Source organism: Melospiza georgiana, chromosome 18 (assembly GCF_028018845.1).
Source record: "Melospiza georgiana isolate bMelGeo1 chromosome 18, bMelGeo1.pri, whole genome shotgun sequence".
NCBI lineage: Eukaryota > Metazoa > Chordata > Aves > Passeriformes > Passerellidae > Melospiza > Melospiza georgiana.
The window spans coordinates 4254096-4505455 of NC_080447.1; the positions used below are offsets into that span (position 1 = coordinate 4254096).

Here is a 251360-nt window from a genome sequence, read left to right on the forward strand (position 1 = left end):
TCTCTGAATCACAAAAGCGTTTCTTCAAAAAAAAAAAAAAAAAAAAAAAAAAAAAAAAGGAGAAAAAAAGGATGGAAATGGGGAGGTCAGAACTGCTTAATAGTATCTCCTTGAAGGCAGTGCCAAAACACCCACCTTTTGAAGTTTGCTATTCCGGGACGGATCTCTTCCCTGGCAAAGACGCCGTCACCCTTTCAAGTCCTTGTGAGTGACTTCAGGTGGCTAAAACATTTTCTGAGAAGAATGAAGGCTCCTTTTTATATCTTTTTTTTTCCCCCCCGAATAAAGAGCAATCTTTCTTCCTGCCTTCCTAATAGCTTTGATTAAATTATCTCTGAAAAATCTAAGTGCTGTTCGCAAATCTGTAATGGTTTTATTCTTATCGCCGGCCTCTATTGCAACACGGGGAAGCAGATAAATAAGCTGCAGAGAAGGTATAAAACTGCACCAGAACCTGCCAGAGAGATGAGCTAAAAATGTTTGAACTGAAACAAATGAGCAGTATGAATAGCCCTGCTCCGAGAGGGAATTTATTCAATATAATGTATTTTCACAGGGAGGATAATACGTGTTATAATTGCACAGAGGAGTCGCTCTCCTGAAAGCAGATCTAGCTATTATTTTAATTTCCCAACCTTCAGCATTTGCTGGATCAGGAGTGGTGACTGGAGCAGCTTCGTGTTTTTGGAAAATGGGCCCTGGGTGTCAGCTCTCCCTTTACCATCCCTGATTATGGAAACCTGGAAAGCTGCTGGTGCTTCCCTCAGTGGAAGCGGTGGAGAGGCCCCAAGAATAAGCCAGATCCAGTCAAAACTTGTTAAAAATTAGTAGAGATGCCAGATCTTCCCAAAAGTGGGCAAATCTCAGTGCTGTAAAGCAGGAGCTGGGCAGGAGGGATGGAGGGAGGTGATGAACCCTGGAAGCTCACGTTGAGCTGCTGTGGGAGCTGCCCATGCCCGTGTGGGACCATTATGGACAAGAGTGAAGAGCTGTCCCCCTTCCTGCAGACTCTCACACACGTGAAGTGGCAAAAAAAATCTCTGTGTCAAAGATTTTGGGGAAGAAATCGTGGATTCCAGGACTTGTGCTAACGGGGGCAGCCTCAGCTGCAGCAGTGCCCCCTCGGATCTCAGGGTTGTCTGTGGCCATGGCCATTGGGATCGCCAGGTGACACCAGGGGTCTCACCAGACAATTAATCAAAGAGAATGAAAAGATAACTCAACAGGAAAATAATTCAATAGGGCTCTCTTTATAAAATACAAATGATAGCTAATGATACACAGAGTCAAAGAGAACATGTTTGTTTTTTCCTGTTCACTAAACAATTTTTCTTACTGGCGGCTTCAGTCATCTTGTATGGCAAACGAAGACCTGAGGTTCAAAATCTGCCAACTCAAAGTTTGCATAAACACTGTGTTTATCTGAAACATATATAAACACATCGTGTCCAAGCCTGGCTCGTCCCCCGTTAACTCCGCACTTGTCACCTCGCCGTCCCCACGTGCACCCCTCGCGCCAGCAGGACTACAACTCCCATGATGCCTCACGGCGCCGCTCAGCCCCGCGGCGCGGCGGCGGCGCGCGGGGCACGCCGGGAAGCGCAGTCCCGCCGTTCGGATTCTCCCGCTCGAGCAGCCGAACGGGGGGGGGGGAAGGCGGCGCACGTCCGGCAGGGGCGCTCCGCCCCCTTTTCTCCCCCGCCCCTCCCTCCCCGCAGGACGCGGCGCCGTGGCCATGGCAACGCGCCGGGGGCGGGGCCGAGCCGCGTGCGGCCGCCGGGCCCCGCGCGGGGCGCTCAGAGCCGCCGCAGCCGCGCGCCGGGCGGGAGCCGCGAGCGCCGGGGCCGCCCCGCCAGCAGCGCCCCCCGCCCCGCCCCGCCGCGACCCCCGCCCGCCGCCGCCGCCGCCGCCGCCATGGAGCGCTGAGCCGCCGCCGCCGCCGCCGCCGCTGCCCCCCGCGACACCCGCCCCCCACCCCCCGCCCCGCCCCGCCGGGCACCGACCGCCGCCGCCGCCGCACAAAGGAACCGGGGGCAGCCGCGGTGTGATGCCCCGCGGGGTCGCCGCGCCGCCCCAGCTCAGCCGCGCCGGGTGGATTTGGGGTTAATTTATTTTTTAATTTTTTTTTTTTTCTGCCCGGATATTTTTGCTGTTGCTGTTACCTCCCCCCCCCGCCCCTCCCCGCTCCTTTCCCCGCGGTGCTCCCCGCCGTCCCCCGCCGTCCCCCGCCGGGGCCGAGCGCCGGGACCCGCACGCTGGCCGCGCACGGGGCGGGGCGGGCCGCCGGCGGGGCGCGGGGCCGGGCGGGCGCCGCCGCTGCTGCTGCGCGGCCCGGGGGGGGCGGCCCGGCGCGCCCCGCAACGCAGCGCCCGCAGCCGGCCCGGATCCAGCTCTGACGGTAACGGGGGGTCCGGGCACCGGGGAGGTTGGGGGGGTTACCGGGCGGGGGCGCGGGGAGCGGGGGGCTCCGCCGGCGCCCGGAGCGCAGCGGAGGCGGTGCCGCCGCAGCGCCGTGCCCGGTGGTGCCCGCGGAGCCGTCGCCGCCGGGGCCCGACTCGCCCGTCGCTACCGGAGAGGAACGGGAACAACTTTTGGGTTTTTTTGGAGGTTTTTTTTTTTTTTCTCCATCCGATTTTTGATTTTTTTTTAAATGGCTTTTTGGGTCGCCTGACTCATAAGTGGAAATAAAATATCCACGGGTGCCTCCAGGAGGAAAGCTGAGACACTTCCAGCGGGAGCCGACCGGGAGCTGCCACCTTTGCTGCGACCCTTTTCTTCCCCTTTTCGCCTGGGAAAAACAAAAAAAAAAAAAAAAAAAAAAAAAAAAAAAGATTTTTTCTCATCCGTCCCGGGCAGGAAAGCGCCCGATCCCACCGCGACACCGGAGCGGGCGGTGGCAGAGCAGGACCCCGCCATGGACCCCGCGCCTGGTGTGGATCCCGCCGGTCACAAAGGAGAGAGGGAAGAAGGACCCACCCAGCGATGGTTTATTTAACACCCGTCTCCCTGGCTGCCTCCGCCGGGCCAGGAGGCTCTGCCGGGGAAAATCCCCTCTGGAAAAAGCTCCGCTACTGAGGCAGCATCCCCTGTGGCGTTTTCTGGACCGTCGGCGCTGGGAATACGATTCACCGGGGACGAGGCACCGTGGTCCCCGAGATCTCCTGGGCAATCCAGCGGGGCGGCCGCCGGCTCCAGCCGGGGACGAGCGAGCGGTGCCGCCCCTCCGGCTCGGTCACCGGCAGAAATGCGGTGCTGCCGGTGCCAGCAGCTCAGCCCCGGCGTCCCAATCCAGCTCCGGGGAGAGCCGACACATCGTGGAGATTTAATGGCTGGAGAGGCAGGGCCTGGACGCAGCGAGCCGGCGGCACGGCTCGGCACGGCTCGGCACGGCTCAGCTCGCTGCAAGCGGGGCTGGGCTCCGGGCCTGCGGGCTATTTCCGAGGAGAGGCAGTGGCAAAGTTTTCCGGCCGTGCTTGGTGTTTGCCAAGGGATGAATTCATGGGCATTGGGTGGTTTGCCCGGCGCTGCCTGTCGGGATCTCCGTAGGGAGGTTTTTGATACGTATTTATATGTGTGTATATATATATATATATATTTTATATATTTTTTTAATGTGCATCCTGCTGCTCGGGATGCTCTGGCTGCAGGGTGGGTAATGAGCTTTTCATGGAGGATGGAGTGGCCGTGGGGCTCTGCGGGCATGGGGACAGAGCCACGCGGGCCCTCTCTCAGCAAGCAGCGTCCAGCATCGTTCTGGGGATAATTTAGTGGGATTTGGCACTTTTACCCCTTCTCGTGGCCCTGTGGTGGGCTTTGCTGTGCCGCTGGTCAGTGCCACACACGTGTGGCCATGGCTCTGGTGGGACCCAAAGCTCTCACACCCAGGCTGTGCTGCTGGCGCTGAGGTGGGAAAGGTCCCTGGCAGAGGGCACCCGGCATCCTGCGAGGGATTTTTCTTGTGAATGATCCACAAAACTTTGAGGGGTGGATCGGCGGTGCCGGGAGCCGCGGTGTGAGCCGGGTGCGGCCGGGTGGAAGCCGTGGTGGAAGGAGAGGAGAAGCTCTCACCGTGTGGTGCCTTCTGCTTCCCTTGTGTGTGGAGAAGGGAAAGCCATTCCCTGGGAGCATGGCTTGTTTTGCCAGCCTCAGGAGCGGCTTTCCTGCTGGTTTGAGGCTCGGTACCAGCAGGGCACGTTCTGGGTGCTGTGAGCTGGGCCCTGCTTCAGCCAAGCGTGTCGTTAAAAATCGCAATATCTCGGTGTGAATATTTCCCCTCAGGCTGGAGCAGGGAAGCCCATGCAAGGAGGACATGAGTGGCTGCTGCCAGGCTGTTGAGGCCACACCACCTCAGCTTTTAAGCCCCTTTGGTTGTCTTATTTTAGCCTAAAATTCACCCATCCCCGAGCGGGCTGTGGATTAGCCCCTTCCCTCCTGGGGCTGATTTTAATTTTGTGCTGCTGCCCTGCCAGGAGAAGGGTTCTGGCTGTGGGACCGAGGGTCTCCCGGTGCTGTGACCCCACTGGGGTGATGTCCCCAAGCTGTCCCCGAGATATCCCCGAGCTGTCCCCGCCGTGCGTGCGGCATTAGCGCCGGAGTTAATTTTTTGCCTGGAGCGGGTTTCCTGCGTGGCCTCAACTTGTGTGGGAAAAAAATTCTGCGGTGGAGCCGGGCAGCCCCTCTGCCTCTCCGGCGTGATCCTGCGGCACAGGGAGCGCGGTGGGCTCGGGAATGTGCGCTGGGAGCCAGCCCACCCCGGGTACCACGGGCAGGGATGCGGCGTGCTGAGCGCGGAGGGTGACGGCAGGAGGACAGCAGGATGTGTGTCCCTCCTGGGGAAGGGGCTTTGCTGGTGGTGTCTCACCCTGGGATGGAGGCAGTGTGTGTGTGTGACCCCCCCCGAGGCCGGGGATGCTGCAGCTGGCGGGGTGGGCCGGGGGCTGCACCTGCCGGGACCCCTGTGCCGGCCCCCGCCGGCATCTGTGCCGCCGCATGTCCGTCTGCAGCAGGCGCATGCATGCAAAAATAAGACATTTCTTCTTTCTCTTCTGCCTGCGCATTCCTCAAAAAGCTAATATTCATGAAAGGTAATTCAATCAAACCACGATGCCTATCAGCTAATGCAGCAAAGCTGGCGCAGGGGTGAGAATGGGAGCCAGGAACACAAAAGCCCTGTTTTATTACCTCCTGCTTGCCTGAGAATTGCTTTTCTCCCTCGAGTGAGCCGGCTAAAGCTGGCTTTATTATGTTAACCTATTTGCGTGTCAAGAGCTATTGTGCCTCTCTTTATCTGTGTTTGTATTTGCTCGATGCAGGGAATAAAAGGACGAGGCGAAAATGGATGGCTGGTCAGTGCTCCGCACTCTGGGGGCACTGATTGGTTGCTAAGTGATTTGCATCCCCGGTAATCGCTTTTATCTCGGAAGGATGTCGTGTATAATTATAAGCCTACTGACATCTTTTGAAATCTGCCTAATGGGTGTTTTTAATTTACATGGGAAGCAGGGGCTATTTGTGTTGCTCTGATTACAGGTTGGGCGAGTGTATGGGTTAAAATACAGATATTTCCATAGATGCCGGGCACCGGCAGGGATGAGGCTGGGAATTTTTGGCAAGTCCCTGCTCGCCTAGGGATGGGTGGAAGAGCACAAGCCGCCCGTGTGTGAGTTTGGGGTTTAATCCCTCAGCCCAGTGCGTGGTGCTCGTCCTGCAGCCACCCCGTGAAATACAACACGGTGGGCTCCTGGCTGCTGCCAGAGCCAGCTGGACCCCCAGGACCCCCCCTCTGCAGCCTGGGATGGGGCATGGAGGGGCTGTGCCACCGAGTCCCCTGTCCAGCCATCTGTGCCAGCATGGGGCTGATGGGGATGGCACAAGGGGGGACAGCCTCAGCTTCTTGTTCAGCCCCCCGTGCAGGGAGGACCTGTGGAAATGGGTCTGGGGGTACCTGTGGAAGCCCCAGCTGGGTTCACAAGGGATGAGCTCACAGCCATGGCAAATGAAGCTCCTGAGCACCTGTGCCAGCCCTGGGCACCTGCATCCAGCAGGATCCCTGCAGGGTGGCTCGCTGGAGCTGCTGGGGCATCAACAGGGTCCAGGGTGATCTCCCTGTGTTAGGGGCATTGGCAGGGCCGTGGGTGCCTGTGCTGGGCAGCCAGCAGGATGTGGGTGCTGTGAGATTGTCCCGTGTGTGCCTGGGTGCAGAGGAGCCGCGTGTGGGAAACAACCTGGCAGGAATGCCAGGCTAGCTGTGCCAGTGGCACGCTCAATTTTGTGTTTCTGTCTGTGCTACTGGAAAAGCAGAGCTCTGAGGTGCAGGCAGTGGTGAGGTGAGGGGTCTTGGTGTCCCCCCAGGGCTCTGTGCACTGGCACTGGGTCACCTCAAACACGCAGAGGTGCTGAACTGAGGTTGGTGCTTGTGACAGGCTGGGTGAGAGCGTGGGGCAGGATTTGGGGCAGGTGACCCACGGGCACAGCTCCAGCCAGCTGCCTCCTTCCTCCTCCTCCGGGAAAGGCCAGCACTGAGCCTCAGGCACGTTGCAGCTCCCTCAGGCCGTGCACAAGGTGACCCCATCCCTTTGCAGGGCTGAGGTGGCTCCGGAGCCGCTGCTCTGAGCAGGACAGGGCACAGGGAACATGGGGCATGGGGAAAGTTGATAGAGGAGAGAGAGTGCTGGACCCCACACCTTGGGGCTTGGGGTGCTGGGTCCCCCTGCACGGGCAGCCCCATCCCATCCATCCCAGCCCAGCCCATCCCAGCCCGTCCCGCTGGCGAGCGAGCGGCGCGGGCGCCGCTATTTATGGCTGGCTGTAAACAAACTCCCAATGAAAGAAAGTTAATGACCTGAGACTGACAGGAGCCTGCTGGGAGTTTTTATAGCCCCTGGGACTCCTTTTGCTAAAGAGAGAATACATCAGCGTTTTAACCCAAAACGGCAAGAGCTGCGCGCTGCAGGGGCGGGGGGACAGCCCCAGCCTGGGGAGGCGTTTCAGAGGGGCTGGTGCTGGGTGAGGAGGGGGCTCTGGTGGGGGGACCTTGACTCTGTGCCCCTGCACGGGACTGGGATGCAACAGCCCCTCTTTTTGAGGAGGCACGTCCCGACGTCGGGGGCTCTCCAAGGCTTTGCCATCTGCCTCTTGTAGGTCATCTCTGTGCTGTGCTCCAGGCAGGAGCGGGGGCTGGCTTAGCGTGGCTGGTAACCACACACTAATAAAGCCTTAATACCCTGCAGCGGGGAGATTTCGCTGTCAGAGATAAATATTCATATTGCTTTCCAATTCAGCCTTGGCTGCACGACAAGGGCGCCGTGGGGGGAGCCGGGGAGGCCGCGGTGTGGGGCGCCCCGAGCCCCGCTGGCTGCCCTGCCTGCTCCTGCCCGCCCGGCGGGTTTAGTACCGTGCCCTGGCTAATTGTGGGCTGTCAATATCGTGCCCAGGGCTCTCGGGGGACAGGCTGGTGAGCGTGGCACGGGGTGCCCCTCTCGCCGTGCTCCCCGCCTCCTCCTTCGCCTGGCGCACGCAGCCTCCATCTGCACGCGACGCTTGATTTACCGAGGAGAGCTGGCAGTTAAACCTGACAAATTGAAGGCAGTTTTAAGTGGTTCAGGTTAATTAATAGTCAGGGAAGTATCAATTTTTTTTTTTTTTTTTTTTTAAGGGATGCTCTTGGCTGGCGGGGAGAGCTGGAGTTTGACTTTGCCTTTGGGAAGTCGCGCCGTCTGCATGGGCAGGAGGATGGAGCAGGGCAGGATGCTGAGCTTGGTGTCCCTGCTCCAGCTCCTGTCCCACAGCCTCACGTTGCTGCTGCTATTTCTGACTCCAGCTCGCTGGTGCTGAGGGACAGGGAAGAACAGGGCTGTCCTGTGTGGCCCAAGCTCCACTGCTCATCTCAGTGTCCTTTGTGGCTCCGCTTGTCCTCTCTCCTGGGGTCTGTGCCATGGCTGCAGTGCCAGAGGGTGCAGCTGTGCCAGTAACCAGAGAGATTCATCCACAGCCACGTGTAGTGGCACAGCTGGGTGGCTGCAGTGTCCCTGCTCCTGTTGGGCACTCCAAGGAGGAGCTGCAGCTTTAACAGGTTCATGGGGGTCCATCCTGGGCTGGGACTGGGAGCTGACATGAATGAAGTGGAGCAGCATCCGCTCCCCTTGGTTTCTGCACACGTGACCCCAGTGTTCGCATCTGCCAAGCCTAGGAATGCTGAGGAGGGGACAGATTTTAAAAACATCCCAGTGAAAGAAGGTTAAGGTCTTGTACAAGGAGGAGAGATGAGTGTGCAGGGCAGGAAGGCTCCGAGCTGTGTGTGAGAAAGTCCCCATGGCTCAGTGACCTGAGCAGTGCCTGTGGTTGTCACAGGATGCCACAGGGGTGGGCAGCTCTGGGACCTGGCTCAGGGCTGTGTCCCAGAGCAGCACAAACCCTTCCTCAGGCCACGTGCTCCGTCTTTGCCAGCACAGAGCAGGATGCAGGTGGAAGTGGTGGGTTTCCAGCAGCCCTAATTCTTGGGAATATGAGAGATTAAGGTTAGTGACCATTTTTTAACTCAATAAAGGGGAAGACAAGCTGGAGTCTGCAGTCCAGAGATATAATTAGTTCGCAGCAGTGGTGCTTTCTTGATTTAGCTTCAGAGAGCAGAACAAGACAAGGATGTTATACCCAATTAGCAATAACATACAGCCCGAGCCTCGCTAGGTGAGATAACAAGCCATTTTTATAGCTCTTCTTTACGGACTTTTTTTTTTTTTTTTGGAAAAGAGGAGGGGGGAAAGAAGAAAGGGACCCGAGCCTCGATTCCTTTTCATCAGGGGACAGTTATTAGCGAGCTCAGAAAGCCCAAAAGCTGAGTGATCTGTTGGCCAGTGTAGACGATAAAACAAATCAAGCAGCTCAGAGCCGGGCTGAGGCCGTCTCTCCATGCAGCTGGGGGAGGCTGAGCAGGTGACAGCAAGGACACGGCCAAGGGCCACCCACACACCTGCGAGGCTTTGTGGCACATGGCCCGGTGCAGGTGGGGCGGCCGTGGGTGCTGCTGGCTGTGTCCCACGGTGGGTGACCCCAGCCGTGTCCCCTGCACAGCCCCGGTCACATCAGATGGCAGCAGCCGTCTGCCAGCACCGCGGTCCCTTTGTGTTGCAGATCGATGGCCATCGATTTTTCCTCCCCTGTAAACCTGGCCCGGGCGGGTTTTTGTGCACGTCTGGCTCTGGCTGTGCCGTGCTCGGAGCAGCCCGTGCTGCTGGTCCCCGATCCCACCCAGCTCCCGCTCGCCTCTGCAGCAGGGAAACTCAAGGACATCCGGAAGAAACAGCCTTGGAAAGAGTGGGGAAAACTCGGGATTCATTAATCAGCTCTTAATGACGGGCTCTGCTGTTCGGTGGGGTATTTGCAGTCTCTCTCCTTGCTCCCCAGGTACCTGCTGGGGATGGGGCTGTGGCAGCTGGTTTGGGGCACCTGTGGGGGGAGCGGGGTGTCCCCCTCGGACTGGGGACACTCCTGCTGCACGGAGGGCTCAGTGTGGGACACATCCTCCCTCCTGCTGTTGCCACCCCTCTGATGGGGCAGAGCCTGGGGATGGATGGAGCAGGAGGCTGCTGTGCCCTCCGTGTCCTTCCTGTCCCCTCCGTGTCCTTCCTGTCCCCTTGTCAGGGTTTTACAGCCTGTCAGGCGGTGCTGTGGCTGCTTGGGACCACTGGAGCTCATCCCATCGCCCACCCATGGGAGCTGGGCTGGGGACATCCCCGCTTGTCCCCAGCGGGAGCCGCTCCTCTGCGCGGCTATTAACACCCCGCGATGATCATCAGCTCTCGTCGTAATCATTAAGACTATTAGAAAGAAATGTTGGCTCGCAGCTCGTGTCAGACTTTCCGTTCTGCTTTGCAAACGCGCACAATTAATGCCAATCAGGCGGGGGAGGCAGCCAGCTCCGATCCCCGGCTGCTGCTCCCAATCGCGGCTGTCAGCTCCTCTCCCCATCCCGCCTGGTACATTTTCATACAATTGCTATAAACATCTGAGGGGAAACTCCGTGTTCTTCGGCAGCGCTGAGTATTGTTCTCTGTTCCTTTTAATTACTCGGCATTCAGCGGCTCATCCGGCCTCCCGATCTCGGTGGGGGAAAGTAGGGATTTGTAAAACAAATAGAGAAATCTGGAGAGATGCCTTATTTTCCCATTCAGCGGCTGCCTTAGGTTGTCTATGGCTAAATAAGAAAAACCTGTTTCGTTTTTCTTTGTCTTTTTTTTTTCCTCCCCCTCTCAAGTTGCTTTCTCCCCCATGAGAACACAGCCTGGTCCCTCTCCCCAGGGAACCCCAAAAGCAGGGTGAGCTTGGGAGAAGGGGGGGAAGAGCTGGAATTACTTGGCCGGATGGTGGAATAATCCTTGTTACAAAAGTACACATCAATTATAAGAATTCCTACAGTAATCTTGGAAATCTATCTTTTCTGCTGAACCAGCTCATTAAAGAGCGCCATTCATTTCCATCTCTCCGGGTGAGAAGGGTTTAAATCTCCAGAGCTTTGTGTTACCAAATAGACTGAGGGTGATGGACTCGCGTTAAATATTAAAAGGAAGAAGTTGATTTTTTATTTTTTTTCCCCTTTCCCCCCCCCCCCCTAAGATGGGCAGTGCAGACAAAGTGGAACGTAAGGAAGGGAGAGTGAGGGGTCCCTGCTGTGAGAAGCTTCCCCAGCTGTTGGTGGGCGACACAGGGCTGTGCTCAATGGGTGCCTTTGAGGACCCCCCACTCCTCCCTTGGCCTGGGGACCCCTCCAGCTCTGAGGGAGGAGGGAGGGAGCCAGGGAGGTTTCCCCAGGCCACCCTGGCAAGCCCCCGAGCCTGCGCCGGAGCCGGCCGTGGCACAGGCAGGGCTTTTGTGTGCCGTGGGCGGCTGTGGGCTGAGGGACGGGCACAGAGCCCCTTTGTGTGCAGCTGTGAGCAGAGCAGGATGTGGGATAGGGCCCAGCCGTGGGGATGGGGAGCTGGTAGCCAGGGATGAGGAGAGGTGGCCGTGGGTGAGGAGGAGGAGCGGGGATGGAGAGCAGCGGCCGGCCGGGGCGGTGTGTGCGCTGCGCCGGGGCTCTGTGCAAACATGTTAATTTGTTTTCTTTCTTGCCTCGCCTTTCAGGGTAATTGGTTGCATTTGAAGCCTTTGTGAAAGCCTTTGATTATAGTAATTTCAGCAGCGCGATCTACCCTGGATTCCTTCGTCAGATTCTTTCACAGCTCCGGCTCTTGGGGCTGTAATTGCGGAGCGGAGCGCGCCCGGCTGCCGAGTGTGGGGCAGCTGGACCATGGGGCACATGGCCATGGGGGCACAGGGATGTCACTGCAGGGGACAATCAAACCCCTGGGGTGAGGCAGGAGCGAGCCAGGATGGGACAGGAGCTGCCATGGGGAGCTTTGCTCTCTGCACTGCTGTTGGGTCTCTCTGGAGATGTGGGTGCTGCCAGTGCCCATGGTGTGGTTGCCCGTGCTGGAGCTGGCTGTTGGCTTGTTGGGGTCCAGAGTGCTTTTAGTTGCTGCTGCATGGAGCCACTTGGCTTTTCTGCTGGTTGATCCCAGGTCTAACCTAGAGCTGGGACTAAAGCCCGTGGGCATCCCAAGATCCATGAGGGGCAGCTCCCCAATCTGAGTGCAGGAGGAAGGCACGGCACGACTGTGCCACATCAGTGAGGTTTTGCTCTGAGGAGCTGGTGCCACATCCAAGAGGCCACGTCTGTGCCTGTCTGGCAGGACCTGGCAGATCCTGCCCGCCCGCTGCGCGCTGGCCCTGCCGGGACCTCGCTGCGCACAGCCAGGGCTGAGCCCTGCCAAAAGCACCGACGGCACCCGAGCGGGGCCCTGACCTTTGCTAGCAGGGCTGCTCACCCCCCTTGCTCCTGGCATTTTGTTCCCAGTCCCACGTAATGACCTTCTCGGCAGCGCCGTGCCAGCGTCTGCCACTTCCAATTACCCACGGCTGCTCGGCGCCCGCCGCAGCACGCGGGGCTCCTTCCTCCCCGGCAGGATGGCAGCAGGGTGGAGGATGCTGCGCCCTGATCCCGGCTTGGAGAGCCTCAGGAAGCCCCCCAAAAGCACCCAGGGCTCTGGGGTCCTGCCCCGGGGTGCTGGAGGCGCTTGGCTTTCCAGAATCATCATTAACCTGTTCGAGAGCCGTTCCCGCTCGCAGCGAAAATAGATCTTTAATCTCTGCCCAAAATAGCTCATTTGATGAGAGGCCTCCTTAAAGCTGACACATAAATTTAACCAGGCCGCCCAAGCCCTGCGCAGGGACGTCTGCAAATGCTCAACAGCACTTGAATTGTTGGGGGTTTTTTTAAATTCCGTCGTTGCGGACACATCTGATACCCTGTTTCTTCCTTAGGGTCTTTGGAAGTGCTCAGGAGGTTATTTGCCGTGCCCTGTCCCAGTTTCTTTCACCTTGCTTGTGAGCACAAGGTTATTTTGGGGTATTTTTTGATGTTGGCTCTCTTGAACAGTCCAAGGGGTTTCTCCTTGGAGCTGCCACAAGAGCAGAAACCTCATTTCTGGATGGGATGGGAGCGACATGAGATGCTGCTGTAGGATGCCAGCAGTGAGGGTCCTGGTCCAGTGCCACTCTGTCCCTGGCACTGTGCCACGGCTGGTGGGCTCTGTGCCATCCTGGTGTGACAGCAGCCCAAAAAAGTGGGAAGTGAGGATGCTCAGGGTGTCACAGCTCTGCTCAGCCCTGGGTCCAGGGCTCGCCCCAGCACCTTCCCAGCATTTCCACAGAAAATGGGCAGGGAGAAGCCACTTGGCTGCTCTGGGTCTCCCCCCCAGCCCCCCACAGTCCCCACATCGCAGCGAGCCCCTGAGCAGCACAATAATCACTTCCAGCATCATTATCCATCGCAAACCCCAGCTTCCAATTTTAATCAGAGGAGCTGGTGTTGCTTTAAGATCTGCGGGTTTTAAAGATCACAAGAGGGGTTAGAGAAAATTACCCTTGACTCTTACATGCTAATGTAATCTCTAACCAGATCTGCAGCACTGCAGCTAAAATTGCTTTTTAGATTAACATTTAATTATTAACAGGGCCCCCTGAAAGGCCCGGGGCTGGAGCACGCGGAGGGGAGCGGATTAGCCGGGCGGGATGAGGGAAGGTCGGGCCAGGGAAGGTCACGGGGTGACCTTTGGTGACAAACTTTGGGTTTTATTTTACCTGCTGCTCCCCGTGGTTCACAGTGGGGTGACCTTCCTGTGCTCACCCCTTGTAGGGCTGAGCTGTGGCGTCGCTGCATCCCCTCCACCCTAAATCCGGATGGGAGATGGATATGGCAGTGCCAGGCAGCAGCACCAGCCAAAATCCTGCTCAATGTGCAATGGGGTGGGCATCCACAGTGTGCAGAGGGGAATCCTTCCTCCTCTGGCACCTCCTCACCCTCATCATGGGATGGGAAATCTCATCATGTGGGACCAGTGGTGGTGGCAGTGACAGGGGATGGTGACAAGGAGCTCGGTGTCCCCGGGGCTGTTTGTGTGGTTGGATTCTCCTCCATCCATGTCCGGACGAGGGACAGGGGTGTTCCCAGTTGTGCTCTGCACACCAGGGGCCAGTGAGGGCTTTTGCTTTGTTTCTCTGGTTGCTGCCAGCTTTGGCCTTGCCCTGTGCTGTCCGTGTGTCCGTCTGGCACTGTCAGGAGCCTCCTGAGCCTCTCCCAGCTGGGGTCGCCGCTCACCTCCTGTCCTTGTCCTGGCTTTTGATGGCCAGGGGGTCATGGCCGTGGTGTGGCTCAAACAGCTTTGCAGCATCCCTGCTCCTGCCTCCCGTTTCCTCCCCGAACCCCAAAAGCTCCCTTTTGATAGGATTGCACCCCAATAACACCCGGGGAAGGATCTGAATGTGTTCCACCACAGCCTGGATGGTGACCACGACCTTGTCCCTCACCAGCCCTGCCCTGCCACAGCTCAGCAGCCACACAGACCCACTTCGGGCTGAGACTTTAAAAGTTCCTTTTTTCTTTTCTCCCCCCCTCCCGTCACATTTTCTTTTATCTAAATCCTCGCCTGCAAAAGCCTCTATCGACAGCTGCGCTGGCCTTATCTTGCGGGAGGGACCTTCTCAGGGCTCTCGGAGGAGATAAGCCCGACTTATCAGCTGCTGATGTCAGAGGAGGTGCCAAACCCTCCCATCACTGGGGCTTTAGACATAGAGGGTGGTGTTTTTTATTAAAGTCACAAAGACCTTGGGCTTATAAATAGTGTGATGTTGAGATGGATTAGCTGGATGTGGGGCAGGATGGAGTGGTGGGAGAGGCGAAGGATGGAGCTGTGGCTGCCCCATCCCTGAAAGTGTCCAAGGTCAGGTTGGACAGGGCTTGGAGCAACCTGGGATAGTGGAAGACATCCCTGTGCATGGCGGGGAGTGAGACAGAATGGGCTTTAATGTCCCTTCCAGCCCAAAGAATTTGGTGGTTCTATAATGACAGAGCTGTGGGATGTGGGGCTGGGGCTTCTGGGGGACCTTGCTCCAGATGTCCCCAAGATGACCCCACTGTTGGTGGGCCTCACCCTGTGCCCCAGTGCTGGGTGACGGCAGGTCCACGTGCCCAGCCTGGGCAGGGGCCGTGCGGACTGGGGGGTGTTCCAGCAAAACTGCTGAGTGTTGCCTTCCCTGCCACGGAAGAGCCAGAGCAGCTTGAACTAAATCGGATCCTGCTGATTGGAATTAGTTCAAATGCAGATGGAGCTAACTAAGCCGGCGCTAAGCGTTGGACAGCCCAGCGCCCAATTCCCATCAGCTGATTCAGGGGCTTTTCGCAGCCGCATTAGCGAAATGCCACCGTGGCACAGATGCCCATTGTGCCAGGCGCCCACCCGCTCGCCCACGGCCCTTCTGGGCCTTGGGGCTCCCTGCAGGGTGCTGGGATGGACAGATGGACACTGTTCTGGGGTTGTGGCCTGTGAAGGTGGGGTGAGGCTCAGCGTAGCTGTCGGAAAAATCATCTGGGCTGCGAGACGATTCAGCAGGGTCTGAATTAATCTGTGCCTTTATTCAGTTTGGCATGTGGCTGTGATAATCCAAGCCCAGGGTCGGGATGGCTCCAGGAGGGAGCTGGGCTGTGCGTGGCAGGGCACAGAGAGCAGTATGGGGACAAGCTGTGCCAGCGTAGGGCTCTGCTGGGCCCTCAGCTCCTGTGACAGGCGGCATCCACACCCACCCTGTGCCACCACACGGGTTGGATGCTTTCTCAGCCCCACATGCCCCAGGGACCAGCAGGGAACTGATCCACGAGCCGCCCACGCCGCCCGTGTCTGCCAGGGACACGGGTCAGTGTCCCCATGAGGAGCTGCTGGGCACAGGGAGCGGGTGACGTCCGCCACTAATCGGCCAGATGGTGACACCCGGCGGGACGCCAGCCCTGAGGTCACCACGGAGCTCAGGCTCAGGTACAGCAGGAGCCGGTGCCATCATCCATCTCCTGCATGGCTGTGGGTGCTTTGATCAGAGCCACCCTTTGGGGACAGGGATGAGGTGAGGGTGGCAGCTCCCGTCATGGAAAATCCAGGATGCCAGCCCTGAGGTCACCACGGAGCTCAGGCTCAGGTACAGCAGGAGCTGGTGCCATCATCCATCTCCAGCACGGTGCTTTGATCAGGGCCACCCTTTGGGGACAGGGATGAGGTGAGGGTGGCAGCTCCCATCACGGCAAATCCGGGTGCTGGGCACATTCCCAGGGAGCCAGGGCTGCGTAATGAGCCCCGAGTCCCGGCGGGGAGAGGAGAACTCCTGGCAGTCAAGTGCGTTCAGGCTCTGAATAAGAAGCACTTCATTCTCCTTTCAAATTGTATAATTTCTGCCTGATTGTAATGGCATATTTTAAAATTACCAGAAATCGAAGCCAGAAAATGGATACGGCTGCTTTTACTGCGAGCTGCGTTAACAAAGGATATGTAATGCATGAAATAAAAACACCTCCCTGCCCCCCTCCTTTTTTTTTTTTAAGACAGTAATAGGAGAAAATTGGTTTTGAAACTGAATAAAAGTCCCTTTCAGAGGAAATCATTTCTTTCAGGGTACCTTTGCTGAAAGTAAAATAGTGAATAATGAAAGGTGGTTACATGATTGTCTTTCATTTAGAGAGCGCGAGGACAGATGGAATCTGGGAGAAATGCACGATTGGAATAATTGCATGGTAACAAGGCGCTTGTTGTGAAATTAGTATCTTAAGAAAGTAGTGAAAAAGGCTTTTACTCATGAATACTTCATTATTAGGAGAAAACAGCACAATTTGGGTTCTCCAGACACCTGCTCGGTATTAGATGACTTCCTCCCCTCCTCCTCCTCCTCCTCCTCTTCCTCCTCCTCCTCCTCTTCCTCACACCTTTTCCTGACGAGTCTCTCCTTGTCCCTGGTTTGCTGGGGAGTCAGGGTGAGACCCCGAGCCTGATGAGCCCAGCTGAGGCATGGACACCCTGCATGGATCCCATCCTGGAGATTATCCCAGAGCCTGGCGGAGGGCACAGAGCAGGAGTGAGCAGCATAGGTCCCATGGTGGCTGTGAAGGTGTTTTAAAGGGTGACATTTAAACCAGCAGAGCTTGGAGAGCCCCGGGCACAGCTCAGGGAGCATCAATCCGTGCTTTGTTTCCTGGTGCTGATGGTCACGGGCTCTGCCAGAGGCCACCACGTGCCTGAGGCCACCGCGTCATTCCCCTGCACTGGGACACATGGGAATCATCCTGGATGGCTGCAGGAGAGCACGATTCCCCCATGAGGGAGAAGATGGAGTGATGGACCCAGCAGAGACACCATCCACGATGTCCACCTGTGACCCCCAGCCATCCACGAACGTTCAGCCAGAGAGCAACAGCGCAGGAGCTGCAACGCTGGCGGATGGGCTCCATGCCCGCTTTGCTGCTGCTCCTGCCCACGTCTCCCTGCCCTCTCCGAGTGGGAATATCATCCCTGTGCCAGCTGGAGCAATGGGAGGGCGTCAGCAGCAACTGGTTGTACCTCAGGGCCCTGGTGGCGGCGGCTGGGGATGGATGTACAGTGAGCAGCACCGCAGTGACGGCAGCTTTGGCCTGGCCCCTCCAGCTTTTGTCACACAGATTTTGATGCCAGCTGGGAGCAACATCCCAGGACCCCGAGTGGGATGTTAGCCCTGTCTTTCCCCAGCCTTGACTGGGGTCACTCCGTGCCAGGAGGCGCCGGCTGGCACGCCTGGCACCGCCACGCCGCCTGGCACCGCCACATTCCCGTTGGGAAGGGCGGGAAGCTCCGCAGGAAGCACAAGCCACCCGCCGAGACCTTCATCTTTATTTTATATACATCCCTATTCACTCCAGGCTTTCAGAGCTGGCTGTTTATCTCCAGAGCAGCGAAGGCGCCGAGTGCTGGGGAGCTGCACGGGGGTGGTGGTGGCACGGGGGTGGTGGTGGCACGGTGGTGGTGGCACGGGGGTGGTGGCAGGTCCCTGGCTCACCGTGTGTCTCCTCTCTTGCAGGGCGTGGGGCGGCAACGCCCGCAGGGAAGCCCAGACCATGCTGGCCTGCCTGCAGAGGACCCAGAACCCCCCAGCCCAGCACCTCCCCTGCCCCAACAAGGCGCTGGAGCCACGCAAGTGTAAGTGCCCCGGGGGCGGGCGCCCGCTTTGATGCTGCTTCCCTTATTGAAAAAGACATTTATTTAACCGATAATTAAAAAGAGCAGGAGAAGCGGGGAGGAGGAAGGAGCCAAGATAAGCAAATTAAATTGGGTGCTGTGGTTGATAAGTCCAACTTCAGCAAACGTTGCAGGGCTGCCTGGGAAGCGTGGCGGCAGCAGAGGATGGTGCAGCCGGCCCCCCAAACCTCCCCAGCCCTTCCCCCCATAATTACTTTCCCCGTTTGTGCTGCAGCTCGCCTTCCCCAGGAGCTGGCCTTTCAGATAAGCTGTAAACTAGTTACATTAAAATGGGATCCAAAAGGTCACTCCAGCAAAGCACCTGTCTCTCCCAGCCTTTGTCTCTCAATCCAAACCGTGATTAAATGTATATTTAATGAGCCTGCTTTAGGCAGGCGTGTTTGACCTCCCCGGCTGGGAAAGACGCATTAAGATTCTCAAGTGATGAATGTGTGTTTTAAAGAGGGGAGTGGATATTTTTCTGCTGGTCTCAGTTGGATTTTTAAACATTGCTGGCTGAAGACAAATCAGCTGCTAAAGCTCTGCTTGTTAGGCTGTGACAGCCCCCGGGTGTTTGTTTAATGAGCTGGATTTTCCTCTAGATGTTTTTTTTTTTTTTTCCCTCTACCTGGGCACTCTGAGCAGCCAGGTGAGCTGGGCATGGGGTTTGGGCGAGCTGGGCATGGATTTTGGATGATGCTCAGCCTCTCTGGGGACCCACAGCATTGCACTGCCAGCCAGGAGGGTTATTTATCCATGGAAGTTCTTTTATCCCTCAAACTTGTCATGTTCATGCCATGGAGAGGGCTTGGAGCAGAAGGTTTGCCTGCTCGTGGCAGAGGGGGAGAAGTGAGTGATCTTTAAGGTCACTTCCAGCACAAACCATTCTGGATTCCATGATTTTTTGTGTGAAGCTCCCCATGGCCAGCACAGGGAATAGGGCAGCCATGCCAGAGGTGGGGTTTTGGACACCCAGGTGTCACAGTGCAGGAAAGGAAGTCTGTCTGGAGGGAAAAAGGATGCTGTAAAATTATGAAAAAAAAGGAAAAAGAATACTGTTCTTGTAAAATTATTCGTAATCCGTCACGCCTCAGCATCATGGCAGCATGGGGCTGGTGAGAGGTGTCCAGCTGCTGTAGCACCTCCTGTCCATGGAATAATGAGCCCAGCCATGCCCACATGGTCTGAGACCCATGGGCAGGATGAGCCTGATGGGGTTTTCTGGACAGTGGAGCTGTTCAGCATTGAGAATCTCTGTGTGAGCTCACTGTGCTCCTGGGGTCAGGATACACCTGCTGGTCCTCACAGCATTCCCAACAGAGCTAAGGACCAGCTCAGCTCATGAAACAAAGCCCAGAGGCACCTTCCTGCTGGGGGGCTGGTGCTTTGTAGCGTTTCCCACCCTGCCATAGGTGCTGGAATAAGGAGGGTTTGGGAAGCAGGAGCTCTTCTGTGGTGTCACATACAGTGCCATGGATGTGACACCATATGTGTGGAGCATCTCTCACTGGGTGTGAGGGATCCTTCTGGATACAGCTGCCTGTGTCCTGGGAGGGTCCCAGCCCCAGGATGCCAATGCTCCTGGAGTTGTGCCAGTGGGATGAGGGCAGAGGTTTGAGCCCTGGCAGTGTGGGGTGCCCAGGGGTACCCAAAATCAGAGTTTTTGACTGGTCTCGCCCCATCCCTCAGGCAGCACCGTGCTCACCTGACATCTCCAAGGGATTTGTGTCCCCTGGGATGGGTGGCAGCAGCCAAGCTCCTGCCCAGGCCCCCACGCTGCACTCACCACGGGCTGCCACCAGCCAGGTCACCTTAATCAAAGTTTAGCTGCCCGTACGTTTCCGCTCATTACGGGCAAACCCGGCACGTCTCGCTCCTCGCTGCCTCCTGCCAGCGCAAATTAAATTGCAGGTGACATCCAGGGCCACGCATCTGGCTTGGAATACAATTTTCCCTTCCTTATTTATGGCACCTGTGGGGGAGGCAGGGTGGAGGGGCTGGGAGCAGGCTCGGAGCTGCCACCGGAGCGCCCGCCGGGGACTCGGCGCGGAGAGCGCGCTCTTCAAACCAGGCGCAATTTACAAGTGCCTCTGATTACTTAATTTGCTCCTGAGTATCTCAGTAATTATCTTTATGGGTCTTATTTCTGTCCTCTGGCATTGTTTCTGTCGATATTAAATGAGTCTGGCTCTCGGCACGTTGGCCGTCTGGCCCGGCACCACTGTGAAATCCTATTATCCCGCCCGCGCCGCTGATTAATTTTGGTATTAATTTCACGTAAAAGGTGAGCTGGCTCATTTTCCTGCCCATGCAGGGAGCTGCTGGTGCCTTCACCCCTCAGTTCTGCCCCTGGCCTTTCCTGCTGATTGTTGTCCCCCCCAATCTCTGTGCCTCCCACATTTGGTGTGGTTGCATCCCCACCGGTCTGGAGCATCCCACAAAATCCATCCTGCTAAAGCTGGAGGTGACTTTGCTGCTGTTGCCTGTGGTATTCCCAAGGCAGTTCCATAGGAACCATGCCTTGAGGAGGATGCAGGAAGGTGCCAGAGCCCTTCCAGCCCTGCCTGTACCTCCCTCTCCAGCAGAGGAGCAGGAGCCTGCAGAGCACAGCAGCATCCTCAGGAAAATATCACGTCCAATTAACTCCAGCAGCCTGGTCCCTTTTGATTTTATCCTGGGCACATTACAGGAATCCTGAGCTTTATTTAAATTATAAATCAAATAATGCCCCTCTCAGCTTGGCCAAACTCTTTGGTTGCTCCCCCTCTCTCAGCAGTCGTGGAGCAGTGGATGGTATTTAATGAAATGTTATATTCCATGTGCCTGGGGCTGGGAGTGTGGCAGGGAGCAGGATGTGTGTCCCCCTAAAGGGGCTGGGAGCCACGGGAACCTGGTGAGCATCCTCTGTGGCTGGAGAGGATGAAGAAGGATGGAGAGGGGTTATTCACAATGCTGTGGAATGGCAGGGTGATTTGGAGTGGCCTCACACTGCCAGAGGGAAGGGATAGATGGATTTTTGGGAAAAAATTCTTCCTTGTGAGGGAGGCGAGGCCCTGGCACAGATTGCCCAGAGCAGCTGTGGCTGCCCCATCCCTGGAAATGTCCCAGGCCAGGTTGGACAGGGCTTGGAGCAACCTGGGACAGTGGAAGGTGTCCCTGCCCATGGATGAAGTCCATCCCACTGGATGAACTTTAAGGTCCCTGCAACCCAAACCCAAACCAGATTCTTTCACCATTCACATTCTCCATGCCAGGGGGTCCCACAGGAGCTGTCACCTCAGCCCCATGGGGACAGTGTGATAAATGGCTCTTTGGGGGTGGCACAAACCCTCACAGGGTATTTAATACCCTCCCTGGGTATTTAAACACTAACGAGGAGATGGCCCTAATGAGAGGTGATGGCCAGGGCTCCCTGCCAGGGCCTCAGCTCCAGGGTCACCCACGGCTCTCCCTGCACCTGTGGGGACACTAATCAGTGATAAACAGTTAATTGCACACGGGATGAGGCCCCATTTAATGGCCTCTCGTTACCCAATTCTGCTTGTTCCAAGGGCATTTTCATTAGAGCGGCTGCAGCGAGGCTTTGCTTTTGTACACACCCATAAAATATCATTTTAATTTCATGAGGGGTTACACATGAGTGAAGTAAGATTAATTCTTTCATTTTCAGTTTCTGGAAGGGATCGGTTAATGATGGTTCTGTGTATTTATATACGTGCCATAAAAAGGAGTTCAATTAACTGCTGGGCCCAAAATGTGCTGTTGACTTGGCACTTTCCCTGCCAGGAATTGCTGCAAAAACACTTTTCCATTGGTCATGTGTGGGGATGGAGGGTGCTGCTCAGTGCCCATCTCCTGCCAGGTCAGAGCCCTGGATTTGGGGTGGCTTTGGCTGGTAATGGTGCAGTGCACAAGGAGGTTTGGTTTGTGTCCCAAACTCCCCGGGATTGTGATGGTCCATTGGTCACAGAGCAGTGGCAGACCCCAGGATGGGGCACCCTGCTTTGGGGGTGCCCACCCTGCTCCTCTCAGCAAGTACAGAACCTGTGTCTTAAATTAATTAAAGTATTAATTGGCTGTGGATGAGTGAGCAGAGGGGCTGGGGGCAGCTGGAATGAGCTGCAGGGACAGCAGAGGTGCTGGGGTCCCCTCCTGATGGCATCAGGGCTTCTGAGAGGTGGCACTGGGATGGCATTGGGCTGGCAGTTGCGGTGGGGTGCCCTCAGGGTGCCTTTGGGGTGGCTTTTTAGGGCTCTGTTGGCTTCACATGGGTGGCACTGGGGTGGCAGTTGTGTTGGGTGACATACAGGTGACATTAGGGCAGTATTGTGGCAGCATCAGCTGAAGTGGCACTTGGGTATCGTGAGGGTGGCATCAGGACAGCATTAGGGTTCATGGGGGCGGCATCAGGGTGGCTTTGGGGTGGCAGTGGGGCAGTATCAGGCTGGCTTTGGGGTGACATCAGGATGGCATTGGGGTGGCGCCAGGGCATCCTCGCGCAGGGGCGCGGTGGCTGTGGTGGCTGTGGTGGCACAGAGAGAGCACGGTGCCTGTGCAGGGCTAATACCTCGTGGAGGAGACAAATGGGAAGTGACACGTGTGTGTGTAGACGGGTATTTGTGGTGACGCTTTGACTGCAGATAATAAAGTGCTCGCCCCGAGGTGATCCAATTCAGCAGCCGCCTCGGCAGAGCCGCGCGCGGCGAGGGGGAGAAGAAAGGGGAGGAAGAAAGGCCCGTCTGAAATGACATGTCAGCCTAAAAAGGGAACGTGTTAACGGATGAATATCTGGGGACGGCGAGCCCGGCGCTTCCCTTTGTGCTTTGTCATGAATTTTGTTGTCTTTGCAGATTCCGGCTCCGCCGCCGCCGCGCGGGGTTTGCCACCTACGGTTATTCAGATGGATTCCTCCCGCTGTTGTTGCTGGAGCTGGGTTAATTTAAGCCCCCAGAGCTGGGTTTGTCTCGGCTCCTGGCACTGGGGATGCTCCACATCAGGGCTGGGGGGGTCCCACAGTGGGGGCTGTGCCGTGGGGACGCAGCAGTTTTGGGGAGGTGAGTGGTGTTGTCACTTCAGTGATGGGGAGGGCAGGCAGGGACCCCCATGGCACTGCTGCACCCCCCATCCTGGGGACACTGCCACCACTCTGTGCCATCCATCTTGGGGACACTGTCACCATAGAAACTGCTCTCATGCAGGGTGGGCGGGCTGGGGGATGTGGCAGCCGCCCAACCCGCCTGGAACAGGGGGCACAGTGCCCACTGCACCCCCAAAAAACCACATGGCTGCTCTCCCCCTGCCCCCCCCCCATGCCCACCCTGCTCTGGGCAGGGCAGCATCCCCCAGGCACCCCCCAGCTCCATCTGGGACCCCCTGGAATGTGCCCTGCCCTTGGCTGGGGTCACTGGTTCCATGTGCCAGCTGTGCCAGGCTCGGCCCTCCAGGGCAGCCAGATCCTGCCAGGCAGCTCTGCTGCTTGGGGCACAGACCCAAAACTTGAAGGACTGTCTTGATTTGTTAAATGTAGCAGCTTTTGTTTGTTTTCTTGCAAGTGTTTTCCAAATATTGAGGTTTCTTCCAAGTGTTTTGCAAATATTTAGGGTTTAGCTTTTACAAAATCTGTTCCCAGCGCGGCAGGCGGAGAGAAAGGGGATTTTTGATGCTTTTTGAAGCTTGGAAGGCATTGGGATTGCCTTGCTGCGAGGGGAGCAGGGATCCTGGTCCCAAAGCTGGGGACGAGCTCTCTGCTCTCACAGAATTTAATTCATCTGGAGGCTGCAGCACTATTATTTTTTAATAACAGCCATTGGCAGGGCTGCTCAGGTCCCCAGTGTGCTCCTGCCTCCTCCCAGCATCGCTCCCCTTCCCACCCCTCCTGCCCCTGTGCCAATTAAAAACCCTGCCTAATTGCTGCCCTTCTGCCCTGCCAGCTCAGAGAGGCCGGGCAGGAACAAACCAGGAGCTCAGGGCTGGAAATGCCAGTGCTGTTCTGGAAGAGGGGTAGGGCAGGGCAGGGATGGAGGGTGAGGATGAGCAGGGAGGGTGAGCTTGGGTAGGATGCTCAGGACCCCAGGAAAATTTCCCTTCCCAGGGTGAATGTGGCAGTGGGACCACGTGAAGACAGAGCTGGGAAAGACACTTTCCTTAAGCTGCTTTTTTGAGGTCGAGCCCTTCATTGCAGCTTTTTTCCCATCTGAAAAAGGGGTGAAAAGCCTTTTCCTTTGGGACCACGGGGAAGGCCAGGCCCATCCCCTGCTCAGGGAAGCTTCCAGCCAGCCACACGTCGCCTTCGGCAGCTTCATAAAGATTCCCCGCCGAGATTACTCCTTTCATTTATTGCAAAATATTGTAGTGCCTTCGATGTGTAAAAATAAGGATTGTCCCATCTTATCTGGGAAGGAATGGGGGGAGGGAGGGAGCAGCACGTGTCTCTCGTGCTGCTGTTAACCACTGAGGTGCCACATCCCCTCTCAGCTTCTCCCTGAGCAGTCCTTGCTCAGGGCTGTGATCCCCAAATTGTTCCTTCTGTGCACCCAAACATCCTGATGCTCCCCATCCCCTTCCAGAGCTGGGCAGCTGCCAGGCACTGCAGCCTCGTGGCACAAATTAAAGGCACAAATTGCTGGTGCCCGTGTTCATCATCATCCAGGGAAGAGGGAACCCAGCCAGGGATGTTGTTGCAGCACCATCCTGGGCGTCACACAGCACCTGGAATGTGGGAGCAGAGTGGAGCTTCCTTCTGTGTGCTGAGTGTCCATCCTGCCCTTCCTGGTCCTTCCCAGTACTGAGCATCCTTCCTGGTAGTGAGGATCCACTCTGTCCTTCCTGGTTCTGAACATTCCTCCTGATCCTCAACATCCTTCCCAGGACTGAGCATCCTTCCTGGTCCTGAGCATCATTCCTCTCCAGGATGCTCCATCTGGGCATCCTTCCTGGTGCCATTTTGATCCCACAGCTGTTTTAACCAAGTTAAACCGAGCTAACCCTGATTAATTTCCCCTCCCTCCTTTCTTCCCATCTTTCTTTTTTTTTCCCTAGACCTTGTGGGCTGTGGCTGCAGCCAGGCTTGGTGTGGGGGTCCCTGGGGACACCAGGGATCAGAGGAATGCAGGGGATGCAGGGAATACTGTGCATATGGGGGATTTGGGAGACGCAGGGAATGCTGCATGTGTGAGGGATGCCAGCAGCAGGTGGGCACATTTGAGGAGGTTTTGGGAGAGGGGTTTCTCCCACCTCTCACACCCTTCCTGCAGCCATCCCTGCTCCCTGTTGGACATTTTGCCTCATCCTGCTGCTCTGGGCACAGCAGGGCTGGAGCTCCCTGCTCCATAAACCAGAGATTTATCCCAGACTGTGGCCCCAGCGGGGTCTGGGATTTACATCTGTGTCTGGGACTGGGTTTGGTGGCCAATTTGCTAAAGTAAAAAGTTGTTTAGCTGGAGGCATAATCTCATAAGCTCGTGCTGCCATTAGCTGGGGTCTCCTCGCTGCCATGGCTTTCCAATAATGCTCCAAGCAGAAGCTCAGAGTAATATAAAAAGCCATCGGATTATTACTGCGGGCGATGCATTTTCCATTTACAGTAATAAAATACCGAAGAAACAAAACAATTTAAAATTCCAATAAAATTCAAACCAAATCTTCGGCTGCTGAGCAGATTCAATTATTTAGCCGTTATTGAGTGCAGGCTGGAAAAATAGAGCAGGTCAGGGAGGGAGGGGGGATCCTGGGCAGGGAGGGGGGTGCCGGATGCATCCCATGGGAATGCCAGTGAGGGAGGGAGCTGGAAGGAGGCAGGGAAGGAGCTGGGAGGAAGAGCAGGTCGCTGGCAGTGCCTGGGGTGGGTTTAGGGATGGCAAGAGGTGGTGATGGCCGTGCCTGATGTGGGTTTAGGAATGGCAAGAGGTGGTGATGGCTGTGCCAGCAACTGGGGGATCGGCCATGCATCCCTGACCCACAGGCTGCGATGCTCCCAAGTTCAGGAGGAGATGGACACAGAGGAAAATCAGCAAGAGGCAGTGTTGGGGCTGGCTCCAGGTTCAGGTTCAGGTTCAGGAGGAGTTGGACAGGGAGGACAAACAGCGAGCGGAGGACAAACAGTGAGCAGCAGTGTCAGGGTAGGCTCTGATGCTCCAGGGTCAGGAGGAGATGGACAGGGAGGACAAACAGTGAGAGGCAGTGTTGGGGCTGGCTCCAGGTTAAGGAGGAGATGGACACAGAGGAAAAACAGCGAGAGGCACTGTCGGGGCAGGCTCCGATGTTCCAGGTTCAGGAGGAGATGAACACGGAGGACAAACAGCGAGAGGCACTGTCGGGGCAGGCTCCGATGTTCCAGGTTCAGGAGGAGATGAACACGGAGGACAAACAGCGAGCGGCAGTGCCAGGGTAGACTCGGATGTTCCAGGTTCAGGAGGAGATGGAATGGAGGACAAACAGCGAGAGGCAGTGTCGGGGCCGGCTGCGGGTTCAGGAGGAGATGGACACAGAGGACAAACAGTGAGCGGCCGTGTCGGGGCCGGCTGCGCCCGCCGGTGCCGCGGTGGCTCGGGCGAGTTTGCATCCCGCAGCAATTAGGGCCCCTGGAAAGCAGTAATTACTGCCGAGAGCGGCAGCGCCGCCGGCAGAGCGGCTCTCTGTAATTTTCCCGGCGGGGGTGCGCTGCGTCACCCTGAGATGTGACAACACAACCGAGTCGGTGCCTTGTCACATCCAACGCAGCTGGAGCAAGGAGGCGACAAAGGCTGCGGCGGGCACGCGCCCCGGCTGGCGGGTGGCAGTGCCCTCGGACCCAGGCTCGGATCCAGGCTCGGATCCAGGCTCAGACCCAGGCTCAGATCCAGGCTCGGATCCAGGCTCAGATCCAGGCTCAGATCCAGGCTCAGATCCAGGCTCGGATCCAGGCTCAGATCACCCTCTTGCCCTATGGCACAGGGCCAGCCCTAAAGTGTCACCTGTAGCTTCAGTGCTTAGGGACAGGGTTTTGGTTATCCCCATCAGGTAGCCCTCGTGACCACAGGTGTCCCTCCCTCTTGTAACAGCTCCTTGGTTTTTTAATATTTTTTTTTCTCGGAAAGGACCATTTTCCACAGAATGGGCTCATTAAGGATTCTGCAAGTGTCACCAGCTAATTAGTGTTATGTTAATTGAGTATTCACGATGCTGCCACCTCCAAGGACAGTGGTGCTGGCATGAAGGGGAATGCAGATGTGCGTGCTGTGCCATTCTGTGCCGTGCCATTCCATGCTGTGCCTCTGGGCAGAGAGGTCCCATTCTCAGCCTCCTGCACCCACTGGCTTGGGGGGTTCCCATGCCCAGCAGAGCCCTCTCAGTGCCCTGCTGGCCCTGCAGGATCTTCCCAGAGGCTGAAGGCTCAGTGCCTGGGATGTCCTGGTGCCACACGTCCTCACGTGTCCTGCCAGAGGGAGCTGCAGGTGCTGTTCCTCCCGTGTTCCAACAGCTCCTCTAAATCCTCCTCAAAGGCACTGCTTTTAATTGGCTTAATACACCTGTTAATGACAATGTCTATTTAAGACACCTGTAAAAATCCCATAACATCAGCTTAATGGGAGCCATGGCTGGCGCAGGTGCTGTGTCCTGCCCTGATGGAGAGCATGGGGAGCACGCAGATTTGCCAGGGATGGAGAACATGGAGAGCATGGAGAGCAGCCACAGCCTTGCTGCTGTGTCCCCTCTCTTCTGCTGGGAGCAGGGGTGATGTGGAGAGTCACAGATTCCAGTGCATCCCTCCTGCTGAATCCTGGTTTTAGCCAATGCCTGGTTCATCCGGGCATGTCAAAGCCATGGAAATGTCACTCAGAGTGGAACTGGGACTGGCAATCCCCTCACAGGGAATGTGGAATGTGCCCAGAGGTGCAGCTCTTCCGTGGTGACTTTGCCACCCAGGATGTGGTGGCATCAGGGGTTGCTGATGCTGGTGGCATTGGGAGCAGAGTGCTGGGGGGGCTAAACTGCCTCCCCAAACCCTCCAGTTTTACCATTTCTCCCTTGCAAAACCTTCCTCTGGGCATGCACCAGCTCTGGTATTCCCAGTGTGCCATAGACATCCCTTGGCAGGGCTGGGAATTTTGGGAACCAGCTGGGAACCAACCCTCATTCCCATGTTCCGACGTGTACGTGCACGTGCCTCTGTGTGTGTGTGTGTGTGTGAGTGTGTGTGGAGATTTTAAACACCTAATTTATTCCATCTATTAGATAGATTTTGTAGATTTAATCATTTTCACAGTTGGTGGCTCATTGGATACTCAAGATAAACTCCAAATGAAAGTATAATGGGAACGACAAATGAGTTTTCACACCAGAATGGCAGAAACTTGCTCAGGAAAGAGTTTGAAAGGAACAAAACTATATACATATATAATTTTTTTTTCTGCAGTGGCTTTTGCTGACTCCAGTAGGTTACCACAGTTAATTTCACCAGTTTTGTTCATCTGTAAAATTGCATAAAAGTGACATTTTTGTGCTCATTATAGGAACTGCTGATTTATGGCTGGTAAATGCAATGCTTTTCCATTTTTGGTGAGGTTCTCGTAGCAGCGCAAAGCACCCATGAAATTGCTTGTATAATGTAGTTTAAATCCAATCTCAGAGAAAGATTCCCCCGTTGGGTAAAGTGACATTTCCATTCTCCACACCGAGTTTATTTTAGGCCACTTACAAGTGACTCCCGTCAGCGGGAGGGGACAGCTCGGTGCCGTGACCTGGTTTCTGCCTGGAGAGGTCTTGGGGAGGATGGTGGGAGGATGGTGGGAGGATGGTGGGAGGATGGTGCTGGGTGCTGGCGCTGGATTCACCCCAAACTTTGCCCCCGCAGGCGAGACGGCCCCCATGCATTCCCCGCGCTACCCCAGCCCCGCCGAGCTGGACGCCTACGCACAGAAGGTGGCCAACAGCCCGCTGACCATCAAGATCTTCCCCACCAACATCAGGGTCCCCCAGCACAAGCACCTTAACCGGACGGTGAACGGCTACGACACCACGGGGCAGAGGTACAGCCCCTACCCGCTGCACGCCGGCGGCTACCAGGGGCTGCTGGCCATCGTCAAAGCCTCCGGCAAAAGCGTGGTGAAGAACTCGGAGGGGAAGCGGACTAAGCTCTCGCCCGCCCAGGTGGGCGTCGCTCCCTACCCCGCCTCAAGCACTTTAGCTCAAGGTCCCTCCTGCGCCGGGCAGCTGAGCTACCACGGCGGCCAGAAGCAGCTGGAGGGTCCCGTGCCCCCCAACGTGACGGTGGCGGCCTCGGTGCTGCCGCTGGCGGGCAGGAGCCTGGCGCTGCCGCCCTCCAACCTGCCCTCCATCCAGAGCATCATCTACCAGATCAATCAGCAGTGCCAGGCGCAGGGTGCCCAGCCCGGCTGCCCGGCCGTCGTGGCCGCCCACCCCAGCCCTGCCAAGCATGGCGCCTTCGCCCCCGGCTACGGCGGCACCGTGCTGCCCGAGTGCCGCAAGGGCGCCGAGCTGGCGCTGGGCTCCAACCCGGCCGCCGCCCTGGGACCCAAGGCGGGCGTGTACCCCGAGGGCATGGACTACCTGGTGTGGCAGCAGAAGCAGCAGCAGCAGCAGCAGCACCTGCGAATGTACAGCGGGGGCAGCGGCGGCGGCGGGGCGCTCAGCAAATCCCCCGAGACGTGCGCGGGCGCCTCGCGGCCCTACGGGCTGGGCGGCGCCGCCGACAAGGTGAGCTCGTCCCCCTTGAACTGCATGCACGGCAACTTCGCGGTGGGGCAGTACTTCGCTCCCCCCTGGAACAGCATCCTGGTGACCCCCAACAGCGACTGTTACAACCCGCCGGAGCTGGGGGCCGCGCCCCGCGAGCTGGGGGTGCCCCCGGGCGAGGGGCTGCCCAGCAAGACCCTCTGCAATACCTCCATCCTCAGCAGCAGCCTTCAGTCCCTGGAGTATCTCATCAACGACATCCACCCGCCCTGCATCAAGGAGCAGATGCTGGGCAAGGGCTACGAGACCGTGTCTGTGCCAAGGCTCTTGGACCACCAGCACGCCCACATCCGCCTGCCCGTCTACAGATAAGGGACGGATGCTGCTCTTCCCAAACCCAGGGCGAGGACTTTGGCGCGAGCTGCGGGTGCCGGACCGCGGCGGCGAGGGCGGGGGGACAGGGAGGGGGACGCGGGGCTGGCTGCTGGAAGGGCTCCCGGGACACTGGCGTTGCACCGGGGTCCCCAGACTGGACACGCCCGCGACCCGCTGGAAGCCGAAGGACCGCTTGTCTATATAGCTCAGAAATCATTTTATCTCCACGAATGTGAACAGGGAATTGCTACGAGTTGCTGCTATCCAGGGAGGGGAGGCTCTGCTGCTGTGCTGGCGGTGCCCAGAGCGGGGCAGAGCCCGGGAGGCTCCAGGGTGGGTCCCAGCCCAGTGTGGGGCTGGGAGGCGCCGTGGTGGCCGGTGCTGGCCTGGCAGCTGTCCAGGAGGCTCCACAGTGGCCTGTCCTGGCACAGGAGGCTCCGTGGTGGCCGGTGCCAGCCTAGAGGTGGCCGGTCCCAGCCTGGCGTGTGGCCGCAGGGAGCTGGCGCCTGACCTGTAGCTGAAGTCCGTAACTTGCACTGCTTTGATTAAAGCTAATAACTGGGGACAGTCTGGAGGCTATTTAAGAAAAACACTTGAAAACTTGAACAGATTTTTTTGATTTTTTTTTAAATTTTGATTTTTTTTTTTTTTTTTTAGTTGACTAGGCTGTACATCTTCGTGTTGGCTGCTACAGAGTCTCCTCCCACCCTTCTTCCTCCTCATCCTCCTCCTCTCACCCGGCCCCACAGTGGCCACGGCTCCTATTCCCACTCAACCAGGAGGTTGGGGACCCCCTCAGCCCCTCTCTCCTGGGAACCCCTGGCTCTCACACTTCCAGGCTGTTTTATTTCCCCCCTTACTGTCAGTTCTACCTTGGTTCCTTGGTTCTGGGTTGCGGTACTGGGGCGCTCACATACCTCCTTTTTTTTCTCTTTCTTTTTTTTTTTTTTTTTTCAAAAACCCAAAACAATTCCAAAACTATTATGGTCCGTTATTCACTCTGTGTAATTCTATGTTTAATAGATTTGTTCATTTACGAAAGACTCCTCACCACGAAATACAAAGTGTTTTGATGTTTAAAGGTAAAAGAAGAATAATATCCCGATGAAACCCAAGGTGATTGTGCTCGGAAAAGAGGTACTGTATCCCTGAAAGCCTGTTCAAGCACTAAGTGCATTTACAAATCTCTGAGAATGTTTTTTTTTTATACTAAAATTGACCATTATATTCTACTGTGAGAAGTGCTGGCTGCACTATATTGTTTTAAAAACGAGAAAACAAAAATGAAAAAAAAAAAAGAAAAAAAAAGAAAAAAAAAAAAACCAACACAAAACCCGCAAGCCGTGTGTCCGGATGGTGTTTTTCCCAAAGTAAAACCAGGATCTCGCTGGATGTGTGCTCTGGAGTCTCTTTGCTTTGCTGTGGCCTCCCCCAGAGCCGGGACACCCCCCCTGCTCCCAGAGATTTTTAGGGCACGGAGGAGCACCTATAAATAACCTGTTAACGATGCTGAGCCATTAATCTGACGGCTCCGCCTCACGCCCAAGGGGTGGCACATTGGACAGATCCCTGGGATTAGGGCTGTGGCCTCACGTGCACCCGGGGGACACGGTCAGGCACCGCGTCCCCATCCTGTCACCAGCACCGGGGGTGGCACCTCTGCTGCCATCCATCACTCCTGTTTCCCACTGGGTTTCCATTGCAGGGCCATTCCTTGTGCCCAGGTGGGCTGGGGGCTCTCTGGTGGCCCTAAATCCGACCCTGCTGCTCTGCCCAGCAGCAGCAATCACAGCAGGATAATGGGATTGGATCCCAAATTGCTCCTGGGTGTGGATGAATCTCCCCAGCCTCCGTGTCCCATGGTGGGACACACGGCGTGGCCAGGGAGGGGACTGAGGGTGGCAGAGGCTCAGCTGCCTTCTGTGCATGACCAGGAAGGTACAGGGGTGGGATGGGATGGGATGGGATGGGATGGGATGGGATGGGATGGGATGGGATGGGAACCAATGGGATGGGATGGGATGGGATGGGATGGGAACCAATGGGGACGGGAATGGCGACAGGATGAGGATGAGGATGGGATAAGGGTGGGGATGGGATGGGATGGGATTTGGGCAGGACAGGGATGAAGATGAGAATGAGATGGAGACAGGGATGTGGATAGAATGGGATAAGAATGGGAAAGAGGATGAAGATGGCAATGGGATGGGATGGGATGGGATGGGATGGGATGGGATGGGATGGGATGGGATGGGATGGGATGGGATGGGAACCAATGGGGACGGGAATGGCGACAGGATGAGGATGAGGATGGGATAAAGGTGGGGATGGGATGGGATGGGATTTGGGCAGGACAGGGATGAAGATGAGAATGAGATGGAGAGAGGGATGTGGATAGAATGGGATAAGAATGGGCAAGAGGATGAAGATGGCAATGGGATGGGATGGGACGGGATGGGATGGGATGGGAACCAATGGGGACGGGAATGGGGACAGGATGAGGATGAGGATGGGATAAGGGTGGGGATGGGATGGGATTTGGGCAAGACAGGGATGAAAATAGGAATGAGATGGAGACAGGGATGTGGATAGGATGGGATAAGAATGGGCAAGAGGATGAAGATGGCAATGGGATGGGATGGGAACCAATGGGGATGGGAATAGGGACAAGATGAGGATGGGGATGTGATGGGATGAGATGGGATGGGATTTGGGCAAGACAGGGATGAAAATGGGAATGAGATGGAGACAGGGATGTGGATAGGATGGGATAAGGATGGGGAAGGGGATGAAGATGGCGATGAGATGGGACACGACAGGATGGGATGGGATGGGATGGGATGGGATGGGATGGGATGGGATGGGATGGGATGGGATGGGATGGGATGAAATAGGGATACGGGCAGAACAGGGATGAAGATGGGAATGAGATGGAGACAGGGATGTGGATAGGATGGGATAATAATGGGGAAGGGGATGAAGATGGCGATGAGATGGGATGGGACGGGATGGGATGGGAGGGAATGGGATGAGGATGGGGACAAGGACAGGTATGATGATGGGGACACAGCCACGTGCCTGAAGCTGTCCCATGGCCATGGCTGAGGCCAGGGCTGGCGGCTCCACTCTTTCCTTTGCTCCTTTGCCCCACAAGGGCGTGCGTGGCTCCGCCGGTATTTGTGGCACGCCGGCAGGGGACCTCTCTGTCACCGGCAGCAGCGAGCAGTGACAGCCGATCCGGGGAACAAAGAGAAATTGGGACAAAAGGAAATTTTCACAGAGGTTAACACTGCTGATGGGGGGGTGCCACTGCCTGCCTGCGCGTTAAAATTATTCCGTCTGGAGGAAGATCTCTGCTCAGATCTTTGTCATTAAAAAGATGCCACATCAAAGGAATGTGAGGCTGGAGCACGGCGGGGCCTCTGTGCAGGGCAGCCCCTGAACCAAAGGGGGACTCTACAAAGGCTGGGGTGCACGGAGCCGTGCTGGGGGCTCCAGGAGAAACTTTGCTCCCTCAATGGTGCCCGTGGGAGGAGGATTCATTAGCGCTGCCTCCATCAGATTCCCCAGCTCGCCATAAATCAGGGCGAGTGGCTGGGAGCGACGGCGCGATCCATCTTGCAGGTCTCCAAGTCATTACATTTCATTAGGAGGTGTGCGGGGGTTTTTTATTATTTAGCAGGTTAATTCTGCCCTCAGATCGCTCCTTGGGAGGAGGATTGCGCTGGGGGAGGCTTCAAGTGCGGAACGCAAAATGAATGGTGGGCACCATTACTCCTTGGCGGGCACCTGCTGCAGTGCCAGCTCTGCCAGGTGCAGGCGAGAACTGGGGGAGCCAAAAATGTGCACAGACACTGGTGGGAGATGGGTCAGGGACACCTGAGGTACATTCCACCACAGCCCATTGCCCTGCCATTCCATGGAGCACAGCACCCACAATCACTGTGGGAACACGCTGAAAGAAACTATGCTGCTTCTGGCCTACAAATACCTTCCTATTCAAATTATCCCAATAATAATACCAATAATAACACAAATTTCCAAGGCAGGCGTGCACGAGGCTGATATTAAACTTAGCGGCCGCCTTTGCTGTTTGGGAGCGAGGAGGAGAGACAGGCAGTATAAATTGCGCGGCTGCAAAAGGACTTAAAAAAACCCATCTCTCATTTTGATTGATATTAGCTTCACAAATTAAGCTTTAGATTTATCTAAAAATAAATTTGCCTCCACGCTCCGCATTCTGGATGACAAGTGCTTTTCTCTTCCCTTTGTTGGGTTTGTCATCTCTGGCAGGGCAGGGCGGCGCGGGGAGGGGGCCAAGCACCCCCCGTTCACCAGCTGAGGCTGAAACAGCTCCAGATTTGGGGGTAAAAGGGCCAAAATCAACCTCTGAAGGTGGCAGAGGCTTCCTGTACTGGGATGTCACCATGGTGGCTGTGGTGGCACCGTCCTCACAGAGCCACCGCAGGGTGCAGAGTGATGATGATGATGATGATGCAGGGGCTTGGTGACAGCTGTCCTTCCCACAGCCCAAATCTTTTTAGAGCTCACTGATATGTGGCCTCTTGGCTTTGGGGCATTAAGATCTGCACGGGAGGGGAGAAAATTGGTTTATGTCTCATTTTACTGGAAAATCCCATCTCTGGTGCTGCAGCCGGGGGCAGCCACGGTGCTGAGCCCGTCTCTGGCTGAGTCCTGCTCCAGGGCTCCCCAGCCACCACACACGGCCCAGCCAGGACTGCCCACCTTGGACCCAGTCAGGTGAAAGCCAAGTTCATTGTTTTCACCCAAGATCCAGCCTAGAAGCAGAGCAGCTCGGCTCCTCACTCTATTATGGAGCAGGAGCCGCCACCTCCGCCTCTCCCAAGGAGCGATAATGAAACATATTCATCCCTCACCCTGGGGAAATACTTAAACCACAATATGAGAGATGTATGTAAATCACATTTAAACGGAGACGGTGCCGTTAACGCTGACGGCGACTCATCGAGTTGGAAGATGAAGCGTCCCCTCTGCTGCTAAAGCGTTTGCTGAGAGAGCAGGGCTGTCCCCAGGCCCTGGCCAGGGTCTCTGCCAGTGTCACCGTGTCACCATGTCACTGGTGCCGGCCCAAAGTACGTACCGCGTACCAAATCCAGCTGTTAAAGGAACGCTCACCCCTGCAGGTGGCAGGGAGGATGAGGAGGAAAGGAGTTACAGAGGGGCGATGGATGGGATGGGCTGAGGATGGGAATGGCATGGGGATCCATGGGGATGGGCTAGGGGCGGGAGGGGATGGGGTTCGGATATTAAGGGGATGATGAGGGCTGGTTTGCCGCGGTCCGGTAGCGGCCCCAGCGCCACGCTCGGGGTGCGGGCTCAGCCCGGGGACCGGGACCGGGACCGGGCCCGCATCGCGCGGTGTGTGCCGCCCTCCAGTGGAGAGAGAGCGAACTGCAGCCCTGCACCGCACCTGTGCATGGTATCCGTGTGTCACACCTGTACATCATCACATCCCTGCACCTGTACATCATCACATCCCTGCACCGCACCTGTGCATCGTAACCGTGCACCGCACCTGTACATTGTCACCGAGTGTCACACCTGTGCATCGTAACCGTGCACCGCACCTGTACATTGTCACCGAGTGTCACACCTGTGCATCGTTACCGTGTACTGCACCTGTACATTGTCACCGAGTGTCACACCTGTGCATCGTAACCGTGTGCCGCACCTGTACATCGTATCCCTGAATCGCACCTGAATCGCATCACACCCGTCACACTTGTACATCATCAGATCCCTGCACTGCACCTGTGCATCATATCCGTGTGTCACACCCGTGCATCGTATCCCTGCACCACACCTGTACGTCATAACTGTGCACTGTACCTGTGCATTGCATCCCCGTGTCACACCTGTGCATCATATCCATGTGTCACACCCGTGCATCGTATCCCTGCACCACACCTGTGCATCATAACATCCCTGCCTTATCCATTACTTTCACGTGGATTCTGTGATTTTATTTCCTTAATTTCTCCTTTCCTTAACTCCCTTTAACCTGTGCATCATATCCATGTGTCACATCTGTACATCATCGTATCCCTGTGTCACACCTGTACACCATCATATCCCTGTGTCACACCTGTACATTGTATCCACGTGTCACACCTGTGCATCATAACCGTGCATCACACCTGTGCATTGTATACAATTGTCACACCTGTGCATCATCACATCCCTGCACACCACGGCCCTGCACCACACCTGAGTTCAGCCCGATGGGTGACCATGCCCAAAGGCACGGCACGGCTCGGCACGGTTTGGCTTGGTTAGAATTTGGGGGCAGGCAGCTCCTCCATCCTGTCCCTCCCCAAACCCTGCTGGCATCCTGACTGTCCCGCACCGAAGCACTCAGCGCCAGGAGGACACGGCGGTGGCGCGTCAGTCTTTATTACTAAATAAATAACCGTATAAACCTTGTGCAAAACTCTGTGGCAAAGCCATCAGCTCCAGCGGGGGCTGTGCTCCCCATCCCGGCCCGAGGCTCCCGGCACGGCCCTGGCACGGCACGGCATGGCATGGCACGGCCCTGGCACAGCGAGGTGAAGCAGTGGCGCTCGGTGAGAGCCGAGACCGGGGCAGCTCCAGGCATCCCCATCCGGGCGGGACACCGGAGGGGACAGAGGCTGCAGGAATCCCTGAGGAGCAGACAAGCACCTTCCATCCAGCCCAGCGGCGATCCCGGAGCCGCTGCAGGGCCCGGGCAGAGTCCGTGGGCCGCCGGTGCTGCCGTGCTAGAGCGGGGAGCTCGGGGCATGGCCGTGCCGCCGCTCTGCTGCGCCCATGGTCCCCAGGGGCACCACCACCTCCTCCGGAGGGCAGCTCTTGTTCAGCTCCACCACGCGGGGCACCACGGTCGACCACCGATCTGTGGAGAGGGTGGGAGATGGACAAAGACCACCTGCGGCTGCTCGCCAGGGCCCCAGATCTGCTCCTGGGACTCGTCAGAGGCTGCCAGCAGCATCCTGAGGGATGTCCCAGCCCCAGATCTGCTCCTGGGGCTTGTCAGAGGCTGCAAGGAGCATCCAGAGGGATGTCCCAGCCCCAGATCTGCTCCTGGGGCTTGTCAGAGGCTGCCAGCAGCATCCAGAGGGATGTCCCAGCCCCAGATCTGCTCCTGGGGCTCGTCAGAGGCTGCAAGGAGCATCCTGAGGGATGTCCCAGCCCCCAGCAGGGCGCTCACCTCTCCGCAGCCGGCCCACGGTGTGGGAGAAGCCGTAGTACTGGTACGTGTCGCTCTTGCCCGGGTCCTCGCTGATGATGCCCAGGTTCTGGTTCCAGTGGGACCAGTTCACCTCGTCCACCCTGTGGGGAAGGTCAGACCCACAGGGGCTGCACGGGAGCTGGGGCAGGACCTTCAGCACCCACCAGCAACACCAGTTACAGACCACTACAAAAGCACCCAGCAAATGAGTGCTGCACAGTGCCAGCCCCCCAAAAATGCTGCTGGGACAGGCACAGCTGCCCCCCCAGCCCCCGAGGGCGCCCACCTTTACCTGAAGCACCAGCGGCGGTCGGGGGTCCCGTCCGTGCCCTTCCCCACGGTGACCATCTCCCCCGAGCGGAAAGCTTTCCTCAGGAACACCGGGAAGGAGCGCTCGATGTCCAGGATGGTGGTGGCCCACTGCCAGGGACACCAGGGACTGCCTGAGCATGGAGGTCCCTCACCCATGGAGCTCAATGCTGCAGCCCCACAGCCACAGGCGGCTCCTGGAGCCCCCACCCCGCCACGCCCAGATGTGGTGGTACCTGCAGCTTCCAGATGTGCTTGCTCTCCTTGGAGACTTGGCCCACGGTCTCGCCCATGAGGGCGATGAGCATGTTGAGCAGGAGCACGAAGGTGAGGATGATGTAGGTGACGAGGAGGATGATGAAGACGCCGGGGTATTTGGCGCTCTCGAGCATCTCCAGGTCGCCCATGCCGATGGTGAGCTTGAAGAGGTCGAGCAGGAAGGTGCTGAAGGTCTGGCTGTCCCGGCACGACGGGTAGGTGGGCACCGTGCAGTTGGACTTCTCGCTGCAGGACTCACTGCTGGGACACGGGTTGAGCAGGGACACCAGGGCTGGGGGAGAAGGGACAGGGACAGCGTGTGGGGCTGTGACAAGGACAGGATCCACAGTGGGCCCCAGCGTGGCTCCATGCTGGCTGAGACCTTCTCACCATGACAGGAGGCAAAGGCTGAGGCTGTGGGCAGGCGGGATGGAGCTGGGGGTCTGCAGCCCCCTGCCCAGCCAGGCTGAACCACAGGGCTTGTCCCTGCCCTGGTTACCTGAGGCATAGCCAATCATGAAGAGCAGGTAGACCAGCAGGAAGCGGAACAAGTCTTTGAAGAGGATCTGAAAGCGATGGAGGGCAGGGTGAGGTGTGCTGGACCACAGCATCATCACCAAGCTGTGCCACTGGCACAACTGCCCTGCTCCCAGCCCAGTGGAGAGCCACAGGAACCCTTCACAAGGCCTGCAGGGACCTCTTCAGGCTGTAATTCCACAAGAGCATCACCCCTGGAGAAGGACAAGACCCCACCAGACCTTCTGGATCATGATGCTGTAGGTCCCTGTCAGCTTGAGGCCACGGGTGAAGTACAAGGCGTTCATCCAGCCCAGGACCAGGGCAAAGACCATGACAGCCAGGTAGGCCTCAATGCCCCCCAGGTACAGCCCCGCCGTGACAATCACCAGCACCGAGTAGATGAAGCTGCAGGAGAGTTGGGGTCAGAGCCTGCAGCCACGAGCCTGGGGGGTGCAATGGCTCAGGGTGGCCCTGGGGGTTCCCCACGTACTAGAGCAGCTGGAAGGAGCCATCTATGAAGAAGGAGTTCACACCTGGGCACTTCTTCATGAACAGGTCTTTAATCTGTGGGAGAGAGGCAGAGCTTGGAGGGTCTCGAGGGGCAGGGTCCCCATGTCTGGGGCCACTTTGGCAGGGGTGGATGCCTCAGGGGACGGGGCTGTCACCCCAGGAGACCCCAAAGAGGTGCCAGGGGAGGACCCCCTGGCTGGCCACACTGACATTTGTGCAGAAGAAGAGGATTCCAGTGAGGAGGGTGATGATCTCCCCGGCCAGGCGCAGGTAGTCGGCGGTGCTGGTGTAGGGGTAGGGCGGCTGTGGGGAGAGGACAGAGAGCAGAGCTGAGCTGCTGCCCCACGCCCTGGCACAGAGCCCTGCCAGACCCCCCTGCCAGGCAGGGCTGTGCCAGCCTGGGGACTCACGGGGCCTTCCATGGGGCGGTAGTAGGCGACGAGGGTGAAGATGATCATGGCGCTGAGGTAGGAGACCACGCTGATGTAGAAGGAGACAGCCCCAAACTTGCGCCACTTGTCCCTCAGCAGCTCGTTGATGGGCTCCACAGCCAGCATCTCATGGCGGTTCTGGTGGGACACGGGTGGTGGCAGAGGGGACAGGGACACCCAGTGCCCCCCAGACCCCTCCCAGTCCCCCCAGCCCTGCACACCTCGATCTTGCTGTTGTAGACGAGGATCTCCAGCACGGACACCTCCTCCCCACAGGTGTCCAGCGAGGAGAGGTCATAGAGAGAGGAGTAAACGGGGCCATAGGCCCAGTCCTTGAACTTCCTGGAGAGGTGCCGGGCGTCCTCATCCGTGATTTCCCTCCGGATGATGTGCTGGAAGATCTACCAGAGGGAGGGATGGAGGGAGGACTGCTGCCCCCAGACCTGCTTGGGGCACCCTGCCCTCCTCCCACCCCATCCTGGGTGCATCCCCCAACCCCCTCCCTGCATCCCAGTGGGCTCAGGGTGCTCCCAGGTGCTCCTGGGCTGAGGCAGGCATTGTCACAGCCCTGCAGGATGCTGCAGCTTTTGGTGACACCCCTGCCTGCCCCACCAGAGGCCAAGGGCAGGCCAGGGGAGAAGATGGGCAGCGTGAGGGTCTGCGGTTAATTGGGAAAGGGCCAGAATGCAAAGGGGTGTTAATTAGCCCGGTTAATAGGGCTGCACATCCAGGTTTCCACCAGCATCTGCAGAGAGAAGCCGTGCATGCACTGAGTGTGACAGGGCTCAGCAGGGACAGCAGGGAGACGTCCCCAAATACGGAGGGGACACCATACCCCGATCTTGCCGGTCTTGGCCGCCATCATGAGCGGGGAGAGGCCGTCGTTGTTGAGCAGCGCCTCCAGGTTGGTGTCGGGGAAGAGCTTGGCGCACTTGACGAGCAGCAGGTCGTACATCTTGGTGACAAACTTGGTGTTCTCGCGGGTGTTGTCGGCGATGGCCACCAAGGCGTGCAGCACGGTGTTGCCGCGGGAGTCCTGGCGCCGCAGGTCCGCCTGCTTGTGCCCGTTCTCCGTCAGGTAGTGCACGATGTGCGGCTGGTTGGTGCAGGCGGCCAGCGACAGCGGCAGCTCACCTGCGGGGACACAGCACCCGTCACCCCTTCCCCGCTGCGGGGACACAGCACCCGTCACCCCTTCCACGCTGCGGGGACACAACCCCTGTCACCCCTTCCACGCTGTGGGGACACAGCCCCTGTCACCCCTTCCACGCTTGGGGACACAGCACCCGTCATCCCTTCCCCGCTGCGGGGACACAGCACCCGTCACCCCTTCCCTGCTGTGGGGACACAGCCCCTGTCACCCCTTCCCCGCTTGGGGACACAGCCCCTGTCACCCCTTCCACGCTGTGGGGACACAGCCCCTGTCACCCCTTCCCCGCTGTGGGGACACAGCACCCGTCACCCCTTCCACGCTTGGGGACACAGCACCCGTCACCCCTTCCACGCTTGGGGACACAGCACCCGTCACCCCTTCCCCGCTGCAGGGACACAGCACCTGTCACCCCTTCCCCGCTGTGGGGACACAGCACCTGTCACCCCTTCCACGCTGTGGGGACACAGCACCTGTCACCCCTTCCACGCATGGGGACACAGCCCCTGTCACCCCTTCCCTGCTGTGGGGACACAGCCCCTGTCACCCCTTCCCCGCTGTGGGGACACAGCACCTGTCACCCCTTCCACGCTGTGGGGACACAGCAGCCGTCACCCCTTCCCCGCTGTGGGGACACAGCCCCTGTCACCCCTTCCCTGCTGTGGGGACACAGCCCCTGTCACCCCTTCCACGCTGCGGGGACACAGCACCCGTCACCCCTTCCCCGCTTGGGGACACAACCCCTGTCACCCCTTCCCCGCTTGGGGACACAACCCCTGTCACCCCTTCCACGCTGTGGGGACACAGCCCCTGTCACCCCTTCCCCGCTGTGGGGACACAGCACCTGTCACCCCTTCCCTGCTGTGGGGACACAGCACCTGTCACCCCTTCCACGCTGTGGGGACACAACCCCTGTCACCCCTTCCCTGCTGTGGGGACACAACCCCTGTCACCCCTTCCCTGCTGTGGGGACACAGCCCCTGTCACCCCTTCCCCTCTGCGGGGACACCTCGGGGTGCATCCTCCCGGGTCCTTCCCTGCTCACCGAAGTAGAAGTAGCCGCCCTCGCCCTTGGGCTGGAAGAAGCGGCCGCGGGCCTGGGCATGGACATCCGCTCCTTTCTCCACCAGCAGCTCCACGTAGTGCTTGCAGCGGCGCTCGATGGCGATGTGCAGGGCTGTCTGACCTGTGCCAGCACTGCCCGTCAGCCACCGCCTTGTCCCTGCAGTTTTCCCCCGCGTCCCAGCCTCCCCAGGTCCCTTCTCCGGTCCCTGAACCACCCCAGTGTCCCCCACCTCGGTAGTAGACGTCCCTGAAGGGCGAGTTGATGAACTCCCGCATGTTCCCCGTCTTCTCGGCGATGTCCAGCAGCACGGGGATGGTGTCGTTCTTGCCCCCGCTCAGGTTGAGCAGGGCTTTGGGCAGGCAGGTCTTTCCCGTGGAGGGCTCTGCGAGTGGAGGGTGCTGACAGGGGGCCAGGGCAAACCTCTCAGGGCCCTGGTTCCCAATGCCAGAGCTGTGCATCCCCATTCCCCAGGAACACGGGGATCACGGCACAGCCATGCCGGAGCTGTGCATCCCCATTCCCCAGGAACACAGGGGTCGCGGCACAGCCATGCCGGAGCTGCGCATCCCCATCCCTCAGGAACACAGGGATCGCCAGGGGTCACAGCCATGTCAGAGCTGTGCATGCTCATCCCTCAGGAACACAGGGATGGCGGCACAGCCATGCCAGAGCTGCGCATCCCCATCCCTCAGGAACACAGGGATCGCCAGGGGTCACAGCCCAGCCCTGGCAGCAGGGCAAGGAGCAGCCAGGTCCTCACCTCGGAACTCCTCGTCTGTCAGGCGCTTCTTGTGGGTGAGCAGGAAGGAGAGCAGCCCGTCCAGGCCGGCCGGAGACCCCCGGGACACGATGTCGAAGAGGATGGGTCTGTTGAAGACCTTGAGGACGGGGGGCGGGTCGGGAGCCGGCCCCTTTGCGGCGGGCGGCTGCTTCCTGCGGGGGAAACGCCAGCGCTGGGAAAACAGGAGCCGCTGTCTCGGCTTCCCCCACCTGTGCGACGAGCTTGAGGGTGCTCAGCCACTGGGGACAGGCACCTGGGGACATCTCCGGGCCGGGGACACCGGTGAGGCCAGGGCAGCATCCCCGTCCACAGCAGCGCAGTGCTGCCAGTGCCTTGCCAGCTCTTTCCGGCTCCCACCCAGGTGCTGCAGCGCTTGGGGCCCCCAGCTGTGCCCCCCAGCAGGGACGGGCCGCGGGTTTGTCACGCTCCGGCACCACGGGTGAAGCCAGACCGGTCGGAGCAGTCGGCAGCAGAGCGGGGGGGACGGACCGGGGGCAGCTCCGCGCACCGGGAATGGGGGCCGGACGTTTGGCGGCTGCTCCAGCCGGTGATTTCCAGTCTGAGGGCTCACGGGGCATCCCGGCCCCCTCCAGCCGCTCTCCTAAGGCGGCTGCACCCCTGGGTGGGGTCACTGGCGGGCCGCCCCAGGTGCCCGGCACAGAGGGGCATTGTGCGTCCGGCCGCGGGCTGCCCCCCCCGGCTCCGGTTTCCTGGCGCGGGCAGGGTGGAGGCTCTCCTGAAAAGCCTTTTCATGCCGCAGCCAGACGGCCGCACCGGCCAGGGGAGCGGCCGGGCGCACAGAGCTTCTTTCATGGTGTCCGTCAGGGGGAAGGGGAGCGCTCTCCCGGTACCGGGGGCTGCGGAGCTGCTCCACGGCACGGCACAGCCACTGGGACCCGCTGGGAGCTGCTCCCTGTGCGCGGCACCTCTGCCCAAAACACCCCAAAGCGCCGCTCGGAGGTGCCCCCATGTCCCAAACAGAACGTCCCCAACCCCACCGGGGGGTCAATGTCCCCAAACCCACCGGGGTGTCCCCAACAGAACATCCCCATCCCCACCGAGGTGTCCCCAGCTGAACATCCCCATCCCCACCGGGCTGTCCCGTACTCACTCCGCGACCCTCCTGCGCCAGCGCTTGTTCTCGCTGGGGTGGTGGCGGTACGTGCCGTAGTCGAACAGGGAGTCCATGGGGGCTTTCTTGGGCGCGGGGACCACGGGGGACTCGTAGATGGTGGCCTCCAGCAGCTCCATGGGCTTCGGGGCGCCCTTCCGAAAGGCCCCGTGGAATTTCATGCGGAGGTTTTGCTTTCCATCCCCGGCGCCGGGGGCACCCCGGGCTGCCTCGGCGGGGCTCGGGGTGTCCTCGCTGTCGAACAGGTTGGCCAGAGAGGAGAGCGGGAAGGATTCGTTCTGCAGGGAGCCGTCCTCCCCCGCGCCCTCCGCGGCATCGCTGTCTGCCATGGTCCCTGCACGGAGGGACGCGCACGGCTGACCCGCCTGGCTGGCTGTCACCCCCGGCTCCTTCCACGAGAGCAGGAGACCTGGCAGAGGAAAACTCCGTGTCACCCCCCAAAATACCCTCCCCATCCTTTCCCCGCGGCGGGACGGCTCCCACACCCACCCTGGCAGAGGCTGGGACCCGCTGTAGCTCAGAATCTCCCGGCCGGTCCTGCCTTGTCCCGGCTCTGCCCGGCACCCACCCACCCTCTGCGGGGACCCCTCACGTCTGCGCGGGCCCCTCGGGCTGCGGCGCTGGGCGAGGGCGAGCCCGGCCCCGCTGCGGTCAGCCGGGGTGCAGCCCAGGACAGGGCACAGAGCGGACCCTGTGCGCTGCGATCTGCCGCCCAAGGAAAGAAAACATTCCTCGGGATACTCCCCACATCCAAGGAAGCGCCCAGAGGCAGCAGGAGCTGCCACAGCTGCAGGGCTGGGAGCGGGGCCAGGGCTGCTCCTGATGCTCCCTCCCCAAGCCAGGGGGGCTCGGTGGGACGCGGATCTGGGCACCGGGAGGGGATGGGAGCGGCACGGGGAGGGCAGGAACAGCGGCTGGGACAAGAAATTACGGGTTTAGGTTACCCAGAGGGACGTGGGGATGAAGGAGAGACGTGCCAGCAGAGCGCTGTACCGTGTCACCGCGTCCTGCCCGCCACGTCCGCGGCACGGACAGGTGACTGACCCCAGGCACTCCCCCAGCCCCGCTTCCCACCAAAACCCTCCGGAGAAACCCTGAGCAGCGTCAGGGCTCAGCACGGCTCCTGCCCGCGGGGAGCTCAGCCCTCCCGGGACGGAAAAAGCAGCGGGAAACGTGTCATTTAGTGCTGGGCTGAAGCTCTGTGCGACAACCACAGGGGCAGGCTGGGCCTTGTCAGGAGGGCAGCCCGGCCGGGGAAAGGGCTCGAATGAGGCACAGGGTGCTGGCAGCCACACGGTGGGCACGGGGGATGAGGGAGAAAACGGCCCCAAACCCTGCAGTGACAGGGAGGGGGCTCAGGCAGCGACCCCCCTCTCCCTGCCACACTTGGGGACAGCCAGAAAGGACAGTGCAGCCCTGGGGGACACAGAGCTGACAGATTCTCCTCTTTGCTGACTTCTGTGCCATCCCCATCTCTGCAAGAAATTCCACAAGCACCTGCCAAAGCCCGCAGGTCCCACATCCCGACCCCATGCAAACGGGAGCCCTCGCACGGCCGGCTTGACCTTGGACAAGGGAATTGCCAAGCAATTCCCTGCGGGCTGGGAATGGGGACGGAGCACCTGACCTGTCCAAACTGTGCTGGGACCCGGGAAAATGCAGCTTTAAGGAAAACCTGGATGTGGCACGGGCTGTCCCACACCTGCTGTCACCAGCCAGGACTGAAGCTTGTGTGGGGAATGAGGGACTCAAGGCTGGCGCCGTCAGCCCCGGTGCTGCCAGGAAAGGTGCTGTCACAGGGGTTTGATTTGGCCCCTGGGTTATTTGGGTTTGGATTTTTCAAACTTCCTCACCTCATGGAATAACTGAGTCAAGGCACAGCTCTTGCATCCAACACAAACCCCACCTGTGTTCCCACCTCTTCCCAGCATCCCAACCTCCCAGCTGGACCAGTGTCCCCAGTCAGCGCCCACTCCTGCCCACCACGGGGATGTCACCAGCACCGGGATGTGCGGGGACATCCACGGGTGGGCGGCAGGGAGGGTGTCCCATGGCATTAAAGGGTGATTAAGGGTGGGAGTGAATCACTGAAACCACAGCGAGTTCTAGTCGGAAATCCTCATCCTGAGTGATGCAGCTGCTTCCCAAAATCATCCTCACTGCTGCGCTCACCTCGGCAACAGCCAGGAGCTGAGTGTGGGCAGCATGGGGGGCTCGGTGCCGGCGGGAGCCCCCTCCTCAAAACCCACCCGGCACCTCAATCTCGGATCATGAGTCCCCAGGCTGTCCGGACACTGCCGGGGCATCCAGGAGGGTCCACCTTGCCCTGCCCAGCTCAGCCCTCGACCTGGGGTCTCCATCCCGCCCCATTTTCCGCGTCCCCGCACTGGCGGCTCCATCCAGCCCCGATGCCCGCGTCCCGGCCCGTCGCACTCCGGTGGTGCCCCCCTTGCCCGCTGCCCCGGTTCCGTACCGCCAAAGGTCCCGTGGAAAGTCCCGTAGGCTCCGGCGCCGCCGAGTCGCCCGGGGCCGGTCCCCAGAGCGGCCCCTCCCCGCCCCGGCCCCGGCTCCAGCGGCGGAGGCGCCACCGGGACCCGCCCTCGGGCTCGGCCCCCGCCCGCCCCCGGGAGCACCGGCCACAAACAGCCCACAAGGAACAGCCCTCCCAAAATACCCTTCAAAAAAAAAAAAAAAAAATCAGCCCCCCCCCCCCCCGGAAAAACCTCTCTGGCACAGCCCTCCCGAAGAACAGCTCCAAAACCCCTCCCATAAACAGCTCTCCTAGGACACAGCTTCAAAACAGCCTCCCAGGAACGGCTCCAAAACAGCTCCCCTAGGAAAAAAAAAACCGAATTTCCCTACCCAAAACAGCCCTGCCGCAAAACACCTTCCCTAAAACAATCTCCCCAAACGCTCTTTCAGCCCCAAATGAGGCTCCCAGGCCACGGGTGCTGTCAGTTTTTATTAATTGCTGCTCCTGGGGCTCATAAGGCACCGCAAACACCACGGGGACAGTCCCTGGTTTCTGAATCCCAGCACTGGGGCTTGATCCCAGGCCAGCACTTGGAGGAGTTGGGATCACCCAGGAAAGTCATCAGTTCCTCCTCCACGGGCATCATTCCGGACAATCCAGTGCCAATCAACACGAGGTGCCCGTCGGTGGGTTCCAGGCACAGCCCGAGTGCCACTTCATTCATCAGCAGGACACTTCATTCCCTGCCCCACTGGAGACAGGAATCCAGGGGTTGGGACTAGAAACACTTGTTCCTCCTCTTGGGAAATCCAAGGGCGACACCCACAATTGTTTTATTGCCGTATTCTTAATAGAAAGTTAATTACTGTTAATTTTTTGGTTAGAAAAGACATTATCCACTGCAGATCCAGAGAGGAATCGAAGTCACCGGAGAGCTGGGAGCCGCCCCAGCTGCCTCAGTGATGAAGACATAGGGAACACCCATCACACGTTATTTAATCTGTGCCAATCCTGTGCCAGCTTTAGGCTTTGTAGCTCAGCTCAGCGTTCATCTTTGTGTACATCTCATAAATTGCATCCAGGATTGGAGTGACCCTGGCGAGAAACTGGTGGATTTTTTCTATGCTTTCCTCTTCCTTGACTTCTTTACCCTTCTCCAAGGCCTTCAGCAAATCGGATTTGTAGGGAAGAGCATAGACTGAGCCCTATAAAACAGGGAGAGGGTGTTTGACTCCCACAAACCCAGCAGAGACCATGGGTGGGGTTGTTCCTATGTGCCAATGTTGTGGGCTCTCCAGACACTTGTCAGTGCATGGAAACAGCCTTAGGGATGGTGGCTGGGTGCTTGGAGAGGGAGGGGATGCTCACCGTGAAGAGCTTCTGCAGCATCCAGCCGTGGTATTTCTTCAGCGCGATCTCGTAAGCCTTCAAGGCGTTCACTCGGATGAGGTTGGGATGCTCCTCATCCCTCTCGCCGTCAGAGATGCTCTGCAGCAACACCAGAATGAATTTCAGACCCCTGGGAGAAGAGCAGAGGTGTTGGGCTCAGGGAAGTGGGTGCTGCTTCCCAGCTTCCAGCCTGGTGTTTCCAAGCATCCCAAAAACCCGCAGTGCCAGCAGCGCATCCCTCTCACAAAGCTGGTGCTTGGCCCTGTGTGTCCATCCAGGGAAGAGAGAGAGAGAAGGGCTGGATGGAGCCCCAGGGCAGGATGGAACCCCCAGGTGAGGCCAGGGCTGAGGGCTGAGCTGGGCAGGTGCAGCCCCATGGATCCTCCAGGTCTGGACCTGTCCAATTTGTGGGCTCAAGCTCTGAGGTTGAATTCCCCTGTGGGGAGATTTGAGGAGAGGGTTCCCAACAGCTGTGCTCCCCAAATACAGCACCCCATTTCCAGCTGCCCAGCCCCAGCCCACAGGGCCCAGCCCAGCCCACACAGGCTCCACTTGGAGCTCTCCAGATTCCCACATGCCGGGACAGAGCCAGAGCAGCTCCCGACGCCGTGAATCACCTTTTCAACCACATCAGCGCCAGTGTTGCACCTATCTTGGGCCAGGCCGAGCCGTGCAGCTCCTTCTCCACCTCCAGGATGTTCTGCAGAGTTTTGAACTTGGCAGGGTTGGAGTCATAAACCGCCCGGATTTTCTGAGGGCAGAAAAGGGGATTGGCACCCGGGAGCAGGGACTTTGAGCAGGAGCTCTGGGGATAAACTGTGACTGGGTGAGCCACTGCTGAGCCCAAAGTCCCCACAGGAAGAAAAGCCCTTTGAAACATCTCCAGTCCCACAGCATCTCCCCCTAGGGATTCTCCTCTCTGAGCCCACTTGAGTCCCTTCCTACCTTGATATTTCCAGTCAGGTCTGCTTTGACGGGTGAGTAGACGATGGGAGTACCCAGGCAATCTGTGCAGACAAGGGAGGGAGGACAATTAGACATTGGTGACACAGGGGACACCACACACTTCCCATAACCAACAAGTTTCACTTTAAGCACAGCCCGGCCACTGAGACTAGAAAGGGATCTCTGAGCTTCATACACGGCTGTTGGCCCTTGGGACAGCCCTGCCACCCACTGCGGCCCCACCAGTGACCTCCAATCCCCACGGCTGCGGGACACAGCCCTGGCAGAACATCCTGGAACAGCCTGACCGGCACCGGACACTGCCCGTCCGCAGCCCTACGTCCTGCCCTTCCGGGGCTGCCACCGAGCCGCCACACAATAGCTGACATTGTGGAGGGCAGCGGGCACGCTGTGCCACGAGGGCGGCCACGCCGACACCCACCCGTGTCCCGACACGGGGTGGGATCCATGGGTGGGATGGCCGCTCCTGCCCCGGGCGATGCCTCTGCATGGGGCGCTCCAGGGGACGGCAGGACGCTTCCCAACGGGGCTGCTCGGCGGGTTTGACAGGATCGTGATGCAACCCCGGTCCTGGCAGAGCAGCCGAGCCGGGCGTGAGCCCTGGATCAGGTAGGGGGGGTCACCACCCAGAACCGGGGAGGGGGCACTCGGAGCGGCTGAGCCCGCAGCAGGCCTGGTCCCAGCCCGTATCTCCCAGCCCCGGCCACCCCGGTCTCACCGAAGAACGGCGGCAGGTGCGCCACGGCCTCCAGGAAGGGCAAAGTCTCGATCTGCTTGTCAGCCGGCAGCGGCTTGAACTCGTGTTCCAGCAGCAGCGCCATGACCGGCGTACCTCTCCCCCTTTCCCCCTCACCGCTCCCCGGCTGAGGGGGCTCTGAGGCAGCGGGGGCCGACCCGGCAGCGCGCCCACGCCACGCTCCGCCCCCCGCCGCTCCGACCAATGGCTGCTCATCTCCCGTACGGCCGATGCGCAGCCATTGGTCAGAGTGGTGGGGGGCGGGACTTTGAGTCCAACGAGGAGGCCACGCCCCCTCGCCCCCTCAGACTCGGGGCCTGGCCGTGCCCGGGACCGTGCGCTGCCCCGGCCGCGTTCCCAGCGCCAGGCGGGCTGGCGTTAATTATTCACGGGAGATAAATATTTTATAGGGAACAGATGGAAAACAAACCTCAACGCGCGGGAGTGATGACACACCTCAGTGAGGGGTTGGGTGGGAAAATGACACCGAGCGGGGACACGGAGAGGTGAAGAAGAGGTGGGAGCGGAGGGAGAGGCTCAGCCCGTCCGCTGCGTGGGGAGCGGACTTGCCGGTGGCAGGGCCCCACATGCGGTGTTTTTACCGGTTATTCTGGAAAAACTGGTCGTGGGGCGATAGCGATCGCTGCCTGGCAGGGCGGATGCGGATACAAGGCGGGTGCGGGGAGCTGCGGGTCACCGGCGGCGGCTGCCGGCTGGTGCCGCCTCCCTCCCCGCTGCCAGACTCCCGTGCTGCCCGGAGCCCCTCCCGGGACGCTTGAAGCCTTTCCTGGGGTGCCAGGACCAGTTCCACGGTGCTTGCGGTGCCCTGAGCCCACTCAGGGTGCTCGGAGCTTGTCCTGGAATGTCCAGCGCTCACTTCGGGATGCCCGCAGCCCCTCCGGCGGTGCCCGGGCTGTCCCTGCTCACTCAGGGGCCGGTCCGCTTGGGTTCGCTGCAGGCGCGCCGCGCCGGTGCCCTGCCAAGGCGGGCAGAAACAGAAACCTTTAACCCCTGAGATATTCACAGCGCCACAAACCCCGCGGTGCTGCGCGCTCCGAGCCGGCACAGGGCTGCACCCGCGCATCCTGCGAGCGCTCGGGACGCGGCGGAACCGGGCCGGGTCGGAGCGAACCGATTCCCCGCCGCCGCTCCATCTCCCGTCCATCCCTCTCTCCCCGCCTCCCTCCGTCGGTCCCCGCCTCCCTCCGTGCTCGCGGAGCCCGTCTCGCCGTGTCCCTCGGCGGGAGCCGTCGCGGGCGGGCGCGTTGCGATGTCGCTGTGGCTGCGGCGGGGCCGCGGCCCGGAGCGCTGGGCGGCCGAGCGGCGGGAGCTGCAGGAGCGCAGCCGGCAGCAGTGGGAGAGCACCAGCCGCGCCTTCGCCCGCGCCGCCGCCGCCTGCTCCCTGCAGGCTCGGTGGAGCGAGCCCCGCGTCCCCCCGCCCAGGTAGGGCCGCGGTCGGTGCGGCGGGTGGCGGGGCGGCGCGGGGATCCCGCTCACCGCCGGTGTGTGCGGCAGCGCGGAGGCGGCGCGGCGGGACGCGGAGGAGGCGGCGGCGCGGCTGGAGCGGCGGCGGGAGCGGCTGCGGCGGCTGCTGGGCGAGGAGCGGGAGGCGCTGGCGGCGGAGCTGCGGGAGCGGCGGCAGCGGGGCGGGATGCGGAGCCAGGAGCTGCGGGACGGGCCCGGAGAGTGCGGGAGGAAGGTGAGGGAGCGGCCCAGCCCTGCTCGTCCTGTGCTTCAGCTGTACCAGCGGCACTTGCTGGAGTTGCCAGCCCTGAACCCCTGTGAGCCTCGGCGGGGTTTGGGATGCTGAGCACTCCCGTATCCTGACCTGACCCAGCTCTGTGTTCCCAGTTTGCTGAGCCGCCGCTGCAGGAGCGCTGGAACAAAAACAACGCGGAGCTCCGAGAGGTGATGTTGCTTTCTCTTCAGTCCCTGCTCCCTTGTATTTATTAAATGAGTTTTTAACTTGAAAATCGTCATATCTCTGCTGTGGTCACTCATCTTGCATCACAGCAACTGCCCCAAGTTCTGATAAACAAAAGGCAGAGAAGTGAAAGAGTTTAAATAGTTTTAAGAAGTTCTCTCAAAGCTGTATTTTTAAAAGTCAGAAATCTGTTCAGACTCTGAGCAAATTTTCAGAGCGCACAATGTCAATATCTCAGGCACATAAAATATAAATATTACAAAAAATATAAATCTTAATATCTCAGTTGTACCTGCCGTGCTGTGGTGCTTCCTCATTCTTTATTCCATCCGAGTGCTGCTCCAACATTGCAGTCCTGTGTCACTGTCACTGTGGTGTTTCCCATGTGACAATGACCCTCAGGGCCTGGTGGGCACCTTGGACACTCAGATGAGCCCATCTCTGCAGAGGCAGATCCTCCTGGGATTTCAGGTGCTGCTCCAGAGAGTCTGGAAGGTCCTGGGGGACAGAACCTCTGGCACTGATGGCCCTGCTACATCTGTTGTGTCTCCAGGCAGAGTCTGAGCTGCACAAGAAGCACGTGGGGAAGGCTTGGGGTGATCAGCCAACACAACAAAACAAGGTATGGGGGCAGCCCTGGTGTTCTGGTCACTGGGAGGACTCTGAAATGTGTGTGTGGGTGGAGGGTGACACTTGTGCCACGGGAGCTGCTGCCAGGAAGGGCACTAACATCTTGCAGGAGTCTGCTCTGTGGATTTTCTGAGCCAGAAGTTGTTTCTTTGTGTCAGGCTAACCTGAAATGCTGTTTTCTTTTATTTGAGAAAGGAAGAGGTGACCAAACTTGAAGAGAAAAAACGTTATGAAAACGAGTACGAAACGGCACGAGGGGAAGCGCTGGAAAGAATGAGACAAGAGGAAGAGAAGCCTCAGCTGGAGAAAACCTTACTTCAGCAGATAGAAGAACTGAAACTGCAGGAGACAAAGGTAATCTTGACTTTCTCCTCATTGGAGAAAGGAATTTGTTGCTTCACTTGGAAATACAACAAGGCTGACCTGACCTCTTCTCTGCATGTTTGCACTGCAGGGAGGGTTTTCCCTGCCTGCAGAGGAGCAGAGCAGGGTACAAACTCTGGTTAAGCATGCTCTCTGGGGTGTTGTACTCTCTCTTGGTGCTTGTGTTTTCCTTTTTAGGCAACAAAGCTGAAAAAGGAACAAGAGAATTTATTAAAGCAGCAGTGGGAGCTGGAGAATTTGGAAGAAGAAAGGAAACAAATGGAAGAGCAGCGGAGGAAGAGCGAGCTTGGGTAGGACATCACGCGGAGCTTGTTCTGGATGGAGTCTGTTCCTGTGCCCACAGCAGTACTTGGGGCACCAGGAGATATTCCAGGTAGCAGTGGTAGGATGTAAATATCTGAGTTTTGGTGGACTTGCCCACAGCAGCCAAGGAGCAGAGGCACTGGTGCTGTTACTGCTTTTTGTTTCTGGTAGCAGGTTCCTCATTGTCACAGATGTACCTCCCCAGCTGCTGCTGTACAATGATGTGGTGCTTTACAGTCAGTGTAATACTGTTCTTTTTTTAAATTTTGCTTTTTTTCCTCCTTCAGTCGCTTTCTGAAGCATCAGTGTGACGTCCAGCTAAGGAGACGAGCGCAGCAGGTACAGGAGGAGCTGGTAAGAGATTCATTTGTACTTTCTAGATGCTGTGTGGTGAAAAAACTTGTTGTGTGTGGTTTGTGTCTGCCTCTGATTCCTACAGATCAGGGGGCCCCTTCCAGCTTGTGCACAGGGCTGGAGCACAAAGCTCACGGGGAAGCAGCAGCTTGAGCATCGTGCTGAGCACACCCTTGACACTCAGCAGTAATGCCTAGAGGAGCCCTGCACACAGGCTGGGAGGCTGTTGGATAATTAATCCCATGATTTTTTTCTCCAGGAGACAGACAGGCAAATCTTATCAGCCCTCCTGGAGAAAGAGGAGGAGGATCAGAGCTGGCAGAGCCCGCGGCGGGGACGGGCGGTGGCAGACGTGGCCTGGATGAAGAAGGTCATTGAGGAACAACTCCAGCTGGAAAAGGAGAGGGAAGCAGAGCTTGAGACTATCTTCAGGTGAGTCTGTCCACCTCTGAACCTCACCTGAAGACTCCATGTGTGCTGGATGTTCCAGGTCAGGGGGTCACTGAGAGGCGCAGGTGGGATGGACACACCAACAGGCAGGGAACAAACCTGAAGAGAAACCCAAGTGCTCCTCTAAAGCACAGGATAGCTTGTCTGTGCCTGTGGGGTATACAGGGGGGTTAACCTCAGAGATAATTCCTCCTCTCTCCTTTAGGGAAGAAGCAAAAAAAATATGGGACAAGAGGGAAGAAGAATGGGAAAGGGAGAAGGTGGCCAGAGATCGCCTGATGAGTGAGGTGATGACCTGCATTGATGATGTTCCTTGGTTCAATGGAACCATCATTCCACTTGTAACCCACCACCCCCTGGAGAGTTAGAACCTTCCATGCTGGGGTGGAATTGTGTTGCTTGTCTGGTGTGTTTCCTGGGAGCTGTGTAACCATCCCCTCCCTTTGCTCAGGTCCTTGCAGGCAGGCAGCGCCAGATCCAAGAGAAGATGGAGCTAAACAGGAGGGCCCAAGAAGAATCCATTAAATATCGAGAGCAGCTGATCAAAGAACTCGAGGAGGCCAAGGAAGGGACTGGTCGGGACAAGGAGCAGGAGGAGGAGCAGCAGAGAGGCCACAGGAGGGAGCTGCAGGCACAGGTAGGCTGAGCTCCCCCGTGCACACCTGGCTGCTGAGGCTGCCCCACCTCACCTGATTTCCCCTGCACAGGGAACAGAGCACAGCCTGGGAGAGGAGGAGCAGCAGCAGGGATCAGCCCAGCAGCACCTGGAGGCCAAGCAGGGCTGGCACAGCAGGGTAAGGTCACACCTGGGTCACCCCAACACACGAGCCCAGCGTGGAGTGACACCATCAGTGTCTCTGATCTGCACTTCAGACATCACAGTGCCAGGGCACTTCCCCTCACAGAGCTCTACACTTCTCTCTTTTCTTTTTTTGCTGATATTGATATATTAGTCCCTCTCTCTTAAAGAATTTTTGAGGCAGATGTGTTGTTAATGCCTCAAATGTTGCTCAGTGCTGAAAGGGATTTATTGGCTGCATTAGTGCAGTTGGTACAGTGCAAGTCCCCTGCTCAGTGTTTTTGTTGACTGTCCTGCTTTGCCTGGCTCTAAAATCAAATTTGAGTAACCCTACCTAAAGCCCCTGCCCAGCCCATCAGCTCCTGTGCATGTTCAAGAGTTTTTGTGGATTAATTCCAGAGCCCATGAACTTGTGCTGATCTTTGTTTTGACCCCATTAGTTCTACAGTTACCCAAGAGCAGCTTGGACCTGAGGAATGAGCATGAGATGCAGCTCCAGACTACAGAAAGAAAACTCTGAGGACTCAAGGAACTCCTGAAATAATGGTGCTTCTGGAATAGCCTACAGGGAGATCAAGACTTGACTCAGTAGATTTCTGAAAACATTTAGTTGTGGCCAAAATGAAGAGAAGAAAAGTGAAGAAGTGAACTGCTTCACTTGGCATTCTGGAGTTGTGCTCATGTATTTCAGTACACGAGAGGCTGAAGCAACACAGCAAATTCACCTGAGCCACCAAAGAATCTGTGTCTCCCCAAGGAAGAGGAGCTGTGGGGCTGTGCCAGACTCCCACCCTGGAGAATCAGGCTGTGCCTGGCTCCCCACTGGACTGTGAGGGGTTAATTAATAATGTACATTGCAAATCAGTCAGATCATGTGTGCTGGGGCAGCAGTGCTTGTCCACTTCCTCTCCAGAAGGTGCTGGAGACTTAACCATTGTTTTTCACTTGTTTCATAAATAATGAATAATTGAAACCTGAACAAGGATTTGGTTTTGTTACATGAGCAAACTACAGCAGCAACAGGAGAGGAGATTGAGTTGATTATTGCAGTTCATTCCTTGCTGTTGCCATCCACAACTGCAGACTGACATCAGTCCTGTCACAGTGCACAAGGAGCTGTAACAAAAACTGGCACTTTCCCCAAGAGTAGAAACCTTTCCAGAGATCTTTAGAGAACCAGCAGTCAAATAAGCCCACATTATTTCACACACTGAAAGGGTTTTAGCATTTTATAGTAATACTGTAAACAAAAGATTAAAAGTCAAAATATTGTACAGACAGAATGACACTGATAAATACAAGGTTTGGAAAAAGGCAAAAAAAGCTTTTCCTTTCCTCTGCAGCATTTTGTGAAGGAAGAGCAAGTTTGTTTACAGGGGGACAAGAGATCTAGGCCTAAAAGAAAAACACACCTTTTGTTGTAGAGGTGCTACAAACTCTGTGACTGCAGTGCTGTGAGTGGAGGGTTCATGAACTTGCTGCTGGGGGTTCCTGTGGGCTGTGGACCACTCTGATTTCAGTGTAGCTGGAGCAGGGGCTGGCAGTTACTGAAGTGTCCCTTGGTTTTGGATCAAAGGCAGGTTTAAATAAGGGATAAATTACACCATAGCTCAGTGTCACCCTGCTTTGGAAAGCAGGTAAGATATGTTAAAGAGCAGCACACAGTGGTGTCCTGGGAGACGGGAAAATACCATCTGCTGCCTTTCAGACATTATTTAAGGAAAAGTTCCTGGAAGGTTCTCCATGTGTTTAATTAATTGCCAGTTTCATGATTTTGAAGTAGGTTTCACAAAGGTCATTTGCTGTTTTAATCCCAGCCTGCCTCTGCTGTCAGGCTAGAGCTGCTTCTGGGGTTCAGGAGGGCAGAAAGGAAATAAAACACCACAATGAAGAACATTAATTTACTGGGCTGTCATCTCCTCTCTCCATTCCTTCCCTCCCTCAGACTCTGGGAGCCAGACAGCACCAGGAATCCAGCAGTGCTGTGGATTCCACACAAACACACCATGGCTGGCTCCTGGGCAGGCACAACACAATTCCAAATGAACAGAGGCAAAAATCAGTGATTTCCTGCACCACCTAAAATTCAGACTCCCAAAAATATTCTCTATTTTTAAATTATGGACTGACACACTTCTGTGAACTGAGAAACCTGGAGCACACATGGCCACTGGGGCCAGGCAGCCTGGCAGGGGTTACTTAGCAAGTTGTCAAATTTTGAAATATTTGCATTAAAAACTTAGAGGAGATACGAGAAATGTTTTCACATTTGGATATGTTGAGGTACAGAGGTTATGTGCTGTGGCAGACACAGCTGCTTTTGCACTGGCACTCTTCTAACTTCCTTTTTTTTTGTTAATAAGCACAGAAATCTCTAGTGAAATTGCATCTGGAGTTACTGAGAAATGCTGCTGCAAACAAGACCTCAAAGATGACAGGAAAATTCTGCAGGAAACTTAACAATGAATTACTAACTCAGAAACAAAGGATAATATTTTAACCACTAATGCCCTAAAATAACATCAAACATATATATTAATGGCATAGTGACAACTAAAAGAAATAACTACTAAGTTTCAAATTCCTTCCAAAACATAAAGTGACAAAGACCTTGCAGAGTTACACGTAACAAGCTTGGATGCCCACAACTACTACTGGTTTAGCAGACTAAAAAAAAAAAGAAAAACAAAACATATTGCACAACAGTTGATATGGGAACAGAGGACGTTGGGCTTGCACCCCGTTACCAGGACAAACCTTCTTCCTGCTGGGAGCAATTCCTGGAGCCTGGGGAGCCTCAGCCAGCAGGATCCCAGCATGGGGAGGCTCCAGAGGGATGGAGATGCTGCAGTGGTGTCAGAGCAGGATCTGAAAGCAGAACGTGGCCCCAAGGAAACATCTACAGCGCTGGGACATGAGAGTGGCTCGACAGCTACTTGCAACATGCTATTATCCATAACTACACTGGCAACACAGGCACAAAATAAGGCAGTGGGTTAAATTAATCATAAAATTGTTAGAAAACATGCAAAAATAATACTGAGTTTAAAAAAAAAAAAAAGTTTCTTGCCCCTTGAAGTTTTTTTTTCCTCGTAAAAATGCGCATAGTTCCACACCTAGATGTTGAAATCCAACCTTTAAAAAAAAAAAAAAAAAGCCCCAGAGTAAAAAGCGCCGGGTGGCTCAGTTGTTGTTCTCTTTGGTTGTGATGGTGACCAGCTGCTTGGCCGCCTTGGCGATGTCGTAGGCGCACTGGATGACCTGCTGTGTCACCAGCTGCATGTCGGGCGCGGGGCTGGGCTCGGCGGGCAGCGCCTTCCTGCACTCCGACTGCAGCCTGTAGGCGCTGGAGGTCAGCAGCCGCAGCGAAGTCCTCACCAGCTCCGACTTGGGCTTCTGCGAAGGGAAAAACAGACGCTGCAACAGGCACGACGACACAAGCTTTTAATTAGCCGGCAGTGCTCACAAGGGTGCTCTGATGCGGCCGAGCACCGACTCCCCTCGAGCACCGATTCCCCTCGTGGCAGCGGGCGGAATTTCTCTCTCCCCCCTCTCGGGAGATGCCCAAGGGCTGCCAGGCAGCAGGCAGGGATATTGCTCCGTGCCCTGCCTTAGGAAGTTACTCATGCCCATTTCTGGTGGCTGTTTACTGTCCCAGCCCACGCCTTGTCACGGCATGTCCAGGATGATGGGAGCAGCCTTGGCTCTTTCCTTGCAGTTTTGGAGAGGTGGGTAAATGTTGCAGACAGCTTTTTATTAAAATCCTTTCTTAGGATTTTTCCTGCTGGAGCTGAGAAGTTTCAACAACAAATGTAAACAATGGTTATCTGCTGCTGTGGAATGCAGCAGGTGGATCTGTGATTGGTGTCCTGTGGATGTTTAGATTTACTAAACTCACGGCAGAGCTGGCTCTTGCTCTCTGCCAAGACACAGATCATTCTATTCTATTCTATTCTATTCTATTCTATTCTATTCTATTCTATTCTATTCTATTCTATTCTATTCTATTCTATTCTATTCTATTCTATTCTATTCTATTCTATTCTATTCTATTCTATTCTAATCTATTCCATTCCATTCCATTCCATTCCATTCCACTCCATTCCACTCTATTCTAATTCTATTCTATTCTTAGCTAGCCTTCTGAGAACTTTTCCTTCTTTTTCTTTTTAGTATAGTTATAATTTTATATATATATATATATATGTCATGGAATAATAAATCAAGCCTTCTGATCATGAAATCAACATTCTCGCCTCTCTTTTCACCTGCAAACCCTTGTGACCACGGTCACAGGTAAAGACTTTACAAGAACTTGGTCATGGGGATTTCAGTCCCGAAATCCCCATGACCAAGCTCTTGTAAAGTCTTTACCCACCTCTCCAAACAGATCACTTTGATGGGTGGATAACAGATCGAAACGTGGCTGAAGGAAAGAAATCCAGGTGATGGCACTCAGATGGAAAAGGAGGTGATGAGCCTGGTGAAATTCCCATATAACCACACAACTCTTCATGCCAGATCAAGTTTTGTACAATTCTTCAAGAGTTTTACATTCAAGAGTAGAATTAAAGGCCTGGACTCACACTTTAGCCTTTACCAGTTGCCATGCTAATAAATACAAAGGTGCATCACAACGCCATCATTTCTCCCTACTGTTTTCATTTTGAAATGAAATAATTTTTGATTTTCATTCTGAAGGGGAATTGCACATAAAGATTGAGGCCAAAACTGATGGTGGCAGGTACTTACTTTTGGGAACAAGGCTGCCATCTCTGTCACTGCCACATGTATTCTCTCGGAGCACGGTATATAGCTGCAGAAAGATGCCCTGGGTTATTTATTCATTGTAGAGACCCCCTTCCCTCCTCCTCTTCACTGCTTAGTGATTGTTATTCTAAAAACAACCATGTGACTTCAGAAAAAGCAAGAACTTAACCAACAGTGCAAAATTATTTCTTAGTTTTTCGTTGTTTTTCGGAGTTGGTTTGAAGGAATAACTGTTCATACTTTTTTTATATAAAAACTTTGTCAGGAAAGTCTCCATTTGTGTGCAACTCCAGAATAGCAAGATGCCTTCTTGGATTAATTAATACCCAGTAAAACAGACAAGGCAAATTCTCACACACATGCATCCCCAAACTACCAACTGCATTCACAGTCTGTGAATTCTAAATATTCACTAATTCTGATGAGTTATTTAATAAAATAAAACAGATTCCATGAATCCTCACAGATTTCGCTTCTGATTTATATACCAAATGAAAACTGGGTTGTTCAAAATAGAACTATTTCCCATCAACTGCTGTGAATAGTGAAGTGTTAGTGTGCTCTCTCACAAGTCTCATTTCAAAAGACTCACTTTTATGCTTCAAAAACTCAATTTTAGCATAAGTTAGTTCACATGATCCAATCTTAAGCAAAAGAATCTCAAAACTCACAAAGCATTCAAGAAAACTATTCAGCATGTGTGGGTTATGGTAGGCCAGTGCCCTTTCAAGCAAAAATAGCCCCCAAATTCACCCCCCCCATTAATTTTTTGTTTGATCTTCTTGCAACACCAAAGGTGCAAAAAAAAATCATTCACTTGCAAATGCACTGAGAGAAAAGCAACACACTGGGGTCATTTTGGCAATGCAGGAAAATTGCTTCAAAAGGAGTATTTCCATGTGCCTCAAGCCACATGAGTTCTCCCAAATAAACTAAAAGTGGAGAGAGGTCTTCCCAAGTTCACCACAATTACCTTTCTGCTGTGGAGTTAATGATTAATCTCCTGCAGCCACAGTGACCAGCACCCTACCTCGTTAAAAAGTCAATTTACTGATTAAACCCTTCACTAACGAGGCAGAGAAAGCCCTGAGAATAACCTGAATGAGACACTCAGGTGAATAACATTTCACTGTGTGTTCTCTAGGTCAGCTGCTAAATTTCCAGTGTAGCCTGGAGGAATGGCTTTAGGTTAATGTCCAAACACTCACTGTGAGAGGCTCTGGCACTGTGTTGGGTTTACACACACTCCAGTGAGACATCAGGAAGATATTCAAGTAGTGACAGCTTGGGAAAGGAATCCCTCATTAGCAGTAAATTGTGTTAATCTCTTCCTCCAATCCTGACATTTGTTGGCTGGGGTTTGAACCTGGGCAGTTCTGTTTTAAAGAGCCTCTCAGGCAAATGTCACTTTTATTTTAGGCACTAACAATGTTTTGGTCAGGTTGGAAGGTACCATATAAACATCTTTTTTCATGGATTTGGGATACAAATGATCTCATTTGACCCCCAGCTGTATAAACACTGAGGGGCCTCATCTGTCAGGTGTGAATGTTCCACCTTGGAAATGTGAAACTCCTGCTACTTTTGCAATGGTGCTAAGAAGCAGCAACCACGTGTTTTGTTCATAAAATCACAGAATGATTTGGGTTGGAAGGGACCTTCAAACCTCAAAGATTTCTTCCTAAAGGAAGAAATTCTTCCCTGTGAGGGTGAGGATGCCCTGGCACAGAGAAGGTGTGGCTGTCCCATCCCTGGAGGTGTCCAAGGCCAGGCTGGATGGGGCCTGGAGCAACCTGGGACAGTGGAAGGAGGTGGAACAAGGTGAGCTCTAAAGTCCATTCTAACCCCAACTATTCTGTGATTCCACAAACCAACCAAGTTGCAATTTAATTTATCCTGACAGGCAATAAAAAAACAGAGCCAGGAGAATCCACCAGAGCCAGCTGCAGCTCCAGGCTGTGGTTCTGCTCCCCACTGATCCCTCCTGGGAGCTGAAGGGGCTGTGCCACAGCCCTGGCCTGCAGGGGCTGCCTGCAGCTCCCCATCCCTGCAGCATTTCATGCATCGCCTTCCACGACCCCCGTGCAGCCAGAGAGGGAGGGACAGAGGCAGCAGAGAGAAGGAGAAAGGGCACTGTGCCTGGGAGGCAGGGACAGAGGCCAGAGTACCAGGAGGCAGGGCCGGGCTGCTGGCTGCTCTGAGGCTGCAGGGGCGCTGGCTCAGGGCGCAGGCTGGGTCTGAGCTGGGTCTGAGCTGGGCCCCCACGCTCCAAGGGCCTGCTGAGCCCAGGGAGCACAGGGAGAGGGGTGGGAGAGAGTGGGAAACAAAAGGAAGAAGGGCTTTCATTAATAGATGATACTCTTGCATTGTGGTTTTTTTTTTACTCTCCATGTGATTTCTCTTTGCGTTCCCAGCATGAACTTGGAGGATGTGTTATTACATCCTCAAGTGTCTCATTTTGGTAAGGAAGCATTCTCCTGTGTTAAGGAAACCAGGGAAGAGGAAAACAAACAACAGCAGCTTCCTAGTTCAGTGTTTTGCAAGACAACACTCATCTAAGCATAGGCAAACACCTCACTCCACGTGTGGTACAGAAAACAAAAAATGCAGCGTAACAGGCTTTTAAAAAACCTGATCAATTCAACAACAAAAGCCAGGTATGCTGCATTGTTTCCTTCAATGATTTTTAAAAGAAATCACAACTGTATAGTGTGATATTCATAAAAACCACACTCATTTAAAGCTTCTCTGTGTGAAACAAGCACCAAGAGGCTGCACTGAAAAGGTTACACCAAGGGCAAAGAGCTCAGCACAAACACGGCAGAAGTCGTCGCTCGGGTGAGAAGGAGAGGCCACGCCAGCCCTGCTAAAAATAGCAAAGTACAAGAAGGAAAAAACACAGAACAAAAGTGGCCCCATTGTTGTTCAGTGCTCTGAGCAAGGCAGGAAGTGAGGGCTCAACACAAACCTCTGCTGCTCCTCCCAGGAACAGAGGGCACCGAGCTGGGGCCACAGCACAGCCAGACCCAGCCTGCAGGGCCAGGTCTGTGGAGCCCAGAGTGTTCCAGCCCCAACATGTGCTCACACCTTTAATTTACAGCCTTCTAAAAGAGCTGTGTGGGGAGCAGCACCTGATGATCAGCAAGGGTAGATCATTTTTAGTCAGCCACAGCTATTCTGGAAATTGTTCAGGTGGGCCAGAATTTCCCTGAGGGAGCTGAAGCTGCTGCAGCCTGATGGGCTCAGGCAGTGTTCTGCTTACTCAGCTGGCTCTGTCTAAACCAATAGTTCAAAATACTTGTGCTGCTACAAAATTTGTACTAATACCTCAATAGGAAAGCCAAATTCTCTCTTTTCCACAATTTGCTCCTGAAGCAAGGCTTGGTGTTACTATCACACTCTGCACAGTGTAATTATCTATGGACATAGAAGGGTGAAGATCCAAGAAAAACTTGAACACATTTGATTTGTGTCTATTACAACCCTGGTTTTGCAGGACTCACAAGTTAAGGGCAGGGCAGACAGCACTGCAGCCAGGACCCACTCACAAGGGGCTGGTCACTTGTCCCCAACCTGCCCTGTGGCACTAAGGACACCAGAAAACACCACATACCTAACCCTACACATTTTACAGGTGTGAAATAGAGGAGCTGTATTTCACATTCACCTGTGCTAGAGGTGAAAACACTTGAAGAATTCCCTTTGTTTTCTCATCCTTTGTTTTCTGCAGAGCTCTTCCAGCCCTCCCTCCTTACCTGTCATGTTTGTTCTCCTGCGCCGCTCGCAGCAGCTCCTGGATGTTCTTGGTGATCTGCTCTGTTTTCCTGATCACATCTTCTGTACTGGGCAGACTGGAGCTGGGGGCTGGGTCTGTGTCCTCAGGGATGGAGCCCTCCCCCTGCCACACCACGCTGCGCTGCCTGCCCTTCCTGCCCGACCTGCAGGGAGCAGAGCAGGGCTTGGCATGGGGACAGGGACACAGAGCAGGGCTTGGCATGGGGACACAGAGCAGGGCTTGGCATGGGGACAGGGCAGAGCAGGGCTTGGCATGGGGACACAGCAGTGCCCTGTCACCCCCAGCTGTGTCACAGCACCTACCCTGGCTCCTCCAGCTCCACGGGGGTGGTGGGGTTGTCATAGTCGCTCTCAGACACGCTGCTCTGCTTCTCCAGCTTGGAGGCCTGCAAGGAACAGATTTAGTTCAGCCTGTGCAGGACAGAGCAGCTCTGGGCTGGGCCAGAGCCATGTGCTGTGCATGGGGATTTGCTCCTTGCACCACAGCTACTGCATTAGCCTGGAGCTGCTGTGCCCCCTCTCCCCATGCCAGGCTGCTGCTCAGCTGGTACCCAAAGCCCTGGGCATTGCCAGCACAGCCCCTGGACACCCAGCACAGCAGGACAGACAGACAGACAGAGCACAGCATCCTTCCCTGCCACTGAAACTGCCCCAGGGACACAACTCTGAGAGGCCACCAGGAGCTGAGGCCAAATGGAGAAGCAGCACCATGAAACAGGAGCCTGAACAGTGAATAAGAACCACTGGAGAGGGAGAGAACCCCAGAGAGAAGGAGGCCAGACGAAGAGTAGAGCAGAGGCCAGAGACCACAGTGGGGAGGCTGAATGCAGAGTGGGAAGGCCACAGCAAAATGGGAGCCCAAAACAAGGGCTGAAGACTGTGGCAACTGGAAAGCCAAAATAAAGACAGGAGACAGAGATGGGGGAGCCCAAACTGCAGGTTTGGGTCTGAGGGCATGGATGGGACTGAAGAGACCTGGAGCTCATCACAATTGGGGGCCAGAGGGGTTAAAGACCATTGCAAAGTGAAGCCCAAAACAGGGTGGGAGGCCAAAGTGTGAGGAACTGAGGCCCCTTGAATGCTTAATGCTGGAACAGAGGTGGAAGACCAAAGAAGTGAGAGTTCTGGATGCAACAAGGCCAACCATGAGAGTAGAGGGCCACAGAAGAAGTGCCAAAAGGAGGAGAGGAGCCAATTCCAAAGTGGAAGCTGAAATGAGAGCAGGAGGAATGCAGGGAAGCAGAGGCTGGATTGAGCTCTGTAGGCTCACTGCAAAGTGGGAGGCTGATCCCAGAAAAAAGGCTGAATGAAGAAAGGGATACCAAAATGAGCTTGGAGGGCAAATCCTCAGCCAGGCCCCAGGATCACCACACATCTGCTTCCTCAAGTCTTCTAAAAACTGCAAAGCTTCACCCAGGTGCCCAGCATGGTGTGTCTGGTGTCAAATACACCATGCTGGTGTCACTCTGATCCCAGAACAGCCCCAACAACCAGCCCTGAGGATCTTACAGAAACCCTGAAGTCATCATGAGGGAATCTCTAGGGTTAAACTGTAAGGGACACCTCTAATCTGCTGATCAAATAATATTTCTGCCTCAAGGACAGACCAAAAATGTCACCAGGAACTGGTTTTCACTGGCTGAGATTAATTTGTTAAGCACTCATCTGATGTTAAACCCATCAATTCTTAAGTGAAGCACCTGGAGTTAAGAACCTCTTTTCAATTTTACTCTGCACTGAAGGAAAAACCAGCATTTTTTGAACACTCTTCTTTCAGGACAGCTGGTAAAGATCAGTTGTAAAAGTGAAATGTATTTTGAAGATGAGGAACTATTTTATGTAGAGTCTGACCTTTGTCTGACCTTTCCCCTCTCCCAGGTACAGAGACAACAATCCTAACAGTGGCAAAGCTCGACCATCTGGTCAGAAATACAAACAACAGTGATGAATTACAAGAAGAAGCTACTATGGAATCAGTAATATAGAATCAGTGTAGAATAAAAACAATCAACCAAACTCTGCAAGTTTTCAATACCAGACAGCACTGCAGCTAAACCCAGATTTCCATTTGGCCAAGCAGGATATTCCCTTGAAATTTTTTTCTTCTATCCTTACATGCAAATCTAATATTTTCTGAATGAATATGTCCAAATGTGGTACAGGATACAGTCAAAATAAAATGGGAACAGAAGGAATTAAAAAGCAAGATATGTGTCCTGGCAGAGAAAGTCCAGAGTAAACATTTAAACCCCCAAATTTGTTATCTGTAAGGCAAACAATCAATCAGAACCACCTGGATTGGTGCAAGACACCAGCCCCCAAGGAAAGCAGCTTTAAAGCTGGGCCTCATGCAATGCTTTTAGTCAGCAGCAGAGTTGTACATTGCCTTAGAAACATCAGTGAGAGCCTGGAAAATCAGTGTATAAACAGCAGCCAGCTTGTCTTGGGGCTGCCGTGCAGCTGAAGGAGTGACCTGGAGAACTGTGCACGGTGTTAAAGGCTGAAGATGTGAAGTTAGAGAGAGGCAGAGCCCGGAGCTGGGGGCAGCAGGAATGGAAGTGAGGAAATTCTGCTCCATGCAGGCTGGAAGGGCCAGGCAGTGAGAGGGGGAAGAGAGAGGATGTGCTTCTGGGGAGATTGGCACCTCCTCCAGGGAAAAGAACGACGGGGAAGGTACTTAACCCTTCGTGTGCTCTCATCCCTCGACCAGGAGAGCGTGGAGGGGAAGGAAGGTAGAGATGAAGAGGAGGTCACAAACGCACTCCTCCCGATCTAAAAACGGGAAAGACAAAAACCAAAACCAAAACACAAACAAACTCTTAACTGAAATCAAAGGAACATTCTTAAAAGCATGGAGATGACACAAAGCAAGAATGATGTTGAGAATCTGGCTTAGGCTGAGGGGACTTAATTCTTTCAAAATACAATTGAATTCATGCTCATTCTAATTCTGAGATTCCAGAGGAGCCAAATTCCATGGAGAACAAAAAAAATTCACCACATGCCAATTTAACTAACTCCACAAAACAAATCAATGCCTTAGAACAGCCACTGCTATCCAAATTTCCACCCAAATGACCATAGGACCTATACAAAGCACTGCCACATTTTGCACACACAAATGAATTCTGACATTTCTTGCTGCCATTATATCAACATGACAATATAATTTAAAATTATCCATATTTCATAGCTTAAATTAATTTAATTGATGATGGGGATTGGTTCCCTTGATGTATTCAGCTGTCTTCTGTGGAATGTGCATGGAATATTTGCTCTCCCTTACGCCAAAGGTAACTTCAAAATACATTTTAAAGGTCTTAATGATTTGACTGGAAGGAAATAAACGACATTGCTACTAAGAGGGAATGATATTGTCAAAAATCCACACAATTTCAATGTGTGTCTAAAAGATACTGTCCTGTATTCCAGCCCACCGGGCAATCTAAGAAAAATTAACTGTGCTAATTAATTAAATGCACTAGTATGTGCTGGGTCACTTCTATAAAGTGTGAACACTTCAGTGCAAAATCCCTCTGGTCAACAGAGAACTCCCTCTCCACATCACACAGGAAAACACTAAACCAGAAGAATCTGCTTGACTGGCAGATCTAAACCATCTCCAGCCTCCAGTTCCAAATTCAGAATAAAAAACTGGTAGTCTGGAGAAAATTTTTCAATTTTATTTTATTTTTGTAAGGTGGTTATGAAGTTCCACAAATTGATACCTGCATGTTTATTTCCAGAAAAATACATGAACTTTACCTACCTTCTTGGAATACTATTTTCCCCTCCCTTCCTGGTTTTCAGACAATCACATATCGATATTTTATATATATAAATATACACATACACTGCTTTTCAAACCATCAGGCTCCTGCAGACATGTTAATACAGCAAACATGAACAATTCTCACAGTTTTATCCCCCCTGTTTTTTTTTTTCCCCTCTGAAGCAGAAGCTGAGTGAACGAGCGGCGTCGGAAGAGACAGCAAAGCTGAACATGAGAGGCAGTGCAGAAGCAGCAGCACTTTTACTCACGTGTGGAGGGAAGGGCTGCAGCCTGGTGATGTTTTCCTCTGGGTAGGTGACCTCCCCCATGGGCAGGTAGGGCTTCTGCCCCGAGCCAGTCTCGTACATGGACATGGGCCTGCTGCCCCGGGCCGACGGGCGCCGCTTTAGGGAGGAATTGCTGCTGGGGTCTGGGTACTCAGAACCACTTTGCACCTGATAGATATTGGTTGTGGCCTGTCTTCTGAGGTTGGTATTTTCACTCTGGAGAGTTTGGAGCTGAAAGAAATGTGCAGCAGTGGGATTTGGTTTCCTAAGAGCAAGTGCCAAAAGCAAAGTGACCACGCGACACTCGCTTGTCAGCTGTACCAGAAAATCCAGGTACTGCTGCCTGGGGAATCATTTCTTTTTCAAAATCTACTTGGCTTGCTTGGTAAGCATAGAAACACTTTTGTTCCAGATCTGGAAATATTTAGGTGCTGATTTCCAGCAGCTGCTGGGATGTAAACTAAAGTTAGATGTTAAAATTGGCTGCTGTAGTTCAAAACACAAAACCCATTCCCTCCAGCCTGCTCTACTGGCACAGGAATCCTGGGATGGAATGAGCCTGTGGGGGAAGGACTGCCAACACAACAGTTTTCCAAGCAAAGGGATCCATTGCAGCAGCCAATACAAGGACTTAGAAGACTTTAACATAAGGCCAGAGAAATCTGACAATGCCAGAATTGCAGCACAGACACCAGAGGCAGCACAAAGGAACTTGAGCTTGCTCTGCAAAGCGAGGAGAGAGCTCAGCTTATGAAAATTAGGCATCAGCTATTGCTATCTAAGAGGCCAACAAGAAAGCATTTTAAAGCTTTTTATTATTATGTATTTATTTGATAGTGAAAATGTACCAATTCTGATTATTTTGTGGACTTGGAGTAAGTTTGCTATATTAACACATCGAAAAGATGGGAAGAAAAACTGCAGGACAGCAAGGATCCCCCTTCTGCTTCACCATGAAAATATACTAAAGCCTCATTAATTCATAGGCCCCAAAGGGTTTTTTTTACCCTAAATGATTGTATCTGTCTAAAGAAACCCAATGTAAGTGAAAAATTAATTCAATTGATGCCAGAGAAATGCTGAAACCAGTAGAAGCTGTTGAAGCACCCTGAAGCACAATTCATTCCAAAAGAATAGAATTGGCACTTAACAGACAAGGATATTCCAATTAATCTGAGGGTAAGGAGCGAGCCCTTTCTAGCCAGCCAGTCAGGATAGTGAACTCAGATATAAATTGTTCTTTACCCCACAAAAATAGAGATAAGTTCACACACACAAGGCGTGCTGGCATTGATTTCTCATTGTTTGAAGCTCCTTATATTGAAGCAAGACAGCAAAAACACCCAAGACTTGCAACAACTGTCCTGTCACTTGGAAAACTGATGTTAAAGTTTTGACATAAGTCAAATCATCCTCATGATTTGCAGGGCTGGATCACCACCACTTCAAAATGAATTTTCTCACTATCCTAATACTGGATTATTTCATTCTCATTTCCAGCAGTTTTATTCTGACAACTTCAGATACCCCAAGAGCTGGAGGGAGGGGTTCCTCTGTTACCTTTTTCTGCATAATCCTCAGCTCGTCACTCAGGTTGATGTTCACTTTCATTAACTGCTGAATCTTCACCTCAGAAGCCACCAAGGCATTTTTAACCTGCATATATTCCTGGGCTGTCACTGGTCCATCTGACAAGTCTGAATCCAAGCTCTAGGAAAAAGGAAGAGAAAAATACTTACACCATTAAGAAGAAGAAAACAAGAAAATGAGATTTCAACAGCTTTTCATGTACTTACTTTAAAGGCATCACAGCTCAAATTAAATTGAAATTAATAAGAGCCATTAACCAGAATCATTTGAAGTCCTCTAGAAAATCCATCAGCTCTTAGCTCCTCTAAAAATATTTTCATCAGAATTTCAGTGATAAAATTCTGTTTTATGAGGGTGTTTTTAAAAACATGCAATAAAGAACTGCAAAGTTATGAAAGACAGACTGCTAAATATTCAGTATGCATTTCCAGGGAAGATTAAAGTAGAATCACCAGGTTTTACTGCCCTTTGATGCCATTCTGTATTATTCCAGGAATGGTTTAACTCACTTGGACACCATTGCTCTGCTGTCAGTATTTCTCCAGTGAGAAGCAGTAAATGTTTGTGAAATACCATGGAATCACTGATTTACAGCTTTCTGGCAGATCAAATTATTTCATCTATGCAATTAAATCTGTACCTTGTCTCCAGCCATACGCATTACTTTTCTAGAGAGGCTTTTTTATACAATAAAAAATCCTTAAGCAACAGCATTTAAGAAAGTTCATAGACTGAGGCATAATTACAAAATTAATTAAAATATTAATTTTCTGATAATTTATGCAAATGACCTTTATGAATAACACTTGGGGGTGTATCACTACTGCAATCCTACCTTCTGCCTGTTTGATTTAGCTGCATTTGTTTCCAGATCTGTATCTTCATCTGAAGCAACACTGTCATAATCAGGCTGGTCATTGTCCTGACTTTCACTGCTGTGCTGATTGCTGATTGATTTCAGGATCAGCTCCACATTTTCTGCAGATCAACACATGAAACACATACCACTAAGTCAGGAGAAGAAACAGAAGTTCATAATTTGGAAAAAAAATTTAATTTAGATCCACCAAGGAGGAATGAATGATTACTGTCCAAAACTTCCAAGTATTATGGTTTTGTCTTTTTATTTCTTCTAAGTGTTTAGGCAAATTAAAATAAGTGGTGAGAATCCTTTAGCAGCTTAATAAAATTCATATAAATTAAAAAAAAACACCCAACAGACTACATTGGATTAATTGATGTCAGCATGCAAATGAAAAATATAGGGAAATATTAAAAGTTAGAAAAGATTTTTTTGATATTTTGTCTCCAGAGGGAAAAAGATATATGAAAACAATTTATAGATCTCTCTCATAATTCAGCTCTGCTGAGGGGCTCTGGGAGTGATTGAACTACTGAAGAAGTGCCTGCAAAGGAGCTGGCAAGAAAAGCTCACTCACCTTTGGAACCAGTGAGAGAATTCCCCTGCTGTCTTCGTTTGGCATCACTTAAAATGTCTATAACCAGTGTAGCAAACTCGTGGGCATTAAATCGAGCCAGCTTCTGCCTTCCCTAAATGCAGAATAAAGCAGAGGAAAGAAAAGTACATCCTGTATCAGAAGAACAGCAAAAAACTAAAATACACACTTGGAGTTGACTGCTCAACTACATTTACTGCAAAAAGTGTGATTTAAAGGGCAAATATGAAATTATTTTAACCTCTTTCCAAGCAGATGCAATTCTTCTACAATAATAAAATGCAAGCAATATTACTTAGGCCAACTTAATTATCTGGGGGGTTATGTTATTTTTACAGTATTAAGATTTCATACCTGATTCCTGGTTGAGGAATATTCAGGATTTACAGGAAGAAAAGGGACCACAGTGGTCTCTGTCACGAGTGTGCTGTGGTTCTGAGTAGCAAGCCAAACTGCTCCAGAGGAAAAAAAAAAAGAGAAGAGGGAATAACCTTCCTGTGCTGCTTGACAGTATTTCTTTGTCAAATAAAAGACTGCAATTTCAAACACAAACACAATCAATTCAGAGGAAAGCTTTTCCCCAGAGGGTTCTCTGCTCTGTGAAAAACACAACATTTTTTTCAATTAACATCCCCTTCAGGCAATGCAAGACAAAGGAACTCCCCTCAGCAGTAATTGCTGAATACAGAAGCACTTGAACAGAACATGTGCTTGGATTGGAATTTTGTGTGTAAAGTGACAATCCAGATTTATTTTATTTCATTCCAGAAAGTCTCACTCACCTGCATCTGTCTCCCTTCTGTCAACTTCATCATACACATCCATGGCAAGTTCTTCAAATAAGTGGTTGCTTAGCTAAGGGTAAAGGAGAATAAATACAGTTTGAAAAGAAATGAAACCCAGTAAGATCCCTGATAACAGAAAATAACTGAGAAAGTGAAAGAGCACAACTCTGCTCTTTTCTCCTGCCTCTGTAATCCATAGAAAAGCTCCTTTCTCAGCCTGCACAGGCAGCAGACATGCATGACCACCCCATTTCTAGGTACAGAAGCAACCATCCTGTTCTACACTCCTCCTTTCCTGGTTAATAGATTTATTTTTTCCTCTCCCATCTGACCACAAAAAGACTTTTTGTTTTTGGGGTGAGGCAGAGGCACTGTGGGAATGAGGTACCAAATGAACTCTAAAGAACAGTGAAGGATCACAAAATATTTGTCTGTTTCAAGCTGCTCCTACAGCAGATGGGTCAAGAGATACTTGTGCTAGGGAGCCTGAGAGATGAGAGTGTGCCACATTTAGAAAAGGAGTTTTACTTACAGACTGAAGCTTCTTCTTGGCTGCTTTTGCCAGTTCTGATACATCCAGACTGCTATGAAAACAAGAAGTGATCATTACATCTACAGCCTTTCATGGCTTCTACATATCTAAATTCTACATTTTGGTAACTCAGTAATTAAAATGTCACTTTTACCTTAAACCTCCTAATATTTCAGTATTTTCAGCATTGTTTTTAACACACTGATGTTATTAACATTGCTACTATAACATCACAATTCGCTAATTATGAAGCTTTCTTTTTAAATTTAAAATGAAATAATACAAAACATTCTTTGGAACATGAATACCCACAGGTTTCTACCCACACAATTTTTAAGTTACTGAAGTTTTTCACACAAGTTTTGCAAGCAGGAGGTTGGACAGTGGTTTACTTACAGCCGTCTTATTTCCAATTGCACAGCAAGAAAAGAGGAACAGGAACTTAAAATTAGTACTTGATACTTCTTATACAAATCTGATTTCATTGATCACAACCAAAAGTTAAAAGCATTTAAAAAATCAGGAAAAGACTCAATTGGTCCTTAAATTATTTCCACAATCTGTTTCTTAGGAATTCCCCATGTGTTTCCCTTCCCAGAAATGCCTCACTTTCTCCCTGCATTTTAATAAATACAATCAGCTTCTATAACTTTCTGATTTTTTTTGATATCCCAATATTCTTTCTTTGAAAAAAGAGCTTTCAAGAGCAATAAAGGCACACATAAAAAAAGTTAGAATAGCAACAAGCTTAAAAGGTGTTTCAGAAAGGAAAGAAAACTTAATTATTAGATGTTTTCAGACATGTGATGGAATCAGTAACTTACCTGTCTGCCATCTGAGGTATAACAAAGTGCTGCCCATTTTTGTGCTCTAGAGTTGAAAACAAATTGCACTTTACTAGGTTGGTACTGGCCAACAGTTTTCAATAACAAGCATCAGGGAACACTAAATAATTTATCTTGCATGTAATTAATCAATTAAGGTTTATTAGTTGTATTGAAAGTCCATTAAAAAGAAAATTAAGTTCTAACACAGGTACCTTTATGGTTAAAAATCTGTAAGTGTGCTTGTGTTCAAAAAGCACCCACTTAACAGAACACTCCCCTGCTGTTGAAATTCAATTAGAAGAAACTACTTGGAAGAGTTTCTACAGTATATAAAGAACATGTATTTGTGGAAAAAAAAGGAAGGAAATTTGTTTTTAATTTGTTTCTATTTAAAACCCTGCAGTTTTATCCCAATTTTAAATGCATCATCCCTAATGATGCATCTCATACTTTTTTTGGTTATGCGTATTTTGTTTGAATATTTGGAAGGGTTACAAAAAGTACAGTGCACAAATATGACACAGCAGGGTCTGAATGTCCTGTAAGTGCCAGTGACAGGTCTGAGGGTGCAGTGTGGTGCTCACCTGGTTTCCTGCCACAGAGGTAGAAAGCCAATCTGTCTGTGAGCTCGTACTGGATCTCCACCAGCCTCTCTGCCAGCTCGTGGTGCCCCCCTTGCCTGCTCACACACAGGGACAGGGGACAGTCAGAGACACTCAGAAATGGTCACACAAACACATTTAGTACAAGCCAGCACTGCATTGTTTGGTGCATCAACCCATCACAGATTTACAGCTCAGTTCCACCCCCTGTGCCCCAATCCATCTCTGCAGTCTGGGACATTCCTACAGCAATTCCCCAGCTAACCCTCACTCCTGGAGCCTGACCTTGCAGAAACTCTTCTCTAATTGATTTCCTGTGAGCTGCTAGATTGGCACAGCCTGTGTCATTGGCATCATAGCTGACATCTCAGGCACACAGACCACAGGCTGTGATCTGATGAAAATACTTATTCCTCATTTTACTCATTCTTTCCTTTGGGAAAAAGTATAATTAGCATTTAGCAGACAAATTATTTCAGGACAGAATTTTAGCAGGTTCATTGTGTGATTTTATGGCCATCAGAGACTCCTACCTTGCATAATCAACTGGAGTTTTCCCATTGGAATCTTGTGTGCCAGGATCAGCACCATAAACTGCCAACAGCTCTGCTTGCAAAGTCTGTCCTGCCTTAGCAGCAACGTGCAGTGGGGTGTTTCCTTTCTCCTGCAAGAGATTAAGGAAAAATATCTCCTTAACCAACAAATCTGAGTAGAAGACTGAAATATAACATGAATTAGTGTAAATAATATTAATTGGAATTGATTGTATATCATCAAAATAATGAAAAAAGTGTTCCTACAGGATGGAAGAAGTTGGCTTGAGCTCCTAAGGAGAGCAGTCGCAAACAGGTCTCCAGATTCCCTGTCCTCACACTGGAATGGAGTTGCTGAAAAAGAAGCAGAATTAGATTTAACACAGCAGCAACAACAGTGATTTTACAGTTGTTTTTCAACCATGCTTTGAGAAACAAGAGTATGCAGAGTTCTCACTACAGCTCTTTTGTGTAAAAATTATTCTCCAAATTCATCTCAATTAATGCCTCTCAATCATCACCTCCAGTGATAACCACAAAAAAGGAGCTTCATGTTGAAGTCAAGCTTTATGTGCAGAAAAGCAGAAACAGTTAAGCCAGAAGCCAGCAGGGGAAGTGAGTGAGATGTGCCTGTGCTGTCCCAGGAGGCACTGACCTTGCTGAGATCCTTGGCAGTGACGCTGTCGTCCTCCCGGCACGGCAGGCGATGCACAAATGCTAACATTTGATATTTAGCTCTGATGAACTCTGCTTTGTTGGGACTGCACAGAGACATCCAGGCAACAAGAAGGGAAAGGAAAGAAATATCAGTGTTTTCATAAGTAATACAGAAGCTCCAGAAAAAAGAAAAATTTCACAAGTGGAGATTGAATCAGAGATTTGTGTTGCTGATGGCAAAGTTAGGCATGGAAAAATATTTTCATTAAAAAACAACCCAGTGCAGATTGTCTGACTATATAAAGAAAAAGTCTGTTACAATCATCAAATATCTGCAGGCTGTAGCATGTGGTGTCTATTTCTTAAAAGAAATACAGACTTTAAAATCATGCCAACTTAAGATCTATGCTTACTCTACACAGTTATTTACATTTTAAAATGAAGCACCATAGTCAGGGACAAAAATCTCTGAACTTTTATTTAATTCCTCAACCAAACTCCATTTTGTTGGCAGCATTCAGTTAACTGAAGCATATGACAAAGAAAAGTCCTTTGACTAAAGTGCAAGCAGAGCTCCTCACTATTCAACAGGAATCCATAACCCAGAGAATTCAAGCACCGTATTCCTATTTCTGCTAAAAATTAAAAAGAAAATACTTCAAAATAAAAGAAAAAAATAATGATGAAACACATACAGATTCCTGTGTGTTGCCCTGTCACTGCTGGATGAAACAATCCCATTTCTGTAAGATAACAATTGTGCATTTCCCACTTACTGCACTTTGTCCTGGGGGCTGGCCTTGCGGCGCCCGCTCATCACGGAGGCAGGGTCCAGCAGGGAGTGCTCCCAGATGGAGTTAGCACCATTGTTGTACAGAGTTTCCACCATCTGAAAGCCAGAACACACAGATATTTTGCTGCTGGCTGCATTAATCAACTCTCTGGAACTATTTTCAAGCAACAGATTCCCACTCTGTGTGCCAGCATCTGTAACCTGCTGGGATATCATAACTGGGCACGTGTTTAAGATGTTATGTGGAATTTAGTGAGAGCTCCCTTAAAATTCTCTGCTCTTCCCAACAGCACCTGCAGTGAAAAGAAAATTCAGGTTAAAGCAGATGTGCAGTGGAATTTCTTTCACAGATGTACAGTGAAAGAAAAGTTGAAGCGACCTTCCAAAGCAAAGGTATCAAATTCAAAATACAAAAGTAATTCTGACTTTAGTGATCCACCACAACAAAAACAAGAGAAACAAAATGAGAATAACTTAGAAAAAAAGCTTAAAAGGACTAGCTCTCTCAAAAAAAAGGTTTAGTGATTTAAATTACATTAAAAAAATCTGGTTTTTATGAAGAAAAACAGCTTTCCTCTGTACCTGCAGCAGTGTTGGAGGCCACGGGGTGTGTTTGAGATGCCTCACTTGGGAGATGTGCCGGCCCAGGCTCCTGTGCACACTGCAGCACTCATCACAGATCAGGATCCCCCTGTTTATGGATGCCCAGCAAGGATCTGCAAAAGAAGCCATCCATTAGAACACAGGGAGCAACACGACCTTGGATTGCAAGAGCAGAGTCTAAAATCGGCATTTTAACCTTCCCTGCCTGGCCACTGTGTGAGCCTGGGGATGTCACAGCCCTGCTGGGCTCTGGATGCTGGGAAAATGGGAAACACCAGTCCTGGCACTCATGGGGGATGTGGGATGCCAAGGACAGTGAGAAGATCTGCAGTGGAAATTTGGGGAGAAGCCCCACTGCTTGCAGTTCTTCTTGTGAAAATACTTTCCTTTCTTGTGAAAATACTTTCACAAACATAACAAAACATTGAATTTATCAGCACCTTGAATTGCTTTTCTTTTTATTTGTGGACTCCCACAGAAGTATTCCTAACAACAGTGCCTACTTGCTCATTGAAAAAAACCTATGTTTTTTGGGATTTTTTTTAAACTTGTCAAAAGAGACTTTTTAGAAACACAAAATCTACACAAAAAGTTGTCACAGCACTCAGCCTTTCCCCCTACTACTCAGTTTTCAGTTCTATATTATAACAACATCTTTTAAATTTTCACTTTAAATAATAAAATCACACAAGAGTGTCATAATAAAAAAGGATACATCTGTGCCAAGTCAAAGGCTCAACAAAATCCAGAATTCTCAAGGAAAATAACTTCATCTCACAGCAGATCTGAACTGAACCATCTTATAAGCAGCCCAGAAAGAAAACTGATGGGAAGTGAGGTAGTAAATAATATATATGAGCTACAAACATCAAAAGGCATAAAATCAAGTTGGAATGGTGGATTAGGTTAAAACAATAAATGCCCACAGGACACCAAACAGGTCCCTCAGCTGCTCAGAGCTCAGTCTCCAGAAGAAATTGCAATTTCTGTCAGTGACACGTGAAACTCAACGTGCCAGAACCCTGCAGGAACAGGCAACTGAGGAACCAGACAGAGCTTCAGACCCAGCATCTCCCAGAACAAAAAAGGAAATAAAGATCTCTTTTATTTTGGAAAAATCTTAATTTCAAATGCAGAGATGAGTCTGAGGCCAAATAAGCGAGCACAAGGCTGCCTGGTATCTGATGAGAGAACTTCTGAGTCCTGTCAGAACACATCTGAGCACTGGTGCATCATGTGGAAAAGTCTCCTCTGACCCACACAAATGGACTGAATCCCTGCAGATGAGATGTGATTGCTCAGGTTTCTGAGCAGAGTTGGTGATCTGGGTGTGCTGCAGGCAAACCTGTCTGAGCCAGGAGGGACAGCAGCATCTCCTGACCCACCAGAACCAGCCCAGAGCCAAATTAAAGCAGGTGAGACACAAAAAGAATTAATTTGTTAAACAACAAATTACAAAATGTAAAATCATTCCATTATTTAGCAATTTTGATTTCCAAGAAGAAAAGGAACAGCAATGGAGTGAAGATGATTTCATGGCAACCTAATGACCCAAACTGAGGCAGCCTTCCAGATTAATGAGCCTGGTCCCTTCTTGTTAGAGACAAACCCATCACATGTGGATGGGATCCTTAGGGATCCTTCTCTTGCCCATTCCCAGGCTGTTTGTGAGCATTGCTCTGCATTACCAACAGTCAGCACTGGGGTTTTCTTTATCTCCACCACAACACCCAGTGCCCCTGGATGTTTCAGGTTTAAATTTATTGCAATGAAGTTTCTGTCCTGGAATTTGAGTCATTTTTAAGAGAGGTCTAATTATGGGCTCGATCAGAATATGTTTAACCAAAATACACAGAATCCCACAATCACTGAGGTGGGAAAAGACCTCTGGGACCATTGAGTCCAACCTGGGACTGATCATCCCCTTGTCACCAGCCCAGAGCACTGAGTGCCACATCCAGGAATTCCTTTGACACCTCCAGGGATGGTGACTCCAAACTTCCCTGAGCAAGCCCTGAGCATCCTTTCCATGAGGAAATTCCTCCTGCTGTCCAACCTGAGCCTCCCCTGGCACAGTTTGATGCAGTTCCCTCTCCTCCTGTCCCTGTTCCCTGGGAGCAGAGCCTGACACCCCCAGGGGATCTCCTCCTATCAGAGAGTTTTGCAGAGCCACAAGGTTCCACCTGAGCCTCCTTTTCCACAGGTTGAGCTCCTTCCCAGCTCCCTCAGCTGCTCCAGCCCCTCCCCAGCTCCATTCCCTTTCCTGGACATGCTCCATGTCTGCCTGGAGTGAGGGGCCCAGAGCTGGACAAAGCAACTCAAAGCAACCCTCAGTGTCCAGCTCCCAGCCTGGCCCTGCTGCCCACGCTGCTTTTGACACAAAGGACAATTGGGGGAGAAGCTGCAGGGCTGGGCTGGTTTCTTTCAGGAACCTGCAGGGTGGTTCAAAACAGGAAGTGTGAGATGGAGACAAACCCGGCCCTGGCTCTGAGAACCGAGCTCCTGCCTGGGGATAGGAAGTGCAGCACAAGAGCTGCTCTAAGATCACCCCCCAGTCACAGAAAACCCTCCACACTCTGCAGAGACAAAGGGGGGCATTGAGGAGCTCCCAGGGGAAGCAATAATTAATGCAGGTGCTGGGCACACCCACCCTGGTGCAGCCCCCAGGTCTCCTGACACAGCCCCCCTGCACCCAGGGGAAAAATTCTCTGGTTTAGCTAAAGGAAAGGGGTTGATTTGTTTTATTTACAAAAAGATTAAATTAAGATTTCTTTCTATATGTGGATAAGCCAGCAGATTCCTAGTAAATAAGTAAAGTTAAGGTTTATATATATATATGTGGATAAGCCATAGGTTTCTAGTAAATGAGTAGAGACCTGGCAGTGCTCTAATGGCACGATAAAAGGCAGGGTTCCAGGATTACCAGACAGTGATTCTGATACCCCCAGGAGCTTAGGGAACACAATTCACACAGCTTTATCTGCCAGCCACAACACCCCTGAGGTGTGCAAGCACAGATAGGCTGCCTTGTGTGATAGGGAAAATTGCCTGCCTGAGAGATGCCAGCTCCCCTGAGTGCAAAACCAAATTTCTACAGGGGTTCAAGTAAAATCCCAGAATCCCAGACTGGTTTGAAGCTCACCCAGTTCCAATCCCTACCATGGGCAGGGACACCATCAATTATCATTATCCCAGGCTGCTCCAAGCCCTGTCCAGCCTGCCCTTGGACACTTCCAGGGATGGGACAACCTTCTCTGGGCAACCTGTGCCAGAGCCTCACTACCCTCCTAGGGAAGAATTCCTCCTATAAAAAGAAGGAAGTAACTTCCTGGAAGTTAATTTAGAATTTTTATCGTTTTTTGAAACATAACTCAGATTTAACTAAAGTTGTTGTCCCTTCTCCCACATCTTATCTTCTGCCAATTCAAGTGTTATCTACATTACACAGACATCTACATGACACGTGTAATAATAATGTATTATTACATTAGTGTTTTAATTCATTTCAGTACGTGCATAATTAATTATTTGTATTGGAAGAACCTGCCCAGAACAAAACCAGTAAAAATTAGAGAGAGAGAGAAAATATACAGAGCTGATAAAATAAACCAGGATAGTTTTAGATACAAGAGCAGCAGAACTACAGATGGTCAGGAGATGCAACAGCCTTTCTAAAGACAAGATCTGTTTCCATACACTCCCAAACTGATCCGAGTGGGATATGTGTCAGCCCAGAGCAGACACTGAGCGTCTCGGACACCTCAGCACAACTTTCCTTGGCAGTCTGGGGCACCGACACCCAAGCCGGGACGTGGGACAAGTCCCAGCTCACCTGGGAAGATGAGGAGGGAATGGATGAAGAGCTCCGAGCCTTCCCCGCTCCCCCAGAGCAGCCCTGTCCCTCCAGTGACACATTCCCGACCCACGCCCTCCTCCCACCTTTCAGCCGGTGCATTTCTGTCAGCTTTCCTCCTTCCCAAGCGGGAGATCTCCGCGTTTCCTCCGCACCGGAGATCTCCAGGATATCCCGGAGCTCTGCGTGCCCCGGGCTCGGGAGGGGCGGCGGTGACCCGGAGTTCTATCCCAGCCCTGCGAGCGTCCCAGCCCGGGCTGCTGGAACCTGTCCTGCCCATGGGTTTTGGGTCCCTTCCCACCCGAACCCTCCCGCTCCCTCACAGGTGCAGCGGCGGCCGCTCCGGGCCGGTGACACCCCCGGGCCAGCGGCGCCCCCGCGGCCCCCGGCCCGAGAGGGGTCGGCGGGACGAGCCCTGGCGGAGCCGGTGGCGGTGCCGTGCCTACCCTGAGCGCTGCAGTCGGCGCACACCTCGCTGCTCCTCAGGCGCTTCGCCATCGCGGGACCGGCGGCAGCGGCGGCAGCGGGGCCGGTAACGGGCCCCGCCAGCGCCGGGCCGGCCCCCGCGCATGCGCGCCGAGCCGCGCTGTGCCGCTCCGCATGTCGCCCATGCCGCCATCTTTACTGCTGGCACCGGCCTGATTTCAAATGAGCTCCTTTTCAGTGGAGCAGCACCGAGCGCTCCCGCCCGGGGCTGCGCCAGCCCGCCTGCTGCGCCCTCTCAGCGGGGTGACGGGAGAGACGGGGCTCCGTAAGCCTAGTGGAGGATGCCGCTGTGCAGCAAGCCCTGCCCTCACCCGCCATGGCGGGTGGGCGAGCGAAACCAAGGCCGGGAGAAGGCGGGGTGAGAGCTGAGCGCTCCCCCCTCGCGGAAGGCAATGGGACGGCTGCGGGCGGGACGTTCCATCTGTCCGCCCGCAGAGGGGGAGGGGGAGCGGCTTCCGCTTTCCTTGCGGTTGTCGGTGGCGGTGGAGCGCGGGGGACGGCGAGGAGCCCCCCCCTGCTCCGGCCGCGCTGTGGTTCGTCCCAGCCGTCCCCGGAGGGACAGAGAAGAGGGACGGGGACGGCTGAGGGGGCGAAAGCGGAGAGACCCCCGGGAGTGGCGCTGAGGGGGCTCTGGGAGGAAACCCTCGGCAGTGAGGCGCTGCCAGGGGCACCAGGAGCAGGGGAGACCCCCGAGAGCGGCGCTGAGGAGCTCAGGGAGGAAACCCTCGGGAGAGAGGGGCTGCCAGGGGCACCAGGAGCAGGGGAGACCCTCGGGAGCGGCGCTGAGGGGCTCCGGGAGGAAACCCTCGGGAGCAGGGGAGACCCCCTCGGTGGGGTTTGCATGGGGCTCCCCTTGGAGAGGGGCGAACGGTTCCTAGAGGGTTGTGGCTCTCACACACACACACACACCTGGGCCAGGTGGGTGCCAGCAGAGAGCAGAAGCTGAAGGGGTCAGGGCTTGAGTAACCTGCGGTCTGCAGCACCCAGAGAGGGAGGAGTGAGGGGCCCCGGCTGCCCCTCCGCAGGTGCGTGCCGGGATGAGCTCCCCTGGCGGGGCCAGCAGCGCCTTCCCCCTGCACGTCCTGGTGTGGAACAACGACTACAGGCGGCTGGACGAGGAGCTGCAGGAGCAGGTAACGGGGGCTGGGGGCTGCTGGCCCTCGCTGTGCCGGGGAGAAGCACCCTGGTGGTACTGCCAGGAGCTTGAGGGATCCCTGCACTTCGTTACCTGTTTATTTGTGGTGTGGGAGTGATGTAAGAAGGTGTAGGAATATATTTTTATATCAGGTACTAACATATCCTATCTGTTGGCTTCCTATCTGTAAAGCTTTGCTGTGAGCATTCCAGTGCAGCTGTGGAGTAGCTAAAGAAGAGCAGCTGTGATGGACGTTAATTTATTTATTAAAGCAATAAATAGTGTTTATCTTAATGGGAAGTCAGCGTGCAGCAAACGTGGCTGGTGCTGCTGGACATCAAACCAGCCCCTACCTTGCTGAGCACCATCCTATAGATTTGTTCCTGCCCAAGATTGAGGGCAGAGTTTTTGTATTGGTTGGAATGTTTTCAGCATCTCTGGTAACAACAACAACAACAAAAAAAAAAAAGATCATTGTTCTGTGCTGGAGAGTAGAAAACACAAAGCTGTCCCCTCTCTGGGACATGATGACGTAAGGAAATGGCCTGAAAGCTGCAGCAGAGCTCGAGCAGCAAAAATCCTTCTGGCTGAGCTGCTGTGGAAAAGCTCTGACCAGGGCTAGAGCGAGGTACAGTTAATAAGCAGAGCTGATTAATTAATCATACCTGACACCACAAGTATGTGAGCCCAAGGCCAGCTGTGCCACCTCCTGACTGTCACCTGCAGCTCTAACGGTGCACCTGACTTACTAATTCCTGCTCAGAGCATGTTCCTGCCCTGATTTGGGAGAATCTTTGGAATGCACTCACTTTTTATCTAATTCACGTCACCTCCTGCATTAACCAAAACCTTTAACCTCACTGGCACGTTGCTCCTGTGTGATTATTTCTGACACCTGTGAGAGTTTGTGGTTAAACAGGGATCACCCAGCAGCTCCCACCTGTGGAGTGCTGCTTCCTCCCTCCATTCCCTGTGCACACCAGCAGTGTGTGAAGATGGATGTGTCTCTTACTTCCTTTACCTGCTTTTAAACACCTTTTTTTTAAGTATTCCAAAGATCTGTTTCCCCCTGCTTCTTTGGGATGAGCTTCCTGCTGCGGGGAGGGATCAAAGGCATCTCCCAGCTGCAGCTGGGGTGGCAAACAGGGTTGGGCATGTGGGGACCAGGGAACAGCAACAAACTCTGTGGGGAGGGACCCTTGGAGCTCTTTGGAGCTGCATGAGGTGGAGGAGCAAATTAATTAATGTTCCACCCCAGTAGATGCTTTAAAGAGAAGCTTTCCCACTCTCTGTGAGATATTTCTGACTTGAAGCTGTCAGATAACGCTGTTAACGTGCATAATAACCTTCCTTTCTCATTCTGCTATTGACTTTCCCCTTTTCCTTTAGTTATAGATGCTCTTCTGTTTCAAATCTCTAAGCTAATAGTGAAAAATGTGTAAGGTATGAGTATGTTGTGCTTGCATGTTTTGGATATTTGTGCCTGTGTAGTTTATTTTTTATTTTTAGTGACTTGTAGAGAATGCCCTCACTCCTCATTGTGCTGTGTGTGCTTTGTGAAACACCATCTGCTTCTGTCCTTTCCAAAAGTGCTGTCCAAAAGCTGTGTTGTGTGCCCTGTTGCCTTTTTTTCCTGTTTTCTCCCCATTTTGTTGTACAGTTTAACCCCTCTGTGGGGTCTCAGGCTGTCTGTGGGGTGATGCCCATGGATGAGAGCCCCCATCTCCTCCTGAGGGAGGAGACAGAAAGAGAATTGAAAAGCACCAGCAAGAACTGTCCTACAGATTTTGTGTCATTTCCTAGGCCCTGTTCTGCTTCTCCTTTTATTCACATGGGGAAGCAAGCCAGCCCTGCAGAGGGGCAGTGCAGGAGAGTTTGGGAGCAGATCCATGGGAATGGCAGGGAGTGCTGGCTCCTGGATTAGCCCTGTGTGTGTGCAGGCTCTGATGGGCTCTGTTCCTCTCTCCTGGCCATGGCAGGGAGTGCTGGCTCCTGGATTATCCCTGTGTGTGTGCAGGCTCTGATGAGCTCTGTTCCTCTCTCCTGGCCATGGCAGGGAGTGCTGACTCCTGGATTAGCCCTGAGTCTGTGCAGGCTCTGATGGGCTCTGTTCCTCTCTCCTGGGCACTGGCAGGGAGTGCTGGCTCCTGGATTAGCCCTGAGTCTGTGCAGGCTCTGATGGGCTCTGTTCCTCTCTCCTGGGCACTGGCAGGACGTTGACCAGCGGGACCCTCGGGGCAGGACCTTGCTGCACTTGGCTGTTTCCTTGGGTTACATCGAGTCTGCCAAGGTCCTCCTGCAGCACAAGGCAGATGTGACCAAGGAGAATGCGCAGGGATGGACGGGTAAGGACAGCCAGGGGAACAACCTGGGGTGTTTTTCTTCAAGCAGCAGATGTTCTGTGTTTTTATGGGGAGTTTTGGGCAGCAAAGTGACACGAGGCTGTGCTTGGGTTTCTTTCAGTTTTGCACGAGGCTGTGAGCACAGGGGATCCAGAGATGGTGCAGCTGATCCTGCAGCATCGGGACTACCAGCAGACCTCCATGACCCTTGGAGGAGTTCCTGAGTTACTGCAGAAAATTAATGAGGTAATGATTTATTAAAGTGTAAACTCTTCACTCCAGACTGAAGTCACTGCTTGAATTCTCATTCAAGTAGTTCAGTTAAGTGAACTATTGCAATCAGCTGGGCAATTGTGTTTTGTTCCAACCTGCATATTCCATAGTGTTGAGGGATACAGAGGCTTTTTCTTGACTTTATTTAAATATCCTTTGCATGTACTCAAACATTGGAGGCTGAATCTTGAAGGCATTACTGCCACTCCAGTAGAACGAGGAAGAAGAGTTCCCCAGAAAGCAGCAGGGGCAGGGCAGTGCCTGCTGTTGCTACTTTCAATTTCAGTTTTAGCATTGGCTAACCATTTCTCCAGTTCTGCTCTCCTTTTTTTTTTTTCCTTTTTCTAAAATGTTCACAGGAAATGCTGCAATGAATGTCAGACTATTTCATGAGGTCTCATCTGATGTTTTCCTTCTGCAGACTCCTGACTTTTATGTGGAAATGAAATGGGAGTTCACCAGCTGGGGTAAGGATCCTGCTCCTTGTTACCAATTCCAAACTGTAAAATTGAGTTACAAAAGTCCCACAACACAGGCAGGGAAATATCCACTCCACGTAATCTTCCTCTCCTCCATCTCTAAATGATCTCTTGTGCTTTTGTTGCACAATTATTCTTTGTTTCCTGTGTGGTTGGTTGGTTAGTTTTTGGTAGTGGAGAATTTAGCTGTTGTTGCAGTTGCTGAGGACTTTTCTTGTTTTTTTTTTTTACCTGTACCTGTCCCTGGCCATGTGATCATGTGTTATCTATGGATGCTCTGGTTGTTTGGGAAGTACCTGCCTTTCCTTGAAAAGAATGAACTAGGCCTCACAGCTGACTGAATATTTCAAATATCAAACTGTTAGACTGCCAGGCATGGGCTTTATGCCATTTCACACCCTTCAGTCTGAACAAATATCTTCCTCCTTTTCACATTCATCTTTAAATTACGCTACTTTTACGCTAAGCTGGTTGTTCTTAAATCTAAAGAAGATCCGTATCTCATTTCGTCTGGAGTGGCATTCCCAGGAGTGAGCAATCCCTGTGCTGGAGTTCATTCCCTCTGTGCTGCACCTTTGCCCATTTTCCCTTTCTATTGGAATATGGCTCCCAATATTCCCAGTTAGATTGTGCCTGGGCCAGTCTGACCCTCACTGCTGGGCCAAAGGCAGTAACTGCAGTGTGTCACCCCAGAGATACCTCGGCTTGCTGGTGGTTGCAGCTGGGCACTGAACAAGTCCAGGCTTGTTAGGAACCCTGTTTACCTCAGGAGGAATAGCTTCAGGCGATGGTGAAGAGAAAAAGGAGAGGATTCTGCTGGAGGGTTTAATGTCCAGAGGTTTATTCCATGGTTACAGAGGTCTGAACGTGAGCAACTGCTCCAACAGAACCTCGGCCACATGGTCTGATTCACCTTTAAGCTCAGGGACAGGGGGAGGGGAGGTACAGGTGAGCCACCAACCAGGTGAGAGGGGCAGGGTCTCAGGGGAAGATGGCACCCAGACAGGCCAATGACCTCTGAGCATAGGGGCATCCTTTGAACTTGACCAACCACACCACGGCCTTGCTGGAATGTTCAGCCTGATTGACAGGACTCACTCAGCATGGGGGCGAGGGGGAAGGGAGAGAGGCATAGGCACACCTGGGGGAATGACCTGGAAGGCCAAAATGGGGCATCACAGCACACCACAACCCCTTTCCATTCCTCCATCTCTCCCTCTGTGGCAGTGCCCCTGGTTTCCAGGGTGTGCCCAAGCGACGTGTGCCGCATCTGGAAGAGCCGGGCCAAGCTGCGCGTGGACATCACCCTGCTGGGCTTTGAGAACATGAGCTGGGAGAGGGGCAGGAGGACTGTCATCTTCAAGGGAGAAGGTAAAGAGTTCACCTGTCTGCACCACCCACCCCCAAATACTGTGTGAGCAAATCCTGATTTTACACCAAAAAGGCCTCTTGTGTTTAATGAAGGTTTTGTGGTTGTTTGTGTGTCATAGAGATACTGTTTTATGATGGTGTAGCTTCTTTGCTTTGAGTAAATCTGAGGTAAAAAAATTTAGTGATGGGGTAAAATGTCAGTATTTTAGTGTTTCCCTCCTTCTTTTCTGCTGCCCTACATATAAAAGATAATTTTAGTTCCATCTCCAAGCTTGATCCCAGCTGAGTGCAGAAACAGCTGGGTTTGATACACGATATACCCCCAGCTCTTCACCCTGGAGCACTTGCTGCGTTTTTTAACTTGAAATGTTAACTTGAAATGTTCTTTTTCTTCCACCAGACTCTGGTGGCTGGGCAGAGCTCATTGAGATCAACCACGATGACAAGTTTGTGACAACAGAGAGGTTTGAGATCTCCCAGCACATGAAGCGTTTGACTTTAGGATCCATGACTCCCAAGAGGAAAGATGTGGAGAGGCGCCTCACATCCCCAATCATCAGCACGTGCCTTGATACCAAAAACATTGCTTTTGAAAGGTAAGACAGGGAGTTTCTCTTAGCAAATAAGCATTTTGATGTTATGTCTGAAAAAAGCTTTAATGACAAACTCACAAAAGTTTTGGTAATTAAAGCTTTTAGGGCTAGGTCTGAAAGTAATTTAAGCTTCATAAATCACTAGATGAAGAAATATGGTTTGGTCAAATTGCCACTATTGCTTAGCAAAAAGTTCCCAGTTGAAAGAAATCATTGGAAGAAAACTTCTAGTTTATCATATTAGTGGGATACAATCATTAAGGTTGGAAAAGGCCTCTAGGATTGAGTCAATTGCTCACTGCAAATATGCATTTCACACAAATTCATGTGCTGGAACTGATGGACAAGAACTTGGATTTGGTACCAAATAAGTCAACTCTCACATGAATACTTTAAGTAAATATGCACAGTGTGTCTTTTAACAGACACATTTGTCTTTCTTCATGACTACACCTGTTTATCCAGGTATCTGGGATTAATAACCTGTCAAATGTTGTTTAAAATGAGATCTAGAAAAACCAGATGGGGGTTGTATAAAAATGCAGCTGTGTAGACACTTGTGTTCCCTTTTTGTCAGATCCACATCTGGATTCTGGGTATGGAGGACAGAAAAATCAGAAGGTGTCAATGGTTATGAAGCCAAGGTAAATCCTTTTCTGTTCTTCTGACAGATGTTGCAGCAAATTGGATTCTGGCTGTGCTTTTTCTGTATTTCCTGACTATTTCAGGTCTTCAAATTCCTATTGGGACATTGATTGTGTTGCCAGCAGAATTGGGCTGGAGTGAGGAACCTCCAGGCTTGTGGGAGGGATGGAGCCAAGTGCAGGAATGTCCTCAGGGGGATCAGAGAGGGGAGAGGAGGGACAGGAGATCCAGCAGAGCTGCCTGTGGTCCTTCCCTTCCAAAGACTGCACTTAACTCACACCTGAACACTGCCATTGTTTCAGTGGGTGAAAGTTGAGGAATATAATAATAATAATATGATAATAACAGCACTGCAAGGGACCAGCAGCCATGAGTGGATCATGAATTCATGAACTGCTTAGAATGGTTCCTCCTGACACTGGTTCTGACCTCTGTTTCACCTCAGTGAAGTATTTTTCAAGGTGGTTGTGCAACCTTACTGTGGTAGGAGTTTAGGTTCAGAATCACAAGATTTAATTTCCCTGATTCTGTGTTTACTCCAGGTTTGGGAATTGGTGCAATAAATTACATATTGTCATTTAATTCACCAGAAGAGTAAGTGCTGAGTATCTTTTACATTTATCTGAAGGTTTTCCTGATAAGACTGCAGGGCTGTTCAGCTGGACAGAGGGTTCATTAGTGTTCCCAAACTGTTACTAAATATAACTTCTTAAAATCTCTTGGAAATGCCTGTCTGGTGTTGAGGTTGGTTCAGTTAGTTTTTTTGTACATGATGTTTTACTGGGGAACTCTTTTTTTAACCTGTGATGTTGCTTGGTTTCTATCTCTGTATTTTTTGTAAGGTCTACACAGCAAACAACGTGAATGTGATCACACGGATCAGAACAGAGCATTTGACAGAAGAGGAGAAGAGGAGATATAAAGGTATCTTCCCCAGAGGAAAATTGGGAATAAATACAAATCTCCCTTTGGTTGTCTGACACCTCCTTTGTGTCTAAAGAACTGGGCAGGCAAACAAGGAAATTCTCTTCTTGCTGACTTTGCCCTGATTTTTTTGATGTGTTCTGTGTCTGAGGCAGCTCATTATTTCACTCTTAACCTACAAATGAACCTGGTTTTATCCCTGTATTTAGAGGGAATAAAAACCCTTCAAACCTGTTGAAAAGTTTGCTGACAGTTTTAAAAGGCTGCACTTTTCTGCTCAGGAATGTATTCCTGCCCTTACTTCACTTTGGCCATGGATACAAGATGCACAGAGGCTTTGTTTGCTTGGAATTTTTGTTTTGGTCTACTAATTTCTTCTGGTATTTGAATTAGATTAAAGGGTGACTAGCCAGAAACTTTATATGGAAATTCTCCTACCCTGAGGTGCTGAGACTCATAAAGGTGTCTGCTAATCATAGAAACCACTGAAAATCTGTGCTCTGTTCTGTGTATTGTGCCTGTTTTATACCATCAGCTGTGTGTCCTGGGCTTGCCTGGTAAAGCTCACAGGAGATCTGAATAATTTCCCTTTGGGTGGGAAGCCTGGCCTGAATTCCAGTTTTACTGCTAATTAATGCTAATGGCTGTTTTTGTTTCCCCTCCTGTTACCTGAAGCTGACAGGAGCCCTCTGGAATCATTCCTGGGGACAGTGGAGCATGAATGTGGTGCTCAGGTGAGTGTCTGATGTCAGCACAGGTCACTGTGCCAGGAGAATTCCTGGTGAGTGGAGTCACCTCTTGTTTCCTTGGTTTGGCAGCAGTTTTCATTAGGAGGTTTTCATTTGCCCTGAGGGTGTTTTTGTTTGGTTGGAAATAAATGAACTTTGAGATCCCTTCCAGCCCAAACCATTCCATGATTCCATGTGGCTTTAGGAGCTCCCTTGCTTCTAAACTCTGAAAGAGCAGTGGACAATGGATTTGCTGGCTCTCTTGCACATTTACAGGGATTTAGAGATTTTGGGTTCAAATCCTCCATCCAAGTTTTGACTTTAGTAAAGGATTTGGAGCCTGGAAATGCTGTGGCTCATGTGTATATTTCTAGTTGGTTTCCAGCTTTAAAGTGTCTAAGATTTTTTCTATCTAAATTTTTTTTTGAGATTTTTAAGCTCAGTAAAACAGAATAAAACCTCAGTCTAATAACAGCTGGTGTTTATCATTGGGTGTCACTGAAATAGGGAAGGAGTTACTTCACAAAGGGCAAATTTAAAGTTTCTTGTAGTAACCACTGTTCATTACTTTTTGGGTTGTTTTTTTCCCTCTCTTTCCTTCTAGAGTACATCCAGAACTACAGAATATGCTGCAACCAACAATCCCACTGCTATTACTCTGGAGGAATACTTCAACCCAGAATTTGATTTGAAAGGCAGAGACATAGGAAGACCAAAGGAAGTCACTGTTAGAACACAGAAGTGAGAAATACCATTTTAACTATTTCTAGTTTGTCTCTTCCCAATTATCTAATCCCTGGAAACCATTTTTACAAATATCCAGTGTGGCTTTTCTGCCAGTTTTCACAATTAATTAGAAGAGAGATCTTGAAGTATTCAGCTATAATATATTTTTAATTCCACTGAGTCAAAGCAAACATTTGGGCTGGTGCTGTGACTTGTTAGTAATCTCCTATCACTGCCCAGCTGCCTGTTTTGCTTTACATCTGTTCCTAAACTGTGAATTTAGGATGTTTTTATCCTACTTTGTCTTTAAGATTTAAAGCAACCCTGTGGATGAGTGAGGAGTTCCCCTTGTCTCTTATGGAACAAGTCACTCCAATCATTGACCTGATGGCCAGAACCAGTGCTCATTTTGCCAGACTTAGGGATTTCATCACTCTGGAATTTCCACCAGGATTTCCTGTCAAAATTGGTAACATTTAGCAATTTTTATTGTAACCTTGTCCATTTTTTTTTCCCTTTGGTTTTGTAATGTATTGTGTACAAAAAACCACATTGGTTTTTTTAGTTGTCTCACTGCTACCTAAAACATTGTTCTGTACATCTGGAGTCAGTCCAGAAATATCATTTTAAAGACAATGTCATTTCTGTGAGAATGAGCTGTTGTCAGCCCTTTTCCTCTTAGCTTCAGTGCCTTAAATTTGGCAAATGTTATTTTAAAATAAGAGATTTAGATAGAGATTGAGCTAAATAAATAATAAAACAATAAATAACTAAAGCCACCTTATTGGTGAGTTTAGTTCCTCTGTGCTTTATCATTATAGGAAGCTGTTGTGGAAGCAAATATTTGTTCTCATTTTGACAGAAATCTTGCTCTCTTACAGAAATCCCCCTGTTTCATGTGCTGAATGCTCGAATTACTTTTGAAAATGTCAACAGCTGCAGGACAGCTGAGAGACCCTCTCCTGGAGGTGCACAGAGTGATGCAGGTAAGGGATCCCCCTTTTTTACATCCCTGGCCCTGAGGGAGAAGCTGAACTGCAGGGAATGGAACACGAAGAGCTGCAAGGTGCAAAACCATTCATCAGAATTTTCAGTTACACCTTGTTGCAAACAGGGCACAGTGTGTTTTTCACTTTTATTTGCCTTCTGTAGGTGCTAATTTTGAGGTTGACCAGTCGGTGTTTGAGATCCCCAAGTCCTACCACGTCCAGGATGATGGCAGGAACATCCATGTGCAGGATGAGGATAATGAGATCATGCAGTTTGCCATCCAGCAGAGCTTGTTGGAATCTGGTGCAAATAAAGTAAGTGCTGGGGTCTGTACTGTGGCAGCTTGGGCAAGGACTGTGCAGAAAGAGCTGAAGGAAACCAGTGTAGGATCAGTTTTTCTACTTTAGAAGATAAAAATAATGTATTTGAAAGAAGAAATAAAGGTGGTTTAAGGGTTGCTTTCAGTGAGTTACTCTGCAGATCTGATAACTGCTGTGGAATTGTCTCTTTGCCCATCTCTAGGAATTGGAGATGCTTTCCAATGGAGCAGTTGCATATTCCTCAGACTTCAACATGCAGTATCAGAAGTAAGTTTTTTTTTTTCCACATCAAACCTTGCAGTGACAGAGCAAAACTACCCCCAGCAGTACCATGGAGCAATTTGGCAATTTTTTTTAATATATATGAGGAAATGCACAAAACTTGAGGTTTTCTCCTTGTGCTTCTTCCAGCTTTTCCAAGAAAACAAGAACTCCAAACTGGGCCTCCCTGGTTTATGTTGTGTAGTTCTTTCCAGCTGTGGGGCTGGTCTGTGCACACAGCAGGTTCTTTACTCAACATACAAACCCAGTACTCCTCTTCTGCTCTTAAAACTCTGAATTTGGTCCCTCTCCATTGAATCTTTGGTTATTAGAGGCTGTATACTTCAAGGCAGATCTTCTTTCTTTTCAAAATTCTTATGTAATCCTTAAAAACATAGATTTAATGGGCACTTAAAAATGGGCTCTGGTGTCTGTGGAGTCTTTCTGCAGTTAAGTGCAAAGAAACCAAGAACTGAATCTTCTATACATGAAAAATCCTTTAAACCAGGTGAGAATGCTTTTAGAGCCCCATTGAAAATACAACTGTTGGTATCTATGAATGATTCAAAGGAATCCCTGTTTGTCATTGGGGATTTTACAGGTGTTGGAACAGCTGCTCTCATATCCTCAAACTGTTTTCTCCCCTCTGGGAGAGATTTTCAGATTTGTGAATCTAAAACAGTTGCCAGGAAGGATCATTGCAAAGAATATGAGTCAGGCTCTGTCTCTTTTCCTTCTCAGAGTTGTTCTTTTCCATCAGGGCACTTCAGGAGAGCTTTCTGTCAAGATCAGGGACCTCCCACAGCAGCAGCTCCAGTGAAGCCTCCAGCTTTGAGAAGGACTTGCAGCTTGCCATGGAATTGTCAGTGAGGGAGCAGGAGGAGCAGGAGAAGCAGCGTCAGGAGCAGGAGGATGCAGAGCTTCAGCAAGTCTTACAGCTCTCTCTGGTGGAAAAATAACTCCTAAGTGACCTCCTGGAGCAGGGATGACCAAATCTGTGTCAAACTGGAGATTGTCAGAGCTGTCAGTCTGAAGACCACTCCTGGATTGCTTAAGGAAACGTTTTGCTGCCTTCTAAGTTGGCATCAGCTGCAAAAACCTGATTTATTTTTGTTTGGGGGAGTTGTAGATCACAGGACTCCACATCTGGCTCCCCAGCCATGCAGTCTTAGCTTTGAAGGAAATGTTTTTATCTAAACTTATTTATTGAAGAGCAGATGGAAATTTTGCTTTGCATCAGGATGTAGGATTGCAGTAAAGCTTGAAAGCCTGATTTATGGGGAGTTCAGGAGGGAAACTTCATTACTTACCAAAGAAATACTCATCTGCTTCATTATTTCTTAATAATTCAAAGCCATTGCCTGTTTTTCCAGCTGTTTCATGGGAGAGCATCTCCCTGCCTGTACACACACTGTAGTTCTTCATGCTGACAGATGGTTTCTGTTAGTTTTGTTTAGATATGGTTCTCTCTCCTCTAGTTATTGAGATTTTTGGCTTAAGAGGGATAATTTTATACTTGAACAGCTCATCCAAGCTCCAGATTAAACTAGTGCTTTCTGAAAAAAAAAGGACAAACCAAGTAGCCAGTAACATTTTAGATGCTGAAATGGGACCATCTGTCCAGCACAGCAGCAATTTCTGCAGTGATTCCAAACCAGCTCTTTCCCCTGCTCAGAGGGCAGCAAGAAATTAAGGCATAGATAGATACAGGTGCTTCTTTGGGATCTCTTGGTGTGCATGGCTGAGTGTGGGTGCTAAATGCAGCCAGGAAAAGAATTCAGGGGAGATTTTCATGTGCCCTTATTGGAAGAGAAGTTTTCATTCTGCAAGGGGAACGTGTGTTGCTTTTTAAATCCCCAGCTCTTGTCCTTCATGTGAATACATCTATTTTTTTACCTGAATATTTTTATTGATTTTAAACCAAACCACTAGGCCTACACTCATCCAACTGGTCTTGTAACGATTCCTAGGTCTGTTTTAACCAGCTTTCCTCAGGTTTTGGGCCATGCAGGATCTTTGTAGCTCTTTTATCTGCACTCCTCTCCGTGTTTACAGTACTCACACTGTGACTCCCAAGTGCACTCCACAGGTACACGGTGAACAGCCACAGGAAAGCCTTACACTTGTTAAATGTGAGCAATATCCCTCTGCTCTGCCTGCCAGGGCTGGAGGAACCTTTGGTACAGCTGCTCTGAGCTTGCTCCTCACACTGCTCCCGTTCCTCAGGCTGAGCAGGGCACTTCTGGGTGACCAACTATTAATTAACCAATGTAAAATCACTCTAAAGTGGACTTGATCATAACCAGTGGGGCAGTTGGAAGCCTATTTTAAACCAATAATCCATTGTTTTACATAGGAGATGATTACAATTCCTTCAGTGTACACTAGGACTGGCCTCTCCACACTGGGTTTGTCCCCTGGCACAAGTTGCATCCCTGAAAACAGCTGCTGGAATGGGGACTGTCCTGCACAGGGGCTGGGTTGGGATTTCTTTCTTTGCAAAAGGGGATTCCTGTGACTGTCACAGCTGGGAGAAGGGAGGAGATCTCGTGTTGAGCTCCTGGCAGGGTGGGAGGCAGGAGATGGAGCTGTGGGCATTCCTCCAGTGGCAATAAAGAGTGCTGTTGCCTTTTCAAACCCTGCCTGGCATTGCCTGTCTTCTGCTAAGCTTTTCAAAGGTTACAAGAGGGGTAAAAATAGCATTTTTTCAAGCTGACTTGTTCTGGTTTTATATTTAAACTAGAGAACATTGAGCACTTTCAGTTGAAGTTTTGTTACGCTCCTGCTTCTTAGTCTGGGACTGTAAAATAAATTGGATTAGCTTTGGGGATTTTTTTTTTTTTTTTGCTTTCTTTGACATTTGTATCATTCCAGCTAAAACTGGAAGGCCCTGCTTCCCTCAGCCAGGTGCTGCTTCTCTTAAAGCCTGACTTAACCCTTTCAGTGTAAGATGGACATACTCTGTGTACTGGAAGAAAAACCAAAGGTACTGCACATTACACCACACAGAGGAATTTTTTTTTCTCAACTGTATTTAGAGTCTTTTTTTTTTTTTTTACTAATTATCTGTCTTTTTGTAAATTAAAGTGACATTATAATCTGAAATGCTCCAAGGTAGTTCTGGCTTTTGGACATTTTCAGCCAAATTTTGAGTCTCCCTGTCTTGAAAAGGGGGGGATCAGTACAACACAGAAGTTAAGGCAGTGAAAAGCAGGAAATCCTATTAATTTCTCTGCAGCTTCTTGTAAGAGAGGAGCAGAGGGTTCTGAGTGTGTTTAATATTAGGGCCAAGACTGTTGTGTAACAACAGTCCAACCTCTCTCTGAGGCAGCTTGAGGCTGATGTAGGAAAGAGAAGCTCAGAGTTACAAACACCTGTAGCTTCTTCTCAAACTATAACCAGCTTTAAAGGTTCTTTAATTTGATGCTGCTAGTTCCTGAAAGCAAGACTGCTTTTTCTTGTGCTTTTGACCCCCATTTCAAAGCTTTTCACATCAGCAATTCATGATTTGGTTTATTTGGAAACCCTTCTTCCACTGCTTTGGCTGAGTTTTGATTCATAGCTGAGCTGCTGGAAACTGGACAACCTTTGTAAGATGTGCTTCCATTGTGCTGTTAAAGGGCTCCTTGCTGACAGACATGCATGGAAACATTCCCCCAGCACTGCCATCCTCTTCCCTGGCCTTCCCCAGCACTGCAAATCCCACTAAAAACAAGGTAGGAGCCATGAGGGGACCAGAGGTGGGAACCAGGACAGCCTCACCCCTTTCCAGCCCAGTTAATAACAAACAGCACAGCCATTGAATAAATAAGAGCCTGGATTGTTTACTGAGCGTTTTATTTGTACAAAGAGGCATAGCAGGGAGTGAGGAATGAGAGCAAACAGGAATTCTGCTCCTGGGAATGCAGAGCTGGGGCTGGGAGCTTCACCATCCACCCCCACGAGCAGCACAGGCTGTAGGCCAGGCTTCACAGAGATGAAGGAGCAAGGAAAATCAGGAACACAAGAATCAAAAGAAGGAGCAGAAAGCAATAGAAAGAACAGTGCTGCCTTGCTGCCTCACTCTTGGATTAACAACTCATCTGTCATTTCTCAAAACAAAGAAAATCCCTGTTCAATGCCAGCACTCGGTGTCCTTGAAACAGAAAACACCTCAGAGGCAGCACGAGGGCTTGAGAACAGGTCAACAACAATTGTTCTGGAAGTTACACTTTAAAACTCTAAATAAATTACTAAGCAAAACACCCCTATGTTAAATATTAAAGTAATAATTAGTAAAATCCAGTTACTACTTGTAGCAGTGCAAAACAAAATAGCAGCATTGGTATGGAAGTGGGATTCAGTGTAAACACTTGTTACTGAAACTGCATAAAATGGGTCTGGCTGGAGCTGAAACTCTTCCAGAGCATCTGCCTGGCTTGCAGACCTGTGGAGGCTCCTGTTTGCAGGAGGACAGTGACCAGCACATGCTAGAACCCCTCACCTGCACCCCAGTTCCCAGCAGGTTCAGCAGGGCTGGTTTGATGGGAAATTATTTGGGGCTTTTCAGCCAGGAGTTAAAGCAAATAACGTTGGGAATGAGAAGCCTGGCTTGGGAAAACTACACCAGGATCAGATCATGCACCAGTGGCAGGAATGGGCCAGACCCTCCACCCACTGCTGGCTGGCTCACTGAGCTTTTACCTTTGGAATATTTTTGAATGGCACCTTAAAGCTCATCCTGTTCCACCTCCTGCCCACTACCCCAGCTTGCTCCGAGCCTCGTCCAACCCCCAGGCGTTCAAACAGGGACCTGAATTAATCAGAAAGCAAAAAGCAGAGGTGGTGTGACCGAGCACGTGGAGCTGCTCCTCGCACAATGCCGCCAGTCTCGCCCTGTCCTTGTGCCAACCGAAGGCCCGGGGATGCTCTGGAGCACACGGGGTGGGATCAGCCTCGCCAAAACGCGGGGATTTGGGAGGTTTTGCACAGCCCCTGCTCCAGGACACGCCCCAGGAGCTCCAGGAGTCTTTGCTGAGGAAGAGGATGATTTCCAGCATCCCGCCAGAGCACTGCTGGAAGCCACATCACGATGGAGCCGCGGGATACAGCACGGGCAGAGACGGGGGAAAAGCCACGCTCGCATCCTCAGCGCATCCCCGGGAGCGGACGGGAGAACCGGGCGGGACCGGAGGGGAGAACCTGCTGGGTCCGGAGTAGAGCCGGGACGGTGGGAACCAGACGGGAGAACCGGCAGGGCTGAAGCGGTGCTGGGATGGCGGGTTCCAGGCGGGAGAACCGGGTGGGATGCAGCATTCTCCGGATGGCCCGGCGGGTCCCGCTCCGCTACCGCCGCCGGACGGGCCGGTACACGCAGATGGCCATGAGGATGATGGTGAGCAGCAGAGCGCTGAGGATGCTGCCCAGCAGCACTGCGGCGGCAAGAGAAAGAACATTAATCCAACGCTCCCCGAGCATCTCCCGAGCCCCCGGCCGGGTCGTGGCGGGGCTGTCCCCGGTGCCCCCCGCTCCTCACCCAGGTTCTGGTGCTGCAGCACAGCGTAGGGCCGGCTGCGCTCCGCCGGGCCCGGCGACAGCGGGGACAGCGCCCAGCCCCGCGCCGCCGCCAGCCCCATCGCGCCGCGACAGCCCCGACCCGCCGGGCTTTGTGCGCCGGCACCGGCCCTGCCCCTTCCTGCCGCCCGCCCCGCCCCGGCCCCGGCCTTCCGGGGGAGCGGGGACATGGAACGGGACCGGGAGCGGCACCGGGAACGGCACCGGGAGCGGCACCGGGAGCGCTGCGCCCCGCGCCCACCCCGCGCATCCCTGCACCCCGTGGGCATCCTCTGCCCCCCAATTCTGTGTGTCCCCCCAAGCCCTGTGTGTCCCCTCCCCAGCCCCCGCTGTCACCAACGTGGGTTCTTCCCGGTGTTTTAAGGTCCCCGAACACCGAGGAGCGCTGATGCTGCTCTGGGAGTGATGGGAATAAGAAGCCACGGCAGGTGGCTGGTAGATACCCAGGGATGCTTTGTCCCGAGCCAGGGTGTTGGTTTAAAATGAGATATATTGGAGTATTTCCCTCTTTAAATTCCTATTCCCTGCATCTCTCGGGATGGGGCGGCAGGAGGCACCGACCTGCCCGGCTTCAGCAGCACCTGGGACCCACCGCCGGGCTCGGTCAGATTTTGGATGTTTTTAGCAGGACAAAGTGTGTCTGGACAGCGACAGCGCCCCATGGACAGCGACAGCCCCCCTGTCCCCCAGCCCAGCCCCAGCTCTGAGCCCCGCACGGCGCTCCACGAACACTGCGAGCTCCGGCTCCTCTCCCTGCCCTCATCTCCGAGCATCGCCATCACCTTTATTTTCCGAACACTCACGGCACAGCTACAGACACGCAGGGGGAACCTCGGAGCGAGGCAATTCCTCCACCCGCTCCGTGAGCTGAGGTTCTCCCCCATCCCCGGGTGTTTGTCCCCCGGGGCCCGCAGCGCTGCTCCCGCTCTCCCCGCCGTGCTTTCCTCCGTGCCGGCAGCGGGAACGGGCTCTGCCCCGCCGGGGATGCTCGTGGAGATGCCGGGTCCGGTCCGTGGTGAGGAGCTGCCCCTTTCTGGCTGCCAAGGAGGGAGCCCGAGGTGTCCCCCGCGCTACAGGACGGGGTTCATGCCCACCCCCTCTGCCTGGGGGGCTCGCAGGAGCTTCTCGGGCCGAATGCAGACGGCGAGGCGCTGATGGAAGATAAAGCACAGCGCGTTTCCCTCCTCTGAGCCCTCCCTAGGGCATTGAATCCCGGCGGGATTGAACTGCCGCTTAACAAAGATGCTGAGGATGTGTCGCAGATATCTTTTATGGAAAATCCTTTCTTTAGGATTTTTCCTCCTGAGAAGCTGGGAGGCCTCAGGAACAAAATGTAAACAATGGTTATCTGCTGCTGGGGAATGCGACAAGTGGATCTTTGATTGGTCTCATGTTGGTTGTTTCTAATTAGGAGCCAATCACAGTCAGCTGGACTCTCTGTCCGAGCCACAAATCTTTGTTATCATTCTTTCCTATTCTATTCTGCCAGCCTTCTGATGAAATCCTTTCTTCTATTCTTTTAGTATAGTTTTAATGTAATATATATAATGAAATAATAAATCAAGCCTTCTGAAACATGGAGTCAGATCCTCGTCTCTTCCCTCATCCTCAGACCCCTGTGAACACCACCACAAGGATGCATCAACCAGCCCGGCTCCCCAAGGGGGGGGTCCCTGCCCACCCCAGCCCACCCAGGAGCCCTGGGATTGTCACTCCTGACCTGCTTGAGGGACCCCGGGGTCCAGACGAGCTTGTACACCATGTACAGGGGGATGCAGATGAAGGAGGATGCCCCGATGAGGAATCCCACGGAGATGCTCCACTCGGGGTACTGGTACTCAAAGAGGGTCAGGGGAGGCTGCTCCAGGAGGGAGCTGATGACAATGAACTGAAACGAGCAGAGCCACAGGGGCCTCCAGTCCTGTGAGCAGTTTGGGCTCCTCACACCAAGACAGACACGTCCAGGGAGTGGAACAGAGCTGGGGAAGGGGCTGGAGCAGCTGAGGGAGCTGGAAAGGGGCTCAGCCTGGGGAAAAGGAGGCTCAGGAAGGATTTCCTGTCTCCCCAGAACTCCCTGATAGGAAGGTGCAGCCAGATGGCGGTTGGGTTCTGCTGCCAGGGAACAAGGGGCAGAACCAGAGGAAGTGGCCTCAGGTTGTGCCAGGTTATGTTGGACATGAGGGGAGATTTCCCCACCAAAAGGGCTGTCCAGCCCAGGGCTGTGGTGGAGTCTCCATCCCTGGAGGGCTTTAGCAGATGTGTGGATGTGGGCCTTGGGGACGTGGGTTGGTGGTGGCCTTGGCAGTGCTGGGTAAAGCTTTTCCAACTTAAATAATTCCCTGATCTCCCCAGCCCTGGCACTGATGGCAGCTCACCCCACATGTTATCAGTGTCGCAGACATCTTTTATGAAAAATCCTTTCCTTAGGATTTTTCCTCCTGAGAAGCTGGGAGGCCTCAGGAACAAAATGTAAACAATGATTATCTGCTGCTGTGGAATGCAACAGGTGCATCTGTGATTGGCCCATGTTGGTTGTTTCTAATTAATGGCCAATCAGTCAGCAGGCTCAGACTCTCTGTCCAAGCCACAAGCCTTTGTTATCATTAATTCTTTTTCTATTCTCAGCCAGCCTTCTGAGGAAATCCTTTCTTCTATTCTTTTAGTATAGTTTTAATATAATATATATCATAAAATAATAAATCAAGCCTTCTGAACCATGGAGTCAGATCCTCATCTCTTCCCTCATCCTCAGACCCCTGTGAACACGGTCACATTATCAGGGTACGGGGATGGAACCCGATGATCTTTAAGGTCCCTTCCAACCCAAACCATTCTGTAATTCCATGATTCTATGAGCACCCTCCACGTCCTGCTGCTCCCCCTGTCACCCCAAATCCCACCCAGCATGGACATCACAGGGACACCTCCCAGGCTGCCTCCCTGGCTGGGTGAGGGTTGGGAGCTCTGTCTGACAATCCCTGCCAGGGCTGCTCAGCCCCGTGCTGAAACAAAACCCTGTGCTGGGTGTGCTTTGATGATAACACTCCTCTCTTAATAACCAGGGCAGAGTGCTTAGAGCCATAATTAATCCTCACAAGGCCTCTTCTCCTGCAGATCCAGTGAGATCAGACCCCTGTGCCGACGGCAGCCTTTGAAGTGCCCTGGGAGCTGGCGTTTCAAAGGGATGGATCCAGCCCAGCACGGGGGACATGGACCCGTGGCCAGCCCTGCCAGGGGTGCTGAGTGCTGGGAGGATCAGGCAAAGCTGAGCTGGCACCCGTGTGAGCACCTGGAGCTGTGGAAAAGGCTGGGAAGTGAACACCCAGCTCTCTTTCCTGGTGAGATCCCGGGGATGTGGGCACTGTGGCTGGAGCAGCAGCATGGGGAGGGCTGGTGTGAGGTCCCACAGCCCTGTCTGCTCTGCTGGCAGCTTGTGTGGGTGAGAGGGGAGTTATCCATGGCACAGGGAGCAGAGGCAGCAGGGTGTCCAGAGGGACAGCAATGACCTTGTCCACAATTTGGCCGTGGGTACTCACCGCCAGCAAGGCTGGGCTGATGGCGACCCAGCACAGCTTCCAGAAGAGCCCTGGGGTGAAGCCCAGCATGGCTTTGACGTCGTGGGAGAACCTCTGGATCCCTGCCAGAGGAGAGAGCCCTCAGAGCCCCGGGATCCTGCTGGGGTTGTGGGGTCAGGGGTATCCACATGGACACGACTGCTCCCATCCCATCCCATCCCATCCCATCCCATCCCATCCCATCCCATCCCATCCCATCCCATCCCATCCCATCCCATCCCATCCCTCTGCTCCCATCCCAGCCTGGCCAGGACCCCCAGCCAGGACCCAGTGCCCGGGATTTACTCACCTGTGCAGGGTCACACACCCCTGTAGGTGGCCACAGAGTGTTTCCCACGACAGAGGAATGCAGTTTCTTACCATAAAACCAGGAGACAGCGATGGTTTCCAGCAGCACCACGGCCAGGATGGAGCAGCCAGCACCAAACTCCTCCAGCAGCTTCACCACGTAGGCTCCCCCCTGGAGCAGCAGGGCGAGGCTGCAGAGCCCATGGGGTGAAGGAGGGGATGTGGGGGGCCAGGGCAGGGTGGTGGCAGGGGGACTCACGTAGGTGAGGGTGCTGAGGGAGCCCAGGAAGCAGACGGTGATGAGCCCGAGGACGAAGAGCTCCCGTCGCCCTGCCAGCACCTGGGGGTACTCGTCCATCACGGCCGTGATCACGGCCTCCAAGCCTCCAAACTGCAAAGGAATGCTGGTGAGGGGTGGGGAAATGGGGTGTGGGGACAGCCCTGCTCTCCAAAAACATCCACACGGCAGAGCAGGGATGTCCCATCCCATCCCATCCCATCCCATCCCATCCCATCCCATCCCATCCCATCCCATCCCATCCCATCCCTTCCATCCCATCCCATCCCAAGGCCACAAACTCCCCTTGTCACCCCATGGGGGACATGGCCACCCTGGTCCCTGCTGGGGACACAGCTGGGCTGTCCCCTCCTACCGTGCTGTCCAGCCCCAGGGTGATCATCATCAGGAAGAAGATGATGGCGAAGAAGGTGGATCCCACCATGTTGGCAATGGCTTCAGGGTAGGTGATGAAGAGGAGGCTGGGCCCTGGGAGGGGACACTGGCTTGGTTGGCTGCTCCCTGGCACAGCCCTGGGCGTGGCAAGAGGCTGAAGGAGGGAGGAGAACCTTTATCTCTGGCCACATCCTCCACCTCCACGTCCCGCATCTCGGCCATGTAGCCCAGCACGGTGAAGATGACGAAGCCCGAGAGGAAGCTGGTGAGGCAGTTCACAGCACTGGTGACCAGGGCGTCCCTGGGGGGCAGAAAAGAGGCAGAGACCCCACTCCAGGTCAGCCCTCACCCTGCTCCAGCTGCCCTGGCCTTGCCCCACTCCAGTTCCCTCTCATGGCCCATCATACCAAAACCTTCAGTGAAATGGGGAAAGATGCCCAGGCTGCAGCCACGGGGACAAGGGATGTGGCAGTGGGGACCAGGAGCTGTTGGGATGTGGCAGTGGGGACCAGGAGCTGTTGGGATGTGGCAGAGGGGACCAGGATCTGTTGGGATATGGCACAAGGGACCAGGATCTGTTGGGATATGGCACAAGGGACCAGGATCTGTTGGGATGTGGCAGTGGGGACCAGGAGCTGTTGGGGGGACCAGGATCTATATAGGGATGTGGTAGAAGGGATCAGGATCTGTTGGGATGTGGCACAAGGGATCAGGATCTATAGGGATGTGGTAGAAGGGACCAGGATCTGTTGGGATATAGCACAAGGGACCAGGATCTGTTGGGATATGGCACAAGGGACCGGGAGCTGCCACAATGTGCCTCCATTGCATCTGTGCCCCCTGGGATGGACCCTCACCGGTAGCAGTTGTTGTGGAAATGGTTGTAACTGGCCAGAGCAAGGAGGACTCCAAACCCAGGGCCCAAGGAGAAGAAAATCTGCGCAGCAGCGTCCACCCAGACCTGGAGAGAGAAACAGCAGGAGGATGGGCAGGGCAGGAGGTCCTTGGGGCTGGGATGGGGCTGGGAGGTGCCCCACTAAACCGGTGGCACAGGGCTGGGGCTGTGCTGGGAATGTCCAGAGAGGAGGGTGCAGAGCTCCTCTCCTGCTGCCCCGTGCCCCCAGGAGATGTCCTGGGCCCTGAGGAGCTGCTGTGGCATGGAACGAGCTCATTGCCACCCTGGACAGCCAGCAGTGCCACCCTTGGAGCAGGGATGGATGGATGGATGGATGGATGGATGGATGGATGGATGATGGATGGATGGATGGATGGATGGATGGATGGATGGATGGATGGATGGATGGATGGATGGAGGGGAGCCCCGAGCCTGCCGTGCCCACTCCTGCCTGGCACATTCAGCGCTGGCAGCCCTCATTACCTTTAATGAGAATTCTCAAGTGCTGCCTGGGTAATTACCCACAGGAAGCTCATTGTCAGCCCAGGGGGGAGCAGAGCACAAACAAAACCGGCCAGAATGAGATGGGTGATTCAATTATGGATTTACATTTCCAAGAGCCTGCCCAGGGCGCCGTTTCTGTGGGAACAAGGGCCCCATTGCCCTGAGGTGGGGCCAGACCCGTGGGCAGGGCTGGGTGGGTGTCCTGGGGAGGGGTTCTGGGTGCTGCCATGCTCAGATGGGGGGGTGGGTGTCTATGATGGTGTTCACAGGGGTTTTAAATTGAGGGGAGAGACGAGGATCTGACTCCATGTTTCAGAAGGCTTGATTTATTATTTTATGATATATATTATATTAAAACTATACTAAAAGAATAGAAGGAAGGATTTCCTCAGAAGGTTAGCAAAGAATAGAATAAGGAATGATAACAAAGGCTCACTGTGATTGGCCATTAATTAGAAACAACCAACATGGGCCAATCACAGATGCACCTGTTGCATTGCACAGCAGCAGATAATCAATGTTTACATTTTGTTCCTGAGGCCTCTCAGCTTCTCAGGAGGAAAAATCTTAAGGAAAGAATTTTTCATGAAGGATGTCTGCGACAGGGGGGCTCTGGAGGGCTCTGGGTGCTCCCACCCACCCTCACTCACCTCGGTGCTCAGCAGCTTGCCCCAGTCTGGGCGCAGGTAGAACACAACTCCTCTCCAGGCCCCGGGCAGGGTGGCCCCTCGGATGAGCAGGATCAGCAGGACCACGTAGGGCAGCGTGGCTGTCACCCACACCACCTGGAGGGGAGGCAGTGACACCCTGTGTCACCACCCAGCGCCCAAACCCTGCACTGGGCTCGCTCAGGGTGGCCGCAGGGACAGGGGTGAGGAGGAGGTGACATTCCCTCTTGGGGCTGGCAAAATCCTACCAGGTGAGGAGTCCCTCCTGCCCTGGCAGGGCAGTGCTGGAGCCCTCTCACCTTCCCAGAGGTTTTCACCCCTTTCCAGAGGCTGAAGTAGACGATGGCGAAGATGAGGAAGAGGCAGAGGAGCAGCTGCCAGCGGATCCCCCCGATGTCATACAGACCCCCGGATTTCTGGATCTCCAGCACCTTCCTCCTGCAGGATGGGATCCCCGGGGCTGGGAGCAGGCTCAGCCCCAGGCAGGCAGTCCCTGAGCTCCTCAGGAGCATTCCCACCTCAGAAACCCCTCAGGGATGTGCCCAGCTCACATCACCCCCATCCTTGCACTCACGTGTAAAACTCCTCGGCGGGGGACCTGGAGAAGTTGGTCCAGGTCACGTTGCTCTTCCCAAAGTAGTTGGTGCAGGCAGGGGTGTTCCAGGGGTTGTCACAGCTTGCCCAGGGCAGGGTGCCCGAGAAGGACGAGTAGAAGTAGTAGAGGGCCCAGGCAATGATGGTGTTGTAGTAGAAGGAGACGTAGAGGCCGATGATGCAGATGGCAAAGCCGACGCCTGGGAGAAGCAGGACCGGGATCAGCTTTGGGACACAACTTTGGGGACCTGCTGGGGCTCAGGGTGTCACCCCAGCTGGGGGTGTCTCACCTTTAAAGATGGGGCAGATGCGCTTCCAGATGGGGATGGCACCTGTCCTGTGGAACTGCCCCAGGGCCAGCTCCATGTAGAAGAGGGGCACCCCCCCAAAAACGGCCATCAGCGTGTAGGGGATGAGGAAGGCTCCTGCAAGGGCGGAGCAGAGCAGGGTGAGCACCAGGGGACCACGGCACTGTCACCTCCCTCCCTCCTGGCACTGCCCCAGCAGGTCTGGGTGCGTTTGTGAGGAAAATTTGGAGGTTATCTGAGGAGCTCAGAGATGTGAGACCTGCTTGGAGTTCCAGCTTCCTGGGCTCCCAGCCCCTGCTGGGGAGGCACCATTTGGCCAGCATGGAACAAAGAACCACACAAACCATTGGGGCACGGGGGAGGGGACACCCAGCACCCCTCAGGTCTGGCAGAGTTTTGGAGGAAAATCTGACTGAATATGCACAGCCACCCCAAGACACGTAATTAGCGCTGTAACCTGCATTATTCATTACATCCTCATTTTTACCGGGGCTACACTTGTACCCCATGGAGATTTTGGGAGTGGAACTGCTCTCTGAGTTCTGCTGGGATTAGTTAATTTAGGAGCCCCCACGGCTCCTCCCTGCGACAGATGTGAGTGTTCTGCACCCCAACATTCCCAGTTTCCCCAAAACTCTGAGCACCTCCAGCATCTCTGGTACCACCAGCACTCCCAGTATCCCCAAAATCCCCAGCTCCTCCAGCATCTCTGGTATCCCCAGCACCCCCAGTATCCCCAGTCACCTCCCAGTCACCTCCAGTATCCCAAATATCCCCAGCACCCTCCTGCACCCCCCTGGCAGGGCTGGCCCAACAGGACCAAGTGTTTCCAGTGTTTTCCCTCCAGGCAGAGCCTGAATTGTGGGTGAGCCCAGTGCTGCCCATCCCAGCGTTTCCCCTCCATGGGGCTGTGCTCCCCCAGAGCTGCTCCCTGAACTCCTCACCCTCCCATGTGTGTGGGGCAGGTGGAAACCTCCCACCCGAGCCACAGGCACGCACGGGGGCTCAGCTCTGCTCCCAGTCCCACCGGAGAAGCTCACAAATAACTCTGTTTCAATGTGGGCACCTGGGATCCACGGTTTTGCCTTGAGTATGGAACTAATTACCTCTTTCTAATTTTCCCAAGCAGCGGAGGATGCTCCCCCCGAAAGCCAACTTTGGCAATTAAATCCGCTGCGCTTTCCCAAACAGCACAAAATTCTCATCCCTCCTTTTTCATTTCCACGTGAGGGGGGTTTCTATCCTGCTCCATTCCCAGCAATTTATTTAGTTGCCATTTACTGGACGGTTTTTTTTCCCCCTTTGTGGTGTTTTTCTGTGTCTTTGCTTCCCATTGATCCCTCAAAGCTGGGGCTGATAGTGATGTCCAGCGCTGCCAGCCAGGATCCACAGCAGGAGGGTGGGATATCCATGAGGACGATTTTAAACCAGGAGCAGCTTCCCAGAGTCCCAAAATCATCAAGTGTGTGAACCTCCCAGCCCAAATTTATGGATCTTTATCCCTTTTTGCAGTTTGGACCATGCTGATTTTCCCTTTGTGATCCCAGAGCTGCTAACGCACCTCTAACCCCACTGGGGAAGGAGGGGAAGACCAGGGATGGAGGGAAAGACCAGGAAAAGAGGGAAAGACCAGGAGATGAGGAAAGGACCCCAGGGAAGGAGGATGGAGGGGGTGGAGGAGCATTTTGAATGAAGAAAGACACAAACAGAAAAGAGACAGATGTCGGGAGAACTTGGGTCGGTCTTTAAACCGCCCTGTCTGAAGTGGAGCAGCTGCAAACAAAGAAGGAGAAGAAACAGCGAATCTTTCAGGGTGGGGAAGATGGAAAACGAGGGAAAAGGCATCTTTTCTCCGAAAAGGAGACTTGAATAAGCCCAGTGGTGTCCTTACCCCCTCCGTTCTGGTAGCAGATGTAAGGGAACCGCCAGACGTTGCCCAGATCGACGGCGAATCCCACGACGGAGAGGAGGAAATCCATCTTTTTGCTCCACTTGTCCCTGGGGTGGGCCGGGGGGTTCGGGGCTGCAGGGCTGGCAGGGGGACGCAGGCAGGGCTGCTCTGCCATCCTGCCACCCCGGCAAATCCTGCAGGATTCAGGCTGGGTAACTTGGGGAGGATTTCTGCGTGCGGCTGATGACAGCTCCGAGGAGGGGAGGGTCAGGCTGACTGCGCTTCCCCACCTCCCGCGGGAAACCCACGGCGCGGAGAGCGGGGAACGGAGCTGTGCTCTGATCAAAGGGAGCCGGGGAGGGCAGCCCCCGAGCCTGGGGACCAGCCTGACCCTGCAGGGACTGGAAAATCCCACAGGGACCAGCCTGACCCTGCCGGGACCAGCATCATCCCATAGGGACCGGCCTGACCCTGCAGGGACCAGCATCATCCCACAGGGACCAGCCTGACCCTGCAGGGACTGGAAAATCCCACAGGGACCGGCCTGACCCTGCAGGGACCAGCATCATCCCATAGGGACCAGCCTGACCCTGCAGGGACCAGCATCATCCCGTAGGGACCAGCCTGACCCTGCAGGGATTGGAAAATCCCACAGGGACCGGCCTGACCCTGCAGGGACCAGCATCATCCCATAGGGACCAGCCTGACCCTGCAGGGATTGGTATTATCCTATAGGGACCAGTCTGATCCTGCAGGGACTGTCATCACCTCATGGGGACCCTGCAGGAACCAGCCTGACCCTGCAGGAAACAGAATTATCCTACAGGGACCAGCCTGACTCTGCAGGGACCAGTATCACCTCATGGGGACCAGCCTGACCCTGCAGGAACTGGAAAATCCCACAGGGACCAGCCTGACCCTGCAGGGACTGGCATTATCCTATAGAGACCAGCCTGACCCTGCAGGGACCAGCATTATCCCACAGGGACCAGCCCGACCCTGCAGGGACTGGCATTATCCTATAGAGACCAGCCTGACCCTGCAGGGACCAGCATTATCCCACAGGGACCAGCCCGACCCTGCAGGGACTGGCATTATCCTATAGAGACCAGCCCGACCCTGCAGGGACTGGAAAATCCCACAAGGACCAGCCTGACCCTGCAGGAACTGGAAAATCCCATAGGGACCAGCCTGACCCTGCAGGAAACAGAATTATCCTACAGGGACCAGCCTGACCCTGCAGGAACCAGTATCACCTCGTGGGGACCAGCCCGACCCTGCAGGAACTGGAAAATCCCACAGGGTCCAGCCCGACCCTGCAGGGACCAGCATCACCTCACCTTGTGTGAATAAGCATCACCCCGTGGGTGCCACCCAGGGGAGGGGATTCCAGCTCAGTTTTTGGGGCTGAGGTGGTAAAACGGGACCGTGTTTCCTCCTGACAGATCTTTATTTCTCTCTCCACGGTGTGTTTTGCTAAGGAGGTGACATGGATGCTGGCGGGGGAAATTCGGGAATCGTGGGGTGGCTTGGGATGGGAGGGACTTTTAAAGGTCATCTCATCCATCCTGGGCTCGACAGGTCTCTCTGGGGTGTGAATTGCTGGGGGAAAAAGCCACACGGATGTGAAATAACTTTCACAGGATGGGATGGCAGCGTCCCCAAAGCCACCGCTCTGCCCTGTGTGACAGCTCCACAGCAAAATTCATTGCAGGGCTCGCACAGACCTGGGGTCACTGGGTTCTCCCGGGGCTCTGGGGGCCTTTCTCAGCCTTTCCCAGCTTTAATTAAAAGCAGCTCCAGGAGAGACGGAGCCGGAGCTGCGGCTGCAGGGCCGTGGTGAGCGGGTTGCTGTGACGACGGTGACATCGTGATGCAGCTGCCCGGCACAGGGAAGCCTCTGGACACTGTTAATCCCCCAGGCACACACGCGGGGACCCGTCAGAAACCTCCAGTTAAAAGCACATTTGTGTTTTATTATTTTTTGTTTCGTTTTGTTTGTGTCTGGCCCTGGCTGCTTTGGCTGCCGTAGGATGGAACCGCACGATTGTGGAATTGTTTTGTGACAGACATCTTTTATGAAAAATCTTTTCTTTAAGATTTTTTCCTCTTAAAGCTGAGAGGGTTGAAGAAGAAAATGTAAACGATAATTATTTGCTGCTGTGGAATGCAACAAGTAGATCTGTGATTGGTATCGTGTGGTTGTTTCTAATTAATGGCCAGTCACAGTGAGCTGGCTTAGACTTTCTGAAAGCCAGGAGCTTTTGTTATTATTCTTTTTCTATTCTTAGCTAGCCTTCTGATGAAATCCTTTCTTCTATTCTTTTAATATCGATTTAATATATCATTTTAATACAATATATATAATAAAATAATAAATCAGCCTTTTAAAACAGAGTCAGGTTCTCATCTCTTCCCTCATCCCGAGACCCCCGTAAACACCACCACAATTAGCTCTTTCTCTGCTGCTGGCCCTTCTTTTCTCCGGGTGGTTTACACGGAATGGCTCGGCGGGACAGGTGGGAGACCCCTCTGTGCCCACATCATGCTCAGGAGGGCTCAGCAGACGGGCTCAGGCACTGCCAGGGCTCTCAGGGCTCTGTGGGAAGCAGGGGCAGCCCTAGCATCCTTCAAACACTGCACGGGCACCCCTTTCCCAGTGCGAAGCAGCGGCTCTTCAAACTGAAGCTTTTTTCTCATAAAAAGTCTCTCGTGTCCCTCACACCAAGCTATTAAATCCCGCTCGGGGGGCAGAGCTGCGCCTGCAGGAGTGTCTGTGGCCGGAGCTATTCCCGCAGCCGGAGCCGTGCCGAGTGCGCAGCGCAGGGATGCTCACGCTGCTGCTCTCCGGGGTCTCTCCGTGCTCAGGCACGGCCCCAGCACGGTGGATGCTCCTCTGCAGCCCGGGGCTGAGCCGAGCCGTGGGTTCGGTGCCTGCACGGCTGGCAGAGCCCCCGGGCCGGCTGGGGAATGAGCCGTGAACGCGGCCGGTGCTCCCCCGGCGGGGCAGCGCTGTCAGATCCATCACCCGAGAGCTTTGACATCTCCGCTGCTCTTGGAAGATGCAAGGTGGAAAGAGCTGCTGGACACGGGAGGAGGGCAGGGGAGAGGGCTCTTGGGGAGGTTTGGGTTGGAAGGGACCCTAAAGATCAGCCAGGGACACCCCTGCCGTGGCAGGGACACCTTGCGCTGTCCCAGCTGCTCCAAAATTGTCCAACCTGGCCTTGGGCACTGCCAGGGATGGAGCAGCCACAGCTGCTCTGGGCATCCTGTGCCAGAGCCTCCCCACTCACAGGGAGCAATTCCTTCTCTGTATCCTGTTTCTACACCTGAGACATCACAGTCAGACAGTCCGTGCACTGCCTCACCCTCTTGCTTCTGCTTTTTCCCTGTTATTTTCTTTATTCAAAGCACAAATCACTCCAGACTCAAAATGCAGAGTTTAAATCCAGCTCCGATCAGATTTAAATTTGAATATCCCTTGCTTTGGAAGTTGTTTCTAAACACCGGGATGACTTGATTAGCAGAATGCTTTTATCCCACCTGCTCAGCCATGCAGGGGAGTGAATTGTGGTCTTAAAACAACGATCCTGCTTAAGCCTCGGAGGCAGCAGTGGGAAGTTTAATTTAATTAGCATGACACTCGGAGATGTAACTTAATCACATTAAGTATAGATCAACGTGCTCTCATTTAAGCTCTCCAAGCTCCAGAAAACAGGGGCCAATCATCTCCCACCTGGCCTTAATCCGGGGAGAGGCAGAATTTTCCAAGGAAAAGGAACCAGCAAGGCTTGGGGGGGAGTTTGTCCCTGTGCTTTTTTCAGATTTTCTCCCAAAGGTTCTGGGACCCATCTGGTCCGGCAATCCCATTTCCCCGAGTTACATTTGTGCTAAATGGGTGTTTAACAAGCAAATAAACAGCGAAAAGCAAACAGAGGACATGGAAATATGGAAATACAGGTACAGCCCAGGTACCCACCCTCCTGGCCCCTGGAAGGCACAGAAGGAACATAATTTGGATTAATCCCGAGGCTGGAGCTCCCTCCTGTTCTCCTGCCAGCCTGGGCAGTGCAGGGAACTGTTGGGGAGGGTGAAACAGGAAAGCTTTATAAATATGATTGCCTGGCAAAAGATTTTGAGAATATAGGAACTATAAGCAAGATTGAAATGAAAGCAAGCTTTGAGATACCTCAATTACTGAACAACTGGAAAACAGTGGTGTGGCTGGCTAAAGGTGATGCCCTTTTGATGGAACAACACCCTCTGCTTGCAGGCAGGCCCAAGGGTCAGAGCAGACCCTGCCAGCTTGGCAGAAGGGAGGGTTTTTAGGGTAAGAGGCCCAAAGAGGAGTTTTTAGGGTTTAAAATGTAACACAGAATGGTAATGTAATGATTCTTATAGGCTGTATGGAAATGCTATAGGATTTGTATATTGTACTAGATTGGTTAGTGTGAATCAGAATATTCAACACAGAAGAAGATTTATTGTATTGTAACAGGAACTTCAGTCTCTTACACTTTTGCCCTCTTACCCTTTTAGCTCTTACCCTTTTTACTCTCTCACCCTCTCATCCTCTCTCCCCCTCTCTTCTCTCAGGCCTGCTCCAGCTGTGGCTGGCAGCTCCCAGCAGGGCCCTGCACACAGGCCCTGTGCAATAAACCCCAAGTTCCAGACCTGGCTGCAGAGATCTCTCATCTCCGTCCGTCCTGACTGTGCCACCGCCTGATGCTCCCACAGGGAACCATCGGGATGATGTCCCTGCTGTCACCAGAGCCACCGAGGATGCGAAGCTCTGAGGCAGAGGATGCAGCCCAGCTCTGGGTGTCCCTGCCGGGATGGAGCCCCGGTGCAGCGGGAGCAGACGGGGCCGTGCCGTGGCCGCTGCCCTGGCACCGCCGCCGTTTGTAGTTATTGGAAACCGGACTGCGGAGGAGCAGGATGCTGTTTCTATGGAAATGTCCTGGAGCAGTAAACCAGGGAAGAGGAAGACAGGAGAGATGGTGATGGAGCTGCAGGCAGGGCGCTCTCGGAGGGGCTGCGCCGGTGTGATTTTGAGAGGAGGCATTTGGGGTCTCTGGTCGTGGTGACCTCCCCGCCGTGCTGGGGCTCAGCGGAGCGGGGCTGGAAGGTTCGCTCCTAAAAGGACGCGGCTGTTCCGCCCCTGTGAGGGACCCCAGAGCCCTGACCCCTGTCCGAGGCCACACACTGCCCCGGCTGTCCCCCTGAGTGGGGACACCCCCAGGGCTCTCCCGTGCGGTGTCACCCAGCCGCGCCACCACCGTCCCCGGGCACTCGGGGCTGGGATAACGGGGAGATAACCGGGGGTGCGGGGACCTGGCTGGGATAACGGGGAGATAACCGGGGGTGCGGGGACCTGGCTGGGACCTGGGGATCAGCTGATGGGGGGCTGGAAGCGACACCGGGAGCTGTGGACAGCTGTGACTGCACCGTGGGACCGGTCCCGGTGGAGACCTGGGCAAGAGCACCGGCCCGGACCCGGTCGCCCCTCGGGCCGGGGGTGTCGGTGCCGGGGTTACGGGTCGAGCCGGGGGTGCAGGGGCTGCGGATGCCGGGAGTACCGGGGTGCCGGAGTACCGGAGCCGCGGGTACCGGGAGTACAGGGGTACCGGTCCCGGGGTGCCGGGAGTACAGGGATACCGGACCCATCAGTACCGGGGTACCGGGATACCGGAGCCGCGGGTGCCGGGGTACTGGTGCCATGAGTACCGGGATGCCTGTGCCGCGGTACCGGAACCGCGGGTCCCGGGGTACCGGGAGTACCCGGGTAACGGAGCCGCGGGCCCCGGGGTGCCGTTGCCGGGGTACCGGAGCCGCGGGTACCGGAGTACCGGAGCCATCAGTACCGGGGTGCCAGGAGTACCGAGGTACCGGAGCCGCGGGTTCCGTGATACCGGACCCATCAGTACCGGGGTACCGGAGCCTCGGGCGCCGGGAGTACCGGGATACCGGACCCATCAGTACCAGGGTACCGGAGCCTCGGGTGCCGGGAGTACCGGGATACCGGGCCCATCAGTACCGGGAGTACCAGGGTACCGGAGCCACGGTCCCGGTGTGCCAGGAGTACCGGGGTACCGGAGCCGCGGGTCCCGGGGTACCGGACCCATCAGTACCGGGGTGCCGGGAGTACCGGGGTACCGGAGCCGCGGTGCCGGTGTGCCGGTGCCATGAGTACCGGGGCACCGGAGCCATCAGTACCGGGACACCGGGGCACCGCGGTGCCGGGGTGCCGGTGCCGGTCGCGGATTGGCGGCGGCGCGGCCCCTCCCCGGCGGGCGGGGGGCGGTGCGGGCCCGGCCCGGTGCCCGGCAGTCTGCGGGCGCTGCGGAGCGAGCGCGGCCATGGCGGCGGCCCCGGCGGGTACGGCGGGCGGGGAGCGCGACCGGGCACCGGCACCGGGGCAGGGCAGGGCAGGGCAGGGCAGGGCTGCACTAACGGGGTCTCTTCTCCTCATTTCTCCCCGCAGAGGCGGAGACCCGGCAGCGGCTGCTGCGCACCGTGAAGAAGGAGGTGGGTGCGAGACCCCCGGGAGCAGCCCCGGTGCCAGCCCCGGTTCCGCCGGTTCCGCTGGCTCCGGCTGCTGCTGCTGCTGCTGCCGTGGGGTTCAGACCCCCCAAAAGCCAACCCGGAGCGGGGCCCGGAGCCCGGCCGGGCGCGGTTGCGGTCCCGGGGGGTGGAGGAGCATCCCTGCAGCGCTTGGAAAATCCTTGGAAAAATCGCCTTTGGCCGGGGGCAGAGCGCGCCACAACTTGGGATTTTCCGCAGGGAAAAGGGGCGAGTCCCGGCGCTGCATCCTTCCCTGGGGAGCGGGGATGGGATGAGCCCTTCCCGCAGCTCCTGGGCAGGGCGGGGGGCAGCGGGGAGAACGGGGGGATCAAACGTGTGTGCCCGGAGCGGGGTATGGCGTTCTGCATCTCGCCCTGCTCCCCCTCCTCGGGCACCTTTAACTCTATCAGTTTGTGCGTTGTTTCATGTCCGTGTTTATCCCGTGTGTCACAGCCCAGCCCGCGGTCCATCGAGTCCCGCAGCCGGGGCACCGGGGGCTGTTGTCGCTGCTGTCATGTCCTGCCCACGTTCCGTCCCCGCAGGTCATCCCCCGGGATGCCGGAGGGAGAGGAGAGGGTTTGTGTTTTGTTCCTGGCGTTACGAGCATCCCGCTATCCCTTTACAGGCAGTGTCAGACGCTGCTCGGGGCCGGGAGGAGCGGAGCTGTGGGCGGTGGGTCTGGGGACGGTGACAGCGCTGCCCATCCCGACCGCTTCCCACCTTTAATCCTGTGCTGAGGAACACCACTGGTTGCCCCAGCAACGGCTATTAAGCCAGGGAAAAGGGTATGACATTTATTTAGCGTTGTGGATGGAGCTGCCATCTCATTATTGCTGTCTGTGGCGGCTCCTGAGTGCAGAGACAGCTCTGCTGCTGCAGGGTGGGAGCCAGGGCTGCTCCTGGTTCCCCCAGAGCATCTCCTGTGCTGGCCTTCAGTGCTGGCTTTGCTGCCTCCCAGGGCTGGGGAAAGTGGAGCTGGGCTTGGTTCCCGCCCTGCTGCTGGTTTTGGGGGAGATGATTGGGGTTTGGTGAATGTGGGCGCAGCCTGGGGAGAGCCCTCCTGCCCTGCGAGGAGCCACCACGGTGCTGTGGGCTGGGTTTGTCACTCTCGGGTCCCTCTGCAGCAGCCCCTTGGTGCTGACAGGGAGCAGAGGGTTTTTCCTGGTGACCCCATTGCTCAGGATGCTGGTGTGGGGTTCCCTGCAGGCACCAGGTGGTGGGGATCCCAAATTCCCTTGGGATTTGCCTGCTGGAAGTGCTGGGCTTGGGCAGGGGCTGTGGGTGCACAGCCACACAGGCTGGGGAGTTCCACGGAGGGAAATTCCCACTGTGGGAATTAAAAACCTGGGGAAAACATGATCCTGTAGGTTACGGGGTTAATTATTCAGCACCACCCCTGAAACCAGGAGCAGGTGGGGCATCCCTGTGCCTGTTGCTCTCTGCTCATGCTTTTGGTTTTCCTTTTCTAGGCTGACCTCAGGTTAAGTCAGGAGCTTGTGCAGACTCCAAGGAGCAGTAGAAAGGGGCAGGTGCAGAAATTTGGGGTTTTTTTCCCCCTACTCCCAGAATTTTAACCTATCTCAAAGCTGTATTATTCTCATTTCACAAGGCCACACCTGCTTTTCCTCCCTCAGCGCAGGTGAGCCCAGCTGGGAGCAGGGACAGTCCTTGAGGAGCTGTGCCACGTCTGTGTCACCCCAGGGCCACAGCCGAGAGCACAAACACTGGGAGGAAGCTCTGATCTGAGCAGGGACACAAACAATAAACTGGAATCAGCCAGGGCACCGAGCAGCCCTCAGTATTTGGCTGTTGCCATGGTTAGGGACTGGGCTCTGGAGCAGCCCTGTGCTGCAGTGCATGTGCAGGTTGAGATGAGCTGTGTTCTCTGTCACCATCGTCTTCCTCCCCCCCAAGCCCATATGGCCACAATAAATCAAAACAAGCCTGGGAGCTGCAGGATTGACTGTTTGTCAGCAGGCTGCAAGGCAAGGATGGAGTCTGTGAGGCACCCTCTGTGCTGTTATGCAGGGTGAGCAGCATGACCAGCACTCTCTGATTTTTCAGGGCTTTTATCAGGTGGAATGAGGCTTTTTTACCAACCCAGAAATACCCAGGTTTGGAGGGGTATGTGGATTTTCAACTAGAAATATTCCCTTTGTAACCTCTCCCCCTTCTTTTACAAGTTTTGTTTTGAGGAGAGCCCTGAGCTCTGTTTCCAGAGCAGGGGAAGCAGCTGCTACCTGTGCAATCCACCTGCACACGTGTCCCTGGAATGTGAGCTGAGAGAAGAGCTGGGTGCTGCGTGTGAAAGCAAACAGTCATCTTGGTCCTTCTTCTGCAAAAAAAAAAAAACAAACTTAGTTTATGTTTAACTTGCCGCTCAGGAAGCAGCTCCGAGTCTTTGCTCATCAGCAACTGTTGAACCTGCATTGAATATTTTTGCTGCCTGCTCTTAGAATTGTTTCAAATATTGGGGTTGACCACCACAGCCTGCTTGTCTTCTGCCAGATAAATTGTTTATTTTTCAGTAGCTGGGATGGTTGTCAGTGTGTAGCTGTTGACTAATTCCTTCATCGTGTGTCATGGGAACAGCAGTCAGTCTCTTCCTCCCACCCTTTCACAGGAGCTTTCCCTGCTTTGCAGCCCTGCTGCCTGGTTTGTGGCTAAATAACACAAATGACTGGTAAGAGCAGTGTTTTTGCAGCTTGGGTTTGGTTTTTTTTTTTTTTTTTTCTTTTTTTTTAATGTGTGCCTGCTATTCCAAAATATCAGATTGCAGGCATCAGTGCCAGCTATTTCATTCTGGATGGGTAGAAAATTGTAAATTAATTTAATGTTACTGAGGTTTGAAATATTAATGTTGAGAGCTTTAAGTGTTCTCAAGGTTCTCAAGGCCAGTTTATTTAAAAAAAATATATATAAAAAGGGAAAAGGCCTTTGTGTAGCTGTCAAAAGTGTTCAGGCAAGATAAGGATGAGGATGATGAGTTTCAGGTTGGTGATGAAAGCTGCTGTTGGCAGAGGGGACCCTCTGATGTCTCTCAAGCACCCGGGGCAGCCTTTTTCAGATGTTTCTGTGCCAGGAGAGAACAGAGAGGGCCCTTAATGCAGCATTTCTCGATTGCCTGCATCGATCTGCTCTGAAGAGCAGCCCTGATCACTGGGGACCATTTCCTCTCCTCTCAGAGATGAAAGCAGGGCTGTGCACAAGAGCTCTCGTGCTCCAGGAACCCCTGCCTTGAGCAGAGCAGGTTTTGTGGTGCTTTTCCCGCTTCCTCACACCTTTGCAGGGCCAGGGCACCCTCTGCCAAAATTCCCTGCCTGCATCCTGGCTGTTGCCATGGAAATACCTGGATTTGCACGGATTCGGGGCACTTTGGGAGCTGGAAGCTGCCCTTGGTTTCAGCACCATCCTTTGCCACGTTCCAGTGAACCCAAAGGACTCCTCAGGGTGCCGTCGGTGCCTTGGAAAAACAGGGAATCTGGGATGTGGCGAGAGCAGAGCCCAGCCTTGGGGCTGGAAACACAGAAATGACTAAAGTTTGCCTCAGATGCTTCCTTAAATGTCTGCATTGAGCATTTTCAGCGAGCGGTGCCCACAGATGGCGTGGAAATGTGCCTTTGACAAGCACAACAGGAATAGCACCAGCTCGAACGTGATTCCCAGGCTGCTGAAATCAGTGTTGCAAACAGGGGATTTTTTTTTTTTTTTGGCCAAAAAAGTTGATGAAAGTCTGCTGCAAAGCACTCTGAGCAAACACACGTGGCTGGGATCACCCCCTGTGCAATGTTGCATTACGGATCCTTCCGTTAACGCATTTTAAATTAATTTTCCAGAAAACTGCGGGAATATTCTGAGTTTTTCCCCTCCCTTATCCCCCTCGGGAGCATCACCCCAGTGCCCAGCTGTGAGCACAGGGAGGGGCTGGCCTGGAATTCCCTCCTGTGTGCCACGTGGAGCATCCCTCAGCTGCAGGGAGGTGCCATCTTTTATTCAGCAAGTGGTCATAAATAATGAAATAAGACTTTTCAGAAAAGCCAGAGGTCTCAGTGGGCTGCAGGGTGATCGATGTTGCTGAGGCAGCAGGGACAGGGAGCTGCCAAATGGCTCTCAAGGCAAGTGCCTGGTGCCACCAGAGCTGTCCCCGTGCTGTCCCCTCGTGCCAGGGGCCACCAGAATTAATCTGGGTGTGAATTCTGCCTGTGACCTGCAGCTGGGGGGGTTTTAACTGATCCCAGCACAATTAATTTGGATTTTGGGTGTAAATTCTGCCTGTGACCTGCAGCTGGGGGGGTTTTAACTGATCCCAGCACAATTAATTTGGATTTTGGGTGTAAATTCTGCCTGTGACCTGCATCTGAGGGTGTTTTAACTGATCCCAGCATGATTAATTTGGATTTTGGGTGTAAATTCTGCCTGTGCCCTGCATCTGAGGGTGTTTTAACTGATCCCAGCATGATTAATTTGGATTTTGGGTGTAAATGCTGCCTGTGCCCTGCAGCTGTGTGGGTTTTAACTGATCCCAGCACGATTAATTTGGATTTTTTTTATAGTGATCAGCCACCAAACTGTTGGAGAAGTGGCTGAGGGTGGTGCTGAACAGTGCCTGGAACCTGCTTTGGGATCATCAGGGTGTTTGATGCTGGAGGGATCAGGAAGGTGGTAAGGCAGGAAAACCAGAAAAAACCTGCAGCACCTGATCTGACAGCCTGTGTAGAGGTGGATGTTCAGAGGGAGCAGGAAACCTCTCCATCATCCTCTCCATCATCCTCTCCATCATCCTCTCCATCATCCTCTCCATCATCCTCTCCATTATCCTCTCCATCATCCTCTCCATCCTCTCATCTCAATCATCTCCATCTCCATTTTTAGCTGTAAATCCTTTGGGTTTGGGATGGGATGGGATGGGATGGGATGGGATGGGATGGGATGCTCTCCCACTGCTTTGGCTCCAGTTTGGAGCTGCTGTGCCCCATTTTTTGCTCATCCAGGCATTTTTTGGTGCTGGTTATGGCAGCCAGGCCCATTCCTGGATCTGGTGGCCAGGAGAATCCCCACAGCTGCCCTCAGCCTGTGGCAACGTGAGCAAGCTTGACCCTGGAACAGGACTGGTAAAAAAGGATTTCCCTGGGGGCTCTGTTTGCATCTGGCTGGCTGTAAACAATTTCACAGAGTTCTGAGCATGGCCAAATACACAGGAGGTGCTGTGCATCCACAGAAATGCTTGAATAGGCTGTGCAAGAGGCAGGAAAATGGGCTGCAAATGATCCAGGGTACGGGTTCTGCAGGGAGAAACCTGACCAGGTACAACAGCTGAGAGTCAACATTGCCTTGGGCTAATCAAACCTGCAGTTCTCAGTGTGCTCCAGGTCCCTGCACCTCAGTGGTGCCTGTGATAATATTTGGCTTGTTCCAGCAGTGTAAATGACAGCAGGGCTGGGTGACAGCAAAGCTGGGCTTTGGATGATGAATATCCCTGGGAATTTTGCAGCAGAGAGGTCTGAGCTTCATCCTTCATCCTTCATCCCTCCCGGGGGTTATTGGACAGGTGAGGGTTTGATTTCCCTTTCCAGGGGGGGCTGTTTGTGCTGTTGTGGAATACTTGATGATATTCCTCTCGAGTTTACCTCCAGCTAAATGATTAGTTGCCGTTTTAATTTCCTTTCTAATAAAAGAAGAGCAAACATCTCATTTCTCTGGGCTGGCGTGAGGATCCAGAGTGGGCAGCTTCATCTGTTGGGATTGTTCTGGCTGCAGTCTGAGAGAATTAGCATTAAAATGCATAAAAGCAGCACATTCAGAGGCTGTTCAAGGGAGCCAAGGGGTGTCACAAATCCCATGGCAGATCCCATCTGGCTCTGGGAGACTCCTTTGGGGTCTGCAGGCAGCAGCACAGCAGATCTGTCAGGAGTTTTGGGCTTCTCTGCCCCTGAGCTGCCCTAGAGATGCCAGCTGTGTCTGTTTGGGCAAATTTAGGATGGTTTTGTTGGAAAACTTTCTTGGTAGGTAGAGGAGGTTGGGATCTCTTGGCTCCATTCCCTGGAAGTGTTGGTTGTGTTCCCTGGCCAGCTTGGATGGGGCTTGGAGCATCCTGGATTAGTGGAAGCTGTCCCTGCACTGCAGGGATGAACTTTAGGTTCTTTCCCACCCAAACCATTCCAGGATTCCAAGATATCCCTTGTTTTGTGTTACAATGCCTTGTCTGTCTGTCTGTCTGTGCTGGTGTTTGTGTTTGTTACACACCAGGTGAGTGCCCTTGTTGCTCTTTCCACTTCCAATCCTTTAGACTTCGTTTATTTTTAGTGTTCCAACCTCAGTGATTTTTTTTTTTTTTTTTTTTACCTTTAATGAGTAATTTTCCACTAAACTGTGTCCCTTGGAAGGTGTTTTGTTTGTGCCTCGAGCGTGCAGGTGGTCTGTGCAGTGTTGGCACTGAAATGCCCACTCAGAGCTGTGTCCTGCTGTCCTGCATGGTCCCCAGGCCCTGGACAGACAGATGGTCACTGCCCTGCAGGCACAGTGTCAATGCACTGAAATTTCAACCAAATATTTGAATATACTCCTTATATTCCAAGATTTCCTGATTGAATCAGAAGCTGGTAAAGACATAACTCTGCAAATTGATTTTCAGATGTATTTTGTGGAGGTATAGGGGTAAAATCCTGGTACCACCAGTGCTGCCATGAGTGTACATTTAATATCTGTGTGAGATATTAACTCACACAGAGCAAGCTCAGCCTGCCTGGGTGAGGGTCAGGAGCCATCTGGACAAGGGAGGCTCAGCCAAATTTCAGGGAATCCCTGAGGGTCCCTGTGGTGTTTGCAGGGGTCTCAGGAAGAGGGAAGAGATGAGGATCTGGCTTCTGTTTCAGAAGGCTGGTTTATTATTTTATTATATATATTATGATTTATTTTATATATATATATATAATAATTTATGATATATATTATATATAATAAATTGGCGATATGATATGGTATATTATATTATATTATATTATATTATATTATATTATATTATATTATATTATATTATATTATATTATATTATATTATATTATATTATATTATATTATATTATATTATATTATATTATATTATATTATATTATATTATATTAATAGAAGGCTAGCTAAGAATAGAATAGGAAAGGAATAATAATAAAATCTTGTGACTCTCAGAGAGCCTGAGACAGCCAGGCTGTGATTGGCCATTAATTACAAATAACCACATGAGACCAATCAAAGATGCACCTGAGCAGGATGCCAGGATATCTGTGGTGGGAATTCCAGGTGGAGGGAAAGGGGCAGCACGTGGTGGACACTTGGAGGTTGTGTGTGCTGTTCCCCATCCCTGCTCCATCCTGCAGCCCAGGCCAGGGGATGTGTGGGGAGGCAGAGGCTCCTCTCCTCTTGCTGGGGATTCCTCTGTCCCTGTTTTTGTTGCTGAAATGTAGAATTAAATGGTGCTGGAGCAAGGAACCTTCAATGAGGACGCAGCTGCTCCTTCCCTGGTGGCCAGGTGGGGCACTGGGACAAGGGGAAACTGAAGATGGGAGATGAGGAATGGAGGAGCACCAAGAGAAAACTGCAGAGGGAGATGAGGAGTGGAGGAGCACAAGGAGAAGACTGAAGGTGGGAGATGAGAAGTGAAGGAGAACCAGGAGAAACCTGGAGATGGGAGATAAGGAATGAAGGAGCACCAGGAGAAAACTGGAGATGGGAGATAAGGAATGAAGGAGCACCAGGAGAAAACTGGAGATGGGAGGTAGAGAATGAAGGAGCACAAAGAGAAAACTGAAGATAGGAGGTGAGGAACGAAGGAGCATCAGGGGAAAACTGGAGATGGGAGATGAAGAATGAAGGAACAGGAGAAAACCGAAAATGGGAGGTGAGGAATGAAGGAGCACCAGAAGGAGCCCTGACCAGGAACAGTTTTAGGACACAATAGAGCACTGAGGTGGAGGATGGAGCTTTATCCTGGTCCCTGGGGTGTTCCTGCAGGTGGAATCGCTGCTCTGAGCACAGGGCTGGGGTGTGGAAGGTGTGGAAGGTGCAGGAGCTGGACCATGAGGAATTCTCCAGTGCTCTGAGGCACCTCCAGTCCCCAGTTGCACATCTCAGTGACATTCCCTGCTGTGGCTTCCTGACTCAGTACCAGCTCATCTGGCATCCAGGGAAGCCTCAGGGCTCTGTTAGTCACTGAGCAGGGCTGGGATCTCACCTGGTGGCTCTGACAGAGCAGCTCTTGGCTCTGCTCTTAATCCATGCTCAGGATTTCCTTTATGGAGCTGTCAGCCGTGCATAACTGCCCTTGATTATACCTTGCAGGGGAGTTTAATTCCCCAAATGATGCCATTAAAGGCCTCTCATTGCTGCCAAGGTTTGCTTGGCCAAGCCTTGACCCGCTGCGTTTCCCTGTGCCCTCAGGGAGAGCGCCTTGCTCAGCAGAGCTCCCTTCACACCCTCAGCTCTGTGCTGGCAACACTTCCCCCTGTGTTTTCCAAAACCAAGATGTTGCAGAGGCAGTGGGAGATGAGATCCAGGCGTGCTGGCAGCTGTGTTTGAAGGGAAAAGTGGCTGGGAAGTGAATGTTTTTAAGGAGCAGAGATTGAGCTGGGCTTTGGCTGCCTGCAGCAGGGTGAGGGAGGGTGGCAGCTGGGGATGGAGGTCACCACCCTGCTGCCAGACCTTTGCTGCTGGGTCTGGCCTCCTGTCTGCTCCCTGCAGCAATTTCCTGTGGGGTCCTTCTTGTTTTTGTCCCCTGATGGTGGCCCTGGTGAGCACTGAGGGACAGCTTGCCCTGGGTCAGCTGAGTGCCAGCTGTGAGGCAGGGAGGGCACAGCTGCTGGCACCGCCCTGCAGATGGGGTTCCTGGGCACAGCTGGTGCCAGGTGATCACTGAGTTAGGCATTGATGGAGGGCTGCAGTGATTTGGGACAGCTGTGTCACGGGGAATTTGTCAAACAGAATAAGAGAACAGAGCAATGCTGTGAAAACCTTAAATATGAGATTTGGGTAGCTTTATTAGGTGATTTTTATCTAAGTGATGCTCGGTTCCCTCAGTTAATCCTCAGCTCGTCGTTTTCCTACAACGATTTCTGTGAACTTTCTCAGAAATGAAAAACCCCTTTTTTTTAATACCTTTTTGAAGAGGTGGTGATGCTCAGCAGACAGAGCTGCATCAATCCTGCATGAGCTCTCCTGTGCCATTGGGATAACCTGGGAGCAGAGGGGGCTCCTGTGCACCCACCCCACTGCAGGCTGAAATTCCGTGTTTTCCCTGACTGCCTCTGTCCTGCAGGTGAAGCAGATCATGGAGGAGGCTGTGACGAGGAAGTTTGTGCATGAGGACAGCAGCCACATCATCTCCTTCTGTGGTGAGTCTCCTGTGCTGGCCTGCACTGGGGTTTTGGTGCTGTGCCTCTCCTGGGAGCCCACCCCAGCTCCAGGACCTTGGGCTGGGGGAATGGGGAGTGCCAGAGGGATGGATTGTTCTGGCAGAGGTCACAATCCCTGAGTTCTTTGTGCTCAAAATATACAGGGGTGTGTGAAAAGAGGGAGGGGTGCTGGCAGTGAGGAAGGACTAGAAACAATATTTTATTTTTAAATTCCCTGGAGAATTGATCTAGCTGAAAGTCTGTCAAGTCCAAGTCTTTTCTTTGCTGTTATGGAACAGGAGTTTATGGAAAGGTGTGACAGTGATCACAGGGATCTCAGGTTGAGGGAAGAGATGAGGATTTGACTCCATGTTTCAGAAGGCTTGATTTATTATTTTATGATATATATTACATTAAAACTATACTAAAAAAATAGAAGAAAGGATTTCCTCAGCAGGTTAGCTAAGGGTAGAATAAGAAGGAATGATAACAAAGGTTTGTAGCTTGGTCTCTCTGTCTGAGCCAGCTGGGCTGTGATTGGCCATTAATTAGAAACAATCAACATGAATAATCAAAGATCCACCTGTTGCATTCCCCAGCAGCAGATAATCAATGATTGCATTCTGTTCCTGAGGCCTCTCAGCTTCTCAGGAGGAAAAATCCTAAGGAAAGGATTTTTCATAAAAGATGTCTGTGACAAAAAGGAGGCTGGGCTTCCTCCTTTCCTGCTGGGCCCTCACACCAAAGGCACCCAGGATCCTGTTCCCAGCCCCTGTGTGGCTTTGAAAGATCAGAGCAGACCTCCAGGTGTGACTCATTCCCTGCTTTTCTGTGCAGCACGGGGCTCCTCAAGCTGCCATTATTTATAGACAGGGAGCTGAGGCGTCCAGGCACCAAGGGCTCCTTGCTCCCTTCTGCCCTCCTAAGATGCTGCTGCATTTCCCTGCTTCCTGGTGCCCCCCTCCTGCTGCAATGGAGCATCTCCATCATCCTCCACCTTCCCCAGTGCTGTGGCTCTCCAGGAGCTGGGTGAGCTCATAAATAACCTGTCTCCCTGCCAAGCAGAGCATGCTGCACGCCTGGAGCTGCCCTTTTCCCTGGAGAGAGAGCTGCCTTCCCTTCTCTTCCCTTCCCAGCAGAGCCCTCAGTGCAGCACAAAGCCCAGCGATGGAGCCAGGGAAGGGCAGCAGCTGGCAGGGGGGGTTTGGAGCACACAAACAGGAGCTGGCATCTGTCACACCCAGGCTGCCCTGGGAGGCTGATGGGGAGCCCAGGGTTTGGTGCCCACGTCAGCCAGGGCTGCTCAGCCCCAGGGGTTTGGATCATGTCACAGCTCTGGGCAGCTCAGGAATATTTTCAGTGAGAGCTGCCCCTTAGCTGGGCGTAGCTGATGCACCACAGATTATATCCTGGATATCCTGAAAGTTATATCCTGAGGAGTGAAGAGAATCTCTTTGCAGTGGTGGCAAAACTGAGCTCCAAAGCTCATCCTATTTAAAAGTCCTGCCATCACCCCTGGATTTAGTGGAGCACGGGGAGGGTTTTTCCTGTGGAAGCTGCACATTTCCCTGCAGTTTGCCAGCAGGAGAGGTGCTTTGCCAGGGTTCAGATCTGGCGCTGGGAACAGATGCTGCTGACAGCTCTGTCTTGGTGCTCTGTGCCAGGGGCCTGGCAGGAGCTGGGATTTCTCCCTGGTAGGAGCTGGGATGTGCTGCCTGTGACCTGAGCACAGTGCTCCCATTTGTCTGCTGGGAATTTGGAATGGAACTGGTGGCACTGGGAGTTCCCTTTTTGGGAGTGCAGAAGGAGCAGCCCTGGCTGCTCATCCCCCATGGATACCTGAGCTTTCAGCACCAACCTGAGCTGTGCACTCAAATGGGCATCTCTAGGTGCAGTCCCAGGCAGGTGGGGCTGTTTGTCACGTGTATTTCAGCCATGGAGCATAGGACAAATGAGGGAGGTGTTGGATTTTCTGGCAAAGCCATGGAGCATTTTGAGATTTATTTTATTTGTGGCTGCACATAACCCTGGGGCAGCTGAAGCCCTCTGGGCTTTGGGAGGGCTTGTGCAGGGCCTGGTTTCAAAGCCAGATGTCCATGCAGTGGTTGCTGGGGGTCAGCAGGGCTGGGCTGGCCCAAATCTGTTGTTCTGCCAGCACAGGCTGTGCCTCATCCTCCCTTGGATGCTGCTGCTGCTGGGCACTGAGCTCAGGCATGGATCAGGGCAGGATAATGAGCCTCTCCCAGCCTGGGAGCTGCTGAGATGGGCTGCAGGAATGCCTTTTTCCAGGTCTCCATGGAGTTGTTGAGCTGCAGGGAATTGTGCCTCTCCAGGCAGGAGGGGAAGCAGCATCCATCCAGGCTCAGCTCAGCAGCGCTGGCTTCCCGGGGAGGAGGGAGCAGAACTTGTCCTTGTCACACCCAGATCAAGGGCCTGAGGATGTGGGTCTGTGGGATTTTCCAGGGCTTTGATCAGCCTGTTTAATCAGCCTGTGCTTGGCACCAGACATCCATCCTGAGCCATCCCAGGGGGCTTGGGGAGCGAGCTGTTGGCTGAGCCTGTGCTGTGTGTGCCTTTCTGTGGAGTCATGGCTCATTCCTGGGATCCTGGCAGGGCAGGGAAGGAGTCTGGGGCTGTCTGGGCACTCACTGGGGTTTGGTGAGAGCCTCTGGGCACAGTTCAGGACATGGAGTCGGGCACAGCCTTCCACAGGGGCTTAATGAGTCCCCATGTCCCCCAAAGGCAGAGCTGCTGGTGCTGCCTGTGGTTTATCCCCTGGGTCTTTGTTCCTTTCAGCTTTTCAGAAAAATGTTTGTATGAACATTGAGGTTTTTTGGGGAAAGTTGCCCCATTTCTTGTGCTGCTTTAGAAACCTTCAGGGTGCCTGTCCTTGCTCCTGAGCTTTCTCCTCCTGACTTGCACCATCCCAGCACAGGGAGTGAAACCTCCTGTTCCAGCTGGGCCCATCCCTCAGACTGGGCTGAAGGGAAAACATCAGGGAGATGCTGGTTTCTCCACAATCCACAAGAAACCACAAAAAAAAAAAAAACCAAAAAAACCCCCAAAAAAACAAAAAAAAACACAAAAAGAAGAGTGTCAGCCTGTTTGCCCTCCTGCCTGGAGGAGCTGTAGTGCTTGTTGTTAATTCCCATGTGGGGTAGGATTACAATTTCCTGAAGCCAAGGTGAGGATGTCTCTGCCTTCAGATTTACTGTCTGAGGAGTTTTAGGAGCTTCCATCCATGGAAGTGTTCAAGGACAGGTTGGATAGGACTTAGAGCAACCTGGTCTAGTAGGAGCACTCCTGATGAACAGTCCCTTTCTGGATTCCTTGTAATCCCCTCAGATCCTGGGGGTGCTGTGAGGTCTCCACACAACCTTCTCTTCCCCAGGCTGAACAGCCCCACCTCTCTCAGCCTGACTCCATAGGGAAGGTGCTCCAGTGATCCCCAGATTGGCCCAGTTGGGTAGAGCATGGTGGTACCAAAGCCAAGATTCTGTGGTGCTATAACTGTGTGTGTTCCATTGATGAGCCAACCCCTCAGAGAGCTGGACTGAGTGACCCCTGTGGCTCCTTCCAAGTGGGAATATCCTGATCCTGAGCCCCTGTGCTCTCTCAGCCTGACTCCATAGGGAAGGTGCTCCAGTGATCCCCAGGTTGGCTCGGTTGGGTGGAGCACAGCGCTACTAAAGCCAAGACTGCATTGTGCTATAACTCTGTGTTCCATTGATGGGCCAATCCCTCAAAGAGCTGGACTGGCTCTCTCCAGCTGGGAATAATCTGATCCTGAGGCCTGTGCTCTCTCAGCCTGACTCATAGGGAAGGTGCTCCAGTGACCCCGAGGTTGGCTGAGTTGGGTGGAGCACAGCGCTACTAAAGCCAAGATTGCTGTAACTCTGTGTGCTCCATTGATGGGCCAGTCCCTCAAAGAGCTGGATTGGGTGACCCCTGTGGCTCTTTCCAGCTGGGAATATCCTGATCCTGAGGCCTGTGCTCTCTCAGCCTGACTCCATAGGGAAGGTGCTCCAGTGACCCTGAGGTTGGCTCAGTTGGGTAGAGCATGGTGCTGCCAAAGCCAAGATTGCGTGGTGCTATAACTGTGTGTGTTCCATTGATGGGCCAATCCCTCAAAGAGCTGGACTGGGTGAGCCCTGTGGCTCCTTCCAGCTGGGAATACCCTGATCCTGAGGCCTGTGCTCTCTGCAGCCGCTGTGGAATGCTGTGTGCTGTTCGGGCTGAAGCGGAGGGCGGCCGGCTTCCTGCGCAGCAACAAGATCGCAGCGCTCTTCATGAAGGTGGGCAAGAGCTTCCCCCTGGCAGAGGAGCTCTGCAGGAAGGTGCAGGACCTGGAGCAGCTCATTGAGAACGCGTAAGGCACCAGCGTGGCTGCCAGTCCTCCCTGCTCACTCGGGTTTTGGGGTGGGAGGTGTGGTTTGGGTCCAGCTTGAGCCTCGACAGGAGGAATTGCTCCTTCAGTCTTCTCCCCTGGGTTTTTTATGTCTTGACCAAACTGGTTGGTGTTTTAGGAGACTGGGTTGTGGTTTAAGCAGGGATGGACAAGTTTTAAGTCTCTCTGCCTCTGCTCTGGTGCTTCAGGGAGAGCTGAGCATGATGCTCCTGAGCTGTCAGAGTTCATGGACCAGTTCACCAAGCTGTCAGAGTTTATGGACCAGTTCACCAAGCTGGAACCACGTTTGGCCTTTCTCAGTGTGCAGGGACTCAAAGCTGCAGTAATTCAGCTGCTGTTTGGGAGAGGATTACTCATCCTTGGACAATTAGCAGGGAGATGGATGGAGCAGTTACCTGCGGGCAGGAATTTTAAGCTGTCCTAAGATGAGCTGCTCTGCCTGTGAGCTCAGCCGTGGAAATGCGTGTGGGCTGTGCTGAGGGAGAGCAGAGTTCTGGGCTTGTCTTTACAGTGGGGAACTGATTTGGTGATGTGGTTTCAAATGCAGGTGTGGCCCCTCTGGAGCAGGGGATGGGATTGGGACAGGAAGCACCTCCAGATCTCTGTCCCAGGCAATTCCCCAGCCAACACAGCCAACACCCCCAAACCCCTGATGGCAGGAGTGCTCCCTCAGAGTTCAGGGGTGAGCCTGTGGTGTTGTTGTCTGTTGTCTTGTGCCTAAAGGAGGAACCAGGCCCAGGGGGTCCCGGAGAACGTGCGCAAGGTGCCCAAGCTGCCCAACCTGTCTCCTCAGGCCATCCGGCACCTCTGGATCCGCACAGCCCTCTTCGAAAAGGTCCTGGATAAAATCGTGCACTACCTGGTGGAGAACAGCAGGTGAGCACTGGCACTGCCCACCCCTGTCCTGCCCGTGGCACTGGGGGTGTTGCTGGCTGAGGAACACCTGTATCCACATGGGACAGGGAATTCCCTGCGTGGCACAGGCCAGGTGTGTCACCCAGTGGGACTCTGATGGATGCCCTGCTGCTGATAACCCCTGTGCACTCCCTAAAATACAGACAGGATTGTCTGTATCAATGTCTGAATTGTTGTCAGGGCTGCGTTGTCCTTGTCTTCTGGGATCTGCATGCTCAGGGACAGGTTAGTTAGGAGATGGTGATGCTTGCAATGTGCTGCAGGAGGGTTGCTGCTCCCCAGGAATTTCTCAGCCTGTTTAGGGCTTCTTGCCCTCTCCCCATCAAGGGGTGATACAGAAAGAGAAGGACATGATGAGGATTTAAACCACTGTCTATAACTTTGCAGTGCTCCAGCATTCTGCTGTCCTTTATCTCTTCTAGTAAGTACTACGAGAAGGAAGCTCTCCTGATGGATCCTGTGGATGGGCCAATTCTGGCATCTTTGTTGGGTAACACTTGCTTTACTTGCTTTCCCTCCTTGCTTTCCAAGCCCGTGCTCCCAAATCTGCGATCTGCAGATGCGGGAGGTGACCGCAGCTGTGGGTTCAAGGATGGTTCCCTTATGTTTGGGGTGTTCCTCTCCACAGTGGGGCCCTGTGCACTGGAATACACCAAGATGAAGACGGCTGACCACTTCTGGACAGATCCTTCTGCAGATGAGCTGGTCCAGAGGCACAGGATCCACAGCTCCCACTGCCGCCAGGACTCGCCCACCAAGCGCCCGGCGCTCTGTGTGAGTGGGGGAAAAACCTCTCTGCTCCTCACACATCCACACATCTGGGCTCTCTTTGCTTGGAAAGGCCTGTGGAGCCAAAGTCTTTGAGGCAGAGGTGCTGGGGATGTGGCCTGTGGAGAGCACAGGTGTGCCAGCCTCTCCTGGCACTGCCTGCCAGGGTCTGTGTCCCTGGGATCATCATGTATGAACAGAAAGCTGAATCTGCTCTGTGCATTGCAAGCAAAATTCACTCCTGGGGCTTCTCTGAGCTTGGACAGAGTCAGGAATCCCCTTAGAGGACCTTGGGGGAAAGATTTCTAGTAGTGACTCTCATAAGTGAGGAGGGAGTGAGGTTCAAAAGAAGCTTTTGGGAAGCCAGAGGGTGTCTGTGCTCACCTCACATTTGTGAGTGTGTCTCTTGCAGATTCAGAAAAGGCATTCCAGTGGCAGCATGGATGACAGGCCATCCCTGTCTGCCAGGGACTACGTGGAGTCCCTGCACCAGAACTCCCGAGCCACGCTCCTGTACGGCAAGAACAACGTCCTGGTGCAGCCGGTGAGTCCTGCTGGGCTTGGGAACACTGCTCTGCCCATCAGCACCTTGTTCTGTCCCAAACTGCTCTTGGATGCAGAAAAGCACATTTTCCATCTGGGAAAGCAGTGAATGGGCTGTGTTTGTGGAGGTTTTGGTGGTGGAAGAGCTTTGCTCCAGCCTGGGGGGAAACACAGGCTCCTCTCCTTGCCCATTCCTTGCCACCAAACTCTTTCTCCTGTCCCCTCCTGCTTCTTGTAGTCAAATAAATGAAGTGCAAACTGCTTTTAGGTGGAGCTATTAGGTTTTCCTTGCTGGGCAGTTGCTCTCAGCCCTTTTCCATGTCCTTGAGGTGTCCTGGAGTCTGTGCTAGGAGGTTTTCCAGGGACACAGTGGGTTCCTCCCTGTTAGTGACGGGGTGGGCAGGGCTGTGTGAGGGGCCACAGCTGGGCTCCAGGGCTTTGTGCTGCTTCCAGCTCAGCGTGCCACTGTGTTTCTCCTCCCAGAGAGATGACATGGAGGCAATCCCAGGGTACCTGTCCCTTCACCAGACTGCTGACATCATGGCACTGAAGTGGACCCCCAACCAGCTGATGAATGGCTCCGTGGGGGACCTGGACTATGAGAAGAGGTGACTGGGGTGGGGGGAAGTGTTCCCCTGGGTCAGAGTTTGCATCTGGGATGCAGAACCCATCACTGCTTTCCCAGAGAAACACTTGAGCCTGTAATGGAAGGAGGCAGGGAGAGGGTGGCAGGAGGTGGAGTGAGGAGTGCTGGGAAGTGCTCAGAGAGGGAGTGGGGCTTGTTCCAAAACACACACAGTGGTTTTGTTTGTTGCCCTGGGGGATTCTTTTGAGGGGAGTGCTTTCCCTCCCTCCCATCACACTGGGCTGCCAGGTTTCTCCTGGCTCCAGGAAAGTGGGAGCGTTTAGGACACTGATGTAGTGTCCTAAACTAGAGTGGAGATCTTCTTCAGCAGAACTTCGTCTCAGTTTCATTCATTTTCAGTTGTAGTTTTTTGTTTACTTGTGTACTTCTCATCTCCCCTTTCTTCTTGGCCCCTGGGCCGTCCAGTTGAGCCTGGTACCCTCCCCTAAAATCTGTTTCCATCTTTACACTCCTTTTCTGAGTTCTTGCCTTGGGCATCAGCCTAAGCTCTAAAAATTCCCAGTGTCAAGACGTGACCAAGGAGGAGAGGAGGCAGATGGCACAGTGAGTATGACTGCACAGGGAGTCACTCCTGCACACCTTCCCGTCCTTCACGAGCTGTTTTTACTGCTATTTAAGCACTATTTTTACAAAGTGCCAGATGCTGCTGTTGCTCAGAATCTGGAAATTTGCTTTGTTGCAAAGAAGTGGGATGTGATTGAGTGCTGACACCCTTGGACAGCAGTGCTGGGTTCTCCACAGGAATGAAATCCTGCCTCTCTGCTCTCTCTGGTGGCCACCAGCTCTCCAGCATTTTCTAGATCTGCTCAGACACCTCGAGGTGCCTGTGCTGAGGCAGTTCTTGAACAGACCAAACTTGTTGTGAGCTCTGAAAAACCCCACAAATTGTGAGGGTTTATTTCCCCTCCGTGGGGCAGAGCAGCAGCCCAGGCTTGGACCTCACTGCACATTTCCCTGGGGCTCCAGGGCTGCTCCTGAGGGATTCTTGGGGTTCCCAGAGGAGAGTGCTCAGCTCTGCAGGGCTCCAGCCCCTCCCTGCAGGTGCCAGGATCCATGGGCACATTTCCTGTGCCAGAGAAACCACCCAGGGCAGGCAGGACAGGACTGAGCTGAGGTGGCAGGGACGGTTCCTGGCTCTGGAGGCACGTTGTCACTCATCAGGCTGGCATCACTGCTCTGGGATCCCATCCTTTCTGTGGCTTTGGCTGCTGCCAGGGGGTGAGGAGCAGGGTTTGGAGCTGCTGTGAGCAGCAGCAGAGCCTCTCCCACCCTGGAGGCTCACAGCTTCCCTGTCCCTCTGTTGCAGCGTGTACTGGGACTATGCCATGACCATTCGCCTGGAGGAGATCGTGTACCTGCACTGCCACCAGCAGGGTAAGGCCACACCTGGGGCTGCTGGGGGCTCTGGCACCTGGCACTTGATCCCTTACCCCTGGGACATGTTCTGCTGAGGCTCCAGGGCAGTTCCCAGAGTTCTGGGTGGTCACTGTGATTTAAGTGCTTCTAGAAGATTCTTTCGCCAGCTCCTGGCTGTGGTGTGTCACAGACGTGTTTTATGAAAAATCCTTTCCTTAGGATTTTTTCTCCTGAGAAGCCTCAGAAACAAAATATAAACAATAATTATCTGCTGCTGTAAAATGCAGCAAGTAGATCTGTGATTGGTCTCATGTGGTTGTTTCTAATTAATGGCCAATCACAGCCCAAGTGTCCAAACTGTCTCAGTCAGTCACAAGCCTCTGTTATCATTCCTTTTCTATTCTTAGCTAACCTTCTAATAAAATCCTCTTTTCTATTCTTTTAGTATAGTTTTAATATAATATATATCATTAAATGATAAATCAAACCTTCTGAAACATGGAGTCAACATTCTCATCTCTTCCCTCATCCTAAAACCCCTGTGAACACCATCACAGTGGTGCTTGGCTGGGAGTGCTCCAAGGGAGTGATCCCAGCAAGCCTTTTCCAGGGTCTGTTTCATCATGGAGTTAGAGAAGAATCCACACAAGGAAGAAAGTCCTTATTTCCCATTCCCTGAGCTTTCCAGTGTTCACAGGGGTCCGAGGATGAGGGAAGAGACGAGGATCTGACTCCATGTTTCAGAAGGCTTGATTTATTATTTTATGATATATATTATATTAAAACTATACTAAGAGAATAGAAGAAAGCTAGCCTTCTGATGAAATCCTAAGAATAGAAAAAGAATTATGACAATGGCTTGTGACTGACCGAGACAGTCCGGACAGCTGGGCTGTGATCGGCCATTAATTAGAAACAACCACATGAGACCAATCCCAGATCCACCTGTTGCATTCCACAGCAGCGGATAACCATTGTTCACATTTTGTTCCTGAGGCTTCTCAGCTTCTCAGGAGGACAAATCCTAAGGAAAGGATTTTTCAGACAATACCATGGCTGCACCGTTTCCCTCACTGATGGCTGTGTGTGCTCTCGCTGTTGCCAGCAGTAGACAGCGGTGGCACGGTGGTCCTGGTGAGCCAGGATGGCATCCAGAGGCCACCTCTGCGTTTCCCCCGTGGAGGACACCTGCTGCAGTTCCTGTCCTGCCTGGAGAACGGCCTCCTGCCCCACGGGCAGCTGGACCCACCCCTCTGGTCACAGCGGGGAAAGGTGGGTGCCTGTCCCTGCTGGGGTTCCCTCTGCCTGGCATTAGTGGCTGCTGTGGTTTAAATGATCCCCTCCCCAAAATTAATAAATTCAATGAATATTAAAATGTGGTGGTTGGGTTTAGCTCGTGCCAAGCTAAACAGACCCTCCTGGAAAGCTGTGGGAGGGTTGTCCATGAGGGTTTGGCTCTCTGGGCTGTACTTACACTTATGGATTCACCTGCCACTGGAAACTTGATCCAGGGGCTGCTCCAGCCCAGGGAATGTGCAGATATAGCAAAGCAGGTGGGGCAGGAGCTCGGGAAGGGAGTGGCTGGTGAAGGGCAGGTTCTGCTCCCCAGGGAAAGGTGTTCCCCAAACTGAAGAAGAGAAGCCCCCAGGGCTCCTCCGAGTCCGCGTCCGACAAGGAGGATGATGAAGCCACGGATTATGTCTTCAGGATCATCTACCCTGGGACTCAGACAGAGTTTGGTGAGTGCAGGGCAGCCTTTGGAGGGGCTGGACGAGCTGGGACGTGGCACTGGTGGGCACAAGGCAAACTGGGAGGGGGTTCCAGGGAGGGGCTCTGCTTGTGTCACTGCTGCCTGATTTAATCGTCATCATTTAAATAATTTCAATCAGGCACCCTGGGAGGGTGGGAGACCCTGGCACAGAGAGCAGCCAGGTGTGGCTGCCCCATCCCTGGAAGGGTCCAAGTCCAGGCTGGATGGGGCTTGAAGCAACCTGGGATCATGGAAGGTGTCCCTACCTATGGCAAGGGGTAGAACTAAATAATCTCTAAATTCCCTTCCAACCCAGTCATTCCATGAGTCTATGTTTTGTTTTTGTTTGGTTTTTTGGAGTTTATTTTTTGTTTGTTTTGTTTTGTTTTTTGTTTTTTGGGGTTTTTTTTGTTGTTGTAACTTCCACTTGCTACTGAGTGCTTTGTTTCTTACCTGCACAACAGCATTAATGGTCAGCAAAACCCCCTCTTAATAACACCCACATAATATCAGTAAAAACGTTCTCTTTGGTCACTTGGGGGCCACCTTCTGCCATCCCAAGCCCCCAGGGCTGATTCTTCTCTTGCTGCCCCCAGGCTGCAGTAAATCCAGTGATGTTCCCTCAGTGTGGCTCCTGCAGCACAGAGGAGAGGTCTCAGCACCCTGCTCTGCCTTCAGGCCCTAACTCGAGGGAGGGGATGCTGCTGCATTCTCCAAAGCAGAAATGTCTGGTGGTGAATGATCTGAACCTGGCTGAAATGTCTGTACATTTGTCCTCACTCTTCTGTGAAGTGCCAAAAACTGTTTTCTGACCATCATCATAGGTGACTTTAGAAGTGGGAGAGAACGAGTTTTATATGGAAGACTTGTGGAGTGTGCTTTTGAAAAGCTCTGAAATGGGATGGAAACCTTTTTCCTACATTTTGGAGGCTATGAGGGAGAAATTACATCCGCTGTGACTCCTCCATAACGTCAGTTGAGATTATACTTGGTTGTCCCTGCCTTCAGCTGACTAACACAATTCAGTGAGTCAGATAAAAACCTGATTGGGGCTAAAACAGCAGATAGAGATGTGCCTTTCTGTGGCTGCCTTCTGATGCACCCCTTAAAATTCCATGCTGGGGGCCACAATTTCTGGGAAATGAATTTGCTGCCACCTCCTCAGCTGGCATCATCACAGCCGGTGCTGTTCCTGTGCACCTCCTCAGCCAGGGGTGGAACTGCATCATCCTCTCTTCTCCGCAGATTCTCCCTTTCTCCCCTTTCACTGGTGCCTTTGTCCTCTCTCTGTGTCTCTAGTTGCCATTAATGGTGCTTTTCACCCACTCCTTGCACCTGTGACTGATGGGAGAGGGAAGATCATGAAGATTCCAGCTGGAAGCAAGATGGTGGTGATGCCCAAATGGTGTCTGAGTGTCCCTGGCAGATCCCGAGCTCTCCGTGCTGCTCTGGGCACCTCCTGGCATCAGTGTAATGAGCTCTTGGTTGGGTCTGGTGCTCAGCTCACCTGTGTTGTCACTTGGGAGCTCCTGCAGAGCTGTCCCTGTCACTGACCCATCAGCTCAGTGGGAGGGGAATTATGCTGTGGGAATAATTCAGTATTTTTCCTGCCAATGTAATTTATTCCTTATCACAAGCAGGGAGAGCCAGTGAGACCAAAGGAGAGTGAGGACCCAGAAAATGAAATTTCTACCACAATTTAATTTCCAAGGAGGAGTAAAATGGATTATTCCTCATGGCCTGGGCTGTGTGTGGGTGGTACCTGGGCAGGACTCAAGGCCTTTGCAGCAGCACTTTGAGTTTAAGCAGGGATTAACAAGTGACAACATGCAGAGCTCCTGCTGTGCCTCTCAACCTCTTCATCCAAGTCTTCATCTCCTCTCTTGTGATTTGGATGCTCCCTTCTTTCCCTGAACTTTGTATGGGATGGGCCTTTTCCCTTCCAGTAATCCACTCTTCCTGGGACAGCAGCTGATTTCAATCCTGTTTTTCTCTCTGGAGCCTCTGCGCTGGGTGTTAGGTTTCTGCCTTGGTCAGCACGAAGCAGTTTAAGATCAGCTTTCTGAATTAGCTGGTTAATTGGCAATGGTTCTCTCTCATCAGTGCTCTTTGTTCCCTTTCTCCTGAGCTCACCAGTGCTGTGATTCCCTGTGGTGGCTCCTGCTTGGTTGCTGGAGCCTCCTTGGCAAGAGCGGGATGCTGCGTTTGCCAATGAAAGCTCTCTCTGTAGCTCCCTGACTGCAGGGCAGTGCCAGGCTGTAGCTGACGCTCCTCTCTGCCCTCCTGCAGTGCCCCAGGACCTGATGGACGCTCCGGGGGCTGTCCTGCCCCCCATGTGGCAGCCCAGCACCCGCAAATCCTCCTGCTCCTCCTGCTCCCAGAGCGGCTCCTCCGACGGGGGCCCGGCCAACGGCTGCAGCCACGAGAGGTACGAGGGCACAGGGGCACAGCAGAGCCATGGCAGGGTCACTGCGATGTGGCTGAGCCTTGTCCCTGCATCTGGGACAGCTCAGCTGTTCCACAGCCTGGCAGCAGGAATTGCTGCTCTGAACCCGGTCAGCGTCCCTGGTGAATCCCTGCAGGCAAAGCTGGATCAGTGGGATCAAAGCCAGGCTGAGGAGGGGATGCACAGGAGCATCTTCTGCCCTCGCATCCTGGGTGTTTCTCTTGGCAGAGCTCCACTGAAGCTGCTGTGTGACAACATGAAGTACCAGATCCTGTCCCGGGCTTTCTATGGATGTGAGTAGTTGTCACAGCCCTGCTGCTGCCTTGGGATGTGTGACAGGATAAGGGATGAGCTCCTGGCTGCTGCCTTGGGATGTGTGACAGGATAAGGGATGGGGTCCTGGGCTGGGAATGGTGCTGGGGGAGCTGGGACCATCCTGCTGCACCTGCTCAGGGTGGGGAGCAAACAGCTGGGCTCTGACTCTCAGCCTTGAGCCCCATGAGCAGCAGCACTGGGGGTACAAGAGGAGGACCTGTCCTGGTAGAATCCCTGCTCCAAGGGCTGGATGTGGCTGGGTAAAGGTGTCCTTGCTTTCTCCCGCTCTTCATCCTCGTGTTTCCTGGAGTTGCACAGCTGAAGGTGTGGCGTTCCTGCTGCAGGGTTGGCCTACTGCAGACACCTGTCCACGGTGAGGACCCACCTGTCAGCACTGGTGAACCACAACATCGTGTCCCCCGATGTCCCCTGCAGCGCCAGCGCGGGGCTCACCGTGGACATCTGGCACAGATACCTGCAGGACAGCTCGGTAGGGCCATGCCCTGGGGACACAGGGCGGTGCCACTGGAGTGGGTGTGGCACGGGGAGGTGGTGGAACACGTCAAGGAGCTCCTCAAGGAAGGAAGTCAGCCAGGCTGTCCCATGCACAGAGCCTGAGGCTCCTAATCCTTGGCATGTGAGGGTGAGGAGTGAGCACTGCTCTTCTTCAGGTGCTTCTGCTCAGAGCCTGCCTGCAGCAGTGTCTGTCACGCAGGTGCTGCTGTCCCGAGTGGGGTCCTGATGTGCTGCCAGCTCAGGGCACAGCAGTGGTGCTTTGGTGGCTTTGTGGGCCACTCTTTGGTGTGGAGAGACAAAATGCCCACCCACAGCCTCTAGCTCTGCTTAAGCCCAGGCAGGGGTTTGAGGGATCATGGGCAGTGAGGCTGGGAACTCTCTAACCAGAGACTAGACAGAGCTAAAGAATAAAATCGGGATTTATCAGAAGGCCTCAATGGATACACTTGGGCAGCACAAGAGCCCAGCCAGGGCTACACCCAAGATGAACCAAAATGGTCACAAAATGCACGACTGCTCACGGGGTCTCTCACTTTTATCAGTTTGGCTTAATTTGCATATTGGAGTTCATTGTCCAGTTACAGCTTTAGCCCATGAGGCCCCGTCCTTGTTTTTCTCTCTTCAGCCCACGTTGTTTGTGCTCTTGGGCTTGAGATTTGGACCATTTGTCCTTGGTCCCCAGCTAGAGCAGGAATTGTTTTGTCTCCCTACTCTGTAAAAAGAGCTCACCATCCCCTAATGTGAAGCTCAGAACTGCACACCAAAGCAGCACAGAACCTGAAAAACACAAAAGCTACAACCTGAGGCATCCCTTGTGGTGCTGATGGGTGGCACAGCCAGGCTGGGGACACCTGGCTGTGTCTGTGCCCTGACCCAGGCTCTTCCCACAGAGTTACGAGGACCAGGAGCTGCTGCGGCTGATCTACTACGGCGGGATCCAGCACGAGATCAGGAAGGCTGTGTGGCCCTTCCTGCTGGGCCATTACCAGTTTGGGATGACAGAGGCAGAGAGGAAGGAGGTTGGTGAGGCTGTGCTTGCAGCTCAGTGTGCTCACTGGTCCTGCCCAGTGCAGGGGTCTGTGAGCAGAGGTCTGTTAGCTCCATGGAAGATGGTTTGGAGTAGGGGTGGGGAGGAAGAGCATGTTCCTGGCTCTAAAGGGCTGTGAAGCATGGCACTGGGCTTCCTGGCTCTGTTTTCCAGCATGGAAGAAGGCTTAGCACACCCCTGTGAGCCCACTGGGCCTCATGTCCATCTGGGCTCTAGGTAGGAGTGGCACAAACCCTTGCATCAGCAGGAATTGATAGGGCCACACTTGTCAGTGACCTGTGCAACTCCTCATGTTCAGTGCCTTGTGCACCTTGGGAGGGCAGGGAGAGATGGGTGGGCATTTTTCCATCCAAATTCACCACATTTTGTTCAGGGTTAGGGTAGCTGTGTCCCACAAGTTCACACAAATGTGCACCGCCCTGTGTGGGGCACAGGGTTTGGGGTTCTCCAGGGACAACCATTGCACAGTCTGGGCTGGTTTGGGGCTCTTCAGGCACAGCCATTGCACAGTTTGGGCTGGTTTGGGGCTCTCCAGGCACAGCCATCACACAGGAGGGGCTGGTTTGGGGCTCTCCAGGCACAGCCATGGCCATCCCCTGTCCCCCTGTGTGCCAGGCTGACGAGCAGACCCGGGCATGCTACGAGCACACCATGGCAGAGTGGCTGGGCTGCGAGGCCATCGTCCGGCAGCGCGAGAAGGAGTCGCACGCCGCAGCCCTGGCCAAGTGCTCCTCGGGGGCCAGCCTGGACTCCCACATCCAGAGGATGATGCACAGGGACTCCACCATCAGCAACGAGGTGAGGGCTTGGGCAGTGCCCACCCAGAGTCCCTGTGGGGTGCACACACAGGTGCTGCCCATGACCTGTGCCCATCTGTGTGTCTTGTGTTCTGTGGAAGGGAAATACTCAGGATTAGCTCCGTGGAAGATGGTTTGGAGTAGGGGTGAGGAGGAAGAGCATGGCACTAAGGGGCTGTGAAGCTGGGCACTGGGCTTCCTGGCTTCCTTTTCCAGCATGGAAGAAGCCTCGGCCCACCCTCAGTATGCTGCACCTTGGGACTGGCTTTTAGCAATACAGTGAGGAATGAGATCCATAGCCCAAACCAAAGGGTGTGGAGGGAAAAGCCTGTGAAAGGAAAGGCAGTCCTGGGAACAGTCCAGGGAGTGTTTCCATGAGTTTTTTCCTTGGAGGAGAAGAGCCCAGCATGGCAGAGTATTCCCTGACCTCAGGGTGCTGGCCCAGAGGGGAGCTGAGCACTGGAGATTTGATCTGCTTCCCTCTGGGAAGTTTATGTGGGTGCTTTGGGAAGGAGATGAGCTCAGCCCCAGTCCTTCAGGCTCTCTGTGTGCCCGGAGAGGGAGAGATGCAGGGAAGGCAGGTCTGAGCCAGGGGCAGGGTGGAACTGGATGATGCAGCTCTCAGAGGTGCTGCTCCATTGGCTGAAGCCCTGGGAATCATTCCCATCCCCTCAGCATCTTCCACTGTGGCTCTTCCTTTGGACCCACGTGTGGGAAGGGAGCTGGCAGAGTGAGCACACGAAAAGTTCCCCCCTTTTCCCATCTCAACCTGAAATTTCCTGTTTTAAGTGCTCCCATGGTAATGGAGGAAAACTGTCGCCCTTCCTTTCCCCACCAGAGCCCTGCCCAGCAAACACCCACAATACAAGGGTGGGGACAAGTGCTGTTCTGAATGTGCTGTATTTTCTTAAAATCCTATTGTTTGTGTGTGATGTCATGGCCATGCCTCGCACCTCTGCTCAGTTCAGGGGAGGACTTGCTCTCATTGTGGGCTGGTTGTTCAGAGGGGCCCCACAGAGCCAGGCTGGTGCCTGCAAAGCCCAGCCCTTCCCTCTGTGCTTCAGCTGGAAGCCAGAACAGGCTGCTCGTGACTTTGAGAGGAGCTGCTTCCACCGAGTCTGGCTTAAGACATCAATATTTGTCCTTGAAGAAAAGGAAAAAAAGCATGAATATGCTTGGACAGAGTGTTTTATAGCCTGACTTCATCGTTTATGTAAACGGAGCTGGGCTGAGCTGCATTGCTGCCAAATTAGGACAGAGATTTGTAGAAATTCTCACTCCAGGGAGGCAGCGTGACCTCCGTGCAGGCCAGAGGAAAGCAGCTCCTTCAGACCCAGCACACAGCACTTGAACAAGTGCACTGACCTGAGAAAGCTTTGCCTTTGTCACCTCCCCAGCAGTGTCAGGGGCTGAGGCAGGGCACTGTGCTGGGTGATGCAGCACCGTGGATGTGACAGGAAAATCATGGGGCAGATATTCACTGGGTGCATTTCTGCTTGTTCTTCACCTGCAGAAGTGCCAGCTCTGCTTGAGTTCCCTCACCCTGAACCCTTTTGGGTTTTTTTTGTTTCTCATTTTTCCCTGTCCCCTGCAGTCCTCGCAGAGCTGCAGCTCCGGCCGGCAGAACCACGCCCGGCTGCAGAGCGACTCCAGCTCCAGCACCCAGGTGAGCACTTTGTCCCTCCATTCCTTGTCCCCATGGCTCTGCCTTGGCTTGGGCTGACCCCTCACCACAACCACAGCGATTTCTGGCAAACAGAACCAGTGTTGGAAGAGGTAAATGAGTCCCCAACCTGCTTTGGGGGTGTCAGTTGCTAGTGTCAGATCTGAGCTTTGCTTGGGATGTTCAGTGTTCACCTGCCAGCTCTGCTCCGTGGCCTCACACCTGAAGGTTCATGGCTGCTCCCTCTGTTCATGCCCAGGTGTTTAATTTTAACACCTGTTAAAATTTCTGCCCATTATATAATGCCAAGCAAAGCAAAGTCCTTTGGAGCAGGGATTTGGAGTCGTGCAAACGACCGAGCACTGATTCAAATCCAGGCAGAAGAAGCTAAAGAGGGATTTTCCTCCCTCTCCACTGCTGGGAACACAGGCACTATGAGTACACAGCACTTGGGGGTGTAGTGCCCATGTTCCCAGCATTTCCTGAATGCCTGGGATGTCTTCCCACTTTGCAGGTGTTTGAATCTGTGGATGAGGTGGAACAGACTGAAGTCGATTCTCAGCTGGAAGATGGCAAACAAAGCAAGATCCCCAATGGGACAGTCCCCAATGGCACGTGTTCCCCTGATTCTGGGCACCCCTCTTCCCAAAACTTCTCCATCACATCGGGGTTCTCAGAGCGCAGCTTCAGCAACGAGGACAGTGCCCTGGAAACCACCAAATCCTCATCCAGCTCCCAGGGAAAGGTGGCTGGCTCCGACCTGCCAGCCCCACCAGACACGGATGGTGTCCAGCAGGAGAAGCTGCAGGGCCAAGACAGCCTGGAAGGGGAATTTCCCCCTGGTGGAAGCGTGGATTTTGTCCCCGTGGGTGAGGGCTCGGCGGGGCTCCTGCGTGACAGTGACACTGTGGCCCTGACTGTGGTGGAGAGCTGGGCAGACAGCGAGGCTGAGAAGCAGAGCCTGGTGGAGAGTGAGGACAACCTGTCTGAGGAGCCAGAGATGGAGAGTCTGTACCCACAGCTGGACTCTCTGACTGTGACTGATCTGACCAGCCCTGAACCAGCTGCTCTCTCCTCCACGGGGGTCACCTACTCTGTAAGTACACACCTGGCATGGGGGGTTCCTTCCTGGCTGCCTCCAGGACCCCAGAGCAGTTTGGGGTGGGAAGGGCCCTCTGGAGATCATCCCCTGCCAAGGGAGGGTCACCTGGGGTAGGTGACACAGGATTGTGTCCAGGTGGGTTTGGGGTGTCTCCAGAAAGGGAAGTTCCATGCACTCCCTGTGGGAGTGGAAGGGAAGGGAAGATGTTTTTTGTCATGTTGAGGTGGAACTTTTGTTTCAGTTTATGGCCATTGCTCCTTGTCCTGTCACTTGGTACCACTGAAAAGTCGGGCACTCTCCTTTTGGCACATGATTTGAGATGTTTGTATGGATTTATGAGATTTCCTCTCAGTCTTCTCTAGACTGGCCAAGCTCAGCTCCTGCAGTCTCTCCTCATCAGAGAGATACTTTAGACCCCAAATAATCTCTCTGGCAGCTCCTTGTCTTTCTTGAGCTGTGGAGCCCAGAACTAAGCACCACACTCCAGATGTGCCTCACTGGGGCTGAGGGAGGGGCAGGATTTACCTGCATTTGCCCTGTGCTGATCCCACAATTGGGCATAGAGGGGCTCCCACCCTCCACCCAAACTCTGCCCTGTCTCTCCACTGCCCTTACAGCTCTCTCCCTGCTTTTTACTGGAAAATAAATCAACTCTGCTCTTGTTTTGGGCAGCCAGAGCTGCTGGACATGTACACGGTGAACCTGCACCGCATTGAGAAGGACGTGCAGCGCTGTGACCGCAACTACTGGTACTTCACCCCTGCCAACCTGGAGAAGCTCCGCAACGTCATGTGCAGGTGGGGGCTCTGGGGGCCTTCCTGGGGTTCACCTGCAGGCTGGAGCCTTAAACTGTGCTGTGGTTATGGAGTTTTGCTCCTTGCCTTCCTCCCCTCATCACCCAGCACTGGGGTCACAGCTCCAAGGATGTGGCGGTCCCCAGACCGAGGTGTCCGGCTGTCCATCCCCATCACTGCTGTGTCCTGGGGTTTTGGACAAGGCAGGGGCTCCCTGGGCTGCCCAGGAACCAGGGCAGCCCACCTGCTTCCTGCAGCATGCCTGGCAAATGTTTTAATGAGGATCAGCCCACAGAGCTGTAGTGCTAATGAGAAAGTGCCTGAAGCGCCGGGATGGTTTGTGCCTGCCCAAAATCCCAGGAGAAAGCCAGACCTGGGTGCATTTCTGAGTCCTTGTGACTCAGAGCTTGCCTAGTGACACTCACAGGCTCAGACCAGCTCCTGCTTCACAGGCAGCAAAGGCTAAAATATTATTACTCATCTTGCAAACATGAGGAGAAGCTGCTGTTCCATCAGTGCTGTCACTTCACCCGACAGCCAGAGCTGGAGATCTCTGCTGAGATTAGACCTTCAGCACAGCACATTTTGGAAAACCAGTGGGCAGGATGGAAAAGATCCTTCCCTTGTGCCAGCAGCAGATCTGAGTCCTCTCTGAACACATTTTGCCTTGCTACCAAAAAAGGGAAGATATCCCTGCAGGGCCGGGTGCTTCCTGGGACGCTGGGCATGGGAAGGGGAGGCAGGCAGTGTCTGCAGGGAGAACCAAGGGGATCAGTGGAGAGAGAAGGATGAGAATGAGAGATGAACAAGTTCTATCAGACTCTGCCCTTTAACCAGTGACCCCACTGTGCTGTGCTTTGCCATTTCTCTTTTCCCTGTGCTGATTTGCCCTGCAATGGCTATGGCACAGGCCTGGACTGACCCTGGATGTGGCCATGGCACAGTCCTGGATCAACACCCTGCCATGCATGCCTTACCTGGGAGGCACCACAAGAATTTATTCATTTGCAGCACAGGGATGTCAGAATGGACAGGTGTGACTTACCCCAGCATCCTGGGAAGGGAGACGGGGCACAAAGGAGGTGGCAGGTTGTGGCACTCAGGTCCCAGATCACCTCTCCTGCTCTCTCACACAGCTACATCTGGCAGCACATTGAGATTGGCTATGTGCAGGGCATGTGTGACCTGCTGGCCCCTCTCCTGGTCATCCTGGATGATGGTGAGTGGGTGGCTCTGCTTTTCCTGTCCCTCTATGGGGATCTGTGGGAGGATGTACCAGGTGGGTGGTGGGCCCTTCGTGCCTGGAGGTGTGGAGCAGGGTCCTGTTTGTCCCAGGAGCCCACCCTGGGGCCAGGCTGGACTTTCTGGAGGGATGTTGCTGCTGCAGCCCTGCAGTGATTCTCTCCTCCCTGCACAGAGGCTCTGGCCTTCAGCTGCTTCACTGAGCTGATGAAGAGGATGAACCAGAACTTCCCCCACGGAGGAGCCATGGACACCCACTTTGCCAACATGAGGTCGCTGATCCAGGTGGGAGCTCCTGGCATGGGGATGGCAGCTCCTCATAACCAGGGGGGAAAGCTGGTCCTGGAGGGGCTGAGGTGGGGGTTCAGTGCTGGGGAGCAGGAGGGACAGCAGGGGCTGGAGCAGTGCGTGCCAGGGTGGGAGGGAGGAGCTGGTGCAGTAGGAGAGCAAGAGGGATGGTTGGTGCCTTGTGCATTCCTGAGTTTCCTTTTGCTTTTCTTGACAGATTCTGGACTCTGAGCTCTTTGAGCTGATGCACCAGAATGGGGATTACACTCATTTCTACTTCTGCTACCGATGGTTTCTCCTGGACTTCAAGAGAGGTGTGTGCTGAGACCACCCAAGGGTGGGACAGGGTCTGCTTCCAGCCTTCTCAGCAGGTTTAAACTTTAATTCCTTTTCACTTTCCCCTGGTTTATGTCTGGCTGATTGTTCTGTCTAGATACAGAACCTGTTGTTCCAGAGCTGCTGCTGAGCTTTTCCATGAGTGTGTCCTGGGGCTGTGTCACCTGCTGCTGGGCAGAATATTTCTCCTTACAGATGACTGACTTTGCTTCCAGCTGGAGCAGGTTCCTGTGGGAAGGAAGCACCCAGTGTGTCTCCCCAGCGCTGCTGTGAGCTCTGTGAGCCAGGGTGGGGTGAGTGGAGTGGTAACTGTTGTTCTCTGCTCACAGAGCTGGTGTATGACGATGTCTTTGCTGTCTGGGAGACCATCTGGGCTGCTGCTCACGTCTCCTCTGCTCACTACGTGCTCTTCATAGCCCTGGCCCTGGTGGAGATGTACCGGGACATCATCCTGGAGAACAACATGGATTTTACAGACATCATCAAGTTTTTCAATGGTACAGCTCGTGCTGTGTTGGGCTGAGGTTGGGGCAGCTGCTCAGGTGTGGGAATGTTTGACACCCAGAGCTCTGAGGGGTCTGGTGGGGCTGGAATCCACCTGCTCTCCTCAGCCTAGATGTGTTGGAGGGAGCTGAGGTTTGGGCTGGTTCAGGATGGCTCTCCAGAGCCAGGTGTCCGTGCCAGGGGAGGTTGGGAATGTGGCAGCACAGGGATAACAGAATGAAGAGCTGGGGGCTGGGGGCTGCTCTGCTCTGACCTGTCTGCTGTGTGTTGCAGAAATGGCCGAGCGCCACAACACCAAGCAGATCCTGAAGCTGGCTCGGGACCTGGTGTATAAAGTGCAGACTCTGATTGAGAACAAATGAAGGACCTGGAGCAGACGAGGCACCCAAAGAGCCAGGACTCCCCTGCGACGCTCCCTCCCTTCTCCTGTCTCTCCAAGTGCCACCCCTGTGGGACTCAGGTGGTGGGACACGTGCTGCTATGTGAGCTGGGAGTCCCCTGGGCTCAGCACAGGCCCAGGCTCAGACCTTCTGCAGTGACTCAACCAAAGATCCCTCCAGGTGTGTTCCTGTGCCTGGAGCAGGACCAGGCAGTGGCTTCCTGGCCTCGGAGCAGCTGCTGTGGCCACCAGAACTGCCCAGGCATTGCCACGTCCCAGGGTGCAGCTCGGGGGCTGGGGGAGCAGAGCTTGGTGGCACAGAGGGAGAGCTGATTCCTTGGAAAGCTGCTTCCTTGGGCAGCCCTTCCCTGTGGGGTGGGAAGGCAGCCAGCCCTGCGAGCCCGGGCAGCACAGGGATGCTGCCAGTGCTCAGCTTCTCACCAACACAACGAGGTTCTGCCAGTAATGGGGGGGACTCTGATCACAGAAATTGCTCTTTTGATCTTGTCCCTCAGTGCATTGCTTCCCCTTCAGTATTTTCTTTTTTAGGGCTCTGTTTTCTCCCTGGGATTTTACATTGTTCCTACAATATCTGAGCACACAAGAGGTTCGTGTCTGGATGGATTTTCAGAACAGCTCCAAATTCAGTGTTGGGGTTATTTTTCAAAATCCAGCCTCTGTAATGTTCTCTGAACACTGGGAAATCTGGTCCTGACCTCCTCTGGGAACTCCAGGCTGGAGGTTTTCTTACCTGCCTTACTTTAGCTGCTTGTGCTAGGAGTCTGGTCTCTTGTTGTTCCTCTGAGCTCTTGTGAGGGAAGGGCTCCTCAGAAGGCAAGTCAGAGCTCCTGATTATCCTGACTTTCCCTCTGACAGCTTCAGGGCTGGCTGTTGAGTCCCCTAAACCCACTGAGCATCTCCAGTTACGTCTTGGTGGGCTTTTCCCATAGGCCTGTGAGAGGAAAATAGCCCAATGTCCCTGAGTGGGCTTTGCTTTGGGAAGATGCCCTTGTGTGCAGGCCACTTTTCCTGCACAGCCTGGAGCCCAGTGCATGAAGTGCCTCTCCAGCTGCTGTGTCCCACACAGGCTGCCCTGCAGAGGCTTCGGAGTCATTTTTCAACTCAGGTAAAAACAATACAGGAAAAGGAGAGGGGTGGGTGGGTGGATGGAGGGTCCAGCCCAGCCAGGAGGGCAGTGCTGGGCTGGAGCTCTCTCTCTGAGGGTACTTTCTCTCAAGTTTTGCTGCAAACTTTTGTGTTCCCCTTGGTGCAATGTGTGCTGTGTGTGTGCTCTCCTCTGGCCCTGCTCCTGCCTTGCTGCTGGAGTGCTCCCACAGGAGGGAAAGGGGCCCTTCCTCCCTCCTCCTGTGCATCATCTGTCTCTGCTGGTTTGTGTTGGCTCGTGGCACGTGTCAGATGTTGCTGGCAGAAAAAAAGGTGGTTGTCAGCCTGCACAGGAGGAAAACTGCTGCTTCAGGGAAGGGCTGAGCAGCCTGGTGGAGTGGTTTGCTGTTTCTGAGCAAATCAGCAATTTCTGTGTTCTGGGACAGGGAGGTCACAGCTGGAAAGGGCAGTGGCACTGCTTGAACCCTTTGGGGAAGGGGCAGAGGGAGAGCAATGTGCAGCCCTTCACTCCTCATAATCCCACCAATCTGGGAAATTCCCTGAAGCAGTGAAACTCCAAAGGGTGCTGGGCTGCAGTAGCACAGGAAACAAAGAGCTTGAGATCTGCCAGTTCCTGTGAGAATCTTTCATTTTTCCACCAAGCAGAGTGAAAAGCTCTTGTCCTCCCTCCTTCCAGGCTGCTCCTGCTCCCTCAGGGCTCTAGGACAGATCTGTCACCTGTCTAGAGGGAATGGGAAGTGTCTCTTCTCCCTTTCCTGAGGGCCAGGGTCACCTTAAACACCACCTGACCAAGCAACATTGCTGACACTAAACCTTTCAAGCTTCTTTCCTTGGTTTTTAAACAAAAACAGCCAAGAAGTTCTGCACAATATTTGCTGTCTGTATTAACTGAGAGTGTCTTTGGGCCGCTCAATAGCAGTGTTTTTTTGAATAATTTCTTGGGGGGGAAGGGAAAAAAAGTATTTATTTATTGATTGTACCTGACTGTGTGTCCTTGTGTGCTGTGTGAGTGCGCGCTGTTGTGCAAATGGAGATAGAAATTTTCAATGTTATTTACGATATCTTGTAAATGTTTACCAGAGAATTGTGTCTATATATAATATATATACAGAATAGAGAGAAAATATGTCAACTAAGTGGGTTATTTTTTGAGGAGGGGGGGTGTGGGGTGAGAAATCTTTTGCTTCTAAGAACTGTGTGGTTTCTATAGCACTTATTCCATGATGTGCCAATCTGTCACTGTCCCTGTGCTGGGAGAGTTGTTCTGGTGGGGCAACAGGAAGCTCAGAGCAGAGTCATCATCACAACCTCAGTTTGGCTTCATCTTGGTTCTGGCTTTAAGATGGGACAAAAAGAAGAAAAAAAAATCGGGAAAAATAATTTTAAAACGCTTTGTTTCAGCTGTATTGCTGGGCAATTCTTGTGCTTGTGGGGACCCACAGTGAGACCCCACCAGGAGCTTGGGGCTCTCTTTGATGCTTAAAAGCTGCTAAGAAGCTGAAAAGCAAAGGTTTTGCTGTGCAGCTGTTTGTGGGTCTTCTCTGGGCTCCTTCTCTGCCCCCCTGCAGGATCCCCATGAGATAAAGCCTTGTTCTGGCATTCTGACAGGGCCCATCATGGTGCTGGAAGCCAGCAGGGATCTCTCCCAGGCTTGTCACCAGGCTTGGCCATATACAGTAATCTTGTCTGGCCCCTTGGGGAGGAGGAATGTCTCATCCCAGCAGCTCTGTGCAGCTGAAATCCCCCCCACAACGGCACTGCCAGCCCAGGACTATTTTAGCCTGTGGGAACAGGGATGGGGCTCTGTGCCTTAAACTGACAGAGGGCAGGGTTGGATTGGATTTAGGGAGAAATTCTGCACCACAAGGCACTGGCACACCCTGGATCCCTGGAAGTGTCCCAGGCCAGGTTGGACAGGGCTTGGAGCAACCTGGGATAGTGGAAGGTGTCCCTGCCCATGGCAGGGGGTGGAACTGGGTGATCTCTAAGTTTCCTTCCAACCCCAACCATTCCATAACTCCACACCTTCTGAGGAGATTGCTGCAAGGGTGGCATGAGCTGCTAACCCACATTCTCTGCTCCAGTCACTCCAAACTGAGCCTGAGGAAGGAACGAAGGATGGGCTCCACGGGCTGAGTTCAGCTCCCATCTCACCCTCACTGAGCACCCACGTTGCTGTGGGGTTTGTGCTGAGCTCAGGTAACCTCAGTGTGTGTAAATCCACCGAGTGTTTGTGTCCTGGCCCTGTGTTCCTCAAATGGGATTCTCTTCCTGCATTTGAGCTTTCTGCTCTTGCAACCTTCCAACGAGCTCCTGGTACCCATCTCTTCTGGTGTCAGACCCTTTAGAAGTTGTGTTTGTTCCTAAATGTGTGGTTTTCATAGGAGTTTTTCTCTTGCTGTGTTGAGTCCCTAAATAGCTTTGCTGTGGATGTTTTTCACAAAGACTGAGAGATTTTTGGGGTTTTTTTTTTGTGGGGAACTTCCTGCTGTGTCCCTGTCCTGCTCTCATCCAGCCCCTGGCATGGGGAACATCCCTTAACTCATCCAAATGCACCTGGTAGTACAATGTGAGCCAGCAGTGGCACTGCAGGTGTCAGCCCTTGTCACTGACAGGTGGAAAAAAGGCTGAGACATGGAACTATTGAAGAGATGGGTCCCAAAATCCCTGGAGACACAAGCCTTGTGGCCAAGAGCAGTTTATGGGATGAAGTTCTTACTATTCTTGGTTATTTATTTATTTATTACTTATTTTGCCTATTTCCCCTCTCTTTCCTGGACTTGAGGTTGATCCCCTGCACTGGGAGCCACAGTAGCCAATGGGCCTCTGACCAGGGATGGGACCAGTTTTGGGGTTCTCATCCCCTAATTTTGCTTTTGTAATATCTTAAAATATTTAAATTCCTTTTCTCTAGAGGCACAAATCCCTTTTCTCTGAGCATTTGATCAGTAGGACCAAAACTATGATCATGTCATCAAAACCTCTGTCTTATTTCTCGTTCCATTTGGGAATTTCCCTGAGTTCTGAGCAGTTCTGGCCTTGTCTTCAGCATTTTACTATTGTGTGAGCACAAACTGATAGAGCACAATGTAGAGATGGAGTTCCAGCACTATGGAAGGGTTGGAACTCACCAGAACCTGTGTCAGAAATTCCTGTAAAAGCTTTTTCAGATGCCCTGAAGTAGATCAAACGCCACTGATTGTTCCTGCTTTTCCACTTAAGGTCAGCATCCTCATTGCCCTGAATAAGCAATATTTCATTGCTTAAGGCATCTAAACAATTGTGGTTCTCAGTGTGACCACATTTCTGTCCTCTGGTGGCCACATGGGCCATGGCTGAGGCCATTTGATGCCATAGCCACACATTCACACAGCTCAGTGTGTAGATTCCTTCCCAACTTTGCCTAAATCCTGAACTTCCTAGAGAATGTATGTGGTTGGAATAGCCATGGAAGTCTTTTAATGTGTCTAATCTAATCTAATTTCTAATTTAATTTTGGATTGGTGCATATTCCACCTTAAATTCCTGTTCAGTAGTTTAATAGCTTCCTTTTATAGATGGGTTTTGCACATGGAGAGCCCATGGATGGTGCTGCAGGGGATAGTCCCTTCTCCATGGTGGCTTTGTAGCCATCAGCAGTGGGACATGACTGGGAGCAAGGGCACTTTGCATCAGTGTTTTGATGAGGGGAGAAAAACACCATTTATCCTCTTTTAATTTATTTTTTATAAATTAACTATGCACAAGATCTTAAATACATGGAAGCTTTAGGAATGAGTATGGCTTTGCTGCTAAGGACGATAAAGAATTGAAAATCCTGATCCTGGATACTGAGAGACTAAAAATGTCATTGTTGTGGCTATGTAAGATTGACTTAAAATTCCCAGAAATTCATTCTCTCTGGAGAGCAATTCCCAGAAGCCAGGGAAGAAATTGTTTTCCCAAACAGAATTGATGAAAAGCTTTGAAAATGCAACATGGATGTAACCTCAGACCCACGATTGTCACTTCCCTTGTTCCAGGAGTGTTCTGGAGAGCCAGGCAGGGCAGCAGGGTGTGACAGCCATCGTGGGGGCTCTGTGGGACAGGGAATTACCCCTCAGCACAGGGATTTGAATGTATCTGGTGTCCTGGCATTAGACTTTTCTGTTGCCCTACACAGAATTGCTGCTTTTCTCTGTTCAGTGCCATTCTGGTCTCTGGGAGTTGCTCGATCTGAGCTTAATGAGCACTTACAGCTTTTAATCTATTTGTAGAAGTGCTGCTAATGTTCTTAGATTATCTGAATTCCACACTGTGGTATAATATCTGTTTTATATTATTTTATTCATGCTTTTGGGTTTTTTTTTTTTATGTAAACTGTTCCTTATTGTTGTTGAGAAAGAAAAATTAAAGCTCTATTCTCTATGGTTAATGTATTTTCAAATCAATCAGATCTTGGTGGTTTTTCTGTCTGTGTGGTCCCTGGGAAGCAGTGGATGGGGATACCCTGAGCAGGGAGTGCCCAAAATGCTCTGTATTTCCATGCTGCTCATGGATTTCAGAGCCCCCTGTTGCTCATGGTGAGTGTCCCCTGTGCTGGGGGAGACCTGGGCTCCTTTTTGCACCCTCATGGTCCTCACTTATCCTCTGCTCAGTCCAACTTTGCTGAGCTCTGGGCAGATGTGTGGCAGTGACACCTCCTTGGCTTTGCTGGCACTGTCACCTGTGTCCGTTCTCTTGCTCTATACCCCTAGAATGTGGAGAATTAAACTGATGGTGAAACAGAGCAATGGAAGAGGAGGAAAAGCACTGGGGAAGGGCTGGGCCAGGTCCTTGGTGTTGCATGGAGTGAACTGCCCCAGACAGAGCAGATGGGGAGTGACAGAAGGTCCTGGCATGTGACAGTGTTCACAGGGGTTTGAGGATGAGGGAAGAGATGAGGATCTGACTCCATATTCCAGAAGGCTTGGTTTTTTATTTTATGATATATATTACATTAAAACTATACCAAAAGAATAGAAGAAAAGGTTTCCTCTCAGAAGGCTGGCTAAGCTAAGAATAGAAAGGAATGAATAACAAAGGTTTGTGGCTCAGACAGAAAGTCTGAGCCAGCCGACTGTGAATGGCCATTAATTCCAAACATCCACGTGGATCAATCAAAAACCCACCCGTTGCATTCCACAGCAGCAGATAATCATTGTTTACATTTTCTTCCTGATGCCTCAGCTTCTCAGGAGGAAAAATCCTAAGGAAAGGATTTTCATAAAAAGATGTCTGCGACACTGGCATGGTGGCAGCCCAGGCCCTGGTGGTGATGGTTTGTACCTGCGTGTGATCCTGTGGGGACACAGGGCCCTGGCATGGTGGCAGCCCAGAGCTGGGCCGTGGTGGTGATGGTTTGTACCTGTGTGTGATCCTGTGGGGACACAGGGCCCTGGCATGGTGGCAGCCCAGAGCTGGGCTGTGGTGGTGATGGTTTGTACCTGTGTGTGATCCTGTGGGGACACAGGGCCCTGGCATGGTGGCAGCCCAGAGCTGGGCCGTGGTGGTGATGGTTTGTACCTGTGTGTGATCCTGTGCTGCCAGGTGAGCTGGGCAGGAGGTGAGGGAGTGCATTCTGCAATGGTGATCAAAATAACCTTGGACTTGATGTCGTTCTCTTGCCTCAGTATTTCCTGGATCAGTCTCCAGACCTTTCAGCTGGCAGTGGTAGGATGGGCCATGGTGCCTTTCTTGCAGGGAACAGGAGGGACAAGTTTCTCACCAAAAACATGAGGAGGACAAGCTGCCTGTGCTCCCTGCTCAGGGCTGGCACTTGTCACCCCTGTGGACTTCACAAAATCCTTGGGTGCTTGTGGATCTTCCAGCTGTACCATGGGGGGATGCCAGGTGTGGAAATAGGTAAGAGGTGTCCCCAGCCTCCTTTCTGTGGTGTCAGTTCCTGCACTGCTGTTGGAGGGGTCCACATCACCCCAATGTTGTGTTTTAAGCAGCACAGAATTTATCAGCACTTCTAAAAATGGGAATGCAAGGAAAGCTGGATGCTGGCTCCAGATTCCTGCCTCTACCTACTTATGAGAAGAGGCTTAATTAAATAAATCCTGGTATTTAATTAATCCTTAATATGTTTGCTTCTTGAGGCATGTTTGCTCTAAAGGCCCAGCCCCAGTTTCCAGTGCAGGCTGAGGTTTGCAGGGAGCTCACAGCTCAGAACTTCAAAAGCTGATGAAGACACTCCCCAAACATGCAGAGTTTGCAAAATGCCAGGGTGGGATTCAACCAGCCCTTGCAAATGTGTTAATTACCTGATATTAATTGGCAACCTAACCACCAGAGGCCACATCCCCAAGGTGCCAAAGCAGGACTGCTCTGTGCTCTGAGCAGAGAGACTGGCAAAATTCCTGCCTTTCGGATGGAGGAAAGTAAATGATCCTAAAAGTGAATTTCATTAATTTTTAACTTGGGATAGTTTCTCACAAAAGCAGCTATCCTGAGGCTGTGCTTTGAAGTGCATGGAAATTTCCATCAGTTGCCACCTCCATGCAGTGCAGGAGACAGCAGCTGGTGGAGCAGCTCTGTCCTGTGAAGGAAGAGAAACCATTCCAACTCCTTGTCAGCAAGGGCTCTTCAGGAGATTTTGAGGAGGGATTGGATTATTGGAGCTCCTCCGAGGGGTGGTGGCAGCCCCAGGACTTTCCATGCTCTATTTTGCCCCTCTGCTCCCAATCCTTTGACTCCCAGGGGGCTGTGGCAGATGCACCAGTGGCAGATGAACCAGTTTGGCTGTGGCCCAGGGCTGGGTGTGATGGGGGGCACTGGGGGCTGTGCTGGTGAGCCCAGCTGGGAGTGCTCGTCCTCACACACCCTCCTGCCAGGCTCAGGCACGTGGCACACTGAAGGACCCAGAGTATTTATAGCCCTTGTTAACATGCATGAACGGACATGCTGAGTCCTGGCACAAACATCTGCCCAGGTGGGTGCTGTCCTGGCAACACCCTGAGCTCTCTCTGCTGCCTTAAGGTACTCCAGCACCTATTTCAGAGAGGCCTTTTGCAAAGGAAAATGAAGCTGAAAATTCAAAAGCTGATCCACAGCTGTATAAATCAGTGGGTAAATCCTGCAGAGAGCCCCAGTTTGTACAGGCAGCAGCACCTGACTGATGCAGGGTAAGGGGCTGACAGCCTTGGGTCCCTACCCAGCCCTGCAGCACTGGGGGATGGAGGACTGTACAACGGGGATTTTGTTAGTCTGGGATTGGGAATCTCAGGGCAACGTGAAATTGTTTGGGATGGAAGGGACCTTAAAGTCCGTCTCACTCACAGAGGCACCTTCCACTATCCCAGGTTGCTCCAAGCCCCATCCAACCTGGCCTTGGACACCTCCAGGGATGGGGCAGCCACAGCGTCTCTGGGTACCCTGTGCCAGGCCCTCAGCACTCTCACAAGGAAGAATTTCTTCCAAAACTCCAATCTAAACCTCCCCTTTATCAGTTTAAATTCTCCTTTTGCTTGCTTTGATTGCAACAATTGAGGTGAAGCAATCCATGCTCAGGCATTTCCAATGAGCTGTGGATGTACCTCACAGCCATGAAAAACGAGCTCAGATCCAGGAGACAACAGCACAGGGATGTGTTAAGCCAGTCCTTAAGCATAAGGAAGTATGGTGCTGTTTCCTGGAGCATTTCTCAGGAAGTGAAAGCATTTCTGCAAGGCTTTGGCAGCCCTGCTGGAACAACATGTGAGTGCTTAGGAGTTATCAGAGAGCTCTGTGATAGTGCAGCACCCAGATTATCTGTGCTGGTTCAGTGGATTTTTCTGAGTAGTTTCCAGGAGTGGAGAGGTTGTTGGGGAGGAAGGTGCTGCCGTCACTGCACACAGCTCGGGGTTCAGTCTCTGGTTTAGTGACTGACCTGGCCCTTGGGTGGATGAGTTTGAGCTTTTTTTAGTCCAGCAAATGGAACACAGATCCTCAGCTTTACCGCCGTGACTAAGGACGTGTTGTTGTTGGCTGGGTTACAGGAGTGCTCTGAAATCTGAGTCACTCTTCTGCTTGGCAAAACAAAAGCAGACTCCCAGGAAATCTGCATCCCTTTGTTCTCCCCACAGCCCCCCAAGCCTGGCCATGTGCTGCTGGCTGATAGCACAGGGATCAGGATGGGGCCACGTCCTCACCCAGACCAGTGCAGGCAAAACCACCAGGGATTATATAACTGGCAACAATCCCACACCCACTGGTTCCTCCCTCTGTTGCACTGGAACCTCCGTGACGGTGCAATCTAACAGCTCCTTCCTACTGGAGAGCATTATACATACAAATTTGACACTCAATTATCCTTGTTTTTTAGTCAAGGATTCCTTGGCTATGGCTGCTTTCAGCAGATGAGGCTTGATAGTTCTGCCTTCTCAAACTTCTCCTTTCTGGAGGAAGAAATATTATGTGGACACCACAGTGAATCCCACAGGCTCCACACCCCCTCAGAGGGGTGATGCCCTTTCCAGGGCCTGGCAGACCTCAGCCTTCACAAGGGCTATGTGTTTAGCAGACTATTCCCTCTAAAACAGGACTGTCTCTCCTGCTTTCCTCCTCCCAGCCCTGTTCCTGAGTCAAACTTGAGGATGGGAGAGGCAGCAACCCCATGGCCAGTGGGGTTTTATTGGGAAGGCAGTGCCAGGGCTGTGCCCTCCCTGTGCTCCGAGCCAGGCGCTTGCTCTGCACTGATTTCCATGGTGGATGAGCAAAAAGAGGTGGGAAAGGAACTCTTAAGGATAGTTGCTGTGGTGGTGATGGAGAGTGGGAGGATTTCCTGTTTTCCTTTATGCAGATTTTATGTAGTGGGCAGTGGAGCACCCTCCTGCAGCGCTCAGTGCCTGAGGTGTGTGGGGAGCCTGTTTCCTCCTGGGGCTCATCCTGAGCTGTCACCAACAGTTCTGAATGTGACCGTGTTCACAGGGGTCTGAGGATGAGGGAAGAGACGAGGATCTGACTCCATGTTTCAGAAGGCTGATTTATTATTTTATGATATGTATTACATGAAAACTACACTAAAAGAACAGAAGAAAGGATTTCATCAGAAGGCTAGCTAAGAACAGAATAGGAAAGAATGATAGCAAAGGTTTGTGGCTCAGGCTCTGTGTCCAAGCCAGCTGACTGTGATTGGCCATTAATTAGAAACAACAAACATGAGACCAATCACAGATCCACCTGTTGCATTCCACAGCAGCAGATAATCAATGTTTGCATTTTGTTCCTGAGGCCTCTCAGCTTCTCAGGAGGAAAAAATCCTAAGGAAAGGATTTTTCATAAAAGATGCCTGTGACATCTGAATTTTGTGGGAGCAGTTACCTGGTGGAAGGTTGCAAGGCAGGACACTGAAGTGTTTCCCTGCTGAGGGGCAGAGCATTTCAATGCCACGTGGGCCTGGGAAGGGTAGCAGGGGAGCTCTGGAAAATCAGTGTTCCCCTGACCCAGACAGGCAGTTTTTGCATACACCTCCACCTTTTCACATAACAGGAGCAACTGGCCTAGCAGGAAGAGAGGGAGACTGTTCCTGGCTGGAACAAAGGAGGGGATTTTGTCGCACTCGCCGGAATCAGGCAGGAGTGAGACAGGAATGAGAGCAGGGGCTGAGGGGGGTCGGCCTGGGCCCCTCTGTGTTTGTCCCTGCCCTCACTGTGCGGGTGTGCCATGGGCAGTGTCCGTGTGCCATTTGCAATTAACCCATTTCTCCACTGCAGGGCACTGACAGGCTGTGTGAGAGGAGCTAAATCACCCGAGCAGGGAACATTCCCTGGTGCTCCCTGCTTTATGCCATTCTTAGCTCAGTTCTGCAGAAATCCCAGCCTGGAAGTTAATTGTATGGTGGAGAGGAGAAACAGTGGCATTACTCATCTGAGGAGTGGAACCTTTTGTTTGAAAACTGTATCTGAAGAATGGAAACTTCACAGATAAGGGACCTGTCATTCTTTTCTGAGTGCAGGCACTCCTTCACTGTAGATTGCTGCTTGCCATCCCTCTGAGGGCTCCAGTGAAGTCATAAAACAGAGGGTCAAAGCTCAGATGTCTGCAAGATGGGTCTGGGAGCGTCCGTTCACTATTGCCATCCACACTGCAGGGTGGAATTACAGCCCTAATTCATATACATGGGGTGAGAGGCCAGGGCTCTGCATTTAACTCTGCCCCTTTTGGGGTCACCTCTGCTCTGCTAAGTGCTGGTAAACACAGTGGGACAAAGATTCATGCAGGGTCTCAGGTGGGGACAGAGCACAGGGGAAGAACCTTTCCAGGAGCCAGAGCTGTGCCACATGCCAGGTTCTGTCCTCACCCTCTTCACTGTAGGACACACACTGGGGTGTTGGAGCATGTCTAGGGAAGGGAACAGAGCTGGGAAAGGGTGTGGAGCACCAGGAGCAATTGAGGGAGTTGGAGGGCTCTCCACAACTCACTGACAGGAGGGTGCAGCCAGGTGGGGATCAGATCTGCTCCCAGGGAACAAGGGACAAAACCAGAGGGAATGGCTTCAGGCTGTGCCAGGGGAGGTTTAGATTGGATAATTCTGTGGAAATTTCTTCATAGAAAGGATTGTCAGGCATTGGAACAGACTGCCCAGGGAGGTGGTGGAGTCCCACCCCTGAAGGGATTTAATGGATGTGTCAATGTGGAGCTCGGGGACATGGGTGGCCTGGGCAGGGCTGGGGTTGGACTTGATGGTTTTAGAAGGCTTTTCCAACCCAAATAATTGTATGATTCTAAGGGGGCAGCAGCACTGGGGTGCCACTGGGGTGTCATTTGTGGCAGTGGGATGACAATTCTGCCTGGTGCCAGAGCTGGGGTGCGAGAGCTGGGCTGTCATGGCTGGGGGGTTCTCATCTCCCCAGTGCAGCACCGCCAGTCCCACAGCTCTGTGCTGGCCCTGCACTACATCCATTCCCTTTCTCACAGGTTCAGGGTGTCCCCAAGGCAAGAAGGGCTGGGTGAGGATCTGGCCCCTGAGGCCCCACAGGGTCGGGCCTGGGCCTGCTCTGTGCCCCTCAGCGCCGCCATCACGGCTCTGCCCCATAGCTCCAACCAGACTGAGTTTCTGTGGCCTCTTTGAAGCTCCCAGGTCTCATCTCCTGGGGCATTCACCAAGGCACATGCTGAGGCTGCTCCTCACACAGTGGGAAACAAGACAGCAGCTCCTTGGGAACAGGGCTGCTCTCTTGAAGTGTCCATTTGAATGCGGCTCCCAGGCTGTGAGGCCTCCGGAGCCTGGCGTGCCCAGTTCTCCGGCTCTGTCACTGTGTAGGTGTTTTTGTGGAGGGAGCTGCCATTAAATGGCTCCTGAATAACTGATCAGGCTCTTTTCTCGTTCCTTATGACTTTGCTGCGAGCCCTGTGTGCTGGAGCACAGATTCCCAGCCTTGGGTGGAAAAAAGAACTGCTTCAAAGAGGTGTAAGAGGCAGGAGCACCCTCCTGGCAGAGGCGCTGATCCAAGCCATGGATCTCCCTCATCCACCAGAACTGCAGGGAGGGTGCTGGCTGAGGGGATGGGTTATGGCTTGGCTTCTGGAAAAGTGAAAAGGCAAATGAGTAATGGAATTGGGATCCCTTGGTGTGGTGAAGATGAAAGGGTTGCTAAGGTGGGGGAAACACCTATATTATCCTGCTTTGGGAGCAAGGGGGGAAGCTGTGGGAAAGCGATCTTAATTTAAATGGGATGTGGGTGGGAACAGAGGAGGCAAGGTGAGCTCCATATTCCTGCTGTTGTTACAGGGCTGGATGTTTTTGCTGCTGAAACTTTTCCTCCTGCTCCCATCCATGCACCTGCTAAGGGGCAGCTACAGAAACTCTGTCTGGCTCCCTTGGAATGGATAATGGAGAAATCCACTGGTTCAGGAGCCCTGTGCCTGCAACAGAAGGAGGTTTGGGCTCATTAAAGGCAGATGAATGAGTTCCCCATGGAGAGCAGGGACACAGGACCTGCTGCCTGGTCTTTCACTGTCCTGCCAAGAGCTGGGATGAGGACATGGAGATGCATTTTCCTTGTGCCATGGCATCACCCTGGCCCCTGGCCAGCCCATCATCCACACTCTCCTTCCTCCTGCCGTGAGTCATGGCCTCGCCTCGAAGCCCAGCCGACTTTGGCCTCCTCGGCAGGGAGCCACACCTTTGGTAATGACAAAAAGCAGCACTTGGAGCTCTTGAACTGTGACAGCTGTAGCATGGGGAGGATGCCAGTGGGCAGATCCCATGACTTGGGTGCCATTCCTGAAGGGACTAAAGAGAAACACTCCCTGGTCTGAAATGTTCCGTTTCTGATTTTCTCTGCTCTGAGGCAATGTTCCCTGGACTGGGCTCCACAGCTCTGCTGCCCTGAGGGTGACAAAAGGATAGTGGTGGCCAAGGGGCTGCCACTGGTAGCCACAAAATTGGATTTTTTACCTGGTGTGCGACAAGGCAATAATGACACAATTGAGAGAGACATTGATTATTTATTTCAGGGTTGTGCAGCCTGGGTGCTCAGTATATTCCACAAATCCAGCACATGCCACCGGACTTTCCTGCTATTATTTATACACAGAAATTCAGAGTTAGTAACTTTCCAAGCACAATCCTTTATTAGGATTTGTCAGTAATTTCCATCCAAGTTGCTTCTCCACATGCCCAGGGGAAGGGTCTTCACCTGGGCAGGGTCTTTCTAACCTGTAGGTATGATTTTTATTACTGCAACAAACATAGTTCAGCTATAGAATGTATTGGCTTTGAAAGTTACCAGTGTTTACATAGACACATTCACTTTTTGATTCAGATCCTTAAAGCTTGTAGTTTTCAAGGATGTAATTGACTAAGGGATGCAGCTGTTGCCTGTTCCACTGATTTGAATCACAGAATCCCAGAGCAGATGGGGTAGGAAGGGCCCTCTGGAGATCATCCAGTCCAACAAGGCAGGGTCACCTGGAGCAGGTGACACAGGACTGCATCCAGGTGGGTTTGGAACGTGTCCAGAAAGGGAGACTCCTCCCTGGGCAGCTGTCCCAGTGCCAGCCACCCTCCATGAGAAGAGCTTCTTCCTCATACTGAGGTGGATCTTGTGTTTATTACTCCTTATCGTCGGGCACCACTGAACAGAGCCTGGAAACACCCTCTTGGCACACGATTTGAGATGTTTGTATGGATTGATGAGATTCCTTCCAGACTGACCAGGCCCCGCTCCTGCAGTCTCTCCTCATCACAAAAATGCTCCAGATTTAGATAGATAATTACATTATCCTTGTGGCCTCTGCTGGACCCTCTCCAGTATCTCCCATTTTTATTTATCCTTGTCCAGAAGTGGACACAGTAAAATAATCCTGACACACCCCACATTTTCCAGCCCTACCCACGCCCAGCCGCTGTCCCTCGGGACGGCGGTGCCGGGACTCGAACCCGCGGCCCCGCGCGGAGCAGGTGGAGCGGGGCGGAGCCAATCGCGGCCGCGCTGCGCGGGGGAAGCCCCGCCCACGGCCCGCACCGCGCGGTCACCATGGCAACAGCGGCGCTTCCCGCGGGGCCCCGCGGCCGCCGGGGCGAAGGGGCCGGACCGGCACCGGGGCGGGACATTCCCGCCTCCCGCCGCCCTCCCGCCGCCTTCCCGCAGCCCCTCGCTCCGGGGAAGCGCCGAGGGACGGCCCCCTGCCCGCCCCGCCCCCGGCCGTGCCCGGCCGCCGCTCGCCGCCGCCGCGGGGGAAAGGCCGCTGCGCGCCCAACTTCACTCCAAGCAACTTCCCCGGTGCGGCGGAGCCGGCGCCCGGTTTGGCGGAGCGAGCAGCCGGTGCTTCGGCTGGGTGAGTGCTGCTGGGTGGGACAAAGGCGGGCAGCGCTCGCTCAGTCGTGGGGCCGGCACGGGAATCGCTTCCCCGCTTCCCCGCTTCCCCGGGGGTGCCTCGAACGGGGAGCGGGTCCCGTGCCCGCGGTGCGCTCGCCGCTCCCGCATGGCCCGAGCCCCGCTGCCGGACCGCCCGGCTGCTCCTTCCTCACTGCGTCAGACCGAGGGCTGCTGCCCTCGAGGGTTAAAAAGAAAAGAAAAGAAAAGCCCCCCTCTAAAAAAGCCCCGTGGTTCCGATTCGGCGGCTGGAGGTGGGGAGGGCTTGTAGGTGGCTTTTGGTGGACGGTGGTGTTGCTCGTGGTGCTGAGGATTAGAGCGTAATTTTGTAATCCACGCGGGCTGCAATTATCTGTTCCTCGCTGGATTAGGGATGGTAATGTGCTTGGAGGTCTTAAATGGACAAATAAAGATGCTCCCCCTTTCTCCCCCCTGGTTTACAGCCGGGCGGTGGCTCCTTGGGCAGAGCAGGAGGGATTCAGGCTTTTCCCCAGAGCGGTATGTGACTCCTTAATGCCTTGGATTTCGGGAAATATATAATCTGCTCGTTAAAATTACTTCGAAGTGCCAGTTTAAAGTCATCATGCTGCTTTTGAATTGAAGATGCACATAGCTTTGTTTGTTGGCATCGTGTGTGCATAGAATCTCAGCATAGTTTGGGTTGGAAAGGATTTTAAGCTCATCTCATTCCAACCCCCCTGCTAGGGGCATATATTTTTGTTTTGGAAGCACTTGGGCGGACAGATTTGTGTCGTTCTGGTGATGCGCAGCTCATTTGTTAATTTTCCCTCCTAACTCCAAATCCAAGCGGTTTATGTGAGCGCGGAGAGACCTGGAGTGCTGCTTGTGGGTGGAAATAGCTGCTCCAAAAGATCACGTGGAGGTCAGTTCCTTGAATTTGCACGGAGTTCTGCGCTCGGATTTGGGAGGGAGCAGCGCTGGGATTGTGGATGGGTGAAGCTAATCAGTGAAATCCCAGAATTTCCTGTGCGGTGCTGCGCGGAGCCGGGTGGAAAGCTTTGCCTTCCTGAGCCTGCCTGCAGCATTGTTGCTGTTCTTGCCTTTCTCCCGTCTGGAGGTGGGAGATTAATCCCGTGGATTCAGGTATTGACTTGACTTCTATTTCTGTGGCGTAATCCGGGCGATTCTGATTTGTGTGCGAGGAATGGGATTAGGGGGAAATCGCACTTGGCAGATGGCAGAGCTCTTCTGTGCCATTAGGAGATATCGTAACCTTTGATTATACCTGCAGGTCTGGTAACAGAGCTCAGGCTCTTTGGGGTTTGGGAATAGAATTCCATTCCAGCTCAAATATTGCTCATGATAAATTACTGGGATCGCGTTAAAGGAGCTGCAGCAAACAGCAATTGATGTTTTGTCCAAACTGGTGCTTTACTCCGGGGTGGTAATTGCAGGCAATTTTCCTTGTCTGCTGAGGGGTAAACTCTGTTTCCAGGGTAACTGGGAAGTTGTTCAGCTGCTTCTGAGGTACTTTTTTGCCAGAGCTGAAGGTTGTTGGCATTTTCTTTTCCTGGTCTCTCCTCCACAAACCAGAAGGATTTGCATCTTTCTAACGACCACGTAAAAATGGGAGTTTTCATTGTTTTCCTGTGACGTTTTCAGGGTGTGTAGGGAAGCAGACAGTTGTGTGGCAGAAATGCTAATAAAGCTGCCTGGCAGCTTAATCCAGGTAAAGACTTTCTCAGGAAAAAAAAAAATCTATCAAGAATTTATAAACTTTTCCCCTCATTTTTTTTCGCTAACATTTTCTTTGCAATGTACTCTGCCTTTTCCTGTAAGAATTATCAAAGATCTTTATTATTAAGTAAAGCTATAAAGCCTTTGTGCTTCAGGGTAGTTAAGGAGGTTGGAATCCTATTTAAATAGATGTTGTAGCCTGTAATTCCCTTTTGATAGGTGTAGAGTTTATTGAAAATGGGTGTGTAAACTTTTCCTCTGTTTCAGACAATGCCCTGAGCTAATTCTAAGCTAAATCTTTCCTTCCCAATGTACAGAAGACACAGAACCAAGTCACTCTGGAGAGTCACAGTATGGAAAGTCCCTAAAAGGAGGCAAAGTCTAGGACTGTTTCCAACTGGAATACTTTGGTTTGTCATTTTTTTGCTGTCTCATTTTATATGTGGCAGTAAAGGGCGTGCATGGCCCCAGCCCCAGGGTTGTGCTCACGCTGCAGTTCTGGAGCTGCTGCTCTTATGGCAGGAGAAAGGGCACAGTCCCCCATCTGTGCTGCTCCTGACGAGATAACCAGGGATTCAGAAAATTTCCATGGCTGATGATGAAGCAGTTTTTCTCTCTGCCATACTCAGGCTTTGTGTAGCTGCAGGATTTCTTTTTTATTTTTGTTTAATTCCATTTTCAGCCATGTGCAACACCATCACCTTGGGTGTTAATTGAGCCCCTTAAGTGTGCAGACTCCTGTGGCAGTGGCAACAAGCTTCCCAAATACCTGATTTCTTCCAAAGGGGGAAAAAACCCCAGTTACAACTTGGAAACAGGCTTTACTGAAAGCAGGAATTTCAGACTTTGTGCTTCATAAGTTTCCAAGCCCTTCCTGCCCCGTGTGCTCAAGGTGACATTCAGAGCACATGTGAAAGAAGCAAGTCCTGACCAGCAGGTCCCAGGTGGATGGAGAGCTGAGGTATTCCTGCTCCTGGGATTCTTTGCACAGCTCTGTGATTTCGCTTGGGTGTTGTCCTGGACTCTGCTCCATTCAGCACTCATGTTTCTCTGGCTATTAGATAATTTTGAAACCAGTCCTGTCACCTGCCCTCGCTTTGGCACGTGTTTGGTTAGTGCAGAGTGAAAAAGGAGCTCAGTCTCTGTGGTAATGAATGTGTTGCTCTTCACTCCCTGCTCCTTGCCCTGCAGTTATTCCCCGTTTGGTTGTTGCTCATGGAGCTTCCTCCCTTCTGGCAGATTTTTTCCAAGTAACCTGTGAATCAAATTGATTTGATTTCTCTGTCCTTGAGTTTGTAAACAGAGATAAGAAAACGTCCCACAGTCTTGAAAATTGTGGTGTAGATTTGCTTGTGGGGAGTGCTGTGCAGATCAGAGACAGGGCTCAGGATCACATTGGAGAGGATTTCCCTGAATGTGTCAGCTGGGGACAGCTTGCAGATGTGACTTCCTCTCCTGGCTGCTCATGTGTTTAAAAATCATGCTGGTTTCTTATTGGGCAGCTTCATAGATCAATATATTTCTCTAAGCCTTGGTGTGATTTCTCAAATTGACACTCCACAAAAGTTGGTAGCTTGGCACTGTCCCTATCCAGGGAAATGTCCTTTGGCAGTGCACTGGTCATGCTGGATAGTTAGTGAAAAATTTGCCTAGTAAGAGGGTGTGTCTAAATTGGAGTGTTCTGCATCCATTTATGTGTAATGTTGCTGTTCTTTCCTTATTTTCAAGCTGTTTATTTCAGTGGAATGTTTTCTTGCATGAGGTTTGAAGTCTTCCACTTCCCGAGCTGGGTCAATGTTCATGATACAGTGCCGCAGCCTTTCTGCTAATTGATTTTATAAATTTATTTATTTCTTATGGTAAGTGCAGCTTGCTCAATTTTCAAGTAGGAGGCAGCATTTGGGGAGGAAGGGACCATTCCAGTGAATCCTTTATGGAGCAGCAGATCCTGCTGTGTGCTGTGGGCTGCTTGGAAAAGTGAGACTGAAATAAATGCTCAATCCTGCAAGCCCAGGCATGAGGCTTGTGGTGATGCTGTTGTGAGCCCAGTCTGTATCACTGGTTTGTGTTTGGTGCACAGGGGTGACTGGAACCTGGGAATGTTGCAATGCTTTTAGGTGTGTTTTTAGTTTTGTGTGTAAGAATTGCCCAAAGGCATTGTAGGGCAAAAGCCACAGATTTTTTGCTTTTGCTTCAGAAATCTCTTTTAAGTATAGAGTGCCTGCTTGTGGTAGTAGGGTTTGCAGCGTAAACCACTGTGTGGTTGTCTGGAGCTTGCAGCCAGAGAGACTGGAATAATAGCATCAGGAGAGCTGAGGAATTCTCTCCACAGCAACCAGTCCTGAATCCTAATCACGGCCCTCAGAGTGACCACAGGCTTGGTAGGTTTAACAGCTTCACTGGGAGACTCCATGCTTGACAAACTCGAGATGCACCTGCCCTAGGCAGCTGGGTGTGCAGACTTTTCCTAAAAATGTCCAGGAATTGGCTCTTGGGTTGCCTGGATATGTGTTTCCAGTGAGATTTGACTGCTGATTCTAAGGAGATGCTCTTCTCACTAGGTTAGAAGTGAAGTTGGTTCTCTGTTCTCGTGTCCTTCATTGACTCTCTGTGAGATTGAAGGACATCCATGAACTTCTGAACTCTCAGGGCATTCTTTTCAAGCCGTGTTCCAGGAATAATTAAAATATTTACAAGTAACAAAGCCAGAGCAAGTCAATTGCTTTTTGCCTTGAGAGAGCTTCTGTAGGTGAAGAGGACTTCCCATGTGTTGAGTTCTGTTAACTGGCAAGAAAACCAAATTCTTATGAAAACCTGGATATTGAGTGTTGCTAAAACATACTAAATTTAGTGTGGTGACTGTTTTATCTATTTTCAGCTATTGCTTAAAAAAACTCCCTAATGTTTCCCTTTTATTCTCGTGATTGGTATGACCTGAACATCTGATCACAAAAGGATATTTAAGTCTACTGGGTGATGATTTTCCTCAGGCCCAGGCTTAAAGAATTCAGACTCTTAAAATTAAGCTGTTTATGGGAGCATACTTTATCTTTAGATTCTTTTCTCAAATCAAGGAGGTTTATTTTCTTGGTTCCCACTCTCTTTGTTCTGGGAATATGTAATGCTGGAATTTCTGCAAACAAAAACACTTTCAAACAGCTTGGGGATATTTTTCAGTGCATCTGTATAAATAGGAGATCGTTAATACATTTTTTTGCAGTTCCTGAATACCTTACACTTATGTTGAGACAATGGGAGTTGAGTTTTCTTTTTATGCTCTTCATCTCTACAAAACACGCTCGAGGAGAGGAAATGAATGTTTTCTGAGGGCTATGTGATTGTGGTGATGCAGCTTGAGCAGTCCAGGGCACAGAGAGGGTTATTATCCAAAACACTGCTTGTTTGTGGTTGAGTCATGTCCAATGAGCACACACTTAAACATTGGGGGTGGGGGGATCTGGGCTCTTCTAAAGCCACTTACAGAGCTTGTTCATTAAAAGTTCTTACCAGAATTAAGTGCAAAACTTCCAGTTTTGGGCTAGAGTAAAGCCTCTGCTTGCCTGAAAGGAGATAGTGTTGATCTTGGAGCAGTGTGAGAACTGAAAACTTCTTACTATTGTAGTAATTACGAGTCAGGATGGTCATTAGGCTGGTGTAACGAGCAGGAAAAGATAACAATTCAGTTGCTGGAGGTTTGGTGTCTCCCCAGTTTTCACTCGGAGGGGAGAAGCGTGTGCGCTCCAGCAGCTTCTCCAAAGAGCGATGCCACAGCTTTGGATGGAGTAAGGCTCGTCCTACTGCTCGCAGTTAGATGGGCTTTAATGTGGGCAGGAGGGAGGAGATCCGAGCCTTATTTCCAGGTCAAAACACCCCTTTCATTCGGCTGGGAATCGCCAGGAGCCGAGTGGGCTGTTAGCTCCAGCTCCGGGCTTGACCCAGTTCCTGCGCGGAGCTCCGGACGGGCAATTCCAGCTCTGCTGCAGGGACATGCATGGCAGAGAGAGAGAGAGAGAGGAAAAAGCACTTAGCTGCATTCTGTTCTTTAAATCTTAACTATGTGGGTTTAGTGCTTTGGGGAGGAGGTGAAAGAGTGAAGATGCTCGGCCTGTACTTCGTTATTTTTCGTTTTGGTAGTTATCTTTCATATCCCTTCCTACCTCTTTCCAGGGGTAGGAAGCTGCCAGTGTTTTAGTGAAATGGATGAAAATCGGAGGATTTGTGTGTGCTTTTAGTGCTGCAACATTGTTGCCATACACAGCAGCCTCTTCTGTTTATATTTTCATAGTGACTGGTTTTGTAATCACAGTATTGGTTAAATATGTGCTTTCAGTGCCTTTCAACAAGTGATGTTCATAAATGTCAACTTCTAAAACTGGCTATTCCTGCCGTTGTAAAATGAGGACCCATAGTTATTTTACAGTTTGAAAGGCACGAACAGGAGCGGAATTTTAAGTTTGTCTTTATTTTGCTCTTTTAATGAGCTCAGCCTTGAGCCTGTGCTGGGCTTGGCTGTCTCAGTGCAGCCCTAGCACCGAAGGCTCCTCACAGGGAGGGAGTTGTGCCAACATTTAGGAGGGATGTTTATCTGCTGGGACTATGTTCAACCATACAAGGCTTTCCATGGACAAAGCTGCCTCATCCATAACGAGCCCAGCAAAGCAGGATTTAAAACAGAGTCGGAATTTCTGGCCACTGCAACTGTTTGATATTTCATGAGAACACTGGGAATTCTTCATTGACCCAAAGGAGCACAACAGGCCTTTCTGCTGGAGCTGAGCAGCACGGCTGGCTCGCTCCCTAACTGAGGGACCTTACAGAAATGTCACTGTTGTTATTGTTGTCAAACAGTGTCTTACTGTATTGGCACTACTGAATGTCAAATATTAGTGTAATCTGTCATTAGAATGTTTTCAGCAACATGACGGCTGCAGAGTTATCTAAATACCATCCTGTTCCTGCTGCAAGCATGGTGCAGAGTGGGTTTTTTGCATGTTTGAGCAGCAGTAGCAGTTCTGTCCAAGAGAAGCTGTGGCTGCCCCATCCTTGGAAGTGTTCAAGACCAGGTTGGACAGGGCTTGGAACAACCTGGTGTCCCTACCCATGGCAGGGGGTGGAATGAGATGAGCTTTAAGGTCCCTTCTAACACTTCTCTTCTTCTATGATAGATATATTCATTTATCCAAGTCGTATTAGATATTTCTAAAATGTATGGATTTATGTGTCATAATTCTTGCAAGTCATCATAATGTTCAGTTAATGTTCTTCACAAAATGAATATTTAAAAAAAATAATTAAATCGCTGCAGCTCTGTGGCTGCTGTCTGCTAAGGAGAGATTAAATGAATCACTCTGAGATTCATTTAATCAGAGTTTCCAGTACAACTTCAGGTCTTTGTTACTCTCCTAAGCACAGTTTTAGTCACGGTTCCTGTGTGGATGTGGAGGCTGCTGGAGAGGTCTCCACGTGTCTGACCTGCTCTCACCTGACAGGGCAGTGATGTTTCCTTGGGTAAATCACAGCACCCATTGGAAATGCTCATCAATAGTTGCAGGTCAGCATTTCAAGAAGGTCAGGGAGGCTGCTTCTGCTTTCTGCCTCGTGAGCATTATGCTAATTCAGTCGTTAAACATATTGGAATTGTGCTTCCTTTTGCTTCTGCAGAGCTTGCAGATTCCATGGGAGCCTTTTCCCTGTGCTCGGAGCAGAGAGGGTTAGTTTTGGGCAGGGAGAGTTTTCTTGTAGCCTGTGTTGTAGTCACACACAGGGAATGTGTCTGTAAGTCTGTGTGGATCTGTTCTTCCTGTGAAATACTTGCTTGAATAGTGTCACTGTCATGTTGGTGCTCATGCATGAGGAGGAAATTGAAGGGAGATGATGGAAACCTTAAGATGAAATACATATTTTCCTCTCCCAAAGGCACTTTGCTGAAGCACCTGTGTAACTTAGGCCCCATTAGTGACACCTCTGAGGAACCATATTGAGCCTTTTCTCCTTTATTTGTTCTTAAATGCTGGGAATGTGTTTGTGGAAAGTGCCTGTTGCAGGGGGTGGAATGAGATGAGCTTTAAGGTCCCTTCTAATGCTTCTGTTCTTCTATAATACATATATTCATTTATCCAAGTAGTATTAGATACTTCTAAAATGTATGGATTTATGTATCATAATTCTTACAAGTCATCATAATGTTCAGTTAATGTTCTTCACAGAATGAATATTTTGAAAAATAGTATTGCTTCCAGCACATGTAGAATGTTCAGAGATTATTTGTGCTGTGTGTGTGATCTATGTGTAAAGTAATGATCGCACAGAACATTCTTTGTTGATATTGGGCTGTTGCACACAATGTACAAAGCAATTGATCTGGAATCCAGGTTTGTTCTACTGTAGATTTATGGCTGGCTGAGATGGTGTTTTCACAGGCTTGGCTCTGTAAGGAGCAGGTTCATACATTTTTCAAATTGTCTCCAGAATTTTTGTTTCACTTCCATTGAGTTTATTTTATTTTTAATTTAACAGCTTTCATGTCAGATTTGCACGCTTCAAAAATGCTGAAAATGGTTACTTTAACCTTAAGCTTTTTCCATCTTTGTTCATCTTGACTGTAGAAGTGGTTGTGGTCTCTTCTCTGTCATGTCTTGTCTAATTACCCTGGAAAGCTGGGCTTGAACTGAGCTCCCAAAACCCAGGGTTGGAGCTGCTCACAGAGAGAATCAGCACCACAGTTTGTCAGATCTAATGGCTCTGCTCCTGCTCACATCTGGGCTGAAGGCTGGAGTGAAAAACTTGTTAAGGCACGAGTGTATATTTTAAAATATATAATTAACAGCAGGTTGTTTATAACTGTTTACCAATGTGCAAGACAGTGTTTGTAGTAGGTTGGACTGGCTTTTATTAAACTTCAGAATCTGTGGCGTTTATCACTTTGCTGCAGAGCAGACAGGCCACACTCTGCCTGAGCACTGGGCAGGTTTGGTCAGGCACAGCTCTTCCAGCCTGCCTGGCTGCTTTTTATTAATGCTGATTTTTGAACACTTTGGCTTTTGAACCTGACTTTGGGGAGGAGAAGTCATCAGGCTGACCAGGGCAGTTCCTGGGCAGAGTTTGTGTCCAGTAGTTCACACGGACCTTTTGTCTGTGGTTTGCTGGTTGATTCATATGTGATGAAACAAAGTGAAAAAATTGCCCAATCTTCTTCACTGAGCAGGTGTCTCCTGTTGGCTCATCAAGTCTCAAAGCTGCAGATTACTAGAAAATGAAAAGAAATAAAATTTTGTGCCTAAGTCACTTCTGAAGCGTCCTTCACCAGCTGCTGTCTCGTGAAAAATGTTGGGACATGTGAATCTTTAATTTCCTTTCCAACTTTGCCTCTTCACATTCAGTTCCTTGGATTGGTGTGGCTCCTGTTTGGCTCAGGTGGGATTCCTGCTTCAGAAATTCTTGATGCAGTGCCAGTTTTTATGACAAGTTTATGGCACCCTTTGAACTTGCAGATCTATACCAAAAAGGCCAGCCAGGGAGTTGGCTCAGCAGATTTCTCAGCAGCTGCAGGACCTGCTGTGCCTCTTGAGGCTGGTGAGTGTCTCTGCCTTCCAGAGGCCTCCAGTGCTGTTAACAGTGACCACAGTGGGATCAGTGGGTCATGCTTCACTGTGGGGCTTTGTGGGGACAGCCATGAGAGCTGAGGAGCTGGGAGAACTCAGTGTATCGTGGTTTTCTTTTAAGTCAAATTTCAGTCCAAGGATCCTTCTTTGTAATAACTTTAGAAGGGTGTTTCCAAATTCACTGTGAGATCGTTTTCAGGTTACTAAATCCCTTCCTTGGATATGCTCTGAGAAGCTGGGATCAGGTGCCAGGGCTGCTGTAATTGTGGTGTGGGGGTGATTTGAGGGAAGCTTCATGGTCTGGCTGCTCATGGGCAAATGAGTGCTCATGCTGAGGCACTCAGGTCTGGATGAGCTGGTGAGGACAAACCTGTGATCTTTCACTCCTCCTGATTTTTGTGAGATGCAAAATATGTCTGTGTCAGCTATTTATTATTACCCTGCCTTAAAATGTAAGTGGTGTCTACACTGGGCCATCAGTTTCAAGTGTTTTCATGTTACTCTTCTATCTTCATTTTGATATTTAAGTGCTTCTCTGCTCTCTGTGCTTAAAACTTCCCAGAAAGTTAAAAAGCCCCCAGGGTTCACTTGTGGTTAAAAATGCCCTTCTGTGCCAAAGCTGTGAGTGTGGTTTGAGCAGCCCTGGGGTTCCCGGGGCCTCCTGTCCCTGTGCTGGGGATGTTCCACACCAGTGCTTGTGCACATCCATGTACTCCCAGGTTTCCCAGTGCCACCATTTGGATTTCAGAGCTGTTTTTTTCCCACTCCAGCTATTTCTTTTTCTTTCACCCCCCTCAATAAATACATTAATGTTTGTAGTGCCTGAACTGTTGTCTTTCAATTAATAGGCATTTTTTCCCCTTCTGTGCTTTCTCAAGCATGTAGGGAGGTGGAGGAGATTGTTTAGTACTCACAAAGCTTTTGGATGGTGTATGTGTTATCAATAATTCATTACAGGCCTTGATTTTGCTGAATAATGTTGTGTTTCTGAAGAACAAGGTAGTGTACAATGCATGTGCAGGCTTGTTGCTGTCAGAGTTCTTGGCTTAAACATCCTTTTGTTCAGAAATGAGGAGAAATGCAGCATCACTGCTCTGGCTCACACACGACCCTCTGTGTTCTGTTCCATTCCTGGGGCTTTAGAGGAAGAGGAAGCTCCTTTGTGAATTTCTGGTAACAATGCCCCGCTCACAGGCAACCAAAGGAACACTTGTACAGGCTGGCAGTACCCAGCCAGTGATTCTGAGCTGGGCATTTGCATTAATGTGGGGAACAAACCTATTTCCTGCATATGTGAAAAGCCAGATGTGCCCACTGAAGGGAAAAGAGGAGCCTTATCATCAAGGCAGCAGCAGCAGCTCCTCTGGCACAGCGTCAGGCTGTGTTGACAGAGCAGGTTTGTTCTGGGTGTGCAGCTCAGGGCAGTTTATTGATGGCTGGCAGGAGGAGGCAGCACCCTGCTGCAGCACCATATCCTACCTGACTTAATGCCAGGCTCAGTGCGCAAGGAAGAGATCAAAGAGCTGTTGGAACACTGGGAGCAACCTGAAAGGCAAAAGGATTTCATGTCTCAGTGTGTCAGTGTGTTCAGGGCAGAGGGTGACATAAGGGATTTTGGCTCAGGGAATGATGTATGCCACCAAGTATCTGGCTTTTATAACAATATTTTATTTGACTCAGAATTGATCCCACCCATCTCTCCTTAGTCCAATGCTTGTTTCACTGTCTGTGAGACAGGAGTGGAAATGGTAAATCTGAGGGTCATGTCCATTCGATCTGAATGAGTTTTAATGGCTCCATCAGTATCTTGAAAGGCATAACTGGAGTAAAATTAATCCAATTTCATACTGTTAATAATTTTCCTGTTCCAAGTTGGGTCATCTTTTCTCTGAAGAGCTTGAATTGCTGCTGTGGAGCAGAGGATGGAGGTGCTGCCTGGGAGATGGAGCTGTGTTGTTTATTAGTGCCAGCTCTGCCAGTCTTTTGTCACAGTGCTTGTCTCCTGCAGCAGTCCCAGGGAGATCTCCTTATCTACAGCTTTGCAGGCTTCGTCTTCAGGGCAGAGGTTGTTGTGGCTCAGAGGAGCAGGCTTTGAAATTGTTCATTTGTTCAAGAGCAGAATCATCTGTTCCTGGGAATCACCTGGTCCAGCCTCTGTTTATCTGCCATGCAGCTGCAGTTCATTTCCACAGCAGTGCCTGGTACGAGTATTTTGGGCTCGAGTGTATTTGCTTGTTGAGTGAACTCAACTACGTGCTTATGCTGTGACTAATCAAATATCTGCAAGGTGGAATGATGATGGACTGAGTGGAGAAATTGCTGTGACACAGTGTTGGCTCTCTGTTTTGATAGAAAATGTGTCATTAGCGGCCAAATCAAAAGCTGTTGAACACAGAGCTTTTTGCATATGATTTTTTTAAGATCACAAGCAGCAAACCAGCCATCAGAGAAGACATCTGAAGGCAGAGCTGTGAGAGCTGAAGCAGCACATAAATATTCGTACCAAGGACGTGCAGTGACAGTTTTGCCCAGATCTCCCAGAGAGGCTGTGGAGTCTCCCTCAGTGGAGTTATTCCAGAGCCATGTGCTCTGAAATGACCCTGCTTGAGCAGGAAGATGGGACCAGATGACCTTCTGTGGTCCCTTCCAGCCTGAGGCAGTGATCATGTGATTCCTTTTAGTCCAGGTGAAAGCTTAGGAGCAGTGTAATCTATTGCAGCATCTCTGCTCTGGGTGTTTTATCAGTAGCTGCCACGTGCTCTTTGTGAATGAGTCTTTGCTGGCGACTGTGCAGCTTCCAAATGTGTCTGTCAGGAAAAGTACAGGTATAAAAATAATGCACTGTAAACCTGCTTTCTTCTTTTTGCAGAAGCAGAGGAATGTTAATTCTTACCCCTTGAATACACGTTAGTCACCATAGCTATGTATACACATACATCATTTTTAATATCATGATTTTGGTCTTCTAGACCATTACTCTCTTTCCTTTGTCCTCCACTTTTATGGGTTCAGGTTTCTCCAGATGGTTAAACTGTTGAAGTGATTTCAGTGTGTTCAAGGTCATGCTCTAAGGCCAGTAACCTTAAGTTTTCTGGTTGAAACCACTTTTTTTTCTCCCCATATGGCCATACCTTAATTAATTTTTCAGCACTCAGATGAATGTATGAAGGGCTCAGTATTTATAAATTCGTCCTGGTGACCCCACGTCAATCACAGGACAGCTTGAGCTGGTTATGCTTTCTGAAGGTGGTTTACTGTGCCAGGCCACAAATGCGTTTTTCCAGCGCTGGAAATCCATTAGAATTTGAGGAGGCAGATCAGAGGATTAGGGGCTTTGTCCTTCTGACACAAAAGCACCTGCTGTGCACGAAGGCAAGCAGGAAATGTCTTCTCACCTCATGCTATTTCTGTGTGACAGTGACCTTCAGAGGCTGGCTTTGTGTGGAGAGATCCTTCCCCTGATTCCTGCCTGGGAGCACAGGGCCACGGGTCAGCTTTATTTCTGAAGGCTTCAAAGTGCTGTGGAGGCACTTGCCTATTTTTGTAACAAGTAGGTGGATTTTTTCAATAAACCAAAGCCCACGGATCTGCTTCACTCAATCCTTTGACTTGAATTCCTCAGCAGGTTAGCCAAGCCCTGTCTCCCAGGGGAGTGCTGCACCTCCCACAGTTCACATGAGCTTTGGTGTCCCCATGCTGGCTGCCAGGGCTTAGCAAGGTGCTGCAGGGCTGTTTTTACTCATCAAGGAGTCCCAATGTCAGTGTCCAAGTACTGTTTTGGGAGGAAACCGCCCCAATTATATCATTGCTGCTTTTAAAAGCGTTTGCAGCAGCTGGTGGCTCTGAAGGCAGCGAATTAAACAAAGTCCAGTGGTGATATATCCTTGTCCTGTCAACTCTGAGATCAAACAGTTGTCCTTCCCCTTCCCTTGTTGCCAAGAGGATGAGAAATATGCCCAGTTACAGTAAATATTTCCAGGTGTGGGTGGTCTCTAAGCTCCTTTTACTGCTGGAACATGGTACGGAGCGTGGTGTCGCGGAGGGGAGTATCAAATGGAAGAATGCCAAAGTTGTTTTTCAATCCCATATTTCTGTCTGTGCTGCAGCTGGTTCATCCATCTCCTTGCACTCCTTCAGCTGCGTCCATGGTTTGCCTGCCAAACGAGAGCATTCCCACCCAGAGCTGGAGCCTCTGGAGAAACACAGCCCTGCCTCAGTTCTGGGGCTTTGGAAAGCGCTGCCTGCTCGAGGTCAGAGGGATCAGTAGCTGCCTGATGTATTTCTGAAACCGTAATGAGCCAAATTTCACCTTTTTAAAGCAAGGTCATGGAGAAAATACACTCAAAGGACCCATAAATAAATTAGATTTTGATTAATTCCATCATGTTCAGGATGTGTAGCATAAGATATGAAAAGGAGAGTCAGGGATTTAACCCTTTCCTTCAGGATCTGTGCAGAAAAAATGAACTCTAGCCAAAATTTATTAAAAATACAGTTTAAAGTGAAGTTAAGCATCCTTCAACAAGAAGACCATGTTGCAATTAGCCAGCAGGAAGTTCTATGATGATTTTGAAAAGGTATGAGGAGAAATTTGCCAAATTGCAAATTCAAGTACCCACCCTCTGCTGTGTCCAGGACATGACCCCTTTGACCTTTGGGAGCTGCAGATAGAATAAAATCCTCCCTGAAACAACCAAACATCTTCCTGGAAGAGCCTTAATTTGACTTATTAATCTTTTTTCAGTTCCACAGTCAGTTTTTCTTGCTTGTAGCCAAACCTGATTATTAATATTTTATCTGGCACGCAATGCAGTTGTTTCTGGAATGTCTTTTTTTTTTCTTGCTGAACTGCATGGGGAGGTTATTTGCAGGTCTTGATTGTGGTTTAAAAGCATTTGCAAGGATGAAAGCTAAAAGAACATTAGCAGGAGTTGAAGCTGACCACAAAAGCAAAGGTTTGATGAGAGAAGCAAACAGAACAGCATTCTGCTGGGAATACCCACCTTCTGCACAAACACACTTTTAGCCTCACTTCAGCCTTATCCCATAATTCATGTTTTGCTGCAGAATGTCATCCTTAGCTGGCAGAAATCAGGATTTTGCTTTTATTCCTTATTTCAACTGCCAGAAGAATTGGACTTTCTGAAAATACCCACCCAGTAATGAGCTGGGTGGAATCCCTTGTGTGGAATGCTGGAAGTAAAAGATGATTCACACAGGAGAGTGAGAATATGCAGCTTCTGGTACCAAAAAACTGGTGATTCACCAACATTTAATGTAATTTCCTTTTGTTGGGTTTTTTTCCCTACCTGAGACTCGAGGGAGTTTCAAAACGAATTAAGCCTACTGTGAATCTGGAAAGGGAAGAGAGTTTCCTCTGAAACTGTCAATGAGAGGGTTGGGGAGAAGGAAATGGTGGAAGGTTGGGGTGTGATGAGGCAGTTGTGCAGGTCAGAGGAAATGCCAAACGTGTTCTGTCAGTCCCTGTGCTCTTGAGGGATCTCTTGAGTAGAACACAGTGTACAAAGAGGAAAATCTCCAGCCAAGACCTGGCTTGGACAAAATCTTGACCAAGGTGTTGGCCTGAGTTGTTTGTAGAGCAGTGGTCATTGCCCCTAAACCCAGTGCAGAAATTTTTGTAGGTGGATACCCAAAAAATGGGTACTTGATACTAAATCTATGGTAGCAAATGGTTCCTTTCTATAGGGTAATATTCTGAAGCTGTTTTCTAGAAAGAATTGGAGCAATCTGCCCTTTTTGTACATTAATCCTGGTGGGTTATGTTTTATATGTGAGACACACTCATTATTATGAAAATAGCACAGACTGACAACTGTGGAAGCAGATTATTACATGTAATTTTTTACCCACATCATTCTCTCCAGACACATCTGTCTCATAAATTCAAGGAAATTTGGAGGATGACTCCCTGTGCCCCACAGCCATCATGATGCATTCTGTCCTGGTTACACATAGCAGCATTTTGCTGTTGAATCCTGCTCTACCATAAATTAATCACAGAATCCCAAACTGATTTATGTTGGGAGATTCAGGGACAGCTTCCACTAGCCCAGGTTGTTCCAAGCTGTGTCCAACCTGGCCTTGGACACTTCTAGGGATGGGGCACCCTGTGCCAGGGCCTTTCCACCCTGTGTTTTCCTGAATCCCTGTTTCAGCTGATTGTCCAGCTACATCAGGAATGTGATTTAAATTCATACTGGCCATTCCAGTGTATTTAACATCGAATTTTTGCTTTACTAAATAACTATTACAGCCTCTATGGGGCCAGCTCGAATTACTGAAACTGCTATTCTATAATTTGTTAACATTTTAACCAATCTTTGCGGCATGGAGATTAAAATACAAGGTGTAAAGTTCTCACCGTGGGATTGAGGTGGCAGCGCTTAATGGAAAGAATGGTTGGAAATGTTGCAGCTCTTGAGTGCAGCTGCATGGGGGTGAAGCTCTGGCAGGTGATGATCGTTATGCAATTGTACTGGCAGGAGCAATTAGAGATTTACAAGTGCTTGTAAATGCTGCTATTTATAGGATGGACACTTTATTTAACAAAATGCTAATCTTTTCTGCAGTGGGAGGAAATGTCAGAGTGGAGTCTTTCATCCTTGGGTTGGGACTGGACTGGAATGTCCAAAAGAGCAGTGCTTAGTTCTTTTTGTAAAAGAGAAGAACTAAAGATTTCCAAGAGACTTGGACATGGGAAATGGAGGAAGGATATTTTGAATTTTGCAATACTTTGGAATTCTAATATCAGTGGTCTGTGGGGCTTTGCAGATCTATCTGGCTTGTGAGATTTGGAATATGTAGTTTTAATTCTCAGCCTTCTAGTTTTCATTATTGAGAAGCAGAACTGAGTTACTGTGAATCTGGGAAAATATAATTTAAATGCATTTTATTAGCTGTTTTTAATTTGTGAATAAACTTAGCCAGGCAAATTAAAAACTAGAGCCATTATGAAAGTATTTTTGATAATCTCTCCCTTTAAGAGACCCTGAATGTCCTCTTAAATACTAGGGATGGATCCCACTGCAGTGAATAATAACCTGAATCAGGCTTAAACCCAAAAATAGAAAAAGCCTGCTTTTTACTGAATTAGTTTCATGATCTACTTGGTTATGAAAGTTTCAGAATAAGGTTTTTTTGTGTTATTTCTGTTGCACTGTAGTAAGTTATATTCTTGTCATCACTCACACTCGTACGTGCGCAGTAAGTGATGGGATCTGCTCTGTTAATTCTTATTTAATCCAATCAGCACCTCTCCAAGGGCAGGAAGCAGCAGAAGGAGGATTTCTGGGGAGAACAGACAGGGATTGCTGCAGACTGACCCCAGGGTTCGGTCAGTGAGGACAGGAAGGAGAAAGGAGAGAAGAAAAATGTTTGTAAAGACTGAATCATTTTAGACAGTGGGGCAACCTTTTGTAGGAGGGATGAAATAAACCTTGGTTTATGGTCATTGCTTCCAGTAGCTCCTGTGGCTTGGGGAATGCACAGAATCATGGAATCCCAGACTGGTTTGGGGTGGAAGAGTCTTTAGAGGTCATCCAGTCCCAACCTCCCAGTCATGGACAAAGCCATGTCTTCAGGAGCTGCTAATATATGTTATTATACAAAATTCTTTGTGTATCTACACAATAAGGGAGTAAATTTTTTATACTGGAAGCAGATTTGCTGATAAAGTTGTATATAAAGAAGAAAAACTTCATGTTTATTAGGTAATTTTCTATGGAGTATTTTTAGTGGGTATTTGCTGCTGGAGCCAGGCTTTCTGCTTGATCTCCATGTCATAAACATATTTGGTTTTGTTTTTTGTTTGTTTGGGTTTTTTAATAGCAGAGACATTTTCTTAGGGGAATTTTTATGCTTTCCACCCTTAGAGAAGACAGATGGACTTGTTTATCTGCTGCGAGGTTCAGGGCCAGATTATAGATAATTTTGCTTTGTGTCATTTAAAACATTCTTGTTTCTGAGCGAGGAAGTTGGCAACAGTCACGTGATTCATGGTGGAAAAATTATCTGCAGGCTGTTGCTGTTGCCTTAATAGGCTTAAAGGAATTAGCAGTGATGTAAATAATAGTTGTGTGTGTGTGTGTGTGGTGGGTGGGCAAGTGCCAAACCGAGGGCGTGTTTGGGGTGAAGCCCTTCCCAAATGATCTTCTGCAAAAATAACCCTGTGAAGTGAATAATCCAGTTTTGATTTCTTACAGAGAAATTGTTGACGATTTTTTGTCATGATTTTTAAGTAAAAATGCAGGCAATACATGAGGCGTTAAGATTTGAAGGGGCCTGGAGCGGTGTTTGGATTTTGCATCTCTGTGGCACCCTGTGGTGGCTCAGCTTGGCCCAGGAAAAATAAAAAAATCTCAGTCACAGGTGTTTGGAAGCTGAGGAAGAGGAGCAGCAGGGAAGAGCCAGGCCTTCACATGCCAGCCTTTCTGATAAAAGGAGGAGGATTTCAAGAGACACTTCAGTGCCATTTATAATTTCATTTGTGTGCAGAATGCGCCTGCCACAGCCAAGGGGAGCGTGGGCACTGCTTGGGAGGCATGGAGAGAAGCAGTGCCCAGAAATGGGGATAATGTGCCCAAAAATGGGGACAAGGTGCCCAAAAATGGGGACAAGGTGGCTTTGAGATTCTGCCACATAGGATGGGGACATGAAGGGGCATCATGGGCAGCTCGGCTGAGGTCAGGGAGGCAATGACATGATGTAGCTGATGGTGAGGGATTTACAACTGTAGTAGTACGATTACAGTAGAATTACTAAATATTAATAGCATCTGAAATCCTCCTGCAGTACAATTTACAGTTGATCTTTATAAATTGCCCCAAATTTTGTACGTTGCCAACTGGACTAGAGGTATTTTATTATGAAAGAAGCAGGTTTATCTAAAACAAGATATGTTTCAAAACTGAGACACGGTGTCTAGTGTATGTTACACTTGGCATTGATGGCATGATTCCTCTTTATCAAGTGTAATTGTATCAAGGAGCTTTATCATTTTCAAAATTGGGTGATTATTTTTTCCACTAAATTTTTGTTATTTTTCCAATGCTTGTCTGTTTGGGGCCACGTATGTGTTATAGGGTATCTGAATTTAAAACATGAAAACTGACTTGGGTAGATGATATAGGGGAAAATGGAGACCTTTAAAGCTGGAGTGTAAAGAAACTGAGGAAGGGGTGAATTTTGTGTTAGGAATATTTGCTGGAGAAGCAAGTTGTACTCTGTTACCAGGGATTAGGTCCCACATTGTAAATTCACTGCCCTGCGTTCCATTGAGGATCAAGTTTTAGTCCATTTAAGAAGCTCTGTGCCCCCTTCTTCTTTTCCAGAGAAACAGGGACTACAGAATGATAGGAGAGAATTTATTCTCAGCTACTGCAAGACCGATGCTATTTTCACAGCTGAATTTTTCCCTTTGCAGTGTTGCCTGTGAGCTTCAGCCTCATTCCAGCGAGTTTCCTTTTACAGCACCTCCCAAACCTTTGCATCCTTGGAATGTGAGAGCATTTTAATCGGATTTTGGTGGCAGTTTCTTAGAGCAAGGAGTGGGAGAGAGGGAGGAAGATTTCATGGAGATCTGTGAGATGGTGGAAGGGGCAGCTTGATGTGGATAAGCTGATTGGGTTAGTGGCTATTTTGGAAGGACGAGGTCGTGGACTGGGGAGGAGGGGGATGGCATCAGGGATAAGTGGTTGAGACAGAACTCCAAGTGGATTGGAAGATGAAAGGGAACGGACAAGGTGAGTGGAGTTCATTCTCCTGCCTGAGAGAGGGAGCACAAGCAGGGACAGAAATAAATCCCTGCAACTTCGGTGCCAATGTGGGCTAAGTCTGGTCAAGGGAAGCTGAAGGTGAAATAACCACTTCTACAGACTGCAGGCTCAGGAAAGCAAGATCCTGAAAATCCTGGTTGGGGTTTTTTTTTTTAATAATCGCAAGCATGAAGCTCTGTATTCCACAGAATCTACAAATAAGTTTATTTTCATGGTAAATTCACACAAATATAGGCTCCAGTGAGAGGAGTCCAAAACTGCCCCTTCAAAGGCTGCCCATAAGAGACAAGAGGGTGGCAACACACATTTGGGCCCCTGGTTATGAAGTACAGTGTGAGTTTTCTAAAAATGAAGAGTATGACAGCTTTTGAAGGAAAAAAAATAATCTAACCTTACATAGCTGCCTGCATCTGCTACGAGTTTAAATATACTTCTGTTAGGAAGGATTCAGGTTACTTCTTGTAGCTGAAATTCTAATTACTTCTGGTTTTCCCACTTCTCTGCAGTAAGAATATAATTAAAGCCAAAGCTCTTCTCCTGCCTTTGCTAGTGAGGTACAAAACTGCTTTGTCATGGTAAAAGTTCCATTTTGATGGAAAATCAGCCGTTTGCAGGTCAGCTGCTCAGGTAGCACTTCACAGACTGCTGCCCCAGAAAAGAGCTTTACAATAGAAAGTAAATTACAGTAATTGAGATTACAGTAATGCAAAGCTCTGTGTTTAACCAGTGATTGACAGCAGTTGAATATGCAAACAGTCTTACCTAAATGTGGTTTTAACAGATCAGATTTGGTGTGTCTGTTGTGCTGAGTTATTCTCCCTTCACCTTTCAGTTACACCTTTAATTGGTAATTTCTTGTTAACTTTTTAATGGCTGTTTGAAAAATAAACATTCTTCTGCTTTTTACAGTTGCATGAGGTCACTTTTTCTTGGGAGCCAGCTTTTTCTCCTTAGAATGCTCTGGATTTTTGTCCCACCTGGCATTGTCTGGGTATGTGCCACACCTGAATTGGATTATTTTGTTTATTTGCAGGTGAGGTCTGGCAGTGTCGTCGCTGGAGTGATCACATTCCCTGTCCTTAATGTGCCCTTGGTGACCAAGTTCTTGTTGTCACTATGAGAAAGAATTCAGGCCCTATGGATTGGTTGCAGCAGGAAATTATGGTAAGTGGGAGTTTGGAAATTTGTAGGATATGTTTATTTCCATTGTATTTGGTTGTTGGGCCAAGTCAGTAAATAATGGTGTTTCTTGCTTTTTAGAGAAGGAACACTATGTCTTTCAGTGTGATAAACTCTGTGATCAGCATATCTGAAAGGCACCTTAATCTGAGTTTGCTTCCTTGTGAATTTATGTGAGAATGATGTTATTTGATGTTCATGCTGACTCTACATCAATACTTGCATTTTTCTCCTTTTTTTTTTTTTTTTTTTTTTTGCAGATTCTCTTTCCTTGCTGGAGTTTTTCACTTCTGTTGAATGTGTAATTCCAACTATGGCAACAAGAGTAGAAATAAATTCTACTTTGGCGTCTTTGACGGCGGTCCCTGACCTAGCTGAGCTCAGGGCTGAGGAGAAGGCACAGCGTGTGTATGTCAGTGTGCTTTCAGATGCCAGCAACAAGGCAAAGGAGGCCTCAGCATCCCTGACTCTGGAAGAGAACAAGAAATTTGGGAATTCCTTGAGATCTGCAACCATGCCCTCGCTGGGGTCAAGGCCCAGACTTTTCCCAAAGCCTTTTTGTAAAGAGAAATCCTCGGATACTTTTGCAAACGTCAAAGCGCCCGTCCCAGCGTTCAGATCCAGCAGCATGGTGAGAAAGGCCACTGAGGAAACGTCCTCTGTGAAGGTGTTGAGTGGCAATGTCCCTCCCTTAGTGGACCAGAAAGCCATTGACACTGAAAATCAGGCTGGCAGTGACATGGTGACAAATGTGACATTTTACACGGGCCCCAGTGCCAACACAGTCATTCTGTTTGAGCCGGGGGGCCCTGAGCAGACCAAGGTCCCGGAGAAAAGGGCTCAGGAACGCAGGGGATTCACTGCTCTGCAAAGCAAGGACCTGCAGGGCTCTGTGAAACCAGCAGAGCCACCCAGGAATCCTGATGGAGCTCTCCATAGGCACATGTCATTTTCCTCCAGTCTCAGACCAGAATCCTGGAACTCCCTGAAAACCAGTGAAAAGAAAGACGCTCGTGAGGTTCATCCAGGGGAGAAGAACAATGATGATGTAAATAAGCTCAACAATAAAGTTGATTTCTCTGTGGATGTCCAGCAAAGGGCAAAGCATAGACCAGTGTCTGCTATTTTTCTGGAATCATTAAGAGATCAAAAGCATCACGCTGTGGAAACTTCTGAGGAAAAATCTCCTACAGAGAAATCTGGGGTTAGAAAACCAAGGCCTTTGTCCATGGACCTGACGGCTAAGTTCGAACATAAAGATCTTTCTTCTTGCAAAAAGGCTGGTTCATCCCATGAAAGCAAGGAGAATGTATCCATAATTGCTTTTACTGATGTGGGTAGTCATGATCAGTCTGAAACGGGGCCAAAACACGAAGAAACTGAATTGAATAAAAGCAGTTCTTCTAAAACAAATCTGAAATGCAGTAGTCAGGACATTGGCATCCTGAATAATGGGAAATACACATGGGAAACTAAACTTAAATCGAAAAGTGAACAAATTGAGACAAAACCAGAAATAATAATTAACTTGCATGGTCCTGAAAGAAGCCCTGAAACAACCAGTGAAAACAGAACTAATAAAGGGGGGAAAAGACCAGATCAGAAGGAAACATACACGTTCCTGGGTTGTGAAAGTCCTGCAGCTTCCTCAGAAAAAGAGAGTAATATCTTAAGAGGTAGTGTTAAAAAACACATTAGTTTGTTTACATCAGAAAATCCCAGTGCCACAGTGGATCCAGAGTTTCTCCCAGAGAAGGAAAACAGGTGTGTGACCATCCAGCAGAGGATCAAGGAGCTGACAACAGAAAATCCTGAGGTGAAGGGAGGAAATCTGCGCCGCTCGCTGCAGTCACGGCCGCTCTCTGCAGACTTAACCAAGATGTAGGTTACAGAGAAATTCTCTTTAATCCTCTTGGCTTCTTGTTGTTCAGTAAAACTTGCTCTCTCAGTCCAGTAAAAAAAGCTTGATCATTTTGCTTCCACTTAATGTGATTTTTTTAGTATTATTCTTAAGCTCCTTTCCTGCCTTTTTTAATCCGAAAAAGAGAAAATTAAATATATTCTGACAGCAGCTGAAAAAAAATGAAGCTGTCAATACTGTGACCTTTGCATGTCACTGTAACAGTCAATGAGAGATATTCTAGCTTGTTATGCATATCTAAATCCTCTGTTATCAATTGATTGTCCTCTATTGTAAATCCTCTGTTATCAAAGATGCATTATTAACAGTATTACTTATATTAACAATAATTAATATTGTTGTATTAATAGTAATAGTTAATATATTAATATTTTGGGAATTCCTGTGGTCTAGATACAATTTAACCACCAAATACAATCATTTCCTATGAGATAGTGATATTTCTTCTTTAGGAAATGTAATTTGATGGATAATTTCTACCAGCCTGCTTTGGTAAGAAACCACCCTGCTCATTGACCAACACCAATCCTTTGTTTTAGGTTTTCAAGTCCAACATCAGGGGGTGAAGCAAAGCCTGAGAAACCTGGGGAGGCTGGAGCTGACTCGATCCATGACCTGCAGGAAAATCCAAAAGTAAGGAACTAGCTCTGCAAGGTCCTGTTGTGTGTGGCTTTATCAACCAGTGACTTTTTAATGGGTATGGGGATTATTAGGGCTGACACAACCCCAGTGGATTTGCTGGTGTGAGTTTGTCTTTAGGATGTGCAGAGAAAAGTTCAGGGGTGTTGTGTCAGCTGAGTTTGTGCAGCTCTGTGTGCACACTGCTCAGTGTAAGAGTGGTAGAGAGGGAAGAATATTTTGTGCTCTGTTTTTAAGGGATTTCTGATCCATGAAACCCCAGTGAACTGCCTGTGGCTGTGGTGGGTTTGTGCTACAGTGATTATTCTTTATTTTCTCCAAGCAGAGCATTAAGATTGTGCTTTCCTGCATCCATTTTCCAGCTCCTGATAAATCCCAGCCTGGACCTTGGTCAGGCTCCTCAGCAACATTTACCTGAGCAGTTCAGACAACAAAGTGTTCCAGGGAAAATGGGGATTTGCTGTGGAAGCTTTAGGCTCTCTCTGTTTCTAAGCAACACTTCAGTGTTGCAAAACAGAATTTCTCTGGTGGCAGTTCTTGGTAGAGGAGATTTAATGTAGTTTAAGGGTATTTGTAATGAGTTCTTATGGCTTTTTTCCTGTCCGAGATAGGAATATGTGGTAAGGAAAAGCTACAGGTGCAAAGTTTCTGTAGTTCAGTGTTATTTTCAAGGAGAGCAATTTGTTTTAAAAGGAAAATCTTTCATTAATGGAAGTGCTGTTTTCAGAATTTGACAATAAAGTAGGATTAAAGAAATTCCCTGAAGAATATAGTTCAGACTTTAAAATCTTCATTTATAAATACATTTAATGTTAATTTTCTGATGTTCTTTAGGGTTTTTTTTAAGACAATCTTAAGTCAACTCTTGAGGGAATTTAAATTTTAAATTTTAAGACTTGAATAAAAGATTGAACTCCTGTAAGATCTCTAGTGTTCTGGTTCCCTTTATTATTTACATGCTGTGCTTTTTCAGCAAGTGCTATTAAAAATACCATCCTTTAGGATGTTGTTTGTATTTCCTGTGAGTAGATAATAGTGAAGGATTGGTAATAAATATTAATTTCCATCTTTCCTTTTTTACTTCGCCTCATCTTAACATTTCTCATAGCTGAGCATCTCCAGCTGTGATATTTACTCAGATCTTCGTGTTCCTTGCAGTTTGACCATCTTGCTGGTTATTAGTGAGATAATTCTGTAAAAATCAAGATTCAGGAGCTGGAGCCACACATTCCCTTAGGTTACCTTGGTCTCAGTGGAGTTTGTGTTCAGAGAATGTGGATGTGTTTGACTTGTACAGGCTCTGTTGCACAAAGTAGGTGCAAGTAAGTTAAAATAAATGTTATTAACTTTTTTTTTTTTTAATAAACTGAAGATAACTGTTGGATTTTGTTGTTCCAGAGCAAGGAGCTGAAGCTCACCCATGGCACAGATTTTACCGAGGCGTTTGCTCCTGGGAAGCCTTGGAAATCCCGTCAGGTTTTAAAGATAACCAATAAACCTGATCAGCTGGAGAGGAAAGGGAGCTTCCTTGGAGATGGTCAGCATTTCTCACAGCAGACTGAGAGTTCTGTCTCATTCACAAGCAGCTTTGAAAAGAAATTAAACCCAGCTCTTCTGGAAAAGCCCTTCATTAAAACTGTCAGGGCCACCTTGTTTGAGCACAATGTGCAGAAGCACAGCGTTGTGGCTGAGCATTCTGGGGCTGATCCTGCACCAAAAAGGAGCCAGGAGCCCGAGGCAAAGCAGGACCTGGGGCTTTCAGGGCACAGCAGACGCTCGTGGATGGGAGAAGGGGAGGAAAGCACCACTGCAAAGGAGCATCACAAGCAGCCTGATCCATCAAAACATCCTGCACATGCAGAGAAAAGTCCAAAACCAGCTTCCTCAAGTGAAGACAAGAAAATGAGTCCGAGTATTGTCTTAGAAAAATCTTTGGTTGAGAAGAGTGATAAACCCTCTCCCAAAAGTGCAGAAGATTCTCAAATTTACCAAAGAATAGAGCCCAGGTATGAAATCTTTCAGACTTGTGGTGAAAGGGCTCTTAGTGAAGCCATCACAATGGCTCCTGAGAAAAAGGCCATGACACTCAGAACTAGAAAATCATCTGTGAAAGAGAATAAAACTGATGAGGACGTTGTACCTACAGGGCAGTCTGTTAAGACAAGTAGTCACACTCTTTACTTGAAAGAAGATAATGTTACTTCAGAAGCCAGAGAGGCAAAAGTTCTCACAAGCAAGGCTGTGTTGAGAGAACCTGCTGGTTTTCTCTCCAGTGAATGCACTTTACCTGAACAGAAAAGAGACTCTGATAAAACTGATCCTGAGTCACTATTCATAACTGAGAAGATACCTTATTCCACAAACAAAAGTAAAGGTTTGGGAATGAGTGAGAAAGTCAGCAAGCTACATGCTGAAATTAAAGGTGATAAGAGTGAAGTGTCTTCTGTAGAGAAATCAGAGAGGATTAATGTTGTGAAATGCTCTTCTGAGAAAAGGAGTTTCAGGGCAGGTGGGACAGACATCCATGAATTCCGAACCAACTTGGATCGTGAAGTGACTTCCACAAGTGTCAATAAACACGGGGCTCAGACTTCAGTGCTGGCAAGTGGGCATTATTTTAAATCTTCCAGTAGCCCTGATACAAAAGGACTGAATGTTACTAAAGAGGAATCTGGGCCCTTTGGGTTGAGGAAAAGTCTGGACTTCAATTGCAAAGAGCAAGACTTCAACTTGGCTTGTACAGCTCCTGAAAACAACGAGAAACTCCGAGGAGCAGATCCAGAAGAGAAAGTCAGGAGAAGCAGAAGTAGCGTTTCTGACTTGAAGATTTCTGAAAGGTGGAGGAGGAGGACCTTGCCCCAGGAGTCACTCAAGGTGGAAGAAGTTGTGTGGCTCAATCCTGAAAATATCAAGAAGCTGAGCCGGACAGATTCATTGCAATTGAATGAAAATTTACTTAAAAAGAGAAGCAAAAATATCAAAGATGGGGTGGAGGGGAGTGAGGCTAACCAAGCTGTTCTTGGCAGTCCTGATGATTACACAAAACATCAGAGTTCTGTCTTTGAGCCAAAGGCAACTTATTTTGCAGTGACTTATCAGATTCCTGGTATCAAAAAAGAGAAAAGCTTTGTTGGTGCTCCCAGTGCAAGTGAAATTAATACGGTTTCTAGTTCAAGTGACACAGCAGCAATTAATCTGGACCCTGCTTTTCCTGGAAGGTCCAAACCTTTATTGCAGCAACCAAATAAAAATGTGACAAGTTCAACTTGTAGAGAAGACTCCTGGGAAGCACGTATTAGCAAGGATTGGGTCAAAGAAGATGAAAAAGATGCCGTTTACTCCAAAAATGTTGCATTTGGTAATTTTCATGTGTCTAGGAAAGATAACCAACAGCATCACGAAAAAGGTCTGGATCATTCTAAAGAGAAAATTATAGATGTTGATGCTTTGCTGTTAAAACAGGATCAACAGGCTGATCTCAAGAGTGGCAGAAGGAAAATCTCCTCTTACCACGAGCCCCGATCCCCACCACGTTCTGCACAGGTGTGTAAGGACAGCGAGCTGGGCCACCAGAAAAGGAGTGACAATAATTCTGATCTGCCTGGGAGGAAGGCTGAGGATGGGTACAGATCCCAAATTCTCGATATTGACGCGCTTATGGCAGAATATAAAGAAGAATCAGCAAAGGCCAGCAAAGTTCAGGAGAAGCTTTCTGAAGATCTCGGCTCACTGAGTTGGGAGAGATCAAAGAACAAAAGAAATGTGTCGGAGAGGATGACTCTTACCTACAGCTGGAATGAATGGAAGAGTGGATCAGACCACTATTCAGTTAATAACAAACCAGGTGAACGTGCAGAAGAGCAGCATAGGCCAGAAAAACTAATCCTAAATGAGAAGAGCAAAGAGAAACTGGAACTACGGAGCCCTGAATTTGATAAGCAGAAGTCCAAAGACAGAAAGGTCAGCCCTCCTTACTGGGGAAACCCCAGCAGCATTTTCCCAGAGAAGTTTGTAAATTCACCTGTGGAATTTGCTAGGAAGAAAACATTCATTGTTGATGAGGACGAGGAGGTGAACTTGACATCCAGAAACCAGGGTGCAAAATTTGTAATTGAAAAGGTACAGCCCATAAATGCAGTGAGTACAGAGCAGAGGCTGGAAGTCAATCTGGCCTCCAAGCTGTCCCTAAAGGCTGATGATGGGCTCTTGCAGAAGAAATTGGTGACAAAAGAACAATTCATGGAGGTGTCTCCAGAGGGCGATTGGAGCAAAAACATCGTGAGGAGCTCTACGCTGAGAAGCAGAGACAGCTCAAGTAAAATGTGTGAGGGTGACTCTTTCAAAAGCAGGGCTGACTGGAAGGGGTACATGTCTGGGTTTGGGACTGTCCCCGCGGATCTCAGGCGATCCTACTCGGAGAAATGCCGCCAAGGGAGGGACAGCCTGCCCCTCGTGCAGGATCTGAGGGCAAGGAAGGAGCTGCATCGATCCAGGCCAAGCTTCCCCTTGGAAAGTGGGGATAACTCGTGGAAACACAAGGTGGCAGCTCAGTCAGAGCCGTTCTTCCATGAGGATAAAAAGGTATTTTCAAATGGTAGCCAAGTGTGTCGTGTAGCTGTAACTGAACTTTTCTTTATTAAGGGTTTTGTTGTGTCCTTGCAGCACTTCTCAGCACTCTGCAGCAAGGCAGCAGATCCAGACTTTTCACTGGAGTTCATTTCTTTTTGGGTTCTCTTTTCTTGAGCAGCAGCTATTGCACTAGATGACCTCATTGCTTCAAGTCTAGAAATACTTATTGGTGTTTTTGTGGAGAGCTTGAAAAAGCTTTAAAAAGTGTGCTTATTATTTTTGTAATGCTGTGAACCTGGGGGGTCAAATTGTTAACTCTGCAATTTTATATTTACTTGAAAAGAAGTAATTGGGGTTTATTTTACGAGTTGTCAGCAGTGATCTTTTTGGATCTCTCTTTGGTTTTTGTCTTTATCTGAAGGAAGCAAATTTTATTTTTATTTTTTCTGGGTGAATGGCCTCCATTTGTCTGTGAAACTCCACTGCTTTCCTGCCCGGGGTGAAAGGCAAGAGATTCCCTTCATACAGTGACATGTGAATGAAGTCTAGAGGTTGGATTTAGTTTGGAAAAGACCTTAATGGTCCTATAATTTTATGATTAAAGTGTAAGATGTTCATGGCTATAATGTTTTTCCATTTTGTGTTTTCAGCTTTGAGTTTCCTCTGGTTTTGGTTTTTTTTTCCCCAAAAGACATTTTATATATATATAAAATATGTATATATGTATGTACATATGCATGTATACTTAATCACGTTCATAACTGTATTTTACAGGCTCCCAGGAAAGAGTGGAGCAAGCAGAGCTCAGACAAAACAGAGGGAACAGACTTTTCCTCAGTGTCTGCACAGAGGAGCCACCACAGTTTCTACAAGGAGAGGAGATCAGATTTTGGTTTGGTATGTGACCCTGGAGGATGATTTGGGGTGGGGTCAGGGAGCTGCAGCTCTGTTTTCCTTTTTGCAAAGGGCTGTGCTAGAAGGAGGTGTCTGCCAAGCAGAGAAGCATTTCCTGGGGGTTGAATTGGTGAGGCTCCCTTCCCTGGGATCCCACCCCAGTGCTCCCTGCCAAAGCTTCCAACAGCAAGCCTCAGCCTTGCAGCTTGTTCAGTTTGCTTTCTGAGTGAGGAATTTCCATCCTGAACTCAAGATGGCTCTAGAGCATTACGGTTTTTGTTGTTTTCTCAGCTTGTGCAGACAAATAGAAGTGTGTCTCTGAGAAATGATGGGTCTAATTGTCTTTCTGTCAGCAGCACACAGAGAAGTGTTTCTGGCAAAGATCACAGCTGACATTTTGGGTGGTTTGATTTTTCTCTAACACAGAAATTGTTGAGGTGAATTCCTGCTTGATGTTGTTGGGTGCTGTTCTCCTCAGTTTCAGAATATCCTGACTTGAACCCTCAGAAATTTTATGTTGTGAAATAGCATCCTACATCCAACTGCTGTTCTGAAATAAGAAACAAAGGTCTGGATGTTCCAAAAGATGGGCAATAAATGAAATATCAACGTTTCCTGAGGGAAGTAAAGGATTTGGAAAGTGGAGACTGAAGGATGTGGTCCCAGGGTCGCACCTCCCCTGTCCTGGCTCTGCCAGCACACTCTGCAGTGAAGTGCTGCTCTGCCCTGTTCTGTCATGGCTCACTCTGCTCTTTGCAGCTCTTTAGCAGAGAACACACAAAGACATAAAAAAGAAAAGAAACTCAGTGGTTTCTTTCCTTCTCGCAAAGAAAAAGAGACCACCTAAACCTATAAGGATTTTATAAACAAATTTCCTAATTGGAGTTTTGAAAGTGGGCTCAGATTGTTCTTCAGTTCTGGTCTTTAAGCTTCATGGAAGGTATCCAAGGGCTGATGTCCCTTTTTCTTTCTCATTCTTAGCATGGTTCATCTTGGAGAATTCGGGTTATTGACAGAATGGGCATTTATCCAACCCCTAAAAGTTATGTGCTATCAGCTTATAGTGCAAATATATAAAGGTGGTGTTGGCCAGGTAGGAAAAGTGGGACAGAAGTAGTGCTGGGATAACTGAACTGTGCTCAGATAAATACAGCTGTTTTCTCCAACTTCATTGATGTTTGGGAGGTTACTTAGGATAATCCTTCAGCTTCACCAAGTGTAGCCTGAGACAGGAAGGGAAGGTTGGAAAGGGAGACTCAGCTCCATGGAAAGAGAAAGGTGACCTGTGTGGAATTCAGGAGGATCCAAGTGCTTTGCTCCTTTGTGTTGCTTTGGAAAGGCTCCTTGGGCTGTGATTGTTGTGCTGGGGAGCCGAAGGGCAGCCTGCTCCTCCTGGGTGTAAAGTGTGAGTGAGTGAGTGCATGGAAAGGGCTTTGACTGCATTTGGAAGGTGGAAAACACAACACTGATCTTTTCCAAAGCCCCACAGAGGTACTGCAGAGGATTATGTAAAACCAAACCGTTTCTTCTGCACCAAGGTTATGGCTTTGTTTTCCTTGGAGAGCACAGAGATTTTGGGTGCGGAGCCGCAGTTCCCAGTTCTGTCAGCACGTTCCAACACTCCCCTCTGCTGGAGACACATCCGAGCTGTGTGAGCTGGGCAGACACGAGGGGTCAGGAAAGAGCCACGGGAGCCACCGTTAAATCCCCTATTTCCCAGAAACCCTAATGCAGTCCGTATTTCCCTTGAAAGGGAGATTAGGTGGAAATGTGGCATCCTGCTGCTGTTTGCTTTGTGCAATTTCTGGTCTGTGTGGTTGGGACTTTTCTTATTTTTCCTTGTGGCTTAGTGACAAAATATATCCTCCAGTCCATATTGCTGGTCAGTGAGGGTATATTGGTATTGTTTTGGTGAGACTGAGTGGTCAAAGTGACAAATCTTGTTGTAGAATAAACAATTCTTTTTGGTTCACATTCACCACTAAAGCAGTGAAGAACTGATATTGATAGCCTTTTATATTTGCCAAATGAGTTTGCAAGAATCAATTTGTTGCACTATTCCACATGTCTGTGATAGTAAACAACTGCTTGAATGGCATTTTCCAGGACAGCTGATGAGGTAGGTTCTTATGGATATAGACAATTCCAAATGGAAGCAAGGTTCAGTAGTATAATTTACCTCTGGAGAAGTCATTTATTTGTGATTATATTCCAGAGAATCTGCTTGTAATTAGGCTTTTAGAACATTACATAGGATGACTTTGAAACCAACCGTTGCAAAATACTGAAGTGGTAATATGGGATTGGTGTTTGAAATTGCAAAGGATGGTACTTTGGAGATTTAACACTCATCTAGATCACACTGTTCAGCTGTTTTAAGTTTGTATTGATTAAAAAACAAAGGAAGGCTTTTATAAAGATTTTAGCATCACTGCTAGACTGTTGTCATCTGTAGTTTTACTATGGCTGGTATTTCCCTCTCTTTTAGCCCTGCTGCATCACAGAGTAGATATAAAAATTAAGTTTTGTGCTTTGGACAGTGAGGGATTTCTCTCACTGGTTCATCTGCAAATCTCAGAGCCTGGGCCTTGTAGGGATCTTTTCCTTTGGACCTGGAATGCAGGTGAAGGTACAGGTGTGAGCCCTGAGCAATCAGACCCTCTCTGGGCTGGTACCTGTGGTTGGATGTGGGGCTGTTCCCTCTCAGAGCCCCACCTGCCCATCCAGGGGCAGCCACAGAGCTCAGGAGGTGCTTCCATAAATTGTGTGATGCCATCAGAGCTGACGTTCAGTCACAAGCCCGGATTCCTGATTGAGTCATCCAGGCTGATAACAGTGTTGGGAATGAAAACCTGAGGAATGTGTGCTGGGACTCATCCTCCAAATAAAGGAACTGCATTCGTGCTGTGGGGCTGGAGGAATTGCACCTTCAGATGGAAATGGAGCAGCTTTAGTGCTGCTTTGGGGAGTTAGAACAGAGCACTGCTACTAGAACTGGTGTAGGAGTTATTTTGAAGTCTCCCAACATATTATTTATTTATTTTATATTAAAGTCTGGGTTTTTTTTGTCATTTAGGGAGGAAAATCTCTCTAATGGTCTCCATAGAAAGATGCATTTATATGAGACTGAGATGTGTGGGTGGAGAAGGATTTGTTGAAGAAAATCATGAGCTGACTCCTAAAATATCTTGGAAATGAAGTGCAAGGGAGAGAAGATAAATATTTTATAAACATGTGCAGATGAATTTATGGTTTGGCTTGTCACAGTTCACCAGTTGTTTTCAGTTCTGCCCATGACAGGTCTGTCTCCTGCCCACTGAAAACCACACCTTCTCTTTTTCTGCATTGTATAAAGCCTCTGATACTGGAGCTTTGTTCCTTCTGAACCCCATCTTGAGTTGTTCTGCTACCCCAAAAACTGACGCAATCTGGAAGAAAATCAAAATACTTTGGTTGAACTGTACAGGAATTCATAGGTGATGATTAGAAAAGTGAGAGGTAGTTTTCTTGAAGTATCAAAATTTCAATGAGCATCTTGGAGGCTGTTTTGTGTCCTCTCAACCTTGTCCCTCCCTGGGAAGGGTGAGAGCTGGAGCAGTGCTGGGAAGGGGACAGGCTGCCCTCCTTGGATAGGCTCCTGTCACTTATCTTTCCTTTTCCTATCAAAAAAGGATGTAAGTAAAAATGAAACAGTGTTACAATTCCCATTTTTGCTCTTCACAAACCACCCACTGCTGATGTCCAACAACTCCACCACTCTCTATTTTAGACCCAGCCCGAGGAGGACGACCCGGGGGTGGGTAAAGCTCTGCCTGGGCTTTCTTCCTTTTTTGGCAGTTTTCGTTCCCTGGGAACATTCCAGGGCTGTATAAAAAGTTACTTGGTTGTGTCTATTTCTTCTCCTTCACAAAAGACATTTTTATATTGAAAGAACATAAAAACAGCAGCTCCTCTTGTTACATGTGTGGGTTTTTGTCTTTTCCTGCACATCACCCAAAACAAGGTCAGCGAGCGGCCCCGCCGCCGTTCAGAGCGTTTCATAACTGAGGGGTTTTAGAGCTTCCCTTTCCTCCTGCAGGGCCTTTGCTGCAAAACCCAAAGTCCTGTCACTAATTCCACTCCAGATTACGGAGCTGGGAGCAGTGGGCTGCTCAATAACAAGTGGTTAAGTCACGTGCTGTGTGCGACTGCTCCTGAGGAGCCCCAGCTCCTGGTGCTGGTGGTGGTGACGTGGGGCCAGACACACTCAGAACATTATTACATTATTCATGCTGCTTTTAATTGCTCCACTCTGCTTTTAACTGGTGCTGGAGGCGGGGAGAGCCCGGGAGCTGCCTGCAGCAGGGATGGGTTGGCGTTAACTCGGAGCTGTGGAAAATGGAGTATTATTACTGTCCACGTCTGCTGAAGTTCCTGCAGTATCTGTGGGTAAGTGTGCTCCCAGAGCTGGCTGTTTCCACTCTTTTCAGAAATCCTGGGAGTGCTCCTATGTGCTGGAGCTTTCCTCAGCAGTTCCTTTTTGAGTACTAACATGAAACTCAGGATTTGTTTTGGGTGAGAAAGGCTGTTTTATTTCTAATACTCCAAACTGTTGACTACCCGAATGTGCCTTGGAAAACGCTTTCAGGAATTGACATTTCTTCCTTGTTTATGCAGAACCATGGGAGTTGTGGTTTAGTTTAGTGTGTGTTAGGAATATTCATCCCTCTTTGTGTAAAAGCTCTGCCTGGCTCTGGGGTTGCTGCCCCAGAACCCTCCTGCCCTGCTGCTGGTACAGGCACTGCTATTCCAGGAAAACAGCTTTAGGAATGTGTCATTTTACAGTTCCTTTCTCGTTTTTAATTTGACTCTTCATGGCTTTCGATGTCTCAGTGAGCACTTCCTCTTCCAACACTCCTCAGGGCTGTCTGTCACGAAAAGCTCTTTTTAGCAGGCTCTGACTGTGCTGCCCTGCCAGCTTTGCACAGGGGCTGCTGTGTGTCTGAAACTTTCACATTTATAAAACATGAATTTCAGCTGAAAAGCCTTTATGAATAAATACTGTACTGCTTTGAACTAATTAATGTTTTAATTTCTCCCGTACTCATCAAAGATCAGGTTTCATTTGCTTGTTGTAGTTTGCATTGATCTTCATTTTTTCAGCTGTCAATTCAGCGTGTGATCAGCACCAGACCTTTTCATGTTAGCTGTTTGCTGCTACGTTTTAAAACTGTAGCAAAGAGTTTCCTTCTCTCATTTGGAGTTTTGCAATCCTTGCCTGTATGTCCTTTGATCAGCTGTGAGGGGAGATTGCCCACAGTGAATTTCTTGCAGCTGGGAGGGAAAATTGTGCTTGAAGAACTGGGGATTTTATTGAAAACCTTTTCCTGCTGGAGGCTGTAGTAGCATAGAACATGGAAGTGCTTGGACATTAATTCAGGTTTTTTTTTTTATTTGACCAGATGCATTTTTAAGAGAAAAGCCTCCTTTAAATTGCAAACTAAAACATTAGTCATTAGTGTGAGCAGGGGATGGATGTTTTTCATGGTTTGTCAGTGTGAGAAATGTGAAAGAGCTCTGTCCCTGCTCTTGCTTTGACATGGGATTTTCCATAAGGCCAGGGGAAAAATCCCAAACCCAACCCAAACTTTGGATCAGTCCAGAAGGTGCCTGGGATGGTGGGCTCCAGTATTGTGCAGTTCTAGGCTGTAACAGAGCAGAATGTTGTATTTTTCTGGGTGTGTGTTCTCTTTTAGGGGCCCTGGAGCATTCCTTACTCACTTTCATTCACGCACACTTCGTGATTTACTGCAAGAAAATATTAGAATGACAGCTCTGATATTCATGACGTTAAAAAAAGAAATTTAAGGGACATGCACAATTGTGCCTTCTGTCACTTTCTGTGCTGCTGTTGCAGCTGGAGGCTACTGAGGAGATACTTATCTGTTCTCTCTACTTACAGTCAGGAGTAACCAGAGATGCTGGGGTTGGTTGTCAAGTGTTATTTAATCTGTCTTGGGGAGCTAAGATGCTTTATTCATTAGGCAGACATACCTGAAGAAGCTACAACTCTTAATTAAAAAATACTATAACAAAAATCTGCTTTTAAAGGGGGAACTGTTGGGTTCCCTCTCCTGTGCTGTGTCTTTGCTTTACTCTGCAGTGGTGGAGTTGTGGGACATCACTCAGTGCCAGCTCTTTGCTAATTCCTTGCTGATTGCTCTCCTGATCTCTGGGCAGGATGTGTCTGGCTGTGACAAACAGGATTTTCTGAGCACAGCAGGGTCTGTGGTCTGCCCCAGCCCATGTGCAATGCTGTGACCACCACACATCTGTGTCCTGTGGGTGGGTGACACCTCTGGGTTTCTGAGAAATGTCTTTCTGTCCAGCGAAACATTTTTTTTTTCCCACAGCTTGTCTACATTTGAGTATTTTCCATTGTGCATGGGGTATCCACCACCAGATACCAGCTGGTGAGGAGCTCTGCTGCACTTGGTCCAGGACATCTTTAGGTCTGGCTTGCCCTGTAGGTGCAACTCTGTGGTCTTCCATCAGTCACAGGGTCAGACTGGTCACGCCAGGTGTGCAGCCACAGCTCTGGGCTTTCCTGTTCCAATGCCCTTTGTCCAAGAACCAGGGTTTTTTGGCTTCCTGATGAACACAACCTCTACTGAACTGCTTTGGTGGTTCTTCTTAGTTGTCAGCAATTCTTTCTCTGGTTCACTGCTCAGTTTTGGCTTTCTGGAATGGATGTGGTGGTGGATCTCCTGCCCATGCTGGTACCAGTCCTGATGGACTGGGTTTTTTTTTCCCCCAATCTGGCACTTGTCATTTTTCAAACAGCAAAGAAATGCTAATCCTGAAAGCACTCAAAGCAAATGCTTGTTTTAAGTAAAACGTTCCTCTGCAGCACTGTGATGGTTTAAAAAGATCTTTATTGATAGTCATGAACTGAACAATTGCAAAATCAAAAGAAAATTGGGGGTTTTAAGGAAGAAATAAGATTTAGAGTTTGTTTTGACAAGAATTTGGTTGCTGCCTTTAAAGAGTAGTTTTGATGTGTTTTGTCAGGTGACTCTGAAGGAAGCAGCAGCTGGTTAATAACCACTGTCCTGACGTGTCAGTGTGAGAGGAGGTGGGTTGGTGATGGAAGGAAACTGAAATCATTGTGTGGAGCCACTGAGGATGCTCATCCTGCTTTCAAGGGGGTTATCCCTGCTCTCAGGGGTGTTATCCCTGCTCTCAAGGGGTTATCCCTGCTCTGAAGGGGGCTATCCCTGCTCTCAAGGGGGTTATCCCTGCTCTCAGGGGTGTTATCCCTGCTCTCAAGGGGGCTATCCCTGCTCTCAAGGGGGTTATCCCTGCTCTCAAGGGGGCTATCCCGGCTCTCAGGGGTGTTATCCCTGCTCTCAGGGGTGTTATCCCTGCTCTCAAGGGGGCTATCCCTGCTCTCAAGGGGGCTATCCCTGCTCTCAAGGGGGCTATCCCTGCTCTCAGGGGTGCTATCCCTGCTCTCAGGGGTGTTATCCCTGCTCTCAGGGGTGTTATCCCTGCTCTCAAGGGGGCTATCCCTGCTCTCAAGGGGGCTATCCCTGCTCTCAGGGGTGTTATCCCTGCTCTAAGGGGGCTATCCCTGCTCTCAGGGGGGTTATCCCTGCTCTGAGGGGGGGTTATCCCTGCTCTGAGGGGGGGCTATCCCTGCTCTCAAGGGGGTTATCCCTGCTCTCAAGGGGGCTATCCCTGCTCTCAGGGGTGTTATCCCTGCTCTCAAGGGGGCTATCCCTGCTCTCGGGGGTGTTATCCCTGCTCTCAGGGGTGCTATCCCTGCTCTCAGGGGTGCTATCCCTGCTCTCAGGGGTGTTATCCCTGCTCTCAGGGGTGTTATCCCTGCTCTCAGGGGTGTTATCCCTGCTCTCAGGGGTGTTATCCCTGCTCTCAAGGGGGCTATCCCTGCTCTCAGGGGTGTTATCCCTGCTCTCAGGGGTGTTATCCCTGCTCTCAAGGGGGCTATCCCTGCTCTCAAGGGGGCTATCCCTGCTCTCAAGGGGGTTATCCCTGCTCTCAAGGGGGCTATCCCTGCTCTCAAGGGGGCTATCCCTGCTCTCAGGGGGGTTATCCCTGCTCTCAGGGGTGTTATCCCTGCTCTCAAGGGGGCTATCCCTGCTCTCAAGGGGGCTATCCCTGCTCTCAGGGGTGTTATCCCTGCTCTTAAGGGGGTTATCCCTGCTCTGATGGAGGAAGGGGCTCTGTGCAGATGTGCTGTGCCTTCCTTCTCTCTGCACTTCTGGAGTGGACTGTGCTGCTCTTCCCTTGTAGGATTATGCTTTTGGTGGTGGGGATGTTTCTTCCAAAGAGGTAAAACCCCCTCCCACCCAGGTGTGAGCTGTCCTGGTGCCAGCAGGAGCAGATAACCCGGGTTACCTCTCTGGGTAAATGACGCCCTTGCACAGGAAAATCTGGAAAGGCATTTCCCCAATTCCCAGCTGCTGCTGTAGCAGAGGAGTTGTGGTGTGTGTGGCATTGCTGAGAGCAGGCAGACAGGTCAGCCTGGCTGAGGAGCCCCATTCCCAGTGGGAACACGAGGGAGTGCTGTTCCACCACGCAGTGCTGCTGGCCCATGGCCACATCCCTGCTCCCAGCCCAGGGACACGTGCTCAGGGCACAGCAGTTTGTTCTAATGAGGTGTGGCATTAAGTTTAATTTACCATAAAATGCTCACATGGAATAGCACATTCTAGGTTAGCTTGTTGCATTAAGGGTGTCATTGAGTAAGATGTAATCATTTCTAGACCTGGTCATTTTTTTTGTAGTGACTGTGTTGTTCCAGGTTCAGAGCAGCTGGAATTGAGGCTGACTGTGCCTGTCCTCACTCCTCTTATTTTAAATCTGGAATTGTGAATATATTTCTGAAAAGCTCTTCCTTGTGAGGTGGTGAGGCCCTGGCACAGATTGCCCAGAAAAGCTGGGGCTGCCCCATCCCTGGAAGAGTCCAGGGCCAGGTTGGATGGGGCTTGGGGCAACCTGGGATAGTGGAAGGGATGATCTTTAAGGTCCTTTCCAACCCAAACCATTCTGTAACAAGAGAATTGTTAAACCTCATTTACACACACAAAGCAGAGGTAACTTCACTGCCTCCCTCGTAATATTTTGACCTAAAGTTGTTTTGACTCAGTTCCTGCTTTCCCAAGCTGTTGTCCGTGTTGCTGATGCTGGGAGACAGCCAAGTTCCCACTATTGTTCCTGTCCCTTCAGCAGTGGTGAGCTGTTCATGCAGCCAGTGAGTGTTTACTGTGCTGAAAGGAAACGGGGATTTTAGGGAGCTGCTTGAGCACAGGGAACATAGTAGAGGAGTCCTTTGTAGAGGACTTTCCTCAGGATACCACAGGATTTGTGCTGCAGGACACAGGTGTTCTTAAAGTGTAACTTCAGGGAAATCTGGAGCCTCGGAAAAATGTAGTGTTTGGTGTAGTGATTCATGGTGGAGAGCAGTAAATCCCTGGCATCTAAGGGGAGGCAAAATGGATTGAGGGCTGGGGGAATGTGAGAACATGGGGCTGTTGTGCTGGGTCTGGGAGGAGGAGGAGGCAGTAAGAGTAGAGAGACCTGGAAGTAAAGGAAGGTGTGTGCACTCAGGATTATACAGCCATCTCAGATAAATCCTCTGCTGTCATCATCAAGTGGGTTAAAATGGGTGAAGGAATTATTGTATTAACTTACAGCTGGTGTTTGGTCCATTTACTGCCATCAAGCAGTGCCTGATTCCACATGGAATGGTGATTTTTAGGGAGAAGATGGAAGAGCAGTGTTCAGACAGGCTTTGGGCAGTGTGCGATCACACCAGGAACAGCTGGAATGGGTTCAGAAGCAGCTCTTTGTTACTGATCTTTGAAGAAGGAAATCCCTTGCATTATAAAAAAGAAGCTCTTCCTTCAGAGTTTTCTGTGAATTTTGTGAGTCAGATCTGAGCCCTCAGTGGTTGGAGATTTCCTGAGCACCCTCAGTGAGGAACACAAATGATCTGCCATCTCCTCAGGCAGGTGCTGTGGAGCAGGAGCAGCGTGTTCTGCTTGTTTCTGTGCACTCCACTCACCCTGCCTGCCCTGGCAGAAAAGTTCAGCAGGTGAAGGTATTTTAGACCTTGTTCTCTGCCTAAGAACTCTCTTTTGAAGATGTTTTGTGGTTATCTGTGCTTAACATGTCCATTGGATCAAGTGATGGAGCAGCAGCTGTTCCATGTTGGACTTGCCAGGAGAGCCCTGGCTCTGGCATTACTCTGTTTTCCCTCCCTGGCGTAGGAATATCCTTTGCAGACATCTTCATCCTGGATTTTTGTTTGTACAAATTAAAAACAACCTGTAACCATCCATCTTTTGCTTGGCTTTATTCCTTTGGACATAAACAAATGTAAAGAAAATTGTTTTAGTCCTTTCCAGTGCTGTAGGAATTTCCTGTTTCTGTTTTTTCAGTTTTTCCTTCTCCATTGAGCTAGAAGGGAAGTGCTGCAGGATTATGGACATGGGCTTGCAAACAACCTCGTGTATTTTTAGCTGGTTTCCTCAGCTTTAACATTGATAGCTTTGTTTTACACTGAAACAATTCAAGGCACAAAAGCTGTGTGTGTTCAGGATGTTTAACTGGGCCTTGCTTAGGTTCAGGAGAAATGTAGTTTGGGGGACAAAAGAATTGGCATTTTCTGAAATACTGTTGTGCTTTAGTTGTTGCAATTATGACTGGTAGTTGCATTTAAATTGTTTAAAAACTTGGAGTAAAAATTTTATTTCACAGTTACCCTTATTTACAGATTCTTATTTGCTTATTAATTTGAAATAATGACATGCTACTGCAAAAGTGCCCAGAATCCTGGGCAGAGAAAGGATGGTTGACTTTCTGATCACAAATAAAATGGGAAAGTTCATTTTTTTGCTGATCCCATCAAGGATCACCATGGAAGTAGAATGGAAAAGTTACTCTGGCAGGTATAAACAAGTATGTGGAGCATTCGTTCAGTCATGAAAACTATTAATGTTTTCTTTATCACAAGGGTACTTCTGTAAGAAAAATAAGGAATGCAGATTTTTTTTAAAATTTTTCATCTCTGTTTAAAACATGACTTTTTAAAGTAGCCATTGATAGGCTCTTGTATGAAATATTTTTGCACCTTTCTTTAAAAACCTCTCATATCAATGTGTGCTTGTGTAAACTTTCCCAGTATTGATGCAGAACCTGTTGCTTTCACAGCCTCTCCTTATTCACTGCTTTGTGAGGCCTCTGGGGGCTTTTAAAATTACCTAGCAGAAGGAAAAAATACGGAATTTCAGCCTCTTGTAGATGGTATGTGCAAGGGGAACACCTTTAATGCCAAGGTCTCTCTGCAAGTTGTCCAAGATTGTGAATAACCATTAATTAGAGCTGTAGCTGTGAGTGTAACTTGCTTAATTTCAGTAGAAAACGAAAGTAGGAATCAAAAACAAATATTTGGTGTAAATATTGAGATACCTGGGGTTTCAGGTTACAAAAGAGATTTCTCTGTATGGACACTGTCCAAAGTCCTTGTGTTAAAACACTCCATCCATTCCACTCTTTTTCCGTTCTCTTGTTTTTTTTTTTTTTCCCCCTTTTTCTTTTGGCTGTGCAGTGCCCGTCTACAGGTGAGGCTATTTGGCCATCTCAGTGAATTGCATTATTATGTCACCATGAAAATTTTTAAAAACCTACAAAACAGAAGAGCTAACACAGCCAAAGACAAAATGCCTTGTTGGTTTTAAATGTCATGGGAATTCTTGGATTGGAATAATGGAGGCAAGCTGGGGATCTGCCATGGAGCAGCTCCTCAAAGCTGTTGAGCTTTGCTCTCTCTCTGCCAGAGGTGCAGCCAAGCATTTTTACTTTAAATGAGAATTTGAAGGTGACATGGTAAAATCTTCATGATGGGGGTGTTGTATGTGAGAAATTCAGGCTGTAGTAAGGAATGCTTGCTGCTCCTTCTTGCAATGTGACAATTCCATTGGCAAAACACAGAGCACAGAGGCAAAAACAAGGAGCCCATAAAACCATGAGTTGTTTGTCATGTCTGAGGAGCCCAAGAGTAATTTAGTCTGGAGCCGTGCAAGCGAGCCCAGCCCGGTGCTGCATCTTTAAATAGTCCATGTGCCAAGCACAAGAGGTTAAATTAAGTTCTCTTACTAATGAAGCAGAGGGAGAGTTGGTGTGGAATGCAGGGCTGGGACAGCCTTACAAGGGCAGGCTCTGCTCCCGGGGGTGTCACAAGGTGGGACTGGAGCTGCTGTGCTCCTCACAAGTGCTGGGTGCTGCTGTTTGTAGGTGGGATGATGGCTCACAGAAAACCCTTTGGAAATGCCTGAATTAATGCTAATTGCTAATTGGAGTGATGGTGGGAGGGGGGGATAGGAGGAGCCCATCAGAGAGTGAATTCCTGACTGGGGTTGCCACTTAGGAAGAGCAGAAACTGTTGTCACAGTTAGTCCAGACTAAGGTTGTCCATCCTCTGTCCCATCTGCTTTGCTGGCAAAGGATCCTTCAGGGGACCCAGCTGAGGTGAAAACCACCCCCAGATGTCTTGGTGGGTCTTCAGCTGGATTTCCTTCCCCATTCCATGGTGCTGGGATGGAGCTGGTGGCAGGGGAACCCCATGGGCTGGAAGGACCCACACCCATGGAGAGGCTGCAAATCCCACCTGCCCCTCCTGGGCTCTGTGCTGTGCTCTGCTCCTTTCAGGCCTTCTTTAAATTGACCTTGCAATCCCACAGAGTCATTAACATAATTACATGTATTTGAGAGCAGGTGAGGCTCCAAATGAGCTCTGAGAGGCTTTTGGAAAATATAATGTAACCATGGAATTTTGTTTTCTACTGAATAAGGGGAGAAACAAGGGTTGTTAGGCCTTTGTGCAGGGTTGTGGTTTGGAGCTGTAGGTGGAATAGATGTTAATAATGGAAGTGCCCAGCAATGTTTGAATAACGAGGTCCCATTTATACTGAGGTAATTAGTCATGCACTTTGGGTAGCTGTGTGTATGTGCTCTGTTTTCTGGAGCTGCAGATCCCTGACAGCCCCAGAGTGAGATAATCACTTGAATTTGTCAAGGGCAGAAGATCATCTTGTGCTGTTCTTGCTCAGGAACAAATTCTCACTCAGCCAGAACTGCTGGGCTGGGGGCCAGTTAGAGAATCCTCCCCTGTGAGGATGGTGAGGCCCTGGCACAGGGTGCCCAGAGAAGCTCTGGCTGCCCCTGGATCCCTGAAATTGTCCAAAGCCAGGTTGGATGGGGCTTGGAGCAACCTGGGATAGTGGAAGGTGCCCACAACGTCCAAGCAAAGAGCTTTAAAGCTCATCTTGTTCTACTCCCCTGCAAGTTCAGCTGAAGTGCTGGGAAAATCTCTGACTATTTGAATTTGATGGTGAAGGTTCATCTGGATTGTTCTCCAAAGCATTTTGCCCTGATGTTAATTGAGGTGTAAATCTAAGCAGTAATTTAGATGCTTCAATACCCAGCAGTGTGTTCACGTGGTGCCAGAAGATCCTAAATTTAGTATTGCAGAAAGACTCAAGTCAGCAGTTTTCCAATCTTCTGAGGACAAAAATTGTATATTGGGTATAACATTCTTTTTCAGGAGAGGTATAATAAAAAAATAGACTATATTCTCTAGAGCATTTTCAGATCCTTCAAGTTCCATGCACATGTGAGGAGTCCTTGCAGCGAGCTGTAGGAACATTTTGCTCTCTGCATCCTTGGTGAAATCTGGCTCTGCCTCTCCCCCTGTTTGCCCCAGGTGAAATTCCAGATGGGGACTTAAATTTATGTTGTGCTCTGCCCATCCTGGTGAGGTGAAGGAGCTGCTGACTAATTCACATGGCAGCTCCAGGCAGAGCTCTTGGGCTGCTATTTCAGGGGCTCCTGCATCAGATGGAGCCTGAAACCCTCTGGAATGGCAGAGTGCACAATCCCTGCACTGCAGCAGGCACAGAGCTGCACTTGCAAAGGCACAGATGTTTGAAATATCACACTTAAATTTAACAGCATGAAAATGTGTACTAAGTCTTAAATTCCAGCCTTGGGTGCAGGATCTCCATAGTTCGTGAAGGATTATCTGTAAGTCTGGTAGATAAATTTATTTTTTCCTATTTAAATTTATTTTTTAATTTAAATTTATTTTAATTTCAAAATTCTAAATTTATTTTAATTCAATTTATTATATTTAAATTATTAAATTATTAAATTATTAAATTTATTTTAGTTAATTATTAAATATTAACTTTATTTTAAATTAAAAATTAAATTTATTTAGGTTTATTTAAATTTAATTTTTTTAAATTTATTTTTTCCTATTTCTTTACAAATCTAAGAAACACCCTGCTCTTGAGGAATCTGGTCAAAATGATCTCTTTCCATTTCTGTACAAAAATAACCCTGCAACTCTTCAAGAGAAGAACTGTGTTAAGGGGGGGGGAAAAAGGATTTTCTCTGTTGGCTGGATTTTCTTTGATTACTGAGGGCTTTTATAAAGCTGCTAATTTGCAAAAGTTCAAAACAAATGCATTCAGAAATGAGAATAAGTTAGGCAAAGCTATATAGTTGTCACTTAAGTTTTTCCTGGAGATAAATTACAGGTTGGTGGAGCTGAGCTCCTAAAAACAGGGATTAAAAGGGAAGGCACCCTGTTTCCTCAGGGTATCTTGGGTTCATGTATATCTCCAAGGCACATTTCTGATACAATGAACCTTACGCAAGAACCATTGCATCAAATGTTATCTAGAAATTTTTTTGTTCCATTGAATCTCTTCCTGGATAGTTCAGAGGAGCAGAGGGTGATGCAAGTTCATGGTACTTTGTTTGGCAAATTAAGCAACAGCCACGAACCCCCTTGAACAAACAAGAGAGCGAGCAGCTCCCAACGTGCCTGTCTTGCCTCTTTCCCCTTGGTCCTGAACTAGTCACAGCTTGACTTTGGACTTTAAAGTCCAAACTTACGTCATAAACTGAGATTTATTGATTTAAACTCAAAGCTTTTATTCCTGCTGTCCTCCCAAGTGGGCTGTTCCAGGATTCCATGGCTGGTGACACTTGGGGTCCTCTCGTTACCCTCAGTCATTTTGGGTTTGTGGTGCCAACCCTGTGGTCTCCCAGCAGCTGGGGATGGAGCAGAGCTTAGGAAGGACACGGAGGAGAACAGGGAATGGTGTAGAAAAGTGGAAAAAACCAGCTTCTAATGGTCAGACCTGTTCAGACCTGGCTTAATCATTATCCTCTGCCGATAGCAGTCGCTGGCTGGGCCATGTCCTCTTTGAGGCCATGAATGGCTCAGTGAGCCAGGTACAGGTGCTGGCACTGCCCAGGTGCCTGGTGAGCAGCAGGATGATGGTGTAGGTTGTCGGATTCCCAGTGGGAATCTTCCGCTGTGGGTGTGAGACGTTCCCTGGCAGAGCCACGTTCCCCAGGAAGGGTTAAAATCAGCGAGTCCACGTGACGTATGCAAACTATGAATCATTCCAATGGATCTGTGCAACTCCTGCCTGCTCCAGAGCCAGCAGATGCTGTTCCCCGCGTTGCCATGGGAACCCTGCCTGTACTATAATAAAGCCCAGCCCAGATCCTTCCTTGGGCAGACCTCTGCAGGCTGGTCACCTCCTCATTGTTTCCTCCCCGGGAGCGCAGGGACACACAGGAGCAGGGATCAGCATTCCAGAGGCGGCAGCAGCAGCAGCAGCAGCGTTCTCCTGCTGGTAACCTCGTGTGTGCGCCTCAGCAGAGCCAGCCTGGGAGGCAGCCGTGCTGCAAGCAGCTGTGCATCCAGAGCCATGTGAGCGCAGGAGGAGTGGGGACAGTCCCTGTGTTTGTCCCCCCCTTTGGAAGGCAGAGGAGCTGATGTCATCCAGCAGCTCTTTTGGCAGGCTCCGAGCAGCCCCGCGGGGAGGGCTGGAGACGTTTGCCTGCGCTGCTCCGCAGTTCTGAGAGCTCCAGGATGGCTCCGGAGGCAGCGAGGATGATGGTGAGGAGGGGATTCTGCTGCTGACAGCCTGCTGCAGAGTTTTCTGAGGAGGAGCTGGATTTATTGTTTGGAAGATCGAATCGATTTGCTGCTCAATGGATTGTATAGGAGCACCAGAACTTTGGTCAGTGTACTCTCACCTGTCGAGCGGCCGAGCCCGGAGAATGAGATTTGTTTTATCGTTCTGATATTTACAGCAGAAGAAAAACTTGGCTTATAAAGGGAGTTGCTTTTTCTGCTCTGAAATGAGAGAGTGAAAACCTAAATCTCTGCTTGCAAATGGACTCGTTTCAAGTGACTGTGTCAGGATTTAAACATTGATTTATCTCTTTAACATGGCTGAATTAAACATATTTTGATGGAACTCTGCAAAGCCGATTGTAAGTAGGAAAAGTCTTTTATTTTTTCCTACTTGGCAAATACCAATCTCCCACCTCACATCTTTGCTTATTTAATTTTAGGAATATGCTGAGTGTGATAGTGCAATGCTGTTTACCTTAGCTGGAAGTACTTTATACACGGAATCACTTTTCACAAAATAAATCAGGGTTGTTAAGGAGAATATATTTTAATTGCTACTGAATATTGATATTTCATCTCTGCTGGAAAAAAAAAATTAAAAATGGATTACCTTGGAGACAAACTGACAGTGGCACAAACTCACATGACCCAGTGGATGGGCACAGTGCGGAGATCCTTGCAGGAAGCACTAAATTTAGTCACTACTGCGGTGGCTCATGAGCGGAGTGGAGGGGAAGGTGGCACCAGGACTCCTTTCAAGAGAACCTCTTCCTTCAGGCACTTTGCATCCCGGAGCAGAGAGTCCTTCCGAAGGTTTTCAGTGCGGAGTCAGCAGAGGTTTTCCTCTCTGAGGAAGAGGCAGCCCAGCTCAGAGCCCCCCGAGCTTGTAAGCACCTTTTTGACACCCTCAAGGGAAAAGAAAAATCAGTGCAAACCCTCGGGTTTGTTGCAGCATTTAATCTCCTAACAAAACCTCCCTCCTGTCTGCTTTTCCATCTAAAAACAGCCCCCAAAACACCTCCCAGATAGTGCTGTCTGTCTGTCTGCTCCCAGGTGCTTTCTTCCTGCAGCACAGGTGGATGTTTTCATTTCAAGGTTTGGGCAATGGGAAAAATGTGGTTGATTTTGAAGCAAGACAGTAAGGTAGGACACTTACTGGTCTGAAATTAGAAAGTTAAGCTGAAACTGGGCTGGTGTTGTTCAGTTCCCCAGCAAGCCAGCATGGCTTTGGGTATAGTTCAGTATTTGTGATTTTCTAGTAAAAAATGCCTGAAGCTAAATTTGTAAGAAGGATGAAGTGCTGTCACTGTGCAGGCAACATAAATGATCATAATTTCCTTATTTTATTGAAAAATAGGTGTTTTTTTTCTTAGAATGCTTTTTACTTTGTCATGCCATAGAAGCAATAGTGTCAATGTGGCTTGTGAAGGCTGTGGCATGGCAAACGGGGTGCACTTCGTGGGAGCAAAGGAAAGGTGAAGAGCTTTTGGTTCTCCACAGTTCTGTACCAAACAGAGCCCTTTCCCATCCCTTTTCCATTGGTCTCCAGTTATTTTCAGGAAGGACTGTTTGTATTCCATGGCATGGCAAAGAGGTGGAGGAAAGGCTGGTTTCCTGAGGGCCACAGCTGCCATGACCTTCCTGGCCATTATTGACACCCCTAGTTTTAGTTCTGGCACATCCTGCAAAGCAGCAAAGGTTTGGGGTGATAGGGAGTGAAAGGGAAGCAAATCTGGTTTATTCTGTTTATTTCATGGAGAAGAGCTGAAACCAGATGTTTGAGTTGTACCTGAAACTGGTGATTTAAGCCCAGTGTTTCACCAGTGACTGTGGTTGAGCTGTGTGGAAAGGGGCCCCAAGCCTTGGAGCCAACATGTGGGTAAATCCAAACTCTCTGAAGTGGCTAAAATGTTTTTTGTTTCTTTTTTATTATTATTAAACAAAACAGTTATTCACTGTGAAGTGTAAACACAGGCAGCTCTGGCGGGGTTTGCTCAGGGAATGAGCGCAGGTGACGCTGCATTCCTTGGGCAGGTGTGGTGTTTGAATATGGCACTTTCCACACTCTCTATCAGCACTGGGTAGAGCATTTCTGTCCCAGCTTGCTATCCATGTCCTGTTTGGACAGACTGGGAAAGAAAATAGTGTCAAGTAAGCACAAAAGAATGAAGAAGAAAATATTTGGTAACCACTGTTACAGTGTTAGCATGGTGAAGTTCTCTTGGGTTTTTTTTTTTTAAGCTGGTGGTTTAGATTTATTGGAATCATCTGAATGAACAACTTGTGTAGAAGAAGGCTGAAAAATGGGAATGTGAAACCTGCAGAGGACAAATGTTCTGCTGTCCTACCCAGCACTTCTGCTTACAGAGCAGAAATCAGGAGACGCAGGGTGACCTTTTCACTTAAGTCACTGGTGAAAGTGCTGGAGCTGCTGTTCCTCTGTTTCAGCAGGAATTCTGCTTGTGCTTGGCTTTATGTGGGAATTTGGTTTCACTTGGACTCAAACTTAAGGTCTGAGCACTCCTAGAAGTTTGTGGTTGGTGCCATTGTGTCTGTGGCAAACGGTGAATACAGACCTGGAGCTGGTATTTTTTAGCTTTTTTACAACAGAGTCCTGTCTTAGTCCTTGGAGCTACTGATATTGTGCTACAAAAAACTATGGAATGAGTAAAAAGTGTGTAATTCATGTAAACTGATTTCTGTGCTGCTTTGGGGCTGTAGTGTAGAGCAGTCACTTGGGGCTGATGGAGTTTTTAAAGAAGAAGCAGCAATACCTGTGAATCCCTGCCTAACACAGGCAAGGCCTTCCAGCTCCCTTCCTGATGCTACTGATGGAGAACTTGGCATCATACAAAGCACAGAAAGCTCTCCAAATTCTCCAAATTCAACTCAGGCAGCACAATTTAAGTCAGTGTGAGTAAACTTCTTCACCCTCACATCTGCGAATCCACAGCTGAGCTTGCAGAAGCTTTTGCTTTGCAGTGAGACCTTTTAAATAGGAGCTGATTTTTCTTTCAGGTATTTTGATGGAGTTAATTGTCCATTTTCATCTCATGTCATCAGCTTGGTGTCTTTGTAAGAGGAGCAGAGATACATGCATTAAACATGGCCTCAGATTTAATCAGGGTCTGTCGGTCATGGTTCTATTATAGGTGTGAGATCTGGTTTCACAGCCAGCACTGTTCTAGGTCTCGAGGTTTGTTGCCATACAATAAAACCAGGGCAAGCTGTTTGATTCCCTTGGCTCCACTTACACTGCTAAAAAAAGTAATGGAAAACCTCAGAGGTGTTTCACACAGAACAGCAAAGATGAATTCTGGGGCTGAGAATGGTCGATGTGCTTTACCTAAATTGCTCTGATACATGCTAAAAATAACACCTAAGTGCATTTAGGAGTGGTTTGCTTTTGGTGTACTGGGTAGTCAAAGAAAATGTTGTTTTCATTCAAAATTTATCTGGTACTTAGTTTGGATTCAGTTTTTAATTCCAAAATAAAGACGGAAGTGGAGTAATTTGTTCAATGCATGTGTCCCAGATGTGCTGGGAGGGCACTTAGTCCTTTTGAGGGTTTTTGTTGCATCCCACAGCCCTTTCCCTGCTCAAGGCTGAAATTCCCATCCTAGTTTTTATTCATCTTCCCAGATGTTTCATTCTAAGCTTTTACAGCTTGTTGCTGGGGAAAGCTGCTGGACTCTGCCTTTTCCTATCAAACAGGATCCTTTTTGGAGCAGGGCAAGGTCCTGGTTTGGGTTCCTCACCTGCATTCACCTGAACTTATAAAAGTTTATAAAAGAGCTTTGATCTGCAGTGCCTGTTATGTTGTACCCCAACCTATCTGCAAAAAAGTTTGTCCTTTGTGGTAAGCATCCTTCAACAAATTTGTAAAGAGAAATTACTACAAGTTGGCACTTTGATTGTGAACTTGGAATAGGTACAGGCCCTACGGTGAATAGTTGCTGAATTGTTCTGCCCTAATATTCCCTGAGAACGCAGTGAGTTGTTCTCAAAAATAATATTTTGGTACTATCAGTAAATGGAATTTTAATCTTTAAATGTAATCTTTAAATTGCCAGGAAGCTGTTAGGGTAAGGGGAAGCAAGTTTGCAGCAAGCAGGCTTTAAAAATGAGTTGTTTGTCTTGTTTGGGGCTGGGGGGAGGAGTGAAGCTGTTCAGTTTAATTAATGAAGATACAAGGGCCAGTGCTGAAACAGTTCCTCCTTTTTCATTCTTAATAACTTCTCTTTGGTTTAACAGGCCATGAACGTAGCTGGCAGATAAATCTGGGCCAGAAACCCATAGTGATGGGCATTTGGTGGCTGCCTTTGTTGTTCTCTCATTATTTTGGCAGGAATAATTATTGAAACGACTTTACTCTGTGATTTCACTTTTGCTGACTGCAAGGAGTTGATTTTTACCATGCTCTTAAACGAGAAGAAAATAGCATAAATAGATTTAGAGCTGATATTTTCTGCTCATCCACCTTGCTGCCTTTTTTTTTTTATAAGCTGTGAGTGACAGCTTTCAGGGGAAATAAATTGTATAATAGAAAAACTTCTCTGAATGCAAGGCTTAGAATCATAGAATCCCAGAAGAATTTGGGTTGAAAGGGGGCTTAAAATGACCCAGTCCCATCTCCTGCCATGGGCTGGGACACCTTGCAGTATCCTAGTTTTTTCCAGCCTGGATTTGGACAGATCCAGGGGCAGCCACAGCTTCCCTGAGCACCCTGTGCCCCCACCCTCACGGCCTCCCTATCCTGGCAACCCATTTTTATTGAAATTGGTAATATTGTGAGAGTTTTGGGAAGCACTCCTGGCATTCACTGGGGGGTGACTGTGTGTGTGTTTTGACTGCTGTCTCCTAAAACATCCCCTGAGCCGTGTGTTGAAACGAGCACGTTGTTATTCACTTGTTGTCAGGAAATCCTATCACTTTCTCTACATCTTTAACTCCAGGCTTTAAGCTAAGGAGAGCTTTTTTTTTCCTCAGGAATGTTTGTTTGAAGTTTTAACTCGTGTCTCATGTGGAGAGGAGCTGTGAAATGCAGCATTCGGGGTAGGAGGTGTTGATTTCAACTATGCAGCTTTTCAAAAAAAGCAAATTATCCTCTCCTTGGCATCCCAGAGTGAAATTGCCTTGTTCTGGCTTGTGCCTCCTGCAGGTTTTATTCAGTCTGATGGGAGTCACAGTGCCCTGGGCTGAGCCTGGATCCCCTCTCACAGCTCAGGATCTTCCTGACCCAGCCTCTGGCTCCTTCCTGCTGCCTTGGCTTTCTTAGGGCTCCGTTCCTTAGGCTGAAAAGGAAATTTAATCTGATGACATAGGAGAGGTTTTAAAGATGTTCCCAGCCAGTTCCTGTGCTGTGCTGTTGTACACTCCCACCTCTCAGAGGAAGTGCTCTTGTGGCTCACTCAGCCCTAGCAGGGCTTATATTTAGAATTAGATTCTCGTCTGCTTTTTGCACATTGGGTCAACCTCTGCTCCATCTTCAGCCTGACCTGTGTGTGGTGAGTGTTCACAGCCAGGCAGAGCAGCTCGGTTTGCAGAGTAGAAAAAATGACAAACTCAAATGTATTTTAAATGCTGTGTGGAATGAGGAGGAGAACAGCAGGAGCAGGGAGCTGATGTCACTGCATGGTCCTAACCAGATCCCTGGCAAAACCAACTTCATCTGCATCCCTGGCAAAACCAAACCAACTTCATCTGCATTCCTCTGACCACATTCACTGCTGTGGCCAGAATCCATGCAGGGTGGACTTTGGGTCTCTCTTTGGTGCTGCAGCCTGTGCCAGGGCTTCACCACTCTCACAGGCAAAAATTTCTTCCCAATATCTGATCTAAACCTGCCCTGTGCCAGTTAAAAACCATTCCCCTCCACGTCCTTGTCCAAAGTCCCTCCCCAGCTCTCTTGGAACTCCTTTAGTACATCTGTAATTTTTGCTGTGCCTTTCCAGGGAGAAAGGGTTGGGGTTCAGTCCTGTGCAGCAATGGGAAGCAATGGAAATGTGGAGAATTAGACCAGTCACCCTCTAAAAACAACTCCTGTTTCGTAAGGGAAATGCTGTCAGGCTTTAGCATCAGGGATGTAATTGGTGGTTGGGTATCATATCCCTGTGGAAGAGGCAGGCAAAACTCACATGGAAAGGCAGCCCAGGGTTGCATAGCAACAGGGAGGCTGTCAGGCCTGATGGCATTTATGAGATGCTTGGTACTGTGGGACTGGAACATACTCCACTGCCCATGGGAGAGGGAAACATCCATTATTTAAAGGATTTTTGAGCAGAGCAGTGGAGCTCCTCAGGATCTGAGAGGGCTGAATGTGCTGTGTGAGTGCTCGCAGTCACATGGGGCACACGTGTGTTCCTCCAGGCGCTGTTTGTGCATTCAGCACCAGCAGCAGCAGCTCCAGTTTTTCACATAAAACCAGTTTTTCACATAAAACCAGCAGCTTGTGCTGCCCAGCCCAGGATGCACCAGGGCCAGAGGGATTATGGAATGGTCTGGGTCAGGAGGGACCTTAAAGCTCATCCCATTCCAGCCCCTGACAGAGGCAGGGACACCTTCCACTATCCCAGGCTGCTCCAAGCCCTGTCCAGCCTGGCCTGGGACACTTCTAGAGATGGGCAGGGAAGCATTTCTTCCTGACATGACTCTGAACCTGCTCTCTCTCAGCCATTCCCTCTTGTCAAAAGTCCCTCTCCAGCTCTCTTGGAGCTCCTTTAGATACTGCAAGGCCATAGTAAGATCTCCCTGGAGCCTTCTCCAGGCTGAACAACCCCAATTCTCAGCCTTTCCTTATGGGAGAGCTGCTCCATCCCTCTAATCATCTTCATGGACTCACTCCAACATCTCCACATCGCCCCTGTGCTGGGACCCCAGAGCTGATGCTCCACCTGAGCGGCCTCCACAGCCCCTCACTGCCATCTCCTTACCTGGCTGGATCAGGCTGGAAAGCCCTGGAGATGGATTCTGAAATGGATCAATTCCCTAAATTCTGCGTTTGGGGCTGGTCTCCATGGATGGGGCAGCGCTGTCCCGTTTGGGAGGGCTGGGGAGCCTTCCTTCATGCTGGAGGTCTGGAACTCAGCTGGGCAGTTCCTGGAGCTCTTTATCTGGGGCTGCAGCAGGGAGGGTGGGGGCAGAAGGTGCTGCCTCAGCCTGGAGCATTCCCCCAGGCACTGACTCCACGCAGCAGCTCATTAAAGCAGGAGTTGGCTGATCTGGCCAGCCTGAATCCCCCCTGATTGCTGGGAATTAGGAGGAGCTGGAGCCATGACTTACTCCTTATGGGCAGCATTCATTGGATGGATAGTAAGTACAGATGGAAATCCTGGGATCCTCTTCCCGCTTGCTGTCTTGGCATTTGGGTACTTCCAAATTAAAATCTGTGGGCTGTGACCCTTAAGCTCTCTTGTTGTGGTGGGGTTTTCAGTGTTGGTTGGTTTCAATCTGGTGTTATTTGTGATAATTCTGTTAGTGCTCTAAAATATATAATTCACCTCTTAGTCCTTCAAATTCTTAGAGTAATTATAGAATAATTTAGGTTATAAAGGACTTCTTGTGCTCATCAAGCCCAACATCCCATTTTAAGCAGAGTTAACTACAAAATAATATCATAAGATATGAATTGGTGGAGGTCTGTTGCTCTCTTCCTGGCATTCTGCAGGAGAACAGCTGGAATACTTTTTGGGATTTGTAAGAACTTGTGAGCTCTGCTAAAATGCAGTGTCACACTTACGGGGCAATTTGACCACATTTTTTGCTTCTTTAATTAAAGTAAGCAGAGGAAAAAATTGAAAAAAAAAAAAAAAAAAAAAAGAAAAAGCAGCCCTTTTTAAGAAACCAGCACCATTTTTTCTCTGAGTTGTATATTAACAAGGCAGATGGTCAAAACTTCCTTCCATTGTGCAGTTCCTCTTCATACCCAACCCATGCCAGTGGGATTTAGCTCCGAACATTCACACTCAAGCTGTGGGCTGTCACTTTGGCTGGCTGATGTCTCGGGCTCCTTGGCAAACAAAGATATTTTTGAAACTGTCTGTGCAGCTTCTGACTCAGGAGATCTCTCAGAGCTGGTTCCTCCTTTGCCAGGTCTTCATTTCCCATCAGTACAGGAGGGTTTTGCACGTAAATGTCTGCATTGACCCAGAGCTATGGGTAATTTTGGGGCTGGTGGGACCAACGTTGCGTGTGCATCGTTTTCAGGAACGGGAAATTGCAGGAGTAATCAGCCCTGGAGTGTAGCCAAGCCCAGCTTAATTCCAAGGGACGACTGAAAGAGGCATAATCATAATGGCTCATTTTAGAAGAACCAGAGGCAAAGCAGGACACAGCTCAGCTGCTTAACTTCATGGAAAAATTAAGTAGATTTTTTTTCCCTAGCTCCTGGTGTAAGAATTGAGAAGTTAAACATCAAAGCTTGGAGAATTACAGCATTTGAAACCTGAATCAGGCGTGGGTTTTATTTGATTTGGGAGATCTTTCTGCCATCATAAAATAGAAAAGTTCTAATTTGGGTTTATCTTGTGTGCTAAAAAGACACCAGACCCCTCTTTACTGCTTTTTCCTTTGGAATTATTTGTTTCCCAGTTTCCTGAGTATTCTGTTTATAGAGGAAATGTCTTCGTGTGTTGACTGCCTTGAGTCTTTCAGGAGTGTGATGACAATAAGAGAAAAGAGATCTTCAAAAGAAAAGCTAAAACTCTTCATTCTTGCTAATAATCACCTTCTGGCAAGGAAAATCTTCCTGGTTTGTTGTCACTTCCTTCCTCAGCACCCCCTCTCCTCTGAGCTGCTGCACAAGCTATAAATTGCTTTTCTGCACTGCTCTCAGTGCCCCCAGCCAACACCTCCTCCACCAGCCAAGGAGAGGATCAGCTCCTCTTCCCACTCCTGATTTTTCTGCTTGGTACCTAGAGACCATTTATTTTTTCCAATTAATCATTTGGCACCTTAAAAAATAAGTGTTGAAAGGGTCTGTCAAGGGAAAGACACAATTGTCTTGAAATAAGCAGCTTCCTCCAGAAGCAAAATGAAATAATGATTCTGAAAGTAACAAAGCCTTCAGAACACAGAGAACTCTAGATTTCCTAGAGTTTGAAGTGTTTTATTCCTGGCATTTAGACTTTGTTTGTTGTATTGAACTTAACTTCACAGCACCTTCAGAAGCAGTAATTTTATTTCTTTTTCTGGCTCGTTTCGGGTTTAGCGCCCAGAAATAACTCAGGTGATGGTGTTGTTCTGGGCAGAAGTGTAAAATGTTGTCAGGTTTTGCTGAGCCTCCACAGGAGTGGTGTCTCTGCATCTAAACTTGACCCCTGTGGCTGCTGAGCCGTTGTTATCTGTGCTGCCCACACCCCTCCTGCACAGCCCCCAGGGCTCTGATAACTCACTGCTGGGTAAACAAGGGCTCCCCACTGCTGCTCCTCCTGCCTCTAAGCTTTTGAGTCTAATTTCTAGCAGGAAAAACATGAGTGATTGCAAATAAAATGATGCCGTGTGTAGTAGTAATGGGCTTTAGTTGTAACCAGTGGAAAACACCGTACAAATGGATGATAAGAATAGGACTGACATTGAAAAAAAATTCATAATAAGCATCAAGGTGGAAAATAATCCTCTGGATGAGCATGGATAGTTGGGAGGGAAGTAGAAGAGCCGCTGGTATTTGTTAATGCCTTTCCTAGAAGGGCAGCCACCAGCCAAATTGTTCAGGCCACTGGGTGAGAGCTGAGCCCAGGAGTCCCTGGAGCAAATCATGGGATTGGGAAGCTGCAGAGGGAATTTGTGGAAGGCAAAACATAGAGCCAAGCCAAGCCAAGGAGGAGGAAATGCCCTGTGGTTTCTAGGAAATACCAGACTGTCTCCTGTGTTGGAAGCAGCGTGTGCCTGGCTCGCATTTGGAATCTTGTACCTGGCATGGAGTGGGAAATGTAAGAGCTTAACTCGCCTCCAGGCATTCATGTACTTGTCTCTATTTAGATATCTATGTGGGATAGGTTGGACTCCATCTTTTTGAGGTTTTTTTCCAACCTTAAAGATCCTGTGATTGCATAAATTGTAAGAACCAGTGAATTCTGGGGCTGCAGGAACATCTGGAGAATGAAAAGCAGGAAACGTCTGTTCCATGCAACTCACAAACTGAGCCTGTTTTATTTGAGTATTGCAAACAGAATTTAGCTTGGTCTTTAACTTTGAGCTGCATGGTGATAGCTGGAGTAAATGGTGGAGCCTTTTGTATTTTCTTTGCATTAAAACACAAACAACTTTGTCAGCAGCAAAGAGCACAACAAGGATGGAGAGTGGCTGTGGCCACTGGGAAATAAGAACTGGTTATGAGAACTGGAAGTGTTGTGGGACTTCTTCAGTAGCCAGGTGTCAGCACTGCTGAATTATTCTTAATGGTTTTTTTATAGTCTTAAGGCAACATTCCTTAGGTGTACAAAATTGAGGAAACAAGTAAATGTGCAATCTCTCTTTTTACCCCCAATAATATGAAGGAATTCTACGTATTAAATGTGGGATTTCTTAATTATTGTTTCTATGTGTGTGCTGTTTGAAGAGGAAGAGTTGTGTTCTAGTCCAGCAACGTGTTCTGCTCAGTGAGTTGGAGGCAGGGGGTACTTACAAAGAGAGAAAAATCCTTGCATTTTTCCAAGGGCAGATGGAAAACCATGTAATTTGCTGTCAGATAAAATCTTGATAAGCAAAACTGATCTGGAGCTGAAAACCATGTTTGTATTTGTTCAGGGTAATGAAGGTGAAAGAGACCAACAGTTTAATTATCTGCTCCCAGTGTAGGATTTCAGGAGCTCTTTAAGCTCCCTGAATAACTCTGCACAACTGCAGGGCTGGGTTGACATTGGTGTGCTGCAAATCTGGGGTGCCAGCACTGACCCACTTCTCTCCCTGGAAAGCTGAGGGATCCACTCATTCCTTCTTAGGAGAGCAGCAGATCCATGGAATAAAAACAGTCAGGAAAGGAGAGGTCAGAGTAAAACAAAGGAAACCCACTGTGGTCTGTCTTGGGTTGGGTTTGGATGTTACATCTGTTTGTAGAAGGCTTTTTGTGTCTGGCCCTGTGGTTATTTATTTATTTATGTATTTATGCATTTTATTTTGAATGTCTTCCAAAGAAAGCCTTAAAAAAAAAAATTATTTTATTAAACTCAGGAAAAGAGCAGTGGAGTTGATGTTTGCCTGCTGTGCTTGAGGGGATGAAATGTCATTCCCAGCACAATTCCTTGTGCTTGCATAGGTGCTTTGAGAAGCTCTGTGCAACCTGAGATAAGAACAATATTAAAGCAGCATGGAGTTCCTGAAACCAGGGAGTCATCTCCAACCTCTGGGATCCTTTATTTGCCCAAGAAAACAATTACTGTAATTATTGTTCAGAGAATTACTGCACAGAGAATTGTCGCACCGACTCCACAGCAGTTCTTCGTGTTTAAGTTCATTTCCCAGCCGAGTTTAATTGTCAGATTCTAAGCTGTTATGGTCTATAAGAGCTGTTAATCCCTCAGGCAGGGGCTGGAGCACTGACTGGAGGTGTTTTTTGCAGGACCAGCTGAGGAAATGCTTCTCCAGGCAGCCTCCGGGGGCGAAGGACACGGACACGCTGGTGCAGGAGCCCGACAGCCAGTACGGCACCTGGAACGAGCAGAGGCACAGCAGCGACAGGTGAGGGCTCTGCTGGGCTGGGGAGGAGGGGAATGCTGAAATCCCACCAGCCTAGGGTGCTTTCATGCTGGAATGGCCTTAGAGATCTCCTCGTTCCAACCCTCGGCCACGGGACGCCTTCTGCTAGAGCAGGGCGCTCCAAGCCCTGTTCTTGGTGTGGAAAACACCAATCACTTGTTTTTAAAATTTTTAAGAGTTTAATAGTAATAAAATGGTTATAAAAATAGGAACACAATTAGAGTGATAACAATTTGGACAAATTGAATTAGGACAATATGAGACAATAAATACAAAGAGTTATGGATGTCCGGGTACATTTTTCTGGGCAGCACGAGCCTGAAAAAGGACACACGTTAAAAAAGGGTTAACCCTTAAAAGCAACAGCCTGTTGCATGTTCATACACTTCATACATGATGCATAAATTCCATTCAAATACAGGATACTGTCTGGTCAGTGTCAATTTTTTCCTCTGAGTCCTAACAGCGCCTTTGAGGTGGGAAGAAGTTTGTTTCTTCTGATAATGGGGCAATAAATTCTCTTTCTCTGAAAGATTCAGGTGTCCTGTGGCTGCTATCTTGCTGCAAGTCCCCTCTTTAAAAAAAATCCTACATAGCATCATTTCTATTTTAACAAATTTTATAACCTAAAGCCATATTTAACACAGTACTTAAGAGAATTAATACAGCATTACTTTCTAACACAATACATATAATATTCATTTTAATGTTTACGAAAAGCCAATCATAAAATACATGCATTTTTCACAAATGATTAAGTTAAAATCACATATACAAAATTATGCATATAACAACATCTCTTGCTTGCAAAGTTTAGCGGGATTTCTTTTTCCAGTAAACCTGTTTAATTTAATCTTCTTGCACTCTAAGTCTTGCACTTCCCTCGAAGCATTTCTGCTGCCAGCCCCACAGTGGCACATCCTGCAGGGACCAAACGGTGTCACAGCTTCCTGCTGTGCTGGGGGAACCTCCAGGCTGGGGCATTTCCCACTATTGAATTTTCAAAGTTCCATTTGCTTTTGCCAAAGCATCCTCTTATCAAATCTCTTATGTTAACCAAGTCCAAAATCCATCATCTGTCTTGTGTCCCCCAACATTCTAACACACTTCTGTTTGTTTTAAAGTCTGATTTTCTGTCATTGCCTTTCCTTTAAAAATACTACCAGGTTGGGTGAATGGCAAAATCCCTCTGGAATAGCAGAGTGGCAAAATCCCTCTGGGTCTCAGGTGGGATGACTCAGGGTGCATCTTTCCATGCCCACATCTCAGACTCTCAAGTGTTTTATTGGTGGTGAAGTGGAGGATGAAATGGAATATCAGCTGAGTGAAACTGATACTGAGTATTGCTGATGCTTTTCTGTTCTTAGAATGATTTAGTGAAATAAACCAAGAGCAGCAAAGTGTGAGGTTTTTTATAGTTCACACCTGTTGTGTAAATTGCAGCTTGATCTACCCTGAACTTGTATCATGTCTGCTCAGTGTGGTATGAAAATAGCATTTTATCTGGTTCCTAATGCTATACTTGTTGGGATCTTAGAGCAGACATTAATGTCAATTACGTTTGGTTTGTTCTGCACTTGAGAACTGTGTGCTATGAATATTTTTATTGCTTATGAAATCAGGGTAAGGACCAGCTCGAGGCTCAGCAGCCAAGTGAGTGCCAACAGTGACAGCCAGGCTGCTGTAAAATTAACTTGGATTCCAGGATGGTACAGACATTTCTGAGATCAGTTTCTTAACAAAGGTGCTTGTCTCAGCTTCACAGCAGACAGCACTGGAGAGTTATTTCAATCCATCCATCCTGATTAGAACAGCTCCACCTAAACATTCCGGTTCACTGAAGGATTGGACTCAATCCCATGTGCTGGAATTTTGTTTGCACTGCAAGAAGTGTTTAGATTTTGCCTTTTTTAAAGCATAATGGTGACAGTGTAGAGACTCTTCAGCATTTTACCACCCCATTGCTCTGCTTTATTTTGACTTACAGCTCATTGCAGGGGAATTACTGCTGTATTAATTCAGGCACTTGAAGAGAAATGAGATTAATGTACTTCTAAGTAATGGAAGTCTTCCTGGAATGTATTGAACGTGCATTTTGTCTGCAGTTTTTTTGGATGAAGTGCCTGCCAGGAGCAGTGCAGACATTCTCCTCACGTTGCTGTGGGTGCTCTGAGCAGGGCTCTGCCTTTGGTGCCTCCTGCTCTCCCCAGCTGGAGGCAGGAGCTCTCAGGAGATGTTGCTGGTTCAGTTTTCCTGTTTTGGCCTGGCTGCCTTCCCTGGGAGCGTTTCCACTGCCAGTCCCACGGTGTCACATCCTGCAGGGACCAAAGGGTGTCACAGCCTCCTGCTGTGCAGGGGGAACCTCCATCCCGGGGCATTTCCCACTATTGCAGCCACGCAGGGATTATTTTAGGAGTGAATGACCTCATCTTCATGGAATCAGAGTACTTAAGGTTGGAGAAGACTCCAAGATCTGAGTCCAGCCTTCACCTGAATCCCTCTGTGGCCTTTAAACCAGGCAGTGCCACCTCTGCATTTGGACACTTCTAAGGGTGGTGGCTCCACTGCTTCTCTGGGAGAGGAAGGGAATTCTGAAATCAAAAGGCAACAGGATGAACACTGTCCTTTCCCTAGATGAGCTTTTGGAAGGTGAAGGAAGGGGTATTTTGCTCTAGAACTGAGTCACTGCTGGAATTAGCATAAGGAGCTCCTCCAGTGGGCTTTGGCCAGTAGCTCCTTGGGATGGACAGGGATGAAAGCATCTCCTCCCATTTGGAGGCATTAATTGGATTTTTCTTAGTTTATCTAAAAGATTTTATTTTCATTTTTCTCAAGTGCTTGAATAAAGTTCCCCAAATTGGCACTGTACAAAACTCTTTTATGTTAGAACAATCTTCATAAGGAAAATTATTGTTTTTTACAGGAAAGGAATTGATTTTAGATCAATTCTGACTCCTCATTTCACAGACACCTTTTTATGGCCTCTATACACTGTCTTGCTAAAACTAATTAAATTTAATTGCAGTTGGAAGTGAGGATTGCTGTCAGTTTATTTTCCATTGTGATAACCATCCTGCTGGGTTTGTGTGCTCCATGTGAGGGATGATTTCTCAGAGAAGTGTCTGTAAATGTACCTGTGGAGCATCAGGGGCAGCTCATGGATGTGCTCACAGACCCTAAAATCTTAATGAAGTAATAGACAGAGGTGCATGATATATCTCAGTAATGAGAACTGAAAATATGTTTTCAGTTTCATTTTTCTGAAGGGAATTTTCTCCCTAATTAGCTGTTCACTGGAAAGAATCCACTGCACGTAACTGGGTTTGGGCTCCAGGAATCCCTCCCACATTTGGGGATGAGCTGTGCCACAGGGGTTGGTGGATGGGGCTGTAATTGTGCAGAAACTCCAAAGGAAAATCCATTGGGAAGGTTTGAGAATGAGGAACTACCAATCAGTGCTAATTCAGCTGGATTTCTATCACATCTTGCTCTCAGATATTTCAGTTTTAAAAACCTCAGTGAATTGTATCAGCTGCAGCCCTGGGGTGTAGCAGGGAAGAAAGAGACGTTTTGGAGATGTGCAAATCCAACAGAATCCTTTCAACACACATTTTAATTTCCATGAAAGGTCCTGCAGATTGTCCCTCCTCTCTCCATTCTTCCATGTTGCAATGGCTCTAAAGCCTAATGCTGCAGATACCAAATGTCACTTGAAGCAAAAACCCTAGACAAAAAACTTTCCCCCAGAGCTCATTAGTGTCATTCTTAATTATCCTGGGGCCCACTGGTGAGGGAGGGAGGCAGCATTCCCTCTGCTTGTGTGCTGGAAACCCTCTGGGCAGTGTCTGCTCTGTCAGACTGGACATTGTACCATGTGCTGGTGCTGATGGAATGCTGTTATCCAGCAGGGAACTCCTGAGTGGTTTTCTCCTGGGATTGCTGTACCAAATACTGAGGTTTATTGTTTTAAATATGTGCATATGTTGATATGTATATGGGGTTTTTTTTAGGTTTAGAACAGTTTTCCTAGGTATGTGCCCAAAAAATGCTGCTTAGTGGCAAAAGACTTCTGTCAAGAGGAGAAGAAAATAAAATCAGAGCTAAATCCTTTAAGCTTTGGTTTTTTTCAAACTGGAGTTAGAAGCAAGACGGCCCAATTTTTACTGACAGTATTTCAAGGAAAGGCAGTCACAACAGTGTCCAGCTTTCAGTCCTGACCCTGCAGCTCATTCCTGTCAGTCCAGGCCACGGGAGGAATTTTAGGAACACACTGGGAGCATCCCAGCAGTGCGGAGCAGGTGCTGCTGCACTCTTTGTGAGGCAGGAGCAGCTCTGCCCATGGAGCCCTGCCTTAGGCTGCCACCTGGTGCCCAACTCTCTTCAGCTCCAGCTTCCTGAAGGAAAAAATCCTCTAGCTGGGTAGAATCCACCCCAATCCCCAGCACACCATGAATCTAAGGGGTGAGGGCTTGTGGTGGTGTTAACAGGGGTCTGAGGATGAGGGAAGAGATGAGAATGTTGGCTCCGTGTTTCAGAAGGCTTGATTTATTATTTTATGATCTATATTATATTAGAACTATACTAAAAGAATAGAAGAAAGGATTTCTTCATAAGGCTAGCTAAGAATAGAAAAAGAAGGAATGATGACAAAGGCTTGTGACTGACCGAGACAGTCTGGACAGCTGATTGGCCATTAATTAGAAACAACCACATGAGACCAATCGCAGATCCACCTGTTGCATTCCACAGCAGCAGATAACCATTGTTTACATTTTGTTCCTGAGGCCTCCCAGCTTCTCAAGAGAAGAAATCCTAAGGAAAGGATTTTTCATACAACATGTCTGTGACAAGGGCTGTGCCAGCAGAAGGGATCCACTCCGACTTTCTGTTCCACTTTCCTTTAACCCCTGCTGACCACATGTGATCCAGCCTGGCCTTGCAGGTCTGTGTTTGCCCTGAACTCACACAGATTCCGTTTGCTCACTTGCAGCTTTGTGGGAGAATCCCCCTCCCTGGACAATGAGGTGGCGTCGGGGCGGAAGCCGCCCGCGGGCAGCCACCCGTCCTCGCTGTCCTCGCAGGCAGAGCCTCCCTCCCTGCCTGAGCACCATGACTTCTCCAAAGAGCAAAGGAGCACCAGCCTGGACCGTTCCAGCACGGACATGGACTCCACTGATGGCACTGATGTGCCTCCTGCAGGGGACGCGCTGCCTGAGGACAAGAGTTATTTCTCCTTCATTGATGTGAGTTGCCGTCGTGTGTTTCCTCGGTTGAGCTCTCCCCAGTTCCTTCTGGAAACTTTGCAACCAGATCTGCCCTCCCTTTCCCACTCTGAATTTTCCCAGCTGCTTTCCTGCCTAAAAAGTTTAGGATCAAAACTATGGAGTTCTTCTAAGTCTCTGTGGTGTTTAGGTTCTGAGAGATTACACAAAGCTGCTGGCCTTGGATAATCAATCATGGAATCCCAGACTGGTTTGGGTCTTAGAGCTCATCCAATTCCACCCCCATCCACACCTTCCACTAGACCAGATTTTCTCCAAGCCCCATCCAACCTGGCCTTGGACACTTCCAGGGATGAATATTGGAAGCATAATTAAATAACACAAACAGTCAGTGACTGCTGTGCTGTCAGCCATGCAGATTTAAGGCTGTAAGGACTTCCACTAATATTTTTCTTATTTACAATTGGTTTCTTTCCACAGTAGCTCACAGTTGCATTTTAAAGGATTTTTTTTTATATTGAAGAATCTTGCAGTTGGTGTGAGACCAGCAGTTTCTGGCCATACACAGTTGATGATGTCTACTGCTGCAAAAACTTTGTTTAGTTTGGAAAATCCCTCTAAAATCATTGAATCTAACTATTCCCCCAGCGCTGCCAAGGCCACCGCCACCATGTCCCCAAGTGCCACATGCACATGGTGTTTTAGCACTTCCAGAAGGTTTTCTTTTGTCCCTGGGCCACTGAAGGTGTCTCTGTAAAACATTAATAGCTCTAAGTGCAGCTGGCAAATGCTATGTGAAAAGTAGTTTATTCCTGACCTGAAATCTTTTGAAAAAAGGAGCAAACCCACATGTTCGGGAGAAGGGGAGGCTCAGGGATATTTGGTGATTACAGGCAAATCTGTAACAGCACATTGCTTTAAGCAAGTAAATAAATTACAGCTCCTTATTTTGCTCTGTAAATGTTACTGCTGATTGGATGTGTTGGAAATGACTGATCACAGAAGGTTTCTGAATGCTGGGACACTAAACTTGGAGTGTCCTTGTTGCTGGTGAGTGGCTTTCAGTGTTCATGGCTGGCAGGGAAGCTGCAGCTCTGCTCTCCAAGGGAATTAGGTGTAGTTGTTCTTTTTAGATCCGAATTTTGGGATTTGCCTCCAGCTGCTCCCACCTAGCAAGGCCTATGTTCATAAAACACTCTAGGAGCTAAACTCCTGATTAAACTCCTGATTATTGCAGTTATTTTTTATATTAATTAAGTGCAAATTATTCATGCAACTCAGGTAGCCACAGCCTAGAGAGATCAGAGGATTACACCCAGTTAGCCACAAAGTGCCGTGTCCTCATCGTACACTCTAATATGATTTTAAGTGACTACAATAATAATAATCATCACACAAATACCCATTTTAATTGGTGGATGCAATCGGGTGTGTTGGGATTTCAGTGTGGAGGATCCGGGGCTCATTCCCAGGTGTGTGTTTGTGCAGCACACAGATGTCCTGGACTCCAGTGCTCTCAAGACTCGGGTGCAGCTGAGCAAGAAGCGCCGGTGCCGGGCGCCCGCGTCGCACTCGCTGCGCAGGAGCAGAGGGCTGGACCTGGACAACAGGTTCTCCTTGACAGAGGAGTCAGACAGTGGCTGGATGTTCAAAGATTCCACAGGTAACCCCTCAGCTACCTGCAGTAATTGGTTGTGGTCAGCTTGAGTGCAAAGGCAGGAGTTGGTAAAAGGTGTTTTTTAAATACTGCCCTTCATTCCTGCTCGAGCGCAGGAAGAGATGTTGGGCAAGGCAGAGATGAAAGGCCAGCTCATGGTTTCCCCTTCTGCCTTTTTTTTTTTATTAATAATAAATTAGAAGAGAAAAAAACTATGCAACAGGAAGATTCTGAGGAGGAAGACAAGATCCAGCACACTCCGAGGTCATCTTCTGTGCAAGCCCAGAGAATGCCTGTGTTCCCAGGGATGGATCATGCTGCTCTCAAGGTGAGCTCAGGCAGAGCCCAGTAGGTGGGAGATGAACCAGTTCAGTACTTGCAGGTGGTTTATAAGGAATCCCCACCAATTCAGTACCTGCAGGTGGTTTATAAGGAATCCCCACCAATTCAGTACTTGCAGGTGCTTTATAAGGAATCCCCTCACTCATTTCAGGGAAATTTTTGTTTTTATAAATCTGGAGTAATCTGTGCTGCATTCCAAAAAAACCAGCCTGGATGCTGGCTTAAAAAGACCCCTTTGTTTATTTTTATTTTTAGGCCCAGCTGAGGAAAAGACAGGAGTCTGAGAGCGCTGGTGACACCGGCTCTGCTCAGCTCTTCAAATCCCCCAAAGCACAGCTCGGCACTCCCAGCAGCAGAGTGCTGCCCTCCAGTGTGGAAAAGGAGGACAGGTGAGGGAATCCCAGCTCTTCTTGGTGGAAGGAAAAAATAATGCAACCAGCTGTACATTGCTTTTTTTTTATTGTTGTTTCTGTCAGGAGTTTTCATAATGAAAGAATAAAGAGTTTTTTTTTTTTTTTGATATCATAGGTCAGAAGAAAAGTCTCCTCAGTGGCTAAAGGAGCTGAAATCAAAGAAGAGACAGAGCCATTATGAGAATCAGGTTTGAAAAGGTACTTGGGTAGGAAGGGGGGCTTTGCTGGGTGTAGGTGTGCAGTGACAAACTCACATTTCCTTTGATGTGTTGGTGTCACCACTGTGGCCCCACCAGCACTGCCCTTACCCTGCCCTGTGCACCAGGGGTGTCAGGGACTGCTGCCCCTCCACTCCCAGTCACAGTTCCACTGATTCTCTGCCCATAATAAAAAAGGGATTTCCCAAAGTTTGAAAACTTTGTGTGGTTTCAGCACAATTCTGGGTGGCTCTTCAATGCATTAAATAGACACAACCAAGGTGGCACTACAACAGAAAACACATTTTAAGGTTTTCCTGTTCCAGATGACCATATCACACCCTTCCTTCTGTTTTCCTTTCCAGACAGTGATTCTAACTAGGAGAAGATAAAGAAGTTTAACAGAAGCCTTAACTCATCTGAACCTAAACCCCCATGTCATGTTGCTGCTGTTTGCTTCCTGCCTCAACTGCTCTGTGCATGGTGCCTTCCTGTTTTGTGGAGAAAAGCTGCTTCAATTCATAGTCAAATACAAAGCTGTGTCTGTCAGGTCGGGGGGACAGTGGCACTTCAGAGCTGCCTGCCAGGAGAACCCCCCTGGGTCACAGTTAGCTCTTCAGAAAATCTTGGAAAACAGAGATATTTGGGAGTGCTGTGATGCAGGGAACTCCCCTTGCTGTGGAACACACTCTGTAGGTGTTCACCTCTGGGAGTTGTGTCTGGCTGGGCTTTGTGTTTGTTTATGAAAATAATAATTTTAATCAATTTTTTTCCTTTTTTTTTTTTTTTGGTGAACAAATAGTAAGCTCCTATTTAGAATGAAATTTGTGGAAGGTGAGAGTGGAAGAACAAATCATGTTTACTGCCATATTGAAAAAGGAAACTTGATTATTTTTTGTAAAATGTATTTTTGATTGGCTTGTATTTACATGTGATCTGCTGACCTGGCAGATGGAGATAATTTTTAGATGAACAAAATGTTAACTTTTGTCACTCTTGAAGTGGTATATTCTGTGTTTTGTCAGCATGTGGAATAATTGCTTCATTGGAATGTCTTTCCTAAAAAAGGATCAAGCAATAATGTCAACCAGTTCTCTTTAAAAAAAGAAAAGTAAAAATATGTAAATACTGTTTTTATAACAAAAAAAAGGAAGGGAAGAGGGAGGATGTTACACTCATATCAGGGTTCCAGTTAATTGTTGAATGTCACTTTAATAGCAGTTCAGATAGTCCCACTTCATATTTTTATTTGTTAATCTGTAAATACCAGGTTTAAGTTTTTATTTTTATGCTGATTTTGTGGGATAACCTAAATGTGATCTTCAGTTTCTCAGATGATTTCCTGTCTTTCCTTTGGCAAGATGTGCTGATAGCAAAGTAGAGATCTCCTGGACCACACGGGTGTTTGGGTATCCCTAATTCTCAGATATTCCCTGTCTCTGGACACTGATTCTGAACCACCAACCACCATGGCCGTGGAGGACAGGCTCGATTCTTGCCCCAGATAAGTGCTCTTTCAGTAAATAACCTTTAAAAGCGTGGCACGCCAGGGAGGGAGGTGACTCCAGGTGTTCCTCAGGCTCAACCAGGAAAACGTGGAAGAGGGAAAAGGAGAGTGGAGAGCTCTCCTCACCTGGCAGAGCGGCTTGGGCTGCACTCCCCCATCCTGAGGAGCTGAGGGGCTCCTCTGGATATAAACCATAAAGCACCAGCACTTCAGCTCCTTTTCCTTTTTGTCTTTTCTTTTTTTCCCCATCAGCGTTTCGGGAGCGCGGCTCCCGTGGGGCCTGCCCAGGCCAGTGTCTGTCAGGCTTGGAGCTGCCAAAACCATGTGCCAATTCACCTCATGGAGGAGTCACAGGGGGGGATTTGCAGCCCCAGTCTGCAGGAAGTAGCAGCAGGATGAAATAGCAGCAGGATGGCAGGAGACAAGTCCCATCTGCACATCTCTGGCTGCCGGGTTTTATTCCGGTGGCAGCTCCCTGTGCTCCCTGGAGATGAGCTGGAGACGTCTGTCTGATGTAAAAGTCTTTTTCCCCTGTTGCTTTGCCCTGTTTCTCATGGGAGCTGTTGCCAGTGTTAGTTTGGCAGCCCCTCTGCTGCCCACAGAGCAGTGATGCCCAGGATTCTGATGGAATTTAGGGATGGGCCGTGTCGGTGCAGCCACCACCATTGCCCAGCTCCTTTTACAACCTTGCACAGATTCCCTTCCCTCTCCTTTAGGTGGTGGTGGAAAAGGTGACTCTTGGTGTGGTTTTTTGGGGTGTGTTCCTGTGGCAGCACCCAAGGGTTCCATGGTGTGTGACACTCACCTGGGGCAGCCTGAGCAGGTGAGGAGGATGATGGTGGCTGTTCTCGCTCACATCAGGTGGGGCCTCCCATGTCCAGAAATCACAGGAACATCCCCACAGGCTGCATTTTCCACTTCCACAGGTGACAGTGTTGTGTTCCCAGCAGTTGGAGGATTTACTGGTTCTTGGTCTAGGCCAGAAATTCTGTAGCTGTTTGTGCTGAGGAAACTGAGGGGATTGACACGAGGTTTCCACACAGCCCTTGAATGTGTTTGCATTTCCACATCTGCTTGGACAATGCACTGAAATTACTGTATTGAGTAGTTTAACCTACTACTGAGAAATGTTTAATGCTTAAATGTCTAATTAAAGAGCATCTTTAGAATGTTGTTGAATGGGAAAGTGGTTTTTTCTGCTCTGTTATTTCTTTATATTGTACATGGATTAAATATCAACTTCCTTCTCTTCGGGTTATCGCTCTGTAATAAAAGATATATAAATATGTTATTACTTCTTAAATGATAGAACAGACTGTAATACACTTTATATAATTCTATTTTAATTCCAAATAACGCTTCTTGGAATTTTTTTGTGCTTTCATTTTTGTTGCCATGTGCTTTTTCCTGCTGTTTATTGGCGATGGAAGTGAGCTCTGAGGTTCCTTCAGATGTGCTGCTTCCTCCACTCCTGGATCCTGCCCTGGAGCAGGTTCAGCTCTTGTCCAAAAAGTGATGCTGAAGGTGATGGAGGCCCTGTTATTTCCTTTATCTCTCCCCTCACAGCTCCTCAGCTGTTTCTCCTTGCTTAAAAAGCCACATCAATATTGGGTTTAAAGGTGGGATGATGTGTTTTGTGAATTCAGGAACACTTTCTGACTGCCCTCCTCTCATGATCCCCAGCAATCCCTGCTCCAGGTGTTGTCAGGGACTTGCACAGCTGCTCCATTGCTTTTTATTGGAATCCCCAGTTGTGGATTTCTCCCTTTTTATTTTTCTGTTTGCAAATTCACCTTTTTAACATCTGTGAATCTTCAATTTGTTCCTCATCCACCAGAGCCTTTCACTTCCTGCAGAGAAAGGAGCCATGCTTGGTTCTCCAACCTTTGACATCCCCAGACTTTATTCCATAGGACTTAACCCATCCCCTTTCCACTCCCACAGGAGTTTGTTTCACCCTGTTCCTTGTTTGCAAACTGAAATGCACGTGGGGCAGATTTGGGAGTACAAAGTGTGGCCTGTAGAAGGTTTGGAGCAGCAAATCCCAGATTTCTGCAGGGATGGTGTGTTTCGGGGGCAGGTGGGCAATTCTGGGGTGCTGCTCTGCCTCCTGAGGTGTATCCAGGTACAGAACCTCTGGGGTGAGTTCCCAGAGCTGTCACCGCTGTCCCCAAGCCAGCTCACAAACCATTCCAGTGGAATCCAGAGCTGGCACCATAACTGTGCTCACCCTCTGCACCTCCCTGAAGGACTCTGGGGCAAGAGCAGCTGCAGCCATGTGAGGGAAGTGTTGGATCCATCCCTTCAGCCCAGTGCTGAGAAGGAAAAACAGGTATTAATTGCTTCAATTCCTTTTAAAAATGGATTTTTAGGAGGTGAAGGCTTTTGGGGCCTGGTTGGACAGGGCTTGGAGCAACATGGTCTAGTGGAAGGTTGAGGGGGCAGGATGATTTGAGCTTTGAGGTCCCTTCCAACCCAAATAATCCTGTGATTCTATGAAACCACTTCCATGGTGCTTTAAAGGGATTTGGGGTGTTCTGGCAGGGGCTGCAGAGTCCAGGCCTAGTTCTGCTCACCCTGGGAGTGGAGAGGGTGGAAATCCTTCCCCAGCTGGTAGTGGGCTCTTTTCCTGTTCACTCAAGTATAAATGTATTGCAAAAATATAATCTGAAATAATTTATGGTTCTTCTGGTGGGATTGGCAGAGGAGGAGAGGGAGAGCCAAGATCTGGTGGTTTATGGCTTTTTCTCATTCCATATTAAATAAAATGGTATCAAATCTGGTTTTGAAGAAGCTTTTGTGGAGATTAGGCTTTTATGTTGCTCCACATAGCCCTATAGAGTCTGTCAGTCTGGGTCACAATAAATAGATAGAAATCACATAGATAGTGTGATAGAAATCCTGTATTTTGTGTTTCCTAGGGAATAAAGATATTCTGGCTGCTGTATTTCGTTCTGCACCATTACAGTTCCAATTTAGCTTTGCCAGGTATTAACAAAAAAAAAATCTATTTTCCAGCAGTCATTTTTCAAAGGGATTTAAGAGGCTGACAGTGAGAGGAAATTGAGGTCTGTTTGGGAGAGGCATCAAGGAGCTCCAGTGCCCCTTCTGTCATGTTTTTGGAATTGCCTTGTCAGTGTGGAGAGCTGGGAGAGGCAGATCCAGGGCCCTGAGGCTGTGGCAGAGCTCGGTGAATGAGGCTGCAGGGAAGGAAGGGACTGGCACAGGAAATTCTGATTTGTTGAGGACAGCTGATGTTGTGTTTGGTGAGACAGAAATGAATCCATTCCTCCTCAGTCCAGTAAAACAGGAGAGGTTTCCATCCCTCTCCCATTCAGTTTGTCCAGCCTGGTCCAGGAAATTCACCTTCAACCTTTTCTGGCAATTTCAGTTAAGATTTCATGGGTAGTTCTTGGTTTCAAGATGAGCCACACTCCGAGCTGGTAGAAAAAGCCGCAAGGGCTGTAGTAAATTGAGATCTGTGCAGCTGAATAAAATGTTCCCTGAGGAATCAGGATGGTTTGGGTCTGAAGGGACTTTCAGAGGTGAAGAGGGAGTCAGGCCTGCTACCAGCAGAGTGAAATGCTCCCAGTTTGGTGTGAAATGCTCCCAGTTTGATGCCTTACATCACCCTGTGCCTGTGAAGATGGACAAACCCTTGTGCCGGGCTCCAGAAATGCCTCATCACACCCCAGGATGTGTTCCCAGCCTGATCTTGGGAAATGCCAGGCAGGGAGCCAGGCAGGCTGGGGGCAGAGAAAGAAAAGGAACTCAATGGAGAGAACCTGCTTAGGGCCAAAGTTACAGCAAGAACACCACTCTGAAAATGCTGAGCTGCTCCATCTGAGCTCCCAAAGCCCACCCTGGCCCTGCATCACACCTTGCATGGAGCCCTCACAAATGGGGTCATTTGCCTGGTTTTTGCTTCGCACTGCTCTCAGTTTCCGGGCTAAACCCTCCCAAGGTGTGTTTGTAGGTTGGGATTCAGCTCAACCCTTCCCAGGTGTGTTTGTAGGTTGGGATTCAGCTCAACCCTTCCCAGGTGTGTTTGTAGGTTGGGATTCAGCTCAACCCTTTCCAGGTGTGTTTGTAGGATGGGATTCAGCTCAACCCTTCCCAGGTGTGTTTGTAGGTTGGGATTCAGCTCAACCCTTCCCAGGTGTGTTTGTAGGATGGGATTCAGCTCAACCCTTCCCAGGTGTGTTTGTAGGATGGGATTCAGCTCAACCCTCCCCAGGTGTATTTGTAGGTTGGTTGAAGGTAAATCAGCTGGAGAGGATGGAGTGGGTACAGAGCTTCCCACAAAACTGCTCCTGGACAGGGAAGGCTGGAGGTGTGAGCAGAACCTGCCAGTGGGAGAGGAGTGCAAGGAGCTGGGGCTGTTTATTCCAGAGGCTCCTGAGGAACCTGGATGTCCCACCTTGCGCGGAGCCCTCACAAACGCGGCCATTTTGCCCAGATTTTGCTTCGTGCCGCTCTCAGTTTCCAGGCTTAAACCCTCCCTGGGGAACTGCTGACGGCAGAGTTTTCCAGAGAAGCTGGCAAGAAGCAGCGTGAACGTGCTGATGTGAGTTTGGCCGTTAATCTGCAGCGAGGCGAGCGGCCCTCGTGCGAGGGCTGGCCCAGAGCGATCGCCGCGGCGGCGTTTCCATGGCCCGCTATTGAGCCGCGGTCCCATGGCTGGAATTCCGTGGACGCAGCTGCTGCATCAGCGCCCGGCCCGGGGAATTCTGCTGCTCTGGACAGAAGCAACCCCATAAATAGCGGGGCCGGCCGCGCCGCCCGGCACAGCGGAACCACACGGACAGGTAGCACTGCTGAGACTGCACAGGGGCCTCCACAAAGAGTTGGTGTGTCTGAGCCTGAGTCAGACAGGGTTTGGCGAGAAGTGAAGCTGCAGGGTTTGATTCAGGATGTTTTCAAGCTCCTTTATTCTTCTCTTGAGCCCCTTGTTGGCGTGGCGTGTTCCAATGTTGGAGCAGAGTTTTGTGGATGTTCCTGGAGAGTGAAGAGGGGGCTCTCACCACCATCCCCCCCAGCACAGCAGCTCCAGCTGCTGGGTTTGGTGTCCCCCAGGATGCTGGAGCAAGGGAGGAGTGTCAGGTTTATGTTGTGGGGAAAGATGTCAGCGGCTGGAAGCTGAGAAATTCCTGCTGGGAACAAAGGCAGGGCTGTGAGACGGGAGTTTAGTGGCAGCTAGGCTCTGTGTCCCTTGGGACATGGCTCAGTTCAGTCCTGTGGGTGCCTGGGTGAGGATTTGGGACCTGTGTACAGGAGGAAGAGGAGGATGCATAACAGAGCTTGGACATCCCTGGGGATTCATGCATTCTGTGCTAACCCTGTTCTGTGCCAGCTTCGTCCTCTGTTTCATTACCAGCTGTAAATCCTGGTGCCTCCTGCCTTAACCTGCTGCAATTTGGGTTTTCCAGGCACAATGACTGAGCAGCAAAGTCCCCCCGAGCAGATGGCGACTGGGGAGGGTGCTGGCGAGCGAGGAGGCACCTATAAGGTATACTGGGCTGTACTGGGGACAACTGGATGCTGGGTGGAGCCGTGGGATGCCAGACTGGAAGCAATGCTGGGGTCAGGAGTGGCCTCCAGCTCTCCCACAGCACCAGTGGGTGGCCACGCTCTGGTGTTGAGCCTGGGGGGGCTGCAGGTTGGGAAGCAGCTGGGGCTGGGGATCTGCTGCTGCTGCTGCCTGCAGGAGGGACACTGCTCCCTGCCTGTGTGGCTGGCCAGGCTGGTGTGCAGCTGCCCAGGGTTTAATCAGGAGATGAAGCATCCCAGCACAGCAGGATCAGCTGTGGGCCCACGCACTGAAACTGCCCAGGTGTGTTTGTAGGTTGGGATTCAGCTCAGCCATCCCCATGTGTGTTTGTAGGTTGGGATTCAGCTCAGCCATCCCCAGGTGTGTTTGTAGGATGGGATTCAGCTCAGCCATCCCCAGGTGCGTTTGGTGGTTGGGATTCAGCTCAGCCATCCCCAGGTGTGTTTGTAGGTTGGGATTCAGCTCAGCCATCCCCAGGTGTGTTTGTAGGATGGGATTCAGCTCAACCCTGCCCAGGTGTGTTTGTAGGTTGGGATTCAGCTCAGCCATCCCCAGGTGTGTTTGTAGGATGGGATTTAGCTCGTTTGGTTGAAGGTAAATCAGCTGGAGAGGGTGCAGTGGGTGCAGAGCTTCCCACAAAGCTGCTCCTGGATAAGGGAAGGCTGGAGGTGTGAGCGGGTGCCAGGAGCTGGGGCTGTTGATTGCTTTGGGGTGCACAGAGGCTCCTGAGGAACCTGGGTGTCACCTCTGTCCCTTGAGCCCCCCATTATGTGATGTGTGTGCTGGAGGCTCTGCCCTGGTCCCAGACTGAGGTGTTGCAGCTGGGACCCCTTTGGGGCAGTGCCAGGGGATTCCTGGTCACCCGCTGACCCTCCTGGTCCCTGAGTGGTGCTGGGCACCCTGCCCCATGCCATGGTGTGCTGCTGAGACTGGCTCCAGCCCATCCTGCAGGGCAGCCTGGGGTCTCTGCACCTGGCAGGGCTCAGAAAGAAACACTGAATGAAGAGCTTGTGCCGGGCATGGTTGGATCTGGAAGGGGCAATGATAAGGAAATGATAATGAGCAATGACCAGGCTGGGGGTAAGAGAGGCAGCCCATGGCTCAGGAATTCTCTTAGCCCAAACCTTTCATGTTTTCAGTGCTGTGTTTGAAATTGGATAAAATGGATAAAATTCCAGCTTGTACTGGAGCACACACCCTTGGCTGGAGCTCTGTCAGAGGCACTGGCAGGACCCAGCTCTGCCAGGCAAGGAGTGACATTGGCACAGGATGGTCAGGATGGAGAGACACAGCCAGAGCCCTTTGATCACTGCTGCCCCCACTTCCTGGGGGGTGGCTGACAGGGTCTCTCCCCACCTTAGATCACCATCTACGAGCTGGAGAACTTCCAGGGGAAAAGGTGTGAGCTGACAGAGGAGCTGCCCAACATCACCGAGAAGGAGATGGAGAAGGTGGGCTCCATCCAGGTGGAGTCTGGCCCGTAAGTCTGGGCTGGGGGAGGTGGAGCAGCTCCGGGGGTGGCAGGGAGAGCATCCCCCTGAGCCTGGCAGGGAGAGCATCCCCCTGAGCCTGGGCTCCTGCAGGTGGCTGGGCTTCGAGCGCCAGGCCTACGCTGGGGAGCAGTTCGTGCTGGAGAAGGGCGACTACCCCCGCTGGGACTCGTGGTCCAACAGCCACAGCAGCGACAGCCTGATGTCCATCCGGCCCCTCCAGATTGTGAGTGGGGCTGTGTGGGGTGGCCGCAGCGCTGGGGACAGCCAGGGGACAGCCCCTGAGCCGCCCTTTCCCCCAGGACAGCGCTGACCACAAGATCCACCTGTTTGAGAACGCGGGCTACACCGGGCGCAAGATGGAGATCGTGGATGACGACGTGCCCAGCCTGTGGGCCCACGGCTTCCAGGACCGGGTGGCCAGCGTCAAGGCCCTGAATGGAACGTAAGGATGGGCACACAGGGGACACCCTGACAGCCTCCTGCCCGTGGCACTGTGGTTTGTCCCCCCAGGGTGGTGGCAGGGGCCGTGGTACAGCTCATGCCCATAGTGCTGCTCATGCCCATCGTGTCCCTTGTCCCCTCCCTGCTGCCACCTTTCCCCTGGCCCACAAGGAATAACAGGGACCATGGCAGTGTCCCTGGGGCTGGATGATGGCTCCTTGCCCTAACCCACCAGCCATCTGAGCTGTGGTTCCTTCTCCATGAACTCTCCATCCCCTCATGTGGCATTTCTCACCTGGGCACTGCAGCCTGTGTGGTGGCACAGGAGTGGTCTTGGGCAGCATCACCTGGCTGTGGCAGGCAGACATGGAGACACTGGGATGGGGGCACTGGGATGGGAATGGGGGTACTGGGATGGGGATGAGGAATTGGGATGGGAACACTGGGGTGGGGATGGCGGCACAGGGATAGGGATGGGGACATTGGGATGGGGACACTGAGATGGGGATGGGGGCACTGGGATGGGTATGGGGGCACTGAGACATGGGTGGGGGCATTGGGGTGGGGACACTGGGGTGGGGACACTGGGATGGGGATGGGGACACTGAGGCAGAGATGGGGACACTGGGATGGGGAGGGGAGCACTGGGGTGGGAATGGGGACACTGGGATGGGGATGGGGGCACTGAGACAGAGATGGGGACACTGGAATGGTGACACTGGGATGGGGGCACTGGGATGGGGATGGGGACACTGGGATGGGGATGGGGATGCTACCCTTGCTCCGGGTGCTCTGTGGGTGTGGTGTGAGCACTGCTGAGCCCTGCCCCGATCCCCACAGGTGGGTGGGCTATGAGTACCCCGGCTACCGGGGCCGCCAGCACGTCTTTGAGAAGGGCGAGTACCGGCACTGGAACGAGTGGGACGCCAACCAGCCCCTGATCCAGTCGGTGCGGCGCGTGCGGGACCAGCAGTGGCACCAGCGGGGCTGCTTCGAGAACAGCTGAGGGAGCCCGAGCTGCCGGGGCCGCCCCGGGGCTCCCCCCGCCGCTGCTGCTGCTGCCGTGACCGTGACCGTGGTGTTCTCTTTGTGCAAAATCCAAAATAAAGCTCTGAGCTGGAGCCGGTGGGGCCTGCCTGGTCCTGGGGCTGCGGGAGGGTGGGATGGGAATGGGGATATGGGGATGGGGATGGATGGATGCGGATGGGAATGGGGATATGGGGATGGGGATGGGGATGTGGCCGTGCCCAGCAAACCCCGCTCAGGGCACAGCGGGCAGTGCCAGTGTTTGCAGTGTTACATAAAGGCTGCAGCTTTCCAAAGATAACCCCCGGCACTGCCGTGTCAGGGTTTTTCCAGCACCTCTGTCCCTTTTCACAGCATTCCCTGCCTGCTCCCAGGGCTGCTGGCCAGGTCCAGGGCAGGGAGGGGATGGGGGGGATGTGGAGTGCCCATCCCTGGGTGCTGCCAGGCCCTGTGCTCATCCCGTGGTGAGATGGATGGATGGCTGTGCCCAGCCTCAGCGTCCTGCAGGGGCTCCAGCCTGTCCCCAGGGATGATTTCCACAGTCCTGGGCTGGTTTCTCCCACGGGAATGAGCTCTGACACGGGGGGGCTGCGCTGGGACAGAGGTGGGGGATTCAGGGGTGCCACAGGGTGCTGCTGGGACACTGAGCTGGCACTGCCCTTCCTAGGGGCACTGTGGCCATGCTTGGGGAAACACTGGGCTGGGGCAGAGATGGGAGATGGGCTTGAGTCCATCCAAGGGCTTTGTGCAGGTCCCTGAGGAGCCCCCCAGGAGCTTTTCCTTTTGGAGAGGGGTTGGTGGCTGTGCAAGGCGAGTGCCTGGCCCCCAGAGGCAGAGGCTGCTTCCAGAACAATCCATGGGGCTGCCATGCCCGGAGCTGGGATGAGCTAAACCAGCCCAGCCAAGGGAGGGGATCCTTGGGGCTGTGCTGAGCACTGTGACAGCCCCTGCTGAGGGGATGGGATGGGGCTGCAGGGCTGCACTGGGACCTGGGACAGGGCCATGGGGGTCCAGGGCTCAGGATTGACTGAATGGATTAACCCAGGAGATGGGGAGGGCCGTGCTGGCTCCGTCTGTGGGGCTGCAGTAGGAGACACAGGCAAGAAAGGAGAACTCCAGGGCTGGGAATGAATGCTGGAAACTCTGGGTCACCCATCACCGTGCCCATGGCCTGAAGGGTTCCTTGCAGAGCTGCAAGGTCAGCTCTGGACCTGGATCATCATCATCGCCTGGAGCTGGGGCAGCTGCAGATTCTGGGGATTGACCCCACACATGTCACTGCCAGGGTGGGCTCTGGTGACAGCACCCTGTGGGTGACCCTGTGCAGCCATCCTGGGGGGCTACAGCCCATCCCCTGCTCTGGGACCCTGGGGAGGCGCTGTGAGGGGCAGGTGTGGGGTCTGTTCATGCTGGTGACACTTGCTGGGGTGACAGAGGGGATGAAGGGTGGGGTGAAGGGGGCTGTGAGTGCTGCACAGCAGCAGCAGTGTCCCCTCTCTGTGTGAAACCTCCTTTGCTGAAGCCCCCAGCCCTGTTTAGCCCCTGGCTGAGCTGCTGGGACAATGCCAGCATAGGGGGCATGCGCTGCTGCCCTCAGCCCTGCCCAGCCCTGTGCTGCCCATCCAGCCACATCCCATGGAGACGTGTGAGCCCTTTGTGACCTCAGCTTTGTCCTGGTATCAGCGAGACACCCTGGGGCGTTTCTCAGGGACCCCAAAGGAGCCCAACACCCAAACTTGAGCGCACCCCAGCCCCAGGGTGCTGCCCCCAGAGCGTTCCCAGCAGCTCCCGGTGATGCAGTTTCAGTGCCAGAGGGGCCAAGGTGACCTCGCAGCTGCGCAAGGAAAATCCCCCCCATCCCCTGCCCATGCCCGGGTCGGGGAGGCTCCGCGGTGCCCCCGCTGCTGGCACAGCCCCGGGGCTGCTGCAGACGGGCAGAGCCAGACGCTGCCCAGCGCTTTGGGGCGTTTTATCTCGCATGGAAAGAGCCGAGCTCAGCAGCCCCGCTGGCGGCTCCGGCCTGGCGGGGGGATCGGCTCTCCCAGCGCCCCGAGCGGGGCTGGCGGGGCTTTGTTGGCCCGGCCCGCCCCGGCTCTTGGCACGCGTTCGGCTGATGCTTGCAAAGTCCAAATCTCCTCGCCACCAAGCCGACAAAGCGGGTGACTCGAATGTGACAGGTAATGAAATAACTCGGGCTTGGTGCTCGGGCAGACAAAGGCGGCGGCGGATCAGCTGACCCTGGTTTTCATTGGGGTTTAATCCAGCATTCTCGCTTTGAATCGGGCTTTAACTATTTTGTAAATAGTTTTGGCACCTCTCTGCTGCGGCTCGGTATAAATTCCACCTCCCGGCCCCGGCCCGTCACTGGCTCAAGCGGGTACTGGTAGAACTGGTAAGACTTTGCTATTTATTGTTCTTTATTTTGCCTCCTGCCGACCCCCGGGGCCGGAGTCCTTTCCCCTGGGGACACTCCTGTCCCCGCAGCCCAAAGCAGGACATCCCACCCGGCCACGGCTCCGTTGCTTTTTGTCAGGAATGAGTTTTTGGAGCTGCTCAGATGCTGAGGGTCCCTCTGGGCCTGAGGACAGGGCTCCTTCCCGGGAGTGGCAGTGCCAGGCTGGGCTGGGAGGGCTTGGCACAGGCTCCTGGGGCTGGGGCTGGCTCCGGGTGCTTCTCTCCACCACCCCTTCCAGCACACACGTGGCACAGGATGCTCAGCTGGGCAGGGACAGCAGGGAAAGCTCGGCCACAGGGCCTGGGCTGCACTGGGAATGATTTAGGAATTGCCTGGGCTCCACTGGGAATGATTTAGGAATTGCTTGGGCCCCGCTGAGATTGATTTAGGAATTGCCTGGGCTCACAGTTCCCTGTGCAGGTCCCAAGGAGCATTGCCTGAGGCTGGGGAGGTTTGGGGTGCTGAGCAGCCCTGAGCAGAGTTTGTCCCTGGCACCCCCAGGCTGAGCCCATCCTGGTCCCACCACCCTGCTCCCTGGGCAAGCTGCAGGGTATGGATGGGGGCATGGACACAGGGCTCTGAGCAGGGTCCCCAGCATGTCCTCGCAGGAAATTTAACAGATTTTAACCTGCTGAGCTTCCCTCCCAAGGCAGCAGACACCCCAGCTGATGATGGCTTCCGAGCACCAAATGCCAGCCTCCAAGCAGCAGCAAGCCAGCTCCAAGGTCAGTGGGACACTGCCCAGCCCTGCAGGGGTTCCAGGGCACCCTCAGCCTCTCTGGGTGCCCAAATCACACCCGGAGACACAGCTGGTGCCAAGCACTCCCTGCTGAGCCTTTGCAGCAGGACCCGAGGATGGGAATGGGAATTTTGGGCATCCCGCACCCTCAGGGCAGGTGGAGCGGCTGGGAACAGATCAAGGGCTGATCTCCCACAAACCGCTGCACAAACAGATCTGACCCCTGAGATCTGTGCTGGGCTGGTGGCCCCGGGGCTGTCCCCGGGTGTCGCCGTGTCCCTCTGGTGTCCCTCTGGTGGCAGCGGCGCTCCAGGCACAACCCGAGCCCCTGAGCTGTTTGATGCCCGCTGTGAGCGTGGCCATCCCTCTGCCAGGAGCAGCAGGGCACTGGGGCAGAGCTGGCAGGGCCTCCCGGGCACCCCTGAGTGAGACCTGCATCCCCAGGGGGATGGTTTGCACTTGCAGGCTCCCTAAACGCCTCTGGGGTGCGGTTTTGGGAGAGGGAGAGGTCTGGGCTGCTGCAGGTGTGCTGCCCCGTGCCTGGGTGTCTGATGGTGTGTGCAGCACACCAGGACAGTGGCAGCAGGGGCAGGTGACAGCCGTGCTGAGGTGCTGCTCCCTTGCAGATTGCCATCTTCGAGCAGGAGAACTTCCAGGGCCGCTGCCATGAGCTCAGCGGGGCCTGCCCCAACCTGAAGGAAGCCGGCGTGGACAAAGTGGGCTCCATCCTGGTGCACTCCGGACCGTACGTGGGGGCCCTGCGGCGGTGGGAGGGATGGGCATGGGGAGGGATGGGGATGGGGAGGGGTCTCCCCGCTGCTGCCACACCCTCATCTCACCGCGGATTTCCCGGATTTCCCTCGCCCATCGCTGCCGAGCTGCTCGCCCAGCTCAGCCCAGTGAGTGCCCGGTGCCGGCAGGTGAGCAGGGGACACAGAGGGTGACAGGGGGTGACATTGTCACCTGGGCAGGCTGAGAGCCCCGCTCAGCACAGGAGAGTGGAGGGGTGTGGATATGGGCAGAGATCACAGAGTTACCCCCAGTTTGGTATCCCTCCCTTTGGGTGCGGGCACAGGTGGGACCGGGATCTGTTTGTGCCCTCTCCCCACCTGCTGGCCCCGTGTGTGCTCTCCGGGCAAGGGAGGGCCCTGAAAAAGCCCCTGGAGATTTCCCAGTGCTGTTCCCAGAACAAAGGGACAGCTGGTGGGAGCACAACCCCAGCTGGCACATTTGGGTGATTATTGCCGGCCGGGGGCTGTGTACAAACCACGAACAGGACGGGACTTTCCCCAAACCCTCTAATTTTGTAGATTCTCACAGGTGATCCCCTGAGTGCCCAGGGACTGAGGATGGGTGGCCACCCCAGCGGGAAGCCCTGAGATGCCACAGCTGGCGGAGGCACCGCAGCCCCGCCTGGCACCTCTCCCGTCCCTGCAGGGAGCCGGGGGCACGGCTGGGGCTCATCCCGGCCGATCCCCGCTCCTCCGCCCCCTCTAAAGCGCGTCCCCTGCTCTCTTGCAGCTGGGTGGGCTACGAGCAGGCAAGCTGCAAAGGGGAGCAGTTTGTGTTTGAGAAGGGGGAGTACCCCCGCTGGGACTCCTGGACCAACAGCCGGAGAAGCGACAGCATCACTTCCCTGAGACCCATCAAAGTGGTGAGAGCACCCAGACAGCCACTACCCACCCGCCAGACCAAGGTCTGCAGCCAGAAGTGTTCCCCAGCCTTCCCCCGCCCTCCCCAGCCCCGCGGGCGGAGGGGCAGCTCCCCCTCCTGCGCACCCTCGCCCCAGCCCTCGGGGCCCGGGGAGCCGTGGGGGGGTCGGAGGGGGCGCGGGGACGGGGGCGGTGGCAGGTGAGCCCAGAGCTGAGGACGTCTGGGGGTAAGTCTGGCAGTGCCCGCAGGCAGCGGCTCTGTGAGCCCCATGGATGGATGGATGGATGGATAATGGATGGATGGATGGATGGATGGATGGATGGATGGATGGATGGATGGATGGATGGATGGATGGATGCCGAGCACCCCCGGCACTGTGCCCGCCCTGGCCTCGGGTTCCCCCCAGCCCTGGGCTCTGCCCCCAGCCCTGGGCTCTGCCCCCCCTGCCCAGCCCAGCCCCGCGGGGCCGGCGGCCGCTGAGCCCCCGCTCTCTGCTCTCCCGGCTGCAGGACAGCCAGGAGCACAAGATCGTGCTCTACGAGAACCCCAGCTTCACCGGCAAGAAGATCGAAATCATAGACGACGATGTGCCCAGCTTCCACGCACACGGCTACCAGGAGAAGGTCTCGTCCGTGCGGGTGCAGAGCGGAACGTGAGTACCGGGGCTGGCCAGGGAGGGTCCTGAGCATCCCCGCGGGCCACGCTTGGCGTGCGTGCGTTGTACGACCCCCTCTCCTCGTTTGCCTCTCCAGGTGGGTGGGATACCAGTACCCTGGCTACCGGGGCTACCAGTACCTGTTTGAAAAGGGGGACTACAAGGACAGCTCGGACTTCGGCGCTCAGCACCCCCAGATCCAGTCGGTCAGGCGCATCCGGGACATGCAGTGGCACCAGCGCGGTGCCTACCACCCCACCAACTAAAGCCCCCGGCCCGTGCCGGGGCGCGGGGAGCGGAGCAAACGCGTTCCCCCGGCCGCCGCCGCTGTGCCCCCGCGGCCTCGCCTCCCGCCTCCCCCCGTGTGATGCCCGCGCTGCCGAAGCAACAAAATAAAGCTTGGAGTTTCAAAGTCCCAGCTCTGCCCTTTCGTGCGCGGCGTGCGGAGGGATCCCGCTGGAGGGATGGGATGCTCGCCCTGCCCTGCTGTGCTCCTGGATGGGGAGGGGGCCGGGATGCTCTCAGTGCCACCCAGCGCCGGTGTCATCGGTGTCCGGGTGAGGGAGGTGACCTGGGGGCTCTGGGGCTCAGCCCGGTCCTGGGTGACATCCCCTTTGTGCTGTGGGGACAAAGTTGTCCCCTGAGCTTTGGGGCAGATGTCACAGATGCTGGGGGGACTAGGGAAGGATGACCCTCTTGGTCGGGGCTCCTCCGAGCTGAATAATAGCATTCATTATTAGGCTTTGAAAGCTTTAATTAGTAACAACGCTTTAATTTATCAGTCGCGGTGCTAGAGGATGCCTGTCATAGCTCGGGCAAAGGCAGTGGAGGAGCGCAGCCGCACCGTGCGGTGGCACGGCGGTGGCAGTGGGGGCTCCGTGCGGTGGCACGGCGGTGGCGGTGACACACGCGGTGGCAGGGGCGGATGGGCTCGGTCCCCTCGGGCAGCGGGACGTGGCCGTGGCAGCCGCTCGGTGCCACTGCGGCTGTGTGGGCACAGGTGAGGGGCACCTGACGGGGCACTCTGGGCACCTGACGGGGCACTCTGGGCACTTGAAGGGGCACTCCAGGCACCTGATGGGGCACTCCATGGCTCCTGCCGTTCTCCTGGCCCTGCCTGGCTGCGGGTTTGGGTGTGAATCCCCCAAACCCGGGAATCTCAGGGAGTCAGGGATGCTCAGCATCCTCCTGTCAGCTCCCGCATCCATCCGCCGCGGAGGAGGGAGGGTTTGCCCCAAATCCTCCGTGTGCCAGAGGCTTTTCCCTGTGCTCCAGAGGAATCCCTCGGCGGGCACAGCCCAGCCCAGGGTCTGTGACCAGCCCGAGTCATCGCTTGCCACACGCTGCTGTGAGATTCCAGCTCCTCGGCGAGGCTGTGTGGAAAGCTGCCCCTTCCCTTCCCCAGGGAGGATTCAGGATCATCCCAGACCCGAAGGTTTTAGTGGAAAATGGGATTTTAGCAGCGCTCCGTGCGTGCCGGGAGGGAAATGGCGGCTTCTGGAAGGCAGAAGGTGAAAGAGCAGCGGGGTGGGGAGCAGAGACCCCAGATAAGAGATTTGAATCTCTGACCCCAAGTCAGAGATTCCCAGGCCTGGAACCCTGGAATGGTTTGGGTTGGAAGGGAATTTAGAGCTCATCTCGTTCGGCTACCCAGCAATGAGCAGGGCCACCTTGACCTGCCCAGGTTGCCCCAAGCCCTGTCCAACCAAGCTGGGGCCGGGGCAGCTCCCGTGGCGACGGCTTTGGGTGGGCTGGGAGAGTTCTGGGGTAAAAAGCACCGAAAGCAGAAGTGGAAAATGTGAGCGAGCCCCGAGCACCTCCTGTGGGACCTGCCGGGGGAAATTCCTGCTCTGGTGGGTGGGTGCACGCAGATGGGCGCCCTGGGGTCACCTGGAAGCAGCTTCAGCTCCGCCGAGGAGGGTTTTTCCCTCGCTGGCTCTGGGGAAATGTGCTGAGAGAATAATTTGGTTTTTTAAAATTTTTTTTATTCAAAAGCAGAAGATCGCCTCCGTCCCACGCCTGCTCCGAGCTGCCATCTGGCTCTCTGATACCGCGCTCGTCTTCTCAGCAGCTCGGAGCCCCCTCGGCCACCCCTGTCCCTGTCGCTGTCCCCTCCCTCCTGCCGGCCACTGTGTCGCTGTGCCGGGGCTGAGGAGGTGTCAGCGGTGCCGCTCTGCTGGCTGGGTGGGTGGTTTTGCCGTTGTGCCAACAGCTAAAGCTGTTCTCCAGGCTGCGGATGGGATTTTTAATTTTTTTTTCACCCAGCAAAAAGAACAGGGGGGATCAGCCCCCAGCACTGCCGGCCATGCTGGCTCTGGTTCCATTCCCTGGTTCTGGTTCCATCTCCTGGTTCTGGTTCCATATCCTGTTCTGGTTCCATCCCCCGGTCCTGGTTCCATCCCCGGTTCTGGTTCCATCCCTTGGTTCTGGCTCCATCTCCTGGTTCTGGTTCCATCCCCGGCTCTGGCTCCATCCCCGGTTCTGGTTCCATCCCCCGGTTCTGGTTCCATCCCCGGTTCTGGTTCCATCTCCCGGTTCTGACTCCATCCCCCAGTTCGGGTTCCATCCCCGGTTCTGGTTCCATCCCCCGGTCCTGGTTCCATCCCCGGTTCTGGTTCCATCCCTGGTTCTGGTTCCATCTCCCGGTCCTGGTTCCATCCCTTGGTTCTGGTTCCATCCCCGGTTCTGGTTCTATGCCCCGGTTCTGATTCCATCCCCCAGTTCTGGTTCCATCCCCCGGTTCTGGCTCCATCCCCCGGTTCTGGCTCCATCCCCCAGTTCTGGCTCCATCCCCCGGTTCTGGCTCCATCCCCGGTTCTGGCTCCATCCCCCAGTTCTGGTTCCATCCCCGGTTCTGGCTCCATCCCCCAGTTCTGGTTCCATCCCCGGTTCTGGCTCCATCCCCGGTTCTGGCTCCATTCCCCAGTCCTGGTTCCATCCCCCGGTTCTGGCCCCATCCCTGGTTCCATCCCCCGGTCCTGGCTCCATCCCCGGTTCCTGCCGTCCCCGCGACCCCCGGCAGGTGAACCCCACCGGGCAGGGGCTGCCCGCAGGGGAGCTGCAGCAATTTGCCGTGGGGTAATTAATGAGCGAGTAAGAATGATGCAAACCCTGGCTAAATCCCACACTGAGGTGTCTTTTCCTTCCTGTTTTTTTCCCTACTGGAGCAGCAGCTGCTGGTTGTCCTCGGGAAGTGCCTCCATCAGGACCATGATGGGCTGGTGAGGAGGAGGAAGGGTGAAGGGATGAAGATGTGCCCCTCAGCTCCCACTGGCTTTGCTTTGCCTTTGCCAGTGCAGCCGGGTGAATCCCCCCTCGGGACACCCCAGGTTGGAGAATCACAGGCTAAAAAACAACACTCTTGAAAAATATGGATTGTTTTTTACTTAAATACATCAGGCTGAGATCAGCCGCACCTGCAGCCTGGGTGCTTTGGGTACCTAATGTGCCTTGCCAGCTGTGAAACCCCAGCTTCACTGTGGGTTTCACAAATTTTTACCCTCTGAAAATCATTGTTATGTTTAATTCTCCATCTTCAGGAGTGACGTGATTATATGAAATTCTTAGCTTCAATTTTTATTCTCTTCTTCTTTGCATTAAATGGAGCCTCCAGCCTCATGTTTGTGCCTCCACGCACAGGCCCAGCCACAAACTCTGGAGGTTTAAGGAAGGAAGGAAAACCAAGCAGGAACTCAGCATGAATTATTAAAGCCTTGTGGTTTTCCAGGGCAGATTTGTGATTTATCAATGTTCAGCTTTGGCATGTGGAAAAGTAATCTCTGCTCTGATTAATGCGAGGGCTGAGGCAGGAGTGAAATATCCCGGAGAGAGACAGAGAGAGAAAGAAAGAGGCGTTTTGGCTCTGGCTGTCCTGAGAATGGGCATTCTTGTCCTCAGTGCCAGGCTCCCATTTGCTTTCTGCTCCTTGTTTTTGTTCCTGACATCGGTGTGATGAGGCAGAGAAAGGAAGCAATGAAAAACCTCCACAGCTCCTTGCAGCCGGTAAAATCCCTGTCCGGCTGAAAAGCTAATTAAGAAACATCACTCCTCCAGCGGCCAGAATTGGAAGCAGCCTCGTGGAGACATAATGGGATTAGTGGGGATCAGGGGATTGCAGCCGGGCAGGACAGCCATGATGCTGAAACCCTCAGGAGCGACCCAAAACTCTTCACTGACACAAGGGGTGTGACCGTGTTCACAGGGGTCTGAGGATGAGGGAAGAGATGAGGATCTGACTCCGTGTTTCAGAAGGCTTGATTTATTATTTTATGATATATATTATATTAAAACTATGCTAAAAGAATAGAAGAAAGGATTTCATCAGAAGGCTGGCTAAGAATAGAATAGCAAAGAATGATAACAAAGACTCATGGGGTGTGATTCTGGATGATGAGCACAGCTGACTGTGATTGGCCATTAATTAGAAACAACCAACATGGGCCAATCACAGATGCACCTGTTGCATTCCCCAGCAGCAGATAATCAATGTTTACATTTTGTTCCTGAGGCCTCCCAGCTTCTCAGGAGGAAAAATCCCTAAGGAAAGGATTTTTCATAAAAGATGTCTGTGACACAGGGGATGTGCTGGGAAGGGGTTCCATGGGACTCCCTCTGCATCCAACACCTTTCCCCAAACAAATGGAAAAAAGGTAAATATTGCATTTCCCTCCGAGTGAGCAGCCAGGGTTCACCCTTGGGGACAGCCAGCAGTGGCACTGTGACCCCTCCATGGGGACGCCAGGGCCGGAGAGCACCAGCTCCAGGTGAGGAGCTGGCACAGTGACCAGCGCTGTCACATCCTGCAAATCCAGCAAATCCAGCAGCAGGGAGTTCTGTGAGTGCCAGCAGAGGCTGGGGAACCGGCTGTCCGAGCTGGAAACCCCTGGGCAGCACAAGTGGCAATTAGGAAACATCTGTTCCTCACAGCGCATGGCAACGTAATGGGATTAAAATGTATCACAGGATTAGGGCAGCGCTGCACAGATCAGCTGCTGTGGGTGTTCTTGGGGGGGGGGGGGGGGTAAAAAAAAGGGAAAAGCGAATTTCTCTCTTTGGCATGGACATAACCTTTATGTTTCTTTTTTATTTGTACCTTGTGCACAGTGCAGAGCTGGAGCCAGACCTTATCTCTGCACGGTTCAGTTCATCTCAAAGGAAACTGGGGCTGAGTTTAAGCGATTTTAGATGAAACGGCCGTGTGGGCAGCCAGTCCCTGGTGCTGCCACCACGGCTGGAGAAGCGGTTTTAGCTGGGTGAGCCTGGGATATGACACGGTGGCCTGTCCCCTCTGTAGTGTTGGGAGGTGTGTCATGAGCTGAGTTTGGTCCCTTGGGTGGTGGGAGGATGCTGCAGGAGCAGGGCTGGGAATTTGCCTTGATTCCCTCAAGGAGCATCCCTGGGGCTGGGACTTTGCCCTGATTCCCTCATGGAGCATCCCTGGGGCTGGGAATTTGCCCTGATTCCCTCATGGAGCATCCCTGGGGCCGGGAATTTGCCCTGATTCCCTCATGGAGCATCCCTGGGGCTGGGAATTTGCCCTGATTCCCTCATGGAGCGTCCCTGGGGCTGGGAATTTGCCCTGATTCCCTCATGGAGCATCCCTGGGGCTGGGAATTTGCCCTGATTCCCTCATGGAGCATCCCTGGGGCTGGGAATTTGCCCTAATTCCCTCATGGAGCTCTTCCCCTCAGGAGAAACACCCAGGCTGCAGAAAAACCATGAGGGAAGCATCAGGAGAGAGGTTTGAGGCAGGAACAAGTGAGCAGCCTGCATTTATTGCTCCCCGCTGCTCCTGTTAGAAAGGCACAGCTCATTCACCCCATCCTGGCCATGGGGCCACCCCGGGCACAGCTGGGCTGGTTTGGGGGTCTCCATCCCTTTGTTCCCAACACCCCAAACCCCAGAGGGCCATGCCAGGCATGGGCACAGCAGCCCTGCAGACAATGGGGACATTCTTGGGCGAAGCAAAGCGATAACGCCGAGAGCCGCCCGCTATTTTGGGAGCTCATATGCTCCGAGGCAAATGTCATTTGTGTGTAAGATCCATTTAGGGAGCCGCGTAATGAAGTCGTGCATCATGAGGAGGGAGCGGCTCGCTTAGCAACCTTGCCGCGGGTGACGTCTGGTGCTCCTTCCCCTGCAGGACGGGATTGCTCCTCCGGCAGCCGCAGAGAGAAAGCGCTGCTGGCAGCGGCCGGGAGAGGCGCTTTGGGCTGCGAGCACATCCCAGCTGCTGAGGTGCCCCAGTGCTGGGCAGGGTTTGGGTAAAAGCAGCTCCCAGCTGCTGAGATGGGCTTGTGCCCCTTTTCTGGGCAGGGTTTGGGTGCTGAGAGCATCCCCCAGCTGCTGAGATGGGCTTGTGTTGGGCAGGGTTTGGGCTGAGAGCCTTTGCTAGGCAGGGTTTGAGTGCTACGAGCATCCCACACCAGCTCCCAGCTGCTGAGATGGGCTTGTGCCCCTGTGCTGTGCAGGGTTGGGGGGGGTCTGGGTCCTGTGAGCAGCTCCCAGCTTCTGAGATGCCCCTGTGCTGGGCAAGGTTTGGGTAAGAGCTGCTACCAGCTGCTGAGGTGGGCTTGTGCCCCTTTTCTGGACAGGTTTTGGGAGCTTGTGCCCCTGTGCTGGGCAGGGTTTGGGCGCTGTGAGCAGCTCCCAGCTCCCAAGGTGGGCTTGTGCCCCTTTGCTATGTAGGGTTTGGATGCTGCAAGCATCCCCCACCAACAGCCAGCTCCCGAGGTGAGATTGTGCCCCTTTTCTGGGCAGGGTTCGGGTGTTTGTGCCCCTGTTCTGTGCAGGGTTTGGGTGCTGTGAGCAGCTCCCAGCTCCCAAGGTTGGCTTGTGCTCCTCTGCTGTGCAGGATTTGGGTGATGTGAACTGCTGAGATGGGCTTGTGCCCCTTTTCTGGGCAGAGTTTGAGTGCTGCAAGCTGCTCCTACCCGTGGAGCCTCGCCTCTTTTAGGGGTGCAAGAAGATGGGGGGACAGAGCCCTTTGGTTGTGAGGGATGAAAGGGAGAGAGCTGTGGTCTCATTTCCAATCCGGAGATCCTGCTGGATGGAATGTCCTGATGTGCTGGATGTGCCGGGGGCTCTGGGCACAGGCTGGCAGTGGGAGGAAGGCAGCGAGGGAGAGGATGGCAGGATGGCTGCCTCACACGGCGCGGGAATGTCCGTCCGGGTTCTGTCCAGGTTTCCGGATGATGAGCAATTACAGGAGAGATTTACAGCAGATTAAGTCAGAAGGCAAAGTCCATTATCTGCCCCGAGGAGCTGCAGAGGCCGTGTGGGAAGGGAAGGGAAGGGAAGGGAAGTGGGGCGCTTTAACCCTCATCCCCCTGGACAGTGGCTTTGCTCCTCTGGGGACAGTGCCCACTCCAGGCATGGTGGCATCTGGACCACAGCAGGCCCCTGAAATCATGAAATTTCAGGATTTTGGTGCTGGAATTTGCCCTAATTCCCTCATGGAGCCCTTGGCACTGGCTGTTGTAGGAGCCCTGCTACACCCTCCCATTGGAGGTGCCTGTTCCCAGCCACAGGGCCCAGCTGAGCTGCAGATGCTGAGGCTGTGGGGATGCATTTTAGCAGCAAGACGCTTTCGAGGTCACCGAGGGTTTATTCACTGTGCTCTCTGACGTGTAAATCTCTCTGAGAATAGTCTCTGTTCCCCCGGGGAAGGCTGTCCTGGGGGGGCTGCAGCCACCCGTGGGGATGTGCCCACTGACCCACTCCCGTCACTCCCCAGGGCTGTGGCCTCACTGCTTCCCTCAGCTGTGAAATGAAGGCAATTTACTGCTCTGCTTTACAAGGGCACTGAGAGGGAAGATGAATTGTTTGGCATGACAGACAGGATGGGTTCTGATCCTCAAATCCTCCTGTTTTGCTGTTTGTCAGGCCCTGCGGGAGCGCGGCTCCGCTGGGATCATGGGCTCCTTTCCCCAACCTCACTCCGGACCAGGTGGCCACGGATTTGGCACCAAGGCAGATCCAGCAGCCTGGGGACAGCACGGCTGGTGGCCCTGGTGACCTCAGGGCTGACATGCAAAGGGCAGCTCAGTCCCCAGCACCTGCGTGCGGGGCGGTGACGCAGCTGTAGGCCCCAGACCTGCAGAATCGGGATTAAACTTGACACTTAGAGCCCGAAAATCTGCTTAAGGGAAAGCTGACACAAAGCTCAGCCCTGCCAGGACCTGTGCTGTGGAGCAGGGTCACAACTCTCTCTGCACTGCGGTGTCCCAGTGGGTGTTACCCACAGCTGTGATCCACACATCCCACAGCCCTTGAGGGAGAACTCCTGGTGTGGGATGATGTCAGGGGCCTGCAGCAGAGAATTCCAGTGAGAATTCCAGGTGTGGGATGATGTCAGGGGCCTGCAGCAGAGAATTCCAGTGAGAATTCCAGGTGTGGGATGATGTCAGGGGCCTGCAGCAGAGAATTCCAGTGAGAATTCCAGGTGTGGGATGATGTCAGGGGCCTGCAGCAGATGCCCCAGCCATGCCAGCCCACCTATAGCTCCCAGGCCTTCCCCACAGCAGAGGTGTCCTCTCCTCACTCCCTGGGGATGCAGGAGCAGATCCCCATCCAAATCCTGCTCCCTCATGCTCCCAGCCCTGCTCCCTGCTGGCTCCTTCCCAGCACAGTGCATTCCCAAACATCCCCGTGCCCTGCCACCAGCACCAGCCTCTTGGCATCCATGCAGGCAGCTGTGCCCCCCCTTCAGCTTGCTGGGGTGCTCCTTGCACTGGTTCTGTGCCAGTCCTGGAGATTTTTGCTGCAGCACCAGGAATTCTGTGGGAGAGGTGGCGCCCAGCACCCTTGCCCGTGATTTTGGGCACGGCACAGCTCCTCTGGGGCCTGGGTGCTCCTGATACCGAAGTGAGTTGTCAGAGTCACCTCGCAGCGAGCTGCAGAAGGCAGTAATGAAGGCTGCTGAGCACGCACTTCTCCCTAAATTACCTCATTTATTCAGGGAATCAGATGCCGCAGTCTTTCATGGCTCCTTGTGAGGCTCGGATCTTGTGGGATGCAAGGCTATTAATAGGACCCAATCTTTCCCCTTCTTCTTCTCCGGGCTAAAGGCAGAAGAATTCAAACAAGGGCCCCTTTGATGTGACAGAAGTACAAATAAACCCCGTGCCATTTCGCTCCCAGTGCATTCCCATGTTTCTGCTGGCTTTGCCTGGCTCAGGGCTGCACCAGCAGCTCTGGGGCCAGGCAGCCAAGGTGGAGGAGCAGCCTGTGGTGCCCCTTTCAGCTGTCCCTGCCCCTGTCTGTGGTGACATCAGGAGCTCTGAGAGCAGATGGATGAGATGGGACGCGGGTGAATGATCAGCCAGGGCAGCAAATGCCAATTTGTGTGTAAACAGGCCAGGAGCACAAAGAGCCAGGGAAGGGAAATAACTAGAAAGCATTTCCCACACAGCCAGACTTGTTTCCAAGGAGCAGAGACAGCCTCTCCAGAGCTCTGGGGGGATTTCAGCCCCGCATCCTCTGGCTGCTGACCCCCTCTCCCTGTGCCTGGTGTGGCATTGATGGGGCTGGAGTGAGCTCTGAGCCCTTCACAGCATCTCCAGCACTGACCCTGTCCTGATCCACCCCTGTGGTCCTGATCCACTCAGCAGAACCTCCCAAGAGAGAAAGGCTCTCATTTCCAGCACTGCACAATTTACCTTTCATAGATGCCATGGCAGAATCTGAATTACCTTCCAGTGCTTCAATATTTGCGCAGTTGTTGGTTTTTCTCCTTCAGTCCCTCAGAATTTATAGCCAAATTAGGCAATTATTGATTTTTTTCCTCCCTTTATCAAGTTACATTCAAGCCAGCCTGTGGAACAGCAAATGCTCAATGGGTCCCTCTTGACATCTGCTAGTCTGATCAATCTGTGCAGGGAAAATGCTCCTGCAGTGTCTGATCCCACCACAGTGCTGAACAGGGACACTTTGACTCTTTGTGGGGCTCTGAGACATTTGCTGTTCCAACTCTCATTGTGTTTATTTGCTTTATCTTGTAACAACACACTCTGGTGTTTTTAAATCAGGGAGTTCTTGGGGATGGGTCAGGTCTGAGCTGGGCATGGATGTCACAGGCTGGGGGACACGGGGAAGGTGCCCTGTGACCCCGGAGGGTCTGTGAGGGTCAGTGTCCCACTGCCCTTGGTTCTCAGGCCTCTGTAACCCCCCTGGGCAGGGCTGGAATGAGTTCCTCCAGCAAGGAGTGAGCCAGATGCCATGTCCATGTCACGACTGACCTGTAAGGACAACCACAAGTGGAAATTTATGTGTGAAAATGGCTCAAACTTCCCTGTCCCGTGAGAGTCCCTGCAGAGGAATCCAGGTGGGTGCAGGGGGATGTACAGGTGATTCTGGGTGCAGTGAGATGTTCCAGATGATGCTGGGTGCAGTGGGATGTACAGGTGATGCTGTTTAAGGAGCAGTGGGATGTACAGGTGATGCTGGGTGCAGGGGGATGTACAAGTGATGCTGGGTGCAGTGGGATGTACAGGTGATGCTGTTTAAGGAGCAGTGGGATGTACAGGTGATGCTGGGTGCAGTGGGATGTACAAGTGATGCTGGGTGCAGTGGGATGTACAGGTGATGCTGTTTAAGGAGCAGAACCAGGGCTGGGTGCTGATGCAGATCCCTGGCTCTCCCTCCTGCAGTGGGAGTTTCACCTCTCCAGTGCCACCCCTGTGTCACCCAGGATGGTTTTGGTGTGGCAGTGCTGGCTCTGTCACCCAGCTTTGTGCTGATGCTGCTCCTTTTACAGCTTGCCCTGGCCAGGTGAGGGGGTGATGGTCCTTTATTTATCAGGAGGGAGGGAGGGAAGCTGTGCCATCAGGAATGTCCCTGTGTGTGCTGCCAGGGGGTCACAGCGAGGGCACAGGGCTGCAGCTGGCAAGGCACAGCCTGGGGTGGGAGGCAGCACCAGGACATTGCTGTGTGCCATGTCAGGGGAAGAAAATGTGCAGAGGAAAATGTCAGTGAGGTATTTTTATTACACGGTGAGAGGGGTGGTGTGATGCAACTGCAAACGGGAGGCCCCGGTCTTCTCGTGCCTGTGTTTTCTCATGCAAGTCTTTATAGATGCTGCATGACTTTCAACTCTGCTCTTATCTCTGCCCCCAGAGGACATAATTATTGCTAGTCTGACTATGCCAGTACAAATGTTTGATGGTGAATAATATTTTTGAGAACTGAATTGCCACTTGTTTCCTAATTAAAACCCAACCTCCTCATCATGTCAGCTATTTGCAAAAGGGAGCATGATGATGATAAGCTACACTGAGGCTTTACCTGTCTGAGGTGGCTGAAGTGGCTTTGTTAGAAGTATTCAGAAGCAAGCAGGAGGGATCCTCAGAGATGCAAAAGAGCCACCCTGCTTCCCTGAGGAGCTCCCCTCACCCTGGTATTCGGGGTGCCAAATGCAATTGCACTGAGAGGGCAGAGGCTGCCTTCTGTGAAACTGCTCCTCCTGGAACAGGCAGTGAATAAAAGCAGCAGCAGCAGCCGTGGCCATTAATTACTCTATTTGTTTTCCACATTGCCTCTCACCACTTATTAGCACGGCACTAAGGAGATGGGATGCAACCCCAGGCTGGGTGTGGATGCTGCAGAGGAATGAATGAATGCCTGTGGGATTGCCATGGATGTGCCACTGCAGGGCAGAGGGGACAAAGCCACCCCAGGGCCTGGCAAAGAGCAGAATGTGACAGGCAGAGGGGATGGAGTGAGGATGTTTCTTTGGGATGCTGGGCTAAAGCCATGGGAGCGGTGAGGCTGTGGGATGGGGAGTGCTGGCATTGGAATTCTCAGGAATGTATTTGTATTTCTGCCTGTCCTGCTGGCCTCCAGGCCCTGATGAATCCTCACACAACCTCATTAAGCAGGAGCTGTTTCCCCTCCAGGTAACCCCATGCTCAGGAGCTCCTTGGGAACACTGAGGTGAGTGTGGGGAAAGGGGTTCTGCCCTCTCCTCCTCAGTCAGGCGCCCCAAAAGTACAGCCAGAACTGCAGCAAAACATAACCTCACTATAAACAAGCCACAGAGGGTCAGATTCCCATGGGGATCCATCACCAATAAATGATTCTCCACCAGTGCTGCCAAGGAGGAGCAAACAATTTGTCCTCTCTCCAGAGAGCAGTAGCCCATGGAGGGAACTGAGCTAAACACTCCTCGATGCTCTTAATCTCCACCTATGTGCATTTCTGGCAGTGTGTCAGAAATATTAGTAAAAATCATATTAAAAATAATATTTAATGATCTTTTATGTGAACATCCCCCTGGAGAGATGTTGCTGGCACCAGCACAGAGAGGAGATCTTATTTGATATGGGATTTGGCACAGCTTGGAGGGCAACAGGACGGATGTGGCTCCGTCCTGGGTAATGTGTTGCAGCATTATCTTGATGGGATGGTGTCAGTGTGGGACGCATTAATAAATCTACAACAGCCCCGTAGCTCCCTGGAACATCATCTGTCACGCTGTGAAGCAGAGCAGGGCGAAATTAAACATTTAAATCTCACACAGATGGTAGGAGGAACTCGCTCCTCGGAAGGAAGGAGCGGCAGAGGGGAGGTTGGGTTCCTGGCTCCGCAGTGGATGCAGAGCCTGCAGCCCAGCCAGGCCTGGACACACACTCAAATTGATTGAGCAGAATCCATCACCATCCCCGGAAATGTCAGGGGATGCTTAAATGCATGCAGAGTGTATTGTGTTCTGACCTCTGCCAACCCTGGCATCGATTAACTCTGGGTTTCCTTTACCTGGGGGAATCCCCAGAGCGCTGTTTATAAACATTCACAAACACCAAACCCCACACAGGAGGCACAAAACAGCACAAGAACAACACAAACACTTGGCCTGGAATGCAACACAGGCTAAGGAAAGCTGCAGGCTTGCACTTGGGGGATTGAACTTCCCTGAAAAGGAGGAGGCTGGCACTGCCTGTTCTGCTCATTTCGGGAAAAAAAATCAGGTTTGATTCCACTCTGTTATTAAAAAAGACCCGTCCCAGTGACCTTTAAAATATCTGAATATAACACTAAAAAATGCATGTGTTGCTAGAGGTGAGCATGCACAGCCTGATGTGGGCTGCCTCCCCAGCCAGGGTGGCTCTGGGGACATTCCTCCACCACCTCTGGCTGTGCTGCAGCCACGCTTGGGAAATCAGCAGAGCAGAAAACACCTTTGCTTATCACCCACCACCACCCTGGTGGCTGCTGCTGCTGCCACACCAGCACCAAGAGCAGAAAGAAAAAATTCCTTAACTTGGCCCTCACCAGACCTCACTTCCTAGAAACTGTCACCAGGAATGCCTTTGACGTCTGTACAACAAGAATATCCCGCTAATAACGGTGAAAACGTGGCACAGCAGCAAATAGGAGAGCATTAGGAACACTAAGGGGCATCTTGGTGGCTGCTTTTGCTGTCACCAGCAGTGTAAAGCCATGCAGACCTCTGAGCAAACACAGGGCCCTCCTCACCAGGGCGATGGTTTGTGTTTGCTTGGGGTGTTTAGCAACCCTCAGGTCAGTGCTGAGGTCCTCCCCGTGTGCTGCTGCTGCTGCTGCTCCAGGGAATGAAACCTGGCTCTCCCCATGGATTTGGGCACAGGGGCTGCAAAACTGGGGAGTCCCCTGGGAAGAGCCAGCACAAGGCATGTGTCCATCACATCAGCAGACCGAGGATGTGGTGAGAGGAATTTCCCTCCCATCACACCCCTCTAAATGGAGAGCTCATGTGGAGGCTCTGGAAGAACTTCTGGAGGACCATAACCAGCCCTAGCAGCCCAGGGGATTTCAGGATATACAAATACCCCTTTCCATGGTGTGGCTTGGATCAGAGAAACCTTTAAACAGGGCTGATGGGACACTTGACCCTGAACTTGTCTTCCTCTGCTCCCTTCCACATTTGCTTGGACACCCTGAGCCTCAGCCTTGCCCTGGGGCCACTGGTGGAGGAGAAACCTTCCCCAGTGGGTCTGTTCCGGTGGAAAGTGTTGGCTTAAATTAACATTTTCAACAAAAAGCAGGTTCTCAGACAGTTCATAATGAGGCACATGGTGAAATCCTCCCAGCTGTATGCTCTACCTCGCTTTAATCAGATCATTAACTTTCATAAAGATGTAGGCAGGAGGAGTGGCGGCACTTGAAAAGAACTCAAAACACGCTGAGTTTCAAACTTCAGACTTGTCATTGACTTAGCCTTTCATTGAGCCAATTATTTATGACATATTTGACGAAATTCAGAAAAGAAAGCACTTAAAATCTGCATATCTGCTTGGCTGCAGTGGAGCTACTACTACTTGAAGGAGAAACACGAACAGGGATCTCTGCTCGGAGCCTGAGGACACCTGGGTGCCTTGTTTTGCATCATTATTTGCCAGCAAGTGGTTCAACGAGTACCGATGGGGTGTCACACAGGCGCCTTTATTTGTATCCTGTTTTTGTTATGCACGCCTTTTAATAAATTATGAAGGAAATTAATTCCGAACTTATGCGTCCAACTGGGTGCTGAGGCTTGCAGGCAGCTCAGCGCTCCGCGGCTGGGGCTGGCTCTTGTGGAACCGTGGAATCCCACAGAAGTTTGGGTTGAAATGACCTAACATTCCCATCCCACCCCTTTACCATGGACACTTTCCACTATCCCAGGTTGCTCCAAGCCCCGTCCAACCTGGCCGGGGACACTTCAGGGATCCAGACGCAGAGCGGGTCCCCGGTACCGCGAATCCCGCGGGTGCCGTGGCCGCTCGGTGCCG

The 251360-nt window shown here is 51.2% G+C and overlaps 11 protein-coding genes across 22 annotated transcripts; 7 read left to right on the top strand and 4 right to left on the bottom strand.

Moving 5' to 3' along the window:
- Window positions 1-2330: 2330 nt before the first annotated feature.
- FAM222A (family with sequence similarity 222 member A) lies at window positions 2331-30937 on the top strand. Its single transcript, XM_058037210.1, has 3 exons — window positions 2331-2398; window positions 17464-17582; window positions 28453-30937. Exons 2-3 carry the CDS (start codon window positions 17501-17503, stop codon window positions 29664-29666), a joined length of 1296 nt encoding a protein of 431 aa, XP_057893193.1. The 5' UTR covers window positions 2331-2398; window positions 17464-17500; the 3' UTR covers window positions 29667-30937.
- Window positions 30938-36296: 5359 nt separating this feature from the next.
- Window positions 36297-43403, bottom strand: TRPV4 (transient receptor potential cation channel subfamily V member 4). Its single transcript, XM_058037244.1, has 15 exons — window positions 43054-43403; window positions 41922-42094; window positions 41391-41543; window positions 41141-41281; window positions 39781-40079; window positions 39167-39346; window positions 38925-39083; window positions 38725-38817; window positions 38495-38568; window positions 38244-38409; window positions 37985-38051; window positions 37464-37777; window positions 37211-37338; window positions 36898-37019; window positions 36297-36582 (listed from the first exon to the last, which is right to left on the bottom strand). Exons 1-15 carry the CDS (start codon window positions 43401-43403, stop codon window positions 36449-36451), a joined length of 2553 nt encoding a protein of 850 aa, XP_057893227.1. The 3' UTR covers window positions 36297-36448.
- Window positions 43404-46025: 2622 nt separating this feature from the next.
- GLTP (glycolipid transfer protein) lies at window positions 46026-48799 on the bottom strand. Its single transcript, XM_058037062.1, has 5 exons — window positions 48621-48799; window positions 47882-47943; window positions 47554-47687; window positions 46916-47066; window positions 46026-46752 (listed from the first exon to the last, which is right to left on the bottom strand). Exons 1-5 carry the CDS (start codon window positions 48721-48723, stop codon window positions 46570-46572), a joined length of 633 nt encoding a protein of 210 aa, XP_057893045.1. The 5' UTR covers window positions 48724-48799; the 3' UTR covers window positions 46026-46569.
- Window positions 48800-49908: 1109 nt separating this feature from the next.
- TCHP (trichoplein keratin filament binding) lies at window positions 49909-56635 on the top strand. Its single transcript, XM_058036924.1, is given in 11 exon segments — window positions 49909-50337; window positions 50490-50546; window positions 51116-51184; window positions 51388-51546; window positions 51754-51866; window positions 52167-52233; window positions 52493-52665; window positions 52889-52970; window positions 53135-53320; window positions 53391-53477; window positions 53923-56635. Coding segments are annotated over 11 exon segments (1455 nt in total). The 3' UTR covers window positions 53956-56635.
- Window positions 56628-78896, bottom strand: GIT2 (GIT ArfGAP 2). Of its 5 annotated transcripts, none has more exons than XM_058036921.1 (20): window positions 78785-78896; window positions 74465-74598; window positions 73866-73978; window positions 73088-73193; window positions 72700-72786; window positions 72433-72563; window positions 71882-71976; window positions 71295-71340; window positions 70471-70522; window positions 69936-70008; window positions 69508-69605; window positions 69136-69247; window positions 68532-68674; window positions 67667-67816; window positions 66089-66337; window positions 64730-64819; window positions 62351-62433; window positions 62008-62190; window positions 58235-58298; window positions 56628-56878 (listed from the first exon to the last, which is right to left on the bottom strand). In XM_058036921.1, the coding sequence occupies exons 1-20, from the start codon at window positions 78834-78836 to the stop codon at window positions 56666-56668; spliced, it is 2274 nt and encodes a 757-aa protein (XP_057892904.1). In that variant the 5' UTR covers window positions 78837-78896; the 3' UTR covers window positions 56628-56665. The 5 variants fall into 5 exon arrangements, with proteins under 5 accessions (XP_057892904.1, XP_057892905.1, XP_057892903.1 ...); XM_058036922.1 differs by having other exon boundaries at window positions 70471-70519; window positions 78785-78886; XM_058036920.1 differs by lacking the exon at window positions 64730-64819.
- A 439-nt stretch (window positions 78897-79335) lies between these two features.
- ANKRD13A (ankyrin repeat domain 13A) lies at window positions 79336-92644 on the top strand. Of its 3 annotated transcripts, XM_058037156.1 has the most exons (16): window positions 79867-79957; window positions 81349-81402; window positions 82172-82304; window positions 82423-82547; window positions 82996-83041; window positions 84281-84424; window positions 84825-85020; window positions 85595-85661; window positions 86505-86586; window positions 87262-87320; window positions 87919-88055; window positions 88352-88509; window positions 88922-89026; window positions 89193-89344; window positions 89553-89617; window positions 90372-92644. In XM_058037156.1, exons 2-16 carry the CDS (start codon window positions 81394-81396, stop codon window positions 90568-90570), a joined length of 1677 nt encoding a protein of 558 aa, XP_057893139.1. In that variant the 5' UTR covers window positions 79867-79957; window positions 81349-81393; the 3' UTR covers window positions 90571-92644. The 3 variants fall into 3 exon arrangements, with proteins under 3 accessions (XP_057893137.1, XP_057893139.1, XP_057893140.1); XM_058037154.1 differs by lacking the exon at window positions 81349-81402 and having other exon boundaries at window positions 79336-79957; XM_058037157.1 differs by lacking the exon at window positions 79867-79957 and having other exon boundaries at window positions 81000-81402.
- A 3590-nt stretch (window positions 92645-96234) lies between these two features.
- LOC131091021 (sodium-dependent serotonin transporter-like) lies at window positions 96235-104735 on the bottom strand. The gene is made up of 13 exons (XM_058036804.1): window positions 104561-104735; window positions 102652-102786; window positions 102342-102561; window positions 102067-102205; window positions 101750-101884; window positions 100558-100661; window positions 99874-100001; window positions 99681-99793; window positions 99287-99418; window positions 99100-99199; window positions 98701-98801; window positions 96885-97052; window positions 96235-96315 (listed from the first exon to the last, which is right to left on the bottom strand). Exons 1-13 carry the CDS (start codon window positions 104733-104735, stop codon window positions 96235-96237), a joined length of 1731 nt encoding a protein of 576 aa, XP_057892787.1.
- Window positions 104736-110882: 6147 nt separating this feature from the next.
- On the top strand, window positions 110883-144281 carry SGSM1 (small G protein signaling modulator 1). 3 transcript variants are annotated; one of them, XM_058036681.1, is made up of 26 exons: window positions 110883-110938; window positions 111045-111088; window positions 120428-120503; window positions 124710-124872; window positions 125635-125787; window positions 126249-126316; window positions 126455-126600; window positions 127007-127138; window positions 127621-127745; window positions 129090-129157; window positions 130248-130411; window positions 130749-130878; window positions 132189-132359; window positions 133179-133317; window positions 133564-133628; window positions 133995-134140; window positions 135057-135185; window positions 135830-136012; window positions 137606-137677; window positions 138189-138770; window positions 139449-139573; window positions 140707-140789; window positions 140988-141097; window positions 141318-141414; window positions 141766-141933; window positions 142214-144281. In XM_058036681.1, the coding sequence occupies exons 1-26, from the start codon at window positions 110920-110922 to the stop codon at window positions 142300-142302; spliced, it is 3447 nt and encodes a 1148-aa protein (XP_057892664.1). In that variant the 5' UTR covers window positions 110883-110919; the 3' UTR covers window positions 142303-144281. The 3 variants fall into 3 exon arrangements, with proteins under 3 accessions (XP_057892664.1, XP_057892662.1, XP_057892663.1); XM_058036679.1 differs by lacking the exon at window positions 132189-132359 and having other exon boundaries at window positions 130245-130411; XM_058036680.1 differs by lacking the exon at window positions 132189-132359.
- A 12839-nt stretch (window positions 144282-157120) lies between these two features.
- On the top strand, window positions 157121-223953 carry KIAA1671 (KIAA1671 ortholog). 4 transcript variants are annotated; one of them, XM_058036795.1, is made up of 13 exons: window positions 157121-157229; window positions 177394-177524; window positions 177800-179420; window positions 180000-180093; window positions 181498-184680; window positions 185443-185565; window positions 213126-213244; window positions 218253-218505; window positions 219973-220147; window positions 220342-220469; window positions 220739-220872; window positions 221012-221094; window positions 221459-223953. In XM_058036795.1, exons 3-12 carry the CDS (start codon window positions 177853-177855, stop codon window positions 221088-221090), a joined length of 5856 nt encoding a protein of 1951 aa, XP_057892778.1. In that variant the 5' UTR covers window positions 157121-157229; window positions 177394-177524; window positions 177800-177852; the 3' UTR covers window positions 221091-221094; window positions 221459-223953. The 4 variants fall into 4 exon arrangements, with proteins under 4 accessions (XP_057892778.1, XP_057892779.1, XP_057892782.1 ...); XM_058036796.1 differs by lacking the exon at window positions 157121-157229 and adding an exon at window positions 158091-158150; XM_058036799.1 differs by lacking the exons at window positions 157121-157229; window positions 177394-177524; window positions 177800-179420; ... (1 more) ...; window positions 181498-184680; window positions 185443-185565 and adding an exon at window positions 189870-189990.
- A 3771-nt stretch (window positions 223954-227724) lies between these two features.
- Window positions 227725-231091, top strand: CRYBB3 (crystallin beta B3). The gene is made up of 5 exons (XM_058037017.1): window positions 227725-228109; window positions 229513-229631; window positions 229735-229867; window positions 229944-230086; window positions 230926-231091. The coding sequence occupies exons 1-5, from the start codon at window positions 228035-228037 to the stop codon at window positions 231089-231091; spliced, it is 636 nt and encodes a 211-aa protein (XP_057893000.1). The 5' UTR covers window positions 227725-228034.
- Window positions 231092-234237: 3146 nt separating this feature from the next.
- Window positions 234238-236958, top strand: CRYBB2 (crystallin beta B2). Its single transcript, XM_058037018.1, has 5 exons — window positions 234238-234291; window positions 234932-235050; window positions 235827-235959; window positions 236468-236610; window positions 236711-236958. Exons 1-5 carry the CDS (start codon window positions 234238-234240, stop codon window positions 236877-236879), a joined length of 618 nt encoding a protein of 205 aa, XP_057893001.1. The 3' UTR covers window positions 236880-236958.
- Window positions 236959-251360: the final 14402 nt, after the last annotated feature.

Coding starts and splice junctions, on each gene's coding strand:
- FAM222A (XM_058037210.1), top strand. CDS start 17,501: ATGCTGGCCTGCCTGCAGAGGACCCAGAACCCCCCAGCCCAGCACCTC. Junction 17,583..28,452: donor GGCGCTGGAGCCACGCAAGT/GTAAGTGCCCCG, acceptor TTGCCCCCGCAG/GCGAGACGGCCCCCATGCAT.
- TRPV4 (XM_058037244.1), bottom strand. CDS start 43,403: ATGGCAGACAGCGATGCCGCGGAGGGCGCGGGGGAGGACGGCTCCCTG. Junction 38,052..38,243: donor ACAGCATCATGATCCAGAAG/GTCTGGTGGGGT, acceptor CATCGCTTTCAG/ATCCTCTTCAAAGACTTGTT. Junction 37,778..37,984: donor CATGATTGGCTATGCCTCAG/GTAACCAGGGCA, acceptor CTTCTCCCCCAG/CCCTGGTGTCCCTGCTCAAC.
- GLTP (XM_058037062.1), bottom strand. CDS start 48,723: ATGGCGCTGCTGCTGGAACACGAGTTCAAGCCGCTGCCGGCTGACAAG. Junction 47,067..47,553: donor GCGCTGATGTGGTTGAAAAG/GTGATTCACGGC, acceptor CTCTTCTCCCAG/GGGTCTGAAATTCATTCTGG. Junction 46,753..46,915: donor TGCTGCAGAAGCTCTTCACG/GTGAGCATCCCC, acceptor CCTGTTTTATAG/GGCTCAGTCTATGCTCTTCC.
- GIT2 (XM_058036921.1), bottom strand. CDS start 78,836: ATGGCGAAGCGCCTGAGGAGCAGCGAGGTGTGCGCCGACTGCAGCGCT. Junction 73,979..74,464: donor GGCCTCCAACACTGCTGCAG/GTACAGAGGAAA, acceptor TCTGGCTTTCAG/ATGGTGGAAACTCTGTACAA. Junction 62,434..64,729: donor GGGATGAGAGCACACGAAGG/GTTAAGTACCTT, acceptor TGTTCCTTGCAG/GCCTCCAAGCTGGAGAAGCA.
- ANKRD13A (XM_058037154.1), top strand. CDS start 79,862: ATGAGCTCCCCTGGCGGGGCCAGCAGCGCCTTCCCCCTGCACGTCCTG. Junction 89,345..89,552: donor TGGAATCTGGTGCAAATAAA/GTAAGTGCTGGG, acceptor GCCCATCTCTAG/GAATTGGAGATGCTTTCCAA. Junction 89,618..90,371: donor TTCAACATGCAGTATCAGAA/GTAAGTTTTTTT, acceptor CTTTTCCATCAG/GGCACTTCAGGAGAGCTTTC.
- LOC131091021 (XM_058036804.1), bottom strand. CDS start 104,735: ATGGCAGAGCAGCCCTGCCTGCGTCCCCCTGCCAGCCCTGCAGCCCCG. Junction 99,419..99,680: donor CCCTGGGGCTGGACAGCACG/GTAGGAGGGGAC, acceptor ATTCCTTTGCAG/TTTGGAGGCTTGGAGGCCGT. Junction 96,316..96,884: donor CCCCGGGGTCCCTCAAGCAG/GTCAGGAGTGAC, acceptor ATCTTCCATCAG/CGCCTCGCCGTCTGCATTCG.
- SGSM1 (XM_058036681.1), top strand. Junction 130,412..130,748: donor TCTGGTCACAGCGGGGAAAG/GTGGGTGCCTGT, acceptor TCTGCTCCCCAG/GGAAAGGTGTTCCCCAAACT. Junction 138,771..139,448: donor CCACGGGGGTCACCTACTCT/GTAAGTACACAC, acceptor TGTTTTGGGCAG/CCAGAGCTGCTGGACATGTA.
- KIAA1671 (XM_058036795.1), top strand. CDS start 177,853: ATGGCAACAAGAGTAGAAATAAATTCTACTTTGGCGTCTTTGACGGCG. Junction 184,681..185,442: donor TCTTCCATGAGGATAAAAAG/GTATTTTCAAAT, acceptor TGTATTTTACAG/GCTCCCAGGAAAGAGTGGAG. Junction 185,566..213,125: donor GGAGATCAGATTTTGGTTTG/GTATGTGACCCT, acceptor TGTTTTTTGCAG/GACCAGCTGAGGAAATGCTT.
- CRYBB3 (XM_058037017.1), top strand. CDS start 228,035: ATGACTGAGCAGCAAAGTCCCCCCGAGCAGATGGCGACTGGGGAGGGT. Junction 229,632..229,734: donor ATCCAGGTGGAGTCTGGCCC/GTAAGTCTGGGC, acceptor GGGCTCCTGCAG/GTGGCTGGGCTTCGAGCGCC. Junction 230,087..230,925: donor GTCAAGGCCCTGAATGGAAC/GTAAGGATGGGC, acceptor CGATCCCCACAG/GTGGGTGGGCTATGAGTACC.
- CRYBB2 (XM_058037018.1), top strand. CDS start 234,238: ATGGCTTCCGAGCACCAAATGCCAGCCTCCAAGCAGCAGCAAGCCAGC. Junction 235,051..235,826: donor ATCCTGGTGCACTCCGGACC/GTACGTGGGGGC, acceptor GCTCTCTTGCAG/CTGGGTGGGCTACGAGCAGG. Junction 235,960..236,467: donor CCCTGAGACCCATCAAAGTG/GTGAGAGCACCC, acceptor TCCCGGCTGCAG/GACAGCCAGGAGCACAAGAT.